This window comes from Bos indicus, chromosome 4 (genome assembly GCF_029378745.1).
Source record: "Bos indicus isolate NIAB-ARS_2022 breed Sahiwal x Tharparkar chromosome 4, NIAB-ARS_B.indTharparkar_mat_pri_1.0, whole genome shotgun sequence".
Taxonomy (NCBI): Eukaryota; Metazoa; Chordata; class Mammalia; order Artiodactyla; family Bovidae; genus Bos; species Bos indicus.
Window position 1 is genome coordinate 29,605,340 of NC_091763.1, and position 288,358 is coordinate 29,893,697.

The following is a 288,358-nucleotide window of genomic DNA, read 5'->3' on the forward strand; positions in this document are numbered from 1 at the left end:
CAGTAATGTTTCAAGACATATGATGATAAAGTTATTTATAGAATGTGTTGGTTTCCTCTGGACCGCTGTCAAAATCAAAGTCTCTCTTTTCAATGCTTTACCATCATATACACTAGAGCTGATTCTCCTTTTTTTTTTTTTTTTTTTGAGCTGATTCTGTTAAATAGCATACATGTTATGAGCATGCCTATGTGCGTGCTCCCTATGGACTGTAGCCCACCAGGCTCCTCTGTCTGTGGGATTCTCCAGCCAAGAATACTGGAGTGGGTTACCCTGCCCTCCTCCAGGGGATCATCCTTACCCAGGGATTGAACCCATATCCCCTTGGGCTCCTGCATTGCAGGTGGATCCATTACCTACTAAGCCACTGGGAAGCCCTGTTATGGCACATTTCACTTCTATTCACTCTCTATTTAATGAATGTCACTAATAAAAATGATGACATATGTTACCATTAACTATTTTCTTTATACCAGGCTTTGTGTCATGTACTTACCATGTTTTATCTCTAATTCTCATGATAACATAACAAAGCATTAGTTGTTATTATTGTTATTTCATTTTAAAGAAATCACATCTGAGACTACAGAAGTTTAGTTAGATCATCTACCCAAGAAACAATCCCTAATTTGTAGTTCTCAAGGGTCCAGAATCTTTCCTCCATTTCATGATTTAATTTGCATTTCCCTGTTGATCAGTCAGTTATAAAACCAAATTCATGGAGTATTACTCAGCCATTAAAAAGAATTCATTTGAATCAGTTCTAATGAGGTGGATGAAACTGGAGCCTATTATACAGAGTGAAGTAAGCCAGAAGGAAAAACACCAATATAGTATACTAACGCATATATATGGAATTTAGAAAGATGATAACAATAACCCTGTGTACGAGACAGCAAAAGAGACACTGATGTATGGAACAGTCTTATGGACTCTGTGGGAGAGGGAGAGGGTGGGAAGATTTGGGAGAATGGCATTGAAACATGTAAAATATCATGTATGAAACGAGATGCCAGTCCAGGTTCAATGCACGATACTGGATGCTTGGGGCTAGTGCACTGGGACGACCCAGAGTGATGGTATGGGGAGGGAGGAGGGAGGAGGGTTCAGGATGGGGGGCACATGTATACCTGTGATAGATTCATTTTGATATTTGGCAAAACTAATACAATTATGTAAAGTTTAAAAATAAAATTAAAAATAAAATAAAATAAAATTCATAACCTCAAAAAAAAAAAACAAATTCAAATAGGTATGTCTATACTCCAGGCTGTGAAAAATACACTTGACAATATACTATTACAAAAACATACACTTCTTTTAGACTTTAGAATAAAACACAAGAATTCTATTAACCTTGGATTAGAGACTCCTTTTTCCTGCTTTTGGCTGTCTGTACCTACCAGTGAATATCCATGTATCCCTTAGGCTTCCTTTATGGGGTTGGGGCTGTTGATTTAGTTTCTCATTTTTAGGAACTTGTGTGTTACGTATGGTTTCGAATAACTTTAAAAGCTGAAATGGTGCATGTATCATTTTCAAGTTATGTTTTTCCAGCTTTCAATACCCTCTTCTAAAGCAGCAGCTCTCAAATTTTAATGTACATAATAAAGTGTGTTATGGGACTTGTTATAATTGCCATATCCCAGACCCTCCTCCAAGATTCTGGCTCTGTAGGTCTGGAATGAAACTGGGGATTTCCAAATAATTCCTTTTTTTCCCAAATGATTCTGATGCAGGTGGTGTTCAGATGACAAAAGGACTGGATGTTATCCTTCTCCAAGATAAACTAAATATGATTATAATCATATTTAAATAAGAGGGGCAGGAAGATGAGCTCCAGGTTTAGATTAACCTGTGGTTATGTTCTACTTCTGCAGCTTTCTATCTCTGAACTATGACAAATCTCTTAAACTCTATGAGCCCCAGTTTTGGGAAGATTTAATAAGATAAAATGTAAAAGCCCTTAACCCAGTGCCTATTGCTCACCAAAGTCCTAAAAAAACATTTGTTCCCTGTCATTCACTCTCCCCTTTTAAAGCTCAAATCTTCATATTCCCAACCTTCCTTTCTTTCTTCTCCACAAATGTGACTAAGAGCAAAATGCTGCCTGCTAGAACCGCTACAGCCCAAAAATGCTGCCTGTCTTTTTAAATTCCTATGCATTAAACCAAGGCTACTAATCATTTCCTCGATGATTAATCTTCTAGTCATCACTAGATGAATTTTCCACTGGCACCAGTTTGTTTTGACATTTCGAGCCTTCTGTGAACAATAATGCCATTTATTTGCAGAAAATAAAATGATGATGGAAATTCAAAACTTGAAAAAAAAAAAAACCCATTTATAAGGTACTATGTTCCAGGCAGTAGGAATTCACCTGAATTTTGTCAGAGACCTATTACTTTTCTGGTTTCCTTGTGAATATGGCTGGCAGATAGCTTCAGTCATCATGGCCTGTCCAGCTTTTACTCTGGCTAAATAGACATAAATTACCTTCTATTATTGGACACACTTCAGGAGACATAAGTGGCTTGGAAGACGTTAAAAGAATACATTCTTTACACTATATAATAGCTGTGCTATGGAAGAGGACAGAAAAGTCGTGTAAAAAGTTGGGTAATTGATACTTCAATCTTCATGTATATAGATCTTTGATATAAATTGCAGGTTCAGGTTGGTGAAATATGAATATTCTCTCATTTTTAACTTCTCACAGTCTATGGACATTTTATCTTAGAGAAGTTCTTAATTTAAAATGATTTTCTAATAAAAAGTAAATGGTAGTAAAGGTTAAGAAAGAACAGAATGGTATAGTCATTAAAACATTATTGAAGGAATATGAAATACTTATTTGAAATGACTACTGGCATAGCCAGAAAGGATTTTTAACCTTTCAGTTAACTTTATAGCTCTGATTCTTGTTTCCAAATTTAGATTTCACCAGTGCCAACAGAAAATACAAAACAGTATCCTCACTGTAGGTTTGGTATAGGATTTGTTTTGATCATCTTTCACTTATAGTTCTAAAGATAAAAAAATAAACATTTGGAAACAAAAATGAGATACAATTATATTTATTAGTACTTTATTTGTAGCTTATTTCTTTCAGACAATAAACTACTATCAGGAGTCTAATTCTCAATACTTATTTCATCCAGTACTAAATCTGGCTGTTTTTAAGCTGTGCTGCTTAAAAACTGGCTCTGCTGCTTTTAAGCTGTGTGCCATTGGTAATGTTACTCAGCTTCTTTGATCCTTCATTTTCTTATGTGTAATACAGAAATAACATTAATTTGCTATAGAGTCATTGTGAGGATTAAATTAAGCATCTATAACCAATGCTGAAACATAGTAGGCAATCAACAAATAAGAATTTTTAACATACTCTGGATATTTAAAAATAAATTAAAATGCAGACCAATTAAAACTACAAAAGAAGACAGGCAGAGCATTTTCACACAATATCTACTTGTTTGAGGACTAGAATAAAAAAAATTTAATTGCCAAAGGAAACTTAGGAAGTCTAAATGTATGTATTTCTTTAGAACTGAAAGTTTGAGCTTTTGCTATTTTAAGATTGGGTCATCACAATTAATCTTTGGTTTTAATGAATTAATTAGTGCTTATTACTATAATCATTGTGTCTGAAACTCTCTGCAGCATACCTACCTCTTCATTAATGTGGAGGTCTACAGATAGAGAATATAGTCTACTATACAGTGATACCTAGGATTTGAAAGCACATTTATTTAATTTATTATTATAACTATAATAAACTAAGGATACAATTTTCAAAATTTTAATTGTGCATAGGCAAAATTACTGAAGCCCTGAGATATGCAACAGCTTGAAGTTTAATTGCAACTGGAAAACTATGCTTTGGAAAGTGTATGTGGATGGAAATATTTATAAGTTAGCACCAAGAGCTGGCACAGTATATTTGCTATGGAATAATTTTAACTGTTAACCTTGTTTTACAAGCTGGATTTTATCTGGCACCTTTATGGGGGAGCTGAACAAGGCTATTATATGTACTTTAAGTGCTGAGATTTCTGTTTTTGTTTCAATTCCAGATATGCTTGAGAAGGTTTTAGTAAACTTTTTACAGAAAAATGATCAAATGAAACAAACTGGAAACATTTTCCATATAAGAATGACATGATATTTCACGTGCTCTACTGTTTCATACATCATCAATTTTGCACGAGATTTTGGCAAAGGAAAAGATCCTGCCTCCAAGAATTTTTATTTCTTGGACCACAAATAAAAATCCAAAAGTAAACAAAGACCAAACCAAAGAAGAAGGCATAAAACAATGAAAATCAGAACCATGATTTGCATGTAAACTGGAAAAAGAAATCATTAAAGTTGTTATTTAAAAAATGAAAATAAACATCACCTAAAAATAAAAAAAATAAGCTTTCTGCTCATTCTGATTATAATTAACGCTTATCAAAACAGAGCAGTCTTGCTCACAAAAGATTCAAAATCCTTGTTTACTCTTAAATATGAAAATAGCCCCACTTTGGAAATAATACTTCGTGTTCACCTCTGAATGCATACCTCAAAAATACTAAATTTTAGGAATATATCTTATGGAAATACCATGAGTCTACCAAATCTGTATACACAAAGATGTCCATTCAATATTATTAAAATATAAAAAATATTTAAAATCTATATTTTTCTAAAGTAAGGAGCTGATGAAGGACATACATTCACAGTACATTATTCTGCAGTCATTGAAAAATTATATGTAAGAAAATATAATGAGGTGGAGAACTGGCATTTGATCTCAAGTGGAAAAAAGTAAGGTGATTGATTCTATTTTAGTTGGAAAAAAATGTGCTTATGCATCAGAAAAGTTTTTAGTTTTATTCACCAGCATTTATCTCAATGTGACATAAAATTTCAGCAGTTTATTTGCATTGAAATTAAATATATTTTCTAAAATTTCTAGCAATGTATATACTATCTATATGATAAGAAAGCATTTGTTACAATAAATAAAAATCTGTATAAATAGTGGGAATTATCTTTTTACCAATAGGAAGACTACTTCTTAATTGATATTTCTGTTTCCAAACTCATGTCAGAATGTTCAGGTATGTCTAACTAGGACAAATCACCATCAAGGAAAAAACTGAACAAAGGACAAAAGCAGGTTAAGAACTAGAGAACCAGAGCAAGGGTGGAAGCCAGGGAACTTGAGAAGGCTACACAGGTCATCCCAGTGATCAAAGGGCCAGATGCTGAAACCCAACAGGTCAAAAGCAATTGTTTCCTGCCCAGATCCATCTTCCACATTAAACAGTCTCTCTCTTTCTCTCAGATTTTAATAGAGTTCTAGGATAGTCCTAATATCCCTGAAAATACATTAGGAAAGGCAACTTTAAAATAAATGCATAAATTATGGTTTTCTCTGAATATCTGTCCAGGAATAGGATTGCAAGATTATATGGTAGCTCTATTCTTAGTTTTTTAAGGAACTTCCATACTGTTATCCATAGTGATTGTATCAATTTACATTCCCACCAACAGTTTAGGAGTCCCCTATTCTCCACATCCTCTCCAGCATTTACTGTTTGTAGATTTTTTTATTATGATCATTCTGGTTGGTGTGATGTGATACCTCATTGGAGTTTTGATTTGCATTTTTCTAATAATTAGTGATGTTGAGCATTTTTTCATGTGCATCTTGGTCATCTGTATGTCCTCTTTGAAGAAATATCTCTTTAAGTCTTTCTCCCATTTTTTTGTTTGGGTTTTGTATGTTGAGTTGCATAAACTGTTTATATATTTTGGAGATTAATCCCTTGCTGGTTGCTGTCCATTATTGTTGTTTAGTCACTAAGTTGTATCTGACTTTTTTTGACCCCATGAACTGCAGCACGCCAGGCTTCCCTGTCCTTCATCATCTCCTGGCGTTTGCTCAAACTCATGTCCACTCAGTTAGTAATGCCATCTAATCATCTCATCCTCTGTTGCTCCCTTCTCTCCTTTCACTCAATCTTTCCAAACATCAGGTCTTTTCCAACGAGTAGGGTCTTTTCCAATGAGTCAATTCTTTGCATCAGGTAGCCAAAGTATTGTCCAGCATCAGTCCTTCCAATGAATATTGAAGATTGGTTTATTTGTTTGCAAATATTTTCTCCCGTTCTGTGGGCTATCTTTTCATTTTGTTTACATTTTCCTTTGCAGTGCAAAAGCTTTGAAGTTTAATTAGGTCCCATTTGTTTATTTTTGTTTTTATTTTCATTACCCTCTATGAGGTGGACCCCAAAAGTTCTTCTGTAATTTATGTCAGAGAGTGCATTACTTGTGTTCCTTTAAGAGTTTTATAGTTTTGATGTTTGATTTAGATCTTTAATACATGTTGAGTTTATCTTTGTATATGGTGTTAGGGAGTGTTCTAATTTCATTCTTTTACATGGCACTGTCCAATTTTCCCAGCACCACTTATCAAAGACACTGTCTTTTCTCCATTGTATATTCTTGCCTCCTTGGTCATAGATTAGGTGACCACAGGTATGTGAGTTTATCTCTGATCTTCCGATCCTGTTCCACTGATCTATATTTCTTTTTTTGTTTGTGAGCACCATATTGTATTGATGACTCTAGCTTTGGAGTATAGTCTGAAGTCAGGGAGCCTGATTCCTCCAGCTCCATTTTTCTTTCTCAAGATTTCTTTGGCTATTTGAGTGTTCTGTGCATCCATACAAATTGCAAAATTTTTTTGCTCTAATTCTGTGAAAAACACTATTGGTATCTTGATAAGGATTACACTGAATCTAGGTTGCTTTAGATAGTACAGTCATTTTGACAAGACTGAGTTTTCCAATATAAGAACATGGTATATCTCTCCATCTGCTTGTGTCACCTTTCATTTCTTTTATCAGTATCTTATAAGATACACATATCCCAATGTTCACTGCAGCATGATTTAAAATAGCCAAGATGTAGAAGCAACCTAAATGTCCATCAACAGAGGAATGGATAAAGAAGATATGGTCCATACATACAATGGACTATTGTGTGCTAAGTCACTTCGGTTGTGTCCAACTCTGTGACCCTGTGAACTATAGCCCGCCAGGCTCCTCTGTCCATGGGATTCTCCAGGCAAGAATACTGGAGTATTTTCAGTACTGAAATGGGTTGCTGTGCCCTCCCCCAGGGTATCTTCCCGACCCAGGGATCATACCTGCATCTCCTGTGGCTCCTGCATTGCAGGCAGATTACCGCTAAGCCACCAGGTAAGCCACAAAGGAATATTATGCTATGCTATGCTATGCTAAGTCACTTCAGTCGTGTCCGACTCTGTGCGACCCCATAGACGGTAGCCCACCAGGCTCCCCCGTCCCTGGGATTCTCCAGGCAAGAATACTGGAGCGGGTTGCCATTTCCTTCTCCAATGCATGAAAGTGAAAAGTGAAAGTGAAGTCGCTCAGTCGGGTCTGACTCTTAGCGACCCCATGGACTGCAGCCTACCAGGCTCCTCCATCCATGGGATTTTCCAGGCAAGAGTACTGGAGTGGGGTGCCATTACTCAGTCATAAAAAGAATGAAATAACACCATTTTCACAGACATGGATGGGCCTAGAGATAGTCATACTGCATAAAGTAAGTCAGAGAAAGACAAATATCGTATGATATCACTTACATGTGGAATGTAAAAAAAAAAGTTACAAATGAACCTATCTACAAAACAGAAATAGAGTCACAGATGTAGAAAACAAACTTATGGTTACCAGGTGAGAAAGGAGAGGGAATAGAATGGGAGCCTGGGAGTAACATATACATACTACTATATGTGTGTGTGTGTGTGTGTGATATGCATATATATATATATAAAACATATATGTATATACACACATACACACAAAAGATAACTAGTAAGAACCTTTTGTATACTACAGTGAACTCTACTCAATACTCTGTAATGGCCTATATGGGTAAATGATTTAAAAAAGAGTGGATATATGTATATGTATGCGCTTTCCCTGGTACTTCACCTGGTAAAGAATCTGTCAACAATGTGGGAGACCCCAGTTTGATTCCTGGGTCAGGAAGATCCCCTGGAGAAGGGATAGGCTACCCACTCCAGTATTCTTTGGCTTCCCTGGTGGATCAGCTGACAAAGAATCCAACTGAAATGCAGGAGACCTAGGTTCCATTCCTGGGTTGGGAGGATGCCCTGGAGGAGGGCATGGCAACCCACTCCAGTATTCTTGCCTGGAGAACCTCCATGAACAGAGGAGCCTGTCGGTCTACAGTCCATGCAGTCACAAAGAGTCAGACATGACTGACCGACTAAGGGCAGCACAGCACAGCACATGTATATGTATAACTGATTCACCTTGCTGTACAGCAGAAACTAATAGAACATTGTAAATCAACTATACTCCAAAAAAATGTAAATAAAATAAATACATTATATTCTACAGGAAACCAATACCCTAAATATAAATTCTACACTCTAAAGCAAAACTTCAGTCTCCAATTCCACAGTGGTTTTGGTGTGCACATTATGAAGAGACGATGAGGCTGTACGCTGCTTGGGAATGTACCTGCTAATGTGTCCCCAAATTATAAAGACCATGCCAATATTACTGATTGCTATAATGGGAGATAACTACTTAATGGATTTTAAATTTTTATCTCTAGATTAAAATAATATTGATTTAACTGAATTTTCTTTAAAAGCTGACAAATGCTGTTCTTTCTTCAACTGGTCCCTGAACGTCTCAAATTTTTTTCTGAAAAAAATGTCCAAAATTGAAGCTAGACCTGCTGCATTGAATATCATAGGATTCCATGCCAAGCATTTCTATGATATTTAATCTCATATTATGAATAGACAACAACTTTTAGAACAACCTGTTCAGTTCAGTTCAGTTGCTCAGTCATATCCTACTATTTGCGACCCCATGAACCACAGAATGCCAGGCTTCTCTATCCATCCCAAACTTCCAGAGTTTACCCAAACTCATGTCCATTGAGTCAGTGATGCCATCCAACCATCTCATCCTCTGTTGCCCCCATCTCCTCCTGCCCTCAATCGTTCCAAGCATCAGGGTATTTTCAAATGAGTCAGCTCTTTGCATCAGGTGGCCAAAGTATTGGAGTTTCAGCTTTAGCATCACTCCTTTCAAAGAAAACTCAGGGATGATCTCCTTTAGAATGGACTGGTTGGATCTCCTTCCAGTCCAAGGGACTCTCAAGAGTCTTCTCCAACACCATATTTCAAAAGCATCAATCCTTCAGCGCTCAGCTTTCTTTAAAGTCCAACTCTCACATGCATACACGACTACTGGAAAAACCATAGCCTTGACTAGACGGACCTTTGTTGGCAAAGTGATGTCTCTGCTTTTTAATATGCTGTCTAGGTTGGTCATAACTTTCCTTCCAAGGAGTAAGCATCTTTTAATTTCATGGCTGCAGTCACCATCTGCAGTGATATTGGAGCCCAAAAAATAAAATCAGCCACTGTTTCCCCATCAATTTGCCATGAAGTGATGGGACCAGATGCCATGATCTTCGTTTTCTGAATGTTGAGCTTTAAGCCAACTTTTTCACTCTCCACTTTCACTTTCATCAAGAGGCTCTTTAGTTCTTCTTCAATTTCTGCCGTAAGGGTGGTGTCATCTGCATATCTGAGGTTATTGATATTTCTCCCAGCAATCTCGATTCCAGCTTGTGCTTCATCCAGCCCAGTGTTTCTCATGATGTACTCTGCATAGAAGTTAAATAAGCACGGTGACAATACACAGCCTTGACATACTCCTTTTCCTATTTTGAACCAGTCTGTTGTCCCATGTCCACTTCTAACTGTTGCTTCTAGACCTGTATACAGGTTTCTCAAGACGCAGGTCAGGTGGTCTGGTACCCATCTCTATCAGAATTTTCCACAGTTTATTGTGATCCACACAGTCAAAGGCTTTGGCATAGTCAATAAAGCAGAAATAGATGTTTTTCTGGAACTCTCTTGCTTTTTCCATGATCCAGCGGATGTTGGCAATTTGATCTCTGGCTCCTCTGCCTTTTCTAAAACCAGCTTGAACATCTGGACGTTCACGGTTCATGTATTGCTGAACCCTGGCTTGGAGAATTTTGAATATTACTTTACTAGCATGTGAGATGAATACAATTGTGCGGTAGTTTGAGCATTCTTTGGCATTGCCTTTCTTTGGGATTGGAATGAAAACTGACCCTCTCCAGTCCTGTGGCCACTCCTGAGTTTTCCAGTTTTGCTGGCATACTGAGTGCAGCACTTTCACAGCATCGTCTTTCAGGATTTGGAATAACTCAACTGGAATTCCATCACCTCCACTAGCTTTGTTCATAGTGATACTTCCTAAAGCCCACTTGACTTCACATTCCAGGATGTCTGGCTCTAGATGACTGGTCACACCATCATGATTATCTGGGTTTCAAAGATATTTTTTGTATAGTTCTTCTGTGTATTCTTGTCACCTCTTCTTAGTATCTTCTTCTTCTGTTAGGTCCATACCATTTCTGTTTTTTATTGAGCCCATCTTTGCATGAAATGTTCCCTTGATATCTCTAATTTTCTTGAAGAGATCTCTAGTCTTTCCCATTCTATTGTTTTCCTCTAGTTCTTTGCATTGATCACTGAGGAAGGCTTTCTTATCTCTCCTTGCTATTCTTTGGAACTCTGCATTCAAATGGGTGTATCTTTTCTTTCCTCCTTTGCTTTTTGCCTCTCTTCTTTTCACAGCTATTTGTAAGGCCTCCTCAGACAGCCATTTTGCTTTTTTTCATTTCTTTTTCTTGGGGATGGTCTTGATCCCTGTCTCCTGTACAATGTCACAAACCTCTGACCATAGTCCTTCAGGCATTCTGTCTATCAGATCTAGGCCCTTAAATCTATTTCTCACTTCCACCGTATAATTGTTAGGGATTTGATTTAGGTGATACCTGAATGGTCTAGTTGTTTTCCCTACTTTCTTCAATTTAAGTCTGAATTTGGCAATAAGAAGTTCACGGTATGAGCCACAGTCAGCTCCCGGTCATGTTTTTGCTGATTGTATAGAGCTTCTCCATCTTTGGCTGCAAAGAACATAAACAATCTGATTTCGGTGTTAGCCATCTGGTGATGTCCATGTGTAGAGTCTTCTCTTGTGTTGTTGGAAGAGGGTGTTTGCTATGACCAGTGCATTCTCTTGGCAAAATTCTATTAGCCTTTGCCCTGCTTCATTCTCTACTTCAAGGCCAAATTTGCCTGTTACTCCAGATGTTTCTTGACTTCCTACTTTTGCATTCCAGTCCCCTATAATGAAAAGGACATCTTTTTGGGGTGTTAGTCCTAAAAGGTCTTGTAGGTCTTCACAGAACCTTTCAACTTCAGATTCTTTAGCATTACTGGTCCGGGCATAGACTTGATTACCGTGATATCGAATGGTTGTCTTTGAAAACAAACAGAGATCATGCTGCTGTTTTTGAGATTGCATCCAAGTACTGCATTTTGGACTCTTTTGTTGACTACAATGGCTACTCCATTTCTTCTAAGGGATTCCTGCCCTCAGTAGTAGATATAATGGACATCTGAGTTAAATTCACCCATTCCAGTCCATTTTAATTTGCTGATTCCTCAAATGTCAACATTCACTCTTTCCATCTCCTGTTTGACCACTGTCAATTTGCCTTGATTCAAGGACCTAACATGTTCTAAAATCATCCGATGATAATTTCAATTAGTTATTGTTATTTATTAAGTTGGTAATAGTAATGACAGTGATAACATAGTTTTACTTCATTACACCTGTGATAAAAATATGACCCAAAGACTGGCTCTTCAAGCAGAAGTTCTCCAGCTGGCTTCTCAGATATTCCCAGCTTTCCATAGAGTCCCATTATCTCCCACTGGCAAACCTCAAGGGTCAGTTTCTTCTTCAAGCACTTGACCACTGGTCCAAAGGGTCTTTCCTTGCACTTCTTATGAGACCTCCTTCACAGCTAATTTCAGTAGAGCTATCCAGAACAGCTACTTAAAGTGCAAAATCCACCTCTCCCTCTCTGTGGATATCTCAGTGTACAATACATTTCACCAAGTACAGGCTGGCTACTCAATGTATCTTAGTTTAGGTTAACATATAAAGCCAGGATTTACAGCCATCTCCAACTCCAATTATACTCTGCGTTCACTTAGTGTGACATCTGAACATTTGTGCTTAACCACACACCTTACTGAGCCAACTGATTTCATACAGTCCACTAGGTCATACAGTCCACTAGGCAACAGAGGTGTTTACAAGGAATTGAAGATGAACAATGCCCAAAGTGAAAATGTGTGTTAGTCGCTCAGTCGTGTGGGACTCTTTGCAACCCCATGGACTGTAGCCCACCAGGATACTCTGTCCATGGAATTCTCCAGGCAAGAATATTGGAGTGAATAGCCATTCCCTTTTCCAGAGGATCTTCCCGATCAATGGATTCAACCCAGGTCTCCTGAATTGCAGATTCTTTACTGCCTGAGCCATCAGACGATGCCCAAGGCTCCTTGAAGAGATCAGCAAGGAGAAAATGAAAGACAACCTAATTAGAGTAATATATGGTATTTATAAGTTATATAATACATATGTGAAAGTGCAAGTGAAAGCCACTCAGTCATGTCCAACGCTTTGCGACCCCATGGACTATCCAGTCCATGGAATTCTCCAGGCTCTGGCCTGAAGAATACTGGAATGGTTAGCCATTCCCTTCTCCAGGGGATCTTCCCAACCCAGGGATAAACCCAGGTCTCCTACATTGCAGGCAGATTCTATACCAGCTGAGCCAATAGGGAAGCCAAAAAAATACTGGAGTAGGTTACCCTGCCCTCCTCCAGGGTATCTTCTCAACCCAGGGCTCAAATCCAGGTCTCCAGCATTCAGGTGGATTCTTTGCCAACTGAGCCACCAGGGAAGCCCAAAGAAAGTGAAACTCGCTCAGTCGTGTCTGACTCCTTGTGACCCCATGGACTATACAGTCAATGGAATTCTCCAGGTCAGAATACTGGCGTGGGTAGCTGTTCCTTCTTCAGGGGAACTTCCCAACCCAAGGATCAAACCCAGGTCTTCCACATTGCAGGTGGATTCTTTAACCACCTGAACCACCAGCGAAGCCCAAGAATACTGGAGTGGGAAGCCTATCCCTTCTCCAGCAGATCTTCCTGACCCAGGAATCAAACCAGGGTCTCCTTCAGGGCAGGTGGATTCTTTACCAGCTGAGCTACCAGGAAAGCCCTATGTATCATATACGTATCACATATGTATCAAACTGTAAAATCACACACACATACACACAAATTTGAATTTTAAACAAGATTCAACATCTACCACAAATAGCAAAAGTTACCTAGCTAGCTAACACTGCTTGTATTTAATAATTATTTAAATAAAATGTGCCTCTTTTTATAATTCTTAAAAAAAGCTGACATTAAGAGGCTAAATGGGCACTGTCTAAGGTCCCACTTTGGCACTGATTCTGACTACATCATTGCTCAAAACATTAATGATGGGAATGTTATAAAGATCATTAACCAGGAAGGGGATAAAGAGGCAGATAAAATAAAATATGCATGCTTCATTGACACTGGCCTAAGGCACCATGGAACCTTTTCTTTGTTATTCTTTTTCATTATATAAACTGTATATCCTAATTCCTAATTCTGCATGACCTGTCATTATGGAGAAATAATAGAGAATATATCCAGAGTGAGTTGTGGCTTCCCTTAAAAATGAAAATCCCATTTAAAAAGAAGGATGAGGGCTTCCCTGGTGGCTCGGTGCTAAAGAATCTGCCTGCTAATGCAGAAGAAATGGGTTCGATCCCCGGTTCAGAAGGATACCATGTGCTGCATTGAGCCTGCGCTCTAAATCCCAGGAACCACAACATTGGGCCCACATGATGCAACTACTGGAGCCCATGTGCCCTAGGGCCCATGCTCCACAACAAGAGAAGCCACAGCAATGAGAATCCCTGCACTACAACTAGAGAGTAGTCCCCACGTGCCACAGCTAGAGAAAAGCCTGCACAGCAACAGATGCAGCACAATGAAAAATAAATAAATAAATAGATTTTTTAAATAATAAGAATGAAACATAAAGAATGAGCAGAAACAGAGTTAAATACAATGGCTACTCTGACGACACAGAATAGGAACTTTAGATTTCAACATTCAGAAGGTTGGGGTGGCCAATGTAAAGGAAATAATCACAGAGATATGGGCAAAAACTGAACCCAAAAAACCTGCATCCAGAGAGATACAACTCTTTTCTTAGCACACAAAGTAGGTCTTTTGAGGTTTCTTGCAGTACAAGTTGAGAGTACCAGTAATAGGTATGTATCATACTTCGATTTTAGAAATGAATCAATATTCAAAGTGACAGTTTTTAAAAGCATTCTAAATGGAAAAACACTCAGAACCATAGTGTGAAAAACATAACTTATATCATAACAACCAAAATGTCGTATATTAAACTATAATATTATGCAAATCATATAAAATCACAATATTATTAAAGCTCAAGTATTGTCATTGGCAATTAGAGAGCAGCTTGTATATCGGAGTTTTCAATTGGAAAAAATATTGGGTCTTTTAAAATGCAATTTAGAAAACACAAATGGAGGGAATGACCAAGGATGTCTATATAAGGTCTAGTTATAATATAGTCACTATAATTAAGAGATCTTGTAAACCTTAAAAGGAATTCTACTGCTTGAAGTGATAGGGTAAACTCAAGTAGAAATTAGTTTACTTTGCTGAAGTTATTTCAGTCCTCTGCCCATCATTTTAGCCAATTTTTCTAATGAATATTACCAACCCTCATTTTACCTGGCACAATTCATACAAGCTAACAACACAACTGCAGCTTCCCCAGGTGCCTACAACTTAGCGAGCATGCATACAACAACACAATGATCCTATTTTCTGACTTACACTCTGAAAGGGATTTTTTCCTAATTTTTGATAGTCTTGAATGGCATAAGAATTAAATATGTTTATGAAAGCATGTAAGAAGTTGTTTTGTTGAAAAACGTGAAATAAAGACTAGGAAAAACTGAGACAGTTAAACACAGTTAATGTTATCTTTTTTTTTTTTTAAGTAACGATCAAGATTTAATCACACGGTTAATCTTATATTTGAAGTCAAATAATTGATGTGTAACCAACCAAAGGTGTGTGACAACATCTTAATGTAATACAAAATCTTAATGCAATGCAATACTTTTGTATTAATATTTCATGTTTAAGGTGTTCAACTTATTTATTCCTTAAAATTATAACTCTGTGTGAATAAATTTGATTAGCACATCACATAATTGATTTCTTATTAAAAGGAAGAAACTAGAAATAAATAAAACTCCTACCTTTTCCCCCCCATGCAGAGTGGAAGAGGCAGTTCTCCAAGGGCACTTGTTTTCGGTCCTGACAGGAAGGAAGCACTCAGAGAATCCATTTCCTGCAGTTGCTATTATCAGTCTCCACAGCCATAATAAGTCTCTCACTCTTCCTTGCTTTCAGATGTCCTAAAAAGTCATAGATATGCTTTCTCATTATTTTAAAAATACAAAAATAAAATATACCAATTAAAAAGAAGGGAGTATGGTGGCCAGAAATATGTATTCACTTTTGCTTAACTCTTAATTTGAAGGCACATTTTATCTTTTTTTCTGAAATAATTTCAAACTTACAGAAATGTTGCAAGAATTATACAAAGGAGCCTGTACCCTTCACTCAGATTCATCGACTGTTAATTTTTGGCCTCACTAGCACTCTCTCTCTCTCTCACACACTTTCTATATATATGTATCTTTACATACACATAAAAAAATTTCCAAAACAAATTGAGAGGAAATCTTAGACACTGTACTTCATTATTCCTTTAGCATTTCAGTGTCATCTGTTGAGAAAAGGACATTCTCTTACAAAGTTCCAGTATAATGAAAAATTTTAAGAAATGAACAATGATGCTGTTATTTAATCCACAGTCCATATTCAAAATTCACCAATTATTTAGCCACATCAATGCAACAAGTAGTCTTCACAAATAAATTGGACATTCTATCTTCATTAAAATACAACGGATAACCAGAAGTTGTAAAAAGCCATTTTTTTCCCAGAAGGCATAGGTACTAACATATATTTATAACTATGAACAAACATAACAGAATGTCTTCTGCTGTCTACATAGAAAAATATATATATTGAACTATGGTAACATAGCCTAGCTACCTACTAGAAATGGGCAACTAGGAGAATATACAAATAAGAGAATTAACATTTAATCAACTGGCACCCCACTCCAGTACTCTTGCCTGGAAAATCCCATAGACAGAGGAGCCCGGAGAACTGCAGTCCATGGGGTCGCTAAGAGTCGGACACAACTGAGCGTCTTCACTTTCACTTTTCACTTTCATGCATTGGAGAAGGAAATGGCAACCCACTCCAGTATTCTTGCCTGGAGAATCCCAGGGACGGGGGAGCCTGGTGGGCTGCCATCTATGGGGTCACACAGAGTCGGACATGACTGAAGCAACTTAGCAGCACCAGCAACTCTTTTATTATATGATAATAATGGAAGAAAAATAGAATTCAAACACAATTACAGTCTGTAGAATCCTGATCTCACAGATTCATAAAGTTAATTCGCCTACTGCCATTTTACAAGTTTAACAGTGTGAAGATCTTCCAATAAGATAGCAAAAGCTAAAGAACAAGTGTTTTTTCAAAGTTTGAGTTCAGTATTTGTGGGAAAAGAAGATTCCCTTCTGCTGAGGCATTCTTAGGGCTTAAAGTAAAACCTAACCTTCATACCATGACAGTTTACAATGAAATTATCAATATGAGAGAAATGGGATTAATAATTCAATCAATAAGGGGACTGCTGGAGCAATCTATTTAAAAAAAAAAAAAAAAACAATATCCTTTACATCACTGTACACACTGCTCAGGAAACCTTGGAAGACGTCCCAAAAGATAAAAGTACTAAAGTGAAGTGAAGTGAAGTCACTCAGTCGTGTCTGACTCTTTGTGACCCCATGGACTGTAGCCCACCAGGCTTCTCCATCCATGGGATTTTCCAGGCCTGAGTACTGGAGTGGGTTGCCATTTCCTTCTCCCGGGGATCTTCCCAACCCAGGGATTGAACCCAGGTCTCCCACATTGCAGGCAGAGGCTTTACCATCTGAGCCACCAGGGAATCTGTTAAGGCTAATTCCAGGACAACTATACAAGATGAAGACATCAGGGACACCTCCCTGAACAGACCAGTGAGATAGGAAATTCCAGCAGTTTTCAGTAAAAGATAGTCAATATTTGACTTTGTAAATGCATAAACACCTCATTTAATGAACACTCTTATTAAAGCTAGAGCATTATAGTCTAACAAATAATACTAGAATGAAGATTAACTTAATGTACCACAGTACTGTAAGGAGGCACAGGCCTGTAAGAGGCAAATATGAGTGGAAATCTCAGCTCTCTTACTTATTTACCTAAATAAAATCTTTTTCTGTTTAAACTTTCAGAATTCCAGCCACCCCAATAACAAACTTCTCTGTATCTGCAACAGACTCTCTTAAATGTTAATAAAGAAAAGTAATTGAGTCGTATTCTACTGACTGTATCACAACTGTATTGTACAGTATATATGCTGTGTAGCTTAATATGCTTTATACACAACGAGCTCTCAAGTATTTTTAAGAAAACTAATAAAGAATTTATGCTCAATGGGCATTTACATCTACCCAAGGAATTAGGGGGGCTTCCCTGAAGGCTCGACTTCCTGGTGGCTCAGATGGTAAAAGTGTCTGCCTACAGTGTGCGAGACCCAGGTTCGATCCCTGGGTCCGGAAGATCCCTTGGAGAAGGAAATGGCAACCCACTCCAGTATTCTTGCCTGGAAAATCCCATGGATGGAGAAACTTGGTAGGCTACAATCCATGCGGTCACAAAGAGTTGGACACGACTGAGCGACTTCACTTTCCCTGAAGGCTCAAATGATAAAGAATCTGCCTGCAATGCAGGCGACTGGGTTCCATCCCTGGGTTAGGAAGATCCCCTGAAGAAGGGACTGGCAACCCACTCCAGTATTCTTGCCTGGAGAACTCCAGAGACATTCTGGTGGGCTACAGACCATGGGGTGTGCTATAGTCCATGCAGTTGTGTATCACTGATCCTATTCGTGATGCCAATTGTCTTGCTGTTCACACTCTTCCCACAGTTCACTGAACCAAGGGTAGGCAAGGCATGAGCTAACAGGCTGGAAGAAGACTCCAGGAGCTGTAGGAACTGCAGACATGTTTATTCTCTCCTGGCTGGCACGGCAGCCATAACACAACCTCTCTCCTGACTGACAGAGCAGCCTCAGCAGCAGCCACAACAAAACCATAATATAGCCATAATGGAGCCATAACATAACCTCATATAACATTCTCGTGATGTCGCTCCAATGTAGCCCCAATGCAGCAGCAGCCAGGGCTTCCATGATGAAGTTCATACAGGCTTACCATACACAGTAGCCCATGACCATGCAAGTACCTTGTGACATACATGCACAGTGCTGTAAGTGATCAGAGTTGTTACATTATCTTGCTAAGTCACTGTTTACAGAACATGGGGCTAGAAGTGTGAGAGCATGGGACAAGAGAGCCTGATTGCTGCCATCTTGTTAATTTTCCCACAGGTCACAAAGAGTGAGGCATGACTGAATGACTAACACACACACACAGAAGGAATTTTTACCATAACTGCTTCTGTACTTTAGAACTAAAATGTATATAAACTTTTCTGTCAATTCAAAGTTTAAAAGAGTAATTTTTAAAGATATGCCTTGCTCTCCTTTTAAAAGGAAATTATGTATTTCAGGGTTATTTAATATAATAAGAAAAGTTTTAACAATTACTTAGGGTTTTGCTTCTTGTTTTTTTCATTTAGAGACCATGTTTAAAAACTGCTAGTTGGAAATTTTGTAAACAATATTCATAATCATTTCAATCCCCTCAGTGTGCCTCTGTAAGCAAGTCTTCTATTTTGTGCAATTAAATTATATATATATAATTGAAAATATATATTGAATATATATTATATAATTGAAAATATATATTATATATAATTGAAAATATTTTGTGTTTAACAAAAGTAAATTTAGCTAAATTACAGATAAAAATAAAAACTTAAGGGTGCTTGGCAGATAATTCAATTATAATGTTCAGCTTACAGAAAAGGAAACAAATAAAGCAAGACAAAAAAAAGTTCAAACAAAATCAAATTTGATATCTCATTTGTGCACCATGTTCACATGAATAATGTGAAAGAAGAAATTACTTCCTCACTTTACATAAATTCATTCTTAGCTTCATTTTTAAGGATAATTAGGTTTTAATTTGAAAAATTCTTTTAAAATGTATTGTCTGCTGATGCTATTACTAACAACCCCGAGTACAATATTCTTGGAGCCATGCCACCCCTGACAGTCCATCTGACACCCTCCCTGCATAAATCATCCAACTAATTCACATCTTTAAATTGTAATATTTAATCCCCAAATCAAAATTTTGAAAAGAATGGCCAACTAGGGGTAAAAAAAAAAAAAAAAATCAAAGTTCCTTGGAATAGGGAATGTGAAAACATGGTAACAGCTGCTAGGCACTGATGAAGAATTTTTTTTATTTTTCATCCAAAATAGAAATCATTAAATTCTCCAAGAAGAGTTAGAGACAGCCTTGACTTTCTGTGCTGTTTTTAAAAGCTTTACTACATCTCCAAAGAAGGGAGTGGCTACCTTTAACATTTATTTGGTAGCTATTTACTTGGAGCAAAAACTGAGGGCACCGGGATGGAGCCAAAGCAAAAACAATACCCAGCTGTAGATGTGACTGGTGATAGAAGCAAGGTCTAATGCTGTAAAGAGCAATATTGCATAGGAACCTGGAATGTCAGGTCCATGAATCAAGGCAAATTGGAAGTGGTCAAACAAGAGATGGCAAGAGTGAATGTCGACATTCTAGGAATCAGCGAACTGAAATGGACTGGAATGGGTGAATTTAACTCAGATGTCCATTATATCTACTACTGTGGGCAGGAATCCCTCAGAAGAAATGGAGTGGCCATCATGGTCAACAAAAGAGTCTGAAATGCAATACTTGGATGCAATCTCAAAAACGACAGAATGATCTCTGTTCGTTTCCAAGGCAAACCATTCAATATCACAGTAATACAAGTTTATGCCCCAACCAGTAATGCTGAAGAAGCTGAAGTTGAATGGTTCTATGAAGACCTACAAGACCTTTTAGAACTAACACCCAAAAAAGATGTCCTTTTCATTATAGGGGACTGGAATGCAAAAGTAGGAAGTCAAGAAACACCTGGAGTAACAGGCAAATTTGGCCTTGGAATACGGAGTGAAGCAGGGCAAAGACTAATAGAGTTTTGCCAAGAAAATGCACTGGTCATAACAAACACCCTCTTCCAACAACACAAGAGAAGACTCTATACATGGACATCACCAGATGGTCAACACCGAAATCAGAATGATTATATTCTTTGCAGTCAAAGATGGAGAAGCTCTATACAGTCAGCAAAAACAAGACCAGGAGCTGACTGTGGCTCAGACCATGAACTCCTTATTGCCAAATTCAGACTTAAATTGAAGAAAGTAGGGAAAACCACTAGACCATTCAGGTATGACCTCAATCAAATCCCTTATGATTTTACAGTGGAAGTGAGAAATAGATTTAAGGGCCTAGATCTGATAGATAGAGTGCCTGATGAACTATGGAATGAGGTTCGTGACATTGTACAGGAGACAGGGATCAAGACCATTCCCATAGAAAAGAAATGCAAAAAAGCAAAATGGCTGTCTGGGGAGGCCTTACAAATAGCTGTGAAAAGAAGAGAAGTGAAAGCAAAGGAGAAAAGGAAAGATATAAACATCTGAATGCAGAGTTCCAAAGAATAGCCTTTGGAACTATTCTCTGGAAGAGTTCCAAAGAAGAGATAAGAAAGCCTTCTTCAGTGATCAATGCAAAGAAATAGAGGAAAACAACAAAATGGGAAAGACTACGGATCTCTTCAAGAAAATCAGAGATACCAAAGGAACATTTCCTGCAAAGATGAGCTCGATAAAGGACAGAAATGGTATGGACCTAACAGAAGCAGAAGATATTAAGAAAAGATGGCAAGAATACACAGAAGAACTGTACAAAAAAGATCTTCATGACCCAGATAAACACGGTGGTGTGATCACTGACCTCGAGCCAGACATCCTGGAATGTGAAGTCAAGTGGGCCTTAGAAAGCATCACTATGAACAAAGCTAGTGGAGGTGATGGAATTCCAGTTGAGCTATTCCAAATCCTGAAAGATGATGCTGTGAAAGTGCTGCACTCAATATGCCAGCAAATTTGGAAAACTCAGCAGTGGCCACAGGACTGGAAAAGGTCAGTTTTCATTCCAATCCCAAAGAAAGGCAATGCCAAAGAATGCTCAAACTACCACACAATTATACTCATCTCACACGCTAGTAAAGTCATGCTCAAAATTCTCCAAGCCAGGCTTCAGCAATATGTGAACCGTGAACTTCCTGATGTTCAAGCTGGTTTTAGAAAAGGCAGAGGAACCAGAGATCAAATTGCCAACATCCGCTGGATCATGGAAAAAGCAAGAGAGTTCCATAAAAACATCTATTCCTGCTTTATTGACTATGCCAAAGCCTTTAACTGTGTGGATCACAATAAACTGTGGGAAATTCTGAAAAAGATGGGAATACCAGACACCTGATCTGCCTCTTGAGAAATTTGTATGCAGGTCAGGAAGCAACAGTTAGAACTGGACATGGAACAACAGACTGGTTCCAAATAGGAAAAGGAGTTCGTCAAGGCTGTATATTGTCACCCTGTTTATTTAACTTACATGCAGAGTACATCATGAGAAATGCTGGACTGGAAGAAACACAAGCTGGAATCAAGATTGCTGGGAGAAATATCAAGAACCTCAGATATGCAGATGACATCACCCTTATGGCAGAAAGTGAAGAGGAACTCAAAAGCCTCTTGATGAAAGTGAAAGTGGAGAGTGAAAAAGTTGGCTTAAAGCTCAACATTCAGAAAACGAAGATCATGGCATCCGGTCCCACCACTTCATGGCAAATAGATGGGGCAACAGTGCAAACACTGGAAACAGTGTCAGACTTTATTTTTCTGGGCTCCAAAATCACTACAGATGGTGACTGCAGCCATGAAATTAAAAGACGCTTACTCCTTGGAAGGAAAGTTATGACCAACCTAGATAGCATATTCAAAAGCAGAGACATTACTTTGCCAACAAAGGTTCGTCTAGTCAAGGCTATGGTTTTTCCTGTGGTCATGTATGGATGTGAGAGTTGGACTGTGAAGAAGGCTGAGTGCCAAAGAATTGATGCTTTTGAACTGTGGTGTTGGAGAAGACTCTTGAGAGTCCCTTGGACTGCAAGGAGATCCAACCAGTCCATTCTGAAGGAGATCAGCCCTGGGATTTCTTTGGAAGGAATGATGCTAAAGCTGAAACTCCAGTACTTTGGCCACCTCATGCGAAGAGTTGACTCATTGGAAAAGACTCTGATGCTGGGAGGGATTGGGGGCAGGAGCAGAAAGGGACAACAGAGGATGAGATGGCTGGATGGCATCACTGACTCGATGGACGTGAGTCAGAGTGAAATCCGGGAGTTGGTGATGGACAGAGAGGCCTGGCATGCTGCGATTCATGGGGTCGCAAAGAGTCGAACACGACTGAGCGACTCATCTGATCTGAACGAGCCAAATAAACTATAAGTACCACATTTTCTTAGATTCATCTCCTTGGGTTTCAAATACCCACTTCTTCCTTCTGCTTTTCAAACCTGAGTCAGGAAGAAGCACTTGGGGTAGGGGTTCGCTTCACTACAACTAGAGGGGCTTATAAGCAAACAATATAAATAAAACAAGTTGAGTTGTCTGCTTACCATGCTTTCTTAAGCTGCTCTGACCAAAGTATATATTTCATAAATGTGGGTAGCTTTGTCATGGAACCATTTAGGGAGGAAAATCCAATGAAGGGAGTTCTACTGCATCTAGACTCCAAAACATACAATGTTTGTATGAATTCCATGAGGGTATTTATCAGCATTATATGCTAGAATCTGACAACTTGATTTTGAATTCCAACACAATACATGAGGGGAAGATCCCTTGGAGAAGGAAATGGCAACCCAGTCCAGTACCCTTGCCTGGAAAATCCCATGGACAGAGGAGCCTGGTAGGCTACAGTCCATGGGGTCGCAAAGAGTCGGACATGACTAAGCGACTTCACTCACTTCAATGCAGGAACGATCACAGAAGAGCAAATGAATTAACCTCTCCTCATCTCTTTACTTCATTCATACATAATAGCTGGGAAGATCCCCTGCAGGAGGGCATGGCAACCCACTCCAGTCCTCTTGCCTGGAGAATTCCATGGACAGAAGAGCCTGGTGGGCTACAGTCCATAGGGTCGCACAGAGTCAGACACAATTGAAGTGACTAAGCAGCAGCAGCAGCAGCAGTTAGCTCATCACATGGTAAGAGTGAAATTTAATAGAATGTGTATAACTTTCACAGCATATAATATTTAACCATGCTTTGGGCTCCAAGTACCAGACTTCTAGAGTAGCAACATCTTGAACTCATATACCAAGTTGCTGAAGGTGGGCACCTGCACACATGTGCTCAATGACTCAACACTATGAGGGTCACATCTCTATTAGACTCATAGCCTTTTTCTTATGATAATAAACTCATGGTTACAAGACGGCTTCCTTAGATCTGATCATCACATTAATGTTTTCTAGCCAGCCTCACCCCCAGGTTTCATTAACTGAAAATATGCAATCTCTATCAAATTCCTAATGGCATTTTTCACAGAAATAGAGTAAAAAAATTCACAATTTGTATGGAAACACAAAAGACCTCAAATAGCCAAAGTGATCCTGAGAAAGAAAAATGGAACTGGAGGAATCAGGCTCCCTAACTTCAGACTATACCAAAGCCACCATCATCAAAACAGCATGGTACTGGCACAAATACAGATCAATGGAATAGAACAGGAAGTCCAGAAATAAAGCCAGACACCTATGGTCACCTAATCTATGACAAAGAAGGCAAGAATATACAATGGAGAAAAGACAGTCTCCTTGATAAGTGGTGCTGAGAAAATTGGACAGCTACATATAAAAGAATGAAATCGAAACACTCCCTAACACCATACACAAAGATAAATTGAAAGTGGATTAAAGACCTAAATATAAGGCCAAACACTATATAAACCTAAGAAGAAAACACAGGCAGACTATTCTTTGACATAAATCACAGCAAGATCTTGTTTAACTCACCTCCTAGAACAATGCAAATAAAAACCAAAATAAACAAATTAGACCTAAGCAAACTTCAAAGCTTTTGCACAGCAAAGGAAACCATAACAATATGAAAACACAATACTCAGAATGGGAGAAAATACTGGCAAATGAAGCAACTGACAAGGTATTAATCTCCAAAATATACAAACAGCTCATGCAGTTCAATATCAAAAATAATTGGAAATAGATGCTTAGCTTCAAGAAAGTACCCAAGGGAGAGAGCAAGGGAAATGGCTGTTAGAAAAAATAATTAACAGTACCTGCCACATAATTTCCTTTGAATAACTATAAAAAGTATGTTAGTAATGTTAATAAATCCCCATAAAAATATTTTATTTTTACTCTACATAGTGTACATTTATATTTGTCCTAGGGTTGCTTACTTCATCAAACCCCATAAGCCTCCCTCACTCTGATCTCAACAGTACATGATAACATGTGTTTTTCACAAAAGGTGATTAATATGCCTTCTGTAAAACCTGGCACAGTCATCAGAACAACAGAGGGGACATATCATGGGATCACCCTAAGGAATAAAAGATCAAATATATCCAATTATTTTATTTAATCAATTTACTAAAATTATATTTTTAATAACTAAAATATCAAATTGTGCAATTTAAACACAATGCTTCCTTTAAACAATTACTCTGTAATTAGTCCAGGGAGGTAAGATGTCCTGTCTGAAGTTGCAAAACCTGACTCTATACTTTGCACATTGGTTCTGCTAGCTTACACATGCTTAAATCTTTATTGCCATCTTCTGGAGGATGTGCTTCTATATGCAAATAAGTAATACTGGGCCAATACATTTCCTCTGAAACTGAGATCTGGAAACTCATGCCCTTTTGGGTGACTCAAATTAAAATAAAGGTCAAACGCCATAATCACAGAGCATCTTAACCTGGGCCATGGAGACAAGTCACTTTAGAGTGCATTTCAAAAATAACAAGAAAGCCTGCTGCTGCTGCTAAGTCGCTTCAGTCGTGTCCGACTCTGTGCGACCCCATAGACAGCAGCCCATCAGGCTCCCCCGTCCCTGGGATTCTCCAGGCAAGAACACTGGAGTGGGTTGCCATTTCCTTCTCCAATGCAGGAAAGTGAAAAGTGAAAGTGAAGTCGCTCAGCCGTGTCCAACTCTTAGCGACCCCATGGACTGAAGCCTACCAGGCTCCTCCATCCATGGGATTTTCCAGGCAAGAGTACTAAAGTGGGGTGCCATTGCCTTGCCTAGAAAAACAAGAGCCCATTTATAAGCAAAGGCTTGTATATCCACTATTATAGTTTCATATTAGTTTCAATAGATAAACGAACCATGGCAAAAAACAGGTACTACTGGAAATATTGATCTTTTAAATGTATCAGTCGCCTCCACATTAGTGTAAATGAGTTTGGAGTGCTTTCTTTTTATGACAGATGATGAATGAGGTGCAGGGGTGAAGAATACAATTCATGAATGACATGAATATCATTTCTCTAAACATCACATAGTTCAGCCCTGCTGCCAAATAGGTACACACAAGAAGTCACAGTTTGAATCTGGAATTGCTTACAGAGGGAAAGACCAAGCTGTGAAAGAAACAATGATTTTATTTGGCAGCCAAGGCATGGCATCCAAGGGAGTATGGCACCACAGTTTTCTGACCTCAATTCATTAATCAACTACAAGGCAAGGTGAGCAGTCATAGGAAGCAGCTTAGGTAGAGAGGCTGACAGCTAAAACTGGAGAAATCCATCAGCATAGAGTAGCAACTCAGTCACCTAGCCATGGCTCAAGATTAAATTCCAGTCTCTGAGTCCATGGCTATGAAAAGTAGCACAACAATTCAGTACTAGAGTTACTGGGGTATTGAAAGTGTATTACGACAAGAAACACTAGTACAGTGCATTTTACCCTCCTTGCTTCTAGGTTTACAAAGAAAATGGATGCAAGTGCTCACAGAAGAGGCTCTGGGCACTCAGCACTTCTGTAATCCTTCATTTCCACATACCAGAAGGGACAATCCAGTGGGGAGAAGAGACTAAAGACTGGTTCTCTGAATCACACCCACGGGCAAAGCCAGAAGGAAGAAAATAAGAGGAACTTGAAGCCCAAACTCAGGTCAGGAAGGTACCTAGGGTTGTGGCTGAGCTCTGAATAGAAAGCAGATGGCTCTTGCCATGCAAGTAGAAGATACAGTACCTATAGTGTCCTTTATTTAAAGGATATACTCATATTGTTCAAACATTCATTCATGAAACAAGTATTTACTGAATCTGTACTATAGGAGGAGCATAATGTTAAGCACTACAGATACACCATGAAAAAAATACATACAGTCTGCTCTTTAAAATATTACTGACATTAAGTAACAAACTCAAATCTTTTCTTACATATTTCAGTAAGTATCATATGGGAAAAGAACACAAGACTTGTTCTAAGAAAGAACAATAGAGCCAAGTGGCCAACTACTTTTTGAGTTAAGAGATCAAAAATGATCTTTCTAAGGAAGGTATGTTCCAAGAACAAGCAACAGAGAAACAAATTCTAACAGTTTAAATAAATTTAAACTTTAATATCATTATACATGTGATATTATATAGTGATATATAATAATATATACAGATATATTACTATAGAGGGATTATTGTCCAATGATTAATGGCAAACAACTAAAATCAACTTTCAAAAGACTGGTTTTACTATGAAATATAACATTACTGCTGGATTCTTAACGACCTGTCCTTTCAGGTAAGAGAAGAGTTTAACCTTTCATGAGAGACCAGAAGATGAAGAGAGAAGAGCATATCCCATATACTAGTTATATATAGGTATATCTACTTCTAAAACAGCATTATTTAATCTTGGTTATTATTTATGCAATCTAAATATAACAGCTGAAATTTGGGCAAACAAGCAAACTCAAATGGGTATCTGCGTTCAAGATCAGAGGCTTCCAAGTTGATAGAAGAATCTTGAGCACTAGTGGGTACACCTAGTTCTAGGAAAAATATCAGAGTAATTTCAAGCAGTATTTATAGAATAAGCAGACAAACTTATTGGGGCAAATTGTACAATCAAATTCGCAATGCTATCAATTTCCAAAGGAGGGTAAAAATTCTAAACTTTGAATGACTCAACTGGAGATTAATGGGCCTACAAATTTTGCTTTTATATACAAAAGTTTGTGAGCATATAGTAGGAAATATGAAGGGGTCCTCCAGGGGTATATTTTATATGGTGTCTTAAATGTGTGAAATTTTCATCAAGTATATGCTTATAATTTGCAGAAACTTTTTTGTTGGTATATAATATGAAAATGCCAATTAAAATTTGTTTGGCATTTTTTAGTTTGAGAAGAAAAAAATCAAGTCCAGGAAAATTCAGATATACTTTTATGGGACACAAGAGAACAATATTTTAAAAGGAAAATTTAGAGCAGCTTTTACAGAATTGTGAATCAGTTAGGAAGCCATTCCCAAGCATGCTACTTATTTTAAATAATAGGAGGATTTTCAAGAAGTACATGAAAGCCAATAAAATCAGAAATCATTGTGTTTACCTAAAATAAAATTTCACCTTAACTGCAGATTTTGAAAATCAGTGTCATCCTTTAATCTGTATTTTAATCATAACTTTATCTTCACATATGGTCTTAATTTACACACACCTGGAAAGTTTTATATTTGCTCTTTTGCAATTTCAATCAATGCCTAAGGCAAGTGCTCATAAAACTATAAACAATGTGTTTGCATCTTTCATCTATCAAGCAAAAAATAAAAGGAGCAGGATGCTTACTCTATAAGAACAATGGAGAAAAATCTGAAGTTGTACTTAATAGTTATGAAATAATCTAAGCTAAAGTAAAAATATTTCTCTTTGGAGACTCATTTTGCTGTGCTTTTCTCTACTCTTTGTATTTTAGATACTTTCAGACATGAAACAACTTGTTCCAAATGTTCATCCTAATTCTTCTGGGTATTTCCCATTTACTATAAAAATATATTATATTTTTTATACTGATAGCCACTTGAAATGTTGGATTTCTAAATCGCAAGTAATTATACAAGGATAAGGTTCTCTTCCATTCTATCCTCATGGATTTTTCTTAGATAACATACAATTGATAACGATTATCCCCTCTACATATATAATAGCAATAAAGCTCTTAAAGAGAATTGGGGTCAATTTGTATATTGTACTTGTACTTCTGTATCATTACTCTTAGAGAGTTCTACATCATTTACTCTTAGAGAACTGGTCAGACAAAAACCTAGGATATGTTATACAGACTCATGACAGTCATTTATTTGTGAGCAAATGACAAAAGGAAAGAAAAGAGCAGTTTGAATTCAGTGAAAAATTACAATTTTCCGTATCTGTGATTTTCTTAACAAATGAAACCTTAAATTCACTGGAGAAAAAAAATCCCTGAACACTTGCTAATGCTGTGGTTTATTCCAACAGTTGCTTCACATCAGATCATACAATCCTTCATTCACTTTGTGAAACCAGTTACTCATGGTCACTCAATTTCATTTTCTTTCTTATTGGACTCTAACAGAGGCATTCACCAGGCCTTTTGTTTTCAAAGGTTAAAATACCCCATGAACCACTACATCACTTTTAAAGTATGTCCCAGTCATAGGAACAAACTCAGCAACATAACTCCAGGGAAGGGAATGGGGAAACCTTAATTTTAATCTGATTTCTGCTACTAAATAGATGAGGAAAAACTCAGCTGATTTTCCACCTCAAGTCTCTGCCTCAGATATAATTTTTTAATAAAAAAACAGTTGTCTAGTGCAGAAGTTCATAAGATATATTCCAAAGCACTAAAATGCTTCACAAAAAGTTTGGGCAAGACTATATATATAGAGAGAGAGAGACTATATAATAGACTATATAGCTCGCTTGGAAATCCACAAGGAGCGTTAACACAGTAAAGTTCCTGAGGATTCCTGCAGCTCTGTTTAATTGTGTTCAACCTATACAGACTATTTTTTATGACCTAACATCCCTAAACATCTATGGAACCTGTATTGAGAAATGCTGCACTGGTGGTTTTCAAACTATGCTCTGCAAAATGGAGGTGAAGATCAGGAAGCACTCAGCAAGAAGGACATTGGGTCCTCCACTCCCACTTCAATCAGTTTACTTTTAAGCCTCAAAATACAATATTACTTTGAATTAAAGAATTTGTTACTTTAAAATTCTTTTGTGTTTCAAATATTTTATGACTTAGAAATGATTTATTTGTAGTCTGAATCAACAAGTTGAGCTTATTATGGGATTGCACAGAAAGAATCCACAGTAATTCCAAGAGAAGTTCTTATGATAGGCTGAATTATTATTCATGTCACTACCTTCACATCCTTACTGTGCTTTCCTGGAGGCTGAGTTCACTTCTCTGCCTCTATGATTTGGGGCTAGGTGACATGCCCTGCTTTGGTCAATGGATTATGAGGGTCCAATGTACTCACATGGTTTACTCCCTTGATCTCTCTTCATCATGAGAAGAGAATGGCCAGACATTAGAAGAGACATGAAGTCCACCTGATACCAACAAAGCCAACAACCAACCCACAGGCCTCATGTAAACATGAACAAGAAATAAATGTTTACTGTTGTAAGCCTCAGGTTTTTGGGGGTTACTTGTTGACATAGCAGAAGCTGAAACTGTAAATCAAATCTACACTGATTTGACTCTAAATCATATCCCTGCAATATTACCCTTGAATAGCTTTGGATTAGAAAATAAACTTAAAGGTAGGAATTGTTAAAGCCACTAATAGTCTTGCAATACGTCTGTATAACTTTGAAAAAGTACAATAATGCTATGTTTCCTCACTCTATAACCAATTTCCTTTCTTCACTCTCCAAAGGTAAATGCTTTACCCACCATGATTCATAGGGACAATCAGTGGTTAACATCAATGTCAATAAAATTCACTATATAGTGTTTAGTCATGAGAATCAAGTGATTTTCCCTTTGTTCATGAAGCCAAATTCTGCTTTTGAGTTGAGATTTAATAAGAAAAAATCTAGTATGCTTTATCCATGCCTATAATTATTTTCAGACAGCTAATTATGTCAAAATTAAAACTCAGCTATATTTAATCAAGCTGTAACTCAAACAAGAGCTTTCCCAACCAACAGGCATGAAAAGCAATCCAGAAATAATAATAAAAAAAGCTATGTTCATTTTCATTCTAAAAACTGAAACCACAACTACTAAAAACGGGTACACAGGGAATGAATAAGCTTTCACTTTACTCAAGTTCTTTAAATTTACAGGAGAGTTATATATGAAAATAGGTCCCATATTATATGGAATGACCATGGAACTACTCTATTTAATAGAAAATACAGTTGGAAAAACACTTAACTCTGAGAAAAAATTCTACCAGTAAGGTATCAACCCATGGTTATGCATAAGTAAATGCAAAATGAAAACCTTCTAGAAGCAGTCTGTCTTCATGGAGTTAAACATGTGCACAGAAGGGCCTTACAATTAAAAGGAGAATTATATAGGAATGATAAAAGACAAAAAGCAGAAAGATTTAAAATTACTAAGCAGTGAATACTAATGATACACGTGAACTTACAGTTCATGATTCTTTTGAAAAAGAATGAGAAAGGGATTTGTGATCTATAGGAGGAGAGGAATCCCTCTTTTACTTAAATAATTTAAAATAATAGCCAAGTCTCCCCCATTGCAGGCAGACACTTTACCCTCTGAGCTACCAGGGAAGCCCATTTATTAAGCACCAGGAATGTGACAGTAAAGAGTTTAATGTAAGTAGGAAACAACAAATTGACACAGTAATGATATGCTCATTTTAAGGTGAACAGATGAAAACTTCCACAGTTTAAGTGACATACATGTATGCATGCTCAGTAGCTTCAGTTGTGTCCAACTCTGCAACTCTATGGACGATAAACTGCCAGGCTCTCCTCTTCATGGGCTTTTCCGGGCAAGAATACTGAAGTGGGTTGCCATGCCCTCCTCAAGGGGATCTTCCTGACCCAGGGATTGAACCCACATCCCACGCATCTACTGCACTGCAAGCAGATTCTTTACGGTTGAGCCACCGGGGAAGCCCTTAGGTAGTACGTTTCCCAACTATTAAAAATGGGTGTGCTTAAATAGAAATTAAAGTGATAAACACAAGACAAGATTAGATAAAAAGAGAGAAGACAACTAAAATCAGAAATGAAACAGAAGATATTATAACTAATACCACAGAAATAAAAAAAGGTCACAGGGGACTATTATGAACAATTGTACCTAAAAACTGCACAATCCAGGAGAAATAGGTAATTTCTAAAAACATACAAAGCACCAAGACTGAATATGAAGAAACAGAAAATATGAACAGATTTATAACTAGTAAGAGGGTGACAGGAAGAAACACAAACTGGAATCAAGATTGCCAGGAGAAATATCAATAACCTCAGATATGCAGATGACACCACCCTTATGGCAGAGAGTGAAGAGGAACTCAAAAGCCTCTCGATGAAAGTGAAAGTGGAGAGTGAAAAAGTTGGCTTAAAGCTCAACATTCAGAAAACGAAGATCATGGCATCTGGTCCCATCACTTCATGGGAAATAGATGGGGAAACAGTGGAAACAATGTCAGACTTTATTTTTCTGGGCTCCAAAATCACTACAGATGGTGACTGCAGCCATGAAATTAAAAGACGCTTACTCCTTGGAAGGAAAGTTATGACCAACCTAGATAGCATATTCAAAAGCAGAGACATTACTTTGCCAACAAAGGTTCGTCTAGTCAAGACTATGGTTTTTCCTGTGGTCATGTATGGTTGTGAGAGTTGGACTGTGAAGAAGGCTGAGTGCCAAAGAATTGATGCTTTTGAACTGTGGTGTTGGAGAATACTCTTGAGAGTCCCTTGGACTGCAAGGAGATCCAACCAGTCCATTCTGAAGGAGATCAGCCCTGGGATTTCTTTGGAAGGAATGATGCTAAAGCTGAAACTCCAGTACTTTGGCCACCTCATGGGAAGAGTTGACTCATTGGAAAAGACTCTGATGCTGGGAGGGATTGGGGGCAGGAGGAAAAGGGGACGACAGAGGATGAGATGGCTGGATGGCATCACTGACTCGATGGACCTGAGTCTGGGTGAACTCCGGGAGTTGGTGATGGACAGGGAGGCCTGGCATGCTGCGATTCATGGGGTCGCAAAGAGTCGGACATGACTGAGCAACTGACCTGATCTGATCTGAAGGAGGATGAATCAGTAATTTAAAAATCTCCCAATAAGAGAAGAACCAAGGGCCAGAGCTTCACAGGTGAATTCTACCAAACATTTAAAGAATTAATATCAACCCTATTTAAACTCTTCCAAAAAAGAAGGAAAACTTCTAAACTCATTTTATAATGTCAGAATAACCCTTGATACCAAAGCCAGAAAACACACTACCAAAAAAAACCCTAAAAATCATGATCTCCAGTTAATACTGATGCAAAAATCCTCAACAAAACACTAGCAAACCAAATTCAATGATGCATTAAAAAACTTATACATCATTTCCACCAAGTGGAATCTGGTTTATTTATTCTTACAATGCAAAGATAGTTCAACATACAAAAATCAATTAAATGTAATCACCACAAGACAAAATGAAGGGCAAAAAATTATCTCAATTGATGCAGAAAAAGAATTTGACAAAATTCAACACCTTTTCACAATTAAAAAACTCAACAAACTTAGAAATAGAGGGAAATGATATCAAAATAACTAAGTTCAGTTCAGTTTAGTCGCTCAGTCGTGTCCGACTCTTTGCGACCCCATGAATTGCAGCATGCCAGGCCTCCCTGTCCATCACCAACTCCCGGAGTTCACTCAGACTCACATCTATCGAGTCAGCAACGCCATCCAGCCATCTCATCCTCTGTCGTCCCCTTCTCCTCCTGCCCCTAATCCCTCCCAGCATCAGAATCTTTTCCAATGAGTCAACTCTTCCCATGAGGTGGCCAAAGTACTGGAGTTTCAGCTTTAGCATCATTCCTTCCAAAGAAATCCCAGGGCTGATCTCCTTCAGAATGGACTGGTTGGATCTCCTTGCAGTCCAAGGGACTCTCAAGAGTATTCTCCAACACCACAGTTCAAAAGCATCAATTCTTTGGCACTCAGCCTTCTTCACAGTCCAACTCTCACATCCATACATGACCACAGGAAAAACCATAGCCTTGACTAGACGAACCTTTGTTGGCAAAGTAATGTCTCTGCTTTTGAATATGCTATCTAGGTTGGTCATAACTTTCCTTCCAAGGAGTAAGCGTCTTTTAATTTCATGGCTGCAGTCACCATCTGTAGTGATTTTGGAGCCCCAAAAAACAAAGTCTGACACTGTTTCCACTGTTTCCCCATCTATTTCCCATGAAGTGGTGGGACCGGATGCCATGATCTTCGTTTTCTGAATGTTGAGCTTTAAGCCAACTTTTTCACTCTCCACTTTCACTTTCATCAAGAGGCTTTTGAGTTCCTCTTCACTTTCTGCCATAAGGGTGGTGTCATCTGCATATCTGAGGTAATTGATATTTCTCCCAGCAATCTTGATTCCAGTTTGTGTTTCTTCCAGTCCAACGTTTCTCATGATGTACTCTGCATATAAGTTAAATAAGCAGGGTGACAATATACAGCCTTGACATACTCCTTTTCCTATTTGGAACCAGTCTGTTGTTCCATGTCCAGTTCTAACTGTTGCTTCCTGACCTGCATACAGATTTCTCAAGAGGCAGGTCAGGTGGTCTGGTATTCCCATCTCTACCAGAATTTTCCACAGTTTATTGTGATCCACACAGTCAAAGGCTTTGGCATAGTCAATAAAGCAAGAATAGATGTTTTTCTGGAACTCTCTTGCTTTTTCCATGATCCAGTGGATGTTGGCAATTTGGCCATATATTAAAATTTCTGCAGATCCATTGCACAATAATGTGAATACACCTAACACTACTGAACTATACATTTAAAAATGGTTAAGATGATGAATTTTACATCATGTGTTTTTTATAACAATTTTTAAGAAGTGAAGAGAGAACACGTATCTAGATTTTTTCATATGTTTTTACTGAAACATGTACCTGGAGGAGATTGAAAGGAACAAACAGTAAGCAATCCAGGTGGAATGAAGTGGTGAGATGAACAAGTATTGATAGTAATATGTGTTAAATGATAATAACATGGTAAGAAACCAGAACTGTTATATAAGCACCAATATACACAGTAGCCTGTAGTTCAAATGTCAGGATATGTACCTTTATAAGAGATTTAAATGGCAGTAATTTTCTTTAAAGATTAGGACCTACTTCATTATTATCACTGTATCAGTTGCTAAGATAGCCATAACAAAAAAACACAGATTTTTTTCTTACAATTCTTAAGGCTGAAAGCCCAAGATCAAGATGCAACAGGTCTGCTTTCTCCTCAGTTCTCTCTCCTTGGCTTCCAGGCGGACTTTTCTCAGTGCACATGCCTCCCTGATGTGGTTCTCTATCTGTCCTAATCTTTTCTTATAAGGATACCAGTCAGATTGGATTACGGCTCACCATAATAGCCTCACTTAATCATAATTAACTCTTTAAAAGCCCTATCTCCAAACACAGTAATAGTCTTTAAGGTAACAGGGTTTAAGGCTTCAACATACAAATATAGAAGGAACACAATTCAGTCCATAACAATCACACTGTTTAATGTCTTCGTTAATTGTACATGTGGCTTTTGCTAAAGAAAAACAGAACTTATGGGTGAATGGTTCAGGTCATATGCTATCAGCCAGGGATAATAAACTCAATGGACAAGAGTTTGAGCAAGCTCTGGGAGTTGATGATGGACAGGGAAGCCTGGTGTGCTGCAGTCCATGGGGTCACAAAGAGTCAGACATGACTGAACTGAGGGAAAATAAGAGAATGTAATTCTTTCATGTTCTCAGCATCACCAGCCACTTATGATTTCACAAATTATACATTTCTACAGATGTAGCTTTTTTTTGTTTGGTTGGTTAGTTGGACGATTGGTTAACTATTCTATATTTTACTCAGTAGCAGGGAAAATAAAAACATCAAAAACCAGGCTGTCAGGGCCAAGTGAAAGTTTGGAAGAACATCTCTATAATTCTTCAAGATTGTTCCCAAGAGATTTCACAACATTTCCTTGGGGAAGTCTGAGAGCAAAACTTTTCTTCAAAAGGTTTTAATATTCTGGCCTCCAGACTTACCCTGGACTGGGACATCCCCAAGTATTTTTAAAAGAAATTTTTAAAAAACTGTAGGACTATTTCAGAAGTTTTTATTTTAATATTGTAAATTAAAAGGTGACTTAATTTTGACCCCTGGAAACCAGGTATGTTTTCTCTTTTCCTTGTTCATTTTATAGTCACTTCTGTAATACACTTAATAGCCATTTATTTTCTCTTCTGAATTTTTAACTGATTTAAATTCTTAAGAAAATTATATGCTTGAACACACTAATTTTCTCAGTATCATTAACATTCAGTAAATATTTATGAAGGCCAGCTGCATTAATTGTGCATAACATACACATATATTCTTAACAAAAGACAGCACAAGAGCTATTTTTAAGTTAAGAGCCTAAATAAATGTGTTTATTTGTTGGTTTAGTTTCTGTTAATGGAATTTGACAGAATTAAGGAAAACAACCCAATTCATAAATTTCTATAATTTATGAAGAGCTATGTAGCAGAGACATTACTTTTCCATCTAGTCAAGGCTACGGTTTCTCCAGTGGTCATGTATGGATGTGAGAGTTGGACTATAAAGAAAATTGAGCGCTGAAAAATTGATGCTTTTGAACTGTGGTGTTGGAGAAGACTCTTGAGAGTACCTTGGACAGCAAGGAGATCCAACCAGTCCATCCTAAAGGAAATCAATCCTGAATATTCACTGGAAGGATTGATGCTGAAGCTGAAACTCCAATACTTTGGCCACCTGATGTGAAGAACTGACTCACTTGAAAATACCCTGATGCTGGGAAAGACTGAAGGCGGGAGGAGAAGGGGACAACAGAGGATGAGATGGTTGAATGGCATCCCTGACTCAATGGACATGACTTTGAGTAAACTCCGGCAGTTGGTGATGGACAGGGAGGCCTGGCGTGCTGCAGTCCATGGGGCAGCAAAGAGTTGGACACAACTGAGAGACTGAACTGAAGTGATGTACCAAATATATTCCCTTTTCAATAATATGAGATTCGGCACATTTTTAAATCCATAAAATAGAAAAATACAAGACAATAATTCAGAACAATTTCTAAATGGATGAGAAAATAAGATTGCTCAACTTTAAACATAATTTGAGACCAGTTTACCATTTAATAAGCACATCTCTGTTCACACATATTTGATGTTCCCAACTATCGTATTTTTAAATGTAGAAGCAAATTCATGAACTTTACACGCCAAATACTGTTTACAAAGGCCCAAGTTTTTCCCCTTGATTATCTTACAAATATTGATCTACATGAAACATTATTTTAAAAGTAATGTATTTCTGTTTGTAGGTTAGAATGATGATTAAATATTTAATCTTTCTGCTACTGCTGCTGCTGCTAAGTCACGTCAGTCGTGTCCGACTCTGTGTGACCCCATAGACGGCAGTCCACCAGGCTCCGCCATCCCTGGGATTCTCCAAGCAAGAACCCTGGAGTGGGTTGCCATTTCCTTCTCCAATACATGAAAGTGAAAAGTGAAAGCGAAGTCGCTCAGTCGTGTCTGACTCTTAGCGACCCCATGGACTGCAGTCTACCAGGCTCCTCCGTCCATGGGATTTTCCAGGCAAGAGTGCTGGAGTGGGGTGCCATTGCCTTCTCCGATTTAATCTCTCTACTACACTAATAATATTCTTACATACAGCTTACTGAAGAAAAAAAGTCATTCTAGTTCAATAGGAATATCAGCTAGAATACTGAGTACCAAAAGCAGGCATACAACATTCAAATGCAGTGACTAAATGTTAAATTTTAAATAGATTGATATATTAAAATTTCCTCTATAAACCTAGATATATAGACACAAAATACTCTTCTACTTCCCTGAAAAGTGCAAGAAACAAAGCAACGTCATGTTAGTATTTAAAATATTAACATCAAAGAAATAGTGATGATGATTTATATACTGCTCCCCTTTTTTTAAATTTCTTTGAAGACACAGAAAAACCAATTTTTTGTAACTCCTGGATTAGACTGGACCCTGGTGTACATTAATATAGCAATAAAGGGCTTCCCTGGCGGTACAGTAGCTAAGATACACCTTGCAATGTGGTGGACATGGGTTCAATCCCTGGTCCAAGAAGATTCCACGTGCTGCAGGGCAACTAAGCTCATGTGCCATAACTACTAAGCCTTCACTCTAGAGCTTGCAAGCCACAACTACTGAGCCCAACTTTGCTGCAACTACTGAAAACTGAACACCCTAGATCTTGTGCTCCGCAACAGGAGAAGCCACCACATGAGGCAATGAGAAGTCCATGAACCACGAGAGTAGTCGCTGCTTGCCACACTAGGGAAAGCCAGCTTGTAGCAGCAAAGACCCAGCACAGCCAAAAATAAAAAATAATTAAGTAATTAGCATAAAACAGGGGATAGGATGAGTTGACAATAGATCATATTTAAATATTAACTTCCATCTAACTGTCAGAGCACTGATGTCTTCTTGGCTTCTGAGATCATCCTAACAAAGTAACTATGAGAGCATGAATACCAAGCAATATTCCTTCCAGACAGTCAAAAAACATGAGAAGACAAGTCTGTGACAGCCATTTAGAATAAGCCTTCACTCTCTACATAAGACTTACATAAGGCAAACATTCTCATCTTCTAATTATCTGCAACCCAGTGCACTTCTGGACTATCCTTTACCATTAATTTTTCAGCCTAATGGAACAAATTAATTATAGTACCATTTTCTTTTTACTTTTTATTGAAATATAGTTAATTTGCAATGCTATGTTAATTTCAGGTGTACAGCAAAGTGATTTAGTTATAAATGTACATTATATATATTCTTTTCTTACATTTTCTTCCATTATAAGTTATTATAAGATATTGAATATATTTCCCTATGATATACAGTAGGTCCTTTTTGGTTATCTACTTTATATATATTCATGTGCATATTTTAATCCCAAACTGCTAATTTATCCTTCCCTTTGACAGAGTCAATTCCTAGGCAGGTTGATAAGAAGTCCAGGGGCCCCTAAAGAGAGAGGGGTCTGGGGTTCTCGAGGAGGAGGAAAAGATAAACTTTTTTTTTCTCTCTACATTCCTTCGTCTTAGTCACATAAAACTTTTTTTTTTTTTTTCTTTAAGCCTGGAACTGATGATTACACAACAACTTAAACTCTGTACTAAGGATTATACCACAACAATGTATCCTGCTTGAGGACAGTTTCTCCTTCCTGAAAACCTTCTGGCTAATTCTGTTATCTTAAAATGTAAATTATGGGAGTGGGTCTCAGTTCAGTACAGTCGCTCAGTCCTGTCTGACTCTTTGCGACCCCATGAATCACAGCACGCCAGGCCTCCCTGTCCATCACCAACTCCCGGAGTTCACCCAAACTCATGTCCATCGATTCCGTGATGCTATCCAGCCATCTCATCCTCTTTCGTCCCCTTCTCCTCCTGCCCCGAGTCCCTCCCAGCATCAGGGTCTTTTCCAATGAGTCAACTCTTCGCATGAGGTGGCCAAAGTATTGGAGTTTCAGCTTCAGCATCAGTCCTTCCAATAAACACCCAGGACTGATCTCCTTTAGAATGGACTGGTTGGATCTCCTTGCAGTCCAAGAGACTCTCAAGGGTCTTCTCCAACACCACAGTTCAAAAGCATCAATTCTTCAGCACTCAGCTTTCTTCACAGTCCAACGCTCACATCCATACATGACCACTGGAAAAACCATAGCCTTGACTAGACAGACCTTTGTTGGCAAAGTAATATCTCTGTTTTTCAATATACTATCCTGTTTCGTCATAACCTTCCTTCCAAGAAGTAAGCGTCTTTTAATTTCATGGCTTCAATCACCATCTGCAGTGATTCTGGAGCCCAAAAAAATAAAGTCTGACACTGTTTCCACTGTTTCCCCATCTATTTCCCATGAAGTAACAGGAGTGGGTCTAGTAAGATCTTTACAACCTTGAGACATTCTTTTGATCTATTGTAATAACCAATCAAAAAAGTAGATATGCTAGAAATGTGGAATCTTAGCTCCCCAATGATCAAACCTGCATCCACTACATTGGAAGGCAAAGTCATAACCACTGGATCACCAGGAAAGTCCCATCCCTTCTTACTTTTCTGTTTCCTATTTGCCATTATTATCTGTCCCCCATCTTTGAAATCATAGTATGGGTCCTTCATCCATGTAGATGCTACATCAGCCTGTCTTTACCAAGCTAAGCTCCTATTTTTGTGTCTACTATTGTTAAAGCCTTCAGTCCCTCCTTGAAGCAACTGGTCCTATAATCTGCTATAAGATGCATCCCCCTTCAGCACACCTGTCCCAAGCTACTACTAGCCCATTTGATGCTTTCGTATAAATCAGAAAAGACATCCTACCTTCAATACATTTGACTTATCTGTCAGGAAACTTATCATAACATATTTACAATGACTGAAACACGGTCACAAAAAATATAGAAATGTAAAGAGTTTCCATGTGAATGGCACCATCTAAGATTTTCAGTGGAAAATCTGCATACAACACTGGGCAGCCCTATGACCCTAGTGTTCCTCAACTCTATACATTTTAACAACTCCATCACCTGTGAAAATAAACGCACACCTGTCAGCTTAGTACAGGAAGCTCATCATACTTGGCATCAGCCTGCATCTTCTGTATTATTTCCTATTTCCTACCTTTTTACATACCTATGCACCACTCTAGTTAGCACATTTTTCCAGAAACAACTCTCACTTGCCTGTCATCTTGCTTTTAATCCTTTGTCTCCTTGGTATGCCCTCTATCCCTTTTTTCACCTGTAAACATCCCATCTGTTTTTCAAATGTCATTTCTTCCATGAAGACATATATCTTTTACCTACCCCAAATAGAAATGAGTATTCTCTTTGAATCTCACTGAACTTTGTTTACACCCCTATTGGTTCATTTGATTGATCCTGTACTAGATTGTAAACTTCGTGAAGCTCTGGGTATTATGTTTGATTTTACATCTTCTTTAGGGTCAAAATGACTTCCCTGGTGGCTCAGATGGTAAAGCGTCTGCTTACAATGAGGGAGACCCAGGTTCAATCCCTGGGTCAGGAAGATCTCCTGGAGAAGGAAATGGCAACCCACTCCAGTAAGTATTCTTGCCTGGCAAGTCCCATGGATGGTGGAACCTGGTAGGCTTTAGTCCATGGGGTCTCAAAGAGTCAGACACGACTGAGCGACTTCACTTTCTTTCACATAGGGTAAAAATGAGGATTTCATGCAGAATATTTTTAATTTTTTTAGTTGAACTAAATTAGTAGGCCTTACTCTCAAAAAATATGTACTATATTTTTGTGGTTAAAAACCTTCCTTATTCCTTAGGAACATTATCAAGGAACTTTTTCTTTACTATTGAATTGGCAAAAAAATAGAATAAATAACTATGTTTCTAGTCTTATCTATATCACATTTCATTTGATTTCTCCATTAGCTGAATAACAGGCAATTGCTATAAAATGTATAACCCATAAGATATATGCTCACTATTTTATTTTGTTCAACCAAGCAGTGTTAAATATAATTCCTTCTTGCCTATAGACTAACTATAAAGTCAGTCTATCCCTGATTATATAGATCTCATTCCTCTGACATTTTCACTGCAAATAAATAAGTCTTTCAAAGAGAGTGGGCAACAAAGTATTTTCTTATTTAAAAAGGACCAGATCCAGCTCACGAACAATTATGGGACAGGAAGCATCTTCAATCTTTCACCTGCTGTGACTACTATGCCACTATGGATTTTAAAGAGCTCAAGAGCTCAACTGAGCTGAGCACTAGTCATTCATATTATCACTTTGTTGTTGTTGTTGTTGTTTCCTTTATTTACTTTACAATATTGTACTGTTTTTGCCATACATTGACTTGAATATGCCATTCATGTACATGTGTTCCCCATCCTGAACCCTCCTCCCACCTCCCTCCCCATCCCATTCCTCTGGTTCATCCTAGTGCACCAGCCCCAAGCACCCTGTATCATGCATCAAACCTGGACTGGCGATTCATTTCACATATGATAATTTACATGTTTCAGTGCCATTCTCCCATATCATCCCGACCTCGCCCTCTCCCACAGAGTCCATAAGACTGTTCTATACATCTGTGTCTCTTTTGCTGTCTTGCATACAGGGTTATCATTACCACCTTTCTAAATTCCATATTTATGCATTAGTATACTGTATTGGTGTTTTTCTTTCTGGCTTACTTCACTCTGTATAATAGGCTCCAGTTTCATCCACTTCATTAGAACAGATTCAAATGTATTCTTTTTAATGGCTGAGTAACGTTCCATTGTGTATATGTACCACAGTTTTCTTATCCATTCATCTGCTGATGGGCATCTAGGTTGCTTCCATGTCCTGCCTATTATAAACAGTGCTGCGATGAACACTGGGGTACACATGTCTCTTTCAATTCTGGTTTCCTTGGTGTGTATGCCCAGCAATGGGACTGCTGGGTCATATGGCAGTTCTATTTCCAGTTTTTTAAGGAATCTCCACATTGTTCTCCATAGTGGCATCCTAGTTTGCATTCCCACCAACAGTGTAAGAGGGTTCCCTTTTCTCCACACCCTCTCCAGCATTCATTGCTTGTAGACTTTTGGATAGCAGCCATTCTGACTGACATGAAATGGTATGTCATTGTGGTTTCGATTTGCATTTCTCTGATAATGAGTATCACTTTGTTGTTAAAGTTATACAGATAGTGCTAATGAGACATCATTTATTTGAGTCAATTTATTTAACTTGTAAATATTTGATAAATATATGATTTTTAAAGAATATGTTTCTCAGGCCCTGAGACATACTGAATAAGCATGTGTCAGAAATTGGGCCCTAGACGTCAATCAAAAATGGTGATCAATGACACAAGGATACAAATGCAAACAAGGCTGACAACATTTATAATTTAAAATAATTTAAAAATCGCTGTTATTCCATACTTCTTTCATTGATTAAGACACTTCACATTCAACTGCCCTCTGAGATTCAGTTCAGTCGTGTCCGAATCTTTGCGACCCGTGGAATGCAGCACACCAGGTTTCCCTGTCCATCGCCAACTCGCAGAGCTTACTCAAACTCATGTCCATCTAGTCGGTGATGCCATTCAACCATCGCATCCTCTGTCATACCCTTCTCCTCCTGTCTTCAATCATTCCCAGCATCAGGGTCTTTTCAAATGAGTCAGTTCATCACATCAGGTGGCCAAAGTATTGGAGCTTCAGCATCAGTCCTTCCAATGAATATTCAGGACTGATTTCCTTTAGGATAGACTGGTTGGATCTCCTTTCAGTCCAAGGGACTCTCAAGAGTCTTCTCTAACACAACAGCTCAAAAGCATCAATTCTTCGGCATTCAGCTTTTTTTATAGTCCAAATCTCACATCCATACATGACTACTGGAAAAACCATAGCTTTGACTAGATGGACCTTTGTCTCTGCTTTTTAATATGCTATCTAGGTTGGTCATAACTTTTCTTCCAAGGAGCAAGTGTCTTTTAATTTCATGGCTGCAGTCACCATCTGCAGTGATTTTGGAGCCCAAAAATATAAAGTCTCTCACTGTTTCCATTGTTTCCCCATCTATTTGCCATGAAGTGATGGGACCAGATGCCATGATCTTAGCTTTCTGAATGTTGAATTTTAAGCCAGCTTTTCACTCTCCTTTTTCACTGTCATCAAGAAGCTCTTCAGTTCTTCTTCAGTTTCTGTCATAAGAATGGAGTCATCTGCATATCTGAGGTTATTGATATTTCTCCCAGCAATCTTGATTCCAGCTTGTGCTTCATCTAGCCCAGCATTTCTCATGATGTACTCTGCATATAAATTAAATAAGCAGGGTGACAGTATATAGCCTTGATGTACTCCTTTCCCAATGTGGAACCAGTCTGTTGTTCCATGTCCAGTTCTAACTGTTGCTTCTTGGCCTGAATGCAGATTTCTCAAGAGGCAGGTCAGATGGTCTGGTATTCCCATCTCTTTAAGAATTTTTCCACAATTTGTTGTGATCCACACAGTCAAAGGCTTTGGCATAGTCAATAAAGCAGAAATAGATGTTTTAGGGTGAAGAAAAGGTTCACTTGCATTGATAAACTAAATTTCTGTTTATCAACTTGAGAATGCATTTGCCCTTTTTGTTTTTTCTCTCAGGAAAATCAGGATTAGACTTGACTTTAAACTCTTACTTTCTAGGCCCCAAAATGCATATGAACTCTGGCATTTAGGAGCTCTCAAGGGTGATAATTTTCAATCTCAAGGAGTGAAGTTCACCTAGTCTGCCATCCCCACTCATACCTGAAATTCCTCTACAGCTTCTCTAACATATGGCCATCTCAAATGCTCACTTTAACATGTCTAGTATTATAACAGGAAGCTTAGCTTCACAAAGACTCCTTTTACTAGAATTAATTCAAATTTTAGAAAACCTTTCCTTATGATGCACTGAAATATACTTTTTTGTCTAATTTCCCTTTCATTCCTATCTGTACCTCTTCTACCCTCCAGGGCTACAAATATTTTTTAAACTCCCTTTTAAGTTATGTTCCTCCTTCGAAATTTTAGTGAAAATTGCCTTGCTCTTCATTATATTTTTATCCTAGCTCTGCTACTTGCCAGCTTTGTCATTCTAGCTTTATAAGTCTAAAAACATTAAAGACCCTGGAAAAGTTACTTAGTATCTTTAATTGTCAATGTTTTCTTCTATAACATGGAAATAAAAATATGATCTGTCTCATATGGTTTATCTAAAGGATATCATGAGAAAAACACAGAAGTGCTTCACACATTTTAAGACTCCCTTTGACTATTACAAAGACCCCATTTTTAAGTGTCCTCTCTCATCTATCTGGAAAGCCCTCTTTTTCTCAGTCCATCACCATCCCTCCTTTTTATTTTTGTTCAAATTGCTCTTTTCAGTGCCTTTCTACCTGCCTGGCAAACAAAGAGAAAGTGGCAGTGATGTTGCTGTGGCTTCACACAGTTCTAGTGACTCCTGATAATATATTCAAGTCTCATTTGTTCCTTTGAGGTGTACCTTCTCTATAGCTTGGAGCTCAGCGCAGTGTTAAAGAAGGCCACAATGCTGACTGGCATTGCCTGCTTTCCTCTTGAAATTTCCACCTGAGAACACGTTCCCAAGTGATGCAAGTGGTAAAGAACCCACCTGCCAATGCAAGAGACATAAGAGACTAGGGTTGGATCCCTGGGTCAGGAAGATCCCCTGGAGAAGAGCATGGTGACCCACTCTGGTATTCCTGCCTGGAGAATCCCAGGGACAGAGGAGCCTGGCAGGCTACAGTCCATAGGTTCACAAAGAGTCGGACACAAATGAAGCGACTTAGCACACATGCATGTTCCCCTCTTGAAATTTCCACTCTAGGCTCCTCATCCCAGCCATTAATCCCCTCTCTGACAAAATCTAGACTGTCACAGATACTCTTTCTCCTCCAGCTTCTCTGGGACTGCAACAGAGAAAGATAACTAAACTTGTATGTTCCATGTTCTTTTTCTGCCAGTGCCCTTGCATTGGCCAGCTAATCTTACAAAGCAATTTTGCTATTGAGCTAATAGGAATCAATGGTCTAATATTTTGCCCTTCTAAATAACAAAAAATGTTATATTTTAGACCAACTACAGAACCTAGATACGACTTTTAAGTGTTGGATAAGACTTAATTTTATCCTGTAGGTGTCTTAACAATTATGTTTATAAGGTTATTCTTCTTAGCATTTTAAATTTACCTTAATTTATTGTCCTGTGTGCTGGAACCACGTGCTGCAAGAAATGATGACCCAAATGAGACTCAACACAGCCACAGATAAATAAATATGTATTTTTTAAAAAATGTGTATGTATGCAGCACTTCACAGATCTCCATATCTATTAATAAGAAGTGGAAATTACTTAAAAAATCAGTGATGGCAATTTCAGGCATCTCACTTGCGTGAGATGGGCTTCTCAATGAGAAATTGTACAACATTTTTGTGCCCACAGAAGTTCACACCATGTATTGCTAAGTCCAATCCTAAAACAAATTAAGTCTGATTCTATTCTAGAAACATGCTTATATGTAAAGAGTTATTTCACAACTATTGCTGTTACTTTGGGGAGGTGAATGTTCACTGTCAAAAGATGATTACCTAAAGATTATGAAATTAAGCTAAACAGAGAAAGGAAGAGATGAAATCACACTTTTAACCAAAGTCAACAAAAGCACAACTTTCCTGCCTATCTGTGTATCTCCAAAACAGGAAATGATTGAAATTCCTCTAATATTTATTCTTTGCACAGCATTCCTTCAACCTTTTCCATTTAGAAGTTGTTCATGCTAAGTATGAGATCACTCTTTGAAGTAAATTTACAGTAATATGTACAAACCAAGATTGCTTACATTAGTGGCTGGCTTTTCTGAGAAACATTCGCTATTGACTTGTTTTCTATTTTAAGCAAAGTGGTAAATTTCAAGAAGCCTATCTTATAGAAATTTAGATGGAATTAAATTAAGAAAAACAATCAGTGACTTGAAGGGTTGTTTCCACTGTTAAAACAAGGTATTTTGGGTCTTCCGTGCCACTCACCACAAAGAGACCATTTGTGTCAATTAAGTTGATTAAGCTAATAAAGACTAAGGCATCAATAAAGTTCATCTTCTGTATTCACATTCAAAATTCTCATTTATAAAACAAGGAATAACATGTCCATGACTTCACAAAAATTATAGAAACACAAATACATCATGAACAAAAGTCATTAAAGAGATCTCCTCTAGAAACTGGATGTCGGATGTGGGTGAAAGACATGAGACAATAGGAGAATTTAACTGGGGTCAGCTAGTTAACCAGTAAACTGGACTTGGAATCTGATGTCTGAGATGTTTAAAATAATTAAAGAGTAAAACACTTAAGTATCTCACATTCTTAAATACTTTTAATTTTTAAGGAGATCAAACTACTTTTTGATTCAATATTCTATATATCCTAGATGTGCCACTGTTTTGAGGAATATGACAGTTTCCTAACACATGTATTATCTTACTCTCTAAAAGCCCCTCTTGATCTCAAGCTTCCTTTGCCTTTCCCCTTTAGAACATATATTAAGGGACTTTGCACAGTTATATGCCATCCTTATGGTCAGAGCCAAGCTGCTGAGACCTTAATTCTGATAAGGAGTCACACAATGGCAGTAACTTACTCTGCAGTTCATCTTTTTATCCCTGGCAAGTAAAGAATTGGAAAAATCCTTAGACAGGGAGTAAGCAGTCTTTGGGTGTCATATTAACTATGCCACCTATTAGCTATATGACTTTGGGCAAATTACTGTACTTCAAACAAGTTCAGCTTTTTGAGTGTTTAATGAGAATAATACTTTGCTGATTTGCTCATTCAGGAAGGACTGGAGCATAAGGCCAGGCATAATCTTCAGAGCTAGAGACATCTGTTAAAACCAGACACTGCCTCTGGCCTTGAGAGGTTTATGATTTAAAAGAGAGGAGGCAGACATCTGAATTGGCAAGTAGAATAAAGGGTGATAAAGTGTCAAGCAAAGGGACCCAATGACCTTCCTAAAAAAATTAACATTCCTCAACATTATTGAAAGTATATCCCTGACACTTAAAGTTGTAGCAAAACAGACAGAAATATGAGTCAGCTAATGTACTGTCAAAATGTATACAAACCAACAGGGAATTAAAATTTTTTTTGTGGTTGCTAGTAGGGTATCAACTAGTAGGGTAAATGTGTATGTAACTGCAGTTCAGAGGATCACTAAAAATGTATGCATGATTTGGTGAGTATGTTCTAGAAACAGGGTCCTTAGCTTTTATCAGATTCTCAAAAGTTGAATGACTCCAAAATCCTAGGAGTCAATAGTTTCTAAGATAGATACATTTTAGAAGAATTATAAGTAAAATGCTTGGGAAAAAATATATACAAGTAGGTAAGTAGATGGATAATAACGTAGCTCTAACTCTAGATATATGACTTTTTAAATATGTTATTTATATCAAGCTATGGAGTTATTTAAAGCATTTTTAGAGATTTTCAAATAAACTAATATCTAGCTCACTTTCACAAAAACAAACAAGAAAACACAGCTGTATAGTAACTATTAGAACAAGAAAGACATTAAAGTAGCTATATCACTTCATGACAAGTAGATGGGGAAAAGGTGGAAACAGTGACAGATTTCTTTTTCTTGGGCTCCAAAATCACTATGGATCACTGCAGCCAGGAAATTAAAAGATGCTTGCTTCTTGGGAGAAAAGGTATGACAAACATAGACAGCATATTAAAAAGCCGAGACATTACTTTACTGACAAAGGTCCATCTAGTCAAAGCCATGGTTTTTCCAGTAGTCATATACGGATGTGAGAGTTGGACCATAAAGAAGGCTAAGCTCCAAAGAACTGGTGTTTTCAAACTGTGGTGTTAGAGAAGACTCTGGAAAGTCCCTTGGACTGCAAGATCAAGCCAGTCAATCCTAAAGGAAATCAACCCTGAATATTCACTGGAAGGACTGATGCTGAAGCTGAAGCTCCAATATTTTGTCCACCTGATTCAAAGTGCCAACTCACTGGAAAAGACCCTGATGCTGGGAAAGACTGAGAGCAAGAGGAGAAGGGGACGACAGAGGATGAGGTGATTGGATGGCATCACCAACTCTATGGACATGAGTTTGAGCAAACTCTAGGTAATAGTGAAGGACTGGAAAGCCTGGCATGCTGCTGTTCATGGGGTTGCAAAGAGTCGGACAGGACTTAGTGACTGAACAACAACAGTAATTGGAGAGGGCCTGCAAACTTTTACAAGGACATATACAAATAAAAGGAGATTCACTTTATTCTGTAACTGATTTGATCTTGTTCTCAAGTCATACACTGCTATATATCAAGAGGAAAAAAATCAAGTAAACATATTAAATTTCTTTTCTGGCCTAAAAGAATAGTTATACAAGGTATACACCCACCCACCCACACATATAATGAGAATTCTCTTATATTCTCATTCCCTCTGAATCCCTTGCATGCCAGGGTACACTATGAGGAACCAGAAAACTTTACCTCAGTTTTGTATATCTAGAAATCTCCCTTTGCTAATCCTGCATTTTGGCTCTGAATCAGGATGTGTAACTCTGGAGTTTAAATGTATAGAATACCCTAGATGCCTTGCCAAGGAAGCAGGCCACCAGGCCACACATCTCCCCAGATTTCCCCTATCCATCTGGATATAATTACAGCACTCCACCTCATCATGTCCACTGCCACAATATTCCTCAACAAAGAAAAAAGCAAAGACATTGCTCTTTGCTCCATTTCAAATCACTTACTGAAAAAAAAAAAAAAAAAAAAAGATCTTATATTATCCAAAGTTCTAAATATGAAAACCACAGAAGCCAACTGTATTGCTGATCCTGTCAGTGATGCCAACTGTCTTGCTGTTCACACTGTTCGCTGAACCCAGGGTAAGAAAGGCTGGAGCTGAAAGGCTGGAAGGAAACTCGAGGAGCTGTAGGAACTGCAGACATGTTTATTCTCTCCTGGCTGGCACAGCAGCCATAACACATTCTCTCTCCTAGCTGACACAGCAGCCATAGCAGCAGCCACAACATAACCATAATGGAGCCATAACATAACCTCAGTGCAGCAGCAGCCAGGGCTTCCATGGTGAAGCTCATATAGGCATACCACTCACAGTAGCCCGTGACATGCATGCACAGTGCTACAAGTGATCTCAGCAGTTACATAACTGTGCAGTTATTGTTTACAGAACATAGGGCGAGAAAGCCTGACTGGTGCCATCTTGTTAATTTCTCCACACCAATCATAGGCCAACTACATGACTTTGGATAAATTAGAACCTCAATTAAAAAGTAACATCGAGAGTTTAGGTCTTTCAGTTCCAATTTCATTATTTTTTCCAGTATTCCTTGTTTCCTTAATTATGTCTTCGATACTTCAGAATCAGATGCAGTCCATATTTTAAAATCACTGGAGTTGAATATCAGCCACAGAGTGTCTTCCATGTAATAGTCATACACACAATAAATTATTTACATTACAGTCAGAGTGACAGTTTTCAAAATATCACTAATGTAGTAAACATTTCCATAGCACTTAGTATGTACCAGGAGCTATTCAATGTACTTTAAAGATATAAATTACTTTGATCTTCATTCTAATCTCATGCTACATGTGCCATGGTCATCCCATTTTACAGTGAAGAAAACAAACACAGAAGAAAAAAATTAACTTGCCCAACGTCACTGCTAACCTCAGGGAAGCAAAATTCAATGGAGGCAGTCTAGCTCCTAGCCCATTCACTCAGATAATGTCATTCCCCTACTTGAAAACATCCATTATCTTCCCATACTACATAAATGCCTTACTAGGTCCTATATGTCTCTGGTCTACTTTAAATGAACCAAGTAGCCTCCCATGTCAGGATCTTGGAGTTGTTCCTCCACCTGAAGCATTCTTCTTCTATTTAATGATTGGCTTGCTCTCCTGCCTTTCCCAGCTTCACACCCAGACTTTGCCCATCTTTGCTATTCTGCTTTACTTTTCTTCAGATCACTTAATTGCTGCCTAAATATGTATTTTTTGCTTTTATTTCCCCACCATTCAAAATACAAGCTACCCAGCTCAGTGCTCTGTGATGACCTAAGTAGAATGCCAGTTGGGGTGGGAAGGAGGCTCAAAGGGTATGCATATGTACACATGTAGCTGATTCACTTTGTTGTACCACAGAAAATAACATGACACTGTAAAGAAATTATACACCAATAATAAAATTTTAGAGGAAATGCTTTCAATTTTTCACCATTGAGGATAATGTTTGCTGTGGGTTTGTCATATATAGCTTTTATTATGTTGAGGTATGTTCCTTCTATTCCTGCTTTCTGGAGAGTTTTTATCATAAATGGATGTTGAATTTTGTCAAAGGCTTTCTCTGCATCTATTGAGATAATCATATGGTTTTTATTTTTCAATTTGTTAATGTGGTGTATTACATTGATTGATTTGCGGATATTGAAGAATCCTTGCATCCCTGGGATAAAGCCCACTTGATCATGGTGTATGATCTTTTTAACGTGTTGTTGGATTCTGACTGCTAGAATTTTGTTAAGGATTTTTGCATCTATGTTCATCAGTGATATTGGCCTGTAGTTTTCAATTGGAAAAGAAGAAGTAAAACTCTCACTGTTTGCAGATGACATGATCCTCTACATAGAAAACCCTAAAGATTCCACCAGAAAATTACTAGAAATAATCAATGACTATAGTAAAGTTGCAGGATATAAAATCAACACACAGAAATCCCTTGCATTCCTATACACTAACAATGAGAAAACAGAAAAAGAAATTAAGGAAACAATTCCATTCACCATTGCAACGGAAAGAATAAAATACTTAGGAATATATCTACCTAAAGAAACTAAAGACCTATATATAGAAAACTATAAAACACTGAGAAAGAAATCAAAGAGGACACTAATAGATGGAGAAATATACCATGTTCATGGATTGGAAGAATCAATATAGTGAAAATGAGTATACTACCCAAAGCAATTTATAGATTCAACGCAATCCCTATCAAGCTACCAACGGTATTCTTCACAGAGCTAGAACAAATAATTTCACAATTTGTATGGAAATACAAAAAACCTCGAATAGCCAAAGCTATCTTGAGAAAGAAGAATGGAACTGGAGGAATCAACCTACCTGACTTCAGGCTCTACTACAAAGCCACAGTTATCAAGACAGTATGGTACTGGCACAAAGACAGAAATATTGATCAATGGAATAAAATAGAAAGCCCAGAGATAAATCCACGCACATATGGACACCTTATCTTTGACAAAGGAGGCAAGAATATACAATGGATTAAAGACAATCTCTTTAACAAGTGGTGCTGGGAAATCTGGTCAACCACTTGTAAAAGAATGACACTGGACCACTTTCTAACACCATACACAAAAATAAACTCAAAATGGATTAAAGATCTAAATGTAAGACCAGAAACTATAAAACTCCTAGAGGAGAACATAGGCAAAACACTCTCCGACATACATCACAGCAGGATCCTCTATGACCCACCTCCCAGAATATTGGAAATAAAAGCAAAAATAAACAAATGGGACCTAATTAACCTTAAAAGCTTCTGCACATCAAAGGAAACTATTAGCAAGGTGAAAAGACAGCCTTCAGAACGGGAGAAAATAATAGCAAATGAAGCAACCGACAAACAACTAATCTCAAAAATATACAAGCAACTCCTACAGCTCAACTCCAGAAAAATAAACGACCCAATCAAAAAATGGGCCAAAGAACTAAATAGACATTTCTCCAAAGAAGACATACAGATGGCTAACAAACACATGAAAAGATGCTCAACATCACTCATTATCAGAGAAATGCAAATCAAAACCACTATGAGGTACCATTTCACACCAGTCAGAATGGCTGCAATCCAAAAGTCTACAAATAATAAATGCTGGAGAGGGTGTGGAGAAAAGGGAACCCTCTTACACTGTTGGTGGGAATGCAAACTAGTACAGCCACTATGGAGAACAGTGTGGAGATTCCTTAAAAAACTGGAAATAGAACTGCCTTATGATCCAGCAACCCCACTGCTGGGCATACACACTGAGGAAACCAGAAGGGAAAGAGACACGTGTACCCCAATGTTCATCGCAGCACTGTTTATAATAGCCAAGACATGGAATCAACCTAGATGTCCATCAGCAGATGAATGGATAAGAAAGCTGTGGTACATATACACAATGGAGTATTACTCAGCCATTAAAAAGAATACATTTGAATCAGTTCTAATGAGGTGGATGAAACTGGAGCCTATTATACAGAGTGAAGTAAGCCAGAAGGAAAAACATAAATACAGTATACTAACGCATACATATGGAATTTAGAAAGATGGTAACAATAACCCGGTGTACGAGACAGCAAAAGAGACACTGATGTATAGAACAGTTTTAGGGACTCTGTGGGAGAGGGAGAGGGTGGGAAGATTTGGGAGAATGGCAATGAAACATGTAAAATATCACGTAGGTAACGAGTTGCCAGTCCAGGTTCGATGCACGATGCTGGATGCTTGGGGCTGGTGCACTGGGACGGCCCAGAGGGATGGTATGGGGAGGGAGGAGGGAGGAGGGTTCGGGATGGGGAACACATGTATACCTGTGGCGGATTCATTTTGATATTTGGCAAAACTAATACAATATTGTAAAGTTTAAAAATAAAATAAAATTAGAAAAAAAAAATAAATAAAATTTTAAATGGTAAAATAAGTGAAGCTCCCTGAGACAAAAGCTTTGTCTTTTGTTCATTGATGTTTATCTCCAATGCTTAGAATAATGGCTGGCATATAGCAGAGAGACACTGAATGACCATCTGTTGGACAACTAAATAATGATTGAATGAATGTGCAGAAGATGTATACATATACGGGGGGGAAGGAAATTTTGATTCTATCTCTTTCTAGCCTGCCTTTTTGATCCCAGTGCTATTTGATCTGACATTCTGACTCTGCTGCTTGTTTTGTGTTTCAAAAGGACACAGGCTGCAAAGTGATTTAAAGTATACAGAAAGTTATATTTATTTACAGTAAGGCAATCCTGGACACGGGCTTCCCTGGTGGCTCAGATGGTAAAGAACCTGCCTACAATTCGGGAGACCTGGGTTCAATCCCTCAGTTGGGAAGATCCCCTGGAGGAGGGCAACGCACTCCAGTATTATTTCCTGGAGAATCCCCATGGACACAGAAGTCTGGCAGGCTACCGTCCATGGGGGTCACAAAGAGTCAGACATGACTGAGAGACTAAGCACAGCAACCCAGGACATAGAATAATACTAAACCATTTGTGGGAAATTATCAGCTTTCTCACAATTAAGCTAAAATTTATGTACAACATTTTAAATAATTTATAATAAATATTACTACTAGAAATCAATGTATTTTATACACTATACAATTTTTACAGGTTGTGTGCTCAGTTGCTCAGTGGTGTCTGACCCTTTACAACTCCATGCACTGTAGCCCACTAGGCTCTTCTGTCCATGGGATTTTCCCAGCATTGTACTGGAGTGGGTTGCCATTCCCTCTTCCAGAGGATCTTCCTGATGGATTGAAATCACCTCTCTGGCATCTTCTGCATTGGCAGGCATATTATTTATCACTGAGCCACCTGGGAAGCCCTTTTATAGGTTAAAAACTGACTAAATTTATTAACAGAACTTATAGCTACAAGGAGCAATAGTCATGTATGGATGTGAGATTTGGACCATAAAAAAGGCTGAGTGCCGAAGAATTGATGCTTTCAAATGGTGGTGTTGAAGAAGACTCTGGAGAGTCCCTTGGACTGCAAGGAGATCAAACCAGTCAATCCTAAAGGAAGTCAATCCTAAATATTCATTGGAAGGACTGATGCTAAAGCTGAAACTCCAATACTTTGGCCACCTGATGTGAAGAGCTGACTCATTGGAAAAGACCCTGATTCTGGGAAAGACTGAAGGCAGGAGGAGAAGGGGACGACAGAGGATGAGATGGTTGGATGGCATCACCGACTCAATGGACATGAGTTTAAGCAAACTCCAGGAGATGGTGAAGGACAGGGAAGCCTGGTGTGCTGCAGTCCACAGGGTAGCAGAGTCAGACACGACTGAGCAACTGAACAACAACAATAGCTACAAGAGCAGAGAAAGTAACAATTGTACTTTATACAAATAAATAATAAAAAATTTAAGTTAACAGTCTTAAGTCTCTGTATTTTTTTCACTTAAAAATACTTAATAGCTTTTTTTTATATAGTTCCAGCCACTACTCTGAAAGCTTTAACAAAAACATAGTTTACAGGCATGTTTTTGCGCTCAGTCGCTCAGTTGTGTCCAGCTCTCTGTGATCCCATGGACTGTAGTCTTCCAGGCTCCTCTGACCAAGGAATTTTTCAGTCAACAATACTGCAGTGGGTTGCCATTTCCCCCTCCAAGGGATTGTCCTGACCCAGGGATTGAACCCACATCTCCTGTGTCTTACAGGCATACCTCAGAGATATTTTGAGTTCAGTGCCAGACCACTGCAATAAAATGAATATTGCAATAAAGTGAGTCACACAATGTTTTTGATTTCCCAATATATATATTGCAAAAATTATGTGTATACTATACTGTAAACTATTAAGTATGCAGTAGCATTATGCCTTAAAAAATGTACATACCTTAATTTTAAAATACTTTAATGCTAAAAAATGCCAAGATTATAACAGTGACATCAAAGATCACTGATGACAGATCACCATGACAAATATAATAATGATAACATTTGAAATATTGCAAGAATTAGCAAAATGTAATACAGAGACACGAAGTGAGCAAATGCTGTTGAAAAAATGGTATTGATAAACTTGATCGACACAAAATTGCCACAAATCTTCCATTTGTAATAGAAGTAGTATCCGCAAAGTGCAATAAAGCAAAATGCAGTAAGATGAACTATTAATTATAATAGAATTAATCACAGAATTATCATAGGCCACTATAAAACAGCCTATGAATTAGGTCAGAGAAGGCGATGGCAGCCCACTCCTTTACTCTTGCCTGGAAAATCCCATGGATGGAGGAGCCTGGTGGGCTGCAGTCCATGGGGTCGCTAAGAGTTAGACACGACTGAGCGACTTCACTTTCACTTTTCACTTCCATGCATTGGAGAAGGAAATGGCAACCCACTCCAGTGTTCTTGCCTGGAGAATCCCAGGGACGGGGGTGCCTTGTGGGCTGCCGTCAATGGGGTCGCACAGAGTCGGACCCGACTGAAGCGACTTAGCAGCAGCAGCAGCAGCATGAGTTAGGTACTAATATTACCCTTCCCCCACACTTTTTTAATAGATGAGAGCAGTAAAACAGAGAAAGTTAAGAAACTTATCCCAAGTAACACAGCCACTAGTGACAGAGGCAGTTTTGGAATCCATCCATCAAGTACCTGAGTTTGTTTTATGTACTGCTCCCTTTCTATGTACTACTTCCTTTATTATTGATTAAAATATTAAGGAATATTCACATCTTCCTACTGGAATTCATATCTGCAAATTTTGACACACTCAAACTGAGGTTGTTAGAAATAATGGCCACAAAACTCTCAAAGCAAAAGCTAAAATCAGTGTGATATGATATGAACAAAACAACTATGAATTAATAATTTATGGGAATTTACACAAAAAAAGATTCGTTTAGTCAAGGCTATGGTTTTTCCTGGGGTCATGTATGGATGTGAGAGCTGGACTGTGAAGAAAGCTGAGCACCGAAGAATTGATGCTTTTGAACTGTGGTGTTGGAGAAAACTCTTGAGAGTCCCTTGGACTGCAAGGAGATCCAACCAGTCCATTCTAAAGGAGATCAGCCCTGGGTGTTCATTGGAAGGAATGATGCTAAAGCTGAAACTCCAGTACTTTGGCCACCTCATGCGAAGAGTTGACTCATTGGAAAAGACTCTGATGCTGGGAGGGATTGGGGGCAGGAGGAAAAGGGGACCACGGAGGATGAGATGGCTGGATGGCATCACCGACTCGATGGACGTGAGTTTGAGTGAATCCCAGGAGATGGTGATGGACAGGGAGGCCTGGCGTGCTGCAATTCATGGGGTCACAAAGAGTCGGACACGACTGAGCGACTGAACTGAACTGAATACAAAAAAATAGTTGATTGTGAAAATATATCAACCATTGATTTCTTTAAAAAATGAACTTTTTAAGTGACCTCAGTATGCAATACAAAACAGTTATCTAAGAGTGAAATAGGTTTTATGGAATCTGCTTGTCTATACTAGTCGGGGTAGACCAAGGAAAGCTATGGTAACAGATGACAAATACATTCCAGTTACTTCAGTGGTGTGAAACTGAAAAGTTTATTTTTCATGCATGCTAAGTATCTTACATTTTGGCAGGGGTTTCTGTATCCATTTTTCTCAGCTGGAACTTTCTGGAATGCCACTGACTGAGGTAACAAGCATCATCTCTCATTTCTTTCGCCACAGCAAGTCATATGGCTGTGCCTACCTTCAAGCAGGTAGGGAAGTGCCATCAGAAATAGAGGGGAAGTATTAGTGAGAAGGTTTTCAATCAAGATTTATCAGCACATGGCTCCCAGATAAATACACAAAATCAATACTCAGGTTAAAAGGAAGATAGAGAAGCAGGATGTGACTATAGCTAAGCAACCAACATTTTCTGCTACCATCAGAAATGCTAGAAATAATATATATGATAATAGTGGCTGACATTCATTGAGAGCTCACAAAAAGCCAGTCACTGTGCATTGTAGCCACTTGACATTTAAACCCAAATCCAGAGAAAGTGTTTTTTTGTCTATCTTCTAGAACACAAAACTGAAGAACAGAGAAGTAAAATATCTTTCTGGACCTCAGAGCTGGTAACTTGGAGCTAGGTTCAAGAAACTAGATAATCTGGTAATACTCCCTCTTAGAATTACTCCCCTATACCACTTCCCCTATAGTGCTTCTCTTCTGAGTTGCACATGATTCAGCATTTAGAGCATTTTACCTCTGGATATTACAGACTTTGCAACTATATTCATCATTGGATCATGAGTGCAAAGTAGAAACTGACCCTGGTGGTTTAACTATAACCGGAAAAGACAACTTCCACAAAATTTTCTCATAAAGCCTGTTGCCAAGATTGTTGAGAACAACATGTGCTTTCCCAGATTACAGTGATAAGAAGGTTGATGTTACTGAGGGCTGCAAGTCCTAACGAAGCAGCAGGTCTCCGGGAGAGGGATACTTCTGCTGGCCTCCACAAAAGCTTGTGCAATGGTTTCTTGGGGAGGAGCTGGCTAAGTTGGTTAGGAAACACTGAATAGACTCATGCTGTTGGAAGGGCCATCAACAGGAAATGGTCACTAGATTCTCTTAAATCCACTGAGCTTACAGTGGGGTAGTGCTGCAATCAGCTGAGTATTACCACGCTGTCCATTTACTTGAAGACTGCAAGACTCCTTCTGTTCTAAAGAAGGAGTCATTAAAGAAAAAAAGAGTGTCTGCCAAAATTAACTATTCAAATTACTCACCCACAACTGGGAATTTACACCAATCCTACCAAGAAAAAGTAACTATTTCAGTGTCTGGGAGCTGCTGGGCTATAAATCTCTTCAACAGGTGTTTACTGTCATGGGCTGGCAGGTGCTAGTGTGAAACGGCCTCTAGCAAACACATACACACTCCACGTCTTCCTTTCATGTCCAAGTTCTTTCAAGTCCATTGGATCTCTGCACCTCCACTGGATCCTTTCTCTCACTCTTGGGGTACACAAGACTCAGAGGAGATCCTCAGAGATATTACATAAGGCTCTTCATCAGCCCATGGCTGGTCTGCTACTTCAGCCTCATGATAAACAAGGGGTTTCTCTTTATTTTTAGGCTGTGCTGGGTCTTCACTGCTGCACACAGGCTTTCTCTAGCTGTGGCCAGTGGGGGCTACTCCTCATTGCAGTGCACAAGCTTCTCTTGTTGTACAGTACAGGCTCTAGGGTGCGCAAGCTTCGGTAGCTGTAATGTGTAGGCTCGGTAATTATGGCACACAGGCTTAGTTGCTCTGTGGCACATGGGCTCTTCCAAGACCAGGGATTGAACTGGTGTCCCTTGCATTGCAAGGTGGATTCTTAACCACTGGACAACCAGGGAAGCCCCCAAGGGGCTTCTAACAGTATTCCAGTCTCCCTGGTTACACCTTGGAACCCTGGGAAGTGATGTACCAATTTCCTTCTGCTTAGGGTGTGGGAGTAAGGGAATACAGAGCAGGATTTGGGTCTCTCTCATTAACTCTTACATCATCATACATTCTTTGATTTTGGCATAATCTCCATGCCTTATCACCTTCAGGACCTTGGATTTTAATACCCAAAGCCAAGCACTTGAACTTTAAAGTATCTTATCTGTCTCAAGCACTTGGTTCCTAAGAATTTCACCTCTGCTCTAAGTTTCAAAATCCATTCATCATTCCAATTGTTTCCTTTCAAAGCTACACATGCCCTCCCTCTGTGGGTGGTGTATAAAGAAAATTATATTGTGGGGTAAAGGTAAATGGGTTCCAAGCTCCCCTACAGAGGAATAGAAAGTAGGGTCAAGAACTCTGACTAATGTATCTCAAAATATAACATTATTTGTTGGACATGTATGGGTGTTTCTCCTATTTTGAGATTATTCTAATAAGTGTTAAAGCTACACTTATGTAGCATTTGATGATACCATGTGTCAGTATCTTAGATGACTTTACCCTCTAATCCTCACAAAACATTATGAGTTGGAGTTTTTATCCAACTAAAGGATAAAGAAAGGGAGTCTCAGACATGCTTATTAATTTGGCTAAATTCACACAAGGTAGTAGATGGTGGAGCCAGGCACTATATTAGGCCCTGAGTGTTGAAAGATTAATGGTACAAAGATGAATGTACCAACAGGTACAGACATCAGAAACTTAAATGGACCCAGACAGCCCATGTGACTAGACCTGCTGATGAGGTTTACACACACAGGAAGGACATTTGACTAAGGACTATCAAAGTCCTGAGTTGATTCAAGAAGACTAAGCTGGAAGGTTAGACAAGTGAAAGAAATGGGAGAGGAAGAAAATAAAGGGTATTTCAGGCCCAAGAAATAGAATCAACAAAAGCACAGAGACAAGATTACATAGAATGATTTGTTCCCTATTTAGGCTTATTTCTCCGGGTACTGACTTCTGTGTAACAAGCTACCTGAAAACTTAATGTCTTATAACAGCAGTTATTTTGCTTACAGAGCCTGCAATTTGGACAGGGCTTTGTGGGAACTCCTTATCTTATCTCTGCACTGCCTGGCTTCATCTGGGAGAATTTAAAGGCTAGAGCTAGAATCAACAAAGGCTGACTCATATGCAAGCTGATAATGGCAATAAGCTGAGACCTCAGATGAGTCTGTGGGCTGATAAATCTAGCCCTGGCATATCCCTATGGGTTAAGCTTCTTCACAATGTGGTTGCTGGGCCGCAAGAGTAACCACCCTGAGAGAGAATAAACTAGCTAGAAGCCATATCACATTTTTTGATATCACATTTTAGTCACCAAGTGTCACTTCCACCACCTTCTCTTTGTCAAGACAGCCACAAAATGTCACCCAGTTTCAAAGAGAGGAGCAAAATCTCAACCCTTGAGGGCATATGGCAAAGTTTTGGAGGAGCATATGGAACTGGAAATAGGTCTGTGATCACTTTTTAAACATACAATCTGATGGAACATGAAAGAACATGAAAGAACAATATACAATGCAGATAGCCTTCTTCCATAACAGTCATGTCACTCCTGATCTCATCACACTATTAGTTGTATGAGATCACTGATTGACTCATATCTTATTAGGAGGAGGTTAACAGCACTAAGTCAAGAAAAGAATTTAAGTCATTCACTATCCATGCAATAAATTGGACACATGGAAATCCTGTCATCACTCCACAAAATTCAAAGAACACATTCATGAACTGTCTACAACAAAGACTCAGCTAAAAATTGTGTTCAAAAGCTTGAATTTGACTTTTGCAATTAAAAGACCATTTGAACCTTTGTCCCATGCTGCCATGGGACATGGGGTGATCTGTATGTCTTCACCAAGAATCCCTAACAGTTTTGCAGTCCTTCAGGGAAGGTTTTATTGTTTGTGGAAATGTACTCAAAATGGCTTAACCACTTTTAGCTTCATCTCACTTGCAGAGTACAAAAATCACAGCCCCATGCCATTTAATCATAAGATTTTAAGACGCTGAGGTTTCTATGCCCTACAGGGCTCAGAGAACAAGTGGGTCAGTATTTTTTGTCATGTTAAGAAAATGTAAAGTTGCTTTTCTCAGGCAACTTGGAATGAAGCTAAAAAGATAAGAGCTCTCTTATCTAGGAAAATATAGCTCTGAATTTTTAGCTTTTTAACCACCTCATCTCCCACTCCCCTGGGGTCAAAACAGACACAGAGTAGAGCTAAGGTTTCCCCCACCCCCACCCCTCAGGTATCTCAGAGATGAGTTTAGAAATAGCCATGAACAAATGCAGACAGGAACCCTGTTACCAAGCAATTTAATAGGCACAAGGGTTTATCAAAGTCACACAAATATGGGATGTAACTGAGAAGATAAATGCTGTGGAAAAAAAAAAAAAAAAAAGCCCCTGAGACTACTAAGAAAGAAGAAAGAAAGTGAAGTCGCTCAGTTGTGTCCGACTCTTTGCTACCCCATGAACCGTAGCCAACCAGGCTTCTCCATCCATGGAACTTTCCAGGCATGAGTACTGGAGTGGGTTGCCATTTCCTTCTCCAGGGGATGTTCCCGACCCAGGGATTGAACCCGGGTGTCCCGCATTGCAGGCAGACACTTTACCATCTGAGCTACCAGGGAATCTCCCGAGGCTACTAAAGCGTATTATAAAGTTGACAGATGCCTGGGGAAGGCTTCCCAGAGGAAGTGACAATCTGGCTGAAGCTACAGAACAAGTATGAGTTAACCTGGAGTCTGGCCTGAGAAGGGGAAAGGGACAGAGGCTGGTTCCAGACAGAACTAAATGAGCAGCGGCCCACAGACGGGAGGCTGGTGAGCCCCAGGGAAGATGGCACAGCATACAGGATGCTTATAAGTTGTGGGAGTAGGTGATCCTGTATAGCCTTTGTCCTAAACCTGGTGCTGTGCCCAGGGGACAAAAAAAAAAAAAAAACCACCGAGAAAAGCCAGAAGAGCCTCATAATGCAGAAACAAAAAGCACCAGACCCTTATAGCCCTGCGCGCCATGTTGCAACTGTTGCAGAATTTTCAAACCTTCTTGGGCAACATGGCTTGTCTCTTTTTGTCTCATATAAGGAAAGGTATTCGTCCTGTTCTCTCCTTTCCAGTAAAAGGAAAGTATATGTACCCCACGCAGTCAGCAAGTGACTCAGAAAGATTTCTTTGTTCCCTAGCTATAAAAACAGGGAGATGACCCACGTTCCTTGAGGTGACCCAAGGTTCTAATAGCATCTCCCACTCTAATAAACTCTATTCTCTTCATTCTGCTTCCTGTCTGGAAATTCTTTTCCAACACATGCATGGACTAGGACACTGAGGTCAATGAGAAGCCATTAACAAGATGTTAGTCCCTCAGTTTATAAATTCACTGCATTCAGTATCATGCAGTTTTCAACTAAAAGGAAGCCAAGCCAGAGCAGGGCGACAGTTTCGGCACTGAGGTACGCGTCTTCTGTCACAGCCTGGCCCTTGGACACTACCGCTACCATCCGCTTTGTTTAACCATATGTTGTATCCTTACCCTGAGCTCCTCTCAGAGCGCCTTCAGTGGTCCACACGGCTGGGTAAGTGCCCAGCTACCTCAGCACGGACCCCGGCTGTGCGCCGCTATGGCGGCGAGGACGCCAGCAACGCCGGGACGCCGGCGTCGGACCCGGATGATGAGGACGCCCTGTCGGTGAGAGGAACCAGGCTAGTAAAGGGGCCGCCGAGGACTTCCGTGGCCCCGTGGAACGTGTTGCCTGTCTTCCTCTATGGCTTCTCCATCCTCTTGGTCTTTGGCAACATCTTTCGTGGCTTCTCTGCCTGAGGACAGGATGCCCGAGTGGGCGCCCGGGCAACTGAGAGACCTGTGAAAGTCCAAGAAGCCCACGGCTCCGGATCTGCCTCGACTCCAGTGAGGACCGCCTGCCGGACCGTGGTGAGAGCGTACCAGTTGCCGCGGGGGTTCAAGAAGTGCCACCTTCTCCGCCCGCCCGCCGCCCTCTGCCCTCTCCTCAGAGCGCTTAAGCAAAGGAACTGAAAGGCTGGACTCCACCCCCCGCCCCGTGCTTTCAGAACTTTATTAGGTGAAGTTTGGGCAGAAATGAAAACCCTTGAAACTGTAGAAGTGGGGTAGAGGCGCCTTGGCTTGGAGACGATTCTCTCACTGAAAAGAAAGCCATCTTTGGTTTGGTTTGTTTGGTTTTTTCTTTTCTTTTTTTTCCTAAAGAGGAGCTGACTGGCTGAGTATATCTGAACACAAATTATGTTCAGAATGGAGAACTAGAGGAAGGCAAGTCTCTGGGCACAAGACCAGGCGAGAAGCAGAAGCCCCTGCTCTATAGGAAGGCAGACAGGTGCCAGTTTTATGTTGGGCACAGGAAAGTTGAGGGGAGGATATCTCTGCTCTTTGTAAATCGAGATTTGGTGGGAAGGAAACCTGAAAAATGGCGAAAGGACCGGGATAAGGGATATAGTTACACGGAGAAGAAAACAGATAACGGAGCTCAAGAAGTCGTGATCCTTCTTCAGTATCTGCCCTAGTACCCAAAAGTTCATCTTCCTACAGTGAAATATTCCTCACGTCACTCTGCTCAAAAACTTTTAGAGGTATATTCAGAAAGAAGAATAAATTCCTCCTCTTTGTTATTTGTCATTTCTGGTTCTATACAATTGTCTCCTCCACTGCCAGCTCCCACTCTTCCCCAAATTAATCTTTCGCTTCACCCGAACTCAGTATTTGTCACCACCTCCTCGCTTGTGCTCATGTCAGTAGGCATGAGCTTGCTCTCTTCCTGCCTTGGCCAGCTCTTACTAATCATTAGAACATCACCCTAGTCCCACATCTGTGGAAACTTATATTTTACATTTATTTCTCTTAGAGCTTATATCTCCCGTTACCTATACCCTTTATATTTGCTAAGTCGCTTCAGTCGTGTCCGACTCTGTGCAACCTCATAGACGGCAGCCCACCAGGCTCCCCGGTCCCTGGGATTCTCCAGGCAAGAGTACTGGAGTTGGGTGCCATTGCCTTCTCCGCTTTCTATTTGCAACTACTCACAAGTGAATGCACACTCTTGTGTTATTCTGTAACTGTTCACATAGGTCTGTCTTGTCTCTTCCAAGAAAAACACAAGTTCCTTGTCAGAAACCTTGCCTTTAATCTCTTGAACATTAACCTGCTCTGGCAATTCCATTTCTTAAGCAACAATGCCATCTAGTGGTTGGAAGTTTGCATGGCTTCGGCTGACTTTAATAGTTACATTTATAAGAAGGATATAGATTAAGTAATGAACTCAAATGATTCCCATCAATTACGCTTGCTCATGAAGGAACTTAAAATGCAGATTTATGTGCTCTCCTTTCCCAGTACTTTCCCCATCCTCCTGTGGTCCAGTGGCCCACAAACTGCTGGTAAGGGGTCTCTGCGTGTGCTCCCTGCAAACCACAACATCCCTTTCCCGTAGGAAGATCACTAGACGCTTTTATGGTGATTATGCGATTTTTAATTCTGTGCTTCCTGTTGATATAGAGGTTTATGTGCATAAATATTTATTTTGGAAATAAAATATGTACTTGAGGAAGAAACTTGAGATGATAAATATGATAGCCAGAGTAGAAACTCATTTCAAAGCCAAATGGGAGAGGCAGTGTGGTGTAGAGGAAAGCTTGTGTACTTTGGCTTCTGAAGGACTTGGGATCAAATGCCAGGTCTTTCCATTAAAGTCATGTGGTAGTTGTGACAACTAACATCTCTGGAACTGTTTTTTCATCCCAAACAAAGAAAATGACCTATACTTTGCCAAGCTGCTTTGGAGAGGATTAAATAGAATCGTGCACCAAAAAATTCTGGTCCAGAGTAGGCAGTCATAAATGATAGCTGTAATTATTATTATTATTGTTTACATTTTGCTAAGAATTATTATCATCGTGCTTCCAATTTTGTATCTTTTAAAAACAAAATCCTAGTTTTTAAATTTGGAAACATCAGTAACTAATTTTGATTCTGATTAAAATTAGCTCATCATTCTTGGTTTAAAATGATAAAGCTATAAGGTAATGAATTTGGGAAAAGTATTTTAAATCTCTGAAAATGAAACAGGAATTCTAATCTTCTGTAGACATCACAATTTGAATAGTAATGAAGGGTTTAGAAGAAATGAAGCAGACTGAAATTATCTTTACATAGAGCACTTGAAAAACAGCCTCTTTAACTCAGGTTATAAATTTCGATGACAACCTGGATTTCTGGAGGGAGAAAAAAGCACTAGGACTAAATATGTAAATAAGTTTAGCATAAGAAAATATAAAGTGCTGACTTGTGTGGCCCCCTTGTGGTCAAAATGTGAATAACAATTACCCTTTTTAAATGTACTTTTTTGTTTTTAACAATTGAATGAAGGCGCTCAGTCCTGTCCGACTCTTTGCAACCCCATGGACTGTAGCCTAACCAGGTTCCTCCATCCATGGGATTTTCCAGGCAAGAATACTGGAGTGAGTTGCCATTTCCTTCTCCATTTTAACAATTACCCTTTTTAAATATGATTTGAGTTTTATCTGAACTTTAAGGTAAACCAAGAATTTGTTTTAAAAGTTCACCTTTTTTGCCTATTATTTGGAAAACTTTTTTCCATATAAGGGATGTTATATATGGTGGTTTATTTTTCTGTCAGCCCCAGATTAATGCTACATTTACACCTCAACAATATAGCCCACAAATTGTATTAGCACAAGTAGCAAAAAATAGACAATGATGTTTCTTTAAGCACATCAAAGAACAATAGAATTTCTAGTTTGGAAGAAATCTGAGATCTCTATTCTAAATTCTAGCTAAGTATACCAAAAATGGGCTTTCCATTTTCAGGTGGTAAAGAATCTGCCTGCAATGCAGGAGGCCTGGGTTTGATCCCTATTAGGGAATATACCCTGGAGAAGGGAATGGCTACCCACTCCAGTATTCTTACCTGGAGAATTCTATGGACAGAAGAGCCTGGAGGGCTACAGTCCATTAGGGTCACAAAGAGACACAACTGAGCAACACACACACACAAACACACACACACACACACATATATCAAAAACACTCCTTCCCCCCAAATGCCATCCCATCAATGGAAGCAAATAATTCCTTCTCCTAGATCAGACATAACTCTCTTATCCTGTTGAGAATTATAATAGAAACAGCAAGTCATGGACAGAAGACCTGGGCTCAGATTCTCACTTTTTTTGTTGTTGTTGTAGAAGAAAAGAGTAGAGAGTTGGGATTATCATCCCAAAGTTTCATAAGATTAAGCAAAACTATCCTTTGTGCTCACGTTAAGGGCCTCCACAGGTTGACTGCGGCTCTCTTCCCAAGTCTTTTTCATTCTGCCATCTTGACTGAGACAGCAGCCACTGACCAGGAACATGATAGTCTGGTGGCAGAAGGGAAAAATTAATTGACCAGTGAAATGCCTCAAAGTGCCTGCTTGGAAGCAGCATGGGCCTCTTCCACTCACATTCTTTAATCAAAGCAAATTATAGGACCAAGCCCAATGTTAACAGAATAGTAAGTACACTCCTTTCATAGGGTAGAGCTCCAGAGAAGGGCAAGATAGGGAAGTCAGCAAATATTTTGAACAAATACTGAAATGTATCATTTTTTGTGGCTGTAAATAGATCACCTATGATCTGTTAGTCTTAAAACTCAACCCCAAAATTGGAGGTAACAATCCTCTCCAGCCTAAGCTCAGGATTGTGGTAAAGATTAAGTATTTGTTATTTTTATCCTTTCCCATAGATTTTGTTCAGCAAGTCTCATGTGAAACCCTGCTATCTGTATTTTTTAAATGTCCCTGTACATCTCAGAACCCAGAAAGCTTTTAGAGAAGACATACTTTTGGGCCTTATGCCAAAAATTCTGATTCCGCCAGGACTGGTATGGAGTTCTAGACACTGTATTTTTAAAAGCTCCTCCAAGTTTCTGATCTAAATCTGGGCAAGAAACCCTGAGCTATAGATCGTTTTTAACAACAAAATTCTGTAATGTATATAGTCAATAACTTCTCCTTTTTTTTCAGAGAGCAGGGTATTTTTATTAACTGTTTATATAGCTTTCTTTAGAAACTTCATTTTTTATATCTCAATCTAATACTGAAAAAAAAGATAGGTAGCAGATAAGTAAAGAGGAAAGTAAAGGAGAGAGATACCTAACGTGACTACATAGCACTGAGTGAAGAAATAACAATGACGGCGCTCATTAATTCTGTGATCTCAGGCTCTGGCTTGACATGTAATACTTCTCTGGAATCTCAGGATAGAATTATAAATTAAGAAATATTATACTATATTAACCTGGGTGCCAAAAAAGTTAAGTCAGAAATGGATAAAGCAGGATTCATACTCAAATCTGTCTAACTCAAATCTCAATACTGGAATGGGTTGTCATTTCCCTTCTCAGATTTAATCTGCGCTGCATTCGCATTAGGTGGCCAATAAATATTTATTCAGTTCAGTTCAGTTCAGTTCAGTCGCTCAGTCATGTCCAACTCTTTGCGACCCCATGAATTGCCGTACTCCAGGCCTCCCTGTCCGTCACCAACTCCTGGAGTTCACTCAAATTCACATCCATCAGGTCGGTGATGCCATCCAGCCATCTCATCCTCTATCGTCCTCTTTTCCCTGCCCTCCCATCATCAGAGTCTTTTCCAATGAGTCAACTCTTCGCATGAGGTGGCCAAAGTACTGGAGTTTCAGCTTTAGCATCATTCCTTCTAAAGAATACCCAGGACTGATCTCCTTTAGAATGGACTGGTTGGATCTCCTTGCAGTCCAAGGGACTCTCAAGAGTCTTCTCCAACACCACATTTTTTATTAGACTACATAAAAAGAAAAATTGGGGCTTCCTGATTGATTTTCATGATCCCAATATACACCTGGAAGCATTTTTCTTCTCCAGTCAGCTTTCAGAATTCTGCTTCTTTGTCCTCACCTAGGAAAACCTACAGGAAGAATGATCCTAATCCAGTGAGCACCTTGGGGCTTCTAACATGAGTGCTTTGGCCCACAAGCCTTCCACATCTGCTGGCAGAGTGAGACTTGGAGAAAATAATACTAGTCCCCAGTCCCACCAACCTTAAGACTTTGTTTTATGCTTAAGCTGTTTGGCACTGGCTTTCTGTCACTTGTAACCTAAAGAGTCTTAATTAATATATTCTACTCAGAAATATCCAACTTTTAACACATAAAATTTGAAAAGTAAAGCAGGCAGGTAAGCTGGTTCTTCAGACCACCAGTGCTAAAACAATTCATGCCATACCACTGCTGCCCTTGATGTTGAGGCCTTTTAGTCACTTACAGACGTCTCTATGGTACTAGAAGCCAGACTTCCATGAAACATAAAATCTCTAATAGGTGTTACAGGAAGGTAAAAGAAAAACCACCATTCTGACCAGATGAGGACATTTGGAAAAGAGAGGAATACTGTGCTCAAAGAGCCTTCCTTCTAGGCTTCTCTGATTCTTCCAGTCCCTTTTGGCTACATTCTAACCACTTCTACTCCATACCTAAATCCTTTACCCAGTTCCCCTTTTTCAGAGATTCTTTAGATAGCCTTAGCTCTATGTAATAAAGTATCTCTTTCATCAAGAAACCAAGGGAATCTTAGCTCACCTCCTACTCCAGTGCCTGTAGTGGCAACTGTTGAGATGTAGCTGTTCCTTAGATTTACAGGTTTCTGGAGCAGGTCTCCTCCATTTTTATCTCATAATATTCAATTCTTTGCTGCTCCAATTATTACTTCTCTTTGGCTACACACCAAATTTCAGAACAGATGGACTTGAATGACAAACACTACTGTAAAGTTTAACTTTTTTCTTGCTCTAAATTTAAAATGTCACTATAGAACTTAGTCTATTAAGAATTTAAATTTATTTTTTAAAGTACTCTGTAAGTCTTTGAGAAATAATATAACATTAACACATTACTTCAGAATGGAGTTAGTATTTAGAAAACCATCCACCCACATATGCTACAAGTGCATCTAATGTATGAATTCAAATATTTGTCCTGTTTTATAGCAACAGCCCAAGAACTTTTTCTGTATTTTTCATGTTTTTGTTCTCTTTATTTTCTGATGCTTTTACATCTTGGGGCTTTACTGATCCTAGAGGCAATACCCCTCCCAGGGTTAGTTAATTCCTAGAGATATAGACAATTCAAGCTCGAGTGTTCCTTTTATATGCAAACCATATGAAATCCAGAGCCCGTACCCTTAACCATCTCCTTTATTAGGCTGGGTAATAAATATGCTGAGTATGCCACTGTCCTTCTGCCCTAATCACCACAAGGAAGGTCAGGTACCAGACAACGAGAGACAGAACCTACTACACCCCAGCATCCACAGAAAGTATTCAGATTAGCAAATTCTAAGCCTGCTTATCCTGCTTTGCTATGGCCTTTTCACAGGAACTACAGCAAAGCCTCTTATACATGGTTTCTTTTGCTTCCCCTGCTTCCTTTCCAGCCCTGGTACTTCTTTATGTGCAACTGCATGGAGTGGTATGCCTCATGTTCCTAGGGTCTAAGAAGTCTCTACAACTTCTTTTGATATGAATAAAATACTGTGAGTCACCCAAGGGAAAATAATTTCTCCTTTTGTTAATTAGAAGTGATACATAAATTTTTACAAAACTCTAGGGGAAAGGCATTGTTTCCAACAATTTACCTAATTGTTCATTTGAATCTGGTGGATTATCTTGCAGTTTATTTAGGAGGGGGCTATTGAGAAGCAAATGGCTCCTACATGTGACTAGCTAGTGTTTCCTTCCCTGGAGGAAATTAATCTTGTGGCAAATTATAAATTTTCTTTTAGTTAATCTTTAAATGAGTGTGGAGTTGATGGCCTACCTTGCTACCTGATGGGGAGATTTGACACACTAGGGTTACATTAATGTAATCTGTCATAATTCGTATTAAGAAATAAAAACACCATTGTCCCAGAGAAGTTATTTTTCCTCTATTTAGAAGAGGAAGTTTAAAAAAGAAATTCTGCACATGAAAATAACCAGGGGTAGAACCAGCTGTCCATTATTTTATACAATGGACCTCAAATTCTAATTTGAATCAAATCCTTTGTGGAGTGTGTTTAAAATATGTATTTATAGATCATACTCTCCAGAGATTCTGATTCAAGAGTCTAAATAGAAGGTCAAAATCTTTATTTTATCAAGAAGTCCGTATCCTGCCACACGTGTTCCAAGAATCACAATTTAATAAACACAAGGAAACCACCAGCCTACTTTGCCTGCTTCTGAAGATTTATTGTTGAGTCATGTATGCAGTCAGCTGCCAGCTTTTAGGTCCTAAAGTATCTCCTAGTAACAGCTTCTCTCTAAACATTGGATTGATAATATTAATATCATGCATATATTATGTATACATTTACAGACAGATAGATCTAGCTATCTAGCTATAGATATGGTTTTGATATCACTTCATCTGAGCCAGACATAAATGAGTAAAATTTCTATCTCAGTCACTAACTGTCTGAGTCAGAGCAAGTTAAACACTTTGAAACCACTTCACAGAATTGTGATAAGGATTAAGGGAGCATTTGTGTATAATGCATTTATTTAAACCAGTACCCAACAAAGAGTGAGGATAGGAGTGGAGACCGTACTACTGATTGATGTTTTACATGTATAGACATTGTTATATGGTTTCCAGAGCTCTTTCACATGCATCATTTAATTATATCCTCAAAATGTGCATGTGAGGTAGAGGGTGCAGATTATTGTTCCAATTATAAAAGTTTTAATCTCAGTCTGCCACCATGGTCATAGGAAAGAAAGGAAAGTGTTAGTTTTTCAGTCATGTCCAACTCTTTGCAACCCCATTGTAGCCCGCCAGGACCCTCTGTCCATGGGATTTTCCAGACAAGAATACTGAAATGGGTTGACATTTCCTTCTCCAAGGGATCTTCCCAACCCAGGGATTGAACCCGGGTTTCCCATATTGCAAGTTGATTCTTTACTGTCTGAGCCATCCTCATTGGGAAAAAAAATGAGCATCAAAGTGTCTGAGAGTATAGGAGTTTCTTTTACCTTTTGAAGCCGAGGAACTAGTGTGCCCAGAATACTTCAGAGTTCAAGGTGAGTTTCAAATTTGTAGAATGGCAGAGCAGTAGTGGTTAGGAGCATGGGTTTTCCAGTAGACAAATTTGGCTCTGTCACTTCAATAACTGTATTAACTTGACAATGTTATTTAAGTCTTCCAAGCCTCAATAGCTTCTTAGGAAAACAAGACTTATAAAGCAATGGTTAAATAATTTTCATAATTATAATAATGATATCTAATATTTATCAAAGCCTCCATAAAATATTTTGTAGAGTGTTTAGCAGAGTAGTGCTCATAATAGAGCTGGTATGTAAGAAACCATCCACCCACACATGCTAAAAGTACTACTAATGTATGGGGACAGTTATCACTATTGCTAACAAAGAAAAAAGCAATAAATTTTTTAACGTGAAGAGATAGCTAATGGGCAAATTATTAGTTACTATTATAACCACAGACCTTATTAGGAAGCAGAGTAAACATGACGAAATTATGTAGATAGACCCGGATCACAAAATGACTCCATGGCAGGGTCAGGTTTCTGCCCTGTCCAAGACCTCGTCTCTTCTCCGGGGATTACTATGATCCTTTCATTTTACTCAGAAGAAGGACTTACACTTGGAGAATTCCCTTGAGGAGTTCCATGGTTTTATACCAAATGCTCTGAGGTCTTGAAGATTACCTTGTTTAATATGTTCTGTGTTTATGTTGAAGATGGAGTTTTCGCAGAGTTAAAGGCCTACACAGTTCTTACAGGTTCCAATTTGGAACCAACCCTAAATCTTTTGTGGCTTTGAGTTAGTCTTGGCAGAAGACTTCCAGAGTGGGAGGATTTTTAATGGTTTCTTTAAAAGAGTCACTTTAAAACATTCATTTAGGCTCAAACCAAAGTAAACTGACCAATCTATTCCCATGGATTTTAGAGGAACAAGGGTTAGAATTCAGAGGAAATGTGGTAAGCAAAGCCTACTGAGAATTTGGTTGATACTGGGGGCCATTAAGTGAGCATGGTGTCACTAAAAGCAACTTTCTCACAAAGAAACTTTCTCACAAATATCCTACTATATTGTGCTCCCATAATATTAGAGGTGTTTTGAATATATACATATATGTATACACACACATAATTTATATACCTGTATTAATGCCAAAAATTGTCATAAAAGTGATATTTTGCTGAACTTAAAATCATAAAATAAACTTCTAGTACAAAAGAATAACTCTATATTTTTTTTATTGACAATAGTAGTGAAAATTTAAAGGTCTAAGATGACAGTGAAGACCTATAATTTTCTAAAGATTGTCATCTGTTAATAGCTCCCACGGTCATTATACAGCACATCTGTCTTACTAAGTAGCCATTTTTATAAGTGAAATACAAAGATATTTTCCCACAATACTTGTTTTCTCTCCCCCATAGTTTTTGTATTCATTTTTAGGTCTGAAAATTGTATATGGTTTTGGAGCTTTTCACCCTCAGGAATATTTGAGATAGCAAACTAGTATTCTGCTCTTAATTCCTTCTCATAAGTTGTGAAGAATCTTAGTTGGGACTTTTTTCCTGAAAGAACTCATGGCTCAAACATATTCTAAAGGTTAAGCAATATGTGTTCTAATGATGACATTGTTTAGTATTGGATGAATGTTAGTATCCAATAATTCTATAAAGATTAAAAGTATAAACCAGTTCATTTCTTTTATATTCTATCTTTAAAGTCATATAGTGATTATTTTTAATAGTTTTCCTAAATCTATCTAGCTGAAGTACCTTCTCTTCTTTTAACACTCAATCATATTTCTTACTTTGTTAGCTTTTATTTTTTTTAATTGAGATATAACTGACATACAATATTGTGTAAGTTTGAAGTATACAGCATGTTGAATTAATTCCTTTATATATTGCAATATGATTACACTGTAGCATTAGCTAACATCTCTAGCACATCACATAATTATCATTTCATTTTGTGTGAGAAGACATAATATCTAATATCTTAACAACTTTGAAGCATATAAAACATGATTGCTGACTATAATCACACTGCTGTGCATTAGATCTTCAAAACTTATTTAACTTCTAACTATAAATTTGTGCCCTTTGACTACTGTTTCTGCATTTTTTCCACTTCCCAGTCTCTGGAAACAGCCATTCTACTGTTTCTCTGAATTAACCTTTTTTAGATTTTATATACAGGCATGCATCAGAAATATTGAAGATTTGGCTTCAGACAACTGCAATAAAGCAAGGCACATAAAAGTTTTGGTCCTCAAAAAGTTATTGAAGTTATATTTACACTGTACTATAGTCTATTTTATGTCTTTAAAAACATGCCCATATCTTAATTAAATAATACTTTATCACTGAAAATGCTAACCACCATATGAGCCTCCAGCAAGTTTTCATCTTTTTGCAATAACAGCACCTGATATAACTGATCATCAATCACTGTAACAAAATATAATAATAATGAAACAGTTTGTAATGTTGCATAAATTACCAAAATGTGACACAGAAGAGACATGAAGTGAGCAAATGCTGTTGGAAAAAATGACACTGATAGACTTGCTCAACACAGGCTTGCAACAAAACTTCAATTTGTAAAAAACTGAATATCTGCAAAGTGCAATAAAGCTAAGTGCAGTAAAACAAGGTATGCTGGAGTTTACTCAAACTCATGTCCAGTGAGTTGGTGATGCCATCCAACCATCTCATCCTCTGTCATCCCCTTCTCCTCCCGCCTTCAATCTTTCCCAGCATCAGAGTCATTTCCAATGAGTCAGTTCTTCGCATCAGGTGGCCAAAGTATTGGAGTTTCAGCTTCAGCATCAGTCCTTCCAATGAATATTCAGGACTGATTTCCTTTAGGATGGGCTGGTTGGATCTCTTTACAGTCCAAGGAGTCTTGTCCAACACCACAGAGTCTTGTCCCACACCACAAGACTCTCAAGAGTCTTGTCCAACACCACAGTTCAAAAGCATCAATTCTTCGGTGCTCAGCTTTCTTTATAGTCCATCTCTCACATCCATACATGCAATAAACATGAGGAGCAGATTTGTCTTCAATACTGTTTTTATTTTTTTTGTTTATCTACACAAAGTGGTATTTCTGCATCCTTATGGCTGGATGGCATCACCGACTCGATGAACGTGAGTTTGAGTGAACTCCAGGAGATGGTGATGGACAGGGAGGCCTGGCGTGCTGTGCGGTTCATGGGGTTGCAAAGAGTCAGACACGACTGAGTGACTGAAATGAACTGAACTGAACTGAACTGATGGCTATTTTACATTTAATATTTTGAAGAACCTCAATACTGACTTTAGTATCAGGGTAATGCTGATTTTGCAAAATGAGTTTGGTGTGTTCCTTCTTCTTCAAATTTTGGAAGAATTTGAGAAGTACTGACATTAATTCTTCTCTGTTTGGTAGAATTTATGGGGAAACCATGTGGCCTAGTCTTTTCTTTCTTAGGAGGTTTTGGATTACTGGTTGAATATTCTTACTTATTGCTGATCTGTTCAGCTCTTCTATTTCTTCATGATTCTTGATTTGGTTGTCTTGAGTCTTGATAGGTTGTATCTTTTTCTAGGAATTTATCCATTTGTTCCACAAAGATAATCTAGTTTGTTGGTATGTAATTTTTCATAATATGATCCTTTGTATTATCAGTTGTGATGTCTCCTTTAACTTACTTTTTCTTTTTTGGCCACACCTCACAGCATGCAGTATCTTAGTTCCCCGATCAGAGATTAAACCTGAACTTGGTGCAGTGGAGGCCCAGAGTTCTAACCACTGGACTGCCAGGGAAGTAAGTCCCTTAAATAAATTTTTAATCTTTTTTTGAGACCTTTAATTTATGATTTTACTTGAGTCCTTTTCTTAGTCTAACTAATGATTTTTCAATTTCATTTATCTTTTTAAAAAATTAGCCATTAGTTTCTTTTCTGTTGTTTCTCTAGTCTCAATGTCAGTTATTTCCATTGTGATCTTTCTTACTTCCTTCCTTCAACTAACTTGAGGTTTAGTTTGTTATCCTTTTTCTAGTTCCTTGATGTGTACAGTTAGGTTATTTGAGATTTTTCTTTTTCTTAATATAGGCATTTATCATTATAATCTCTCTTAGAACTACTTTTGCTACATACTATAAATGTTGACATGTTGTGTTTCCATTTTTGTTTGTTTCAAGATTTTTTTAAGTTTCTCTTTTAACTTTTTCTTTAATTCAGTGGTTGTTCAGTGTATGTTGTTTAATTTTCACACATTGTGAATTTTCCAGTTTTCTTCCATTATTGATTTCTAGTTCCATACTATCATGGTCCAAAAAGACACTTGGCATTTCAATCTGCTTAAATTTGCTAAGACCTGTTTTGTGATCTAACATATGATATATTCTGGAGAATGTTCCATGCATGCTTGAAAGGAATGTGTACTCTGCTGCTTTTGGATGGAAAGTTATGTACGAGTCTGGTAGGTTCATTTGGTCTAAAGTATAGTTCTGGTTCAGTGTCTCTATTAATTTTCTGTCTGGTTTAGCTATCCACTGTTAAAAGTGAAATGTTGAAGTTTCATACTATTATTATATTGCTATCTGTTTATCCCTTTAGATCTGCTAGTATTTGTTTTCATGTTTAGTGCTCCAGTGCTGGGTGCATAATATTTACAGTTGCTGTATCCTCTTGGTGAATTTATCTGTTTATCATTATATAATGATTACCTTCTTTATCTCATTACAGTTTTGATTTAAAGTCCATTTTGTCTGATATAAGTGTGGCTACTCCTGTTCTCTTTTGATTTCCATTTGCATGGAATATCTTTTTTCATCTCTTCACTTTGCACCTTTGTATGTCCTTAAGGATGAAGTGAATCTCTTATAGGCAGCATGTAGTTGGATCTTGGGGTTTTTTTGTTACTCTGTCCGCCACTTTATACCTTTCAATTGAAAATTTTAATCCATTTATATTTTAGTAATTATTGATAGGTGAGGACTTACTAATGCCATATTATTATTTTCTGGCTATTTTGTAGTTCCATTGCTTCTCTCTTCCCTTCTTGTTATCTTCCTTTATATATTCATGATTATCCATAAAGATATGCTTTACTTCCCTTTTTTTATCTGTTGTGTATCTACTGTAGGTTTTTACCTTATGGTTACCATGAAGGTTACTTAAAACATATTTTATCAGTCTGTTTTAAACTAATAGCAACCTAACTTTGGTCATATCCAAAAACTCTAACCTTCTACCCCTCTTCCCCCACCTTTTATGTTTTAATATAATAATTTAACTCACTTTATATTGTGTATCCATTAACTAATATTGCAGTAATTGTTACTTTAATATTTTTGTCCTTTAACCTTTATACTAGAATTAAGTAGTACCACCATATTACAGTATTAGTGTATTCTACATCTAACAATATACGTAACCTTACCAGTGTTCTTTATGTTTATATATATTTATGTTACTAGGGTGGCTCAGGCAGTAAAGAATCTGCCTGCAATGTAGGAGACCTGGGTTCTATCCCTGGTTTGGGAAGATCCCCTGGAGAAAGGAACAGCTACCCACTCCAGTATTCTTGCCTGGAGAATTCCATCAATAGAGAAGCCTGGCAGACCACAGTCCATGGGGTCGGAGAGAGTTGGACACTACTGAGCAACTTTCACTTAGGGTTTCCCTGGTGGCTCAGATTGTGAAGAATCTACCTGCAATGCAGAAGACCAGGGTTCAATCCTTTGGTTGGGAAGATTCCCTGGAAAAGGGACTAATTCGTGTCCTTTCATTTCAGCTTTAAGAATTCCTGTCAGCTTAGGCAGGTCTTGTGGTAAGAACTCCCTCAGCTTTTGTTTGTCTGGAAAAATCTTTATCTCACCTTCATTTCTGAATGACAGCTTTGCCGAAGTTTTCTTGGCTGACAGTTTTTTTTGTTTGTTTGTTTGTTTTTTAGTGATTTAAATATATTATCCCACTTTCTCCTGGTCTGTAAGGTTTCTGCTGAAAAATCTATTGTTTGCTTTATGAGAGTTCCCTCATATGTGAGAAATTTCTTTTGTCTTATTGCTTTTAAAATTCTCTTTGTCTTTAATTTTAAACAGTTTATTATATAAATGTGTCTTGGAGAAGATCATTTGGAGTTGAAACTGGAGACCTATGAGTCTCTTGAATTAGAATGTCTAATCTCTCCCTAGAAATTGAAAGTTTTCGGTTGTTCTTTTTTTGAACTTTCTTTGAGAAAGTTCTCGAAGTTCTGTGTTTTTTTTTTCGTTATTTCTTTAAATAAGCTTTCTACCCCTTTCTCTGTCTCATCTCCTTCTATAACTCTAATAGTGCTGGGTTGTTTCTCTTCATAGTGTCTTACAGTTCATGGGAACCTTCTCCACATTCTTCACTCTTTTTCATTCATTCATCGTTTTATTTTCATTTTTTCTTTGTTATTCTCTTACCGGTAATTTCAAATGACCTGTCTTCTACTTCATAGATTTCTCCTTCTGCTTGATTGATAAGCTGTTGATTCTTTCTCTTTCATGTATCTCCATTCATTGTATTCTTCCGCTCAAGAATTTGTTTCTCTCTTATGATTTTTATTTCTTTTATACTTCTCATTTTGCCCATGTATTGTATTCTTGATTTTGTTGAATGGTCTTCCTGTTTCCTAGTAGCTCACTGAGCTTCCTTAAAACAATTATTTTGAATTCTTTATCAGGCAAATCTCAGTTCTCCATTTCTTTGGGATCAGTTAGTACGTCAAGGCTGTATATTGTCACCGTGCTTATTTAACTTATATGCAGAGTACATCATGAGAAATGCTGGGCTGGAAGAAGCACAAGCTGGAATCAGGACTGCCAGGAGCAATATCAATAACCTCAGATATGGAGATGACATCACCCTTATGGCAGAAAGTAAAGAGGAACTAAAAAGCCTCTTGATGAAAGTGAAAGTGGAGAGTGAAAAAGTTGGCTTAAAGCTCAACATTCAGAAAACTAAGATCATGACATCTGGTCCCATCACTTCATGGGAAATAGAAGGGGAAACAGTGGAAACAGTGTCAGACTTTATTTTGGGGGGCTCCAAAATCACTGCAGATGGTGATTGCAGCCATGAAATTAAAAGATGCTTACTCCTTGGAAGGAAAGTTATGACCAACCTAGATAGCAGCATATTCAAAAGCAGAGACATTACTTTGCCAACAAAGGTCTGTCTAGTCAAGGCTATGGTTTTTCCAGTGGTCATGTATGGATGTGAGAGTTGGACTGTGAAGAAAGCTGAGCGCCAAAGAGTTGATGTTTTTGAACTGTGGTGTTGGAGAAGACTCTTGAGAGTCCCTTGTACTGAAAGGAGATCCAACCAGTCCATTCTAAAGGAGATCAGTCCTGGGTGTTCTTTGGAAGGAATGATGCTAAAGCTGAAACTCCAGTACTTTGGCCACCTCATGCGAAGAGTTGACTCATTGGAAAAGACTCTGATGCTGGGAGGGATTGGGGGCAGGAGGAGAAGGGGACGACAGAGGATGAGATGGCTGGATGGAATCACTGACTCGATGGACATGAGTTTGAGTGAACTCCAGGAGTTGGTGACGGACAGGGAGGCCTGGCATGCTGCAATTCATGGGGTGGCAAAGAGTCGGACATGACTGAGCGACTGAACTGAACTGAACTGAACTAGAAAATTATTGTGTTCCTTTGGTGATACCCAGTTTCCTTGATTTTATATTTCTTGAGGTTTTACGTTGCTGTCTTTGCATTTGAAGAAGCAACTATCTCTTCCAGTCTTTCCTGACTGACTTCAGGAAAGAAATATACTTCTTCAGTCCTGTTAGGGAATTTTAGGTGTTCTTAGACCTTTTCTATGGATATGTCTACTTTACACTTCTTGCTCCCTCATGGAGGGAGATTCTTAAGATTGTGTGCCTTCTCTTGATCCTGCACAGCCAGACCACATACTGACAGCTTCTCATTTTCTTTATTTTCCTAGGGCAGTGCTCAGTTTTGTGTGTTTTTTCACAATCCTGTAGACTTCTCTCAGTTTTCTGTGCGTATGCATGCATGTTCACTAGCTGTTTGTAAAGCCTTGCTTACACCATCCTCAGCGGTGCACACAGGGAGCCAGTCACAGGTTGGGAGGTAGTAGAGTGTGGGTGAGGCATGCAGAATGTAGTGGGTGCTCATGGGCCAGTTGAGGAAATCCATAGGCAAGGCATCCCAAGAAACTTTCGAGCTGGCTTCTTGATATGACTAGTAGGAACATATCAAGACTTGTAGGATCTGCCATATCACTAGTAGGATCTGCAGCCCTTTGATATGTTCCATTCTAAGCCCTGGCTGCTATTATCCCAGCTACTCCCAGCCCCCTAGTCATGCAGCACACCTCAGTATTCTAGATAGGGCCAGAAAGAAATGGGTATCTTTAGTGGCTTCCTATATAGCTGAGAAAGTTAAACTATTTCTCTTACTCTCTTCAGTCCATTTAGTCTCAGGTTTTTACTGCAATAGTGAGCTGAAACTTCTCTGCTGGACCATGCCAGACATCTCCAAAGGTCCTCTTGTCTGCGAGTGATTGTCTAAATCAGTGTTTTGGGGGTGAGAGATGGTAGAAAGCTCCTATTTCACCATTTTGACCTCTGCCTTCACTTCTTTTATTTTTAAAATCCTGATGTTACACTGACATCTTGTGGTAATTGATATGGCTTGTTTGTCAAAAGCTGACAAAATGAAGCGAGTAGTTACATACTTCAGAAAAGGAAGAAAGATATTAAGTTGTAGACACTGTGTTTAGTGCTATACTAAGGCTCCAGTCCATGGGGTCGCAAGAGTCGGACATGACTGAGCAACTTCACTTTCACTTTCCACTTTCATGCATTGGAGAAGGAAATGGCAACCCACTCCAGTGTTCTTGCCTGGAGAATCCCAGGGACGGCGGAGCCTGATGGGCTGCCGTCCTTGGGGTCGCAGAGTCGGACACGACTGAAGCGACTTAGCAAGCAAGCAAGCAAGCAAGCAAGGATTAAATGGCTTGCCCAAAGTTATATGCATGGGGAATGCAGCATTTGAGTCTAGGCAGTTTGACTCTAGAAATGTACTTTCTAATATGATAGCCAAGAGCCATGTGTGGTTTTTATTTTTTTTTTTTTTTTGAATTTGTTTATTTTAATTGGAGGCTAATTACTTTACAATATTGTATTGGTTCTGCCACCCATCAACATGAATCCACCACGGCCATACACATGTTCCCCATCCTGAACCCCCCTCCCACCTCCCTCCCCCTATCATCCCTCCGGGTCATCCCAGTGCACCAACCCCAAGGATCCTGTATCGAACCTGGACTGGCAATTCGTTTCTTATATGATATTATACATGTTTCCATGCCATTCTCCCAAATCATCCCACCCTCTCCCTCTCCCACAGAGTCCAAAAGACTATTCTATACATCTGTGTCTCTTTTGCTGTCTCACATAAAGGGTTATCATTACCATCTTTCTAAATTCCATATATATGCGTTAGTATACTGTATTGGTGTTTTTCTTTCTGGCTTACTTCACTCTGTATAATAAGCTCCAGTTTCATCCACCTCATTAAAACTGATTCAAATGTATTTTTTTTTTAATGGCTGAGTAATACTCCATTGTGTATATGTACCACAGCTTTCTTATCCATTCTTCTGCTGATGGACATCTAGGTTGCTTCCATGTCCTGGCTATTATAAACAGTGCTGCAATGAACATTGGGGTACACATGTCTCTTTCAATTCTGGTTTCCTCGGTGTGTATGCCCAGCAGCAGGATTGCTGGGTCATAAGGCAGTTCTATTTCCAGTTTTTTAAGGAATCTCCACACTGTTTTCCATAGTGACTGTACTAGTTTGCATTCCCACCAACAGTGTAAGAGGGTTCCCTTTTCTCCACACCCTCTCCAGCATTTATTGCTTGTAGACTTTTGGATCGCAGCCATTCTGACTGGCGTGAAAGGGTACCTCATTGTGGTTTTGACTTGCATTTCTCTGATATTGAATAATGTTGAGCATCTTTTCATGTGTTTGTTAGCCATCAGTATGTCTTCTTTGGAGAAATGTCTATTTAGTTCTTTGACCCATTTTTTGATTGGGTCATTTATTTTTATGGAATTCAGCTGCAGGAGTTGCTTGTATATTTTTGAGATTAGTTCTTTGTCAGTTGCTTCATTTGCTATTATTTTCTCCCATTCTGAATGCTGTCTTTTCACCTTGCTTATAGTTTCCTTTGTTGTGCAGAAGTTTTAATTTTAATTAGGTCCAATTTGTTTATTTTTGCTTTTCTTTCCAATATTCTGGGAGGTGGGTCATAGAGGATCCTGCTGTGATGTATGTCAGAGAGTGTTTTGCCTATGTTCTCCTCTAGGAGTTTTATAGTTTCTGGTCTTATGTTTAGATTTTTAATCCATTTTGAGTTTATTTTTGTGTATGGTGTTAGAAAGTGTTCTAGTTTCATTCCTTTAAAGGTGGTTGACCAGTTTTCCCAGCACCACTTGTTAAAGAGATTGTCTTTTCTCCATTGTATATTCTTGCCTCCTTTGTCAAAGATAAGGTGTCCATAGGTGCGTGGATTTATCTCTGGGCTTTCTATTTTGTTCCATTGATCTATATTTCTGTCTTTGTGCCAGTACCATACTGTCTTGATGACTGTGGCTTTGTAGTAGAGCCTGAAGTCAGGCAGGTTGATTCCTCCAGTTCCATTCTTCTTTCTCAAGATCTCTTTGGCTATTTGAGGTTTTTTGTATTTCCATACAAATTGTGAAATTATTTGTTCTAGCTCTGTGAAAAATACCGTTGGTAGCTTGATAGGGATTGCATTGAATCTATAGATTGCTTTGGGTAGTATACTCATTTTCACAATATTGATTCTTCCAATCCATGAACATGGTATATTTCTCCATCTATTAGTGTCCTCTTTGATTTCTTTCACCAGTGTTTTATAGTTTTCTATATATATGTCTTTAGTTTCTTTAAGTAGATATATTCCTAAGTATTTTATTCTTTTCGTTGCAATGGTGAATGGAATTGTTTCCTTAATTTCTCTTTCTATTTTCTCATTATTAGTGTATAGGAATGCAAGGGATTTCTGTGTGTTGATTTTATATCCTGAAACTTTACTATATTCATTGATGAGCTCTAGTAATTTTCTGGTGGAGTCTTTAGGGTTTTCTATGTGGAGGATCATGTCATCTGCAAACAGTGAGAGTTTTACTTCTTCTTTTCCACTTTGGATTCCTTTTTATTTCTTTTTCTGCTCTGATTGCTCTGGCCAAAACCTCCAAAACTATGTTGAATTGTAGTGGTGAAAGTGGGTACCCTTGTCTTTTTCCTGACTTTAGGGGAAATGCTTTCAATTTTTCACCATTGAGGATAATGTTTGCTGTGGGTTTGTCATATATAGCTTTTATTATGTTGAGGTATGTTCCTTCTATTCCTGCTTTCTGGAGAGTTTTTATCATAAATGGATGTTGAATTTTGTCAAAGGCTTTCTCTGCATCTATTGAGATAATCGTATGGTTTTTATTTTTCAATTTGTTAATGTGGTGTATTACATTGATTGATTTGCGGATATTGAAGAATCCTTGCATCCCTGGGATAAAGCCCACTTGGTCATGGTGTATGATCTTTTTAATGTGCTGTTGGATTCTGTTTGCTAGAATTTTGTTAAGGATTTTTGCATCTATGTTCATCAGTGATATTGGCCTGTAGTTTTCTTTTTTTGTGACATCTTTGTCTGGTTTTGGTATTAGGGTGATGGTGGCCTCATAGAATGAGTTTGGAAGTTTACCTTCCTCTGCAATTTTCTGGAAGAGTTTGAATAGGATAGGTGTTAGCTCTTCTCTAAATTTTTGGTAGAATTCAGCTGTGAAGCCTTCTGGACCTGGGCTTTTGTTTGCTGGAAGATTTCTGATTACAGTTTCAATTACCGTGCTTATGATGGGTCTGTTAAGATTTTCTATTTCTCCCTGGTTCAGTTTTGGAAAGTTGTATTTTTCTAAGAATTTGTCCTTTTCTTCCAAGTTGTCCATTTTATTGGCGTATAATTGCTAATAGTAGTCTCTTATGATCCTTTGTATTTCTGTGTTGTCTGTTGTGAGCTCTCTGTTTTCATTTCTAATTTTATTGATTTGATTTTTCTCCCTTTGTTTCTTGATGAGTCTGGCTAATGGTTTGTCAATTTTATTTATCCTTTCAAAGAACCAGCTTTTGGCTTTGTTGATTTTTGCTATGGTCTCTTTTGTTTCTTTTGCATTTATTTCTGCCCTAATTTTAAAGATTTCTTTCCTTCTACTAACCCTGGGGTTCTTCATTTCTTCCTTTTCTAGTTGCTTTAGGTGTTGTGTTAGGTTATTTATTTTTTTCTTGTTTCTTGAGGTATGCCTGTATTACTATGAACTTTCCCCTTAGCACTGCTTTGACAGTATCCCATAGGTTTTGGGTTGTTGTGTTTTCATTTTCATTCATTTCTATGCATATTTTGATTTCTTTTTTATTTTTTCTGTGATTTGTTGGTTATTCAGCAGCATGTTGTTCAGCCTCCATATGTTGCAATTTTTAATAGTTTTTCTCCTGTAATTGAGACTTAGTCTTACTGCATTGTGGTCAGAAAAGATGCTTGGAATGATTTCAACTTTTTTTAATTTACCAAGGCTAGATCTATGGCCCAGGATGTGATCTATCCTGGAGAATGTTCCATGTGCACTTGAGAGAAAGGTGAAATTCATTGTTTTGGGGTGAAATGTCCTATAGATATCAATTAGGTCTAGCTAGCCTATTGTATCATTTAAAGTTTGTGTTTCCTTGTTAATTTTCTGTTTAGTTGATCTATCCATAGGTGTGAGTGGGGTATTAAAGTCTCCCACTATTATTGTGTTACTGTTAATTTCCCCTTTCATACTTGTTAGCATTTGTCTTACATATTGTGGTGCTCCTATGTTGGGTGCATATATATTTATAATTGTTATATCTTCTTTTTGGATTGATCCTTTGATCATTATGTAGTGTCCTTCTTTGTCTCTTTTCACAGCCTTTGTTTTAAAGTCTATTTTATCTGATATGAGTATTGCTACTTCTGCTTTCTTTTGGTCTCTATTTGCGTGGAATATCTTTTTCCAGCCCTTCACTTTCAGTCTGTATGTGTCCCCTGTTTTGAGGTGGGTCTCTTGTAGACATCATATATAGGGGTCTTATTTTTGTATCCATTCTGCCAGTCTTTGTCTTTTGGTTGGGGCATTCAACCCATTTACATTTAGGGTAATTATTGATAAGTATGATCCCACTGCCATTTACCTTATTGTTTTGGGTTCGAGTTTATACACCCTTTTTGTGTTTCCTGTCTAGAGAAGATCCTTTGGCATTTGTTGGAGAGCTGGTTTGGTGATGCTGAATTCTCTCAGCTTTTGTTTCTCTGTAAAGCTTTTGATTTCTCCTTCATATTTGAATGAGATCCTTGCTGGATACAGTAATCTGGGCTGTAGGTTATTTTATTTCATCACTTTAAGTATGTCCTGCCATTCCCTTCTGGCCTGAAGAGTTTCTATTGAAAGATCAGCTGTTAACCTTATGGGAATCCCCTTGTGTGTTATTTGTTGTTTTTCCCTTGCTGCTTTTAATATTTGTTCTTTGTGTTTGACCTTTGTTAATTTGATTAATATGTTTCTTGGGGTATTTCTCCTTGGGTTTATCCTGTTTGGGACTCTCTGGGTTTCTTGGACTTGGGTGATTATTTCCTTCCCCATTTTAGGGAAGTTTTCAACTATTATCTCCTCAAGTATTTTTTCATGGTCTTTCTTTTTGTCTTCTTATTCTGGGACTCCTATGATTCAAATGTTGGAGCGTTTAATATTGTCCTGGAGGTCTCTGAGATTGTCCTCATTTCTTTTAATTCGTTTTTCTTTTTTCCTTTCTGATTCATTTATTTCTACCATTCTATCTTCTAATTCACTAATCCTATCTTCTGCCTCCATTATTCTACTATTTGTTGCCTCCAAAGTGTTTTTGATCTCATTTATTACATTATTCATTATATATTGACTCTTTTTTATTTCTTCTAGGTCCTTGTTAAACCTTTCTTGCATCTTCTCAATCCTTGTCTCCAGGCTATTTATCTGTGATTCCATTTTGATTTCAAGATTTTGGATCATTTTCACTATCATTATTCGGAATTCTTTATCAGGTAGATTCCCTATCTCTTCCTCTTTTGTTTGGTTTGGTGGGCATTTATCCTGTTCCTTTACCTGCTAGGTATTACTCTGTCTTTTCATCTTGTTTATATTGCTGTGTTTGGGGTGGCCTTTCTGTATTCTGGCAGTTTGTGGAGTTCTCTTTATTGTGGAGTTTCCTCACTGTAGGTGGGGTTGTACGGGTGGCTTGTCAAGGTTTCCTGGTTAGGGAAGCTTGTGTCAGTGTTCTGGTGGGTGGAGATGGATTCCTTCTCGCTGGAGTGCAATGAGGTGTCCAGCAATGAGTTATGAGATGTCAGTGGGTTTGGAGTAACTTTGGGCAGCCTGTATATTGAAGCTGAGGGCTGTGTTCCTGTGTTGCTGGAGAATTTGCGTGGTATGTCTTGCTCTGGAACTTGTTGGCCCTTGGGTGGTGCTTGGTTTCATTGTAGGTATGGAGGCATTTAATGAGCTCCTGTTGATTAATATTCCCTGGAGTCAGGAGTTCTCTGGTGTTCTCAGGATTTTGACTTAAGCCACCTGCTTCTGGTTTTCAGCCTTATTTTTACAGTAGTCTCAAGACTTCTCCATCTATACAGCACCGTTGATAAAACATCTAGGTTAAAGATGAAAAGTTTCTTCACAGTGAGGGACACCCAGAGAGGTTCACAGAGTTACATGGAGAATAGATAAGGGAGGAGGGAGTTAGAGGTGACCCAATTGACATGAGGTGGAATCAAAAGAGGAAAGAGCAAGCTAGCCAGTAACCACTTCCTTATGTGTGCTCCACAGTCTGGACCGCTCAGAGATGTTCACAGAGTTTTATACAGACAAGAAAAGAGGGAGGAAGGAGATAGAGGTGGCCAGGAAGATAAAGGGGGGAATCAAAAGGAGAAAGACAGATCCAGCCAGTAATCAGTTCCCTAAGTATTCTCCACCATCTGGAACACACAGAGAGTCACAGAGTTGGGTAGAGAAGAGAAGGGGGAAGGAGAAGATAGAGGCAACCTGATGGAGAAAAAGGAGAGTCCAAAGTGGGAGAGAGAAGTCAAGCCAGTAATCTCACTCCCAAGTGAAAATGGGTACTGAAGATTGGGTTCTTAAAGATACAAAATTGATAACAAATACCAAAAAGCAAAGATTAAAAATCTAGAGTAGAGGTTGGGTTTTCAAATGTACAATATTAAGAAAAGAAAAAAAAAACAAAGTCACAAAAATTATTTAAAAAAATATATATATATATATATATGAACTTTGCTTTAAAAAATAGGGTCTCTCTTTTTTTTTGCAAAGTAATAGTAGGTTATAAAAATGAAAATTAAAGGAGTAATAGAGTACTTAAAAATTAAAAAAAATTTAAAAAAAGGATGATAGTAAAAATAGTAAAAATAGTAAAAATATATCTAGGACTGTTTCTGGTGGTGTTGTGGGCAGTGTGGGGTCAGTTCATTTTCAGATAGTTTCTTGGTCTGGCTTATATTTCTCAAGATCTATAGGCCCCTTCCTTTGTAGTTGGTACTAACTATAGGGTTTTAATCTATTGCACCTGTCACTTCCAAGATGGTTCCGTCTATTTTAGCTTCTTCTGTTTGCTGGTCTCTTCAGTGTCTGATTTCTGCCCTGGCCCAAGGGGGCGGTGGTGGACACTTTTAGGCTCACTTGTTCAGTCGTGCTGTGGGGAGGGAGGAACACTGCAAACAAGTAACACTGGCGTGTGCTCGCAGTGCCTCAGCCACACTGGGCCTGCCCCCACTCACAGCACGTGTGCCCGCCCTGCCCACACTGCTCAGGCTCTAGGTTGCTGCGCCGGTAACAGTCCAAGGTTGGCCCTGGGTTATATGCACTTCCCAGGTCTAAGCCACTCAGGTTCAGGCACTCAGGTAGTCCTCAGAAGCGTAGACTCAGTTGGGCCTGCGTTTTGTGCCCTTCCCAGATCCAAGCAGCTCAGGTGATGAGGTGTTTGGCGAGCACGGTCGCTGTGACTTACCTCCTCCCCGCCCGTCCCTGCCACTCGGTTTTCTGGGTGTACAACCGGTGCACCTTCTCAGGTGGATGTTGACCGTCCAGAACCCCAAGAAGTCTTAGTTAGCAAAGAAGCCTGCTTGCAGTTTGGTAGATAATGCCTCTCTGGGGCTGCGATTGCCGCCTTCCATCTCTGGCTGCCTGTCACCAGAGGGGGATGGTCTGCAGTGGGCTAGCTCTGTTCAGTCCTTTGTTCTGTTAGCGGGCCTGGCGGTGTCTTAGGTTAGGGCTTTTCACGTTGTAGCTATCCCACAGTCTGGTTTGCTAGCCCAAGTTAGTTCCCTCAGATTGCCCTCAGGGCATTCAGGCCTGGTCCTTACTCTAAGCAATGCAGCCTGCGCCTCCCTGCCCAGCCCCCGCTTGCTAGTGGCAGGTGCAGGCGTCTGCGCTGCTTCTCTGCTGGGGGAGTTACCGTTGGGCATGTAATCTGTGGGTTTTAATTATTTATTTATTTTTCCTCCCAGTTATGTTGACTTCTGGAGAAGGCAGTGGCACCCCACTCCAGTACTCTTGCCTGGAAAATCCCATGGATGGAGGAGCCTGGTAGGCTGCAATCCATGGGGTCGCTAAGAGTCGGACACGACTGAGCGACTTCACTTTCACTTTTCACTTTCCTGCATTGGAGAAGGAAATGCCAACCCACTCCAGTGTTCTTGCCTGGAGAATCCCAGGGACAGGGGAGCCTGATGGGCTGCTGTCTATGGGGTCACACAGAGTCAAACACGACTGAAGCGACTTAGCAGCAGCAGCAGCAGCATGTTGCCCTCTGTGGTTCCAAGGCTCGCAACAGACTCGGCAGTGAGAGTGTTTCCTGGTGTTTGGAAACTTCTCTCTTTTTAAGACTCCCTTCCCGGGATGGAGCTCCATCCCTACCTCTTTTGTCTCTTTTTTTTGTCTTTTATATTTTTTCTTACCTCCTTTCGAAGACACTGGGCTGCTTTTCTGGGTGCCTGATGTCCTCTGCCAGCATCCAAAAGTTGTTTTGTGGAATTTACTCAGTGTTTAAATGTTCTTTTGATGAACTTGTGGGGGAGAAAGTGGTCTCCCCATCCTATTCCTCTGCCATCTTAGGACCGCCTCCAGCAATGCCTCCATGTGTGGTTTTTAAAAGTTAAATTAGTTAAATTATGTAAAACTAGAAATTTAGTTCCCTCAGTAGCCACATTGTGGTGATGGTGATTTGGTCACTAAGTCATGTCAGCCTCTTGGGACACCAGGGACTGTAGACTGCCAGGCTCCTCTGTCCATGAGATTCTCCAGACAAGAATACTGGAGTGAGTTGCCATTTCCTTCTTCAGGGGAATCTTCCCAACCTAGGTATTGAACCTGGGTCTCCTCCATTGCAGGCAGATTCTTTACCCACTGAGCTATGAGGAATAGCCCTAATAGACACATTACATGTGCTCCAATAGCTACACATGCCTAGTGACTACATCTTGGATGATATAGAGAATATCTCCATTTTTGCAGAAACTTCCATTGGATAACACCGCACTAGAAGCAAAACTCTTGACTTCTCTACTATACCACTTCATCTGTACTTGTATATAACATTGTCAGATTATTAAAGCAAGTTTATCCTCAAATTGAAATGGCACCCCACTCCAGTATTCTTGCCTGGAGAATCCCATGGACAGAGGAGCCTGGTGGGCTATAGTCCATGGGGTCTCACAGAGTCGGATACGACTGAAGTGACTTCACACGCATGCACACATCCTCAAATTTTTAATTATTCATTCTGTGCAGATGACTATCACAAGTATATATCTAGCTTAACAGTTTTCCTAATTATCAGTGCCACATTTCCATCTGTATAAAGGATATGTTCACTTGGACACACAAATATTAACCAAACTTTCATTTTTAATCTGAATGTAACTTTTTCCCCTAACCAACTTTCTCTCCTGACTTCCCTATTACCATCTTTCCTACTCTTTTATTCCCAGTTTCTGAGGTTTAGTTATTGAACTTGTTCTGATTCCTTCTTTCTTGTCCCCTGAATCTATATCTTGTCAATCTTTCCTTAAAAATATTTCTCAGATTTTACTTTCTTACTGCTGTTAAACTAGATCATAATGGGTCGACCTGAATCTTATCTTTTCTCATTTCCTTACAATCAACATTTATCAGGTTAATTGTATCAAATATCAATGGCCCTGTCACTCTCATTCTCAGAAAATTATAACAGTTGCCCTAAAATTTGGTTCAGTGCATTCTACAATCTTATCTACCTTATCTCTTTCTTGATTTTTGCATGAACTGTTCATTCTAACCAGACCGGTCTCATTCCTTTATTGTGAGATAATTCATCTTTGCTTTCCTGAAATTATGTTCTTATTCCTCCTCCACACATCTCTACTTATTGACATATTAACCATCCTTCAAAGATTAACCTCAGGGCCCTTCCCGTCTGTGTGGTGAAACAATTTAGGTCATAATGTTCTTAGATGCTAGAAAAGTCACTCTATGTACTATTCATCATATAACTTCTTGTCTTGCTGGGTATAATAGTCAGGATTCTCCAGAAAATACCTATTGGTTTTGTCTATGTCTATCTGTATCTATCTATATATCTAGAGAGAGAGAGATTAGAAAAGGGGAGCATGAAGTTTTAAAAATTGGCTCACGTGAGTGTGGTGGCTGGCAAGCCCAAAATCTTCAAGAAAGGATAAGTGTTAGAAACTCTAGCAAGAATTTGATATCTTGAGCCTGAAGACAGTCTAAAAGCAGAATTATTTCCTTTTTAGAGAAAAAAGAGAAAACTACAAACAAATATCCCTTATAAATATTTATGTAAAATTCCTCAACAAAATACAGTAAGTTCCCTATATATGAACCTAAAGTTCTGAACCTTCAAAGATGGGAACATGCATTCACATGTCCAGTCACATAAGTTAGTTCACATGTCTGATGTACATTATGATGTTCATGTATCCTCTACAAGTGTCTGTGCTTTTGTGTACAGTACTGTATAGAGTATAGTAGTATGGAATCTTTATTTCAAGCCCAGGATGTCCAAAAACAAGGGTAAAAGCTGTGGTGATGGCTGATACTGCTAAGAAACACCGTCTGTTTCACTGTACTACTATACTTTTCAGAATACTGTACTATAAGACTAAAAATGTTTTCTTTACTTTTTGTGCTTGTTTTTTTTTTGTGTGTATTATTTGTGTGGAAAGTATTATAAACCTATTACAGTTCAGTACTATATAGCCGATTGTGTTAGTTTAGGTATCTAGGCTAATTTTGTTGGACTTAACAACAAATTGGACTTTCAAACACGCTCTTGAAATGGAACTCATCCATATGTAGGGGACTTGCCGTACTAGCAACCAAATTCAACAGCTTATTAAAGTGATTTTACATCTTGAAAAAGTGAGATTTATTGCCAAATTACAAGGGTATGTGAACTTTCAAAAAGCAATCAATTTAATGTGTACGTGCTTGCTATGTCACTTCAGTTATATCCAACTCCTTGCCACCCTATACACTGTAGTCTACCAGGCTCCTCTGTCCATGGTTTTTCCAGGCAAGAATACTGGAGTTGGTTGCCATGCCATCCTCTAGGGGATCTTCCCAACCCAGGGATGGAACCTGCATCTCATGTCTCTTCTGCACTGGAAGGCAGTTTCTTTACCACTTGCACCCCTTGGAAAGTCCCAGCCAATTTAATACACCTCATTAATAGAATGAAGAAAAATTTGTGTCTATCTCAGTTGATACAGGAAAAACATATGAAAAAATTCAATACCATTTAATGATAGTAACACTCTACAAACTAAGAATAAAAGGAAACTTCTTCAACATGATAAAGACCATCTATTAAAAAAACCTACAGGTAACATCATACTCAATGGAAAAAGACTGAAAACTTTCCCATTAAGATCAGAAGCAATTCTAGGATGCCTACTCTCACCACTTTTGTTCAACACAGTTCCAGCCAGCACACTTGGGCAAATAAAGGAAACATAAAACATCAAAATTAGAAAAAGAACTCTGTTCTCAGACAAGATCTTTTTTATACAGTGAATCTGAATATCTCTCTCTGTCACTTACACACACACAAAATTGTTATAGCTAATACATGTGTTCATCAACATGCAAAAATCAGTTGCTTCTTACTATTCACATTAGCCAAGATATGCAAACAACTTAAGTGTTCAGCCACCAGCAGATAAATATATAATGTATATCAGTCAATGAAAAAATTTGTTGTGCAAATGTGCCATTGACATTAAAAACATTTATTTTACTTATTACAATGACTAATTCAGCTAATAAAATTATATGGGACTAAACAATAGAAGATGAGATGGCTGGATGGCATCACTGACTCAATGGACGTGAATCTGAGTGAACTCCGGGAGTTGGTGATGGACAGGGAGGCCTGGCGTGCTGCAATTCATGGGGTCGCAAAGAGTCGGACACGACTGAGCGACTGAACTGAACTGAACTGAAACAATAGAAAACTGGGTATATAGGCACTGGTGCTCCTGCTACTGCTGCTAAGTCGCTTCAGTCGTGTCCGACTCTGTGCGACCCCATAGACAGCAGCCCATCAGGCTCCACCGTCCCTGGGATTCTCCAGGCAAGAACACTTGAGTGGGTTGCCGTTTCCTTCTCCACTGCATGAAAGTGAAAAGTGAAAGTGAAGTCGCTCAGTCGTGTCCAACTCTTAGTGACCCCACCGACTGCAGCCTACCAGGCTCCTCCGTCCATGGGATTATAGGCACTACACATCTTTAAAAAGAGTGTTTATTTGGCTCAATGAATTTTCTTTGCTCACTTTGTTTCCTACGTACACTATGACAAGAACACAGTGTGCTTTACTTGGAAATTCACCCTTGCTGTAATCAGATATTAAGGTGTGGTCAGAAAACAGGCTTTAGCAAAGCACAGCTCTGAAAGTGCAATTGGTTTTTTCTGTTGTTGAAGAGGAGAAACAACCCATGAGTTTGGTATAAATCAGCAGATCATGCACTTACCAAGGTGAGCCTAAATTGTTTTGATTTCTTTTAATGAATTTATGAGTTTTATTATATAATTGCTAATTTCTATGAAATGCAGTGTTTGATAGAGTCTATTTAATTACTTATACATATGTTAAATAACTGGAGATGGTATAACATCAGTATAGCAATTATGAAGATTTCTTGTATGAAGTTATGAACATTGGTTTCCAAAACAGGAAGAATATGCCAGTGTATTTGTATCATGCTTTCCTTCTCAAGGTCTCCCCTGGCAGCCCAAATAGTAAAGAATCTGCCTACAATGTGGGAGACTTGTGTTCTATCCTTGGGTTTTTGGAAAGATTCCCTGGAGGAGGGCATGGCAACCCACTCCAATATTCTTGCCTGGAGAATCCCCATGGACAGACCCATTTCTGACCCACTGAAATCATTTCTTCATGGAGAAACTTACTATTTGAAAGTGTATTTTACAGGTTTTTACAGATGCTTAGGTAGTACAGTCCATGGGTCTCAAAGAGTCAGACACAACTGAGCACTAACACTTTCAGGTAGTGTTTAATTGATTACTAATTCCACTCTTGAGTTTAAGTCCATATATGTTATAATCATCTCAATATAGATATTACCCCGTGGACTATACAGTCCATGGAAGTTTCCAGGCCAGAATACTGGAGTGGGTAGCCTTTCCCTTCTCCAAGGGATCTTCCCGACCCAGGGATCACACCCAGGGAGAACCCGGGTCTCCCGCATTGCATGTGGATTCTTTACCAGCTGAGCCACAAGGGAAGCCTAAGAATACTAGAGTGGGTAGCGTATCCCTTCTCCCGCGGATCTTCCCGACCCAGGAATCGAACTGGGGTCTCCTGCATTGCAGGTGGACTCTTTACCAACTGAGCTATCAGGCCCATAGATATTGCATGGCCTAACAAATCAGATTGAGTCAAAAACATCTGTGTATTTGCAAAGAAATGATAATTTATGTTGATAATTGCAATCCTGAGACTAGCTAAGATCCTAACTGGGCTTCACTGGTGGCTCAGATGGTAAAGAATCTGCCTGCAACGCAGGAGACCAGGGTTCAGTTCCTGTGTCGGAAAGATCCCCTGGAGAAGAAATGGTGATCCACTCAAGTATTCTTGCCTGGAGAATCACATGGACAGAGAAGCCTGGCGGGGCTACAGTCCATGGGGTCGCAAGAGTTGGACACAACTTAGTGACTAAATGACCACCTAAGACCTTAAAATATCATCTAAAGGAAGAATACACTATATTTAATATAATGAGGTTTTTTTAATATTCTAATTTTTAAGAGCTATTTATTCATACATAGTAGAAGCTCTAACTTCCTCATATTTAGTAAACTAGAGAACTCTGCTCCCTCAAATTACTGGCTAACAGAAACTATTGCATCAGTTTTGTGATTGTTTGTTTTTTGTTTTTTTTTTACAGAGAAAACTAAGCACTAGATAATTTAAAGGTTTTTATCAGTAACAATAAGATCAGTGTTAGAGGAGGAATAAAATCCAATATCCTGGGAAAACATGCATTGTTCATGAAATCTGTCTTTTCTCCTTTTTATTCTATTTCTAGAATTTTATTAGCTCCAAATCTAAGCCCAGAATGAAGCAAAGAAGTTATAAATTCATGTTAAGTTCTGAATAGGTGAGCTAGGTAACAGAAACTTCATTTGATGTGTCAAGGTTGGGGGGACATGGTGAAACTCAGCAGCAAGCATGCTTTTCCGGAAGCCCTTAGGGATGTAAAGAATGCTTCATATCAATTAAATGATAAAAGTTCACATTGTCATGATATACTTGTTAATATTTTATTTCAGAAGAATTAAGTTGTAAATAAGATGGCAAATTCTGAACAAGCTGAAGAAATGCAAAAAAATTATCAGAGAAATGGGTATGTTTTGCCTAAATTCTACAAAACATGTTCTGCAACTTCAATTATATCTTATCCTTTTCTCAACTGTAGCAAAATGTCAATAATATTTTCCAAAAATAACAGTGCTGTTTGCACTTTGCTGGACTTTAACATAGTGTTATAACTGGATTAATAGTAAATTTAGGAAGCGTAATTGCTACAGGCTTTGATTTTGTATTTATTTCAGATATTTATTCTTCTAAATTTCTTATCTCTTACCAACATGTAGAGGGAAAATACTTAAATATTTTTAATTCTTTGTGAATCCTTCATTCAATGTGGTACAGTTAATAAAAGAAAATATTGGATTCTAATTATTTTTTCAATAAGTTAGTGTCTATATGTATATTTGTATGTGTGTTATAAAGTTTTCCTACACCTGTAATTCATTAACTTAGAGATGTAAAATGGAAATGATTTTAAATATTTTATTTCTATTTTTACCATAATAATTGAGTTACATTTCAATGTAGAAACTATAAAACTGTAGAAGCTTGCTTTAGTCACTAGTTATATATTCCTGAAACAAAATTTATCAAAAGAAGATAGGGCTCACTAGATCTAGAGCTTTAAGAGTCCACATTTGAGCTGGGAGAAGGGGTTGTAGGGCTTTATCATCTTGAAGCAATAATTTTTGTCATCTATGAATTATCTCAGTGCAAACTGGCCCAATATGTTAGTAAATTATTAACTTCAGGTGGAATAAAATTAAGTGACTTGTCATTTATCAAAGCTGCCAGAACAATATGTTATGAAGCTGAAGAAAGGAATCAGGGGTTCATCCTTCTGTAAAATCTTTTTTAGGAAATTTAATCTGATCCCCGCCGCCCTTCTTTTAATGTTTCAGAGTCTTGTCGTGTGTGTGTGTGTGTGTGTGTGTATTTAATGACAGATTACAGATTCCCTGAAATCAGTGGACAAAAACTTACATTCTTCATCTGAAACTCCTTGAAAGTGAGCTAAGAAATGAAATTTTCAATGGGTACAAATTTCTCAGTACACTTGTTTAATGTGTACCTAATAGAACTTCTTTCATTTAAAGCATACAGTTTCTCTTGAGCAATTTGTTACAAAGGGTTAAAAATTCTAATTCACCATCTCATGCCCATTAGGATGGCTCCTATCTAAAAATAGTAATAATAATATAAAGCAGAAAATAAGAAGTGTTGTTGAGGATATAGAGAAATTGGAATACTTGTGCATGGTTGATGGGAATATGAAATGATGTAGGAAACAGTATGGTGATTCCTCAAGAAATTAAAAGAATTACCACATGATCTAGAAATTCTACTCTTGGTCGGATACCCAAAAGAATTGAAAGCAAGGACTTGGAGAGATATTTTTACACCTATATTCATAGCAGTATTATTCACAATAGCCAAAAAGTAGAAGCAACCCAAGTGTTCACTGCCGGTAAATGGATGAACAGAATGTGAGGTAATACACAGTGGAACAGTATTCAGACTTAAAAAGGAGAAAAATTCTGACAAGTACTACAACATGGGTTAACCTTGAAGACATTTTGTTAAGTGAGATAAACCCTTCAGAAAACAATAAAATACTGTATTATTCCACCAAAATGAAGTTATTAAAGTAGTCAGATTCCTGGAAAAAGAAAGTACAATGGTGATTGGCAATGGCTATAGGGGAGGAGTTATTTATTGGGGATTGAGTTTCTTTTGGCCAAGATGAGTGTTCTATGAGTGGTTGATGGTGATAGAAGCACAGCAGTATGATTGTACTTAATACCATTATATTCTTACAAATAGTTGAGATGGTAAGTCCTATGTTATATGTATTTTTTCACTATAAAAAAAAATTCTACTTCAGATATGTGTCTTTCAGTTGTTACCTAACTAATAAAGCAGAGACAGCCAGTGATAAATTACTTTCCCAGTGATTATACTAAAAACCTTTGTACTGTATATCATCATTTGATTTTAAAATCTCAGTGTTGATATAAACTTGTTACCAAGTATAAAATTTGATACTTCAACACAGTTTTAATTAGCAAATTCTACAAATTATATTCACATTGTAATCTTTCCATTTTAAACATTTGTTTTCCAGAAAACTGCAAGAACTGCCTAAAGTAAGAAAGCAAGTTGTTGGACCTTTTGAAATAGTAAGTAAAATTAGTTAGAAAGTGTGTCGATGTATCGGAAAATTTTAGGGAATTGTCAGGAGAGTATAGAATAATTGTGTTTGTCTCATACAAACATAATTTATTTTTGTGTTTGGGGGATTTTAAGAAAATAATTTACCAAACTATTATTTCCAACAGGAAAAATATATGTAAGTAACAAAATCCCATGGACGGAGGAGCCTGGAAGGCTACAGTCCACGGGGTCGCGAAGAGTTGGACACGACTGAGTGACTTCACTTTCACTTTTCACTTTCATGCACTGGAGAAGGAAATGGCAACCCACTCCAGTGTTCTTGCCTGGAGAATCCCAGGGATGGAGGAGCTCGGTGGGCTGCCGTCTGTGGGGTCGCACAGAGTCGGACACGACTGAAGCAACTTAGCAGCAGCAGCAACCCATAAATGATGTAATAAGAGATTAAAAAAAAAAAACACAATACCTGTACAAATATCCAATTTCGCCCAAAATAATGGCAAAAGCTAAAGGTTGGTTTTTGGTGTCTGTTTTTTTAATAGTATCATGCTACCATGTTTTATATGTTTTCCTCAGTTTCGCTTTGCTGATGGACTGGATATCACACTCATGATCCTAGGATTACTAGCATCACTAGTAAATGGGGCCTGTCTTCCTGTAATGTCACTGATATTAGGAGAAATGAGTGACAACCTTATAAGTGGATGTCTAGTCAAAACCAACACAAGTGAGTACAATATTTACTTTTCTATGTTGCTACAGACTCAAAAGTATTAAGGAAAGCAGACAAACTCATAATACAGATTATTCTCTTGTTAAACTATGTAATATTTATTCTTCTGTGTTGCCAGGGACTGAAGAACCAAAATCCATATTTGTCAGCCTTCTTCAAAGAAACAGAACCAATAGAATGTGTGTATGTGTGTGTGTGTTTATGTAGAGAAAAAGAGAGACATTTATTAAAAAAAAAAAAAAAAAAGATAGCTCACATGATTAGGGGAAATCCTAAGTCCAAAATCTGTAAGGTAAGTTGCCAGACTGCGGACCCTCTGTTCCCTATTTGACTTTAAATATTAATTTATACCATCTTATTTTCCACCCAAAGTTTAATTTTTTAAATGCCCCAGTTTTGTTCAAGTGGAATAAATTCATAGTTTCCAACTCTATTTCCTTCCATGTGATGACATCCTGTCTACACAGTTATTAATTTTTTTGATATTTTAATGATAGAGTCTAAAGATGTCATTTCACTTGGTAAACAAATGGAACTCCCAATTCATTGAATATATGTTTGTTGATTCCCAGTTATGTCTATCTGTCTCTGTCTCTGAATGAGTGAGTGAAGAAAGGGAAGGAAGGAGGGGGAAAAAGGGAAGGAATAAGGACAAACTTAGCAACTTAAAGCAATCTCTCTGCAAGTACTCCTTCAGTTGCATGCATATGTGCTAAGTTGCTTCAGTCTTAGATCTGCTCTGTAAATGATTACTTTGTTAACTTTAGATAGGGTAGTCATGCATGAAAGTGAAAGTCACTCAGTCCTGTTTGACTCTTTGTGAACCCACGGAGTATACAGTCCATGGAATTCTCCAGGCCGGAATACTGGAGTGGGTAGCCGTTCCCTTCTCCAGGGGATCTTCCCAACTCAGGGATCGAACCTGTAGTCATGAGTATCTGACTGATATTGCTGAATTTTAATTTTGTTTTTGTTTGAGCTGTGTTATTCAGGTTTTCATTGTGTGTTTTTTCAAATGTAATGAATACACAAAGAGGTTGAGAAATATTTAGGTAAATAATGGGTTTTATTTCTATAGGGATTCCCAGGTGGCTCAGTAGTAAAGAATCTGCCTGCCAATTTAGGAGATACAGGAGATGCAGTTTCGATTTCTGGGTCGGAAAGACCCCCTGGAGGAGGAAATGGCAACCACTCCAGTATTCTTGCCTGGAAAATCCCATGGACAGAGGAGCCTTGTTGGCTACAGTCCGTGGGATCACAAAGAGTTGGACATGACTGAGCGACTAAGCACACATCCTATTATTGGTATAACACATTATTAAAAAGAAGTGGAAATATTAAGGAGTATATCTTCAGCCTTCTAACATTGGTTTTCTGAAGGAAAACAGAGGAGGATTTTTTGCTCCTACAATTAATGATATAAATAATAACTATCATTGATCAGAGGCCCATTTTTATTCCAGCACTGAACTTTTGCACATTTTACCTCTATTAATGTAGTCTCCAAAATGAAATTATACCATTTTTATATGATTCTAGGTATGATTTTTAGAAATAATATATATTCTATTTTTTTTCCAAAAGATATATTGTGGGAAGAGAGCTGACTTCAGAGGCATTTCTCATTCAGAATGCAGAAATAGTTTTCTTCACAAAGTCTCCAAAAAACCAAATTAAGAAATTGGCCCCATTTTTCACAAGACTCCTCTCTGCTTCAATAAGAGACCTTGTTCTGTCTAAACAAGTGCTTCTGAGGAGGAGCTTGTGAATTATTGCCACATGCAGAGTTCCCTTTCTCCACAAACTCCTTACATCCCATGACCTCTTTTTTTTAATATAAATTTATTTTAATTGGAGGCTAATTACTTTACAATATTGTATTGGTTTTGCCATACATCAACATGAATCCACCACGGGTGTACATGTGTTCCCCATCCTGAACCCCCCACCCACCTCTTTGTTAATTCAGTTAAATTTCCTTAAAACTTTGTACTGAGGTTTAACATTTCTATGTCAACTTTGATATTTGTGATAAGCTGCTTAAAAAATGTTTCCTATCAGTTCCAAAAATGGAATAAAGGAAAAATGCACATAAAGATCATATACATCATCATATAGGATGTTATTGTGTTTATGTAAGAAATGAAGAGCATGATGTCTGTTGATTTATTACAAATGTTTATTATGATCAGGGAAGGAAATGACAACCCACTGCAGTATTCCTGCCTGGAGAATCCCATGGACAGAGTCTGGTGGGCTACAGTCCATGAGTCGGATATGACTGAGCGGCTAACACAAACACACACATTATGGCCCTTTAAGAAAGAAAATTATGATAGTTGATATCAACCTCTGTTTTGTGCTATTGGTGAAATTACAACCTTGGTATACCAATTAACGTGTGATGTAGGTTTTTTAGAATATATATAGAAATTTTACATGGAAACAGGTAAACCAAAGATTATTTAAATACTACTTTATGATGTTGCCATTCTTGTATCCAACAAATTTCAATGAGCTTCTTTTAAATTTTTCCCATAACTACTACAACTTTCATTTGTATTGTTGCTTTTCCTGGACTTTCTAAATTGTTTCCTGGGGTATTTCAAACTGAATTCTAAATGCATAATCTCAAAGGAAAGGAAATTCTGTTACTATTACTTACATGCCGAAATCAGAGATATCCTAAAGAATTCTTTCCAGGTATGAGCTACATGGCTAATATTTCCTCGTAATTTTTCATGTTGCATGTGTACTTCTTGTGACAAGAGATAATAATTTCAAATTTTAGGTTGAAGAATAGGAAATAAAGATGATCATTAGCTATCGTGTTAAGCCCATCTTCTTAAGAAGACATTATGTTAAGCCCATTTTCTTGAGAAGGCATTATGTTTTGTTTGGAGGACTATATAATATATATATAAAACACATCATGGCCAATTATAAATTGATTAATATCCTTTATAATTTAAAAACCTTTTTACAGCAAATTATCGGAACTGTACTCAGTCTCAAGAGAAGGTGAATGAAGATATGATTGTGTGAGTACAAATGAAATGTTAATATTATATTCATTGCATGCTGCTTTGTATGGAAAAAACTGAAATGTCTATCTGATTATTAATATTACATATAAATAAGTAAAGTAAACATGTCCTCTTCTTTAATTAGATATATAAAACATAATTACATATTATTTTTTCTCCTACTTGAAAGGTGTATAGCTTCATATGCTTTCAGTTTTGACAAAATTGTCATAATAGAAATGTATTGGAATTTGCATTTTTATATCAGCTTTGTTTCCTGGAACTGAAGGTACATATCCTAGATATTAAATGACTAATTTTTCCTTTTCTTCAAGTTGTTTTTCTTACAAAACTTACAGAAAAAGTGCCACCTCAGTAAACTTTAAAAGCCAAAAATATGTGTGCAACAAACAGTTAAATAAAAAAAATAAAGAATAGTAAAGTTTTATTCAGATGAATTTTGGAAACGAACTATGCAGACTATTATCAGTTTAGTTCAGTTCTGTCGCTCAGTCATGTCTAACTCTTTGCAACCCCATGAACCACAGCATGCTAGGCCTCCCTGTCCATCACCACTCCTGGAGTTTACTCAAACTCATGTTCATTGAGTCGGTATTGCCATCCAGCCATCTCATCCTCTGTCGTCCCCTTCTACTCCTGCCCTCAAATTTTCCAGGATCAGGGTCTTTTCAAATAAGTCAGTCCTTCGCATGAGGTGGCCAAAGGATTGGAGTTTCAGCTTCAGCATCAGTCCTTCCAATGAACACTCAGGACTGATCTCCTTCAGAATGGACTGGTTGGATCTCCTTGCAGTCCAAGGGACTCTCAAGAGTCTTCTCCAACACCACAGTTCAAAAGCATCAATTCTTTGATGCTCAGCTTTCTTTATAGCCCAACTCTTACATCCATACATGACTGCTGGAAAACCATAGTCTTGACTAGATGGACCTTTGTTGGCAAATAATGTCCCTGCTTTTGAATATGCTATCTAGGTTGGTCATAACTTTCCTTCCAAGGAGTAAGCGTCTTTTAATTTCATGGCTGCAGTCATCATCTACAGTGATTTTGGAGACCAAAAAAATAAAGTCAGCCAATGTTTCCCCATCTATTTGCCATGAAGTGATGAGACCGGATGCCATGATCTTAGTTTTCTGAACGTTGAGCTTTAAGCCAACTTTTTCACTCTCCTCTTTCACGTTCATCAAGAGGCTCTTTAGTTCTTCTTCACTTTCTGCCATAAGGGTGGTGTTATTTGCATATCTGAGGTTATTGATATTTCTTCCAGCAATCTTGATTCCAGCTTGTGCTTCATCCAGTCCAGCATTTCTCATGATGTACTCTGCATATAAATTAAATAAGCAGGGTGAGAATATACAGCCTTGACATACTCCTTTCTTAATTTGGAACCAGTCTGTTGTTCCATGTCCAGTTCTAACTGTTGCTTCCTGACCTGAATGTAGATTTCTCAGGAGGCAGGTTAGGTGATCTGGTATTCCCATCTCTTTAAGAATTTTCCAGTTTATTTTGATCCACATAGTCAAAGGCTTTGGCATAGTCAATAAAGCAGAAATAGATGTTTTTATGGAACTCTCTTGCTTTTTCCATGATTCAGCGGATGTTGGTAATTTGATCTCTGGTTCCTCTGCCTTTTCTAAAACCAGCTAGAACATCTGGGAGTTCATTGTTCACGTATTGCTGAAGCCTGACTTGGAGAATTTTGAGCATTACTTTACTAGCATGTGAGATGAGTGCAATTGTGTGGTAGTTTGAGCTTTCTTTAGAATTGCCTTTCTTTGGGATTGGAATGAAAACTGACCTTTTCCTGTCCTGTGGCCACTGCTGAGTTTTCCAAATTTGCTGGCATACTTAGTGCAGCACTTTCACAGCATCATCTTTTAGGATTTGAAATGGCTCAACTGGAATTCCATCATCTCCATTAGCTTTGTTTGTAGTGATGCTTCCTAAGGCCCACTTGACTTCACATTCCAGGATGTCTGGCTCTAGGTGAGTGATCACACCTTCGTGATTATCTGGGTCATGAAGATCTTTTTTATACAGTTCTTCTGTGTATTCTTGCCACCTCTTCTTAATATCTTCTGCTTCTGTTAGGTCCATACCATTTCTGTCCTTTATTGAGCCCATCTTTGCATGAACTATTCCCTTGGTATCTCTAATTTTCTTGAAGAGATCTCTAGTCTCAGACTATTTATAATAAAATTGTATTCAGATTAAAAATTGTAAATTCTGAAATAGATAATTTATAAGGACATTTTGTTTTTGTAGGCTTGTGTCTTAAGCAATATGCTTTCCTCTGTTGCATGTGTTGAGTTTGTTAGAGAAATGCAAACTTACTGGGTATATTCACTGGATTTCAGTAGTGTCTCACTAAAGCTATCTGTCTTATCAGACCTAAAGTGAAAGTAAAAGTGTTAATTGCACAGTCGTGTTGGACTCTTTGCGTGACTGTAGCTTACCAGGCTCCTCTGTCCACAGGATTCTCCACACAAGAATACTGGAGTGCGTTGCCATTCCCTTCTCCAAGGGATCTTCCTGACCCAGAGATCGAGCCTGGGTCTCCTACATTGCAGGCAGATTCTTTACCATCTGAGCTACCAGGGAAGCCCTTATCAGACCTAGGGGATCTCTTATTCTTTTCCCCCGGAAGTGAAGCCTCCATGTTACACAACCCTAAGGACATTGCAATGGTACTCTCTAGGCCATAATTCTTGATCTTCCCCACTGTTAGCCACAACCTCATGTGACTGTGGCTTCATAATCTTCAATTAATTTAAATTAAATAAAATTTAAAAATCAGTTCCTCATCCTCAGTCACATGCCAAGTGCTCACAAGTTATATAAGGCTGGCTGCCATATTGTACAGCATCAATATGGAACATTTTCTTCATCACAGAACATTCATTTGGGCTGTTCTGTTCTGCAACTAAATGTGAATACTACTGCCTCAAGTTTTGCTTTGCTGCAGTCTCAGCTTTCTTAGAGGGAACATTTCCAATTTTTTTAGCAATTTTTTCATAAAATTTATTGGTATTGGATCTTTTGAAAATTCCTAATTAGGATCCAGGAACTTCCTTCTACTCACTTCATGGGAAATAGATGGGGAAACAGTGGAAACAGTGTCAGACTTTATTTTGGGGGGCTCTAAAATCACTGCAGATGGTGACTGCAGCCATGAAATTAAAAGATGCTTACTCCTTGGAAGGAAAGTTATGACCAACCTAGACAGCATATTCAAAAGTAGAGACATGACTTTGCCAACAAAGGTCCGTCTAGTCAAGGCTATGGTTTTTCCAGTGGTCACGTATGGATGTGAGAGTTGGACTGTGAAGAAGGCTGAGTGCCAAAGAATTGATGCTTTTGAACTGTGGTGTTGGAGAAAACTCTTGAGAGTCCCTTGGACTGCACAGAGATCCAACCAGTCCATTCTGAAGGAGATCAGCCCTGGGATTTCTTTGGAGGGAATGATGCTGAAGCTGAACCTCCAGTACTTTGGCCACCTCATGCGAAGAGCTGACTCATTGGAAAAGACTCTGATGCTGGGAGGGATTGAAGGCGGGAGGACTGAAGGCCAGAGGATGAGATGGCTGGATGGCATCACTGACTCGATGGACTTGAGTCTGAGTGAAATCCGGGAGTTTGTGATGGACAGGGAGGCCTGGCGTGCTGCGATTCATGGGATCGCAAAGTGTCGGACACGACTGAGCGACTGAACTGAACTGAACTGAACAGTATTAGAACAGGGCTCTGATGTTACAATCATGAAGTATGAGTTTCTTACAAAAAAAGTTTGGAACCTTTAAAATTAGGGACATCTATATAAAAAACAGATAATAAAAGGGCTAGAGTAAGATATGTCTATGTAGTCTATGCACAGTTATTAAGCGATTATAAAATTTATGAGGAAATATTCCTAACATTTATAATGTACTATTTGTTATGATATTGTTTCTCAAACTAGTGTTATCAGTTTGGAAATATTTGAGATATATAATTAGAAAACACTGTATATGACACCCTTGTTGGACACTTTGGACAGATAAGCATAGTTATGGCTCAGTTTAACCCAAGTTTTCCAAACCTCTTTAACTATGGAAACTAAACATCCTGCTGAGCTAATGTTTTGATGAACAGCTCTCTGGGAAACAGTTTTTTATAGAACTCTTGGTAGGGATAAAGTTGTGCCTCTTACCTCTGTAATAATCAGGAACTGAAGACTTTTATTTTACCTGAGTCATTTTACAAAGACAATCACTCATAGCTTTATGTAATTTTAATGTTTTAATGTTGTCTGTGCCTTTGTCTTACTAATTAGACAATTGTTCTGAAAATAAGATTCCTCCTTTGTAATCAGTTCCCATTTCCACCCCTGCTGCTGCTGCTGCTGCTAAGTCGCTTCAGTCGTGTCCGACTCTGTGCGATCCCATAGACGGCAGCCCACCAGGCTCCCCCGTCCCTGGGATTCTCCAGGCAAGAACACTAGAGTGGGTTGCCATTTCCTTCTCCAGTACATGAAAGTGAAAATTGAAAGTGAAGTCGCTCAGTGGTGTCCGACCCTCAGTGACCCCATGGACTGCAGCCTACCAGGCTCCTCCGTCCATGGGATTTTCCAGGCAAGAGTACTGGAGTGGGGTGCCATTGCCTTCTAGCCCCAAACAAATACATCTCTGCTATCTTTAAAGAGTTGCATAATTCAGACATTGCATGTGCTTAGAAACATTCAGTATATAGGATTTCCCACCTAGCCTCTTTTATTAAATGTAATGTTTTTGAGGTTCATTCATATTATAATGTGTTTAGTAGTTTATTTCTTTTCATTGCTTAGTAGTAATCCACAGTAAGGATATATCACATTTTGTTTGTTCACCAGATGATGGGCTTTAGGACTGTTTCCATTTTTCTTTTTTGTGTGTGCAATTTAAAAATAATGTTTCTATGAACATTAATATGTAAGTTTCTGTGTGGACATATGTTTTTATTTCTCTTGGGTAGATACCTAGGAGTGGAATTGCTGGGTCATATGATAAGGTCACATTCAACTTTTTAAGAAACTGCCAAACTGTTTTCCAAAGTGGATACACCATTTTACTTTCCCACGAACAACATGTGTTTCAGTTTCTCCACAACTTCACCAACACTTGTTATTGTCTTTTTTATTATAGCTACTTTGTAGGTATGAAGTGGTATGGTATTGTGACTTTAATTTGCATCTCCCTAGTGACTAATAACGAGCATTTTTTTATTTACTTTTTAAGCATTCATGTATTTCTTTGGTAAAATACATATTCAAATATTTTGCATAGGTTGTTGTGTTTGTCTTAAATATTGAATTGTAAGAGTTCTTTATAAATTCTAGATATGAGTTCTTTGTCAGATATATGACTGGCATATATTTTCTCCTAGTGTGTGGCTCCTTTTCTCATTTTCTTAAAGATTCCTTTTGAGGCAGAAAAGTTTTAAATTTTGATTAGGTACAGTTTATCAAGTTTTTTGTTTATGAATTTCCCTTTTGGACTTAGGAATTCTTTGCATAGGATCATGAAAATTCTCTTCTATATTTTCTTCTAGAAATTTCAACATTTTAGCTCATCCTTAGGTTTTTGATCCATTTTGAGTTTTTTTTGTGACTATTGTGAGGTAAGGGTCTAACTTCTTTTTTGCATGTGGCTATTCATTTGTCCCAAGACTATTTCTTAAAAAAACGTTTTTTCCACATTGAATTGCCTTGGCACTTTTGCTAAAAATCAAATGCCCACAAATATAAGGGCTTCTGTTCTCTCATTTTTGTTGCAGTTATTGATATGGTTATCCTTATACTACTGTTGGGCTTCCTTTGTGGCTCAGACAGTAAAGAATCCCCTGCAGTGCAGAAGACCTGGGTTCAATCCCTGGGTTGGGGAGATCCCCTGGAGGAAGGCATGGCAACATACTCCAGTATTCTTGCCTGGAGAATTTCATGGACAGAGGAGCCTGGCTGGCTGCAGTCCATGGGGTCACAAAGAATTGGACACGACCAAGCGACTAAGTACAGCATATGTTGGTATCACACTGCCTTGAATACTGTAGATTTAGAGTTTAAATAAATAAATTTTTAAAAATCAGGTAATGAAAATCCTCCAACTTTGTTCTCTTTAGACATCTCATCTCTACATACATTTCTACATCTATTTTGGGGTTATCTTTCAAAATCTGCCAAATAGCCTGCTGAGATTTTTGACAGGGGTTGATTGAATCTATAGATCAATCTGGGGAGCTCATCATCTTATCAACACTGAGTCCTCCAATCCATTTATTCAGATCTTTAATTTCTCCCAACAATGTTTTATAGTTTTCAGTGTACAAGTCTTCCATTTCTTCTTTGCATTTGGTTTTCTTACCCATTTTCCTCTTACAATATTGCAAACATTTTCCCCACAACATTATAAAGAGTTCAATAAGATTTCTATTAAACCTATAGCATTCTGTGGTATCCTTGAGCAGTCCCTTCTATTAGAAAACAGTCAGTTCTCATTATTGTAATAATTATCTTCTATTAAAGTCATCATGAACACTGAAATACCAATACTGAACCATTACTTCTAGGTTTCTGTGAACCTCCAGTCACAACATTTTCATTAATCAATTAATATTGAACTCCTGGTCAACAGCACTGTAACTCACGTCTGAATGACACTTCCCTTTCACATGTATTTTCATGTGCCATAGGGCACTTCACAGCTTCCTGCACTTAGGAACGCTAGACAAGACTTCAACTTGCTTCTTGAGAGTTATTTTAAACAGTGAAATCATCAGCAAAAAACACAAATATGAGAACAATTTACCACTACCTAGATCACAAAAATGACATTGAAGGACAGGGAAGCCTGGTGTGCAGCAGTGCATGGAGTCGCAAAGAGTCAGACACAAGTTAGTGACTGAACAACAACAACAAAAAACAATGAGAGCTAAAACAGAAAAGCAGAATGTTGCCTTGTTCAGCCTCAGCTGGGAACATCTATCTATGTTGGGTGACTCAAAATTTTTGCCACTCTGCACATGTCCATAAATAACAATGAAAACAGCAATAACTGATTTTGGGTTACAAGTAAATTTTATTGAACAGGCACATTTGCCAACAGAGAATCTGGGAATAATGAGACTCAAGTGTACATCTCTTTGTGCTTTTCTTGGTACTTTACTATCTTGGCTTTCCAATTACCTCACTGGCCACTTCTCAAGCTTTCTTTACTGATTCTTTGTCCTCTTCTTAAACTCTACCATGTTTGGAGAGTACTGCAGCTCAGTCCTTGGTCTTATTCTCTTTTTTTTTTATTGATATCCACACTTTATTCTCTGTCCCTGTGGATGATCTCAGCCAGTACTTTAATTGCCACCTATCAGCTGTTGACTCAAATTTTCATCTCCAGCCAATACCCATCTCCAGCACTTCAGCTTCTCATTTTCAACTTATTATTTGGTATCCACTTTGATGTTTAATAGGCATGTCAGACTTATGTCTAAATCAAAACACTTGATATCTCCTGCAAATCTGTTCCTCTGTCACCTGCCCACATCTGTAAATGGCACCCCATTCATTCAGTTGCTCAAGACAAAATCTAAGCAGTTATGCTTCCTTTCTTCCCTTCCTGCTTTCCTCACATCCAGTACATTGGCAATTCTTGTCTGTTGTTGTATTTCCAAAATATAACTAGAATATGTCTACCTCTTTGCAATCAGCTTCCACCGTCTACATCTAAGCCTCCATCTTTCTTACTGTGACCACTGCAATTGCCTCCTATCTAAACTGTCTTTTTTTTCTTTCGTTGTTGCCTTCATCTATTCTCCAGAGTGGATCCAGAGTAATCTTTAAAAGTTGAATAGAGAAGGACATTGTATGTTTAAATGGTCTTCTTATCTCTTGGAATAAAACTTGTGCAATGCACCATAGGTAAGAGCCCTGTGACTTGCCAAATTCTCCAGCCTTACAATTTCATACCACTTTGGACTGTTTTTGTTCTGGGAATATGGTAAGCTCTTTCCTGCCTCTGAATGTATTACTTGCTCTTCTCTGTTCCTGCAATGCTTTTCTTGCTTTTTCATGGCTGGTTCCATTTCTTCTTTTGAATCCCAGCCATTATATCATTTCCTCAAAGGAAATTTTCTTAATCATTCTTTTTATCTTCACTAACTCTCCTGTAGTCTGCCAGGCTCCTCTGTCCTTGGGGTTTCCCAAGCAAGAATATTGAAATGGGTTGCCATTTCCTTCTTCAGGGATCTTCCTGACCCAGGGATTGAACCTGCATCTCCTGATATTGATCCATCAGTGGCACTGAGGTTGTTTTCATATCTTGGCTATTGCAAATAATACTGTGATGAATGTAGAGGAGCATATGTCTTTTCAAACTATTGGTTTTATATTTTTCAGATAAATACCCAGAGTGGAATATCTGGATTATATGATAGTTCTATTCTTAATTTTTTGAGGAATCTCCATACTGTTTTCCATAGTGGCTTCACCAATTTAAATTCCCAGCAACAGTGCACAAGGATTCCCTTTACTTCACATCCCCACCAACACTTGTTATTTCCTGTTTTTGTGATAATAGCCATTTTAACAGATGTGAAGTGGTATCTCCTTGTGGTTTTGATTTGCATTTCCCTGATGATAAGTGATATTCAACATATTTTCATGTGTCTCTTGGCCATCTGTATGCTTTCTTTGGAAAAATGTCTCTCCCGATCCTCAGCCCATTTTTTATTTAGATTGTCTGTTTTCTCCTTGTTGATTTTCATTAATTTTTATATATCTTGGATCCCAGCCATTATATCATTTCCTCAAAGGAAATTTTCTTAATCACTCTTTTTATCTTCACTAACTCTCCTGACTCACCTTTTTGTTAGTCGCTAAGTCCTGTCCAACTCTTTTGGGACTCCATGGACTGTAGTCTGCCAGGCTCCTCTGTCCTTGGGATTTCCCAGGCAAGAATATTGGAATGGGTTGCTGTCTCCTTCTCCAGAGATCTTCCCAACCCAGGGATTGAACCTGCATCTCCCGATATATATATATAATATTAGATATATGACTTGTAAATATCTTCTCCCATTCCATAGATTGTCTTTCTATTTTGTTGATAATTTCCTTTGTTGTGCAAAACTTTTTGGTTTGAAGTCATCCCATTTGTTTATTTGAAAGCTTGTCTGATTCCAAGAACCGATCTATTTCTTCTAGGTTGTCCAACTTGTTGGCAAATAACTGTTCATTATATTCTCTTATAATCCTTTGTATTTCTTTGGTATCTGTTGTAATTTCTCCTCTTTTGTTTCTGATTTTATCTAAGCCTTTTCTTTTTTCTTAGTAAGTTCAGCCAAAGTTCTGTCAATTTTATCTTTTCAAAGAACCAGCTTTTAGTTTCATTCATATTTTCTGTTGTTTTTAGTCTCTATTTCATTTATTTCTGCTCGCCACTGTCTTCAGGCTTCACTTCTTTTTCTTTTTCTAGTTCCATGAGGTGTTAAGTTAGATTATTTATTTGAGATTTTTCTTATTTATAGGCCTGCTGTGAACTTCTCCTTAGTACTGAACTTGCTGTGTCCCATAGATTTTGGCATGAAATGAATACATTTCTTATCTGGTCTACCGCTGTTAGATATTTAGAATGTTTACAGTTTTATGTATTAATGCTACAATAAACATTCATCTAGATTAATCTTTGTACATATTTCCTCAGGGTAAATTATTTAAGTTGGATAATTTTGGATTTAATGGTGTATTATATATATATATATATTTAAAGCATTTAAAAAATATATTTAAAGCATTTTATAAAATACTTTTGACTACTATCATTTCTTTACTCTCCCTTTTTGTATGTTTTCCATATACAACTAAAATGATTATGTCAATGTAGCACTTTCAAATGAAAGTATTAAAAATATAGAAAGAAACTATAACTAACAAACATATTTTGAAATACCAAGCTATGCTAATAATATCAGATCAGATCAGATCAAGTCAGTTGCTCAGTCATGTCCGACTCTTTGCGACACCACAAATCGCAGCACGCCAGGCCTCCCTGTCCATCACCAACTCCTGGAGTTCACTCAGACTCATGTCCATCGAGTCAGTGATGTCATCCAGCCATCTCATCCTCTGGCATCCCCTTCTCCTCCTGCCCCCAGTCCCTCCCAGCATCAGAGTCTTTTCCAATGAGTCAACTCTTCACATGAGGTGGCCAAAGTACTGGAGTTTCAGCTTTAGCATCATTCCTTCCAAAGAAATCCCAGGGCTGATCTCCTTTAGAATGGACTGGTTGGATCTCCTTGCAGTCCAAGGGACTCTCAAGAGTCTTCTCCAACACCACAGTTCAAAAGCATCAATTCTTCAGCGCTCAGCTTTCTTCACTGTCCAACTCTCACATCCATACATGACCACAGGAAAAACCATAGCCTTGACTAGATGGACCTTTGTTGGCAAAGTAACGTCTCTGCTTTTGAATATGCTATCTAGGTTGGTCATAACTTTCCTTCCAAGGAGTAAGCGTCTTTTAATTTCATGGCTGCCGTCACCATCTGCAGTGATTTTGGAGCCCAGAAAAATAAAGTCTGACAGTGTTTCCACTGTTTCCCCATCTATTTCCCATGAAGTGATGGGACCAGATGCCATGATCTTCGTTTTCTGAATGTTGAGCTTTAAGCCAACTTGTTCACTCTCCACTTTCACTTTCATCAAGAGGCTTTTGAGTTCCTCTTCACTTTCTGCCATAAGGGTGGTATCATCTGCATATCTGAGGTTATTGATATTTCTCCCAGCAATCTTGATTCCAGCTTGTGTTTCGTCCAGTCCAGCATTTCTCATGATGTACTCTGCATATAAGTTAAATAAACAGGTGACAATATACAGCCTTGACAAACTCCTTTTCGTATTTGGAACCAGTCTGTTGTTCCATGTCCAGTTCTAACTGTTGCTTTCTGACCTGCATACAGATTTCTCAAGAGGCAGATCAGGTGGTCTGGTATTCCCATCTCTTGAAGAATTTTCCACAGTTTATTGTGATCCACACAGTCAAAGGCTTTGGCATAGTCAATAAAGCAGAAATAGATGCTTTTCTGGAACTCTCTTGCTATTTCCATGATCCAGCGGATGTTAGCAATTTGATCTCTGGTTCCTCTGCCTTTTCTAAAACCAGCTTGCACATCAGGAAGTTCACGGTTCACATATTGCTGAATAAGAGAGGTATATTCTGAGTGTCATACGAGGGTAACCTAGATTCCTCTATCAACATACTCAGCCTTTCTGGTGGTGGTTTATTTTTAATTATGTGCTTTAGCACAAACTCTCTTAATCAAATATGACAAATTTCATTTTTTGGTAACAAAGGAAAAAAAGGTGTACTTCAGTCTCACTAAAATTTCCAATAATCTTTTTTTCAGGTTAACCTTGTATTATGTTGGAATAGGAGTTACTGCCTTGATTTTTGGCTACATACAGATTTCGTTTTGGGTCATGACTGCAGCACGACAGACCAAGAGAATTCGAAAACAGTTTTTCCATTCAGTTTTGGCTCAGGACATCAGCTGGTTTGATAGTTGTGACATCGGTGAACTTAATACGCGCATGACTGAGTAAGAGGATGGATATGCAGTTTATCAACTTTGTTCTTATACGTGATGTACAAATGACTTAATTTCATGTATTTTCTTGCTTCAGGGACATCAACAAAATCAATGATGGTATTGGAGACAAGATTGCTCTGTTGTTTCAAAACATGTCTACTTTTTCTGTTGGCCTGGCAATCGGTTTGGTGAAGGGCTGGAAACTCACACTGGTGACTCTGTCCACGTCCCCTCTTATAATTGCTTCAGCAGCCATATTTTCTAGGGTAGGTAAGATGGCTAATGCAGTGTTGACTGAAAGCAAGAATGTGAAGATATTTTACTGAGATTGTATAAAAAGAAGGCAGTTCTATATTTATGTGTCCCCAAATAAGAAAGAATATTATATGTCACAAATGCTTTTGATTTTGTTTATCATTAACCGCCTTTCTATCTTCAAGTAATTTGACTACAATGAAGTCTGGGTTTAATATCTCACTAACATCGAAGAATATTACTTTCATTTAGAACTTAATGCAGTTTCGAATACTAGCATGAATAAAGTTTTATGCCACTATACATTGAATGCTGGAAAAATCTTGTGTATTTTAAATTCCCAGATAATTGTGTTTCAATTAATTTCACTAGAACAGAATGGAGAAATCCTAAAACAGTAAACATTTAAGCTGTTATGTGACTATTTTATGTCAACCATTCCAAATTTATATTTTATTAGGCTCTGAATAACCACTTAAAATGTCTGCTAATGTATATGTTTATATATTATGTCAATCTGTTTCAATTTTTTAAAACAAATTATGTATTTACACAAGTTATATTTTATCACTGTTATAGTGTGAATATTAATCTCTTTACAAGATATTAACCTATTTACAGCCTGGTTTTGAAATCAGTGCCCTTTGTGAAGGGCAAAATATATATATCCCTGCACCAATATATCCTTAATATCTCTCTCCATGTTAAGTCTTTGGCAATACTACCAATGTGTATACCCATTTCCTAGATTGGAGGCACAGTGTACTCTTGAAAGATGAGTTTTGTTTTGTTTTGGGGTTTTTTTGAGTTTAAAATTTTTCAAAGCTAATTGTTCTTTATGGAAGTCAAAACCATAAAATTCACTGAGTTTATTTGTTAGCTATATACAAATTCAACCAAACAAGAACTTTCAGCAATAAAACATATTCTGATTAAAAATCCCTTCACAATAGATTTGGGTGTTTAGACAACAGATCTTTATTTAGTGAGTTCTAGTGTTGACCTTGTAACCCTTGTCAAAATCTTCATCCCCAGCTTACCAGAAATGAGGACCCCTCAGTAGGAAAATTACCCATGTTACTAAAATCAGAGCTATAACTTCCCAGGAAGTGAAGTGGACAATGAGTTTAAAAAGAACAGCAGTGGGGGAAACTAAAGTCTGCTCTTGTTATTAACTGGTTGCAATAGGAAGCAAAGTCAAAATTATCTAAATGACTGAAGAAGCCAGGCTGGATGGTTTCTAGCATCTTTTAATTCAACTTAATTCGACAAGTATTTATTGAATGCTGGATATGTATTGGGTTGGCCAAAAAGTTTGTTTGGGTTTTTTGATAAGATGTTACAGAAAAGCCCAAATGAATTTTTTGGCCAACCTACTACAAGGTTTTTTGCTATGTGCAGCTTCCCTTTCAGTGATACATTATAGAAATAGCTATCTTTATTAAGTGAATTCGATAAATAATGAGGATTACTCAGTTTGTAATACCTTCTGCTTTAGCAAACACCTGAACATGTCTTACACAAAATTAGTTCCAATTATGTGGAGTGTATTTTGAAAGTGGATTGATTTGTTATGGGAGCAAGCCACAGTTATAGACTCATAACCCTAAGGACAATTTCCCTGCTTCCTTTCATTGAACTGTTATGCTAATTACTAAATTAAATCCTTCACTTATTAAAGGAATAGTAAGTGAGATGTATAATAGAGAAAAAGGCACATGCTGATTAAAAATTTTGAGAAATCAAGTAAAATTGACTAATATCACCAAGAAATAGTCTCTCTCTCTCTCATTCCTCTTCTTGCTACAACTCTCTAACTCACCCTTGGGAAGTCTTTCTTTTTTTCTTTTTACATAGTAAGAAATCAAATCAAGTCAGATCAGGCACACTAATTTCCAAAATACACTTAAGAAGAACCATGTCCCTAATATTCTTCTCCAAATCAAATTTTTCCAAACAGTATTGAGATAGATACTCATTTTCTAAGCTTTTAAAAATATAGAGAAAAAACAGTGAAGCTCCATTAGAAGGAAAAACAGAGATTTAGACTCTAGGTTATGTTAAGCTAAGCTTATTCACTGCTGCGAGATTCTAAAAAGTCAGTATCTGTCATCGTTGATTTCCTTATTTGCAAACTGACTGAGTTAGAATGTTGTAAGTATCTTTTCAGTAGTAAAATTTTGTCATTCTAGATTCTACCTGAATTAAATTCTCTGCACATTGTTAGTATCTCAGGTTATTCTTTTTTTTTCTGATAATCGATCACACTTTATTTTTTATTGGGGTATAATTTACAATATTGTGTTAGTTGAAGGTGTACAACCAAGTGAATCTGTTATACATATACATATATCCATTCTTTTTTAGTGTCTCTTCCTATATAGGCCATTACAGAGTGTTGAGTAGACTTCCCTGTGCTCTACAGTAGTTCCTTATTACTTATCTATTATGTATATATGTTTGCATGTGTCAAACTCAGTCTGCTAATTTGTCCCCTTACCCTTATCCAGGGTAGCCAGAAATGTATCTTTTACATCTATAACTCTATTTCTGTTTTGTAGATAAGTTCATTTGTAGCCGTCTTTTGGATTCCACATGTAAGTGATATCATATGGTATTTGTCTACCCTAAGTTATTCTTAGGTTAACTGTGGTCTTTGTTTATTATAGATAGTTATTTCATTATCCAGTAAGGAATTAAATGCCTATTCCAAAGCTGGCGCTGTAGCAGAAGAAGTCTTGTCATCAATCCGAACAGTCATAGCCTTTGGGGCCCAGGAGAAAGAAATTCAAAGGTCTGTTTCTTTAATTATGATAATATACACTTGCTTTTATTTCCCCCTGAGGCTATTTCCACCAGGAGTCAGTGGTCCAGCTGTAATGGGAACACATCTCTGTCTGACATCACAGCTGCAACTTTTTTTTTTGGTGGTTGTTTTTTGTTTTGTTAAATAAGATCAATAACTTTATAATTTGTGTAAAAGTGTTGCAGCCATATTATAAAAATTCAAACCATTGGAGAAATATACAGAAGAAAAATAACTCACCTTGTTTCACCCTCTTCAGAAAAACAATTAATATTTAGTGACTATCATTCCAGGCATCTTTTCACATATATACACAGACATCAGAATAGGGAGGTCAATACAAAGATCAACAGAAATTATTCTGCTAAGTGTGAGCCTGCTCTTCATCTTATTCATAACAAAAATAATTACTTTAACTTTTACCTGAAGAAAATTAAATGGAAATGGAATTTGAAGAATTTTTCAAAATTTAGACAGCAAATCTCTTCCCAGAAATAATTGTCATCCCAAAGTTATTCCTCTAAAGTGAAGAGGAAAATTAAGGACTCATTTCATGGCTAGAATCTTTGTTTTTCAGCAACTTGTTTCACTTTATCAAGGTTGGAGAAGGAAATGGCAATCCACTCTAGTATTCTTGGCTGGAGAATTCCATAGACAGAAGAGCCTGATGGGCTATAGTCCATGGGGTTGCAAAGGGTCAGACACGACTGAGTGACTATCACTCAAGATTATTATATTTTGTTGTGCCTTTTAAAGGTATACGCAGAATCTAAAAGATGCAAAGGATGTTGGCATAAAAAAAGCTATTGCTTCAAAACTCTCTCTTGGAGCTGTGTACTTCTTTATGAATGGAACCTATGGACTTGCTTTTTGGTATGGAACCTCCTTGATTCTTAGTGGAGAACCTGATTATACCATCGGAACTGTTCTTGCTGTAAGTCTTATTTGAGAACACAGGTAACTGGCTTAGATAATCTTTTCTTACCTAGCATTTATTAAAAATTTCTCTTTGAATGATAGTGAATATTTAGAGATGAGTGTTTTAATAAACAAGTATTTCTTTCCTTCAAATGATTTGTATGCGCCTTTATAGTTGTATGTTGTCAGGATTTACTCATCCAGTATGATTTAGTGTCTTCTAAAGGCATGATGCTTTTGAAAGAATCATAATTGAATTCTTCACTGGGAGTTAGAGTCATCTTAATCCAGGAGTCAAAAAGACCAGTCTCTTGTAAGACTGTTTTCTTTCCATCTTGCTGAGATAAGAGGACGCTCTGCATTCACCTTTCTAAATGTCTTCTTCTGGAAATGTTCTGTAGATTGGACTCTCCTACTCTTCCTCTGTCCTTTCAGCTCATGGTAATGTTTAAAACAAACTATATATAGCTATGTTCAGCATCACAACTTAGAGTTTTTTAAACTCTTAATGGTTATACATTAAATTATAATTTTTTCACTTACGCTCCTAAGTTTCAATAATAAACATATCAGTTCAGGGTTAAGTTCATTTGTCTTGATGAACTAAATGGATCTGGCTGATATACTTTAGTTCTCATTTGGCCTTCCCATTCTATGTAGATTTCTTTTTTGTTAACTAAAGTCATCTTTTAAAGTTTAGACTTTTACTTTTAAGACTTTAAGCTATTCATTAATTTCTGGTAAATAAAACTTGAGTTTGAGAAATTTTTAGCACCTTTTTCCTCCTCAGTTTATGTGTGGCTCTAGGTTTATAACTAACTTGCTAAGCTTTAGCTTCCTCATCTATAAGACAGGGAAACTAGCACTTAGCTTGTGAGACTCTTTGCTTATTTGTCTTTTGGCAGAGATGTGTCTGTCTGAAAATGGACAACTGTCCACTAATACAAGTAATCAGAAAAGTTGGGGAAGAATAGTACGGCATCTCTAAGACAATGAAATCTATAACATCCTTCCCTTTAAAGTTAAGAAGTTAACCAGCATGCAGGACAGTACAGCTCACCTCCTCACCGATCCAGGTTCATGTATGGCTAGCAGTCCTCAGTAAGCAGATTTTTCTGCTCAGCTTCCCCACAGGTAATAACAAGATGATTATGGGACAATTAGAAATTGTTCAACATTAAGAAAAGGCCAACTGCATTTGGATTAACTAATATTTCCTTTCTGTTTGACAACATCTTCCGATCTTTCCTATCTAATTTCTCTAAAATCCCTCTGAATCTCAACCAAGTATACACTTCATTCTGTTGTCCCTCTTATATAACTGTGAAGGATAAATATTATTTTTTGTTTCTGTAGGTTTTTTTTAGTGTAATCCATAGTAGTTATTGTATTGGAGCAGCAGCCCCTAACTTTGAAACGTTCACTATAGCCAGAGGAGCCGCTTTTAATATTTTCCACATTATTGATAAGGTAAGACTCCCAATTGATTTGAAAGATAACTATCATTACTGCAAGAAGGAAACCAAAGTACAGGCACACTCATTTCACTAAAATGAAAAGATGGACAAAATCCATGTTGACCAATTGGCTATAGAAAAAGGAATTGTTTTAACTCTTCTATAAGGAGATTGTGTTTTATCAAAGGCTTCACATCCAACTCAATGCACTTCTAAAGCAGAAAGGAAAATATTGTAAAAGAAAACACATCTTTAAACTACTTTTAGAATATAGAGAGTGTCAGCTTAGTTTCTCTAAGATTTATACTGCCCTCTTTGTTTTTCCAAGAAACCCACTATAGATAACTTTTCAACAACAGGCTATAAACTGGAATGCATAGAAGGAACTGTGGAATTTAAAAATGTTTCTTTCAGTTATCCATCAAGACCATCTATCAAGGTAAGTAAAATTTAATTACGGAAATGTACAATTTTCTAATATTACTTTCCACTGGCTTGATCACTTCTTAGGAAATTGTTTAGAATTAGTCTGACCAAGATTTGGCTACTTTGTGTAGAGATTTGAGGGGAGAGATGGAGATAGAGACACATAAAGAGGAGAAGGAAAGAAGGAAGGAAAGATCACAAATGCACAAATAACTCTGGAAAAAACTACTTGCATTTTGCAGCCTCTTCTCTGTATTCAACTGACTAAAGTATTTTCACCTCCCTGGAATTCCTTCACTCTGAATTTGGGAGCACAGCAAAAATGTCTTGAATTGATGGTGCCACCTACTGGTGGTCCCTGGATATTTTCCCACTCAGCATAGACAGCTCCGTGAACTTTTTGAAGTTTCTAATCTGGGGGAATTGTGTATATGTTGTGTCTTTCCCCTTTCCCTTCCCTAAAGCCTTTACTACACCAGCTTTTGTGCCTCAGTTTCTGTCTCTTACTTTTACACAAGCACACACTCACACACACACACACACACCACTCAGCAAAAGTGCATCCTTCTCCTTTTATCATTCAGTCTTGGGCAATTTCTAGCAAAAATATGTGTGTCTGTTCTATTGTTTTCATCCTTTCATCTTATTAATGTATTTATCTTAAAAAAGGAGTTACTGTTAAAGATTTCAAGGAATAATTCCTACTAAAATACCTGTTTTATAGAAAAAGGATGATTTTAAGTGAAATAGGTAAAATTACTAATGCCATCAACCTTTACTATCTTTTAAAGTGTCCAAATATCCCCTGCATAATTTGCATCGAAAAAAATATTTACCTACTCCTACTACCTTATTTTTTTCTAGGTCTTTGATTGAAATTATTTTTTTCAAAGATCGCTATTTTTAAAAAAATTTGTTACTCAATTACCATTATTGGAATAGTGTTGTCTTCCATCATTTTTCTTAATATAAATAGAGCATTTTAATTCCATTTTGCAACTACATTTGGGTTGGCTTCCTGGAGACTTAAGCAGCAGTTTTGCCGGTACATTGCTTGGTAAAGAGCTCTCTGGGTTTTAAACAACTATTTTTTAAATGAACCTTTGAAACATAGCTTTTTTTGTTAAATGTTGGTGGGAATGCAAACTAGTACAGCCACTATGGAGAACAGTGTGGAGATTCCTTAAAAAACTGGAAATAGAACTGCCTTATGATCCAGCAATCCCACTGCTAGGCATACACACTGAGGAAACCAGAAGGGAAAGAGACACATGTACCCCAATGTTCATCGCAGCACTGTTTATAATAGCCAAGACATGGAAACAACCTAGATGTCCATCAGCAGATGAATGGATAAGAAAGCTGTGGTATATATACACAATGGAGTATTACTCAGCCATTAAAAAGAATACATTTGAATCAATTCTAATGAGGTGGATGAAACTGGAGCCTATTATACAGAGTGAAGTAAGCCAGAAGGAAAAACATAAATACAGTATACTAACGCATATATATGGAATTTAGAAAGATGGTAACAATAACCCTGTGTACGAGACAGCAAAAGAGACACTGATGTATAGAACAGTCTTATGGACTCTGTGGGAGAGGGAGAGGGTAGGAAGATTTGGGAGAATGACATTGAAACATTTAAAATATCATGTAAGAAACGAGTTGCCAGTCCAGGTTCGATGCACGATACTGGATGCTTGGGGCTAGTGCACTGGGATGACCCAGAGGGATGGTATGGGGAGGGAGGAGGGAGGAGGGTTCAGGATGGGGAACACATGTATACCTGTGGCGGATTCATTTTGATATTTGGCAAAACTAATACAATTATGTAAAGTTTAAAAATAAAATGAAATTTTAAAAAAATGAATAATAATTTCCCCCGGAAAAAAGATCTACCCACTTTAAATAAACAAAACACAAATTCTTCGAAAGAAAGAACAGAAGTGAATTCTAGAGTAAAATTGCAGATGGGAGAGGAGGTACTCCCACTGGGTTCCCTTATTTCTCATCTCTTTTAGAGAATTTTTCTCTGCTTGGCCCTTTGAAGGTTTTACCTTTGGTCTGTTTAAAGATTCTCTTTCATTACAAATGTGGAGATCAAAGTGAAAGAATTCAAGAGAATATGTAAGGGTGAGAGTTTCTCAACAGGATTACTGTTGTCATTTTGAGAGGGTAGTTTTTTGGAGTTTCTCTCATAATGCAGGTTCCAGGACGCTAACTGCTGGTAGCAACCCCCAGGTATTGAGAAAAGTATAAAAGTACTTACTCCCCCTAAGTTAAATTGTTCCTTTGAGATCTACCACTAGAAAAGGAGGATGTCTAGTGGTGAAATCCTATTCTTGGGAATCCCTAAGAAGTCTGCCAGTTTTACTTTAGAATATATTTTGCAACAGTGTTAAATATATTCTAAGAAAGAACTTCCTTAAAGGGCTCACAGAGATATCTGGCAAGGTTTCATTCCTGTTTCTGCAGGTTAGAAGATATAACTTTCTCTAACTTGGTAGTCATGAAATTCACATGAAGTATTTTGACTGAAAAGTTGAAAAGTTTGCTGTGGCTCATTAATAGTATATGAGTACTCAACTTAGATCTTTTTATATAGAGAGATTATTAGTTTTTTACTGTTACTTTCCAAAATTGTGTAGATAATTATACACATACATGAAACAAACATAGCAAGATCTAAATTTGTTGTTAAGTGCCAAAATTTTTCTGTTTGTAATTATATATTAAATTTCTGAAGATAGGAAAATCATATTCTTACTTATCCTACTTTTATGAATTTCCCTCCCATACGTTTCAATAGATTTTGAAAGGTCTGAATCTCAAAATTAAGTCTGGAGAGACAGTAGCCTTGGTCGGCCCCAACGGCAGTGGGAAGAGTACAGCAGTCCAGCTTCTGCAGAGGTTATATGATCCTGATGACGGCTTTGTAAGTGCACCTAGTAAGAACATGTAGAGACCACACAACGAGATGTGGAAATGCCCACCTGTTACAGAGAACTTACAGCTATGTCAACTTTTAATTTTTAACAGTGGGGCTGGGAGAGAAGCCATATTGTTTTCTCTCTTGCATATTAATTCATTAAGCAAGTATTTACTGAGCACCTACCAAGAACCAGACATTGTTCTATATGTTGGGAATACACTGCTGAACAAAGCAAAAAAAAACCTCTCTGCCCTCATCAAGTTTACATTCTAATAAGCAGAGACAGACCATAAATAAAATCAGTAAATTATATAATATTAGAAGATAATAAATGCTGTAAAGAAAAATAACTAGTAATTTGTAATACCCAGAACTTAACAAGAATTTAAGTCTCTCAAAACATCCCAATAGAATAACATCGGTAGAAAATATGCACTCTCATTTTTTTGCATCATCCATATGATGCACTTAATTTTTTAACCTGTAAATAGCATAGAAAACAAGACTATGATAGTCACAGAAGCATAATTTGTAATGCTTCTATTCAATTTTTCAGCTGTTACTTTTAAAAGAAAATATACTCTTCTGAAACATAAATTTGACATCTTAAGTCTTTATGTGGAGTATACTGCTGCTGCTGCTAAGTCACTTCAGTCATGTTCAACTCTGTGCGACCCCATAGACGGCAGCCCACCAGGCTCCCCTGTCCCTGGGATTCTCCAGGCAAGAACACTGGAGTGGGTTGCCATTTCCTTCTCCAATGCATGAAAGTGAAAAGTGAAAGTGAAGTCGCTCAGTCATGTCCAACTCTTCGTGACCCCATGGACTGCAGCCTACCAGGCTCCTCCGTCCACGGGATTTTCCAGACAAGCGTACTGGAGTGGGGTGCCATTAGACCTACATATTCATGCTAATATTGAATAAATTATTGGCTAAGTATCCCATATATAAAGCAGTTGCATGGATTACCCATGCCCTGACAGAATACCAGTTGGTGTGAAATACCAGAGTTACAATTATCATACCTTGGCTTCTGTCATTGAAATATGTTGGGATAATGGATAATGGCATTATCTATGGAGACTACAATGTTCATTTAAGATTATTTATAGCAGGGAGTAAAATGCACTTTTATCTTTTGCAGAGGATTATGGTGTTGAAGGGAAGGAAAGAATTGCCTAGAAAACAATGCAGAAGTCACATAAGTCTTAAAATAACAAAACTGAAGTTTTTTACATGTGTCTACATAATAACATTTGTGACTCCTAGAGTATATAGCCTCATAATACCTAATTTGTGGATCATGCTAGGGCCTGTAGATCATGTTAGCCATAGTGTTAGGGCTTCCCTGGTGGCTCAGACAGTAAAGAATCTGCCTGTAATGCAAGAGACCCTGGTTCAATCCTTGGATCGGGAAGATCTCCTGGAGAAGGGAATGACTCCAGTATTCTTGCCTGGAAAATTCCATGGATAGAGGAGCCTTGCAGGTTATAGTCTATGGGGTAAAGATATTCATATAGTTTGACCAAATTTTAAGTCAATTTTTTTAGGTTTTATTAGTTCCCAACTACCAGAAAGAATCTATTGGCAATTGTACTTGCTATACATATTTTATCAAAAGATAGTCAGTCTTTGTTTCCTGAAACAACCTGCTTCTCAGCTTATGTTTTGGAGTAGTAAAAACAGTTTTAACGCAATGCCGTGAAAGGCATCACAATGATTCATTCCTTTGGATTTGTAGATCACGGTGGATGGTAATGACATTAGAACTTTAAATGTGCGACATTATCGAGAACATTTTGGAGTGGTCAGCCAAGAGCCTGTTTTGTTTGGAACCACCATTAATAACAATATTAGATATGGACAAGATGGTGTGACTAATGAAGACATTGAGAAAGCAGCAAAGGAAGCAAATGCTTATGATTTTATAATGGAATTTCCCAAGGTAAGTACACTATGTACCCTATATTCTTAGCTTAAACCTAAAGCACTGAAATATTCCAAAATAAGTTAAATAATGATAACATCTACAGAGTAAGGTAAGTGTGATTAATTCTTGCATTGTCCTAGATGAAACAACTATAAATGAGAGCATGATAACAACCCAAAGAATACATCGTTGAAGGTCAATTTTTTTAATCTGTTTTGTTCTTACTAGTTCTCAGTGCTAATGGAAAAGAAAAATAAAGGATATGTTAAAATATAACAAAGAAATATGAAACAAAATCATCAGTCCACCCTGAGAAATGTGTATCTGCAAAATGGTGATTTGCAAGTCCATCTTGTGGCTAAGAGTGGGAATGTCACAGGCAATGTTCAGATTGGTTCTGTGTTAAGGCAAAGGAAAAAATTTTGTTTTTGTAGTATATGAAACTACTATTGGATAAGAAATGTGAAATTATAGTTGGAAAGAGATACAGTAAACTATAATTTGGGATATTAGGACATATGAGATCCTAATGGATATTTAAAATTGACCGAGAGCTATAAAAACATTTATATTTCTTAAAGTATTTGTTCATTAGTAGCATTTCATTTTCATTTTTTCGTTTAATTTTCAATTTCACCCCAGTATCACCTGAAATTATTATGGGGAGCACCTTGTGGAATAAGAAAGGATGATATGTGAAATTAAAACACAAATAAAATTCTAACATCCCAGAAGGCAATAACAAAAAAGTTATTTTAATGAATATATTTTACAAACCACATTCCATAGATCATAATAATTTTGTTCTTTTGTTTTTTTCATAAAATTTTTGTTATGCTATTTATTACCTCCTTTCCCCATTATTTAGGGTCATACTTAGGACAGAAAAGTTATTCTTTGAGGTCATTCTTTGCCTTGTGGTTTGGGAAAACACAAACTTCCTTTCTTTGACCTTCATTCAACGCTTTCACTGACTTCTTTTCTTCAAAAAAAAAAAAAAAGATCTTCAGTTTTCCCCTTGGAATTAAGGAGTTTTCTGGTGCCTCTTAAGTCATTTTTTGAACTATGGTGTTGGAAAAGACTCTTGAGAGTCCCTTGGACTGCAAGGAGATCCAACCAGTCAATCCTAAAGGAACTGAGTCCTGAATATTCATTGGAAGGACTGATACTGAAGCTGAAACTTCATTGGAAAATACCCTGATGCTAGGAAAGATTGAAAGTGGGAGGAGCAGGGAATGACAGAGGATGAGATGGTTGATTGGCATCACCTAATTGATGGACATGAGTTTGAGTAAGCTCTGGGAGTTGGTGATGGACAAGGAAGACTGGCGTGCTGCAGTTCATGGGGTTGCAAAGAGTCAGACACAACTGAGAGACAAAACTGAACTGAACTGAAGTCATTCCCTGTAAGTTATGACTTATTTTTACTAAAAGACCAATATTTACACAAAGGTGTTTCTTGATATAAATCTAATAGTAAATTCTAAAGATATAATCCAAAGAACAAATTAAAATTGCTGGTTTATTATGATAGAAGCTAAATTCCACAGCCATGATGGTTAAACTGGGACATAAGAATAAACATAATAATAAATAAAAGTTACAGAAGTGGTTTCATATAGGTGAAAATTTAGGGAAAGCTATACTCAAAAATAAATACCATTTCTGGGCTTTCTATCTTGTTCCATTGGTCTATATTTCTGTTTTGTGCCAGGACCATACTGTCTTGATGACTGTAGCTTTATAGTATAATCTGAAATCAGGAAAGTTGACTCCTCCAGCTCCATTCTTCTTTCTCAAGACTGCTTTGGCTATTTGGGGTCTTTTGTGTTTCCATATGAATTATGAAATTTTTTGTTCGAGTTCTGTGAAAAATGCCATTGGTAATTTGATAGGGATCACATTGAATCTGTAGATTGCATTTGGTAGTGTAGTCATTTTCACAATATTGATTCTTCCTAGCCAGGAACATGGAATATCTCTCCATCTGTTTATGTCGTCTTTGATTTGTTTCATCAGTGACTTATAATTTTCTGGGTACAGTTGTTTTGTCTCCTTAGGGAAGTTTATTCCTAGATATTTAATTCTTTTTGTTGCAATGGTGAATGGGATTGATTCCTTAATTGCTCTTTCTGATTTTTCATTGTTAGTATATAGAAATGCAAGTGATTTCTGTGTATTGATGTTGTATCCTGCAACTTTGCTAAATTTACTGATTAACTCTAGTAATTTTCTGATACTGTCTTTAGGGAATCATGTCATCTGCAAACAGTGAGACCTTTACTTCTTTTCCAATCTGGATTCCATTTACTTCTTTTTCTTCTCTGATTGCTGAAGCTAGGATTTCCAGAACTATGTTGAATAATAGTGGCAAAACTGGACACCCTTGTCTTGTTCCTGATCTTAGGGGAATGCTTTCAGTTTTTCACCATTGAGACTGGACAGCTACATGTAAAAGAATGAAATTAGAACACTTCCTAACACCAAACACAAAGATAAACTTAAAATGGATTAAAGACCTAAATGTAAGTCCATAAACTATAAAACTCTTAAAGGAAAACATAAGCAGAACACTCGATGACATAAATCAAAGCAAGATCCTCTATAACCCACCTCCTAGAGTAATGGAAATAAAAACCAAAGTAAACAAGTGGGGCCTGATTAAACTTAAAAGCTTTTGTACAGCAAAGGAAACTATAAGCAAGGTGAAAAGACAACCCTCAGAATGGAAGAAAATAATAGCAAATGAAACAACTGACAAAGGATTAATTTCCAAAATATACAAGCAACTCATACAACTCAATGCCAGAAAAACAAACAACCCAATCAAAAAGTAGAAAAAGACCTAAGCAGACATTTCTCCAAAGAAGACATACAGATGGCTAACAAACACATGAAAAGATGGTCAACATCGCTCATTATTAGAAATGCAAATCAAAAACACAATGAGACATCACCTCACACCAGTCAGAATGGCCATCATCAAAAAGTCTACAAACAAAAAATGCTGGAGAAGATGTGGAGAAAAGGGAATGCTCTTGCACTTTTGGTGGGAATGTAAATTGATACAGCCACTATGGAAGACATTATGGAGATTCCTCAAAAAACTAGGAATAAAACCACCATATGACCCAGCAATCCCACTCCTAGGTGTATACCCTGAGGAAACCAAAATTGAAAAAGACACATGTATCCCATTGTTCATTGCAGCACTATTTACAATAGCTAGAACATGGAAGCCACCTAGATGTCTATGAACAGATGAATGGATAAAGAAGTTGTGGTCCATATATACAATGGAATATTCAGTTCACTTCAGTCGTTCAGTCATGTCCAACTCTCTGCGACCCCATGAATTGCAGCACGCCAGGCCTCCCTGTCCAAAACCAACTCCGGGAGTTCACTCAAACTCACGTCCATCGAGTCGGTGATGCCATCCAGCCATCTCATCCTCTGTCATCCCCTTCTCCTCCTGCCCCCAATCCCTCCCAGCATCAGGGTCTTTTCCAATGAGTCAACTCTTCACATGAGGTGGCCAAAGTATTGGAGTTTCAGCTTCAGCATCATTCCTTCCAAAGAACACCCAGGACTGATCTCCTTTAGAATGGACTCCTTTAGTTGGATCTCCTTGCAGTCCGAAGGACTCTCAACAGTCTTCTCCAACACCACAGTTCAAAAGCATCAATTCTTCAGTGCTCAGCTTTCTTAACAGTCCAACTCTCACATCCATACATGACTACTGGAAAAACCATAGCCTTGACTAGATGGACCTTTGTTGGCAAAGTAATGTCTCTGCTTTTGAATATGCCATCTAGGTTGGTCATAACTTTCCTTCCAAGAAATAAGTGTCTTTTAATTTCCTGGCTGCAATCACCATCTGCAGTGATTGGAATATTACTCAGCCACAAAGAGCAATGCATTTGAGTCAGTTCTGATGAGGTGGATGAACCTAGAACCTATTATTCAGAATGAAGTGAGTCAGAAAGAGAAAGATAAATACCATATTCCAACACATATATACAGAATCTAAAAAAATGGTATTGAAGAATTTATTTACAGGGCAGCAATGGAGAAACAGACATAGAGAATAGACTTATGGACATGGGGAGAGGGGAGAAGAGGGTGAGATATAAGGAAAGAGTAACATGGAAACTTACATTACCATATGCAAAATAGATAGCCAATGGGAATTTGTTATATGGCTCAGGAAACTCAAACAGGGGCTCTGTATCAACCTAGAGGGGGTGGGATGGGGAGGGACATGGGAGGGAGGTTCAAAAGGGAGGGGATATATGTATACCTATGGCTGATTCATGCTGAAGTTTGACAGAAAGCAACAAAACTCTGTAAAGCAATTATCCTTCAATAAAAAAATAAATTAAAAAGAAAAATAAATAAATAAATACCATTAATCCTTCTATGATGTGCTTAGTCACTCAGTCATGCCCAACTCTTTGCAACCCATGGAGTGTAAGCCCACCAGGCTCCTCTGTCCATGGGGATTCTCCAGGCAATAATACTGGAATGGGTTGCTATGCCCTCCTCCAGGGGATCTTCCCAACCCAGGGATTAAGCCCAGGTCTCCTGCATTACAGGCAGATTCTTTACCATCTGAGCCACCAGGGAAGCCAACTATGATACACACATATTTTTTAATTAATATGTTAGAATTAACTGATACTTGCTAGCTTTTCCCCATGAACAGCTATAAAACGGACTAGAATATATGAGGCATAGGACAATTGTTTCCAAGCATTAGATAAGCGGTAGCACAAAACTATGATTCCTGAGAGAAAGGAAACTTTTGAAGAAAGTCCATGAATGTCCAGCATGCTTCCTGGGAACAAATTATGACCCCATCACATCTCTGTAAAATGGAATTTAAAGAGAACATGTCAGTCCCACTGAGGATAGAATTTCAGGGCAGCTTAAGAAATTGAAGAGCCAAAATAAAAGAGCTGTGGACATGAGGTGGGGGAGGGGAGCAGATGACCATGTAAGCATCCTTTAGGAATCCTTCTCGGATATAAGATTACCCCTGGCTTACAGGAGAGCAGCTGCTACAAAGCTATAGTAGAGCAGAGATACTCAAAGTCAGGCAGTGTGGTGGAGCTGTTGAAAACACAACCCAGCCAGAGTAGAGAGGTCAGTCACATTAACACCTCTTTATACCTCAGGCATATAGCTGAGACACCAAAAAAAAAAAAAAATCACACCTTAGAAGTAAAGACCACACCTTAGAATAAGGCTGACTCTAAATAATCTGCTCTAACAAATCCTAAAACCAAGTGATGACAAGACCCTAAAGGAGACAGAACTTGGATATTAGGTCCTGACAAGTTTTGAGGCTTTCTTTAAATGAGGAAGCTCCAGGTGATGGTGAAGGACAGGGAAGCCCGGCGCGCTGCAGTCCATGGGGTCGCAAAGAGTGAGTGACTGAACAACAACAGATTCACCACAACAAAGCATAAAACCAGGATGATCAGTTAATATTTGAATTGCCTAGGAGAGTTAAAGGGCTTCCCGGGTAGTGCTAGTGGTAAAGAACCCACCTACCAGTGCAGGAGACGTAAGAGACGCAAGCTCGATCCCTGGGTTGAGAAGATCTCCTGGAAGAGGGCATGGCAACCCACTCCAGTATTCTTGCCTGAAGAATCACAAGGACAGAGGATCCTGGTGGGCTACAGTCCATATGGTTGCAAAGAGTTGCACATGACTGAGGCAACTTAGCAAACACACATGCATATGAGAGTAAAATCAACATTTTCCTCAGAAGAAAACAGAACTGAGTCTCTTCAGCATATTATGCATAGATTTCAATATATATTCTACAATATCTAAATGTGCCAAGAAACAGGGAACTATGATCCATAGGCAAATAAAAAAAAAAAAAACACCCATAATCTCAATACTTATTCACTTAAGCAAAATTTCAAGGGACTTCTGTGTCAGTCCAGTGGTTAAGACTTCCCCTTCCAGTGCAGGGGGTGCAAGTTCGATCCCTGGTCAGGAAGCTAAGATCCCACATGCCTCAGGGCCAAAAAACCAAAAACATTAATAAAAGAAGAAGAAAGAGCAATATTATAACAAATTCAATAAAGACTTTAAAAATGGTTCACATCAAAAAAATCTTTAGGGCTTCCCTGGTGGCTCCGTTGTAAAGAATCCACCTGCCAATGCAGGAGACCTGGGTTTAATCCCTGGTCTGTGAGGATCCCACATGACTTGAAGCAACTAAACCCATGCACCACAACTATTGAGTCTGTGCTATAGAACTACTGAGCCCTCCCGCCGGAAATACTGAAGCCCATGTGCCCTAAAGCCCATGCTCAGCAACAAGAGAAGCCACTGCTATGAAAAGCCTGCACACTGCAACTAAAGAAAAGCCCACACAGCAATGAAGACCCAGCACGGCCAAATAAATAAATAACACTTTTTTTTAATCTTTTTAAGTCTTTTTAAAAAGTTTCAAAAAAAATTTCAAAATGCATGAAGCAAAAACAATACATCTGAAAGGAAAAACAGGCAAATCCACAATTTTAGCTGAAGGCTTTAATACTTGATAGAACAAGTAGGCAAAAGATCTAAGGTTATAGACAACCTCAACAATACTATCTTCCAACTAGATATAACTGATATTTATAGACAGTTTCACCCAATAACAGCATAAAACATTTTTCTTAAGTGCATGTGGAATGTTCACTTAGATAATATTCTCGACATTGAAAGAAAAAATGTTTATAATTTCAAAGGAAACATACAAAGTATGTCCTTGGGCCATAATAGAATTAAAATGTAGACATCAACAACAGAAATATACCTGGAAAATTCAAAAATATTTGCAAATTAAAGAACCTACTTCTAAATAATATATGGTGCAAATAGGAAGTTTCAAGAAAAATTAAAAACTTTTGAAGTAAAAATGAAAATAAAAGGTATCTGTATTTGTGGAATACACTTGATCTTTCAACAACATGGGTTTGAATTGTACGTATTCACTTATACAGGAATTTTTTCCAAAAAATACATACTGTAGCACTACATGACTCCCAGCTGGTGGAATTCAAGGATGTGGACACAGAGGACGGATTGTAAAGTTATACTTGGATTTTTGACTGGATGGGGGTTGGTGTTCCTAGCACCTATGTTGTTCAAGGATCAACTGCTTTAAGAGAAAGTTACAGTATCAAGTGCTTACTTGAGAAAAGAAAAAGATCTAAAATCCATTAACTGAGTTTGCATCTTGAGAAACTAGAGTCAGAAGAGCAAATCAAATGCAAAGCAAGTAGAAGAGAAATAATATAGACTAGAGCAGAAAACAGTGAACTTAAAAACAGAAAACATTAGAAACAGTCACTGTGAAACTAAAAGCTGATTCCTTAAAAAGATCAGTAAAATCAGTAAAACTATAGCAAACCTGATGAAGAAACAAAAAAGAGAAGAGAAATTATGAATATTAGGGATCAAAGAAGGTACATCATTGTTAATCCCAAAGACATTAAAAGGTTGATATAGGAATACTACAAATAAAGATATGCCTATAATATTGACAACAGAGAAGAGGTTCTATTCCCTGAAAGACACAAACCACAAAAACTCACTCAAAAAGAAGTGGATAGGTAACCTTAATAAGACGTATAACTACAAAAAAAATAAACTGGTTCTCAGAATAGTAGCAACAACTACAAATGAAATTAAAAGTGGCATTCACAATAGCATTAAAAATATAAAATAGAATAAATATAATGAAAGATCTGTAAATCTTCTATGTGAAAACTATAGAATGCTGCTTAGAGAAATTAAAGAATACCTAAATATAATAAATAAGATGTATCTTATTCATTGATTTAGAGGTTGAATATTTTTAAAGATATGCATTCTCCCCAAACCAATCTATAAATTTAATGCTATCTCAATCAAAATCTCAGCTGTCTTTTTCATGTGCAGAAGTCAACAAGCTGATTAAAAAATTTATTTAGAAATCTAAAGAACCAATAATAGTCAAAACAATTGTGGAAAAAGAACAACAGAACTGGAAGACCTACAATAGTTAATTTTAAGACAGCAATTAAGACAGTGATAATTACCTAACAGCGAGTTTCCCAGGTGGCTGATGGAAATGCAAGACGCATAGGAGATGCGGGTTCGAACTCTGGGTTGGAAAGACCCCTGGAGTAGAAAATGACAACCCACTCCAGTATTCTTGCCTGGAAATTTCCAAGGACAGAAGAGCCTGGCAGGGTACAGTTCATGGGGTCGCCAAGGGTAAGACACAACTGAGCATACACAGGCATTGACATAGCAATGGACGTGTAAGTCAGTGGAACACAACAGAGTCTACAAATAGACCCACATATATCTAGTGAATTGACTTTTGACAAAGCCAATGTAATTCAGGGGGAGAGAAGAAAGTCTTTTCAACAAATGGTGCTGGAAAAATTGGATATCCATGTGTTAAAAAGAAAGAAACGTGGCCCTTACCTCATACTTTATACACATAATTTACCATGAATCCCAGACCAAATGAAACTTAAGCCATCAAACTTCAAAAATAAGTGCACACTCTGTGATTCTATTTATGTGAAATTGTAGAACTAGCAAAATTAATTTGTAGTGATAAATATCAAATCAGTGGTACCTGAGGCAAGGTGTGGGTTTTGACTGGAAAGGGTCATTTGGAACCTTTCTAGGATGAAGGAAATTTTCTGTTTTTATTTGGGTGGTAATAACATGGATACATGCATTTTTCAAAACTCATACAACTATTCTTTTAAAACAGGTGCATTTTATCATGAAAAATTATTCATCAATAAGGTGTGTGTGTGTGTATATATATACTTTTTTTTTTAATGTGGGGCTTCCCAGATGGTGCTAGTGGTAAAGAACCTCCCTGCCAATGCAGGTTATCCCTAGGTCAGGAAGATCCCCTGGAGAAGGACATTACAACCCACTCCAGTATTCTTGCCTGGAGAATCCCATGTACAGAGAAGCCTGGCAGGCTATTGCCCATAGGGTCGCAAAAAGTCAGACATGAATGAAGCGACTTAGCATGCACATTTTTAAAGTAAAGGTCAAACTCTAGAAGTTAAAAGTTTAGAAATAGTATTTGAAAGTAAGTCCTTGAAGAAATGAAGTTTGTATCAGGGAGTTAGCACAATAGAGTATTACTAATTATGCTTCATTAGTTCTAGAAATTACCTCCAACTTCAAATATCTAACAGTATATACTTTCTTAAAGATATATGTATCAAAAAAGAGTAAAAGAAGGCCCAAAAAGTCTCCCAAGATTGAAAAAACGTTTTGAGGAAGAAGTTTGTTTTTGCAGTAATCTTTTTCATACTATTTTTCAGAATATAAAGGAAATTATGGGTAATACATTAAATTACTAATAAATAATTTAAATAATAAATTATTTGTACTACAGTGCACTACAGTGCATTATAAAAGTGTCTTTAAAACTTTGAAAATTGGTTAAAATTAATGTTAATCTTCCTTAAAATCCTAGATTATGCTAAATCATAGATCAAATACTATCCAGGCTGTAGCAGTGATTAATCTGGCATTAAAACACAACGATTTGGGGGAGAATGAATTCACACATGTATATGACTGAGTCCCTTTGCTTTTTGCCTGAAACTGTTAACAACATTGTTAATCAGCTATACCCCAATACAAAATAAAAAGTTCAATAAATAAATAAATGAGAAAAAAAATCCACAACTGTGACTGCCATTTCCTGTTCTAATCATCTGACCATGCTGCCTTCTGTTTCTGTTTTCTTTCCTAATTTTCATTAGAAATTTAATACCTTGGTAGGGGAAAAAGGAATTCAAATGAGTGGAGGACAGAAACAGAGAATTGCAATTGCTCGAGCTTTAGTTCGAAACCCGAAGATTCTGATCTTAGATGAGGCTACGTCTGCCTTAGATACAGAAAGCGAATCAGCAGTTCAAGCTGCACTGGTGAAGGTAAGTAAGCAGACTCATTATTTTAATATTCTTGGTTCAGCATAATTTTTAAATAGAAGGAAGTATGGCTCCATAGTGGATTATTTATTTATTTCAGAGCCCTCCTTCAGTTATGAATGCAGAGTGTTCATCCTTGTAAAAACTTCTATAATGTTTATAGGAAGTGAATTGGAGAAGAAAAGAAGATGCTATGCTTGGTGTTAACAATATATATGAGGCTCATAACCAAGCAATCATCCCATATATACAGGTCTACATCCCATTCCAACAGGTCTGCACTTTCCACCTCCCCAAGGTAGCTCCATACCCCTACCACAATTATAATCACATCCACCCTTTGTCTCTTCCACATACAGCTATGGGGTTCTCTTCTCTGACCACTTTTTCCTCTCTAGGGTAATCCCAGAGTACTCATTTTAATTTCACTTCAAGTGGAGAAACATACCGTGTGGTTTGCCTTGACCTTGAACCATCCTCCTTCAACAGCCCTAAGGCCCTCATGCTGCCTTCCTACTCACTGTGTGGATGCGTGCTAAGTCGCTTCAGTCACGTCCAACTCTTTGAAACCCTATGGACTATAGCCTGCCAGATTCCTCTGTCCGTGGGATTCTCCAGGCAAGAATACTGGAGTGAGTTGTCATGCCCTCCTCCAGGGGACCTTCCCAACCCAGGGATTGAACCCACATCTCCCGCAGCTCATGCATTGCTGGTGGATTCTTTACTGCTGAGTCAACAGGGAAGCACCCTACTCACTACAAGCTGCTGAATATGCTTCGTGGCCACAGTGCAGAATTGGCCTTACACCAAAATGCACTGCATCTGGGAAGGTAGTTAGTGGTGGTAATGTGAAAAACCATAGAATACTTTTTCCAATAACCAAACCCTCTTTGATATCATGGCTTTCAAACCCTTTAGAAGGCTTAATAGCACTTTTTACTTTGTGCTTCTCTAAAAATTGGTTGTGTTTTTCTACGAAAATCACAGACTTTTTCTTTTTAAATACTGATTTAGCATGACTAGAAATAGATACTGGCAACCAGAGTCCCAACTGATTATTGAAAAATCTATTACTTACTATTCAGTTCAGTTCAGTCGCTCAGTCATGTCCGAATCTTTGTAACCCCATAAATTGCAGCACGCCAGGCCTCCCTGTCCATCACCAACTCCCGGAGTTCACTCAGACTCATGTCCATTGAGTCGCTGATGCCATCCAACCATTTCATGCTCTGTCATCCCCTTCTCCTCCTGCCCCCAATCCCTCCAAGCATCAGAGTCTTTTCCAATGAGTCAACTCTTCCCATGAGGTGGCCAAAGTACTGGAGTTTCAGTTTTAGCATCATTCCTTCCAAAGAAATCCCAGGGCTGATCTCCTTTAGGATGGACTGGTTGGATCTCCATGCAGTTGCAGGGACTCTCAAGAGTCTTCTCCAACACCACAGTTCAAAAGCATCAATTCTTTTGTACTCAGCTTTCTTCACAGTCCAACTCTCACATCCATACATGACCACTGGAAAAACCATAGCCTTGACTAGACGAACCTTTGTTGGCAAAGTAATGTCTCTGCTTTTGAATATGCCATCTAGGTTGGTCATAACTTTCCTTCCAATAAGTAAGTGTCTTTTAATTTCATGGCTGCAGTCACCATCTGCAGTGATTTTGGAGCCCCCAAAAATAAAGTCTGACACTGTTTCCACTGTTTCCCCATCTATTTCCCATGAAGTGATGGGACCAGATGCCATGATCTTCGTTTTCTGAATGTTGAGCTTCAAGCCAACTTTTTCACTCTCCTCTTTCACTTTCATCAAGAGGCTTTTTAGTTCCTCTTTACTTTCTGCCATAAGGGTGGTGTCATCTCCGTATGTGAGGTTATTGATATTGCTCCTGGCAACCTTGATTCCAGCTTGTGCTTCTTCCAGCCCAGCGTTTCTCATGATGTACTCTGCACATAAGTTAAATAAGCAGGGTGACAATATACAGCCTTGATGTACTCCTTTTTCTATTTGGAACCAGTCTGTTGTTCCATGTCCAGTTCTAACTGTTGCTTCCTGACCTGCATATAGGTTTCTCAAGAGGCAGGTCAGGTGGTCTGGTATTCCCATATCTTTCAGAATTTTCCAGTTCATTGTGATCCACACAGTCAAAGGCTTTGGCATAGTCAATAAAGCAGAAATAGATGTTTTTCTGGAACTCTCTTGTTTTTTCGATGATCCAGTGGATGTTGGCAATTTGGTCTCTGGTTCCTCTGCCTTTTCTAAAACCAGCTTGAACATCTGGAAGTTCACAGTTCACGTACTGCTGAAGCCTGGCTTGGAGAATTTTGAGCATCACTTTACTAGCGTGTGAGATGAGTGCAATTGTGCAGTAGTTTGAGCTTTCTTTGGCCTTGCCTTTGGGATTGGAATGAAAACTGACCTTTTCCACTCCTGTGGCCACTGCTGAGTTTTCCAGATTTGCTGGCATATTGAGGGCAGCACTTTCACAGCATCATCTTCCAGGATTTGAAATAGCTCAACTGGAATTCCATCAGCTCCACTAGCTTTGTTCATAGTGATGCTTCCTAAGGCCCACTTGACTTCACATTCCAGGATGTGTGGCTCTAGGTGAGTGATCACACCATCGTGATTATCTTGGTCGTGAAGATCTTTTTTGTACAGTTCTTCTGTGTATTACTTACTATTATCAACTTGCAAATCAGAGTTTTACAGATTTATAAAATTTTACCTTGTTTCCATCTCACATGATAAGAGTACCACAAGTTTCTCATATTTCTTTTCATAAAATAAATAATATGGAAATCCATGTTCATTGTAGACGCTTTGCCAATTTGGTTCATTTTGGTGAAGAAATGATAATTTCCTCAAAAGCTTGACTCATACTCTATTCATTTCTTAACACTTAATAACTAAGACAGGGCTCTATTTATAGAATACACTCAAATTGTGTATACTAATGGTGATGTTTAGTTACTTAAGGCTGGAATGTACTCAAAAATGATTAGATTTAACTGTCTCAAATTACACAATTTTTTAGTTTTATTGAAATATAATCAACATACATATATAAGATTTTTTTTAATATTATACTAGGCTCTGAAGTTGTTTACAGGTTAAACATTGTGCCCATTGTCTTTTCATTCAATATGTTAATCACTTCAGGCAATCAAAACTTGTTCAGACTTTTAAAAATACAGTAAGCCCCCTACATATGAATAGGTTCCATTCTGAGAGTGCATTTTTAAGTCCAATTTGTTTGTAAATCCAACGAAGATAGGCTGGGTACTCAACTAATACAATTGGCTATATAGTGCTGTACTGTAATAGGTGTATAATACTTTTCACAGAACAATCCATTAAAAACAAACAAACCCAAAAAATAAAACAGTTTTAATCTTACAATACAGTATCTTGAAAAGTATGGTACAGTCCCAGCTATATCACCTCTGCTTTTACACTTGCTTCCAGACATCATTGGCTTGAAGTAAAGATACTGCACTCTGTATAGCATTGTACAGTAAAGTACACCAGAGCACAACCACTTGCAGAGAATGCACACAAGTGATGGCGTGTACCAGACACGGGAACTAATTTAAGTGGTTAGACACGAGAAACATCTTTGAAAGTTCACAACTTGCAGGGGGAACTTACTGTAGAGAGTTGCTTAGTCATGATAAACTAATCAATATTTTTTTCTACTGCCTGAAAATATGAATATATGAAACCTATATCATAAGTGAAAATATAAAAATACAAAATGCTTGTAAATGATTATTCCAAGTATATATTTTTAAAATTCAGTTACTGTTATTGTTTTTCAGTTTTTAAAGGGTGTAATTAAATCAGTGTTATAGAGATGTATAGGTGTGAAACTACTTTAAGTAGACTTTGCTGATCTTTTGTGAGGTGAGGGTAAATGGTTACTATGGGGTGACAAGTGGTGCAGCTTGTTAAATATATATGCCTCAGTATTTAATTGATGTGTGGTGGAGAGGAGAGTTGGGGCTTCCCTATTGGCTCAGTGGTAAAGAATCTGCCTGTGATGCGGAAGATGCAGGAGACCTAGGTTCAATCCCTGGGTTGGGAAGATCCCCTGGAGGAAGGCATGACAACCCACTCTAGTATTCTTGCCTGGAGAATTCCTTGGACAGAGGAACCCAGCAGGCTGCAGTCCACAGAGTCGCACTGAGTTGGACACAACTGCAGTGATTTAGCGCGTGCACACACACACACACACACACACACACACACACGAAAGGAAAAGTTAAAATACAGGCAAACTATGAACACTCCAGTGCTGTGAGAGTTCTGTACACCCACTACACAGATGGTGATTGCGGAACCAAGCTTTAAAGAGGTCCCCACCTAAAGAGGGTAGGGCATCCAACAGGTCTCATTTCTGCTCAGACATCTGTCTATAAATTCTAGAACCCTGTGGCATGATACAGCCTAACCCACAGTAGTTAACCGATTTTTATAGCTCAAAATGTCATGTAAACCACTAGCCAACAAAGAGGGAACAATAAATTGTATTCTTTCTCACTGGTGAATGCAGCATCTACCTCCTTCCATACCCAGCCTTCAGATATCCTCCCAACCCCTCCTCTCCATTACCCCATCGTCTTCCTTTTGTATGAAGCTATAGAACCAGCAAAACTAATCTATAGTGATAAAAAGAAAAAAAGTCAAATCAATAGTTTACTGGGGGAAGAGGGTGGATTTTGACTGAAAAGGGGCATGAGGGAAATATCACTCTTGTCCTTACTTGGATTATTGCAATAGCTATCTCCCATGGGCTTCCTTGGTGGCTCAGATGGTAAAGAATCTGCCTGCAATGCAGGAGACCCAGGTTCAATCCCTGGGTTGGGAAGACCCTCTGGAAGAAGGAAACGGCAACTCACTCAAGTACTCTTGCCTGGAGAATCGTATGAACAAAAGAGCCTGCTAGGCTACAGTCAATAGGGTCACAAAGAGTTGCCCACGACTGAGTGACGAACACATAACATATCTCTCATACTGCTCACTTCAGTCTGTTCTCAGCACAGCACACAGACAATATTACTAAAATGTAAATTTGATTGTGTTGCCCTTCTGCTTCAAACCCTTCAATGGCTCCTTATCTTACTTCTCACTCTAAGTAAAAACCAAATTCCTTACAGAAGGTATAAGGTTCTATGGAGTTTGGCACCAAGCTTTCTGGAACCGAACCACTCTGTCCCACATTGGCTACCCCTTAGACATACCATAGCCCTTTATATCAGCTAATATATTATACACATATTTGTTTATTTTCTCTCTTCCCCTACTAAAATATCTACTCTCTTCTAAAACATCTGCTGTCTATTATCAAAGGCATTGATTGCTTAACTGCAGCATACTCAGCAATAGAACAATACCTGGCCCTCATTAGTCAATAAATATTTGTTGACTAGTGTTTGGATGAGTGTGATACAGAAGAGTTTCAAGGCCTGAAGTGCTCTTTTCTGGACTTTTTTAGTGTAGGCCTGCTACCATCTAGTTTTGCTTCATAAATCTTGTTCAAGAGGAGGATTTAAGATCAGTGGATAAAGATCTATATCACAGCTATGGAGTTTTACTCTGCTACTGGTTTGGACCTGGTGTGCCAATGCACCAGGCTTCCAAGCTGTCCTACTATGAGGAGGCATGGCAGTGAACACCTGCAAGCCCCTGGGGAAGCAGAGAAAGCCCATGTTGATTTTAGGATTAAGCCTGTGAAAGCTCTTTGAAATGTTAAAAGTTGTATGCAAATCTAAGGAATAATTATTAAGGGAGGTTCAGCTATACCGCATCAGTGGAGAACCTTTAAAAAGGCCCTTTGCTGATTATGAAAGATGGGTTTCCATCACAGCTTTATTCTTTGAAGAGACTGAGCCACTTTGCTGCAACAGCCATGGGCTTTTCTTTATCATCATTTCTGTTTCTGATATGATGCATTCTGTTGGTCTTCCTCTGAAGTCCCTTACATTATATTTATACTACTTGGAGAATTAATAAGTAAGTTGGTATATTGCATTAAGCTGTGGACTACTTTATTAAATTAAGCCCCAAGAAGTGAGGTTATATTACACACACAGATGCACACACATACACACACACACACACACACACACGTTTTGGTGTGTCTGTGTTAAATATCTTTCTTTTTATATGTGGAATTGGAAATACTTTAGATCTTTTTCTTTCTTCCCTCCCTGTTTTTAAAACTATTTGTTAGTAGTTGGGAACAGAAAGGGAATTTCTACAAGGGAAATTCCTTGGCTGGAATTTAATTAGGAGAACAAAGGTAACACAGATACTACCTCATCCCAAAGCATCATGGGACATTTTACAAGCTTGCTTAATCAAGCTCACATGCATAAGACTTGGTGTTAACTTGGTGTCAACACTAACTTCTTTTAGAGTAAGGAGTTAGGCCACTAACTCCTTTTAGAATAGTGTTTCTCCCCATTTGATAGATCAGGGGCCCATTGAGAATCTAAGAAAGAGAAAAATAAACCACTGTAAATCTTCCCAAAAATGTGCAAATTCACTTGTACACTAAGATTTATGTATAATATTGAGAGGTTCATAGACCCCCTGAAGCCATTCATAAGTCATTATTTTAGGTGTAATAATGGAACAGATGAATAAGAAAAACTAATCCTTACAAGAATCCAATGAAAGTTGTACATTTATTCTCCTGTTTCACAGATGTGTAAACTGAAGCACAGGGAGGTTGCGTAATAGCTAGGAAGCAGTGAAGCAATGGCACTCCACTCCAGTACTCTTGCCTGGAAAATCCCATGGATGGAGGAGCCTGGTAGTCAGCAGTCCATGGGGTCGCTAAGAGTCGGACACGACTGAGCGACTTCATTTTCACTTTTCACTTTCATGCATTGGAGGAGGAAATGGCAACCCACTCAAGTGTTCTTGCCTGGAGAATCCCAGGGACGGGGAAGCCTGGTGGGCTGCCGTCTATGGGGTCGCACAGAGTCGGACACGACTGAAGTGACTTAGCAGTAGTAGTGAAGCCAGAACCTGGACCCAGATAGTCAGCATTCCAGCTCATCCATGTAACTACCATGGTTCAGTTCAGTTCAGTCACTCAGTCATGTCCAACTCTGTGACCCCATGGACTGCAGCATGCCAGGCTTCCCTATCCATCACCAACTCCTGGAACTTGCTCAAACTCATGTCCATGGAGTCAGTGATGCCATCCAACCATCTCATCCTCTGTTGTACCCTTCTCCTTCTGCCTCAATCTTTCCCAGCATCAGGGTCTTTTCCAGTGAGTCAACTCTTCGCATCAGGTGGCCAAAGGATTGGAGTTTCAGCACCAGCATCAGTCCTTCCAATAAATATTCAGGGTTGATTTCTTTTCAGACTGACTGGTTTGATCTCCTTGCAGTCCAAGGGACTCTCCAGAGTCTTCTCTAACACCACAGTTCAAAAGCATCAATTCTTCAGTGCTCAGCTTTCTTTATGGTCCAACTCTCATATCTGTACATGACTACTGGAAAAACCATAGCTTTGACTAGATGGACCTTTGTCGGCAAAGTAATATCTCTGCTCTTTAATACACTGTCTAGATTTGTCATAACTTTTCTTCCAAGGAGCAAGTGTCTTTTAATTTTGTGGCTGCAGTCACTGTCTGCAGTATTTTGGAGTCCAAGAAAATTAAGTCTGTCACTGTTTCTGTTGTTTCCTGTCTATTTGCCATGAAGTGATGGGACTAGATGCCATGATCTTAGTTTTTTGAATGTCAAGTTTTAAGCCAGTTTTTTCACTCTCCTCTTTCACCTTCAAGAGGCTCTTTAGTTCCTCTCCACTTTTTGCCATAAGGGCAGTGTTATCTACATACCTGAGGTTATTGATATTTCTCCCGGCAATCTTGATTCCAGCTTGTGCTTCATCCAGCTTGGCATTCAGAATGATGTACTCTGCATATAAGTTAAATAAGCAGGGTGACAGTATACAGCAATTTGGAACCAGTTTGTTGTTCCAATCCAGTTTTAACTGTTGCTTCTTGACCTGCATACAGGTTTCTCAGGAGGCAGGTAAGGTAGTCTGGTATTCCCATCTCTTGAAAAATTTCCACAGCTTGTTGTGATCCACACAGTCAAAGGCTTTAGGGTAGTCAATGAAGCAAATGTTTTTCTGGAGTTTTTCTGCTTTTTCTATGATCCAATGGATGTTGGCAACTGTTCTCTGGTTACAGCTGTTAGCAAATAAGACATCTTTAATGTATTGTTTTTTGGTCAGCGCTCTGAGCTAGGTTAGACTTTATTTCCTCTTAGAAGAAAGATGAGCTAACTATTGTAACATTTTCTCTTCTTATTCACTATTTACTTCTTCATTTACTTTCTGTTGTAAGTTTATCCACAAATGTTAGCTTGTTAATAAAGTTAAGAGAAGGAAAAAAGTATTAAATGATTATAAATAATTTTATTATCTTCAATTGCCAAGTTGTTTGTTAAGTTATTTAAAAATGATAATGAAGAGATTCCAGGATATAAAAAGAAAATTTTGTACTATACAGTCCTATTCCAATTTACTAACTTGTTAGTCCACATGGCTTCAACTCAGCAGAGTTTAGATTTTCAATGTGCTTTCCTTTCTAAAGGGTCTTAACCTAAGCATACATACATATTCACATGCAAGTTGAAAGAAAGAGATTGGGAAGGAGGTGAGTCCCTTATTAAATATAGCTTCTAAGTCCTTAGCATTTTTCTTTTCATCACCACATTTTACAAAAGAGAAAGCCTTCTTGGACAGGTGATGAGATGGGGCAGTAAATTCTTATTGTTCACCTATGGAACCAGTGTTGACCCAGAAGAACACCAAGCCAATGGGCTCTCAACATCATAATGAGGTAGTTAAGACTTCCAAAATCCTGTGTTTCCCATATAGCTACGATATACATATAGTCACTAAGTCGTGTGTGACTCTTGTGACCCCATGGACTGTAGCCTGCCAGGCTCCTCTGTCCATGGGATTCTCTGGGCAAGAATACTAGAGTGGGTTACCATTTCCTCCTCCAGGGGGTCTTCCAAACAAAGGGATTGAACCCAGGTCTCCTGCATTGCAGGCAAATTCTTTACCTCTTTTACTAACCATGAGCTATGAGGGAAGCTCATATATAGAGTTTCTTATAGCAGATGAGTTAAAATTTGGTAGCTAAAAAAGACAGAAATTTGCAAAAGAGTAGTGAGAGTCAGACACGACTGAGTGACTTCACTTTCACTTTTCACTTTCATGCATTAGAGAAGGCAATGGCACCCCACTCCAGTCTTCTTGCCTGGAGAATCCCAGGGACAGGGGAGCCTGGTGGGCTGCCGTCTATGGGTTCACACAGAGTCAGACACAACTGAAGCAACTTAGCAGCAGCAGCAGCAGCAGTGAGAGGTTTGTCAGACTTTATTTTTGAAGTACTAGAGTTTTCCAGAAACCTCTTGAGGTGTGGAAGAAGGCGGGGAGGTGGGGTAGGATGAGCGGGCAGGGCTACGGCCAACAGTTCATACAGAGGAGTTACTCGTTAATCTGTATGGTTTATTTAAACATATAAAGTTTCTATGTGTGCTTTCATTTGGTGAAAGGATTTTTCATCTTAAAGAAAAAGAGTTTGAAGACCACAGGCCTGGATCATGGAGCATATGTCATGAGTGGGCCCCAAGTCCACCTGAGGCAGTCTTCTAGGAGGCAGTCAGCGAGAACTTGTGGTTCCATAGGTTTCTTACATCACGCTTGCTGTTAGACACTAGAACTCTGTGTTTACAGGCTTCTCCAGAGAGTCTATTACCCCTGTTAATTGACCCAGCAGTCAAATGCAGGCCCTCTCAAATGCTTACAGCTTTTTATTGTTCTCCCTTCTTTTCCTGCTGCCCACTCTTGTTCAAGGCCTATGGCCGCCAATGATGAGAAGCTAGCTGACCTCCTCAGGCCCTTATCTCTGCCCTAGCAATTCTGGGAGGGATGTTTTAAAGCACACTGTCTTTCAAAATCCAAGCTAATTACCTGATGATTTATGGTTGTTCATGAAATTGTGAAGTAATCTGAAAATGCCAGCAAAGTGTCAAGTAGAAATCTTTCTGTTGACCTTTCTTTGGTCAAATACCTAATGGTTTGTCTTTCAGCATGTACAAAATGTGAAGGAGCAGAGGAAATGCCAGGAGATTCATTCAAACTGGTACTTTCTAGAAGGAATAATAGCAACAATGAAATATTGAAAATCTGCTACACCTAAGCATCTGAAAAAAACGTGGAATGAATTGCACTACCTTCCTTATCTTTACAGTGAAGTCAAAGTTGGTCAGTTGTGTCCGACTCTTTGGGACCCCATAGACTATACAAGTCCATGAATTCTCCAGGCTAGAATACTGGAGTGGGTAGCCTTTCCCTTCTCCAGGAGGTCTTCCCAGTCCAGGGATCAAACCCAGGTCTCCCACATTACAGGTGGATTCTTTACCAGCTGAGCCATAAGGGAAGCCTTATCTTTACAGTAATTATTGCTAAAAGACAAAGCATCAGCTGACACTTCTTTGATCAGTTTTCTAAGAGGCCTTGGCTTCCAAAATCTCTTCTCTGTTTTAAGTCTGAAATGATTGGTGCCAAACTTTTTTTTGTTGTTGTTCCCTATGGTTCATATTTGAGTTTTAGGTCACACTTATGATGTAGTGAAATTGTATTCTTGTAGTGAAATTGTTCTTTATGAGCTTCCCAGGTGGCACAGTGGTAAAGAATTGCCTGCCAATACAGAAGACTCAAGAGACTCAGGTTTGATCCCTGGGTCAGGAAGATCCTCTAGAATAGGAAATGGCATCCTACTCCAGTATTCTTGCCTAGAAAATCCCTTGGACAGAGGAGCCTGCAGGCTGCAGTCCATGAGGTCACAAACAATCAGATACCACTGAGCAACTGAACATACATACACAGTGTACTTTATGGTGCCTTAAGTGCTTACCTTGATACTTGCAGGCTCCGTTTTATATGCCTTTGGAGAAGTTTTTCCCCTTTAAAGTATTATGTATTTCTGTAATTTGTTTGAAATACTCAGATTCTAATTCATGATATAAATTAATTGTAACATAATATATGTACTTGTGCTCAGTCATGTCTGACTCTTTGCAACCCTATGAACTGTAGCCTGCCAGGATCCTCTGTCCATGGGATTTCCCAGGCAAGAGTACTAGAGCAGGTTGCCATTTCCTACTCCAAGGGATCTTCCTGTCCCAGGGATGGAACTCAAGTCTCCTGCATTGGCAGGTGGATTCTTTACCACTGTGCCACCTGGCAAGCCCCAACATAATATATACTTTAATCAAATGTTTGTAGTTTAGATCAGGATTCTGGCAGAGTAAAGATGATACAAATGTGTAAGCTCAGGCCATTCCTATCAGGGGAACATCAGTGCAGAAATGGTTATCTCTTAGTGTCAGTTTTCAGGTATCTGACAACAGTATGAACTTTCTCAGAATAAGTACATCCACACCATGTGTAATGCCTAATATATGAAGAAATACAAGAATATATGTGTGTAAAAATGCCTGAGTCCCTCTTTGAAGAAGAGAAGGACTAGACAAACCTGCATAAGGAAACCTTGTGATTCTGACTCTGTCTCAAGAGACTGCACACCATTCTCAGACCTCTTCTAGTTGCAAGCTCCAAATTGTTTGATTTTTACAACATTCTCTCTCCCCACATTCTCGTTTGAACATGAGGCATTATATGTGCCCTTTCATATTTTTAATTAAATTTCATTCACATTAATTTGTTTAAGAAATATTTAATAGTACTGTGAAAATCATTGAACTAATTGATAACATAGCTTTATCAATAAGGTTTGAGCTCTGTTGCTTTTAAGAAATAACATTTGTAACCTCATGGAAAAGTAATTGAATAAATGGGAGCAATATAGAGCAGAAGCCTGGGTGTCTGGGTATTTTCGCCTTTGTGGTGATAGTTCTAAATCATATCCACTTAACAACATTATTAACATTGTCTTTTAAGGCACTGTTGTTAAGTCCTAGGATCTCCCAGTTTGAATGAGAGAAGTGGGATCAGTCTAGGCTGAATACCTTGCCCCTAAAAACTTGACACATCAGACATACCCAAACTGAGGGCCCTTCTACCAAGTATGTGACAGATATTCCTCAAAACTGTCAAGTTCATCAAAAATAAGAACAATCTGAAAAATTGTCACAGTCAAGAGAATCTTAAGGCGTCATGATGATTAAATGCAATGCGATATCCTGGAACAGAAAGAAAGGAAAACAAGTAAAAATTAAAGAAATCTGAATAAAATTTGGAGTCTAGTTAAAAATAACATAGTTTATATTAGTTTATTAGTTGTGACACATGCACTATAGAAATATCAGATGATGACACTGGAGTATACTATGTGCGGGTACATGGATGTACTTCCTTTGCAAATTTTATGTAAGTCTAAAACTATTCTAAAATCAAAAGTTTATTTAAAGAAACTAAAACAGTCTCATTACATTTTTTACTCACCTTTTATACCATTCATAAGGATGCTTCCATATAAGGAAGGTTTAGAATTACCACATAAAAGTAAATAAGAGACTGAGGAAAACAAAGCAAACAATAAATATTCATTGCCTAAATATATCCACTCATTAGCTTAATAAAAAAAATCAATGTATTTGGCAATATGAAAAATGAAGGAAGCACTAAGCATTGTAGTACTTAGACCTCTCTTCTACTACAGAGTATGTTACATAAATATCATCCATAGAAACTCACAACGTCCATATTCAGACTTTGCTGAAGTTAAGAAAAAGAAAGCTTCCTACCTACAATGCAGTTAGCTGCTACTCAGTTCACTTTTTCATTATATTTGCATAATATCATTAAAATGTCTGTCTCATTGGGGATTTTTGCAGAACTTCAAGAATGGCCACCTGGGGTGCTGTAAACATGCTTCTTTTGTTTGACTTTCTTTTTCTTAACAGTTTTTTGATTTACAATAACTGCACATACTAAAATATACAATTGGAAAAGTTTGGGCATATATGTACACCTGTGAAACCATCACCATAATCAAATTTGTCAACCAGTCACTCTCAAATATTTTTACATGCTTTTTGTAATCCCTCCATCCCAACCCCTCTAACCTTCTTTGACTCTTGACAGCCACTGATTTGTTTACTGCCACTATAGAGAAGTTTGTATTTTCTAGAGCTTTATAGTATGTATTCTTTTCTGGCTTCTTTCACTCTGTGTAATTGTTTTGAGACTCATCCATGTTTAGTTCCTTTTTTTATTGGTCGATGGTGTTCCATTATAGAGATATAACACAGTTTGAGTTATTGGTATTGATGCCCATTTGAGTTATTTGGTTCGTTTGCACGTTTTGAATATTAACGGATAAGGCAGCTCTGAACATCCGTATGTCATTTTTTTCTGTGGGCATACACTTTTGTTTCCTCTTAGGTAAATACCTAAAATTTGAATGGGTGAATCTTATAGTAGGAGTATGTTTAAGTTTTTCATTGAGTGCCAAACTATTTTCCTTTTATGTTCTTTTCTTTTCATGGATACCTTTTTCCTTCTTTCTTTTTTGTTTTTTTGTTAGGAAAATATAACACATTTACAGTAGACTTGGAAACAGCAGAACAAAGTTACATATAGTTCCACTATATATTACAATTATTTTTAAGTAGATAAATTAAGATTTTTATTGGTGTTTCAATATCAAACTCTCAAAAATTAATAGAATGAATAGACAGAAAAGTAAAAGGATATAGTAGACCTGAAAACCGCTATGAACCAACTCAACATAATTAAGATTTATACAGTTTTCACACAACAGCAGGATACAAATTCTATTCAACTTCCCATAGACTATAAACCAGGAGAGCCTGGAATATATCCAGGGATATAAAACAAGATGCAAAAAATGTATGGCCTAAAGATATTGAAATGATAGTCTGTTCTCTTATCACTGTGGAATTATGTTTGAAAGCAATATCAAAAAATATTTGAAAATAACCCACATATTTTCAAGTGCAATGTGACATTTACCAAGACAGATCTTTGATTTAGCCATTGAAAGCCTCAATAAAATTCAGTTCAGTTTAGTTCAGTTCAGTCGCTCTGTCATGTCCTACTCTTTGCGACCCCATGGACTTCAGCATGCCAGGCCTCCCTGTCCATCACCAACTCCCGGAGTTTACCCAAATTCATGTCCATTGAGTCGGTGATGCCATCCAACCATCTCATCCTCTGTCATCCCCTTCTCCTCCCGCCTTTAATCTTTCCAAGCATCGGGGTCTTTTCCAATGAGTCAGTTCTTTGCATCAGGTGGTCAAAGTATTGGAGTTTCAACATCAGTCCTTCCAATGAACACTCAGGACTGATCTCCTTTAGGATAGACTGGTTGGATCTCCTTGCAGTCCAAGGGACTCTCTAGAGTCTTCTCTAACACCACAGTTCAAAAGCATCAATTCTTCAGCACTCAGTTTTCTTTATAGTCCAACTCTCACATCCATACATGACTACAGGAAAAACCATAGCCTCGACTAGATGGACCTTTGTGGGCAAAGTAATGTCTCTGCTTTTGAATATGCTGTCCAGGTTGGTCATAACTTTCCTTCCAAGGAATAAGCGTCTTTTAATTTCATGGCTACAATCACCATCTGCAGTGATTTTGGAGCCCCCCAAAATAAAGCCTGCCACTGTTTCCACTGTTTCCCCACCTATTTGCCATGAAGTGATGTGACTGGATGCCATGATCTTAGTTTTCTGAATATTGAGCTTTAAGCCAACTTTTTCACTCTCCTCTTTCACTTTCATCAAGAGGCTCTTTTGTTCAATAAAGTTAAAAGACTGAAAAAACAAAGAGGGCAGTTGCAGAGAAGAAAGCGTTTAAATGAGAAATTAATATCAAGGATACTTTAAAACCCCCATGTATTTGGAAATTAAATATCCACTTTCAAATCAAACATCTAATGAGCCATAACAAGGAAAATTAGAAAATATTTGTAACAGAATAAAAATGAAAAGAGAACTTAGAATTAGTCACATGCAGCTGAAGCTGCTCAGTGCAGCTAAATGCAGTGTGGAATCTTGAATAAGGTATGAAAACAATTAATGGACACCAGCATAAAATTTTGTGAAATTTGAACAAAATCTGTGCTTTAGTTAGTATTACTGTATCACATTAATTTGTTTTTTTTTTTTTTTTTACAACACAGTATTTCTTTATATTCTCAGAATCAGATTAGAAGTTTCTAGCCTCATTCAGATTTTTTAATCACTAAAATTATAAACTTTCTAGACTTTTAGCAGTCATACTAGATGCCAGAATAAATGGAACTATATCAAAGTTTTGAGTGAATATATATTAGAAATCTAACGTTCTGTTTGTACTTAGTATAACCAGTGTAAAATGTCATAAATTCTTTAGCTAAGCAAAATTTCATGTTTTCTAAAATATATATTATACATAGTATTTATATACACATGTGGGTATACAAAAGCTTTTCTACTACACTTGATAAAGACTTGAGAAAGAACAACAAAGAAAAGATGGAGAAATTGGAAAATATAAACTAAATGAAATACGAGCACTGAATATCAAATAGTAAAAGTGAAACAAACTAGATAAAAATAAAAGATTATCATATAATCCAGTTGTTTTTATTTATTTTTTTTTTTATTTTTATTTTTTTTTTTTAACTTTTAAGCTGGTTTTATTTTATTTTATTTTTTTTTACCTTGCCAAGTGCTTTATATTATTATTTTTTTTTTCTCTAGTTTTATTTTATTTTTTAAACTTTACATAATTGTATTAGTTTTGCCAAATATCAAAATGAATCCGCCACAGGTATACATGTGCTCCCCATCCCGAACCCTCCTCCCTCCTCCCTCCCCATACCATCCCTCTGGGCCGTCCCAGTGCACCAGCCCCCAGCATCCAGCATCATGCATCGAACCTGGACTGGCAACTCGTTTCCTACATGATATTTTACATGTTTCATTGCCATTCTCCCAAATCTTCCCACCCTCTCCCTCTCCCACAGAGTCCATAAGACTGTTCTATACATCAGTGTCTCTTTTGCTGTCTCGTACACCGGGTTATTGTTACCATCTTTCTAAATTCCATATATATGCGTTAGTATACTGTATTTATGTTTTTCCTTCTGGCTTACTTCACTCTGTATAATAGGCTCCAGTTTCATCCACCTAATTAGAACTGATTCAAATGTATTCTTTTTAATGGCTGAGTAATACTCCATTGTGTATATGTACCACAGCTTTCTTATCCATTCATCTGCTGATGGACATCTAGGTTGCTTCCATGTCTTGGCTATTATAAACATGGATGCTCATTAGAATCATACCTGGAGCTTTGGAAAAAGAAACAATACCCAGGCACTTGCATTTTTCAAAAAATTCCAAGATAATTGTAATGTGCATCTAGATTTTTAAAAATCACTATAGGTTTTTGTATTAAACGTTAGTTTTAGTGGTATAGAATTCTATTATTTTCTGTTGAACAATCATGATACAATGGAATTAAAACAAATAATAGTTACATAATCACAATAGTAAAAGATATTTATCAGCTACATGAGAATTCCTGCTACTCCACATACTTGCCAACACTTGGTATATCCAGGCATAATAATTTTAGAACTGTTTAGCGGTGCTTTATTTTTATTTTAATTTGAGTTTTACCGATGACTAATGATGTTGAGCATTTTTATGTGCTTTTTGAACATCATATCTCTTCTTTTTTTAAATTATATTTTATTTTTAACTGGAAGATAATTGCAGTATTGTGATAGCTTCTGCAATACATCAGCATGAATCATATCTCTTCTTTTTTAAAGTTTCCATTCACATGTTATGCTTATACCATTTTTTGATTGGTCATTTGATTTCTTGTCATTGAGTTTTGAGAGTTCTTTATATATTCTTTACATTCTGAATATAAGGGCTTTATCAGATAACTGGAAAATATTTCTTTAATCTGAGACTTGTCTTTCCATCCCCTTAATACCTTCCAAAGAACAGAAGTCTTTGATTTTGAAGTTTAGTTTATCATTTTTCCCTTTATAAATCAAGCTTTTGGTGTTCTACTTAAGAAATTTTTAGCCAAATTCAAGATCAAAAATATTATTTCCCTACTTTTTATTCAAGAAGTATTATAGTTTTAGTTTTTACATTTACGTTTATGATCAATTTTGAGTTAATTTCTGTACATGGTGCCATGTATGGTTTGAAGTTTGTTTTATTTTTGGTTTGTTTTATTTTCTTTGCACATGAACTTTCAACTGTTCCAGCAATATTTGTTGAAAAGACTGCTTATTTCTGCACTGAATTGCCTTTACATCTTTGTAGAAAATCAGTTTTTCCATATATGTATGGGTGTATCTTTAGTCTCTCTTATACTGATGTCTCTCTTTTTGACTTATTTTCCTCCTTTTATACTTAATTGTTTTCTGCTTGGATCTTTATTATTTCCTTTCTTCTGCTTACTTTGAGTTTAACTTTCTCTTCCCTTTTTGTTTTCTTAGGTTGACTCTGAGGTCATTTACTTCAGAAATGTTATTTGGTTTCCAAGTATTTAGGGAGTTTCCAGAGATCTTTCTGTATTAAATTTTAACTTAATACTATTGTGGTCAGAGAACATACTTTGTATGACTTGAATATTTTCAATTTATTAAGATGTTTTATGACACAGAATATGGTCTGTCTTGGTAAATATTCTATGTAAACTTGGAAATGATATGTATTTGCTGTTGATCAAATGTTCTATGAATACTGATTATGGGAAATTGGTTGACAGTGTTATTCAAGTCTTCTTTATCCTTACAGCTAGTCTGTGTACTTGCTTTATAAATTATTGAGGGAGAGTTATTGAATTATCTACCTTTCATTGTGGATTGGACTTGTCCTTGCCGTTGTGTCCATTTTGGTGTGGTGTATTTTGGAACTCTGTTGTGATGTACATAAACATTCAGGATTGCCAGGTCTTCTTGATTAACTGATCCCTCTATCATTATGGAATATGCTCCTTTACTCTGGTTATATCCTTTGCTCCTTAGTTTTCTTTGTCTGATACTGATAATACAGTCCACTCCAGCTTTCTTTTACTGAGAGTTAGCATGGTATGTCTTTTTCCATCCTTTACTGTAGGCTTATTTGTGTCTTGATTTAAAAAATGTGTTTCTTGTAGTTGGCATACAGTTGGGTCTTGGTTTTATGCTCAGTCTGACAATCTTTGACTTTTAATTGGGGCATTTAGACTATTTACATTTACTGTGATTATTAGATCCCCTGGAGAAGAAAATGGCAAACCACTCCAGGATTCTTGCCTGGAAAACACCATGAACAGAGGAGCCTAGCAGGATATAGTCCGTGGGGTCACAAGAGTCAGATATGACTTAGAGACTAAACCACCCAATTTAAATAGATAATCTTTGCTGTTTTTTCTACTCTTATTTCTGTTTTCCTCTGCACTTGTTTCTGTTTTCCTCATGTTGTCCCTTTACATGGATTAACTGAATACTTTTTATGATTCTATTTTATCTCTTTTGTAAGTATATTAGCTATAACTTTTTTATTTCAGTGACAGGTTTAAGGTTTAGAGTATATACCTTTAACTTATCACCATCTACCCCCAAATGACATTACATCACCTCATGTATAGTAAAAAAAACTTACTTCCATTCCTCCCTTTCTGGCCTTCAAGCTATTATTATTATTATTTTCTAGCAAGATATGCAAGAGACATGGGTTGGGAAGATCCCCTGATGTACAAAATGGCAACCCACTCCAGTATTGTTGCCAGGAAAATTCCAAGGACACAGGAGCCTGGTGGGCTGCAGTCCATGGGGTCACAAAGAGTCAGACATGACTGGGGCAACTGAGCATGCACAATAATAATATACATATATTGTACACTTATACATGCGTTATAAACCCCATGCTGTTAATACACTGGGCTTGCCCTCAGTAAATGGTCAAGGGTCTGCAGCCTGAAAACAGTTAATAGTATAAAAGCTGTTATTTACTGCAAACTTTCCATCTTTGAGGCATGGTACCAATATTGGTAACTCTTATACAGTAATAAAACTTGCATTAGTATACTTCCACAACTGAGCAACTTTCACTTTCACTTCACTTCACCAAGAATATTAATCTGCACGATAACCCTAAAATATAGGTAGCATAATTTACCCCATTTAATAAATGAGGAAACTAGTTTAAGATCGCAGACCCAAGAAGTGACAGAAAAAAGACTGAAAACTAGGAACTGTGACTCCGGAGAACACAAATGTTGAGGAAATTATTGAAAATTAAACTTTCCTTTATAAGCATGGTATATTTTATAGTCTATATATGAAATTGTTTACCTTTTGTACTTAATTAGCATGTAATACAGTAAGTTGGACTTCCCAGGTGGCTCAGGGATAAAGAATCTGCCTGCTAATGCAGGAGACATGGGTTTGATCCCTGGGTCAGCAAAATCTCCTAGAGGAGGAGCTGGCAACCCACTCCAATATTTTTACCTGGAATATCCCATGGACAGAGAGCCTGGCAGGCTATAGTCCCCAGGGTCACAAAAGAGTCAGACACGACTTAGCAACTAAACAACATTATGTCCATCAGTATATATGTCACTGTATTGTGAGTTTTAATTGAAACAGTGGGCTCCATTCCTAGTTTATTGCTTGCTTAGCTATTCATGCAGTGTGATGATCTGCTTTCAAACTAAAAAAATCAAAGGCAATTTGGTGTCAGTCATATTATCTCATATTATTTTTTTAAAAGATCTAAAATATAGGTAGGCCTGCTGAGGGCAGTAATAACTACTCTATCTAATCTATGTGACAGAAGATGTGGATTAACTGTGAGACAAGTTTAGATGCTTTGAATAATAATTACAGTCTGATTATTAGAATGTTATTAAGGTCATGACAAGAAGAAACACTGGTAAAATATACATGACATTAAATTTGCCATTCTAACCATTAAAGAAAAATTTACTGACATATACTTGACTTACAATATTATATAGTTTCAGTTGTACAACATAGTGATTCAGTATTTTTATAGATTACACTACATATAAATTTATTATAAAATTTTAGCTATATTTGCTGTGCTAAGTTTTTCTGTATATATATAGTACTTGTTAAAAGTTAAAAATATATATTATCTTGAATCTGTACCTTCATTTTAGAGATGAAAAATAAGAAATGATTCTTTACTTTTAGTTACTGATAGCCATGCGGTTGTTAGGTGGCTCAGATTAAATAGTCTTTAGTTTCCTTTTCAGCTCTAAGATCCTGTGTTGGTGTTTTTTAAGTACTTATTTATTTATTTTTGGCTGCACTGGGTTTTCTTTCCTGTGGAGCAGCTGCAGTGAGTAGAGGCTACTCTCTAGTTGCAGTGCATAGGCTCTCAGTGTGGTGGCCTCTCTTCTTGTGGATCATGGCTCTAGGGGGTGAGGATTCAGTAGTTGTGACTCACAGGCCCTAGAGCACAGGCTCAAAAGTTGTGGAACACAGGCTTAGTTGCTCTGCAGCATGTGGGATCTTCCCAGACCAGGGATTGAACCCATGTCTCCTGCATTGGCAGTTGGATTCTTTAACATTGAGCTACCAGGGAAGCCTGACTATGGTTTTATAAATTCAACAATTTGGAATCTAAGTTCCTGCTTTTTAATTTTAATTTCTATTGGCCTTCCAGATCAGTTAAAGCTTTCAAATTTCTATATCCAAAGATAAGATTCTTTTATGCTTAAATAATAGTATAAGAAGTTTTCCTGAATATTCCAAGTTTATTTCATTCCTACTAACATTCATTTTCTTTGCTTATTGCTTTATAGGCAAGCAAAGGTCGGACTACAATTGTAGTAGCTCACCGGCTTTCCACTATTCGAAGTGCAGATATGATTGTGACCATAAAAGATGGGATGGTGGTGGAAAAAGGGACACATGCTGAATTAATGGCAAAACAGGGTCTATATTATTCACTCGCAATGTCACAGGTAATGTCTACATGACATATTTTGTGTTTGCATATTTTAACTTTTCAGAGATCATGACATGCTAGAAAACAGAAGTCCTGAATTATTATCTTATGTTTCATGAGGCAATCAAGGATATTCATAGTTCCTTAGTTAAGAAATTCAGTGTGTCTAATATCCTCAGCATTGTTGTAGATAATGATAAAAGTTAAAGAACTAATTGGTGTATATATACATATACATATACATTGGTGTATACACACACACACACACACACACACACACACACATATACACACATACACACACATATAGTATTTTTACCTAATATTTGCCATGCAGATAACAAATAGGCTTAAAAGCTTGTATCTGGCAGATCCAGAATAATCTAACTCTGTATACTGTGATCTTTTTGTTAAACCACAAAGAACTATAACACATAATCCCTACTTAAAGGCTTAAAACTTAGCTACAGAGGTAAAATGCAGAATCATGCATACAGATGCTACAAGTTGTAGAAATAAGAAGCAAGATTGTTGGAGACATGAATCCCATGAAAGTATTCATGAAGAAATATTGAAGGCAAGCAGGCGGGTAAGGAGGAGAAATCGAGGTAATATGGAAGTAAGAAGGAACTTGGTTTGCAGGTCAACAGAAAGGAGACCAGAAAGTAATAATGAGTGTTGGGAGAATAAAGGAAAATTTGGATAATGAAGATCAGACCATGTAAAGATTAAGACTTCCTGTGTAGGAAGCACCTAACCCAGTGCCTAACACAAAATGGGCACTCAAAAAATATCTGCTAAATGAAAGGATGTATAATACATGTCCATACTGTGTATACACCACATTATCACAGGTACACCAGAAAGCTCACGTTAGGTAATCAGGAAGATACATGACAATACTGGGGCAAGCTGGCAAATCCCAAATTTGGGATCCAAATTTCTGCATGTCATGTGATCTACCCTACTGAATTTCAGTTTTTTATTAAGGCACATTAACATAAGGGGTAGTGATTAGGCTCTAGCTATTTTCATTCTCCCTTCTTCTCTTGGTCAAGAAGGCAGCCCTCTTTCCAAGGGGTCTTCTGCAGGCAACTAATATTAACCTTTTTTTGGTTTATTTTACTTCTTTAACTTTCTGACTATATTTTTTATATCAACATTATTATTTCACAAATTAGGAAATCTGGAAAGCTATGAGCCTATACCTCACGAAACTTAAAATTTCAAACCCCAGCTTTCTCCATGTTAGAATGAAGGATTTTTAAACACAACCTATAAAGCAAAGATAGTTTTAAAAAAGAGAGAGAGAAAATAAAAAGTTTGAAAATGTAATCTCACACTGATTAATTTTAAAACCTCTTTATTTCAATTTTATTTCATGTTAGGCCATATTCTTCTTTAAAAATAAAATTTATGTGTTATTTGCCAGTTGAATTTGTCTGATTTTCATTCCATAGTAAATTTAACAATTTATTAATTTCAATATTTTCAAACTAATAATTGTAAAAAATAAAAGGAAATCATTGTAGTCAAACTAACCCTATTTTAAGATTCTTAAAAACTACTACACCCAGATCTTTGAAGCAACACATTTTTCATTATAGCCAAACTAAAACTCCATTTTTAGGTGTTAGGTTAAAGAGTTCCGGAATGTAGGGAAAACAAAAATGGAGTGTTTATGGTATAACTGTGTAAAACTTTTATTCAAAATCTTATTCAGAATGGATTAGTACTCTCTAATTATCTAAAATAATGTTCATTCTGATATAATAATATAATTTTAAATATTAATACTCAATGAACAACTCTAATATTCTGGGAACTATATATAGTAAACATAACAGACATGATATCTGCATAAACAGTAACACAGTTCTGAAACTCTGGATGGACTTATTTGCTACCATTGCCGGTAGTGTCCAAATGAATCAGTTTATGACAATTGATGATTTTCATAAGTATTACAAAGTTACTGCTGCTAAAGCAGCACAGCAAAATGGTTACACTCATGAACTCTGTAGACACAGCAAGTTGAAATCCTTACTCTTCCACATAATAGTTTTAGGACCGTGAGTAAGTTGTTTAAATTCTCTTTTCCTCAGTTTTCTAATTTCTAAAATGAGAAAAATAATAGTAACATTAAATGAGTTCATTCATGTAAAGTACTTAGAACTATTATTGGTGTAATAAATTTTATTATATTATTATTCTTTGTTATGCAATCAAATTTTTAAGGAAAGTTCAAACCATGGTTATTATTGTAACCATGTACCAATTAATGCTGTAATTGTTTATCTAGAATGCACATAATTATTTACATATATAGCGAGTCTGTGAGCTTCCTTTAGTGAGTTTCCACACGAAAATGAAATAAAAACAGGTAGAACTACATACATACCCAAACTCCTTGCCATTGTTATTTTGTGTAGCAGCCTTCTCAGCAAATAGAATTGTTCTTGTTCTGTAAGCACCTCTCTAGAAAATTTTATTATGAGAAGTCAAAATTTTATTTTAAGCTTGCCGCAAAGTAAATAGCTCCTGAAAAAAATGCCAAATAAAAATTTTGTTTCTTAGTAGGGAAATTTATTGAAAAAAGAAAGTGATAGCATAAAGGAATGTCTGATTCAAGACATTAAGATAGCATAAGGCTGGTTAAAGTTTATGTACCTTAAAATGACTAATTAATAATTGCTAATCTTATTAAAGAATCACAGTGTCCCTGGGAAGCCTTTCATGTACATACTCTCCTTTGCATCTGAAGTTACCTAAGTCTTATCATCTACACTCCCCACCTGGTTGGGCCTTCATCATCCTAACCAAGCTCTTCGTTTCTGTCTTCACCCCTCCTCCCATGTCTTCATAAGGAAGTCACTAAAACTGGCCTTACTTTCTGGAGTACCAAGAAAAACAAAAACTAGACTTAGAGGAATCTGGTTTAGAACTTTATCCTATTCTATGATTTAAGCAATTTCTTTAAGGTTAATTTGATGTCTTTGGAATTTCTCATTCTTTTGGAGCTGGCCCCACCAAATTTGCTTTTTAGTTTGTTTGGAATGGGCAGCAGCGGCCAGCCTGCAAAGTATTATTGTCTCCTGAGGTCTATCTCATACCTAGGGCCAGCTTCACATTTGAGTGCCTAACTATATGTTATAAATTTGTAAGCTCCAGAAAAGGCTGGGAAGAAGGAATCAGAGAGAGAGTATATTTGAGTCATTGCCCTCACAAAGCTCATTTTACTAAGATCTGTTCTTGCTAGTGGAATAATTGTTTTTAATTAAGGCATTATTTTCTGTGGTTAATTATACAGGTCTTTGGGGGGAAAGACACAATAAGCTATTGTCACTCACTAACATTTTAGTATGAATTGGACTTACTGGTTCTGTATTGAGTCTAAAAACTTCAGCAAGAACTGCTCAGAAATATACCACTTTCAGTAACAAAGGCAGTACAATTTTAGAGGGATGCTTAATAGAGTTGCTTTGAATTTTTAAGGCATTATTCTGGTGGTAACATGGGTATTCTTCATTTAAGGATATTAAAAAAGCTGATGAACAGATAGAATCGGTGGCTTATTCTGCTGAAAAAGATACCAGCTCAATTCCTCTGTGCTCTGTGAATAGCATGAAGTCAGATTTTACTGACAAGGTTGAGGAATCCACCCAATATAAAGAGGTAATGGGTCAACTATCAACAAGTTACCAACATGTTCTCCAATGAATTTTGATACAATCCTTATAATATATTTAGAATGTATTTATTATAAAATGTTATTATAGCACTTAGGCTACCAAACCTAAGTCTTTGCCGAACTTCACTCTAACATCACTGTGACTGTAACAAAGAAGCCTTCAAATAAGACTGCACTGAACGTCAGAGGTCATTACTGGGGCAAGAACTCTTGTGAGAATCCTTTCCTATATGGCAAACCATGGGTTAAAACAGTGGCTCCGGTGGTGTGGTACTAACAGTGATGCTCAAGGTCAATCTAAGTCAGATTAAGACCCAAATCCACTCCACACACTGGGTGCAGATAAGCACTAGCACAGACAGGATCCAGTCTTTCAACCCCAGGGTGCAACCCTAATAGCTTTGTTCATCTGGGCAAGGAGTACTTGTTCCCATGCTTGCTCGCCTACACCTACCCCCAGGCTCTTCCTGAGTCCAGATCAGTCTCCTTTAAGCCTCCTTATGTCTCATAACTCTCTGTACTACCTCTTCAGTCTTCATTCTTACCTCAAGTCTAATTTCTTTTTCCCAGTCAGCCTCCCTTTTCTTACAATTCCCAGCACCTTCTTCGGACCTCAACTTCCACTCTCACTCTTTCCCTCCGCATTCTTTCATAAAACATAGTTCCATCTCACCTCAGCCTGTGATTCTTCCAGCCTCCTCATTCCCTAAGTCCAGCTCTCTCCGCAACCCCAGGCAACCTCACTCAGCCCTTTTGCTGCTTCTCAGTTGTAAACTCATACACCATGAAGTCTCTCACCTCAGCCCCTGAATATTAGCTTCTGTTTTCCTAAACTCCAGCTCCCATATCATCCACTCTTATCTTTGGCTCACTATTTCTCACAAACTGGAGTTCCCTTCTTCTCCTTGGGTTGACAGATACTTGAGGTTGAATACCCCTTAGCCATTCCCACCATCATCCTGCCCACACTTCTCAGTCTCATCTATTATCCGTCTGAAGCCCTGGGATGACCTGCCTCAAACCTCCTCCTCTGCCTTTCTCTGGCACTGCCAGTCTGTTGCTTCTAATTCTAGATGCAGTTTTTTTCCCTTTTTAGGTATGTGATCCTACATAGCATTCACATTTATATGTTTGCTTATCTATTAATTTTCTTTAAAAAATGCATTTATGTAAACATTAAAAGAACAATATTAAGTAAATAATAGCATAGGTAATTTTCTCTATGGCAAAAGGCCTGAGTATAAGAAGACAGTATAAGAGTTTATACTGTATAAGAATTTGTGAAATGCTGTGCAACAGTGTAAAAAACACTGTTAAAACATCTGTTAATAGCTACTGGTAGTTAATAGCTACTCCCACTGTAATTGTTAAAAACAGAATAAAAGTCCACCTTGAAGTCTGAAAATTCACCAGGTATATAAAGTGGAATTTTAAAATCGGATAAAGGTGAAAATCATAAAATTAAAAAACAACTCAGACTTACAGAGAAAATGATAGGGTAAATTTACACTCTGATACAACTGCTCTGCTCCATACACACAGTAATGATAGATAAAACATAAAAAGGGAAAAAACAGTTAGACATATCCAAGCTCCAAAACAAGATAAATATCTCCACCTACTAGAAACAGAGCAGAAGTACCAAGTGGTCAGCTGGGCTTCAGTCATGCATCTACTCTTTTGTTTTTTTTTTTTATTGGAGTTTAGTTGCTTTACAATGTTGTGTTGGTTTGAATCAGTTATACATATACACATAGCCACTCTTTTGGGGATTTCCTTCCCATTTAGATCACCACAGAGCACTGAGTATAGAGTTCCCTGTACTATATAATAGGTTCTCATTAATTATCTATTTTATATGTAGTAGTAAAAGGAGGCTACAAACTTGGTTACCAGTGCCTGCTGCTATAGCGAGTAGAAAACTGAGAGCCTGAAGGAAGGATATAGTCTTACTAAGGGAAGCAAGCCAAACCTCAGCTCCATGGCCATATTTGAAATATTTTTTTCAGACTATAGTAATGCAATGAAAAGTGAACAGAGACTATAAAAATAAATAATGAAATGGAAAATATGAAGTAGGATTTTAGAACAGAATTAATAGGAGGTTGGGTTGAGTCAGAAGACAGAAACCACAGAATATGAACAGTGACAGTTTAGTGTAACGAATCATTAGGGAATTAAAGTAATAGGAATTGGCTAGTTAAAAGTAAGAGAACACTAAAGAATGCCAAGGTAGCAGATAAAAAGTGCCAACCGCTATCCCTGGGGTGAAACAGAGACCCAAGGAAGAGCCCTCTTTATTCCCTGCAACTAAATGACTCAGTGGCTAACAAAGAAGATGCCAAGGTACCTTGCTGGTGAAGTTTACTTGAAATCTGTCCTTTAGGATGCCAGGGGAGGGTCTGAGCTCCAGAATAAAAAGATTCAACGTTATTTGGAAGTCATTTCTTCCTGAATTGGGTCCATAATTCAAAGCAATCCCAGTCAACATCTTAGCAGATTTTTTGTAGAATTTGGCAAACTGATTCTAAATGGAAATTCAAAAAGATAAAATGAGGAAAACAACTTTCATAAAGAAGAACAAAGTTGTAGGATTTATAATTACTAATTCCATTTTGTAGTATAAAGCTATAGTAATCAAAATAATGTGCTATTAGAACAAAAATAGAGAAATAGATCAATAGAACAGAATAGAGAGAACCAAGAATTAGACCCACACACATACAGTCAGCTCTTTAGACAAAAGTGCAAAGGCAATTCAGTACAGAATATATAGTCTTTTTCAACTGTATTTATTTATTTTGCTTGCACTGAGTCTTCGTTGCCCGGCGGAGACTTTTCTCCAGCTACCACCAGTGGGAGCTACTCTCTAGTTGCTGCACTTGGGCTTCCCTTTGCGGTGGCCTCTCCTGTGGCTGAGCACAGCCTCTAGGGTGTGCAGGCTTCAGTAGTTGTAGCACCCGGGCTCAGTAGTTGTGACTCTGGGGCTCTAGAGTACAGGCTAGTTATGGAGCATGGGCCCAGTTGCTCCGTGGCATGTGGGATCTTCCCTAACCAGGGATCAAACCTGTGTCTCCTGCATTGGCAGGCAGAGTCTTCACCACTGAGCCACTAGGGAAGCCTCAAAAATATATAGTCTTTTTAAGAAAAGATGCTGAAAGAAAAACCTATCTATCCAAAAGAATCATCTTCAATCCATACTTCAAAGCATAGATGAAATTTTTTTTAAATTTTTTCACTTTATGAATATTTTTTTTAATATAAATTTATTAATTTTAATTGGAGGTTAATTACTTTACAATATTATATTGGTTTTGCCATACATCAACATGAATCCGCCACGGGTATACACGTGTTCCCTATCCTGAACCCCCCTCCCACCTCCCTCCCCATACCATCCCTCTGGGTCATCCCAGTGCATCAGCCCCAAACATCCTGTATCATGCATCGAACCTGGACTGGTGATTCGTTTCATATATGATATTATACATGTTTCAATGCCATTCTCCCAAATCATCCCACCCTCTCCCTCTCCCACAGAGTCCAAAAGACTGTTCTATACATCTGTGTCTCTTTTGCTGTCTCATGCACAGGGTTATTGTTACCATCTTTCTAAATTCCACATATATGCGTTAGTATACTGTATTGGTGTTTTTCTTTCTGGCTTACTTCACTCTGTACAATAGGCTCCAGTTTCATCCACCTCATTAGAACTGATTCAAATGTATTCTTTTTAATGGCTGAGTAATATTCCATTGTGTATATGTACCACAGCTTTCTTATCCATTCATCTGCTGATGGACATCTAGGTTGCTTCCATGTCCTGGCTATTATAAACAGCAAAGCACAGATGAAAATTAACTATAAATGGAATTCAGACCTTACTGAAAAGCTAAAAATGAAAATTTTCACAAGAAAATATAGTAGAAAATCTTTATGACTTTGAGTTAAGCAAAGATTTCTTAGCTACAACACCAAAATCACAATTTGTAAAAGAGAAAGATAGGTAAGTTAGACTTCAAAATGAAGAAAATTTCTATTTGTAAAACTTTTTTTTTTTTTTTTGCCTGCATCACAAGGCTTGCAGCATCTTAGTTCCCTGACCAGGGACCAAACCCAGGCCCTGGCAGTGAAAGCACAGTGTCCTAGCCACTGGACTGCCAGGAAATTCCCAGTAAAACTTTTTAAGAAATGAAAAGATAGACTATAAACTGTAAGAAAATATTTGTAAGTCACATATGTGATAAAGGACTTGTATCCAGAATATACAGAGAACTCCCAAAGCACAGTAATAAGAATACCAACAACCCAGTAGGGAAATGGGCAAAATATTTTAATAGACATTTTGCCAAAGAAGATATGCATATGGGAAATGAGCATATGAAAATATGCCTAACATCATTAGGCATTGTTATTGTTTAATCACTCAGTCATATCTGACTGTTTGCAGCCCCATGGACTGCGGTATGCCAGGCTTCCCTGTCCTTCATTAGGCATTAGAGAAGAAAAAATTAATTATAATTGAGATGTCATGATACACCTTTTAGAATAGTTAAATCTAAAAAGACTACTAAGTATTCGTGGTGATGTAGAGCATCTGGAACCCTACATTTTGCTAGTGGGAATAAAAAGTAGTAATCTCAATTTGGAAAAATAGTTCAGCAGTTTTGTTAAAAGTTAAACATGCACCTACTATGATCCAGCCATTCTTTTTCTAGGTTTTGTTGTTGTTGTTGTTAGTTGCTAAGTTGTGTCCAACTCTTTTTCAACCCCATGGACTGCAGTCCTCCAGGCTCCTCTGTCCATGGGATTTCCCAGACAAGAATATGGGAGTGGGTTGCCATTTCCTTCTCCAGAGGATCTTCCCAATCCAGGGATCAAATCTGCGTCTCCTGCATTGGTAGGAGAGTTCTTCACCATTGAGTCACCAGGGAAGCCCTTCTAGGTGTTCACTCAAGAGAGATGAAATCATATCTCCACACAAAGTCTTGTATGTGAATGATAGCAGCTTTATTTGTGATAGCCCATAACTTGGAATAACCCAAGTTTATGTCAAGAGGTAAACTGTGGTATATCCAAACAATGAAACACTTCTCAGCAATGAAAATGAATGAAATATTAATTCATGGAATAGCATGAATAAATCTCAAAGCAGTTATTTTGAACAAAAAGAAGCCAGATAAAAAGAGTACATACTATGTGATTTAATTTATATATATTAAAAAAAAAAAAAAAAAACTCTAGAAACTGCAAAGCAGTCTATAGTGACAAAAATATATCAGTGGTTGTAGGGGAAGATCACGGGCAGCTGAGAAGTGTGGAAGAAAGGGATTAGAAAAGCAGAAGGAAACTTACCAGGGTAAGGGGTATGTTCATTATGTTGACTGTGGTGATACTTTCATGGGTGTGTAATGAAGTCTAATCTTATGAAAATGTACACTTTATATATGTGTCGCTTGTATGAAAATTATAACTCAATAAAGCTTTAAAATATATCTAATTAAATTTTAAATTTTTAAGAGTTTTTTAACTTTTAAAAATCCTTTCATATCTCTTTATAAAATGACTCTAATTTCATATATTTTTATACCAAGTTCTCTTAAAAACATGCTATTAATATAACCTGTAACACAGTTAGGTAGTCCAGACTCTCATGATTTTACTAAAATTTTTCATTTTGTTTTTATTTCAATTTATTCTTTTCTCTCTTTATAGCATTATTTAAGTAATACCCTTTTTTTCGATCTTTTTTCATATGTTTAGAGGTAAAAAGGTATTCTGCAGAAGCTGATAGACCTCCTACATTAGCTGGCTCTGTAATGTACTGGTATTGTGTCCTGGGACATGCTTATAGTTTCATTAAAAAATGAGATAATTTTGTAAAGAGTTTGACAAGAAAGAAAATCCATGTTTAGGACTTCACAAAGAGTTGGAATGGAACTTTTAAAATTTCTCTATATTCTGTTGGACAGTGACCTACCTGAAAAGTAAAGCTCTTTATGATGAAAATCCTCAGAAAACTTCAGAAAGGAAGATACTAGATAATTAAATTATTAAGTGAAAGTGTTAGTTGCTCAGTCGTTTCTGACTTTTTGCAACCTCATAGACTGTAGCCCACCAGGTCCTCTGTCCATGGGATTCTCCAGGCAAGAATACTGGAGTGGGTTGCCATTTCCTTCTCCAGGGGATCTTTGCAACCCAGAGATCAAACCCAGATCTCCCACATTGCAGGCAGAGTCTTTACCATCTGAGCCACTAGGGAATCCCCCAATATAAATTTGGTTTAGCCATCCTGAAAAAAGACTTTAAAGGCTTTAGAATTTTAAAAGTTCTTTTGTTCAAACAATAGAGTTTGTATTATAATTGCCAGGCTAAGACTAAAACAAGAATTATATACTATTTTATATCTTACCTGAAATCTTTCTCTGGTTATCAGGTTCATAAATTTCATTACTTCAACAGTGAATGCCATGAGGAAGTTTCAACATATAAAATGCCTAGTAGTTTGCTACCGACATTCCTATTCAAAAGAATTACTCACCACAGAATTTGTTCACAAGATTTTTGAAGTTTCTTAAATAAATCCCCTAGGTATTCCAGACAAGAGAAAGGAGAGAGCATTATTATGTTATTTATCCTCTGATCATCATGACTACTACCTCCCCCATGGCACCCTCCATGGATCAGGATCTTTTCTAACTAGTCAGTTCTTCGCATCAGGTGGCCAAAGTATTGGAGTTTCAGCTTCAGCAGCAGTCCTTCCAATGAATATTCAGGATTGATTTCCTTTAGAATTGACTGGTTGGATCTCCTTGCAGTCCAAGGGACTCTCAAGAGTCTTCTCCAACACCACAGTTCAAAAGCATCAATTCTGCGGCACTTAGCCTTCTTTATGGTCCAACTCTCACATCTATACATGACTACTGGAAAAAACATAGCTTTGACTATACGGACCTTTGTCAGCAAAGTGGTATCTCTGCTTTTTAATATGTTATTCAGGTTTGTCATGGTTTTTCTTCTGAGGAGCAAGTGTGTTTTTATGGCTGCATTCCCCATCCACAGTGATTTTAGAGCCCAAGAAAGTAAAATCTGTCACTGCTTCCATTTTTTCCCCATCTATTTGCTGTGAAGTGATGGAACTCGATGCCATGATCTTAGTTTTTTGAATGTTGAATTTAAGCCAGCTTTTTCACTCTCCTCTTTCACCCTCATCAAGAGGCTCTTTAGTTCCTCTTCATTTTCTGCCATTAGAGTGATATCTGCATATCCGAGGTTGTTGGTACTGGGTATTTATTGTGTGCAAATACTGAGTTAAGCTTAATTCTGAAAACAATCCTCTACTCAGCATAAAAATGAATGAAATAATGCCATTTCTAGCAACACAGATGGACCTAGAGATTATCATACTAAGTGAAGTAAATCAGAGAAAAACAAATATTATATGCTATCCCTTATATGTGGAACCTAAAAAAAAAAAAAGATACAAATGAATTTATTTGCAAAACAGAAACAGACTCACAGACTTAGAAAATAAATTTATGGTTACCAAAGGGGAAATGTATGGGGGAGGGATAAATTAGGAGTCTGGCATTGACATATACTCACTACTATATATAATAATAATAATCAACAAGGCCCTATTGTATAGCACAGGAAACTCTACTCACTATTCTGTGGTAACTTACACAAGAAAAGAATCTGAAAAAGAATGGATATATGTATAACTGAATCACTTTGGTGTACGTCTGAAATTAACACAACATTGTGAATCAACTATCCTTCAATAAAAATAAAAACTAAAAAAAACAAACCAAACAAAAAAACAGTCCTGTAAGATAGGAACTGTTATCTTCCTCGAAAAGATAAGGAAAGTGAACCATGGTGATTGTAAGTAACATACTCAGATATTGCAGCAATTAACTTATAATTGGGAACCCCAAAATAAGCTTTTAACCAAGGTATTAGAAAAATGTTTCCATAAATAGTAATGAAACTAGAAAACTTTCAAGCTAAAATGCTAGAAAAACTTTTACCTTCTGTCTATGCTTAGTCCCTATCTAGATTTTGTCCTATGCTAGGGCATGATATTCAATCCAGTTAAACAGGTGTAAAGGAAAATATGCCTGTGATTTCTTCTAAAGTCTTAGCTATCAGCACACGTGTGTTAATTTATACTTTTTTAATGATAGTGACTGAGTGAAATGCCAAAAGGTGATAAGTTGCACAGTCACTTTTGTATAAAATTTATTTTATGTTTTGATACCATTATCAGTAATATAGGCAGTAAATTTTTTCTAAGAGAAATTCTGCTTTCTTCTCTATTACCTATTATATTTGATATTTTATATTATAGATCTAATCAAGATGGGCTAACTTCTTTAGATTCCATTATGCTCTCAAACTGGTTATAACCAAAGTATTTCATTTTATCTATAGACAAATCTTCCTGAAGTTTCTCTATTAAAAATTTTTAAATTATATAAGTCTGAATGGCCTTCTGTGGTTCTGGGGACACTGGCTTCTGTTCTAAATGGAACTGTTCATCCAATATTTTCCATCATCTTTGCAAAAATTGTAACTGTAAGTAAAACTAATCCACTAATATTTTTAACCATTTTAAACAAAGTGTGACCTGAGAGAATAGACCTGGGGTACCTTAACTCAACAAGGGGAAAATTGAGATGTGTGGTGGGTCACCCCTCGTGTGGGATCCATGATAGAAAGGTTAGCTAATGTTCTCAGGGGATAAGCCAGCCTCTATTGTTAAGTGTTGGGCTGTACCTTGTTAACTGGGCAATCAGTAAAGAAATTGCTTTGTTTTCTAATTCTGACTCCAGTGCTGTGTCAGCATTCCAAAACACTGAAGTAATAAAAGAGACAAATATGGCTACTCTTTCTTTCAACTCGTCTGAACAATGACCATTTTTTATTACCAGTCAGAAAGAGGAAATAAGGAGTTCGGGACTGTGCTGGGGACCCAGGAGAGCTGATGAATTCAAGGATCTTATTAGAGCCATGTTAAGTCTTCAGTTTTAACAACAGCAACAGTCCAAGACTGTTGATGCTGTGTCAACATAGATACCAATATATGTATAGTTACTAATTTTAGGAACAATTTCTAGAGACATGTTAAAAGTCTCATATTGCAGGTGGTACTCTGAATAGAGGAATATTAAGAAACCTGAGTTATTAGAAATATTTTAATTAGAAAACTAATTTCAATAGTTTGTTTGAAAATATACAGTGATATTAATAGCAGATAGAGGACTCATTTGTCTGATTTCTTATTGATATATCTTAAGTGAGAGGATTTATGATGAGTTATTTTTCATTAAAGTAGTGTTATTTCTTATTTTATGTAATAAATGTAGAGGATAGAATGAGGTGCATTTTTTCCCCAGAAATATGTGGAAATTATTATGTTTAAATTCATTTTTAAAATTCTGATGAATAAATATTTTAGTTTTTTCTTTCTTTTATATTCTCCTCCAATCACCTGATTTAAAAAATCTACTCCTTTTCAGATGTTTGAAAATGATGATAAAACCACATTAAAACATGATGCAGAAATTTATTCCATGATATTTGTAATTTTGGGTGTTATTTGCTTTGTCAGTTATTTTATTCAGGTAAGCTTTTAATGAATTAACTGTGTATGTGATTACTGTTTTGTGTCATCCTATTTGAGTTAAAAATAGTAACTAGATATAACTAAATAAAATACAAATAAGTAAATATAGTAACTAAATATTCCAAAGAAATGGAAAAGACAGTTAAGAATAAATGTAAATTTTTGTTTGTTTCTTTTCCAGGGATTATTTTATGGCAGAGCAGGGGAAATCTTAACCATGAGATTAAGACACTTGGCATTTAAAGCCATGTTATATCAGGTTGGTGGTTAGTTATTTTTATCTTATTTTATTTAAAATGTGTTTTTAAATATTCTAGTTTTTAGTTTTTTCTTCATAAACATTTTCTTGACATAACCTTTCCTTTGATCATTTAAAAGCATCCTTTTTGTGTCCCCAAGCAGCATCTGACATCAGAATTCTTGTGGTGTACTTTCCTAACAGAAGCAAGTCGAAAATTGTTATGTTCAAAAATGCAACTTACAGAAAACAAGATGTAGAGTTCACTCCTTGCTCCTTGCATTTATCTTGACAAATCTCTTTCAATGTATAGTGTTCTAGAATCAGAATGGAAGGCTAACTTAAAACTGAAAAGGAGTGTTAAGAACTACAGTATCTCGAGGAACATGTTTAAAAAGGAGGAGTTAATTTCTCATAGTGCTCATTCACTGCTGACTTCTTAAAGCAGTCATTCTTTCTGCCCGCATCAGAAGAGTACTGAACTCAGATAACATGTCTAGCTTGCGACACACAATCATTCACACCTATGCAATAACTAAAAATAGTTGAATCAAATAATAATCTTGAAAAGTAAGTCGTGAGGGCAAATGGCAGGGATGTCTCAGATTGGCACCTCTAAAATTCTTTCAGGAGGCTGAGGTATATTGGGTTACCCTGAAAGCCAGTAATCATTTGAAGCCCTTTGCCACACTTTCTGTCACCGGAGCTCACCATGCAGGAGTAAATAGCTTCCTGCCAGGGTCATTTCTTTTCAAAAGTAGAGTTACTATCCCTCTAGCCGAGTCATCAAAACCAGTTTTTACATCTTGTGACTTTTAGCAGTAGTGCTCAAAGAACTGCTGAGTAACAAAACTCCTCCACCTTTGTGTGCTGTTAGAGGATTACAGATTAAAAAAAAAAAAATGAGTAAGTTTCCCATAGCAACTGGAAGCAGTTGGTACCTAACATCCTCTCTCAAAATGTCCTGTTAGAGACAATTGGAAGCACTCAATCCAGAAAAACAAAAATCTACTTGATGGATCATAAAATGATCTAAAGACTACACATCTTGTGTAATTCTCATTAAGCTTGTACTTTTTTTTTTCCTATGAATAGTTTATTTTTTTACCCCAGATTTTTGATGAAATTAGGTGTGATTTTAATTGGCTAATACTATATTTCACATTTGTTGAAAATTTCTGCTCATTTTTCATTCTTTGTGTATTTATGTTTTCCCACATTCAAGGACATTTATTTTCAATTTCCAGGAACTTTTGAAAATGTTCCCTGAATTTCTGAATATCTTAAATAGAAGAATATAAATTTTAACTTTTCCAATTATTACTTTGAACTTCTTTCTAGAGGTTTACAGGATGCTTTTGGTGGAGTATCCTAAGGCCGCAAGCCAGTTTAACCAGTAGATATTGTTAATCCAACAATATCTGATGGCTGATACTGGACATTAATCCTCTGCCTAGCATTAGCCATGTGACCATGAGGAGAGTAACATTCTTGGATTAATGTGTCTGCCCATGAGAATACACATACCTGTAAACTATAAGCTCTCCTTCTTCAGAACATACAAAGACACAAATAGAAACTGTGCTATTCAGCAGATATTATTCATTTCTCCCATAAATTCAACTGAGCCCCTTTCAGCTTACCATTTGTTTTCCCTCTTCATTCTTCAGTACTCTTTCTGCATATTTGCTTTTTTAAAATTGGAAAAAAGAGTAATGTAATTGGCCTTTTCTTCATAAATGTCGTAGAAGTTTCACTTTTGTCTGTTAGTAAGGGAAATTCCTAATGTACAGTTTTGCCCTAACTCCTGTTACTTGTTTTTTTCCCCTAAGATACAATTTTTTTTTTTAAGTCTTAGAAAGCATGCTAAAACTTGCAGTGCTTTTTATAACCATTTTGAAACCTCAGTTGAAGTTGAGGTATTTATGGAATCAGGTGTGGTCTTTTTGTAGGTATAAAATTGCTATTTTATTTGATCACTTGAGATCCTTCCAGTTGAAAAGAATGTTCAAATTGTTGCTGACTTCAGTGATTATAAATAACTCACTGTTTATTATGTTTAAGGGCTTCTCTTATGGCTCAGCTGGTAAAGAATCTGCCTGCAATGCGGGAGATCTGGGTTCGATCCCTGGGTTGGGAGGATCCCCTGGAGAGGGGAAAGCCTACCCACTCCAGTATTCTTGCCTGGAGAATCCCACAGACAGAGAAGTCTGATGGGCTGCAGTTCGTGGAGGTCACAAAGAGCTGGACATGACTAAGTGAGCACACAATGATAAATATTAGCCTATAGATCCATTTGGCTTTTTAAAAGATGTAAAGCTTATTTTTGCCTATTTCTCTCTAAACTGATTTGGGTAGGGCTTTGGTGCGGAGGGGTGGGAGGGGGCTCTAAATCATTAGATGATTGTGTTAGTGGAGATCACTAAGGAATCTCCAAAAAGATTTGAGGTAACAAATCCTGAAGCAGGAAAAACATATCATGAAACTCAACTGTAATGCTTCAGTTGGATGGCTTGATTAAAAATTCTGACATTTGGTTGCCTAGGTTTAAATCCTGGCCTCAGTTCTTTCCAGCTGTTTGACCTTGGGCAAGTTAATCTCTCAGTTCCTCCTTCTTCTCATTTATAAAATATGGATAATCGTAGTATCTGTCTTATACTTGTGATGATTAAATGAGCAAAAACATACCAAGCACTTACAATGCCACTACCGTAGATTTTTACTTCTATTAGAATTATTGGCAGGAAAATGGGTTTTCTAGTATCGGAAAACTTAATGAAAGTGAAAGTTGCTCAGTTGTGTCCAACTCTTTGTGACCCCATGGAGTGTACAGTCCATTGAATTCTCCAGGCCACAATACTGGAGTGGATAGCTGTTCCATTCTTCAGGGGATCTTAACCTAATTTATAATCATATCACGATCAGGAAGATAAGAAGCAAGCTAATTTTTACTCAATACCAGCTGTGTTCCAGAAACTATACTAAGTGTTTCAGCATATAGTGCCTATGTTGAAAAGCAAACCCTAGAGTGAATAATTGCTAACTTGTTGAAAAGCAAGTTTGGATATCTTGCTGATTGAACATCATCACATAAGGACTAAGACTAGTCATATATGTATCCTTTGCCTTATGTATCAGAGCAATTACTATACTATAGAATCAGGAATGTAAATTCTTTTTTATACTTCATATTGTATCTAAAACTTCTTTGGGTATTCCATGTCATGCTGAAATATAGAAATAATTACACAGTGTAAACTATATATATACACACACACACACTCATATATATATATACATATAATTGCGTTTGTGCATGCTCAGTCAGTCATGTCCAAAACTCTTCATGACACCATGGACTGTAGCCCACCAGACTCCTCTGTCCATGGGATTTCCCAGGCAAGAGTAGTTGGCAAACCACCCCAGTATACTTGCCATGAGAACCTCATGAACTGTATAAAAGGCCTTTTAAAGAGATATGACACTTAAAGATGAGTCTCCCAGGTCTGAAGGTGTCCAATATGCTACTGGGGAAGAGTAGAGGAAAATTACCAATAGCTCAGAGTGAATGAAACAGCTGGGCCAAAGTGGATATGATGCTCAGTTTTTGATGTGTCTGGTGACGCTAGTAAAATCTGATGCAGCAAAGAACAGTATTGTATAGGAAAACTGGATATGGTCAAGCAGGAGAGGGTAAAAACATCGACATCCTAAGAATCAGCAAACTAAAATGGACAAGAATAGGCAAATTTAATTCAGATGACCATTATATCCATTACTGTGGGCAAACAATGCCATAGAAAAAACAGAGTAACCCTTATAATCAACAAGAGTCTGAAATACAGTACTTGAGTGCAACCTTAAAAAGGACAGAACGATCTTGGTTCGTTTTCAAGACAAACCATTCACCATCACGGGAATTCGAGTTTATTCCCCTACCACTGATGGAAGAGATGGAAAGAATACATGGATGAACTGTATAAAAAAAGATCTTAATGAACCAGGTTACTATGATGATGTGGTTAGTCACCCAGAGTCAGACATTCTGGAGTGAGAAGTCAAGTGGGCCTTAAGAAGCACTGCTGTTAGTAAAGCTAGTGGATGCAATGAAATTCCAGCAGAACTATTTAAATCCCTAAAGGAGGATGCCATCAAGGTTTTGCATTCATTATGTTAGCAAATCTGGAAGACCCAGCAGTGGCCACAGGACTGGAAAAGGTCAATCTCATCCCAATTCCCAAGAAGGGTAGTACCAAAGAATGTGCTAACCATCAGACAATTGCACTCATCTCCCATGCTAGTAAGGTCATGCTTAAAATCTTGCATGCTAGGCTTCGGCATTATACAAACCAAGAACTTCCAGATGTCTAAACTGGGTTTAGAAAAGGAAGAGGAACTAGAGATCAAATTGCCAACATTTGCTGGATTATAGAGAAAGCAAGGGAATTTCAGAAAAATTTCTATCTCTGTTATATCGACTACACTAAACCCTTTGACTGTGTGGATCATGAAAAATATGGAAAGCTCTTGAAGAGATGGGAATACCAGACTGTCTTACCTGTCTCCTGAGAAACTGTATTTGAGTTGAGAAGCAGCAGTTAGAACCCTGTATGGAACAACTGATTGGTTCAAGATGGGGAAAGGAGTACAACAGAGCTGTCTGCTGTCACCCTGATCGTTTAACCTATATGCTGAGCAGATCATGAGAAATGCCAGGCTGGATGAGTTACAAACTGGAATCAAGATAGGCGGGAGAAACATCAACAACCTCAGATATGCGAATGATACCACTCTAATGGCAGAGAGCGACGAGGAAATAAACAGCCTCTTGATGAAGCTGAAGGAGAAAAGTGAAAGAGCCGGCTTAAGACTAAATATTTTTTAAAAAACCAATAAAATACAGCCCCATTACTGCATGGCAAATAAAAGGGGAAAAGGTGGAAATAGTGACAGATTTCCTCTTATTTGGCTCCAAAATCACTGCGGACAGTGACTGCAGCCATGAAATCAGAAGACGATTGCTTCTTGGCAGGAAAGCGATAACAAACTAGACAGGGTGTTGAAAAGCAGAGACATTACTCTGCCAACAAAGGTACATATAGTCAAGGTTATGGTATTCCCAGTGGTCACGTATGGTTATGAGAGTTGGACCATAAAGAAGGCAGAACACCAAAGAATTGATGCCTTCGAACTGTGGTGCTGGAGAAGATTCCTAAAAGTCCCTTGGACAGCAAGGAGATCAAACCAGTCAATCTTAAAGATCAACTCTGATTATTCACTAGAAGGACTGATGCTGAACCTGAAGCTCCAGTATTTTTGTCATCTGATTCAAACAGATGACTCATTGGAAAAGTCCCTGATGCTGGGGAAGATCAAGGCAGAAGGAGAAGAGGGCATCAGAGAATGAGATGGCTGGACGGTATCACCAATGCAATGAACATGAACTTGGGCAAACTCCAGGAGACGGTGGGGGACAGGGAGGCCTGGTATGCTGCAGTCCATGGGGTCACAAAGAGTCCAACATGACTGGGCGACTGAACAACAACAACAGAATCAGGAATGTAATATTAAATAATAAATTATTTTTTATACTTTTACTTTATATTGTATCTAAAATTTCCATGTCATGTTGAAATATAGAAATAATTATGCAGTGTAAACTATATATATATATATATATATATATATATATGTTCTATGAGTGCATGCTCAGTCACTCAGTCCTGTCCAAAACTCTTTGCAACCCCATGGTCTCTAGCCCACCAGACTCCTCTGTCCATGGGATTTCCCAGGCAAGAATACTGGAGTTAAGTTGCCATTTCCTTCTTCCGGGGATATTCCCAACCCAGGGATCAAGCCTGCTAGTATACAATAAAAACCAAGTAATGTCTTCTAGATCAGGAGCGCTGTAGTTAAAATTACCGCTCGTGTGTGTTCACAATAAGATAGGCTCTTGACTGGGGTTCTGTTCTCAACACCACTACTGTATCTTGCAGATCGTGATCTCTATAAAATGCCCTTTGAGCATCTAGACCCTAAGTTGTCTGGGACACCTTCTCAATCCAGGGGTTTACACAGTAGTGATGTCATGCTAGGACTGCAATCCCCCTGACCCCTCTCATATTCCTCCACAGGGGCTCTCTTCTTACATAGCAGCATGATTAATGCACCACCTTCTATCTGTCTTGTTTTTGTTTCCTTAGCTGGCAGAAACATGTTACCTGGGCATCAGGGCCCTGGCTGGGTTTAGTAATTCAAGAATTCTTTTGCTCTTCACTCACTAAAAATCAGTCATTTTTAGAGCCAGTCTCCACACAGTTTTAAGCCATAAGAGGTTTAAGTAGTTTGAGTGCATGGGAGGAAACATTCAATAGCTAAGGAAAGAAAATCAGCATTCCTCAAAGTTGAGAAGTGCTAAGTGCTATCTGTATTTGATGTTGAAAATGAAATTGGTTATAACATTATGCTTTTATTGTGTGTATTTTTGACCTATCAAATTGCATGCTTTTTTGGCTGCACGGGTTTTACAGCAGGCTTTCTGCCTCTTTAGCTTCTCACAATGCCCAGTACTTATAAGATCTAGGTGGGAATGTAAAGTGTCAGGGAAAATCTTGCCTATATAGGTCCTGAAGAGAAGGAAACAGATTTTTTTTTTAAATCATTTCTAAGTTTAGACAGAAAGTTTGGAAATATTTCTAAGGTGTCTTGTGCATTACCTTACTTTTTTAGTAAAATCTGCTCTCCACAAATTACTTGGTGGTTCAAAATGATCATTTTAAACACCGATTATTATATAGTGTTGTAGCATGGTAAAGAGTCCAAGCTGTTGGGCTTAAGTTCTTCAGTTTGTATCTACATACAGATCTTCATGAAGTAAGAAAAAAAATTTATTTGCTCCACAAATTTAAATGCCTGTGAGTAAAGATGCAGGCAAATAAATGCTTTCAAAGTTAATATAGTGCTTCCCTGGTGGCTCAGACAGTAAAGAATCCACCTGGAATGCGGGAGACCTGGGTTCGATCCCTGGGTTGGGAAGATCCCCTGGAGAAGGGCATGACAACTCACTCTAGTATTCTTCCCTGGAGAATCCCCTTGGATAGAGGAGCCTGGCAGGCTGCAGTCCATGGGCTGCAGAGTTGGACATGACTGAGCAAATAGGCACACAGCACAAGTTAATACAGCACAATCACAAGTCAAAGAATTTTTTGATAACCATTTTAATTCTCTTTTTTCTTTAGGATATTTCCTGGTTTGATGATAAAGAAAACACCACAGGAGCCTTGACAACAATATTAGCCATAGATATAGCACAAATCCAAGGAGTATGTATATTGCTTTTATTTTTAAATGGTGTATGTTTGTGTTACACATGAGTGCATGTACACATATGTGTCTTTGCATATATGTGAGCTATGCTGAGATGACCCACATCATTAAGGAAACCAGCTAAGTCTCAGGGCTAACAGGAAGCTCTCAATGAAAGATATAAGGAAGCGTTTCAGTTCTGGACATTTTTAACTAAAAATAAGGGGCATTTAGGACACATAATAGGATAACCAGAGGACTACAGAAAATACCAAGAATGAGTTAGACAAAAAAGCTCAGAATTAGATAGTAATATAAGATACAGTAACAAAATTAAAACACACAAATAACTTGGAAGTTTTAAAAGAAGAAAGTTTCATTTTTCTTTCCCCCCAGAAAATAAAATCTCATTTAAGTAATATGTAACAAGTTAAATTCATGTGTATCTGGAAATGGTTCTGTGCTGTTGTTATACAGATCAAGTTAAAGAGTTATGTGTAATCATGACTGGTCACAATAGGTGTAAACAAAATGTACACTGATGCACAATATTCAAAATCAATGACAGAATGACTAGCATAACGTATGTCAAAGTGATGCTTAAATAAGTGTGGGGAGTAGGATAGTATGGAAGATAAAGAGTAATTTATTAGCTTTCATCCTGTTATTTTAATAAAATTAATCTTTTATTACAAGCGGAGTTTCAACTACGATTGAGAAAAGAAATGTAAAACAAAATTTTTCCACTTTGAATTTAAGTGAGATAAAGTTTTTGCTCTCTTTGTTAAAATAAGAATTCTACCAGTTATAAACTTTCATTTTTCCTTATGTATGTGGAGAAAAGGAAAGTCAATGATGCACCTCTGAAGGACAGAAAAATCTTAACAGTTTTTGGTTGTTGTTGTTATTGTTTAGAAATGCTGAAATGTTGATTACAGCATTGCTATCACAGCAACAAATTGTCAACTAAAACAGCTCTTCAAAATTGTATTTTCTTTTGGAAGCTATTTCCACAAGACATGGCCACTATTCTAATTTTAGTAACTTTTGCAAAACCTCTTTTTCAATATATACATTCAAGGAAATAGATTTCTAATACTAGAGAATAGAGCAAGTTGGTTACAATTATAAACATTCACATGCTTCTGTATTGGTTTAGAAAACTAATTTTATGATGTAGAAAGACCTAAAAAGGAAAGGGGGCATCATCTTCATCGCTTCCTGAAACTCTTTTTTATAATTTTTAAAACAAGGCTCTAAATTTCATTGGATAGCATTTAAATTTTAAAGTAAGGCTGAGAAGCTAGATTTTACTGATATAAATGGGAAAAAAATGATGGATAGAATTTCACTTAGTCATTAAGGAATGAGGATAGCAATAATCCTCCATAGCACAATAGAATGAGATGAATGGCAACATCTGTATTTAGAAATTCAAGGGTTCACTAAATTTGGCAGAAATATCAGTCCCTATAATTCCATTTGGATCTCCATTCTACAAAACTTTTTTTTTTCCTTTGCTGTGTGAATGTTTTTCTCTTACTACCTATCATCATTCAGATCTTTTAAGAATTCAGTGAAGTAGGAATTCTTACTTCCAGCTATACTTTATAAGTAAGACATTTCTTTTAGTAAGTATTTACTTGAATGAAAAGAACAAATTAGTACTAAAGACCAACACTGCTTTCCTAAAATCTCTTAGTTGTGTCAAATGATAATGTTGTCTCTTATCAAGAGAAATTAATGAGAATATTTGTCAGTGTGGTTCCTCATAAGCGTTTGACTAATACCATTTGATCATTTGAAAATTTCCTGTTGCAGTTAGTAAATGTCGTTCTCATGATAACTTCTGGGCAAGTCAAATCATTTTCATTGAATAAGAAGTAGTAGCTAAAGACTGCTGCTGCTAAGTCGCTTCAGTCGTGTCTGACTCTGTGCGACCCCATAGACGGAAGCCCACCAGGCTCCCCTGTCCCTGGGATTCTCCAGGCAAGAACACTGGAGGGGGTTGCCATTTCCCTCTCCAATCCCTCTTTCACTCCAACAGTGAAAAGTGAAAGGGAAGTCACTCAGTCGGGTCCGACTCTTAGAGACCCCATGGACTACAGCCTACCAGGCTTCTCCATCCATGGGATTTTCCAGGAAAGAGTACTGGAGTGGGGTGCCATTGCCTTCTCCATAGCTAAAGACTAGATGGCTAGAATACTCAATGACCCATTTAAAGTTGCAGAATTTGAAAAGCAAAGCAACAAAAGAAGGATACAAAGAATGAGACTGTATCTGCTGCTGCTGCTGCTGCTAAGTCGCTTTAGTCGTGTCCAACTCTGTGCGACCCCATGGACTGCAGCCTACCAGGCTCCTCCACCCATGGGATTTTCCAAGCAAGAGTACTGGAGTGGGTTGCCATTGTCTTCTCCGGAGACTGTGTCTACTAGCATATAATTCACATAAACCCTTGCTTTGCCAAGGTTTGAATGGATTCTCTATCAACTTGAATGGATTCTCTATCAAAGGAAGAATTATTTCCAAATCCCATTTGACCAGTATTTCTTTTCTCACAAAGATACACCACACTAGAGATGAATCAGAAAACAATAATTCAGGGTCATATTTCCTATCAACTTGAGGAAGATATATTTCCATCTCAGTTTCTTCATCATGCAATTTCAGTCACATGTTACTTTTATCAAATGTAATAGGGTGAATGTTCATGAACTAGCCCCTTAATAACATAAATATTATTATGAAACCCTTACTAATGACCAAAAGTCTAAGCTCCAGGTCATTTTTAGATGTTCTGATACTCTGAGAGTCTTGAGAAAAACATGTTAGTGAAATAAGGTTATAGGACAAAATGATTCATGAAACAGTTGATTGAATACAACCATTTTAACTGGCATTATTTCAGCCCAAGGTAATGGCTTACTGCCAGTACAGCTGTCAACAGACTATTTTCTGTGTAAAATGTAGTTTTATTAAAGGTATAGAGCCATTTTAAATTCTTGGGAGACTGAATTTCACAGAATTACAAGGTACTGTTTCTGTATATTTTAGCAACTCCTCTTCACCAACCAGAAGTCTTACCTCACTTTTGTCCTTAAGAAGCCCACAACATCCACTTGATATACCACTGACAGACACAACGTTAGTTCCAAAATTCTCCTCATCAGAACTATAGTTACATTGCCCCCCAAGAAATAGAAATTTCATTTATTAATTCCAAGAGCCCAATGAATTGATTAGGTAGAGCTCTGCTATCATTGCCTAGACAATGGTGACCTCACTTCTTGATTAAATTTTTTGACATGGAAAGAGTATAAAACAGCTTAACATTACTTAACAATGTGAGTAGTCACTGAAATCACTTTATCACAGTATAATGTTAGTGTATAATTGCTGTTTGCCTTACAATTTTAGGTTGAATTCATTGAGACATTATCAAGTCTATAGCAAAACTTAATATAGTGGTTCAAGGTGGTTCTTCTTATAAAGAAAAATTTCAATCTCAGTCCTGAACTCAATACTCCATAGTAAAACTTTACCGCTGCTAAACCCACAAACTGTTGGGAAGACAAATCAAGAAATTCAACTTCCGCTTTTGACCAAAAAAATAAGAGAAAGCTATAGGGACAAATGGACTTCACTGAGCATACTGGTCCAAATGTGTAATTAGTTCAGTTCAGTTCAGTTCAGTTCAGTGGTCAGTGGTGTACAACTCTTTGCGACCCCATGAATCACAATACACCAGGCCTCCATGTCCATCACCAACTCCCGGAGTTCACTCAAACTCACGTCCATCGAGTCGGTGATGCCATCCAGCCATCTCACCCTCTGTCGTCCCCTTTTCCTCCTGCCCCCAATCACTCCCAGCATCAGAGTCTTTTCCAGTGAGTCAACTCTTCACATGAGGTGGCCAAAGTACTGGAGTTTCAGCTTTAGAAGAACACCCAGGACTGTTCTTCTTTAGAATGGACTGGTTGGATCTTCTTGCAGTCTAAGGGACTCTCAAGAGTCTTCTCCAACACTACAGTTCAAAAGCATCAATTCTTCGGCGCTCAGCTTTCTTCACAGTCCAACTCTCACATCCATATATGACTACTGGAAAAACCATAGCCTTGACTAGATGGACCTTTGTTGGCAAAGTAATGTCTCTGCTTTTCAATATGCTATCTAGGTTGGTCATAACTGTCCTTCCAAGGAGTAAGCATCTTTTAATTTCATGGCTGCAATCACCATCTGCAGTGATTTTGGAGCCCAAAAAAATAAAGTCTGTCACTGTTTCCCCTTCTATTTCCCATGAAGTGATGGGACCAGATGCCATGATCTTCATTTTCTGAATGTTGAGTTTTAAGCCAACTTTTTCACTCTCCTCTTCCATTTTCAAGAGGCTTTTTAGTTCCTCTTCACTTTCTTCCATAAGGGTGGTGTCATCTGCATATCTGAGGTTATTGATATTTCTCCCAGCAATCTTGATTCCAGCTTGTGCTTCTTCCAGCCCAGCATTTCTCATGATGTACTCTGCATATAAGTTAAATAAGCAGGGTGACAATATTCAGCCTTGATGTACTCCTTTTCCTATTTGGAACCAGACTGTTGTTCCATGTCCAGTTCTAACTGCTTCCTGACCTGTATATAGGTTTCTCAAGAGGCAGGTCCGGTGGTCTGGTATTCCCATCTCTTTTAGTAAATTCATTTATTTTTCACAAAATACTTTATTAATGAATAATATGAATACAATGAACAACAACAAGCCTTAAACACCTTCATTTTCACAAACTTTATAAATTTGTCCAACTAAACCTTTTTTTTTCCTCTACAAATATTTTTGCCACCATCGGTTGTAATACATCTTAGCAGGTTACACTTAGGTTGTACTCGTCTAGGTTTTTGTCTCAACTTCTTTGAAAATATTCTCAACTGTAGTTGTTGCATACAGATTATCCATAGCAGCTAATTTTTCAGTCACTTCAAACTTGACATTGACTCATCAAAAAAAAAAACAAGAATTAAGCAGTATAACTGTTTAGGTCAATCCATCAAGAGCCAGGGAAACTACTTAAAATGACCTAGCTTGATTTTCAATTGATCATTGACATTTTTGTTGTTCTCAACTTTTTGAGCAATAGTTTTCACATCATCTGATATAAATTTATGCTCTCTGAACACATCTCTTCCACTACTGCAATCAAACATGATTTAATTAACTCACTATCTGTGACTTTCTTTACTTAGCTAATAAATGAGCTGCTCAGAAACTTATTTAGATTCAGCCTCATTTTCACTTTTTAGTTTTATGAATAAATTGTTAAGATGTGTTATTCCATTTTAATTTTCTAATATTTATAAATGTTACTTTCCTGTGAATTAGGAATTTTATGATGAGTGCTGTCTCCTAATGTTGACCTGTTCTGTTTCTTTTTAGAACTATACAGTATCATAGCATAATAAACACAACACTGTGGCATCTAATTAGAACACAAAGTGATCCACAGCCTATTGTGCCTTAAAAGCAGACCTCCCAAAGTCCACTTTTCTCTTCCTTTCTTGTCTTTAAATGATGGACATCAATGGTAATTTTTAAAATTTGAATAAAATACCATAGTACAGCAACACACGTGGCACTCCACATGCTGCCAAATTACAGTTGTCTCACACTGAGCAGCAATACAAAGTGAGGAGAGGGGCACATAAGGTTTCTCTAGCAATGCCTCAACTTCCATCATTTTAGCGCTAAGATAGCCATAGACAATAGGTAAACAAAGAGACATGGCTGTGTTTCAATAAAACTTTGTTTATGGACACTGACGTTTTGATTTGTAGAAATTTGATGTGGGTCTTTTTCATTTATCCTCCTTATCTCTTAACTTTTTGAGTGTATGCTATACAATTATAATAACTTTTAAGGCCATTATCTGCTACATCTAACATTTCTGTCAGTTCTGAGTCAGTTTCAATTTATTGATTTTTATGCTCATTAAGGGTCCTTTTTTGCTGCTTTTTGGCATACCTGATAATTTTTGACTAGATGCCACATGTTGTGAATATAAATTTTTAGGTGCTGAATATTTTTGTATTTCTATAAATATTCTTGTCTTGTTCTGGGATGCAGTTAAATTACCTGGAAACAGTTTGATCTTTGGGAGGCGGGTCTTGGTTTTAAGATTTATTAAGCAAGACTGGAGTCAACTACTGAGGCAAGACATTGAACATGCGCTACTCAATGCTGGGTGAATAATGAGGTTTTCCAGTCAGGCTGGTATGACCAAACACTATTTCTAGCCTTCACACATGCATTGTTCAATTGAATACTCAAGAGGGGCCCTTTCTGGATATGTAGATTTCTTTCTGTATACCTTTAGTGTTCTGTATTGCAAACTCTAGCTTCTTTGGCCTCTCCAGACTCTCAGCTTTGTCTATTCCACTTAGTCTGGTGGGCTCTGTCTTAGAGGTCTTAGAGTTCACCCTTTCTATTCTACAGCCTTGAAGCTCTTTCAAGGCGTAAGCTGGGGCAATCATAGGGCTTAGCTTGTTTGTTTCCCATTTCCCTTGGTTGCCTTAGGTCTAGTATCTTGAAACTTATTGTTTCATATATTTTGTCTATTTTTTATTTGTTTCAGCTGAAAGGACAAATTCATTCCTTCTGTTCATGTTAGCCAGAAGCAGGAATCCTGCCATATGGAATTTTATTTCTACAATTACATACTGAGTTTACTTCCATTTATCTTCTTACGGTAGCCATTTTCTGGAATTTTCTTATCAAAGTTGTATTCCCCACATTTATTACAGTACCTTGGACATAGTAGATGCTCCATAATGGTTATCTGCAGAACTATTTATGACTTTCTGCTTTTAATTCTCAAGGAAAAATTCTATTTTTCTGCACAATGATAAAGAATCTAAAGAAGTTTAATTAAATTTCTTCTGATTTCCAGTTCTAAATTCTTTCCAGAACTACACTATTACTCTAGGCTTTAAAGGCAATTTTTTATTTTCCTTTAGTTCTTATAGTATTTTTCAAGACTGAATTGTTTTTTTTTTTTTTAATTCTTCCTGGAATAAGAAAGATATATTTGGATCCTTCTTATCCTGCTACCATCACCAAAAGGCAGGGATTGTGGCCTGTCCATGGCTGCATTGACTGTATATTTCAATAAGTTTCTGGTAGCTTAAACTAAAATGCCACATAGAAAGGTATATGATCTTATTTTTAAGAAGCAGATTAGTACAAAAGTGGATAACTCAAGCTTGTTGAATAAACAAGGATATGCAAGTACAAGTCAGTTTATAGAAAGGTCTTATGTCCTAAACGAAAAGTTCAAACACAAGACTGTTCCATCAAAAATTTGGCAGGTTTACACTTGAATGTTTTTAGACATGAGTTTGGTATGCATAGTGTATAGCCTAATTTTCAGTGATTCTCAAATGTTCATCTACTGTGGCATCTTCAGTTCATCTACTGTACTTCTATCTCTCTTTCCAGCACACTGCATAATTTTATACACAAAAGCTACAATCCTCAGCATACTTTGTCTTTCCTCTTCTGGTTTTCTACCTCTTTACTTCCATTTGATCTACTGTCAAGAATTGTAATTTTTAAAGAAAATAGGATAAAAATGGAGGAAGGCAGTAAAGAAAAGAACTATATTATGGCCACCTAATAGGAAATATCCAAACAGAAAAGAATAACTGTCCACTGGATATATTTCATACTTTTGTTAATATAGATATAGTGCTAAGAACTGTCATCTGAAAAAGGAAAAGTCATTGACTTCAAACTAAGAAACTACAAAGCGGAAATTAATGAATGTATAAAGGCCTACAAATCATAGGTATCAAGTAATTGATGGCAAGTAATTTCTTAGTAATATATAGATGAATTTTATATTAAAAGAATATCTTATTCTTAACAAAACCTGATTGTAATTTTTTTTAATATTTCTATTTTATAGAAAAATATATACAGTTTATGTGGCTGTAGGGGCATTCCACAGTTAATTTGATGTGGGGGTGGGACCTTCAACATTACGAGTGCTTAAGTTCCACAGCCTCTTCATCCCACTATATGATCTATATAACTCTGAAACTCATGGTGAGGGTGGGAGGAAAGGAGCAAGTTGACAGTATATTAGTTTGCTAGGTTGCTGTAACCAAGTACCACAGTCTGAGTGGCTTACACAACAGGAATTTATTCCCTCATGGCTCTAGAGGTTAAAAGCCAGGATCAAAATGTTGGCATGGTTGGTTTCATTCTGCATCCTCTCACCTTGACTTATATATAGTTTTCTTCTTGTTGTGTCTTTCCTCCATGCAAACATGTCCACATTGAAATTTCCTTTTTTTAAAATAAGGAAACCAATCATATTGGAGTAGGGTTCAACCTCAAAAAACTTATTTTAACTTAATCACCTCTTTAAGGACCTTATCTCCAAATGCAGTCACATTCTGAGGAACTGGGAGTCAGGATCTCAACATATGAGTTTGGGTGGGAGGTGTAGGACAATTCAGTCATAATATACACATCATATATCTCTGCATCATCCAGAACCCTCAAGAGACAGAGTGTGAGCAAGTATTAAGTACCAAATGATGTTCTTATTTTAAGCTCATAGATTAGAGTCAGTCTGTAATAAATACCCAAAGGCATATTTAAAATGTTACCTGTCTGTCTGTCTGAATTTTCAGTATTTAGTGGTTTGTTTGGTATTTGCTATTGTTATTTGTTTTTACTTTGGGGAGTTTTTTTTGATTGTTCAGTGAAAAATGGGAAAATAGTGAATCATTATGAAATGCAGTCTTGAAACTAAAACCATAAAAAATTTTTTAGGAGTAAGTCAGAGCCCTGACTGATAGCTCAGTTGGTAAGGAATTTGCCTGCAATGTAGGAGACCCCTGTTCGATTCCTGGGTCAGGAAGATCCTCTGGAGAAGGGAATGGCTACCCACTCCAGTATTCTGGCCTGGAGAATTCCATGGATAGTCCATGGGGTCACAAAGAGTTGAACACAGCTGGGCAACTTTTTACTTCACAGAGCCCTGTGGGGAAAGAAGATTTTTCATTAATGTTATTTTAATGATGATACTAATTTGGGAGTGGGGTACGTCAGTGAATAGTAATATCATTTTTTAGAGAAGCAATTTGACAATATTTATGAAGAATGAAAGGGTATATACCCTTTAACATATAATTCCAGGCTAGGAATTTAATATCAGGAAATAAAAGATGAGCACAAAGATTTTGCACAAAGATGCTCATTACGTCTTTGTTTTTAGTAGTGAAAAATTGGAAGCAATTTACTAAAAAATTTTTGAAGACTATTTAATGACTGACGAAAAAGCTTGCAGTATAATATAAAGGGATAAAAGCAGGATACAATGCTGAATACACACAATAATCCTAATCTGAATGTGTATGTATTTATGTCTGGAAGGATGTCATTTTAAACATTATTTAGACCTTTTCCAATGACCATGTTTTCATGATCAGAGCAAAACATATGTTCTAAAAAGTGAATTGATATCTCAGTTGATTGTAGCTATGTTTCTAGGTAAATAGGGGTTTCCTTTTTTCATCCCAGTATAAAGGAGATTAAAATTTCAAGACCTGTAGTTCTCATAAAACAATGATGAAGATATTTCTACCTATTTTAAGTTTTCCCCAAATTTCTTTTACGTTATCTTATATCATAATGTTTCCAACTCCTTTTCTATCTTGATGTTGCCTCTGTAGAACTTTGCTGAGTGAAATTGTTATAAAGTGCAGAAAAGGGAAGATATTATATACAAAGGATATACTTCAGTGAATATCTTCATTCAATTCAGCATACTATAGTACAGTAGCTAAGAGTACCAGCCCTTTTTCAGTGTAAGAGGAAGGGGCAGGACTGGGTTTTGGAGACCACATATGGTGAGTCGGGCATTCATATGAGGCACCAAGCTCATGTAGGAAAGCAAAGCCAGAGCATGCAGAGGAGAGGGTATGCGTCCTGGGCAGAGACAGGGGTCATGATAGCAGATTGGTCATGATCTGCATGATAGCAGAGAGACTGATCATGAAACTCTATTAAAGAAAATGGGAGCTAGGTTTCTTACTATTGAAGAAGTGGATAACAAATATTAGAAGGGAGAAAGCCAGAAATAATAATCTTGTGTTTTTTTAATTGAAACTGGATGTATTGATATAAACCCATGGATTTCAAGAAATGTAAAGAGAGAAATAAATATAGATTTCAATATGTGCATGCATCTATACACATACACACACACACACACACACACACACTCCACCGTTATATCCACTAACATTCCACTGATAATGAACACAACTAGCACTATATATTGACTTCTAAATAACATCCTCTACTAACAGGAACTCAGACTCCTTGAAGAAATGACAAATTTAAGGTGTAGGGCCTAGAAAATATTTTTGTATCAGAAACCAATAATACATTCAAAGAATAATAGGAACAATTCAAAGGACAACAATATTGGACATAAGGCATACAAATAAAACATAGTGACCCCATAGTAGAGGACATTTTTAAACTCTAAATATTATTTAATCTCTAAATGGACTTCTCTGGTGTTCTAGATGGTTAAGAATCTGTAATGGCTACCTACTGCAATATTTTTACCTGTAGAATTCCATGGATAGAGGAGTCTGGCAGGCTACAGTCTATGGGATCACAGCCAGACACAACTGAGGGACTAAAAAACAATCTCTAATTATTGGGTTGACCCAAAAGTTCATTTGGGTTTTCTGTAAGATGTTATGGAATATATTCAAAATAAAAATCTACGTATAAATAAAAAAAAAACCCCTTATTTTGCAAGAAACTATCATAGCAATTCTTATAAACTTAAAATTGACTGGCTTTTCCCCAATTTATGTCTGATTATAGGCAACAGGTTCAAGAGTTGGTGTCTTAACACAAAATGCAATTAATATGGGACTTTCAGTTATCATTTCCTTCATATACGGATGGGAGATGACACTGCTGATTTTGAGTATTGCTCCAGTACTTGCTCTCACAGGAATGATTGAAACAACAGCAATGACTGGATTTGCCAACAAGGATAAGCAAGAACTTCTGCGTGCTGGAAAGGTAAAAGAAAGACCATTGCTACCATCATAACATTTTAAGAGAAAATCAATAAGAGATTCCATATTTAACATTAACTTCCTTTCTTAAGAATCTGTAAAGTGGTGTATATGTATTGAAATCCATACAAATAAGTTTAGGACGGGTATAGATATGTCATAGCAATAGGGGGGCACATAATTTAGAGCATGGGCTAGCAGTCAAATTGGTTGAATTAGAATCCAGATTCTATCACTAACAAATGTGTGATATGAGCAAGTTATATCAACATTTCTGGACTTCAATTTCTTCTTTTGTAAAGTAGAAATAAAATACTATCCACTTATACATCTTCATGAGTATTATAGAAAACAGTCTTATTAGGTATACGCAATAGTATCTGGAAGGCAATAAGCACTCAATAATGTCAGTCATTATTACTGTTAGCAAATTGTGGGGGAATTTGTTAACATTGTGATTACCCACTCTCTAATTGTTGAATAATTAAATTTCTTGAATAATTACAGTTGTTTCATTTTTCAAAATAAAGAGGAAATATAATATTTACTAAATGCAAGGCAAGGTACTGCTATTGGGAGTGCCTAAAACAAAACTTTATACTGGTCAAAATGAACAATGTATTTACTTAGAAAATGCTTTGACATATATAACTTTCTTCCCTAGTACCTCAGTCAGTAAAGAATCTGCCTGCAATGCAGGAGACCAGGGTTCAACTTGGGATGGGAAGATCCCCTGGAGAAGGAAATGGCAACCCACTCCACTATTCTTGCCTGGAAAATCTCATGGACAGAGGAGCCTCGCAGGCTACAGTCCATGAGGTTGCAAGGGTTGGACATGACTTAGCAACTAAACCCACATGTAACTTTCCCAAGATCAGTCATATTCATAACAATTATCATTGTAGTAGAGATTTAGGGAAATATTGGAAATGTAGTACCATAATATCTAAGAATTGAAAGAGATGTCATTTGATCCAGCCACTCACCCAAAGTAAGAATCTCTTATGTAACATCCCTCTTGAGTGTCTATCCATCTTCTATCCTCCCTTTTCTGTAGTTGCAGGTAGTATATTACTTTCCCAGGCTGTTGCCTATCCCTTAGATGATAGTCTACTTTTTTGTTTGTTTGCTTTTGGGGACCTTCCATCCTTCTCAGTTTTCATCTCAGTAGAGGTCCAAAACCTGTTTCTCATGACTTTAGGAAGCTGCATCATGTAAATGTCAAGTCTTCTCTTGGCCATCCAGCCCAAGATATAGTATTAAAGATTTATATCAAAGTTGGTGAACATGCCTGAGTATGAAAATGATTTTAATATCCTTATGGTCTGAATCACAGTGACTGATCATATTAGATATAGATTAGATATAGATATAGATCTAATATATTAAATTAGATATAGTATCATATTAAATATCATATTACATATGTATCTAATATGATACAGTCACCTGTTCATGAATAGGGATCCAATGAAGCACAGGGCTCAAATAAATCTAGTTTTCATGACCCTTGGACCTTTCCACCTTTCCTGCACTAGATAAGGACCTTTAGAATGTCTACTTGAGCAAAGACTGAACTGTTTAGCATGTATTTGACTCCTAGGGTTGAAATTTTGTTCAGCCCTCCACGTGTTTGCAAATTATCACTACTTCCAAGTTTATCTGGCCCTAATTAATTGTATTTTATTCATCTTAATTTTTACGTCATGGTGGTGGTGATTTAGTGACTAAGTTGTGTCTGACTCTTGCGACCTCATGGACTGTAGTCTGTCAGGCTCCTCTATCCATGGGGTTCTCCAGGCAAGAATATTGGAGTGGGTTGCCGTTTCCTTCTCCAGGGTACCTTCCCAACCCAGGAATTGAACCCAGGTCTCCTGCACTGCAGGCAGATTCTTTACCAACTGAGCTATGAGGGAGCACATCATGAGCTTTAGTTATAAATCAAAAATCTTTGATTTTTTTCCTTTTTGCATTATTAGAGTAACCTCAAACTATACAATTAATAATTCCAGTCAAATAGGCAACGTGTCCTTTTCCTACTGGCTTTTTAATCTGTCACTTTACCAAACACCAAAACTTAGAATATGGACCAGTAAGAATATGGTCCTTCTTTGGTTGCATGTATAGATTTGGACAAATCATCAAATGTTTTATTTTTCAGATTTAAAATGACCATATTAGTTTTAAAAAATGAAGGTTATTTTCTAAGTCTCTCTTATTAGTCCTTTCTCCCTTGTGAAAAGTGAACCCAAGATTTTGTGTTCATTTCTCTTTATTTTTCTCAAGATTTCAGCATTCTTATCCATTATCTTATCCACAAAATATTACAAATGGAGGTTTCTTTGAGTTTCTTTTGAAATTACAAGACTTTAGAGCAGAATCCAGGTGTCCTGACCATGGTCCAGATATCCAATTCTCTCCCATAACCCAAGTCCCCTTCAAATAACCTTGAGTGTCTACCTAGGTCTTCATCTGTTCCACAGTCCACTCTGCCAGTCTGGAAACAGACTGTGAAAGCAGGAAATTTCTCTTTCAGATCAACATGTGTTCTCATGTCCAAATTATTCTAAGCCAAAAGTCTCCTCCATTTTCGATACCTCTTCTTTTTGAAAACTATGTAACTATGAAGAAGCATTAATATAATTAAACTAAATATCATTTTTAAGGGATATCTCTGGCAATCCAGTAGTTAAAAACCCATGCTTCATTGCAGGGAGCACAGCTTCGATCCCTGGTTGGAGAACCAAGATCCTATGTGTTGTGTGGTGCAGCAAATAATTGAATAAATAAATATCCTTTTAAGGTTAAAGAAATCAAAATTTAAAATAGCCATAAAATATCTTATACAGAATTGAAAAGCCACACTCTATGTTACTTTATGGCAGTGTTCCTAAGTTGCAAACAGGTTGCTGTTTGCATTTCTGTGCTAGAATGAAATAATTATTTATTTGATTCTCTCTGCTGTCTTTTTCTTGAATTAGCTCATAATTCATAAGACAGCTCCTTTGCATAGTTACATATGGATATAATGTTGACTAACATTTGATCCCTCTGCTTATGGAACTAGTTTAAATAGAAATTCAATGAAGACTTGAAGGCTAAATTTAGATCAGTGGACTAAATCTTTTCCAAAGGAATTTTCCTTGAGTGTATTATCCTGATATATTACTTTCTTATCTTATTTTGTCCATGGGATTGCAAAAAGAGTCAGACACAACTTAGCAACTAAACAACAACAATCTTATTTTGGGGAAAGGAAAAAAGAAGCTAAGAAAACTCATCAGAAAAACTTATTGACTTGATGTACTTAACATGTCTTCGATGTGACTGTAATTCACAATCAGAAGTTTAACCACTACTAATTTTATTTCTCTTTTATTATCTTGTTTTATAAGATAGCAACTGAAGCTGTGGAGAATATACGTACTATAATGTCATTAACAAGAGAAAAAGCCTTTGAGCAAATGTATGAGGAGACGCTTCAGACTCAGCACAGGTGATTGTAGATTCATACTGACTGTATTAACTATAGTTTATTCCTATAAAGGCAGTACTCCCGGGTGACTGCAGTGGTTTGCCTGCCAATTCATTTGCTCTGGAATCATTCCTAATAATGGCATATCAGACTTTCTCACATAAGTCCACCAAGAGGAGACTAGAAAGAGGAGTTGAGAGTAAGCACATTTAGAACATATGTTTTAGGTCCTCTCACATTGCCATGAACTATAACTGGGTGAGCATTTTATTATTTCCATGAAACAAGGTTGAGGAAATAATAATATCTAAGAAAGAAAATAATATTGCTTAGCCCTTTATATTGAATCTCTAAAATAGTTCACATTTTAAAACAAATATATACGCATCAAATGCGATCACTTCTTTTAATTTTAAACTAGCCCTCCTTACTTTATCAGAAAGACAGCTTTGTATTCTTTCACACTCATGCTTCTTTGGTTAGTAATGCCCTTTAATTTCCACCATTTGTTCTCTTAGTGCAAGATTAGGATAGAAAATATTTTTAAGCCAAATCTCTTTAACTCTTTCATTAGGTCTGCTTTAACAGACCTTGCCCATTCATTTGAAAATACATGGAGTCAGTTTTGTTACATCGAACTATAGAGACATAGAGCTATAGGGAAAATCATTATTTTTTTGTTGTTTTCTCTGTAATAATTATTAGTAGTTAAAAAGGTGAATTCTTTTTTTAATTCTTAGAAAAAATTCTCTAAAATTCTAAATAATAATCTATCTTGTTTTCTATATTCATTACTCTACATTTATTTAAAAGACCTTGCTATACCTCATGCCCCATTATCTGGTAAATTTTGTGCATTTCAGAAATACCTTGAAGAAAGCACAGATCATTGGAATCTGTTATGCATTCAGCCACGCCTTCGTATATTTTGCCTATGCAGTGGGATTTCGATTTGGAATTTACTTAATTCAAGCAGGACGAATGACCCCAGAGGGCATGTTCATGTAAGTCATGCAAATATAAACTCTGTAAATGGGTTATGTACTTAAAGTAACCAGAAAGATATCTAGTTTAGAGTGCATTATCATTTAAATAATTTTTTGTGTAAAAGACATACTGGGAAATTTAAAAATAATTGTTATTTAATAAGTACAGTCACGTCAGTAAAATACTAATATAACACAGGACTTCCTGGTGGCTCAAACAGTAAAGCGTCTGCCTACAATGCGGGAGACCTGGGTTCGACCCCTGGGTCAGGAAGAGCTCCTGGAGAAGGCAATGGCACCCCACTCCAGTACTCTTGCCTGGAAAATCCCATGGACGGAGGAGCCTGGTAGGCTAAAGTCCATGGGGTCGCAAACAGTCAGACACGACTGAGCAACTTCAATGTCAACACAGGTGTGTGTGTGTGTGTTGTTGCTCCAGTCGTGTCTGACTCTCTACGATCCTATGGACTGTAGCCCGCCAGGTTTCTCTGTCCATGGGGTTCTCCAGGCAAGAATACTGGAGTGGTTGCCATTTCCTTGTCCAACACAGGTACTCTGAATTAAACTCTCAAATGAATCACTTACTACTTCAGTTTACTAGATGTGGGAATGTAAGGTAAAATATGTCTTCTTGTTATCCATTATCTCTCCAGGTAGAGATGGCTTTAACAAGTATGATTGTAAATCAGCGAGGTGAGTTCCTTGCTAAGCAAACACTCCAGAAGAAACACATGTAAATGAGTATTTCTCCTCAGAAAAGTCACACTGAGAATCGATCTTGGCATCCCAATGAGGCTGCCTCTTCCCAAAGCATTTGTTGGTGCTTCTATTTGAAACTCTGTTCACATAGATATGAATTTCTTTACTTCATACAAATACCTAAATTCAACTTCTGAAATTAGAAAAATTAATTTTGAGTATTAATTCTGAGCTTCTTAAGTCTCCCTAAAATGTCAGAATGTTATTAATCTATATCATAGATGTCATTGCTAAACATTTAGAGCTGCCCTGAGATTTGTTTAGATAAAAACTAAGCAAACAATCTTCTTAGTTAAAGAATGATACAACCTCAAAATCACACCATCACTCTCATGCCTGCAAATGACATCAGGCAGGATATTTCTTGAATGGGGCCTCTCAAGACTGCCAACCATTCTGTTTCATATGATAATCACAGTAACAACAAACTTGATTGAGTCCTTATTCAGTATTAAGGATTTGTAATACATGATTTGCTTAATCTTCTCAACTGCCCTGTGAAATGTTATGATTCCCATTTTACAGGTGGGGAAAATTAAGACTCAAGGAGGTTACCTAACTTGGCCAAAGTCACTTAATCAGTAAGTGGCAGAGCACAGATTCAAGTTCATGATGCAAGATGCTAGGGGCTTTGCTTAGTAGACATTTATTATTATTAATCATTAGTTATTATTATTACTAACTCTGTGACAAATTTGCATAGAGTATTTCTATAAAATTATTATTTTTAAATTCTTATGTAGTTTTCTGAACATTTAAATATCTAGAGTCGGGCTAATGATTACCATAAATGAAACAAGTAACTTGCTTATGTTATTTTATGGCCCTAAAAAGTAGGAGAATCAAAAGGCCCCCGTACAAAAACTCCTCCTCCTGCTGGCCTACCACATTTCCTGAATTTCTTTTTTATTAAACTCATTAAAAAGGATAACTTCTGGAGACATAAACTTTTTAGCTGTCAGAATATATGTTAAGACTATTAACATGAGAGCATTGATTAATGAACAGCATCACATTGGTATTTCCCAGGGCCCTGAGGGAAGGAAGAAACAAGGAGCTATCTGAACTAGGAGCACTAGTATCATTTTTGATTTGTTTCATTCAACCAGACTACAAACAGACTAAGGATACTGATACTTTTATAGTGTGGACATAGGAGATGGGCTCTGAAAAATATGGGAATGGGACTGTGCAAAATGTGAACAGATAAGATTTGTCTTCAATAGCAAAATCTTCAGCTTTCTTGGAAATCCAAAGTGGTCTCTGACAACCATGATCATGTCATGAGTGTCCCTTTATCAACACTAAATTATACCTAGCTTGAAGGATGCTGCACTTTCCAGAGTAGGACAGCTTTCTACCTCATCAGCTAAGTGAATGGAAAATTTTACAAAGTTAACCACTTTCTACTAGAACCCTCTTTAGGTAAAAAGAACTTTGTGGTGTTTTCTAAATCAGTGATTTCCTGATTCATTAATCGAGAAACTGGTTAAAAATGAAGATATTTGGAGCTCACCCCACAGATCTAATCCAGAGATATGTAGATTTGGTGTAGGGCCAGGAACCTACATTTTACCAAACATCCAGATTATTCTGAGGCACAGAATCTGAAGATCACTCTTTAAGAAATATGACTATAGGGACTGAATCCCAGGCTGCTCTCCATAGCTCCTTAAAACCTTAGAGTTTTCTTTTGATCATTTCAGAAAATTTTCCTAGAATTATCTAAAACTTGGGAAATTCATATTTTAATTTACTGTATAAAATAAAAATGTTTTATTCACTCTGTAAAATGTGAATGTATTTTCATGATGTATGGTCACCAGGATGAGGAAGCTGTCTCTCTTTCAGAAATGACAGTGTGCCTTTAGAAGGCTTCCCTGGTGGCTCAGATGGCAAAGAATCTGCCTGCAATGCAGGAGACCCAGGTTTGATCCCTGGGTTGGGAAGATCTCCTGGAGAAGGGATGGCTACCCACTCCAGTATTCTGGCCTGGAGAATTCCATGGACAGAGCCTGGCAGGCTACAGTCCATGGGTCACAAAGAGTCAAACGTGACTGAGCGACTTTCACTTCACTTATAAAAGGAGATACACAAAGACAGTCTTATAAGCAGAATTCCTTGATGTGCTCATAGTATTAATCAGCCAAGCTCCTATCAACCTTAGTTTTTTCTTCTTAAAAAAAAAAGGGTCATATAGATCTCTTATGGTAGAAGCTGTCTCTATTATTGTAAAAGTTTCTCTGAAATGAGCATTTTTTAAAAGGTTTTAAACATTTTCACTCTGTTGCCTTGCAGCCGATGCATAAGCATTTAGAAAAATTTCTTGCTTAGGTTTTCATTACACATATGTGTAGTAAAACTCTCCACTTCTGCCACTGTTAGCCCTTGTAACACTTCGGGTTTACTCTAATATAAACGTACAGACTTTGAGAAATACAACATGTTTATTCTGTCTGAATTTTAGTGTCTTTAGGTTAGTTTCTAGCTGACTTGTCTTGTGCAATATAGTCCAGAAACCTTAGTGTCCAGCAGAGGTTTCTGTAGCTCTTCATACTCCGACTTCAGAACTTGCCTCTCTCTCTGTTTCTTCCTTCTATGTTATGCATATTAGCAGGAAGCTAAGCAGAGCAGATGGGTAAGAAAGAATCAAGGCATGACACCTTCAGAATAGTTAAAATAAAAGCCACAGCTTTGAAAACTGCCTGACAAGCAGAGCCAAGCAGCATATGTGTTTCAGCCTAGTCCTCCAAAAATCAAAAATACAGTTCATGACAGGAAATCATATTGGACTTTAAATATTCAATCCCAGGTAGCTCAGTGATAAATTGCCTGCCACTCAGGAGACACAGGTTTGATCCCTGGGTCGGAAAGATTCACTGGAGGAGGAAATGGCAACCCACTCCAGTTTTCTTGCCTGGAAAATCTCATGGACAGAGAAGCCTGGTGGGCAACAGCCCGTGGGGTCACAAAGAGTCAGACACAACTTAGCAACTGAGCACAAGCCCAGAAAGCAAGCTAGATCCTCACTATTATCTTTGCTCTGGTAAGCCAGGCAGCCATGGAACTGAGTTAACATTATATTGATAGTTAGGAAAACAATCTTGATTAGCCAAAACAAGGAAAACAGGAAAGTCTTCTTTCAGTGTTTACTGCCAAGACAGCTGCCCAACTTCTCCCCAGAGATTATCCAGAAGAGAGGAGGACAAGATAAGGAGACCAGATAGAGGGATCAAGCATTGAAGGGATCTAAAGGAGACAAATCAAGGGAGATTTGATATCTAAGGTTGTCTGAAGATTCTAAAATGGGAAACAAGTGGTAACAAACCCCAACATGCAGGACATAGTTCAGGTCAGCTTTCCACGGAAAGGAGCACTGTAGAAGGGAAAATACAGTAAACATGGAAGTTCAAGTTCCAGGCCTAAAGTTTTCATAGCTATGTGATTCTGGGCAAATTGCTTATTTCTCTGAGTTAAGAGTCTCCTGATTTATTAAAAATGGATAAATTTTCCTACCTTACTCCTAAGTGATCAAATGGTATCATATATATGAAAATATTCTATAAAACCTAAGGAAACAAATAAATATAAGTTGTATATTTTCTTTCTCCCTTCTGCTGAGAAAGGGATTTAGGGTAAAAAGAAAAGGATCTTTGTATTGTTACCTAGATACAGGGAGAAAGAGTATGAGTATAGGAATAATTGTAATGGCCACCTGTGTGAGGAAAGATACTTTATCTTCCAATTCAAAAACAGAAACTTACTGGGTAGGGACTTCAGAAGTTGTGGTTTGACCTGCTGCACTAATCTACATCCATAGAAATGTGTGAGCTTATTTTCCAACAGGAAGTGTCCCATTAACTTTCAGTTCTGTGAAAGGAATGACAACAACTTAAACATTCACTGAGCACTATACTAAACACTTTACATTATTAACATATTCAATTCTCACAACAATCCTGTAAGATGCAGATAGACTTGTTATCTCCGAATTGTCATGCAGAAGCAGAACCACAAAGAACATGCTGAGGGTCGCAGAGCTAGTACAGAAAGGACGGAGTTTGGATGTAGTCCCAGTGGTCTGGCTGCAGAGTCAGTCTCAGAACCCACTAGTATACTTCCTCTTGAAGTAAGTCGCCAAGGTATACACACTGGATATGGGAGCAGGGTTAAGGGGAGACATACAGACATGAACTAGTTACTAGGCTAGATATTTCTATTTGGAGCAATTGTATTAAAATCAGGTTTGTTCATTTCTATGCTTTTTTTATTCTTGTTCCTAGCCAAAAGATCTTTTAAAAATTTGAATTCTACTTCAGCAGCAATGATGGGCAAGGAGATTTCTCCATTGCTTGGGAATGCTTGAAAGGATCATTGTAGCGAGGCTGCAGTGACAATGACCCCATGCACCCATGAAGAATCCATATAACTAGAAAAGAAGCTCAGCACGTGAAAACCCTCTCCAGATCTCTCTCTGCTCAATATTCTCTTTCCTCAACTCTAGCCATCCCAGAGATTTTTGGTATAAAATCAGTAAAGCAGTATAAATTCAGAGTAAATCCATGTAAGGATAAGCTGTAGATAAAGATTTCTTCTTCCATGGACAATTTAAATTTAAGAAAATTATGGAAGTTAAATTTTAGGTTTTTGAATTCTTACATTACATATTTGTGGCTCAAGAATTTTTTCAGCATGCAAATCATTTCTGAACTGTGCAATGTTTCTTGTAATCTTATTTAGGCATGAAGAGGCTGTATAAGTATTTATCATTGATTAATACTTTGATGAATGTGTTATTGGTGACTTTAAAACTATAGCAAATTGCTGCTGCTGCTGCTGCTAAGTTGCTTCAGTCGTGTCTGACCCTGTGTAACCCCATAGATGGCAGCCCACCAGGCTCCCCCGTCCCTGGGATTCTCCAGGCAAGAACACTGGAGTGGGTTGCCATTTCCTTCTCCAATGCATAAAAGTGAAAAGTGAAAGTGAAGTCACTCAGTCGTGTCCGACCCTCAGCGACCTCATGGACTGCAGCCTTCCAAGCTCCTCCATCCATGGGATTTTCCAGGCAAGAGTACTGGAGTGGGGTGCCATTGCCTTCTCCACTACAGCAAATTACTCTTTATATATCTTAAATGGGCAAAATTCCCATGACCAATATTGGCATGGGAAGTCAGCCTGAACATTTCCTGGAGTAAGCTCTTGGTTCAGAGGCCTCCAGGAGCTGGGACCAATTTGAAGAGACTTAACACTCTCATAGGGCTCAGGTGGCTCAGGCGGTAAAGCATCTGCCTGAAATGCGGGAGACCTGGGTTCGATCCCTGGGTCGGGAAGGTTGCTGGAGAAGGAAATGGCAACCCACTCCAATATTCTTGCCTAGAAAATTCCATGGATTGAGGATCCTGGTGGGCTACAGTCCATGGGGTCGCAAAGAGTCGGACACGACTGAGCGACTTCACTTCACTAACACTCTCATGGAGTTAGAGCACTGGTTATTGTGCAATAAATACTTAAGTGGAAGTGAACTGCACTTTAGTTCATTCTATCTAATTGGGCCAGATGAGGTTAGGACAGATTCCGTAGCTTTGGTCTCTTTATACAGCACCCACTGGGAGAAAAGTATAAGGGAGAATAATGTCCCTGACTAAACCCCTAGACTTTATTTTTGGGGGCTCCAAAATCACTGCAGATGGTGACTGCAGCCATGAAATTAAATGACGCTTGCTCCTTGAAAGAAAAGTTATGATCAACCTAGACAGCATATTAAAGAGCAGAGACATTACTCTGCCAACAAAGGTCAGTCTAGTCAAAGCTATGGTTTTTCCAGTAGTCGTGTATGGATATGAGAGTTGGGCTATAAAAAAAGCTGAGCACCGAAGAATTGATGCTTTTGAACTGTGGTGTTGGAGAAGACTCTTGAGCATCCCTTGGACTGCAAGGAGATCCAACCAGTCCATCCTAAAGGAAATCATCCCTGGATATTCATTGGAAGGACTGACGCTGAAGCTGAAACTTCAATACTTTGGCCGCCTGATGCGAAGAACTGACTCATTGGAAAAGACCCTGATGCTGGGAAAGATTGAAGGCAGGAGGAGAAGGGGACGACAGAGGATGAGATGGTTGCATGGCATCACCAGCTCAACAGACATGAGTTTGAGGAAACTCCTGGAGTTGGTGATGGACAGGGAGGCCTGGCGTGCTGCAGTCCATGAGGTTGCAAAGAGTCACACAACTGAGCGACTGAACTGAACTGAACTGAAACCCCTAGACAGTCCCATCACCACAAAGTTAGTTTCCTCAATCTAATCCTCATCAACATCAATCCCCGTTCCATTTAGCCTCCCCTCAACATAAACACAATAAAGACAGCACAGAGCTTTCAGTTGGTGCTCTCCTTCTTACTAAAACTTTTCTTCTTAATCTATTTTGCATCTTTGTTTTCCCTTCTCCCCTTCTCAGTAAATTCATCTTATGGGAGACCTAACAAAGACATTAGCCTCGGTACACTTACGTCAAATAATTAAATTGACTTTTAATTATGCAAATTTTAGGACAGTAAGATATTTTGGCACATTTCAGATACTAAGGTATGTTCTTAGTTGTTCTGAGAAGCCTACTCTCATGTGTTACCTAAATTCAGTACACACTTCTGATATTTATAGCTGAGTATTAAGTATTTTGAATGGCATTTTAAGCTCTAAATTTCGGTAAATATTAGTACTAAAAATGCCTTGACATCACAGAGCTAGTAACTACAAAATTTTAGCATCACACATTCCAGTAAACCAGTTGTTTATATATCTTATATGGTGTTTGACCTTTATAAAGAAAACAAGGTTCAAGATCTGAAGTCTATGTTGCTGAAGAGATTGCATCAAAATCCACCCCTTGATAGGTCCCATCGCTGGAGAAATTCATGAGGGGACCAGTGTGTTTGTGTTTACCTTGCTGCGATCCAGCACAGCAAACAAGCAGCTAGGTTCTATGTGTCCTTTTATTGCCTAATGTTTAAATACTGCCAGTGAAACTTATATAATTGTTAGCTGAATTACACCTTTAGCTCTGTCACTGAGATGCAGTATTTTTCATTCCAATAATGTGTTTTCATGACTAAAATGAAAAATGAGAGGAAAAATATTTAACCATGGCCACATGATATGCCACATTTCTGTGACTATTATCCTGTGTGCTATCATCTGCATACTTACCATTTTAGAATTAATATGTTTTAAAACTGAGATCATAATCTGTAGCAGACCAAAGATCACAGCACTTCTTCCAGTCTGGCTAAGCTGTACTTTACTCATACATTGTTTTTAGGATCTTAACAAAGCACAGTCTCCATGCTTTGCTCACTTTAAATCTTGTAGCACTTCAGGCAGATAACCAATCATCTGGCATCAGTTATCTGTTCTAACTACATTATATGCAAAAAAAGGGGGAAAAAAAAACCATTCATATCTACTGTGTAAATTCCGACCTCATGACTGGGGAGTCCATTCTTCCCTTGTTAGTTGAATTCTCTGTCAAATCTCCAAGCAAATGATCCTTATATCAAAGAAGCTAAGAAGTTTTATATTCACTAGTTAGAGCCTTTGACCTGTCTTTCTAATTGGAAGAGAAATTTTTAAGATTACCTGAGCTCCAAAGTTATTTTGTTGTATAGGAAAGGGATAATCAATATGTGGTAGAAAATTACAAAAGAGCTGTATCATTGTTGGGCCTTGAGCATTAATGGCTCTATCTGGTTCAAAAGATTATATTCCAGTGCTTGATTTTTCCTTCACTTTTAGAGCTCTTATTTGAAAATATACCTAACTGAGATTCAAATGTTTTATCTTTTGATAGAGTTTTTACTGCAATTGCATATGGAGCTATGGCCATTGGAGAAACACTTGTTTTGGCACCTGAATATTCGAGAGCCAAATCTGGGGCTGCGCATCTGTTTGCTTTGTTGGAAAAGAAACCAACTATAGACAGCTATAGTCAAGAAGGGAAAAAAACAGTAAGCACAACTATGATTTTAAATGTCCACTTATTATTAATTCTTCATATGCATGCTCTCTAATTAGACTTAAATTAAGGCATTATTCGATAACTGCAAATGAGTGCTATAATAATTAAAAGCTTGTATAAATAACTGTTATGGTTACAGAAGGAGAAAGAGGATCTTTTCTTAATCAAATTTTCACCTCTCCTACTAAAATGTACAGATTTTATATTAAAAAATATGTGCTTCTGGTTTATTTGCCTGATGCCATGAGAATGTTCTTGAACACAGGATTGATTTATACATTTGATTTTATTTAGACTGCAAAAGTTTTAATATTGGATAAAGCTTTGCATTAAGATTTATTCATTTTTTTCTCTGATAACATATGCAAAGTAAATAGTATCCTGCTACTTCAGATGCCATTTTTCATGGAAAATATATGTGTAAACAGAAGATAGGAAATGGGAACTATATTAAATTATTAATATTAAAACACATGTACACATTTAGTCACAAACTCTAAAAGATACATACATTAAATATATATTCAGTTTTTCTAGACATTTTAAATTTAAAAGAATAACTATTAGGTATACACTTAAAAGGAAATTTTCATTTAAATGTATTTCCCTCTAGAATTTTAACAGTAGATTTATATGTATGATAGCTTAAAATAGTACATTATCACTCAAACTTCATAATTATTAAAAGAAATGAGAGTTAAAAATAAAAAGATCATAACATTCTCAAAATAGAATGCTTTAAGATACATGAATGTCACAATAAAATTTCATACTTGTCTTTTGAAAAGTAATATAGGAAAATTTTTAAATCTTAGGATTTAGATATTTAGTAATATTACTAGTCATTTCTTTCTAAATGTTACAATAGAGGGATTGAGCATCTCACTGATAAACATTCCCATAGAACTGTTTCAAAGGGATAGATTGTGGAAATGTTTCTTATAAAGACTATAAAATTAAGTTATTTAATCTCTACTGTATTTAATAGACACTTACTTCTATCACTCCCTATGCTTTATTTTTTATTTTAATTTTTATTCATTTATTTTGGCTGTGCTGGGTCTTTGTTGCTGTGCTGCCTTTTCTCTAGTTGTGGTGGGCAGGGGCTTCTCTCTAGCTGTGGTACGCAGGCTTCTCCTGTGGTGGCTTCTCTTACTGAAGAGCACAGGCTCCAGGTTGAGCAGGCTTCAGTAGCTGCAGTTCCCGGGCTCTAGAGCATAGGCTCAATAGTTGTGGCACACAGGCTCAGTTGTTCTGTGGCATATGGGATCTTCCCAGATCAGGGATCTAGTCTGTCTCCTGCACTGGCAGGTGGATTATTTACTACTGAGCCACCAGGGAAGCCCATTCTCTATGCTTTAAAAAAATAAAGTCTGATAAAAACAAAACTGGCAAACAATGATTATTACTGAGGTTGGGAGATAGGCATATATGCAAACAGTCCATTACATGTTATTCTCTCTACTTTTATAGATGTTTGAAATTTTTCCATTACAAAATATTTAAAATAGTAAAATTTTAAATGTATTAAAGTCTGGAAGTCTAGAATATCTTTCTATACCTTTCCAAAAGGCATCAGAGCATACAGAAATAATTGTACTCTCTAAGGTTTTTTTTAAAATTTTTTTTTCACAAATAATATTCATGTGCTGTAATGGGCAAAACAGAAAGCATTGAAAAAGCTAAAAATAAGCTGCTGTTAAACTTAATATTTTGGCACATATCGTTTCAGGATTTTTTTTCCTAATTCTACAATACTTAACCACAAGTTAACATTTCTTTCCTTTGACAACAGAATAATTTGTCAAATATTTTTTGATACTCCTCCCCTCTACCTATCTCTGCCTCCTACCTATATACTGGGCTCAGAATATGCTGAGCATGATTATTAAACCTCACTAGTTAAAATGCATTTGATTGAGGGCAAACATGGAATTCAAAAGAACCTAAAATCTTAAGAACGAAATATATAAAGAGAAAGTTAATCATCATTTAGTGATTGTTCTGGAAAATCTTTTATAAACATCATACTTATGATATACATAAATATTGGTTTACAAATTATCAACCACTAAAGAGATTGAAGCATAAAGAGAAAAATAAATTTATAGGCAAATGTCACTGCCAAAAGATCAATTAACACAGATAAATCTGAATTTAAAATAGAGATGTATATAAACTGTAAATCATGGTCCAACTTATAAAAACAACATTTATACATAGTTTATGAGGGCTCCAGCTATTCTGAGTTAAGCAATAATACCTATAAAGCACAAATAATATCTGTAAAACACAAACTAATTTTTTTAAAAGATGTATTTATTTAGAGCAGGTGGTCAAACAGCTCTTCTGCAGATCAGACTGTGACTGGGTACTGAAGCCAAAGAAAACCAGTGTTTTTAGGAAGTCTGAGAGCTAAGACCACAACAACTACAGATATAAAAATCTCAAGCAAAATGACAGAAAGTACTGATGCTGAAGCTGAAACTTTGGCCACCTGATGTGAAGGGTCAACTCACTGGAAAAGACCCTGATGCTGGAAAAGTTTGAGGGCAAGAGAAGAAGGGGGAGACAGAGGATGAAATAGTTGGATGGCATCACCAACTCAGTGGACATAAGTTTGAAAGATATAATGAAGGACAGGGAGGCCTGGCATGCTGCAGTCCACGGGGTCGCAGAGATTTGGACACGACTTAGTGACTGAACGACAACAATGTGCAGTCAGCAACGCGACAGAGAGGAACATGATGTTTAAAATTAAAATGGTTGTGGAACAGACAGTTTTCAGAAAGCACTCGGCCAGAGTGTGCTGTAGTATGTTACAGACTTTCTAAGTCATCCTTTTAAACACTGCCAACTTTCTTTCACAGGACATATGTGAAGGGAATATAGAGTTCCGAGAAGTCTCTTTCTTCTATCCAAGTCGCCCAGATGTCCTAATCCTTCGCAGTTTATCCCTCAGTATTGAGAAAGGGAAGACAGTAGCATTTGTTGGAAGCAGTGGCTGTGGGAAAAGCACTTCTGTCCAACTTCTGCAGAGATTTTACGACCCAGTCAAAGGACAAGTGGTAAGACTGAATTCAAATACAACTTATCTGGAGGTTAGCAGAGCTGTTCTTAAACATTCCCTTGGGCTTAAGTTCAGGCTTCCTGCTATTCACTCTGGCCATCTCCACACCACAGTTCTCAAAACCATAGGCATGATTAGAGCTCTTTTGAATCAGCTCCATTAAGTTCTGCATCCTGATCTCAAAAAAACGCAACCTCTCCCTCCTTTGAACTCCAAGGATGGTTTTTTTTACCTGGCACTTTTCTTACTCTAACTTATATTCAGATTTTCAATTATTCTGTCCCTTCAAACACCACCACATTACAAACACACAAAGACAACTTCCTGTTCTTCCTTCCCCTACCACCGCAAAAAACAAAAAGCCCATAAAAGTCAAAGATTGTCCTGATAGTCATCATTCTGCTGCAATTTAGTCTTTTGCCCATCACAGTCGCAAAGATTATTTGCAAAATGGCTGCCTTCACAGAAAACAATGAACAGTGAGTACCAAAATAAGGTAACACTCAGCTGTTTGCATACAGCATAGCACCCTCCTTCTTTTAAACTCTCCAATGATTCTCTATCGCAGTTAGAATAAACGAGAGTCCATACTATCAAATCAAGGTCCTTTGTGATCTAGCCCTTGCCTCTCCCTCCAGACTCCTCTCCTATCACTCCTACCTCACTATACACTGTGTATCAGTCTCACTGACTTCTTTATGTTCTTTAAATACACAGTGTTCTTTGAACACACATTGTTCTTGCTGTTCCCCTGATCAAAATTTGTTCTTACTATAACTTCTTTGCCAATACCTTCTCATCATTCACATCTCAGTCTAAAAATTCTACTTCCTTAGAGGGGACTTCTTAGATAGAATATAATGCATTCACCTGTCCCCTTCCCAAATCCTCAGCACATTCTTAGTCACTCTCTATCCCATTATCTTATCATGTTATCATGACACTTTATTTTTCTGACGTTGTTTGTTAGTGTGCTTATTACCTGCCTCTCTCCACTACAGTATAAGCTACAGGAGGGTAAGACCTTTGTCTTGTTTATTACTCTTTCCCCAGTGCCTGAAGAGTCCTCATCACATAGTAGGTATGCTTATGCTCATCAGATGTCAGTTGAATTTTGTTACCTCACTAGGCTTTAATAAAACAGGGTCCTTTACAGTGGAGGTTGGTCATTTTTCATCTGACTTTAGTCCAGAACACCAGACTTCATTCTAAACTCTGGGCAGGTCTCTAGAATATATGGCCATTCCCAGAAATGTCAAGTAAGTTTAAGAGTTGGTACTTCAGTTAGTTATTAATACATGCTGTCTGCTTCTATACAACATATGATTTATGAGCCCTTCTCGGGTAACGTTTATGCTATGAAACAGCTTGGATTCCTAACCTTCTTGTTATGATTTGTATACGTTTGAATGCAGTGAGCTGTAACATGATGCAGTTGTTGGATCTTCACATACCATTCTCCATTCTGCTTTTGGCAGCTATTTGATGGTGTGGATGCAAAGGAATTGAACGTACAGTGGCTCCGTTCCCAGATAGCAATCGTTTCTCAAGAACCTGTGCTCTTCAACTGTAGCATTGCTGAGAACATAGCCTATGGTGATAACAGCCGTGTTGTGTCACTGAATGAGATAAAAGAAGTAGCAAACGCAGCAAACATCCACTCTTTTATTGAGAGTCTCCCTGAGGTAAGAAAATGTCTGAAATCTTGAACTAAAAGCTGTCTAGTATTTTATTGGGCTTAAGTGGTTATTTTTATGTGCTTCTTGGATTACACAATTTATTTATTGCTGGCATCTAATGTAAAGTGAGATATAAAAAGCAAAATTTGAAATTATGTTTGTGTGACTTTTTCCAAGACCAACTGTATTAATATTCACTGAATATCAATTAATTTTCATATTTTTATTTTATACCTTCTACTCATTTATTCATTTATACTTCATTTTATACTTCTATTCATTTATACTCTACTTATGGCTACACCACCATCATCCCCCTCTGGACCACCTTGAAAGTAAGTGAAAGTGTTAGTCGCTCAGTCACATCTGACTGTGATGCCATGGACTCTGTCCATGGAATTCTCTAGGCAAGAACACTGGAGTGGGTAGCCATTCCCTTCTCCAGGGGATCTTCCCAACCTAGGAATTGAACCTGAGTCTTCCACATTGCAGATGGATTCTTTACTGTCTGAGACATCAGAGAGGACCACTTTAGTACCTTCTTAATCTGTCTTCCTGCTTCCAGTCTTGCCTCTTTATAATTCTTCCTCACATCAATTGGATCTTTTAAAAACATAAAGTAAATCATACCCCTCCCTGCCTAAAACCTCCTAAAGTCATCCCTTTGAACTAAGAATGAAATCAAAACTTCTTAAAAGACCGGCAGGGCCTTCTGTGATCTGGCCCTGATCTCTTTATGTGCTCACTCTCTCCAGCCATACTGACTTCTTTCTGTCTCATGAACTTTTTTATTCCCTACTGCAGGACATTTACACTCATATTTATTCAGCTGGGTTCTCCCTTCTTATGACTCTTCGAAGAGCCAGTTCCTTAAATTTCAAGCTCTTTCAAATGTCACTTTTGCAGAAGTCTTCCGTGGCCATCTTATTTTAAAGAGGACCCACCAGCCCTTATAGCCTATCGCATAGTCTTCAGAGTGCTTACCACAGTCTAAAATTATGCTGGTGCTTATTAATTTGCTTAGGACTCCTTTTCCCACTAGAGTGTTAGGTCCTTGCCTGCCATTTTTGTCATCTCTCTGTATTGGCTGTGGCAGCTGACACAAAATCTCAGAAAAGTTGAAAATCTTGGCTGTCAAGAGGGCTTTAGCATAGCAAGCATTGATACAAATCCAGAATTAGTGCACAGAGACACTAATGTTGATTGCAACTTATAAGTTCTTACTATTTATACCTACATGCACACATAGATAAAATAAAAATATAGGGACTTCCTGGTGGGCCAGTGGTTAAGACTCCACACTTCCTAAAAGGGGCACAGGTTTGATCCCTGGTGAGAGAACTAAGACCCCACATGTTGCACAGTGCAGCAAAAAAATTTTTAAAAAGTATATGTGTATACCTACATTTATATATATACACACACACACTTACTTTTGATTAGAAGCAAGTTTGTATAATGTGGTTTTCTAGCTCACTTTAAAAGGAAATGCCAAAGGTTAGTAAGCATTGTATCAAACAATAATCTAATGCCCTGTTTTGGGAGAAGGATACTCTTTTATACTACTAGATCATCCCTCACCATCTCCTGTCCACATTAATTGGTTCCTCTAACTAGAAATGGGCCATTAATACAGTTTCCCTAACTTCAGTACGGTTCTGCATTACTAACTATAATAGAAGGAGTAACAAAATATTGTGACCCTATAGCTTTCCCTTTTTTAACCAAGACACTCACTGAATTATTGATTCAAGGATAGATTATTATCTACATAATCCTAATAGGGTTTTTCTTTAATTTATGTATGGTAAAATGCTATCCATTTTATATTTGTACCATTTGACTTTTACCGTTAAATTGTTTTTTATCTTTCATTCTTTTCATTGTACTATTTCTCAGATTTACCCAGAACTATATACTGCAGAGATTCAGCATTCTTTTTACAATCAACTTTGAGAATCATAATGTCATTTCCAAAAGAAAGAATAGCTTGTTTCTAAGTGTTTTAAAATAAAACTGTAGTTTACTTTCATATCACTCTTACCTGCAAAATATATAGAACCATAAAGAAATCTGGTGCCAAAATATCCTTTGGGAATAGGACAGGGAAATTACTAGTCTAGCAGTAATGTAAATAACCATTTGGAGTGGAGAAAGGACAGGGATTTTGGGAAATCAACTCGGAGCTATTTCCAGGGTTAAGTTATGAAGGTCTGAATTAATAAAGTAAAATAAAACAAGGAAAAGGATGTAAAAAATATCATAAAAGTGGAATTGTCAGGACTGAGCTTCAGGTTGTCTGTAGAAAGTGAGCAAGAAAGTACATAATACACTGGGCAGCTTTCTGGCATGAAAACACAAAGAGCATATGATGAGAGTACAAAAGCAGGAATGACGAAGTTTCACAGAAAACCACACAGAGGATATTGCTTTGAACTGGGTTTTGAAGAATGAGTAGTTCACTAGGCACAGGGAGCAACACCATTTTTAGGAGACAGAATAAGCTCATGCAGAAACACATACATGTGAAAGGGTTTTATGTGTTTGAGGGAAAATAAGTTTAAAGTTCTGAGCATAAAGTGGGGAATTAAGAATAAGCCACACAAATATGAGCATGGACTAAATGTGAAGGTTCTGAATTACCAGACTAAGTTTGGTCTCTGTTATTATTGGAAAGAGGAAACCGCTAGACGTTTTTACACAAAGAAGCGACATGATCGAATTTTTAAAGGAAAAAAAAAAAAAAATCATGTGAAGCTCAGCCTTTTGTTTGCTCATTCAAGAGACGCTGTGACCTCTGTGGCAATGGCCCAGACTACATGAAAGGGGCAAGTCTTGGTACATTACAACCTGGATGAGAGAAACTCAGGTCCATATTTTTCTTTCCCCCAGTTCCAATTTCCAAAAGTTCTTAAACGTCACACACTCCCCTCCACACACAAAGACCATATGTTTGAAGTAAATTTGTTGGGTGGTCAAAATGATGTGAGGTTTTATGTAGTCTTTATTAATCCTACTTAGAATGAATTGTCAATTATTTCTACATAAGTATTCACATATTTGATTACTGATTGCTACCCAGCCCTTTCTGAGGGTCTTAAATAATATATGTGTATGTGCTCAGTTGCTCAGTCATGTCTGACTCTTTGAGACTCTTTGAGACCCTGGTAGGCTACATTGTCCATGGAATTTTCCAGGCAAGAATACTGGAGCATGTTGCTATTTCCTTCTCCAGGGGATCTTCCCATCCCAGGCATCAAACCTGAGTCTCCTGTGTCTCCTGCACTGGCAGGCGAATTCTTTACCCCCAAAGCCTGGGAAGCCCAAAATAATATATATTGCATATTAAATATAAATAATGTATGATGTGTACAATTTATAGTATTTTATTCTAAAGTAAAGAAAAATAGAATTGTTAAGCAACTATAGCCCTGTGGGTTTCAGGTAAAGGATTATGGACCTGTCTGGCAGATCAAGGCTAAACTTCCCTGGCGGCTCAGATGGTAAAGCGTCTTCCTACAATGCAGGAGACCTAGGTTCGATCCCTGGGTCGGGAAGATCCCCTGGAGAAGGAAATGGCAATCCACTCCAGTACTATTGCCTGGAAAATCCCATGGACAGAGGAGCCTGGTAGGCTACAGTCCATGGGGTCGCAGAGTCGGACACGACTGAGTGACTTCACTTTAGAGTGTGCTAAGGGTAACAAATCTATGGTGTATGCCATGAATAGAACCTCCAGGCATTTGGAAATATCAGCCTGGGAGAGGAGTTCAGATAACACTGGCTTGGTCTTGAGGATCCCTGAGAAAAACATCAGATGTAGAAATCCCCTAGTGCCCACAATTTCACACAGTCAGCTCTCGAACCACTTCCTGGCTCCCATTGGAACCACCCTGAAACTCCTTTAAAGGGCCTGCAAGGAATCTCCAGCATGCAGTTGGTTTAGGATTAGACTCTATCTGATGTTCCTTCCAGGATCCAGTTGGTATTTAGACCCAGGTTTACACTGAACAGCTACTGCTTCTTGACTATCTCATAAAACAGGTGATTTCAGGGCACTCACCATCCTAGTGTTTGCCAGAAAACTGATTTAGATTTTCAGTTGAAACAGGAAAGAATGAAATCCTGTAGTTCTTCATTAGAAACAAACAAAAAGACAAAAACCTTCAGTTTAAGTGTCTGAAAATGTTTTTAGATTACTATTGAGACAACATGTATATTTATATTTATAATCTGTTCTGCTTGAAAGTGTTAGTCTTTCAGTTGTGTCCGACTCTTTATGATCCCAATGGACTGTAGACTGCCAGGTTCCTCTGTCCATGGAATTCTCCAGGCAAGAATACTGGAGTGGGTTGCCATTTCCTCCTCCAGGGGATCCTCCCCACCCAGCGATTGAACCTGTGTCTCCTGCATAGCAGGCAGATTCTTTACCATCTGAGCCACCAGGGCTTAATGATGGGCAAAAACATCTGAACTGTATTTTCATCCAGTTCATTCTTTGAGGCTTACATCTTCCTGAAAGCTAAAGAAAGCCAAGAAATGCAAAGTGATTTCTAAGCTAGTATTATATCTTCTTCAGCTGTAAGAGAAGAATCCACGTACAATTTAATCTAGACTGGCAGAAAGAACTAAAAGTCCGTTATCATTGCCACCAAATCCAGTTTTTGGCTTAAGATTGAATCCTCTAATTTAGATGGGAAACTTGCGGTGTGTGGATATGAACCGCTGAGTTTTACCTAATTATCTACAGCCCTGTGATTCCAGTTTTAATAAAATGTGTTTTAGGAGGAAAAGGCCCAGTGGGCTAGCAGTCTCAGGTAAAATCACAAAGAAAAAAGAATGAAGGTGAAGTCGCGACCGACTCTTTGCGACCCCATGGACTCTAGCCCGCCAGGCCTCTCCATCCATGGGATTTTCCAGGCAAGAGTACTGGATTGGGTTGCCATTTCCTTCTCCAGGGGATCTTCCTGACCCAGGGATTGAACCTAGGTCTCCCGCATTGCAGGGAGACACTTTGCCATCTGAGCCACCAGGGACTCTCCCAAAATCACAAAGGAGATAGCTGAAGTCTGTTTCCTTTGTAGACCATTCACAAAGGACACTCTTACTGGGCTTCAATAATTCAGACACCCATTGTTTGATATAAAGTAAGCAACTAAGCATTTTAAGTTGAAAAATGAGATTAAGGAGACATATCTGTTATTAAAGTTACTCACAAGCTCTGTCAAAACCCCCTCTGCTGGAGAAACACCTCCTGAAGGCAGCAAGGTGCAGAGGGAAAGGCAGTTGAATCAGGCCTCTCCAGGGTCCTAAGCTAAACAGTACATCATCACGTGCTGCGTTTCTCTATGATGATGCTACGGGATCCACCTTTAGAAGGTTGCACAGTTGGACTTACTTTCCCAGTGGAGCTGATCCACCCACACATCCTTGTTTGGGTACCAATGGCATGTATTTCTCAGACAACTGGCAAGGGCTAACAGAGAGCAGTATGAAACCCTGGAGGAAAGCAGAGTCAACAGGATAATGTAGAAAACAAGTGGGAGCCTGCTTGCTGATCCATTATGATTTAGATATGTGAGAAATTTCCTTTACCCTTCCATGGAGTGTAATACTGAAAAGGTAGTCATTAGTAAGTAGGAGAGTGTAGCAATTTGTGAAGTGCTAAATATCACTATCATGACCTGAAAAGTTGAATGGACTGTCTTAAGATGACGGCCTAACTTATTCCTAGGATGATACCTGCACCACTGAGAATGGCATCATGACACCTGGAGAAATGTGCCCACAGAGATTTAGTAAGAGCCACAGCTAGGGAACCCAATGACTTATTTTAAAATGTTACTTTAAATCATTTTGACCTGAAAACAGAAGATAATTTAACTTAATGGGGAAAGATTTGTGTTTACTGGGAACTTTTTCCCTAATTTTTTTTTTTTTTTTAATGCTTTAATTTGAACAATTCTTTTGTAGAAGCAAAATGGCAAAGGTCTACTGTTTGTGATCAGATTAGATATGTAAATGAAATGGTAGTGTTTACTGCTGGTTTAGCATTTATTTGCAACAAAGCCCAAGAATAGATTTCAGCACTTGTTGGGACACAAATTTTAGAGTAGCAAAATCTGAAATATTTAGATGGCTCTCGCCCACAGTTGCCATGTTAATTTAAATAACCAAGACTTGCTTTCTTAATTGCATGTTCCTGTAATAGAAATACAACACACACGTTGGACTGAAAGGAACACAGCTTTCTGGCGGCCAGAAACAAAGACTAGCTATTGCAAGGGCTCTTCTCCGTAAACCAAAAATTTTATTGTTGGATGAGGCCACTTCAGCTCTTGACAATGAGAGTGAAAAGGTAACTTTCTCTTCTTTCATCTCAGGATTAATAGGAAATATGAGAGTGGAGTATTTTGGAAGAAATTAAGGTCAGTTGGTGGAGAAAAAAAAGGCCTGGAGAGAACTGTAGTCATAGGGTCACCAGTTGTAATTAAGGTTTTGACCTTTATGTAAAGGTCAGAGGCTGGTGGGGAGGGGGGAGAGAGTTGGGGCACAAAGCATCTCGTGTGTTAGAAAGGTTTTCTCATTAGAATTGGTCTCATCATCAAAAGGGTCCCAATTCTTGAAATGCTTCTCCACTCAAGAAAAAAGCCCAAGGAAGATTACTTTCCTGTTTTATTATTATTCTAATGATACCAAACAAAATAATAAGGTAATCTACATATGTAAGAGAGTGATCTACACAGCAATGTTGGAGCCTGCTAGTTTCTCTACCTTCTTTAGAATATTTGCTCAGTTTGAAAAGGAAGTGAGTGAGTGGGTGAAGTCGCTCAGTAGTGTCTGACTCTTTGCGACCCCGTGGACTGTAGCCCCCCAGGCTCCTCCGTCCATGGGATTCTCCAGGCAAGAATACTGGAGTGGGTTGTCATTTCCTTCTCTATTTGCCCCCTTGAAAAGGAAACAAGGGGGCAAATAGACATGTAACAACAGGTGTACAGTTCAAGCTTCTTCTCATGTTTAATTTTACTATATTCTTGTCCCTTAGAAGTTCTTGCATATACAGTATGTTCTTGTTAAATGAAAGCTGGTTAAATGAATAATAATGTTCAATATTTATTAAGTGCTTATTATACACTACTATCTCAATCCTCACAACAGTTTGATTAATTATTTTTTACTATGTTCAATTTACAGATCAGCACACTAAGGCTTTAGAAAAAGTTAAGTAACTTCGTTAAATCCCTTGTGGCTCAGCTGGTAAAGAATCCATCTGCAATGCAGGAGACCTGGGTTCGATCCCTGGGTTGGGAAGATCCCCTGGAGAAGGGAAAGGCTACCCACTCCAGTATTCTAGCCTGGAGAATCCCATAGTCCATGGGTCCCAAAGAGTCGGACACGACTGAGCAACTTTCACTTTCACTTTAAATTCTAATAAAGTGCATCTGATCTAAGATCCCATGAGATTAATCACTACACAACTACTATTTGTAGATGATTATCATTCTTGATTTCCATGAGACAGTGTGTTATGAAAGAAAAAAATGGGACTTTTGGAATCAAACATATTTGGGCTGTAATTCTGGATTCATCAGTTACTAGCAGTGTGACCTAGGTCAAGTGACCTGAATTTTTCGAATCTTGGTTTATTTATCAGGAAAATGAAAATACTCCTTACAGAGATACTGAAATGATTTAAATGAGATAACCATCATTAGAATATTTTATATATTCAGCAAATAATCGGATTTTACCTTCTGCTTCCATTTCTTGCTTGTTCTTGTTTTGTTTTTGGCTGCACCGTGAGGCATGTGGGATCTTAGTTTCCCAAGCAGGGACTGAACCTGTGTTCCCTGTAGTGAGAGCACAGATCCTACCACTGGACCTACAGGGAATTCCCTTATTTCTCATATACATACAACATTATTACCTCTTTGTAGCTGAGATGCTGTTTTAGCTAGGACAGTTTTACAACTAAATTCTAAAAAGAAAAACAAACAAAAGAAACTATGAGAAGAAATGAAGTAAACAGACAATTGAGTATGGAAATACTACTTTCTGGGTTTGACTTTGAAACCACTTAAATACAAATAATGGCAATCCACTCTAGTACTATTGCCTGGAAAACCCCGTGGACAGAGGAGCCTGGTAGGCTACAGTCCATGGGGTCGCAAAGAGTCGGACACGACTGAGCGACTTGACTTTCACATACAAATAACCATCTAACTTTTATTGTCACAAAAGCTACTCCAAATAAAAATCTTAATTAGTGTCTGTAATTACTTTTTCTAAATTTCTATTAAGATATTCCACAAATAAGGGTAGTTTCCTTGAAGATAAGCAAATAGACAATGAATGTTATTAGATTTCCTTAATCAATTTGACTTGGGCAAGTTTACTGGCATTTAACCAAAGCTAGCAATCACAGGTCCTTCTCTCTTTCAGGTGGTTCAACATGCCCTTGATAAGGCCAGTAAGGGGAGGACATGCCTAGTGGTGGCTCACAGACTCTCCACGATACAGAACGCAGATTTGATAGTGGTTCTGCACAATGGGCAAATAAAGGAACAAGGAACTCATCAAGAGCTCCTGAGAAATCGAGACATATATTTTAAATTAGTAAACGCACAGTCAGTGCAATGATTTTGTTGGAGTTAACACATATTTTGATCTTTGTGTATGCAAAGAAAGACTGCCTAAGAATTATTTGGTATGCTTTGATTTTGTTTATTGCATGTATCAATAGAATCATGCTATTCAAGTAGACACGTTTTGTTCACACACCATCTACCCTTCAGATTCTTAAAAGGAAACAAAAATTCATTTAAGTGAGATAATGCATATATCCTTCAATTTATAAAAAGCACACTTGCTTATAAAGCAATTTGCTGCAAAGTGCGTATTTTCCTATCAATTTCTGCTATAAAATTGGGAATATATTCCTAGAGGGAAAAATTACCCAACTAACTAAATTAAAAGATTTTAGCAAATAGTATGATGTAGTTGGACCTGTGGCATTGCAGGAAGAATGATTTGGAACATCCCAAATTTTCTAGCAAATATTAGAGTAATTTGAGCTGGTCCTTTTCTCCAAACCATCAGATGTTCTCTCACAGTATCTCTCAATGCTTCTCTCAGTGAATATCCACTATTACCCAAACTTTCATTATATCCTTTTGTCAAGAGGATAGAGAGAATTATAATGTAATTAAGAATGTAAAATTTTTGGCAGAATTGGGAAGTTATCTTCCACTTCAGTAAATGAAATAGTTTACATGATCCATTCTGAAGATTCCACTATTTCAAGCTTTGGGTTTGGCAGAGTAAGTCACAAGCTTACTCCATATATGAACACTTATTTACTTAAAGTAAGAGCTGCTTTTACTATGGTGAAAAAAATTTTAATGCCTTTATTATTATTAAATCAACTAATTTGTTTAAACTTTATATGTAATACATGTATGATTTTAAAATTCCACGTAAATAACAGTATTGATCAACTGAGTCATGTTTTACATTTACTTAAATATGTAATTTCATCCAGTGATTTTATGTCTATTCTTCACTGTATTTCTTTCTATTTACAGTGATACTTACAACCAGCCTCCCTAAAGTGCACTCTGCCAGTAATCTGAAATGTGAAAAAAATTAAAACCATTTGTGTTTTATGCCACACTTTAGAAAATGCAAAATAAAAATAGGATTGGGGGATTGAGAACCCGATTATTGTTTAAAGGCATTGGCATGAAAGCCTGTGGCCGCTTTGCTATGTGTGGATGTCGAGCTCTTGGTGGTTTCTCTTTCCTGAGTAAGGAGGGAGAGAGCAGTATGGTATTGGATATGCTAATTTCTCAGAGCAGGAGCAGTCCAGGCTTCAATTCTGTAATGCCTCCTAGATTAGAAATACCTGCCAAGCCTATATTCTCCTTGGGCTTAGCCACAGCAGTTCCACAGTCATACCTACAGATGTCAGTGAAACACTTTCTAATTAATAGCCCCGTCTAATATTGTATTTGTATTTCAAAAGATTTTAAAGGGTACTCCACAGGCAGAATTCTCTTAAAGCTACTGCCTTCACTGGAACAAGTAACCAGGCTGAGAACTGGGGTCCTGGATAGTATACAAGGATCTGTGGGGTTATCAGCTGATGAAGGCAGAAAGTAAGTAGAGACCAGTTGCTTTTAGTAAACATCACAATTTAAAAATTTTAAATTGCTGTATTATTTTAAAAATGGTTTTAAAATATAACCCAACCAACTCACTTTTTATCTTACCACTCCTTAAAACAAACGGTGGTGTGTTTTTATGTTCAGTAATCTTAGGTCATAGCTAATAACCTGGCTTTTAGCCTACTCAATGTATCGGTTTCATAGTATATACAGAGTGCTTTGCATATGACTTATTGTATGAAAATATTTTCTGTTAGTGTCCACTTGTGTGTTCCTTGTTTTAATTTGAGCTCTTATTTCCAGAGGATTACTGAAGTGGAATCATAAGTTGACTAGAAAATTCACTCATAAGAACTAGCCAAGGGAGGAAACTGGGAAAATTGGAAGTAATAGAAACTTAAAAGCTCATTTAAAAGACATAATTATTTTTTAAAAAATGCATGGATCATCAAATGTCTACATAGTAACCTCAAGCAACACAGCTTGCCTCCTTTTAGCAAAAGCACACTAATAAAGTCTGTATTACTTTTCTATTGCTGCTGTAACAAATTACCACAAATGCAGTGGATTAAAAAAATATACATTTGTTATCTGGCAATTCTCGAGAACAGAAGTCTAAAATCAGTCTCCATAGGCTCCAGAGACAGATCCATTCCTTGTTCTTTACCCATGCACCTCAGCATGCATCTCTCAGATCTCTGATTACTTCATTATACCTCCGTCTCTGCCTTTGCCCTTCTTCTCGTTCTCTTATATAAGGACCCTATGATTACACTGAGCCCATGTAGGTATCCAGGATAATTTTCCCATCTTAAAAAAAAGCATAGTATCTGTGAATACAATGTCTATCGAAATACACTGAAAAGCATTACCAATGTAATTGAATTTGTTAGGCATGTTTCCTTAATGATTTATACTTAATTATAAAGGTGCAGTTCAATCCTATTAAAATATTTTACTTTTAAAACTACTTGAGGAGCTCCTTAAAGATGTTTGAGATTTTAGAAAAGCAAAAGTTATAGACAATTCAGTGTGAAGAACTATAAATGAAAGCAATCACTGCTGCATTATTAAACTGAAGGAAAGAATGGTCTCGTAAACTGATCTGTGCTTCTGTAGATGTAGTAAATGATGGAATGCTATTCTTTATAAGCCAAGTAAAATTTTCTATTGAATGGAGGTATTTTGTTTGACCATCAGCTTTACTACAATCCAGTAATGTAATACATGGCTAAAATATTTTCTCCCCAGCTGAAAGTCAAGAAAAGATTCTAGGAAGATAGTTGAAGTTGTTAAATTACCAGAACATTCTGGACAATTGTACAGCAAAAAAGAAAAGGAGAGCAAGCAAGAGAAAGAATGAACTAGAAAAAGAGGGAAAAAACTATTTGAAAATACTCAAACAGTAAAGAATATAATAGACTCAAGGAATCAGCTTAGGACTGAAAGGAAAAAAATATTCCACCATGAAATCCTCAGAAAATGTAAAAAAAAAAAAAAAAAAAAACCCTACAAATTTAAATTTGTAGTTTCGTGGCCCTAGTTAAAGCAGAATTACTTTGCCTATATTAGTTTTATAAGTTCCTTTAGCCCCCACTTTCCTAGAACTAAATCCCCTAGGAAGAGAGGGTTAAGACCAGCATACAAGCCAAAAAGGAAAAGTCTGGCTCTTAAAGCATGGTATATACAGGACACCAAAGGAAATCAGGAGCAAGAAGGGGTCACCAAATAAGAGCTAGGTCAATAGGGCTCTCAAAGAGAAAGGGAAAAGAACCTCCAAAGTAACAAAGAGAATATCTTCCATTATAAAATGAAATGCTCCTGTCATTAGCATCCACAATAATAAGATCAATAATATAAAATAAGCTAATTTATAAGTTCCAGTTTTTATATACCATACATACTTTTTATACAGAACTTATAAAATTAAGTTCACATTCATTAAGCACTCATCCATCAGGCACTACGATTGAGCCTTATAGGCATTAACCTACTGACAGTAAGATTCTTTTATTCAAACTTTACCAAATGAGGCACAGATTAATTAAGGAATCTTCTCAAAGCAAACACCAAGGAAGTAACAGAATGAGGATTCAATTCAGAAAATCTGACTCTATAACCCACACTCAACTAACACATTACCCTTCTAAGATGGAACTGGAAGTCGTACTTTTGAATCATTTACATAGAAAATAGCTTGCTATGTGCCTCCGCCTTACACAGCAAAAACATAAAGGTGCATGGTTCCTCCCTGGTTAACATCTGATGTGAATCTAGATTTTTTTTTCCTGCCAACCCATACTCTGAAAAAAATTCTCATGCACAACCTAATTATGATTTGGAAGGCTTACAAATAAAGCTGCTATGGCAATAGCACATTCTCCCCACAATTGTTCAGTCTTCTCTACCTTCAGACACCAGTGCTCACAAGTGTAGAGGAAGATTAGACCCAAGGTGTACATAGACTGTCTCTCTCACTGTTGAATCACCCCTTCTATCTTTATTTTCAGGGTGTTTATCATAACTCTTTTGTTCCATTTACAGCCCACTTGCTGATGTATCATTCTTCTCTTTGGTTAAGATAAAAAAGATGTTGATAGCTGTATCATGCAAAAACTAAGACAGATTTACAAATGTTGTAACTGACAAAAAAAAAAGATAGTAACATACGCATTGGATAAAGTGTTGGCTAAGGTGGAGTCCATCAGAAGTGGTTTGGGTTTGCTCAATTGTACTGAGGCTCCTATTCATATGAATGACTTTCCAAATATTAGAAAATAAATACTGCTTCAGTAATAAAATTATTTTAAAGTGGGACATTAAATGATGTACTATAAAATTCCATCTATTTCCATATTAACAGAAGGCCTAAGACATTAGCCTAGACAAAATTAAAACATCTGGAGTGACCACTAGTATATCACAGACCCAGCATAGAAAAGTACAAACATCACAAAATTTTAATCATACACTTCTGAAATGTGAAGGACAACACCCTGGTAGTTCTTCTTTATTGGAATCTTCAGAGACATTCCAGTCTGTTGGAAAAGAGCCAACCTTTCTCCACGTTCATTTTTATCAAGGTTAGATAACAGAGTCAAAGATAAAAGACACTTTCTTTGACTTACTCAAGTAAAATTCCTCTAAAAACATGTGCATTTTAGTAGAACATACAAACTAAGGACTCAACAGTATACATCTACCTCTAAATCTTGAGTCAATTTACAGGTATCAGAGAGGTATTGAGATAAGTATATTCTTAAGATAAGATCCATAACCTGAATCAAATTCTCAAAGGGGTTTGTTAACAACAAAATTGAGAACCATTGTTCTAGAGCAGAATTTAAAAAAAAAAGACAAAACAGAACAAAAACTGTCTCTAAAACTAGCCACTTTAAATATAGGATTCATAAACAAAAGTTGTAAACTTGAGCATGGATAGAACAATTAATTAAATCCAGTAAGTGTTACCTTATTTTCTTTGTTGAAGTTTAGTTTTAGAAAGGCATAAGCTCTTGGATCCATTTTTTTTTTTTTTTTGGATGTATTCAAAATTTGTTATATATAGTTTAAAAAGGGGAGCAATTACTTTTACAAAAGTCTATTTAGCAACATCAGTGACTATCAGTTTATTATACACAAAAGAATATTTACATTTAGTTAATAATCAATTAACTTTATTTGGAGGATGAACTAATATTAACTTGTCCTCTTATAACAATTTTAGATTAAAAATAGATTGGGCATAATTCTGGGTAAATACATATACACACACAGACTAAAGTTTAAGCTATTTTAACACTGAGCATTTTGAAATTATAATGCGAAAATGCCTTCATACTGTTAAATTTTTAAATAGTTGATTTTAGTCATATGGTCAGAATGATGGGGTGATTTCTTTTCAAATGATTATTTTTTTCTTAAAGAAAGGACACAAGAAATATTTTACTCCTGTTTACAATAAGTTCTCAAATTATGTCAGTGATTCATAATAATGCTTAAGGCTTATTTTTAACCCAAAAGACTGAACACAAAGTAGGCATTTGGTATTTGTTATTTTTTAAAATTTTTGAACAACAGCAAATGTATCATTTAAAATATCACTATGAGATATTGTTATCTCTACTACAAGCTGAGGCTATATTAGAGATATGATGTATGTCCAATCTACTCACCCTCTTCTTCCTTCTCTTTTCCCAGTAACTCAAGGGTTTGACTCTTTAATGGTTGTATTTAAGCATTCCTTTCAAGGGCTAATGAATATGTCATGTAGTTATTACTTCAAGCTTGTTAAGGAATAATTATGTAAAAAACTTTTTAAAAAACTTAGAATTCATTAGTGATTATGTAGACCTTACTTTATTCTTGGACATTATTTCTCCAGTGGCCATAAAATATCAAAATTTTAAAATAGATCTTTCTGTCCTGCTAAAATGGCTGACTCAAACTCATTATCTATGGTGACCATGAATTAGTTGAATGAGTGAGTGAAAGTCGCTCAGTTGTGTCTGACTCTCTGCAACCCCATGGACTGTAGCCTGTCAGGCTCCTCTGTCCATAGAATTCTCCAGGGAGGAATACTGGAATGGATAGCTGTTCTCTTCTTATGGGGATCTTCCCAACCTAGGGATCAAACCCAGGTCTCCTGCATTGCTGGCAAACTCTTTACCATCTGAGCCACCATGGAATGAAATAAGTCTCTTTAAAGATCAAATCTGTGGCTTCATGCAGCCAGAGGCCCTAGCTAATTCAGCTTAAAAAGTAAACTATTAAAATTATAAGTCATTTTTTGGGACTATCCTATAGACTCATTTTTTTTTTAACTTTTCAAACAGTTACAGCTCACATGTTCAAGTGAATCTATACTTAGAACTATGTGACAGTGCAAGACAAGGTTCACACTTAGTTGGGAAATACAACTGGTTGTTTCCCCAAAATTCTTTTGTAAAATGATAGCATGCATTTATGTTCCACTCTGCCCACTTACCGCAATTAAGCTGGTACCAACAAAAGGAAACCGATCTGCAGGTTTCACCTTAAGGGAACTGTATGGTGCAAAGACTGAAAAGGAGTTTCTGCTTCCAGAGCCAACACTGTTTCTCCAGTGTTCTTCTCTGGCCCAGATCATCTGCTTGATTTTGCAACCACGTGGACGATCATTCAGGAAAGGGCATAGCCATGGAAGGACAATTTACAAAAGAGAGAATAAAAACAGCAAACACACATGGCGAAGAAAAGTTTAGGAATCTGAAATATATGACTTAAAGCAATAATGAGAGTCATTTCTTTCTTATTAAATGAACAAAGAATTCAGTGCACTTAAGGCCAGTTCTTTCAACTGCTGTTTCCTGAAGTATAAACTGCTATATACTTCAGGGACAGTAATCTGGTCATCCTTATCTAGTCATTAAAATGTTCTTATCCCAAAAATTCTCTCCTCTTTTAGTATCCTAAGGAAATAATCAGAAATTAGAACAAAAAGTCATACATAAGGATGTTCAATCATTTGGGAACAACCAGATGCCCAGTATTAGGGAAGTAGTAAAATTTTGATATATGGGGTCCATAACCACTGAAAATTGCATTTGCAGATAACTTTTAATAGTGAGGAAAATTAATTTTGATATTAATGAGGAAAAAGTAAATTATACTCATATAAAAATCACAAAGAAAAAAATTATAAGACATAATGTATCTCAGAAGTGGGTTTAAGGTATTTGTTTTCTCTGCTTCTTCACAATTTCTTGTATTTTCTAGAATATCTTCAGTGAGGCTCTCAGTTCAGTTCAGTTCAGTTCAGTCGCTCAGTCGTGTCCGACTCTTTGCGACCCCATGAACTGCAGCACGCCAGGCCTCCCTGTCCAAAACCAACTCCCGGAGTTCACTCAAACTCACGTCCATCGAGTCGGTGATGCCATCCAGCCATCTCATCTTCTGTCGTCCCCTTTTCCTCCTGCTCCCAATCCCTCCCAGCATCAGTGTCTCTTCCAATGAGTCAACTCTTCGTGAGGCTCTAATAGTCTCCAAAAACTGAAGTTTCAAACTTTGTTGAAATGGAAAGTCTTTGGATTAGGATGGAGGTAATATGTTTTGACAAATTTGCATTTGTATATGAATGCCTCCCTTAAAAGTCACAGAGGTAATTATATTTTTAAAAATTAACCAAAATGAATATCTAATTAGCTTTATAAAACAAAGTAAAGTGGAGGGGCAAGTAGGGCACTTTGTGAAAACTTGCCTACAATTTAATTTTCAGGGAGTGCTACCATCAAGGCAGCCTCCTAAATAAATTTTCCTACACTTCCCACTTAGCCATTACTTCCCGACCTTTAGAGTAATAGCTTAACTGTCTGATAAAAGCAGCTACCTTTAAAGTCTGGGCTTTTGATAAATTCCTTGTTTATGAATAAAAGACTGCCTGTATTGTTCTTAATGATTTATCTCATTGGTATACATGGCCTGTTAATGTTGTCTTTACTTACTCTTTGCGCTGTGTGAAAGCAACATGGATAAACCAGATGCCAGGTTCACTGTCCCCCCTCACACTTATTTATTATTATTAGCCTGTATTGTATCTAAGCTACATAGAATTTTACTCATTATTTTTAGGAATAATCACAAATAATAACTGCCAAGAGATAGGAAATTGTTAGAAAAATTAATAGTATAAATGAATCACAAGGAGGAAAACTATTATATTAGGATAATGGATTGCTTCTGGAGAAAATGTCATGAATAAATAAGTGGATATTACCTTTATGTCCTACAGCAATACTTCCACAGAAGGAAAAACAAACTCTCCTAGTAGGAAGAACTTTAACTTCTAGTTACTTATAATTTATAGACCATCTGGCAAATGAATTCCATATGCAGTACTGCTGCTACAACTTATACATGACTTCTGGAGATACAGGAATCCACATTTATACAGTTTGCTGCTGCTGCTGCTGCTAAGTCGCTTCAGTCGTGTCCGACTCTGTGCGACCCCATAGACGGCAGCCCACCAGGCTCCACCGTCCCTGGGATTCTCCAGGCAAGAACACTGGAGTGGGCTGCCATTTCCTTCTCCTTATACAGTTTAGGTAAGAGCAATTAAGTAGGTGTAAAGTACCTGGGGAGCAGAATTTGCAAGAGCAAAAGTTTACTATAGGGTCTTAAATGCATGAATCTAATGACTAGAAGTTAGGGTGATTTTTTAGATATCTCCTTTTTATAACATTAATATTAGAAAGAAGAGTGCACACATCAGCATAATATTACTTTCTTGAAAGCTAGGTAAATGTAGATTCTTAGTATGGCAAAGTAATACTCGCATTATTCTAAATGTATAAGGAAAGTCCAGTTTGAAGCCAAACAAGCTGAAAAATAAAAAACAGAAAAGAGGAAAACCAATTTTATATTTATATTTTCATCCTACACGTAACAAGTAAATTTTAACTTTATTATGTCATGTACTTCCATTTTAAATAGTATGGAATGCTATCTTTAGCATTTTCATGAACAAGCAGAAGTTATTTTATATTTATATTGCCTTTTATTTTTAGATTTATCCTTATAAATACATGAATTTCATTTAAAAAAAGGAAAAATAAATAATCAGGACACCCAGTTAAATCTGAATTTTAAAAAAGCAACAAATCATGCTTAGTATAATTATGTCCCAAATATTACATGGGACATACTTACACAAATAAAATTATTTGTTGTTTATCTAAAACACCAGTGTAACTGGATTTCCTGTATTTTATCTAGCAACTCTATATAAAATTAAAATATATATTAAATAAAGAATACTTCCTTTTTATGAAACTGCTTATAATCTCACTTAAATGAGACAAAGATCCAAGCAAATGTATTGCTCCATGGAAACACATTTATCTGTGTTTAAAAAAAGAAGAAAGAAAAATCATTAAGTTTCAAAGCTTTCTATATGCTGACAAACTCAGTTCCTTAGTAAAAGTGTTCCTAAAATTTAACTTGGAAAACAGGAAATAAATAGAATCAGTATATTATTACAAGTAATGAGTAAATAAGTAATTTTAAATTGCAGGACAAAAAATAGTTCTAGGCTACAAGTAGAACATTGCTAACAATAATTGCATTATAATTTTAAGTGAAACCATCAACTGTGAAAATTTAATCTGATGTTTTCATACATGAAATAAAAATGAAAACTGAACTAGATATTTTCATAGATTTTAACTATTAAAGAATTTTAAAAAATCTTTTTATTCTAAGAAAAAATATTTTAAAAACACACCCCTGTAGAGTAGCTTTCTACGTAACTTGTTTATTAATGTAGTATATAGCCTCTGCATAGACAAGGGAGAAGGCAATGGCACCCCACTCCAGTACTCTTGCCTGGAGAATCCCATGGATGGAGGAGCCTGGTGGGCTGTAGTCCATGGAGTCTCTAGGAGTCGGACACGACTGAGCGACTTCCCTTTCACTTTTCACTTTCATTCATTGGTGAAGGAAATGGCAACCCACTCCAGTGTTCTTGCCTGGAGAATCCCAAGGACCGGGGAGCCTGGTAGGCTTCCGTCTCTGGGGCCGCCCAGAGTCGGACACGACTGAAGCAACTTACCAGCAGCAGCAGCATAGACAAGTTGACTATAAGAAGTTGAACAAAAAGAAGTCAGCATTTTCCTAAGCTGCAATCTATCACTGACAGATATGCAGTGCGACATTTGTTTACTTTAATTCTTTATTTAAAAAAATTATATACCAATATTGATTTCCTGGATGTGATAAATACACCATCATAATGTAAGATGTTATTAATAGAGAAAACTACTAGAGCTCACTATACTGTTCTAAAATTATTCCAAAATGAAAAGTTTATTTAAAAAAAAATGAAGTAAAAAAATGCCACTGCTTTTGGATTATAAAAATACTAAAAGTCATTCTAAACCTCTTCACAGACATAAATACTATTTCTTTACAATAGGAATCACTATTATATTCCACTTCTGAAACATTTTCTCTGCAAAACAACAGGCAGAATTTTAAGAATGGAACACTTCACAGATTCTGATTTTCTTGGGTATACATAGTAAAACATTCAAGTGAACATGTCACTAAGCAAAGTATGTTCACATTTAATAATTACACCATATACTAAATAAATTATATCATATACTTTCTACAAAGTATATGCAACTAAAGAATATATAATGTTCTATTGCCAAAATATTTTCAAGGCTGTTTTATTCCCTTATATTCCTTACTATTACAACAGTCAATTGTGATAATAAACTAAAGTATGTCACTACTGAGGGCATAGACAATATGATACATGTATATCATACTCCAACATAACTGCTACAGTTTTAAACCAAATAGTTATGTACTGGGAAAAAGAGAAAAACTCAATTTGCCTAACAGTACAAAGGACACTGAATTGTCATCTGCAAGCATCTTACTTTCTTAAAGGTTTAAGAGAAACAGAATTTAATATTAGAAAAATGATTATTTTTCCTTAAACTGAGACTTCATATATTTGTAGTCAAATTCTGTTAAGAGTGTATATATATATATATATATACACACACACACACATACATACATACATATACACAACTTGATAATATTGATTCACTAAATCAATGTGAATAACTCTTAAATTCACTTCCACTTACTGGTTCCCCTCTCCTTACAAAGGTCATTGTTTGTTTAATTGAAAGGGGAAAGTGCTTATGAAAAAAAAAAAAAGCCAAAATAAGGGACAGGTATGTAAAAGAGAAACGAAATATTGATCGGTACAGAAGAATGAGCACAAAACTTCCTGAAATGATGGGAAACCTGATGATAGGGTACTTGAATAATTAGGGATATTAAATTGGGTGCAGAATTGGGCAGTACAATCTTTATTTTCAGTTGAAGTAGACAATCACCTGAACTCTGGGGGAGGTGGAGGGCATAACATCTACTTTCTTTCTTTCTTCTGTTTTGGTGCTTAAAATGGAGTGGCTAAAAATCTTAAAACTGGAAGGATCAGTCCCCTTCAAAGATATAAAGATAACCCTAGGTAAATTACTGAGTTTTTTTCTAACATTCACAAGGAGTATAGAGTGAAATGAACATAATGTAAATCAACTCATTGTTTGGGCACTTTCAAATTAGTTGCCAAGAAAGGAGTGAAAACTTGATAAGCAGGCTCCAGTTTCCATGTGTTAAGAAATCTTAAAACTGTGGGAGCACAATAAATTTAAAAGGAAGAAAAGTAAACAAGGAAAATGCTAAGCAGTGAAACACTGATGTGAACAGGGTATAAAGGATTTTCTTTAAAGAAAAAGCTATAAAGAGTTCCATTGTGCTTTTAAATTACAAATTTGGATTTCTTTGATTTAAGCTGAGTCTGATTTTAAAGTATGTGTCAGAATGTCCTGATCCATTTAAATATTCAAACTGTTGATGCTATTTCTTACCTATCTTGGGGGAAAATTAAATATAAATCAAAATCTTAAGGAAGTCCACATTTTCAAATAGGTAAATAGCTATTTTGAATGAAGCAACAAAGTAGTATGCTTTTTATCCTCTCCCTCTGGCACAGAAAGTGCACTTCTGAACCGCAAACCAGGTATGTTCAGACCACTGACTGCAGCAGTTCCAGGTCTTGAGCCTTTTTCTCAAGAACCAAGCAAAAAACGCACAAATTCACTAAAATAAGTGACAAGAGAAAGCAGGCAAATCCCAGGTGGCTTGTCTGCCTTTTTCCAGGAAAAATGTGGCCTCAGCTTTCATGAATGTATATTTTGTCTTGATAGGAATGCATATTTAATCATCAAAGCAAAAATTTTTACACTCAAACATAAGATCCTTTAGTAGAGATTTTTAAAGTTTTTTTAAGCCACAAATAAAACTTAAATTTAAAAAGTGATGCCAAACTGTTTTGCAGGCACAAGAAAGGTGAGAGCAGGGAAAGATTAGATCATCCAGACGGGGACTTTGAAAGACACTTGTAGTTTACTTGTGAAGCTTCATTTAGCATTGAGGTACAGGGGAAATGCTGTTCCTGGTGACAGCGCAGTGGGAATTCCCACTCCAACAACCCATGAAATGTTACTGCATAATTATTCACCTTCTGAGGCCCATTAGAACTTATCAGCAGAGAAAGAAATTTAATTTAAACTCACCCCTCGGTGGTAAAGAATGACCGAGACACGAGATCAAAGCCGGAAGCTCTGTCCTCCAGTGGTTTGCAACACCTAGGCACAATAGGGTGAGAGAACGCGACATTCCAGCACTTTCCGGCTTTCCGGACCCTGGAGAGAGGGGTGGAGGTGGGGGCTTCCACACCGGCTGGTTTGAGGGAAGGACTCCGGAGGTGGATGTGTCAAATACACCCTTGAATTCCAGAAGGCCAGGCTGCTTCTACCCTGAGGCTTCAGGGGCTTTTCGAGAGAGGCCCAAACTGCAGACCAGTTAAGCCATTCCTCTCCCTTCCCTGCTACTGGGATTGCGGGTCAGTGGTGCCGGTGGATTTAACCACAAACTGGACATGATTGGAGCCATAGCACACGCAGGTGTGCAGCTCTGCGAACTCTTGAATATTGAAGCAGACGCTTAGATTGCAGCACATCACAGGGCACTTTAAAAGCCTGTAGATGGTGCATGCATAACCAAAAATAAACTCCAAATTTAATCCCTGGCATATCTAGAGAGTACAAAGTGGAACTCAGATCCAAACCTACTGAGAGGGGCCTCTGTTCCTCAGTCCGCCCCAGGGAGCACCAGGTACATTCTCAAAGTAAAGATGATCTTTAAAGGAAGTATGGTACTTTTTCTGAAGGACTGACCCGTTCCTCCCTTCAGATGTCACCAAAATACGGGGCCGGGAGAATACTGCTGGCACTCCTCAATTATTCAGCTGCCAGAAGCGTGGACGGGCAAGAAGGGAGAGGAAGAAGCCCAAAAGAGGTTGTTGGGTTTTAGGTACAACGCAGCAAAGACAAGTTGAATCAGCTCAACAGGTACAGTGATTATGTATCTATATATACCTGTCGATAAGATTCTCTTCTAGGTCGTCATTTAAGTGGCTAAACTGTTCTTTTGATTCCTGAAATCAAAAATCACAGTCAATCGGTCCTGATTTTGCTTCCCTTATGACAATAGTGTGAGAAAAGGTGCACAAATTCCTTCATTTGAGTCCGGCAAACCCTTAATAAAATGACAAGAGTAGCAGTTTATTAAACTGCTACAGGGCCAGAAACGGGTAAGAGACAAGCAAAAGTGAACAGAGTACTTTAGCCAGAAAAGAGCACAGTCGATGCTATACCAAAGAAATCCAACAGGTTCAGGAAGAAGGATCTTGGCCCGCCACGCCGCGGTAGGCCCGGGTAGCACCGGCAGGACGAGGCACTTGGCCTGCCATACCGGGATAGGGTGGGATAGAGGCCCGAGGGTCCCGGCGCTCGGATGGCTAAAGGCAGTGGGCGGATGCTGGTGATTTGGCGAGCAAAAGGAGGGAATCCGCCCATCCCAGGCCCGCCGGCTTCTTTTGAGCCGGGAAGTGAGCGCAGGAGAAGTTCACCCGGCGATTCCCGCGATGGGTTCGCGCGGGGCCAGAGAGGCTCCGGGAAGCGCGAGCTGGTTGGGCCGGTGTCGGCCGCGGCTGGCGCGCTGCAGGACGCGCACGGGGCACAGGGTGGCGCTCGCTGTCCGTGCAGCGGGAGGAGGCGGCCGCGGTGCCTTTGTGTGCGCGGGCGCCACTTGCGGCGGCTCGGCTGGCAGCACAAGGGGGAATGCGGGCGGGTACGGTGGTCCGGGATAGACCCGACTGCCGCCCTACCCTTCGCTGCAGCTCTTGGGTGGACAACGCAGCTCGTCCGCTCAAAAGCTTCCGGGGAATCGGAGAGGCTTTTTGAGAGCAGCTGGCAAGTCGAGAAGGGAAAGGAAAGAGGAAGTAGCGTTTAGAGAGGCTGGAAAACTCTCTTGGGCTCAACACATCGCCTTGAATTCACTGAAACAGAATAATGGCAACTTTGGGCAGCCCAAACTCAGCCTCGAGCCCCGCAAGAGAAGCAGCGGGTGTCTCCACCTTCCCTCCCGCGCAAGAAATGGCTTGTCTGAGAAGTAAAGTTAGGGAATGGGCTTAGAAGAAATTCCCCAAATGGACAGGAAAGAACAACAGTGAAAAGCAGCAGTTTTGAGCGGGCGCTTCATTCCCGGTTCTCAGTCATCCTCCAGCTCCCTTCGCTGTCTCTGGAGCTCTAGAAGCCCCGACTGTCGTTAGGAATCGAAGCAAAATGTATTTAAGGCTGCTTCCTCACCGCCAGGAGACTCCGCAGGAAATTAAATTAAATTAACACGCGCCCAGGGACCAAAGAAAACAGATACCAGCCCCAAACCCCCTCCCCCCGCTAAGCAAATCAACACTTCAGCGTACAGGGAATGCGGCGAACCTAGAGATGGCCACTGACGCGCATCCCCTTAAACCTTAGCGGCTGGAGCAAGGAATTATCGGCTTTCCTTTAATCCGGAAGCAGGGAATAAATAGGGCGGAAGCAAATTCTGAATCTTAATTTTTAAACAACAGCAACAATTGTATATCGAGCAAAGTCTTCAAAAGATACCACCCAGAATAACAATCCTAACTTAAAAATGAGTACACTTCACTCCCACTGATCCTTTACTTAACACGATTTTCTTTCAAGACAGTGATAGAATTAATCTGCTTGTCTACTTTTTAAAGAAAAAAAAAGGGGGGGGGGGAACAACATAAAAATCACATTTTTAAAAGAGAGAGGGGCTTGATCATACCTGAGTTTTTCTTAAGGGTGTAGGGAGAATAATAATGCCTGTTTGGACAGAAGCTGTAAAAGTCAGCAGTAAATTTTAAACCCCAGTTTATTCAAAATATCTACCTCAAATTAACCCCTCTTTGAGGCTATTTGAAAAATTGAGCAAAATGTAGAATTTCTCTACCAGTTTAGGCAACCAGAGAAAAATCAAATCTACACTCTCGCTCCCCCCAAAGTTCCTGCCTTAATTTACCAGCCTAAAAGATTAACTGACCTTTGAGCTAATCCTCTAAAATAGAATATTTATTTTAAAAAAATTCCTCCACAGGTCCTCTGTAACATTCCATTCAATAATCTCAACAAAAGATCCATGGGGAGATGAAAATGTAGATGGCAGGATTATCGATTTGTCCGCTCAGGAGTCCAGTCTCATCATATGCTTGTCATTAATTTTTAATTTCAGCATTCTGTCCCCAATGGGAGCCCCATTGAGAAGTTATGCCAAGACTGGGGTAAGATGAGAGAGGAAGGAGGACAAATCCATCCAGGAACTTTTTCTAGTATCAGTTAATAAAGAAGAGTACCTCATCACATTTGCTTAAATTGTGTTAGCTTAAACAAATTTTTTGCTGATAGTCCATCTCAACAAATCATAGTCATGTTCCTAAGCAAAAGACATCATCCAAAAAGAAATTGAACCAGAACAGGAGAAAGCAGGGTAAGGAAGAAACACTCAAGTTTGGGGACGAAATGAAGCAGGTTAACAGAAAAGCTGGACTCAGCTGCAGCCCTATTCCAGTCTCCTGAGGGTGGACTGATATATGCTGGCCTGACTGTGGGTCAACAACTAGTTTAACTCTACCTTGATCTGCAAGACTGGAAGCTTGTCCCTTGGTTTAAAGTGAGACCAACCCTTTGGCTTCATTTGAGTGAGCCTGCAGGCACTGTTATGGGGTGCGTTAGCATAAATAAAACGGGGAGAAACCAGTTTTTTACTTCATCCTCTATCCTCCAAAAATATGTGCACCCCCAAAAGGAAATCCTGGCCACCCTGCAGAAATGAATATGTTGGCTATAGCCAACAATACAAAATAAACCAAAGCTAAAATGGGGAGAAGCCCAAGGAAGAAAGTGAAAATTTGAACATCCATACTACAGAAAAATCTGTCCCGTTTACCCACCCCAGAAGCTTCTTCCAGACAATATCTATCCTTATCATCAATCACTTTGTAAATCAAATGTGATCCTGGGTAAAATGCAACTGATATAATGAAGGTACCAAGCAGCTTTTTTCTTACCTGCCACTACATTTAACTCCTTCAGAACCGTTTTCTCTGAATCCCTCAGCACTGCAACTTTCAATAAAAAAGGAACAACACTTAAATTGTGTTCTGCGTGTTATTCCTAGGAAGAAAGTAACAGAAAGAGACTGTTTTACTTTTTAAAACCATTATGTAGAGCTGTAGTATACCAAAGAATTAGAGCTTACTTGCTTGCCTGAAGTCATAGGGGTTGGAGTTCTCAAACGTCAGCACAGGCAACAGGATTAAGGCACGCTGTTACTTGGGCACAAACCACATTATTCTAAAATACTTTATCCCTGTCTTTTCCTTATGAATTTACAGTATTTAATTATACTCCGTATTTTCATTTGTTTCTATGGATAGTAATGACTTTATATAAATTTCATTGAAAAATTGTCAATTCAAGATGCACACCAAGACTGAATTTAGGGTGGGGAAATGCAAACGGAAAGAAAGAAGCTAAACTTAAAAGAATCTGAACACACTAACTTTTTATTCAGTTTGTTTCAAAATAATATTAATCTAATAGTGAAATACTTTGATATAACAGCAATCAACATTTAAAGTATTTTATGTTTCAAAGTATGGCTCAAGGAACACCCATTGCTTAAATGCACTTAGACATAACAAGACAGTATCTTTTTATTGGCATCATTGACACCTATGAACAATAGCCTAGTAGATAGATTAAGGTTTAACCTTCCTTTTCTTTGGTGGCTGTTTAGAGACTTTAAAAGAACAGATAAGTCATTTCAACAGGAATCTACTACTGATATTTACCTCTACATAATCTTTAGCTAAGACATGGAATGCCAAAAACAAGCTTTTGTTAGCTTGACCTCCTCCACCCCCTAACAACAAAAAGTTATTCCCAAACCCATGTTTTTATTTTAGATGTACTGATCTTCTAGTGTAAGGCTTGGCCTTTAAATACCAAATGCAACCAATGGCCAACAACCTGACTCCTTCTGGAGAATGAGAAGAAAGCAGAACGAAGAAATTTCTTTCAATTGTTTGGTGACTTTGTATAAATTTTAAGAGCTCAGTAAATCCTGATGCTTGGAGCTAAAATCTACTGGTAAATAATTACATTTCTTAGACACTACAGTCTTTATCTTGGTAAATAGAGAAAACACAGCTTCCCCAAATATATCATTCCATCTAAGTAATAGCTTAAAAATAATTCTTTAAATATTACCTCAAAACAGGGCTATGTTTTGTTTAAATTAGACATTTAACTGAAGATAAAATGCAAATGTCCATAGTTTAAAAAGGAAAAAAAAAAAACAAATTAACTGACCTAGTCTTTATCTGAGTTTATTAATACCATTTAAAATATTACAAATAAATCAATTACATTTCATGCATTTAAAATGCAAGTCTAAAATGTTCCAGAGAAAGGCTTTTCATTTCAATGTGAAATATCCAAATTATTTCAACATTACAATGAGCAATTAGTTTGCAGAATCTGCAAACATTTAAATGTAGTGTCAGGAGTGTTTATTATTAACAGTTAACAATATTACCTTCAGGAAATACACAGAGGCCAAAGTTAGTTGAGATTCACTTGGACATTTTATTTAACACATGGGTTTTTGGCAGACCCAGTTATTATGAAATATAAGAGTACTCTCACTTTAACTATGCCTGAACTGCCAGCAAATGCAAGTAAGTACATGCTTCATTAAATTAAGTGTCATCCCACATTTATCAAATATTGTCTTAGTTACAGTTTGATACCTATCTAAATTCATATTCGAGCAAAACTAGGCCCCGAAAGTGCGTTTGTGGCTCTGCACCTCCAGAAGTGAGTTCAAAAAATCTGCAGCTCATCAGAACTGCAAGAATAACTCTTAATATTTTCTTGTGACCAAAAAAAAAAAAAAATCAAGTTTACTTCAATATATTTTCAAATATTTACTGGAAGTAATGTACAAGAAAAATAATATACAAAATCGTCTCCTGGACAACTGCACCTCGCACCCATACACTGGTGGAGTTATAGTTAATCGATACCTAATCTAGAACTATTCTCCCGTTGTACAAACCATTAGGTTCAGATAAATCTTACAATTTTTTTCTGTTTTTCCCTTTTGGCATTTAAACTACAGCCTGGTCCGAAATAAACAATAGCTTCTTTACTTGTTTATAAGTTTAAATCACACACAAAAAAGTTAAACCCTAAGAATCTTCAACGAATTGCAAGAATTTACAGAAATGGGTACTATACAAATTGACTGCTGGACTAGCAAAAAAAAAAAAGAGAGAGATTATGCTCGGGAGTGGTGAAAACGAGGTAGCAAAGGACAAACACAGAGATAGTTAATCTGGTCTCACCGGAAAAGGGTATTTTTGCATAAGAAAAAGACACCTACCCTCACCCCCACCCCCAACCTCATAAGTTAAGTTAATGCGATCAAAATAACTTTGGGATCAATATTAGCACAATTTTGAGAGAAAGACTTGCTTACTGATAGAGGAAAAACTACCTACAAGGGAAACCAAATAGAAGGATGCTGTTGTGTTTTCTTTAGATTTTCCGTTTAAAAAAGTTATAAAGATTAAAGAAGGCTGTTGCATCGATTCACCAAAACTGCCCTTAGCTAAAACTTGCATCGGTTCCACCCCAGGGAACAAAGGGAAAGAGTCAGGGCTGGCGTTGGAGAGCTGAACTAGACAAACTCCGGGTCTCCGTGTCCGAGATGGGCACCCGACAGCTCTGCGAAGGGCAGGCCGCGACGCCCGGCTGCAGGGCAGGGCGCTCAGCAACTCAGACGCCCGAAAACACGGTTCTGGTACTGGTACCTAGCCAGTCGGCGGCTGGCCTGCCCCGGAGGCCCTGGGTGGCGCTCAAACTTGCTCAGCCTAGTGGTTAACCGCGCGTTCGGAGGCCCGGGGTCCCAGGCACTGGATCGGTCCAGCCTTACCTCCAGCGGCCACTTCCCTCTAAAAGATGTGCCCGTCCCAACTGGGGATGGTGAAGGGAGAACAAGGAGAGGACAAGAATTAAAGGCCTGCCGAGGGGCCGGCTGGGGCTGTTCTGGGCCCCAACGGTGTTATCGGGTAGAGAGACAGCTAGGGCCCAGGAGAGCAACGCGTGTTACTTACATGTCCACATTCCCTTTACAAAGTTGTCACAGAGAGAGTTAAAAGAGAGAAGGGCAGAGACAGAAAGACATACTGAGCAGGGTGGAAAGAGACTGAAGCCAAAGCCAGGACCCACGAAGCCCAAACGGACCAAGGTGGGAGGAGGAAGGGGAGAGGGGCAGGGGCGGGGTGCACGTCACTCCAGGCCGTTTCGGTGCCCGGGCTCGGGGGGCGGCAGCAGCTCCGGGGAGTGGCAAGGCGGGCTGCCTGCGGCGCTGTGCTCGCTGTCGGTGTCGCTGCCCTTCTTGCCGCCGCTTCCGGACCCCGCCGAGCCGCCGCCGCCGCCGCCGCTGTGCGTCTTCACGTGCTTGCTGAGGTGGTCGCTGCGCATGAAGCGCTTGTTGCACACGGGGCAGGCGAAGCGCTTCTCGCCGGTGTGGGTCCGAAGGTGCCGCTGAAGCTCATCGGAGCGCGTGAAGCGCTTGCCGCAGAAGAGCCAGTTGCACACGAAGGGCCGCTCGCCCGTGTGCCAGCGCAGGTGCGCTTTGAGGTGCGACGTCTTGCCGTACACCTTGCCGCAACCCGGGATATGGCAGCTGTGCAGGCCCTTGCGCCGCAGGCTCGCCCCGGCCGGGCCCAGACGCTCCGCCTCTTGGCAGTTGGGGCAGTCGCAGGTGGCGCGGCCGGAGTAGCGGCGGGCTGAAGAGCGCGGGGAGCCCCCCAGAGGCGCCGACGGCCCCGCGCTCAGCATGGAGCCCCCAGCGCCGGCCAGCGGCGACGGGGCCGAGTCCGGGTAGGTGCCGGGCAGCACTGGCTTGAAGCCGTCCATGAGGTGTTGCCCCGCGGGGCTGAGCAGGTGCGAAGAGGCACCGCTGCTGAAGGCTGAGTGGCTCAGGCCTGAGTAATCCGAGTTGTAGCCTCCGAGCGGCGAGTGCAGCGAGGTTTGGAGCCCCCCGGCGGCGGGGTGCAGGGAGCCGGGCAGCGCCGCCGCGCCATTCGGGTTCTGCACGTCGATCCAGCCCGCGCCCACGTCCCACCAGCTGGAGGCGCCTGCCGACCCCACTTCGCCGGCGGCGCCCAGGCCGGGATGCGAGGGCTTGAACCACGACTCGTAAGGGTGCGCCATGCCTACGCGCGGGTAGATGCCCTGCAGCCCGTCCACAGAGGTGTGCACCTTAGAGATGAACACGGGCTGGTGGGAGCCGTCCTGCGAGTGTGCCGAGGAGCCGCCGCCGCCACCGCCGCCGCCGCTGCCCCCCGACACGCCAGGGGCCTGGAACACCGAGTAGTCGTTTGCGAAGGGAGAGCTCGAGGCGGCGGCGGCCGCGGCGGCGGCGGCGGCGGCGGCGCTGCTGGAGGTTAGGGAGAAAGCGCTAGAGCCGGGTGAGCCGCCACAGCTAAAAGAGTCGGACACCAGAGCCGCCGCCGCCGCCGCCGCCGCCGCCGCCGCCGCCGCGGCCGAGGACGAGCCGCCGTTTCTGGAGGGCCCTGACACGCCGAAGCTTGAGAGACTGGAGCCCACTACGTTGCAGCTGCCTGAGGAAGAGGACGAGGACCGTTTCCAGGGGTGGAAGCCTTTGCCGAAGGAAGATGAGCTGTCCGAGAGGGAGGAGGGAGACGGGCTGGGGCTGCCGATCTTATTACAGGTAGCAGCAAGCATGGCCAAAGGAGTCGATCCCAACCTCGGTTCTTCCTGAGAGAAGGAGAGGAGAAGGGGTGGGGGAGGGGAGGTGGGCAAAAGTCCGGTGGGGGAGGGAGGAAGGAAATGTGCATCAGTCCTCCAGTAGCCTCCAAAACGCCCCCAGTGCACCCCATTTCTCGCTGCGGCACGGCGCCACCAACTCACCTGGCTCCCCCAACAGCCCCGGCGCCCGGCTGCTTCCTACTCTACGGGAGGGGACAAGTTTGGCTGCCGGCGTCTGATTCGGGAGTAAAGCGCCACGCTAAAGAAGAGTTTGACAAGTATTCTCACCTAAAACAACACTCTTATGCACACAAGGCCCCAGGCACTTCGAAACAAACAAGCAAGCAGAAAGTCCAGATTGGGGAGGAAGGAAGATTCCTTCGCGGAGAAGCCTGGGGAAAAACCATTGGATTGGTTTTAAGAGCTACTCCTGAAATCCACAGAAGAGCTTTGAAAATCCTGTTGCAGTTCCCAGAAACCCATCCTGGGTTGTTTCTCCCAGGCCAAAAGACGTCAAACTGTAGGGCTCGATCGCTCTTCCTGATTTTCTTAAAAAAAAAAAAAAAGTCTACAATACTAAAAAAGAGAAAATGAGAGAGAGAGACGGGTTCAACGTACCTGCAAGACAAGGCGGGCTGAGGAATTTTTTAAGGGGAAGAGAGAAAAATCTGCAATTTGCCCAGGAGGAAAAACTTGCTCTCTTTACCCCCTAAATCGTCTCACGTAAAATAGGCTGGACGCACGTCTCCGGGGCGGGGAGCGGCCGGGCGCTGCGAGGTGGCTTGTCTAAATGCCCTCCGAACCTTTTCCTGCGCTGAAAAAAGTGACTCTGCCCCCCCCTCCCCCTCTTTCTTTTCTCTAAACTCACTTGTATTTAAAGGGGGGAGGAAAAAAGCTCTCAATAGAGACCGATAGCCCGTGGCCTGGCCGGGGCGACTTTAACCCCCTCCGATCGGCAATAAAAGAAAACTAATTAAACCAGCAAGAGAAAATCCTGAGACTCACCCCTAGAAGTGAAGTTGCCATCACACAAAAGTGCCCTCCTCCTCTCAGAGGATCTTTTTTATATTGATAAATCAGAGGCAGTGTTTTTTTTAGAGGTGTGCAATACAATGATCAGTTCCGCCCATTCCACCACAATTGTAGCTCCCTCTCCGGCTTTGAAGTGCCGCGGAGGCGCGGCCAGCCAATCTGCGGCCTCGCCGGGCCGCGCCGCGCGCGCGCCGTGAGGTCATCGGCGCCGCCGCCGGCCGCCGTGGGGGGGCTGCGGGGAGCGGTAGCGGGAGGGGCGCGCGTGACTGCGTGTGTGTTACAAAGCGGTTTTGTGTGTGTGTATGTAACTATGTGCGAGTGCAACCAAGCTGAGGAGAACACAGTGCAGCCGGGGGAGGGGGTGGGGGGATGCGGAGAGGTTGGGGACTAGAGTCTGGCAGTGTAACAGTGACGGGGGGAGGGGAGGGACAGTGCAGAGAGGGAGAGGGGGTTGTGAGTGACAATTTAACTGTATGTGTGACTAAGGGGAGCAGACCAGTAAATTGTTGAGGGGAAGGGTGAGTGTAGTGTGACTGAGTGATAAACCTGGGGAGGGAAGAGGGACAGTGCAGTATAGAGTGTGTGTTGTGGGGCGGGGGGCGGGGAGTGTGATAGGTGGTGTCTGAGTGTGTTTGGAGAAGAGAAAGAGTAAATATGTGGGTTTGTGTGTGTGAAAAAGGAGGGAGAGTGGATGAGTGTGTGTTCGCTTCACATGGGAGAGGCAAGGGCAGTGTGTCACAAACGTGGGGAGGGGGTCGTGTGTGCTCGTGTGTGTGTCTGCAACGAAACTGTGATGGAGAATAGGACCGGTGCAGTAAAGTGTACATACGTAAAAGAGAGACATGGCGATTTGAAGAGTGAAACTGACTGCGAAGTTGAGTGAGGTTGAATAAATATTCACAAATGCTATCACTGTCGCCAACTTCCTCAGGTTTTCTTGTAGCTCAAATCTTGATTGGTTTTCTTCCCCTTAATTTTTCGGATACTGTCACTAAATTTTAAAACAGAATCATATTAATACCATCCTCTCCTTTCCTGGCTTTACAGCGGAAGGGTAGAAATTTAGGGAGGCTGACGGGTATTTTTAGAGCGTTCTGGAGGGTGTGCGCCTGCGTCAAAGAGCTGTTACTTTGATGCGGTAGCTTTTTTTTTTTTTTTCTTCTGAGGTGGTATTCGGCTTTGGAAGTGCAAGTCTCACTGTAGGGGAGACCGTGTGTTTGTCCCGTGGCGATGAGTAAATTTCAATACAAAAGGATTAGATTAAAAAAAAGGGGTAAGAGTTTTTTTTTTTTTTTTCCTGAGGGGTGAGAAATTGAGCATTTTATAGAATGTAGGAGTTTTCATAGGATATCCCAGCGCCTCTTTCTGAGGAAAAAAAAAAAAAAAAATCGGGATTTTGATTGAAATCTGGGGGTTTTATTTATCTGAGAAGAGAAACAAGCTTTTAACAAATCTTGGACCACGTGTATTGGAAGCTTCTGTGTCTAGTGGGGTTTAGGCCAGATATCTGTTAAGTGTATGCATGTGAACAGTTCAAATTTGGTGGATTTTAGAACTTGCTTGCCATTTGTGTTATTAGTTGCCTACAGAAATGTAATTACAATTTCACTGCCACCACAAGGAAACATCTTAAACTACAGAAAGCACCACACCAGTGTAACAAAAAGTCCACAGCCTTTGGAGCCCTGTTGAATATCCATATGTTTTTAAAAAGTAATTCACATATTTAAGCAGTTACAAATGCTCCCAGAAATCTAATTTTAAGTCAGAATTGATTTAAAAAAATGTTACTAGCTGAGAGAGGTGTTTTGTTTTGACAGAGGAAACCTTTTCATTTTATTGTTGTTTTGAACCTTCCTCAAGTACATCACAGCTTCTGGGGATGTAAAAAAAAAAAAAAAAATCCTCCGGGGGTTTACTGAAGTCCAAAGTCAGGTTGTAGCATTGTGTAAGTTTCATTGAACAGAGTTTAGGCTGATGTTTGTGGTGTGAGAGTGTTTCTGACCCCTTTATAACAGTGTTGAGATATTGACTGTACATCATATCTATTGATTAAGGGGATAAGGTACATTCTCATACTTTGAAGTAAGTGTGAAGTAAATTAATGAACTGCTTTCTTTCTCTGAAGGCTGACGCTTACCATAAATGTCGTGTTTCTCCCTGCAAGCCACTCTGAATGATTTTAGCGTGTTGAGAAGGCGTGACAGGCCAGCCCAGAAGGAGGAAGGGGTGGGGGAAAGGAGGGAACTCCGTTTAACAAATAAAAGAGAATTAACTTCATTGCTTTGGTCTCCTTCTATAATGATATTCATTTTAAAGACCTAATATACAGTTGTTCAAATTTGGGATTTAATTCTAATCAATACCGTCACCCTCAAAGGTGGAGAAAGAAAGCTTTAGGGAAGACTCCCTTCTATGAATAGTTATTTATTTTATCTTTTTATCCTCCTATCTCTAGTAGGAAGTGAGGCAGGACTTTTGAAAAGTTAAAAGCTGATTCTGAGAGTAAACAAACATTAACCATTGTTTCCTCAAAAAATGCAGGAATTAGAAAAACACACATCATGTGATTACAAATTTGAGTATCTACTTCTAAGATTGTATTTATATAAATTCACTTAAGGATCATGTAATTCTGCCTAGGACAATGGGTCACAATGTTGTTGTAGATATAATGAGTATACTGGATTCTTCAGTTTGCATGAGGTTGACTTGCAGATTTTCACAAAGGTTTGTATGTGCATCTTCATTATGAAAAAATATGTTTTCATATATATATAGTCCATTTACTCCCACTTTAAAATCAGGTGTTTATTTTATACTAGTATTGTCAAAGTTTCTTTTTCACCCTACCCCTCACCCCAAAATAAGTGGTTAGTGTTTGTCCTAAGGCATAAGACAGAAGAATTAAAAAGGAAAGGCAAGAGAATTATATAATTGACCAACAATTGAAACAACAATAATCTTGAAACAGTGACTAGCAACCAACCAGACCAACAATGAAACTGGTCTTAATGGCAGCTCTTTCTCCACTTTGCAGAAGTGACTGTATTATTTTTGAATCCCCCCACAGGAGGGAACATCTGTAATCCATTGTAGATACAGTCTGTCGGGGAAAGCATGTCATAGCACATCCAGTTCAGTTTACCTTTTGTGATATTGATGACTGCTCTTGAGTATTAAACTGCAATAATATGGAGGTTTGGAAGGGGAAGAGGAAGAAAGATAGGAAGTGCAGGCTTTCTAACATCAATTAAAAGTTTCCCCCACCTCATAAGAAGTTTAAGTGCTGCCTGGGAGAGGAGTAGATGGATATTCTGCTGTTTCTTGCAAACCTGTGAGATCCACTTTCAATAAAGCTAAAATCTATTAGCATTCTGTATGCATCTGCAGCATAAATTTCATTTGAATTTCAAATTTAATAAACCAGGAGGTTTTTAATCATCCCTGGTTTTATTTGTTTGATATTAACATGCTTATTGACCGGGTCTGGTGACCAGTTTGATCATTACAGGACAGCAAAAAGTTAATTAAAACGACCACAGCCCCTTAATCATATCATCTGTCTCATCCATGTCGCTCTCTTTATTACCGGTGATGATGGATAGTCTCCCAGATTAATTTCTCTGTTTCTTCGATTTGGACAACAGCTTTTGGGACCTAATTTACATCCTGGGAACAACTTGCTCAAGTATATCTAACACCTTGCAGCTACAATATACATCAACATCTCTTTAGATAGAGTGGAAAAGGGGAGCTTTTTTGCTGGCTGGTTTGAAGACTAATCAATGCTGTGATTTGGAGTTCTCAGGTTTTCACAACCAAAGAAATAGAAGGTCCTAAAAGCAAATTAGAGGCCTCGGTCCGTGATTTTTCTTTTCGTGGAGTGGGAAGTGAAATATGCCTCTGCTGTTTGGTTAAACAGATTAAAATGTGTAGATAGAAGGACAAGTAAATAAAGCCATTTGTAACCATTGAGTACGGATTGGGGATTTATAGTCGAAAACATCAAAGTTACCCAGGCTTTCAAGTGTCCAGCAACAGATCTACACCAAATAAGGTTTTGAACGTGTCAAGTGTGGTCTGGTAAATACACAGAGCTGAAAAAGCCTAATAAGAAAAAAAACACAAAAACAAAAAAACCCGCACATGAACTATATAGGCGAGTACCTCTGCTGGATACGTTTAAACAGGGCTCTTGGCTTCTCGGTTTCCTGAGCGTTGGCGGAACGCGCAAGCTCTGGAAGCTGATGTGGCCGGTGCCCGCGAAGACCCAGGTGACCTGGTGGGCGCCCCTCCTCAAAGAGGGAGACAGCTCCCAATCTGTGGCCACTGTGCAGGGACCTCGCGCGCGGACTCCTTGGCTACTAAATAAAGCGTGAAGAAGGGTGGGGAGCGAGCCGAGCGCAGCCATCGGCTGCAAGGAGAAGCAGTCTGGCCCAGGTTGGGGATATCTCCTCGCCCGGAGCTCTTTGATCAAAGTTTCTTTCCTGTTGAAAAGAAAACCTGGCCAGGCTTTCTGGATTCCCGAGGGGATCCTTTTGCTTTCGGGCGGCTTTACTAGGAAGTTGCCTAACATTTCCTGGGAAGGGAGGTAATAAAAGCCCCTCGCTGGTGGCAGATTGTTGAGCCGTAGGTGGGAAGGGATCAGTCAGCCAGAGTCCAGAAAGGGCTGTATTTTCCTGATTGGAAAATGGGAACTTCCATACTGAACAATAGCCCCTATTAGTGAGGTTATTCGGTTTCAAACTATCCGGCCACATTTACAGCCGAGTCCTTACTTTCCTGGTTCTGCTTAATTGGATGCATTTGTTGACCACAGCGAAGCAGTGGTGACTCTTGATCTATGTGCAAGGATCTCCTGCAAAGCATTGCCTTGGCGACTCTTTTAAATAAATAGGGTCGCTTGAGAAAGCATATTGTTTCTTAATTGACTAGATTCCCCCCACCCCCACTCCGTATCACGCTGCTTAATATTTCTTCTTTCTCTCTGCCACTTAGAAACACTCAAAAGTTAGGGACATTTTAATTAAAAGGGACTCATCTAACTTAGGATATTACGATGCTTTGATTCCTTTTAGCTAGGGCAGTCAAATTGCAGATATTCAGAAAGACAAGGAAGACTTTAATGTAGCAAACATATGAATGTGTTGGCAAATTCATAGATAGGAAAAACATGAAGATATTTACCCAAATAGGCATTTCTGTATATATTAAAGGAAGATAATAATTCCTTATTTGTGTGCATGCATAATGTTCATATCTTCATAGCATGTTGATACGATCGCGTGCTAGTTCTACAGGCAGGCGTGTACTCAATGGTATATTTCATATTCATCTCCCTGCTGCCCCAAAGATGAAATTGATAATTAATTCTACAGCATTTCATATTCCTCTTTCATCATGTGAATGAAGGAAACACACGTAGGGAAGAGAGTTTGCTCATTTGTGGTGAGGTGTGTGTGTGCGTGTGTGTGTATATTCTAGATGAACAAGGCAAGAAAGAGAGAGGCTTAGACATTCAGACAAGTTCGCCTCTGATTTTTTCCTAGAGTGGATTTGTTTCGGCTGTTTTCTCTTTTGGTATTATATATCACTTTATCACAGCTAACATGCAGAGTTAAAAACTACTGAATTCTTATCCTCAACACTATTGATTTCTTTTCATTCTGTTCTGTTACTAGAGGAGGTAATGCTCCCAGATTACCTCCTTGGTCTCTTCCAGACGGTTGACAATTGCAATCGCAGTTTCGGGAAGATAAATGTTACTTTGGGAATTGTGTTTAATTACAAATAATCTAGGAGCTGCACCCAGTCTCTAGGTTTAACCACACTTATACATCATTGTACAAGATTTACAAATGGGTGATATTTGTGAAAGGGGATACAGTTCACTTTTGCAAAATCAAGGTGCAAACTAGGATGCCCCCACTTGGGGTTTGGCTCAGAGATAACATAGACCGGAAAACACTGATAACAAAAAGTGTGGGGCCTCAGAGTACTTGAAAGCTTAAGAAAGCTTTTTCCAGTGAAGTTTACCTTCAGATCAATTTTATTAAAATGAAAACCTGAAAATAAACCAGTCTTTGTTGAGTCTTTAAAATCTCTTATGTAAAACCATTTTTGTAGACAGCATTTCTGAATTCATATATTCAATTTTCTTTTTTTTCCCTCACAGTCCTGTAGATTTTCATTGAAATAGCCCAATGGTTATTTTTTACAGTTCCTCTTGTAACTCAGCTGCTACCTTTGTGTGTCTGATTCCTTGCTTCTAGGGTAGCTCAATTAGTGTTGTTTGTGTGTGTGTTCGCTTTTTTTCTAATAGTCTTATTAACAAGAAAAAAGGTGGCGAACAGGTTATTCTCTTAACCTGACCTGGCTGTAAGAGTAAGATGAGCAGCACTGAACAGATGTCCCCATTTAAGCCGTTCCTTTCCCACATGCCTGCTGGATATTGCAGGCGCGCAGGAAGCTCGCTTCAAACCTGGCCCATTTCAGGCCATAATGGCCACGTTATTTCGGCCCAGTGAACACGAACAAAATCGCGTGCTTTAGAATCATTCGACTCTGAGTCCAGGAAAAGCAGGGGGTGTGGTGGCAGTGGGGGTGGCTAGGGAGGGGTGTGTACGAAGGGGAGGTGGGGTGGGGAGCCCATTTCATCTAGGATCTCAGGAAGAGAACTTGCTCAAAAGAATTTTCCCTAGCAAATATGGTATAATTTACAGCGCAACTTAATAATCCGAGGGGCAATGCAAAAGCCCTTTGCGTTGTAAACTGCTTCTAATTACCTGCCAGAGCAATTAGCTGACTATCACGAAGAAATTAGATCGCTCAATGTAGCATAAATAATGCGAATAATTTTGTAAGAAGAATGGAAAGCGAGACCTGGTGTTTCTTTATAAGGAAATAACACCTCGTACTGTACGAGCCCTCCATGAACACATATTAATGTCTAGGCATGCATGGCAATGAGTCCGAGCAGGAACCCTCTGGCTGCTGTTCAGCACTTTTTCCGTTTACGTATGCGGGGTGAAAGTCGGCTTCCAGGCGTTCGATCTCCAGCCTTCCAGCTCACAGTAATTAACACATAGCGACTTCAATGGGAAAACCTGTTTTCCAGATGATTTTTACAATGCAGCTTTATGTCTCATTTGGCAGTTTAAATAGCTGGAGTTGTTTTCTGGCTTCATCTCTACTATCATCTGTTGAGCATATTTTGGTTAGAATACTGAATCTCACCCAAAACTTGGGTGCAGGCTTTCTCTAACTTTTTTTTTTCCCCTAAAAAGTAGTGCTATCAGAAGTCACTCTGAGGCCACTAGGGCGAAGAATTCTTGTGGAGCCGTGAAAGAGACCTGCTTTCCTGAATGAGATTGCCGGGTATATTGGAATATTTTGATGTGCTTCATTTTAACTTTTTAAAGTCTACCTCAGTCATATTGTTATATATATATATAAAATTTCTCTTGATTGTTTCCTATAGGAAATCTATATGGTGCGTTCACACATAACTAAGCAAAAGGTTTTAAGTCAAGGGAAAACCTAATTTGGGAGGAAAGCTGACCGTGCATTTACGTGCCTGATAACAAACACTATCAAGCTCTTCGAAATTTACTGTGTTTGTAAATCACAAATGAGCAGATTCCAAAGATGTTTGGAAGTCGAATACCTATGCCAACACCTACACACACATACACGCGCGCGCGCGCGCGCGCTTTCCAGTGCCGCCGAAGTGAAGGGAGTCACGGGCTCCTCTTTCCCTGATGAAAGAGATGGGTCACACGCTTGGGTCAAGTTGAATCAGTCTGGAGAGCTTCCGTGGTAATCGAACTGGACGTCCGCCCTGGTCACTGCAAAGGGTAGCTTGTGAATCCGGGAGCAGCCTGGGCGCACAGTCCTCAGGGTGTGTTCTGCCCCCGCGACCCTAGTGGCTTAGGGCTAGCGCCGCCACACATATACCCCGCTCAGCCCTACACATAGAAAGCTTCGGCCCAGGTCATTGGTGAGCAACTTTCACGCCTGTTTTCACCGAATTTTGCAAGACTTCTCAATGGCCTTGGCCAGACCAGTCGTACTATGCCCAGTTTTCTGCTTCTGAGAAGACAGACTGGTGATTGGGGAGTTCTAGATGGAAACGCAAGGAACCTCCGTAATTAACTGAGTCAACCTAGTCTACAAATTGAGTTCCTGCTGTTTATGGCTTCACGTCTATGCAGCCCTCCTTCTTAAATAGATGGGCGCTAGCCACCTTAGGCTCCTTTCCTGGAGCTCAGGGCTGCGGGGTTAGCGGGAAGGATATAAGGGTAATAAGAGGGGGACCTACTTAGCACACACCGCCCCCACCTTAGAAGGTGTTCGAAATAAAATATCTACATTAGCTCTAGGAAAGTCGTGACGTGATGCGCTAAACTTTTGAGTTCAAGGGCGTCTACCATACCCGGTGCGAAGTTCCCCTTTCAAATCCTTAACAGAAACGCCCATCTAGACTGAACAGGGGCACGTTTTCATTTAAGGCTTGACAAGTATTGACTTCTTTACTCAGCAGCGGTTACTTTTTAAGAGGAAATAAAACCTTGAATCTTGCTTATGGATTCTGGAAAAGTAATAAAGTTTGCCCAGATACTGAGAACGCAATTTTCCACAATCGCCTCACCGGAACAAACCAACTTAACGGAATTTCATTTTGCAGCTCGGTTTCTTTGGAACTCTTAGCACCACCCCTCCCCCAACGTCGCTGTGAAGATTCTCCCTCTTAAATGACAAGGATCTTGCTGGCCACTAAAGAAGGCTGCCGCCCCATTTTAGTTCAAAACAAGAGCAGGACTGCAGGGTTTAGAGAGTGGGTGAGCGAGGTTCGAGCTTTTTCCTCTTGAAGTAGCTGCACTAACTCGTAATAGCCAATGTAATCCTTCTTTCCTTATCCGTTGTCTTTAAAGGTTTCTTTCTAAAAAATTCTCGCAGCATTTGAGACAAATAAGCTGAATTGATATGTCTGTAATTGCTCTAAAAACATCTTCCAAAGGGGCCTCATAAGACAAACACGTAGCTCTTTGATCAACACTGAAGAAAGCAAACATTGGAAGGACGGAAGCCCACTACTTTGGAGTCTACACTCTGCATTTACAGCCCTGAGATGGAATGTCCATTACCTTCAAAGGGGCAGCTATTAACGGCAGAGCGTTCTCATTTTTCTGTAGATGGTACTTTTTTCAAGATTACACCTGTCCTAATATATAGGCATAATCTCCTCCTCATCCCACCTCATCCTCCTGAAGCGGGAAAACGCGCGCGCGCGCGCACACACACACGCGCACACACACACACACACAATTGCTGCAAATTGAAACGATTTGACAAGTACTGTCCAAGATCAGTTTATTTGAAGTTTTCTGGATAAAAGTGTTGGAAGAACTAAGGAATCCTCTTCAAAACTCTCTCTGGTCTGCTTCAAGAAGCTTAGAGAACAAAAGGAAGACAAAGTGATTTCCACCAATTCCGGCATACCTACCCATTGGAACTCTAATAAGTGTGTAGCAAACTAATAAAAGCCAAAGTCAAACCAGAAGCAGCAGTGTTTCTTGTTGCTGAAAGACACCCTGCACTACTGACTTTATTGACTGGTATTAGAGCATTAAAAAGAGTGTTTTGCTCAATTTCAGTGCTTTAACAGATTTTAGCAGATTTAACAGAAAATAGGCCTATTAATATAGGTATCTAAAGTTCCTAAATAAACCTTAGATGGATATACACAACTAATTTTGCTAGGGGATGCTGCTGATTGACCAAGTCAAAACTACTCTTTTTCGTAAGCTTCGGTCATTCGAATTTCCTTCCCCTTAGGTACTAGGAATTAAGGACCGAAATTCCAAAACGGCCAGAAACTGTAGGAAATCTGCGGGAGAAAAGTCAACCCAGTGTTGACTTTAAAAAGGCCTGGTATGTACAAGTTCTTAATTCAGCAGCAGGGTAGACCCTTGCGGACAGACGGTTCCAGAATCACTTTAAGCACCAGCAGCCACCACGCTCTGTGACAGGCAAGACTCGCGAGGCCGCGGTCGCCGCGCGAAGACGCGAACATCCGCGAGTTCCCGCGATTAGTTGTCCGAGCCACCTCAAAGGTGCTTCCCCTTTTTTTGCCCTCCAGGGTGTACCGGTGGTCTCATGTTCTTTCTCTGTGCTATGCCATCTAAGAAGTCAGGAGACTGGCAAGGAAAACTCAAGGCTGTAGCCGACGGGTGGGGTAGGGGGATTAGAAAGACTAGGAGAGGCATCCTGACATCCGCCTCCCAAGGTGGTAACCGCCCAGCGCTTTCCTGGAGCTGAAGCTCCTCAAGAAGTCACTTAGTGTCCTGTCCTTGGGACTCTAGAATAAAAGGTGAGTAGTGGACAACGTTCCCCACCCGTCTCAGGTTGGGATGAAATGGGCGACGGTTGTCTGGAAGGCGGTCACCAAGACCCTCCAAACGACAGCCCGTCGGGCCTCCCCGCAGTTTCCAGGGCTCGGAGCCGGGATCTCCGACAGCACGGCGGAGAGTTTCCGCACCCAGCAGTCACAATATTTGCACAGCCCTTTCTTCCCTCCCCTCGCCCTACCCCCACCTCGACAGCCGCCCGTCCCCAGGCCCGGCGCGCAGGCCCGCGCCGCCTCGCACCTCCTGGTCTCGGGCGTACGCCGCCCGCCCGCGCGGTGCGGACGGCGGTGGCAGCGGCGGAAGGCGGAGGCGCGGCCGCTGGGCTCAGCCGCGGCCCGGCCCAGCCCCGCCCCGCCCCACCCTCCGGCCCTCCCCTCCGCTTAGCCCCGCTCTCCTGCCGAGCGCCGCCGCCGGCTCCGCGCTCTGCCCCGCTCGGCCGCCGCGCTCCCCGGCCGGGAAAGCCGCGCTGGCTCCCGCCAAGGGGGAGGCGCCACCCCGCCTCGGGGCGGGCGTTCCGCGGGGACTCCCGGGCCGGCCACAAAAGCCCCTTTTCGTGGGCCGGGCGGGACGGGAGTCGGGTGTGCGGCGGCGGCTTCCCACCCCAGCACTCAGCCGCCCGCCTTGCTCCTCCTCCTTCCCTCCCTGGTCCCTCCTCCTCTCCCGCCCCCCGAGGGTTCGCACACCCCGCGGGCGGGAAGGTGCCGCCCTCGGGGCGGACAAAGGGGCAGGCCGGGCGGAAGGGGGCTGCGGCCGGCACGCGCGGTCGCGGGAGGGGCTCCGAGTCCCAGGCTGTCGACCTGACTCCCACTGGGCGGCCGGCTCGGCCTGGGGGCGGAGGGGGGCGGGCGGTGAGGCCGGGGGGCGGGGTGCCTGCCCCACTCCCCCCGCCCCACCCCCGGGACCGCGGGGGGCGTGTGTGCGGAAGCGGGTCGCGGACAGGTCACGGGGCCTGGGACTAACCCCCACCCCACCAGGGCAGGAATTGAACCTCCTGCTCTGCTCGTCTCCCCCTCCAGGTTTTGACTGGACTGGACTTTAAAGCTCCTTTAGAAAATTTATATTCTCGTTTTTCTGTCAGTGATAATACATTAGAACCACCCAAAGGGCTAGTTAAACGCAGATTGCTCGGCCGGAACGCCAGAGTTCCTGCCTAAGTAGGCTTGGGGGGGGGGTGGGAACCGATAATTTGCATTTCCAAATAGTTCCCACGTGATGCTGAACTGCTGATTCGGGTACACTTGAGAATCACTGCTACACCGTTCTTTCCTCACCACTCCCTCCAGAAATGTGGAGAGGCTCTCCCACAGGAATTCCCAAATGCACTGCATGTGTTGTCATTGCCAAGGTAGTTTTCCCTCTTTTGAAGGTAAGCTGTACAGAGAGTATGAACTGGATTCTCTTGCCAGCGGCTCTAAATTTCAGACTGACCAAATGCTGGAGTGTAATATTTGTGTGGAGGGCTTTCCTCGGGTTCGATTCCTGGGTTGGGACGATCCCCTGGAGCAGGATATGGCAACCCACTCCAGTATTCTTGAGAATCCCAGGGATAGAGGAGCTTGACAGGCTACAATCCATGGGGTCGCAGTACTCGGACGACTTAGCGACTAAACCACCACCAATCCTAGTGTGAGTGGTGCTTGAGAAAGAGGCTGCATGGAGATGAACCAGAGAAAGCCATAGTTCAGCTGGTCATTTCCCCACATTCAAAACCGGAACCAGGGAGATGAATCCTGTCGCTCCAGCACAAATTCAAAAGGGAATCAAGTAGTTCCCTTCTGATAATGACAATCTCCTACCTGCTCTTATTTATAAATTTTTAATTTTTTTCCGTCCTATGTTCTTCATACTTTTATATCTTACTGAAGGACCTAAAAATGTTAAAACGGCACAAGGACTAGATAAACAGGAAAGAGATAAATATGAAACTTTATTTCAACATTACTGTTGAAATTTTCTCTGATGCTTTAAAAGAGCATAGCTATGTATTTAAAGCTTTGTATTATTTAATTATGAATTAAATAATAATTCATCTTATTTTAAATGCATCCCCTGCCATCTCTAATCTGATTTCTCAAAAAAAATTTTTTTTTAAATCTAGTGTGAGATATATTTTGTCATTTCAATCCAGTTAGAGTTAGTTGAGGAAACTCCCCCCAAAAAGAGACATGCCAAAGTTTTCTTATCCCCAGTGGACGTTGTTAGTCATCTGATTTGAGCCTTGTAGTTTTCATTGTCAATACTTGGGTTCTCTCAAAGGAAAGAAAGTTGGGGACTTGCATTCACTGTTTTTCAAGAGGAGATTAAACACAAAATCGATTTAATGGAGCATCTGTAATCTTAAATACAAGAAGTCAAGAGCTAAGGCTGTAATAGAAAGGTTAGCTTTTCTCCATTGTTCACACTCTCTAACTCATATTTTTGGAACTTAATTATCAATGAAAGCTGCTACATCGATGCAATACAGTATAGGCAAATTAAAAGAACCTTTTACTTCTTCCAACTGGGTTTAAATTGCAAATCTTAACAGTGAACTGTGTGCTTTTGGCACTGAATATTCAATACAGTGAAATGTGTTTTAAGTGAACCACCCAAGGACCCAGGAACATTTGCTTAATAATGATACTTTGCAATTCTATAGGGCCTTTCAGGCAAGGATCTCAAGTGGAATGCTCTTTAACTACACCCTGCATGGGAAACCTTGAGAATATTTTAAAGTGCTCACTTAAGGCTTATTGGAAAGAATCCTTAGTATAGATTTCACAGTGTGGTTTTAAGAAATGAGGTACTGCAGAATTTTCAATCTCAAGGGTATCATATTCATGGGCGTTTGATGGTTACTGAATATTTGTTAGTTATTTTCTGTGAAACTTAAAATGCATATATTTCCCCCAACTTTTTATTTTGAAAAAAGTTCAAACTTACAGAAAAGTTTGAAATAATAGCACAATGAACCATTTCAGTGAACACCCATATTTCTTTCTTCTAGGTTAACAGTGCTAACATTTTGTGACAATTTCTTAGATTCTCTTTCTCTCTCCCTGTAGATAGGTAAATATTGACATACTGTATCTATATAGGTAGACATCGATATAGAATAAAATTATTTGTTTTCTTGTTTGTTTATTCATGTACCTGCATATAGTTCTGTAGTTCCTGATTAACTTATGAGCATCATTGCTTCACTGTTAAATGCTCCTCCTGATTCTTCTACCTAACTATAATGCCTATAAAGAATGTATTCTTATTGTTGATTTTTAAAAAGAATTCCATTTTAAAAAGAATTCCATTTTTGAGTTCAGAATTTTGTCAGTGTTGTCTATGAATTCTGAAAAGAGATTTAAGCCAATGCTTGTGTAAATGATCTAAAATACCTAGGTATCTTGGGAACTTAAGAATCCAATTAAATAATTATTATAGAAACAATATATACTAAGTGTTTTGAAATCTAATTTCAAAAATAATTCAAGAAACAGAAAATCTTTTTAACAAGCTTATGAAACAAGAGGAACATTTATATTCCAATCCAAGCCCATCCCCATCCCTCCACCCCCCACTAAATTTAATCTGCTTTTACCTTAATTAATGTTTGATCTAAATTATCAGAATAATTGTCTTAATTATCCACTTCATTTTGCTAGCTAGTGTAGACTTGACCAAAGTGAAAATAGCATTGGCAGTTACGTACTTTGAGAAGTGCATGCAGACAATTTACATAATTTAGCCAAAATGGCCAATTAATTGGTGTAATTATGAATGTCTAGACTTGGCCTTTATTGGGTAGGCAGAAGTAGAACCACTCCTCTTTCCAATGGTTGTTCGCCGCTAGCTTGAAAGATCCATATTTTTCTTGTATTGAATATTTTTACATTCTTAATTTAAAATATTCTCATATTTTTATTATTTAGGCATGTTAATTAAGAGTAATTATCCAAAGACTATCAAGTGCATCTTCTTGCCTCTTACAAATCCTTGAATTATGACATAACTTAATGTGTGATTTATCCCACTTTTGGAAACGTATGTAATTACATATTTATCTCCATAGTGTTACTGCCTTATACTTAATATTCAGTCATTAGCATTATTCTCTCTGCTATGGAAAGTCAACTTCTAACTGCATGAAATTCCCAGAGCTTAAAGTCATTTTACAAATAAATGTTAATGAATTTTTGCAGTTTTTCAGGTGTGAAATTCATACAGCTTTATGTAAAAATTAGTGGGAACTTTAAATTTTTTACATACAGTTACCTCCTTAGGTTAGAATCACTGCTACTTTGACTATTTAAATATAATGTCTTCTTTTATTCTTATGTAGCTCACATTTTAAAAGATGTTACAATAAAGTCTTAATCTTCTAAAGCTGTTAAGGCAAAGCAAAAGTACTGATGGTTGTGTTAATCCTACTAAGCAGAGAACTGCAGTATGATTAGTTTTAATCAGAACTTAAGCATCAGAAATGTACAACCTAAATTAGAAAACATGTTTTTTGACAACTAGTAATGGTTATTGTCCCTGTCCATGGGAAATTTCTTAATAGTAGTCAATGAAGGCAATTGAGAATAAAAGTACTTTTAGAATTAATATACTTGTACATACACTTGAAGAAACTATACCTGTAATGAGTACTGACTTATAAATTGGGAAAATTGATTTCTATTTCTAGTTTCACTGATTCTGTGTTGGTTAGAAGACATATCACTGAACCTGCTGAGTCTCAGTTTTTTCATTTCTAAAACAGGGGTATTACTTGCTCTGCCAACTCCACAAGTTGGACAAAATGGCTCTGAGGCTCCAATGAGACAAGGTATATGAATCTTCCTATTTATGGAGCACCTACTGTAGGAAGAAAGGAAAACATAAGCAATAGATGCCTGATTTCAGATTATTTAGAGTACCTGAGTAGAAGAGCAAAAGTGCAAGAAGTCACTAGCACATATGGTAGGTAGAGAATTGAATATGTGTTTAATGACTTGTACAAATCATTAGTTAGGGTCAATAGGGAGTTGCAAGAAGACAAAACCTAGGGGTCTTGAGTGGATTATAAGACGATAACATGTAACAGATGTGGAATATTCTGAAGATTAAAATTTTTATCCTTCAGATTTTTTATATGTACTAAGACAGATCTAGAGCTGCACTTATTATTTGATACATGTTATAAAGCTATAGATGGAACTGTAGCATATAATATATACCTGGCAATATATATAATTAAATATGTGATATATATTATATACATATATATAATTGAAAGGTAATTATAAGGGGAAAACCAATTGTTGGTGTTTGCTTGTATTCTTAGGTAAAAATGGTATTCTGAGGCTTAATCAGTAAATATTGCCTTGTACCAGTATGTTGTATATGTAAAAAAGGCAGCTGGCTTAAAAAAAATTTATTGAAGTAGATGGGGCTCCAAGACTGTCATTCTCTTTTGTTTGTCCGGGATGAGGTCCTGCCCACTTTGGGGCACTGGCTCTACATCTGTCATTCCATTTGCCAGTGAGTCTCAAAGTCAGGACACTACAGCTGTCCTGTTCTTTTCAGCCTTTTCTGTGATGGAAGAGATGAGATGACTAGCTGGCTGGTCAAGGCTTCATCACATATTCAGCAATTCTGTACAAGTACTATCCTGTAATTGTATTGTTCTCGCCTTTATTTGTGGAGCAGAACTTTTCACTCTGAAAGGTCATTGGAATGTTTATTTTACTATGTGTCCCTATTTAATTATTTTGCTTTGAGTTGTGTTTGTTAATAAAACAATGGTGTCAAACTGTTAGCCGTAATTTATGTTCTACCATGCACATGCATGCATTTGCATAGCCAGGAATAGTGAATGGAAGGGGAAAGAACACTGCAGTTGGAAGGTTCCGGTTAGGTTTCCTTCCAAATAAGGACTAATCTGTTGACTTCCTAAATAAGACGTGTGGACATAAGCAAAGTCTTTTGTGTTTGAAAGTAGCAAAGTCTACTAATTCAATATTAATGTCTTGGATTTGTCAGAGGAACCCAAATATAAATAATCAGGTGAATTTTCTGTTGGTTGGTGACTGGGCTGGTTCTGGCTAAACTAGTTTTGAGTTGGATGGAATTGGTGGAGACAAATTCGAAGTTCATTTGCACTTTCTTTTCCTTGGCTGGGATGTGTATGTGTTTGAATTAGTCTTTAATCAAACCAAAAATTTTGGTGGAGGAAGCATTGTAATGAGGCATCTCTAAGTGTGCTATGTGATAGTCCTTGCACAATTGCCATAAACTTGAATGCATAATCTTGAGGCATAGCAAGATCACACCTTTTGCCTTCTCCCTTGAGTCTCAGTTGTTTTTAACCTTGGCTGTACTATCATACTCTCTTGAGAAGGTTTCAGAAATCCTGACTTCTGGGCCGGACACTCAGAGGTTGATTTAATTGGTCTGGAATGTGGCCTGGGGGTTGGGATTCTGAAAGCTCCTCCAAAGAGTTTTGCCACCTGATTCTAACTTACAGCTGAGGTAGAAAACCACGGACACAAGGATAGACTGTTTATCGAGTGTGCTGAAGCACTTGCTTTTGAGTTTGGCATCTCCTCTCCAGGTCTTTCCTGCAGGTCTTCAGTTATAGCTGACAATCGCAAATATCTAGGGGAGAGAAGTAGGTAGGGTAAGTTACATAAATTCAGAATGGGGCTAAAGTAAACAGGATTCAGAGCCCTGTGGTTTAAACACGTTCTCATTTAATTACCTTAATATCCTGCGCTAAATAACTCCATTTGTGTTAAAACTACTGTTAAACAGTTTTTTAAAAAGAAGTGTGATTGGCTTACAATAATATGTTGGTTCCAGGTGTACAACATACTGAAATTCTCTGTTTCTATACATTACAAAATTATCACCATGATAAGTCTAATTAGCATCTATCACCAAAAAAAGTTTTACAATATTATTAACTATCTTCCCCGTGCTGTATATTTCATCCCCATAACTCATTTATTTTTCAGCTGGAAGTTGGTACTTCTTGATCTCCCTCACCAATTTCAGTAGAATTCACCTGTGAACCTATCTGGTTTTGCACTTTTGTTTGTTGGGAGATTTAAAAATATCTGATTCAGCTTAATTACTAGTAATCAGTAAGTTTGTATTTCCTTTTTCTACCTGATTCAGTCTTGGGAGATTGAACATTTGTAGGTATTTATTTATTTCTTCTAGGTTATCCATTTTATTGGCATATAATTGTTCAAAAGTAATCTCATGATTTTTGTGTTTCTGTGGTGTTTGTTGTAACTTCTTTTTCATTTCTGATTTTATTCTGATTTTGTTTTATTTATCTGTGTCCAACAAAGAGTCAGACACACTTAGCAACTCCCGAACAATTCAGTAAAAAAAAAAAAAAAAAAAAACACAGCATAATGGGTATAACCGCAATTTAAGATAATCAGTACCAGTACTTAAGTGACCAGTTTAAGTATATAATTTGATTGTTATTGTTGTTCTTCAGTTACTAAGTTGTGTCCACCTCTTTGCAACCCCATGAATGATAGCATGCCAGACTTCCCTGTCTTTCACTATCTCCCTGAGTTTGTTCAGCTCATGTCCGTTGAGTCAGTGATGCCAGTCAACCTTCTTATTCTCTGTCCCCCTCTTCTCTTGCCGTCAGTCTTTCTCAGCATCAGGGTCCTTTCCAGTGAGATGGCTCTTTGCATTAGGTGACCAAAGTATCGGAGCTTTAGCTTCAGCATCAGTCCTTCCAATGAAAATTCAGGATTGCTTTACGTTAGTTGTGGACTGATTTGCTCTCTTTGCTGTCCAAGGGACTCTCAAAAGTCTTCTCCACCACTACAGTTCGAAAGCATCTGTTATTCACTGTTCAGACTTCTTTATGGTCAAACTCTCATATCTGTACATGACAACCAGAAAAACCGTTAACTTTGACTATACGGACCTTTGTTAGCAAACTGATGTCTCCGCTCTTTAGTACACTGTCTAAGTTTGTCATAGCTTACCTTCCAAGGAGTAAGGGTCTTTCATTTCATGGCTGCAGTCACCATCATCAGTGATTTTGGAGCACAAGAAAATAAAATCTGTCAATGTTTCCATTTTCCCCCTATCTATTTGCCATGAAGTGACTGGACCAGCTGCCATGATCTTAGTTTTTTGAATGTTGAATTTTAAGCCAGGCTTTTCACTCCTTTTTTACCCTCATGAGAATAAAGACAACAAATCTAATTCCATTGTAAAAAGCTATCTCAATGTAAATAGTTTCTGAAGAAAATGAGATTTAGGGACTTATAGTTAATACAGCATATTGAACATATATACTTTCTTCACTTCTCTTCAGAAACCTATCAACATCATAATGGAATAATATAAGAGAGCAAAGTAGAACCAGAAAGTAAACTAGGAAATGAATAGTCTTGGAGTCCTTGAAACAATCCAGTCAAAGAAAAGAAGTGAAGTAAAGAATGACAAATGGGTTTAGAGGGAGCCGCCAACCCATATTGAAATAGGAGGCTATGGGAGGGAGGATTTTAGGAAAAAGTGTAAAAGTAATGAATTGTTTGGTGTACATAAACTTTTAGAAAAATTAAGGAACATTTGACAAATCTGTAGTAGCATTTGGGGAAAAACAGTTGTAAGTACATAGAAAACTTGGGCTTCCCTGGTGGCAGAGTGGTAAAGAATCTGCCTGCCAACCAGGAGACGTGGGTTCAATCCCTGGGTCAGTAATATCCTCTGGAGAAGGAAATGGCAACCCACTCCAGTATTCTTGCCTGGTAAATCCCGTGGACAGAGAAGGCTTCAGTCCACTGGGTCAGAAAAGAGTCAGATATGACTCATCGACTAAATAACAACAACAGAAAACTAAACCAATGTGAAATCATTAAAATTTATAACTACAGGAAAAACAAAAAGTATAATGAGAGAGGAAACATAGTAAAACATATCACTTGGCTCACCCAATAGTAAACAGTTTTTATGTAGTTGTAATATAGTAAATATCAATTATTAATCTAAATAAAATTTTTGATGTAATTATATTTGGTGGATGGGGGAGATAAACGTGTATTTCTTTTTTTGGAAGGGAGGTGAGGTGTTGTAAGAGAGCTCAATTGTCATTCATGTCATCTGTGATAGAAAATCAGTAGTTTATATGAAAAAATTTTTATAATTTACAATTGGAAAATATGTACTTAATTACTAACAGCAGTTGCTTTGGGCTGTAGGATTTTGTTGGGTGGGGGATGGTGGACAGAAGTGGGAATGGGATAGGGGAGACTTTTTAATACTAGTCGATTTGATTTGATTTTTAATAGTAATTGATTTAGGAATAGTTGGTTTGATTTAGTAGTACCGTGTACATGTATTACATAGGGAAAAATTAAAGTTAATTTAAAGAAATACCTTTTAAAAAGACAAAACGTGGTTTGAAGAAGCACCCTCAAACTAATCTTTCACTCCTAAAGTAGTTAATATGTACGTGTGGGTTTTTTTTTTAAGTCTTCCCAAATCAAAATATTCTTTTCAGATTGTTATTTTTGGGAATGCTAAAATCCTCAGAAACTCAGTTCAATGGGCTCAGAGTTCTAATGAAACAAAGCAAAACCAAATTATAACAATGAAGGAAATAATTTACTTTTGATTTTTATTTCACCTCTTTGATTTCTTAGTGGCGAAGTGCAATGGAATCAACATTCCTGAGTTTGAACGAGTTCTATTACTTCCTGATTAGGTGATCTTGGGCTAATAGTTTAACTTCTCTAAGCATCAGTTTCTTCTCTAAAAATCTAATGATGAGATTTTCTATCTCATAGGGCAGTTGTGAGGATTAAATAAAATGAATTACTTAGCAAAGTGTTTGGACTATCATAGGCATTACTTAATGCTAACTGATATTACTCATCATTCTTCTTTCTTCCTAGAAAACAGAATAATCTCTAACAGCTCTGTATGCATTGTCTTCTACCACTGAGCAACTAGATGCTTTTTAACTTGTCCTATTAGTATCGCTTTATCTCTAGCCACATCTATTTTTATAAGCACATGAATTATGGACCATTATATCACAACTGAACTAATTTCTTAATGAGTGTCTTAATTACAAGTTATACGAGAACAAGTAAACTAGTTTCTGATGTTCTGAGGGAGTAAATTTTTTCTTTTTTTTCCTGAGGGAGTAAATTTAAGATTAATTACAATTGTATAGAACTTTCATTTGTGTCAAGCTTAAATTGCTATGTAAATAAAATCTGATTAAACCTTTAAGTAATTTATGATCCCCATTTGGCAGATGAGAAAACTGAGGTTTAAAAGTTATAGATTGATAGGTTATATAGTTTGTCTTTAAAAGACCTGTTGTAATACGTTATGTGCCTTAATTCATTTTAACTTCCTCATTTTAGCACTATCATAAGTGTTACTGAATAGGTAATAATACAATGTTTCAAAACTTGAATATGCAGTCAGTGATAACTTTGTGCCACAAATTGGGTAATATTTCTGAATCCTAAAGAGCTGTAGGGCTGTCCTTGATTGCTGCAGGGTCAGTAAGGTTTTTCCCCATGAACTACTTTGGTTTATTTGTGCATTTATGCAGGCAGTAACCACACAGGGCTCTCTGTATGATGGGCACAGTGGTTAAGGTTGGGCATCCGTAGTGGAAAAGGTAGATTCTTACCTACCCCAAGCAGTTTCAGCAGGGAGATCTATCTGTTTGCATTTTTAACACATTGCTGTCAAGGACATAATGCAAATGTGAACAAAGTTCCCAGAAAAATAGCACCTAGGTATATGGCTATGGTTTTTCCAGTGCTCATGTATGGATGTGAGAGTTGGACTGTGAAAAAGCTGAGCGCTGAGGAATTGATGCTTTTGAACTGTAGTGTTGGAGAAGACTCTTGAGAGTCCCTTGGACTGCAAGGAGATCCAACCAGTCCATCCTAAAGGAGATCAGTCCTGGGTGTTCATTGGAAGGACTGATGCTGAGGCTGAAACTCCAATACTTGCCACCTCATGCGAAGAGTTGACTCATTGGAAAAGACCCTGATGCTGGGAGGGATTGGGGGCAGGAGGAGAAGGGGACGACAGAGGATGAGATGGCTGGATGGCATCACCGACTCAATGCACGTGAGTCTGAGTGAACTCCGGGAGTTGATGATGGACAGGGAGGCCTGGCGTGCTGCGATTCATGGGGTCGCAGAGAGTCGGACACACCTGAGTGACTGAACTGAACTGAACCTAACTGATATCCAGAGAACGTCAAACTGGTTTAGGCCAGTCCCACCTACACTATCCAGGGGCCTTTCCTCTGGAACTTGTCCTCCTCTCTTTGAGAGGAGACCTCAGGCAGATTGTATTGGCATTAGTCTTTTAAAGAACTTTTCTCATGGAAAGGGCCATGGTATTTACTTCTCCTTTCTTGCAGGATCCTTTTGACTACCCCCTCAGTTTCTCTAAGATCCTTTACTATGAGGGACAGTATTCTAATCTCAATCTTTATCTTAATGAATGGACCTCTAGTTGCTGAAACAGTTGGCTTCTTGGCTTTGGATACCAATTTTCAAGTGAATAACAGGGATTCGTTTTCTGAGGTCCAGTTCATGAAGGCACTTGACAAACGTGACTGCAAATTCTATGCTGTATCATTACATTATACTACCTCTGAAACACATTTTCAGTGTCTCTATAAATAGCAGAAATATGGGATTTCCATAATGATCTGATAATGACTTTTCATTAACTTGTTTGTGTTGTCCTTGTGACTTCCTCATACTGGAATACAACAGACAGGTATAGTGTGACCACAATGGCTGATATATACCCCCCAAATTTAAGGTGGTCTGTACTGGCTAAGAGTACAATGATTTGAGTGTTGGCTCTTGTTTATGGCCCTCTTGGGTGAATTACTTAACTCTCTAACACTCAGTTTCCTTATCTGTGAAAGGAGAATATAGTAGTAGTAATTTCATACAGTTGTGAAGAGTAAATCATTGTAAGTACCTAAATCAGACTGTTTAGCTTTACTGTTTGCTCTGTCCTAGCTTGGCGTGAATATTTGAGGAAAATACAAGTAGGGAGAGGTTGCCAGCATGTCTTCTGCATCTTCCCTCTACTGTGGTTGATTAGAGGATCGTGCCGTTTCTCCATCATATCTCACTTTGGTATTTGCTTCATTTCCAGAGACTGGATCTACAGATGGAGCCTTTCCTACCCTCCTTCCATCCCTGAAATTGCAGCTACTGTGAGATTTCATAAGTTGAGGGGATATATTAATTGGGGTATTGGGAACTGGTTGAATTTCACTTATACCTGAAATAACTGATGGTTATTTCCCAGAGCTTCAAGATTGTAAATGGGTTAGTACCATTATTTCCAAAGGAGTGTGTTTAAATATCATATAGTTTGGAGCACCTAATAATTTAAGAGTATGAGAAGTATTGCTTTTTCTCTATAATATAAACAAAAATAATGGATTGTTGTGACTTAAGATATAGAAGTAATTATTTTGCAAGTAAAAATAGTGTGGAATATTTTTATTTAATCATAATATGTATCTTAATCATAGATTCCATAAAAACCCTAACTTTTTTTGAACTTTTTATTTGTATTGGAGGATAGCTTGGGTAGCACTTCCCTGGTGGCTCAGCTGATTAACAATGTTGTAATCGTTTCAGGTGAATAGGGAAGGGACTCAGCCATACATATACATATATCCCTTCTTCCTCAAACTCCCCTCCCATCCAGGCTGCCAGGTAACACTGAGCAGAGTTGCCTGTGCTATATAATAGCCCTTTATTGAGTATCTGATTAAGCATGTGTACACGTCCATCCCAAACTCCCTAAACCTTCCCCCTAGCAACTATATGTTTGTTTTCTAAGACTGTGAGTCTCTTTTTGTTTTGTAAGTAAGTTCATTCGTATCATTGTATTTTAGATTCCACATATAAGGGAAAAATCCCAACATTTTAATCCTAAAATTTCAGCTACAAAATGATTATTTACTAACTTATATTTTGATAATATATATTTTATGTCTCTTTAAGAATTTTTCTCTTAAACTTATTTCTTACTAATAATATAATTTTATTAAAGCATTAACCACCAAGATAATTTTTTAAATATCTGCTTAGTGGTTTTTCCAGTTTAATTGAGAAATAATTTAGTATATCAGTGTGTAAGTTTAAGATTTATAGCATGATGGAGAAGAGAATGGCAATGCACTCCAATATTCTTGCCTGGAAGATCCCATGGACAGAGGAGCCTGGCAGGCCCCAATCCATGGGGTTGCAAAGAGTCGGACATGACTGAGCAACTAACACACATACAGCATGATGGTTTGATTTACATATATTATGAAATACTTGGGCTTCCCTTGTAACTCAGTTGATAAAGAATCTGCCCACAGTGCAGAAAACCTGGGTTCGATCCCTGGGTTGGGAATATCCCTTCAAGAAGGAAATGGCAACCCACTCCAGTATCCTTGCCTGGAAAATCCCATGGACAGAGGAGCCTCGTGGGCTGCAGTCCATGGGGTCGCAAAGGGTCAGGTATGACTGAGCAACTAACACTTGACTTCATGAAATAATTACCACAGTAGTTCTAGTTAACATCCATCATCTCACAAAGATTAAAAAAAATTTCTCCCTTGATTACAACTCTTCAGATCTACTCTTAACTTTTCCGTATATCGTACAGCTGTTTTAACTGTAGTCACCATGTAATATTAATACATTATATCCCTAGTACTTACTTATCTTATAAGAGGAAGTTTATACCTTTTGGCCACCTTTCTCCAGTCCCTCCCCCGCCACTCCCACTTTTGGTAACCACAAATTTAATCTCTTTTCCTATGAGTGTGGTGTTTGTTTATTTGTTTTTTTAGGTTCCACATATAAATGTGATTATATAGTATTAGTTGTTCTCTGACTTATTTCTGTTCTCTGACTTATCTCTCCCTGACTTATTTCATTTTGTAACAATGCCTTCAAGATCCATGTGTATTGTTGCAAATTATAGGACTTCCTTGTGTTTTATGACTGGGTAGTATATGTGTTCAGTTCAGTTCAGTTCAGTCGCTCAGTCATGTCCGACTCTTTGTGACCCCATGGACTGGAGCACATTAGGCTTCCCTGTCCGTCACCAACTCCCAGAGCTTGCTCAAACTCTTGTCCATCGAGTCAGTGATGCCATCCAACCATCTCATCATCTGTCGTCCCCTTCTCCTCCTGCCTTCAATCTTCCCCAGCATCAGGGCCTTTTCCAATGAATCAGTTCTTCGCATCGGGTGGCCAGAGTACTGGAGCTTCAGCTTCAGCATCAGTCTTTCCAGAGCATATTCAGGACTGATTTCCATTAGGACTGACTGCTTTGATCTCCTTGCAGTCCATCCTTTAACAGTTTTGGATCAGTAATTTGGATTAATAATTCCATAAAACTGTTAAAGGACTGTTGCTAGTGTGTGAAGTGAAATGAAGTCGCTCAGCCGTGTCCGACTCTTTGCGACCCCATGGACTGTAGCCTATCAGGCTCCTCCGTCCTTGGGATTTTCCAGGCAAGAGTGCTGGAGTGGAGTGCCAAGATGAGTGCGATTGTGAGGTAGTACAAAAAGTAGTATGTGTATATACATATCTATCTCACAACTTCTTTATTCACGTTGAGATCAAAAGACTTTTCTCTCAAAAGTCTTTTCCAACACCACAGTTCAAAAGCATCAATTCTTCAGCATTCAACTTTTCTTTATGGTACAACTCTCACATCCATACATGACTACTGGAAAAACCATAGCTTTGACTAGACGGACATTTGTTGGCAAAGTAATGTCTCTGCTTTTTAATATGCTGTTTAGGTTGGTCAGTGCTTTTCTTCCAAGAAGCAAGCGTCTTTTAATTTCATGGCTACAGTCACCATCTGCAGTGATGTTGGAGCCCAAGAATATAAAGTCTGTCACTGTTTCCATTGTTTCCCCATCTATTTGCCATGAAGTGATGGGAGTGAATGCCATGATCTTAGTTTTTTGAACGTTGAGTTTTAAGCCAGCTTTTTCACTCTCTTCTTTCACTTTCATCAAGAAGCTCTTTAGGTCTTCTTCACTTTCTGCCATAAGAGTGTTGTCATCTGCATATCTGAGGTTATTGATATTTCTCCTGGCAATCTTGATTCCAGCTTGTGCTTCATCCAGCCTGGCATTCTACATGATGTACTCTGCATACAGGTTAAATAAGTAGGGTGACGATATACAGTCTTGACGTACTCCTTTCCCAATTTGGAAGCAGTCTGTTTTTCCATGTTTGGTTCTAATTGTTGCTTCTTGACCTGCATACAGATTTCTCAGGAGGCAGGTCAGATGATCTGGTATTCACATCTCTTGAAGAATTTTCCATAGTTTGTGGTGATACACACAGTCAAAGGCTTTGGCATTGTCAATAAAGCAGGAGTAGATGTGTTTCTGGAACTCTCTTGCTTTTTCAATGATCCAACGGATGTTGGCAATTTGATCTCTGGTTCCTCTGCCTTTTCTAAATCCAGCTTGAATATCTGGAAGTTCATGATTCACATACTGTTGAAGCCTGGCTTGGAGAATTTTGAGGATTACTTTGCTAGCATGTGAGAAGAGTGCAATTGTGTGGTATTACAAAAAGTAGTGTGTGTATATATATATATCTGTATGTCTCACAACTTCTTCATCCATTCATTCATAGATGAGTTTATAGGTTGTTTGTAGGTCTTGGTTATTGTATATAATGCTTCAGTGAGCATGGAAACACAGATATCTTTTTCAGTTAGTGTTTTTATTTCCTTAGGATAGATTTTCAGCAATGGAATTGCTGGATCATATGGTAGTTATATTTTTAAGTTTTTAAGGAACCTCCATACTCTTTTCCATAGTTGGAGATATAAATTTATAATCCTGCAATAGTGCACAAGATTTTCCTTTGCTGCATATCCATGTCAGCATTTGTTGTCTCTTGCCTTTCTGATGATGGCCATTCTAACAGGCATGAGGTAATATCTCTTTGTGGTTTTAAGCTTTAGAATTTTTTAAAACAGAATTTTTCGTGAGACAACTCTTCAACCTATCCACCCCTCCACTTTTAAGGCTATACCACTTGGCATATGGGACCTTAATTCCTGGATCAGGAATTGAACCTGTGTCCTCTGTAGTGGAAGTGTGGGGTCTTAACTCCTGGACCACCAGGGAAGTCCCTTCATGTCTTAAGGAAAGGATATTTGATACAAAATTTGAAATACTTGTTCTCCTTGAAAGTAGATCTGTAATCAACTTGAGGTCTCAGTGACATATAAGTTCAAGAGTCAAAGATGGTGTTTGCTGGTTTACTAAGAGGTTAAAATTAATCACTTCCTTTATCAGTTTGAAAGTTCTTTGAGAGCAACGACAGTATATTAGGCCTCTTTATTTCCCTTCCAGTATACATTATCTTTTTATAATATGGTGTGCGATAGTCCAATGGGCTCACAAAAAGTCAAACGTGTCTGGGGAACTGAACAACAACAACAACAACATACATTATCTTGCCTTGCACATAGGAAATACTAAATGAATACTCAAATGAATTAAATGAACATCGAACATGATGAAATTGAGGTCTGAACGTTTTGGAATGAACTCTAATTTTTAACTTGGGTCTAATAATTCTTATCCATATCAGTAGAACATTTGATTCGGTTGTAGAAGATCAAACTTTGCGTTAATTTGCAATGGTAGACAGGGTTTATCATTTGAAAAAAAAATGATATAAACTAATAAAACTCTGGGTTTGTAAATAAGATATGATTGGTAAAATACTTTGGAGAATTTTTCTCAAAAATTACTGTAAAATAGTGGCTTGGATGAACATATGGAATCATTTGTGTAAGACAGACTGTTCTAATTCTTCTTCTTTTTTTTTGAAACACTAAGTATTAGACATAAGATAGGATGAAATTAATATTCAAAAAATATAGTGTCTTTGGTTCTCTTAAAGTCTTGATTTATTTCTTTCTTCCTTTTCTTTTTTAAAAAAAATGGCTACTGTAGCACTTGAAAAATCATATACACTTCATTCCTAGAAATAGTGGTATTGCCAAAGCAAAACATCTTCTATTTACATATAAATATCCTCATTCAGCAGGACTGAATACCTTTCTCATTTATAATGAAGTGACAGCAACCACAAAAATCAAATTCTAAGACATAGATACTAGATTAAAGTGACTGAGGATATCTCAGCATCAAAAAAAAATCTTTCAAAAAATTCAGCCTGGTCCTCCTGTATAATCCTTCTTAAAGCTGTTTTGAGTTACTGCCAGATCCCTGGCTATGATTTCGCAATCCCAGCTAATCAATTCATAAGACCTTTGGAGGAGAATATCAGAACTTCCTGCCTCATCCAGTGACACAGAGGGAGTGTTGACCTATTTTCACTATACCATCTATCTCTTGCTGAAAGGCTAATATTTTGCATTTATATAGTGACTTATAGAAGTCAGTGAACATCGTGGTTTCACATTAACCACAGTACTGTCATTTCAAAGGTAGTGTACAGGTTCATCACAATTTATCCTAGCCCTTTTACATCTGCAAAGCAGTAGGATGCCAGTTTATGTGGTCAGTTGACTTTGATGTACATAATTTGTGTCCTACTCTGATCATTGAACTTTAAATATCGTTATTTATTTAATACTTTTTCATAAATTAATTTATTCTCTTTTTGGCTGAACTGTAAGGCATTCAGGATCCTAGTTCCCTGGTCAGAGATCAAAGCTGTGCCCAGCTACAGTGGAAGTACAGAGTTTTAAACATTGGACCACCAGGGAAATCCAGAACTTGAAATAGCTTTAAAAAAACTAATCAGAATACTTAAAAAGCTGAGCACAATTTATTCTGCAATTTTTAAATTTAAAGTAATCCAAGTACTAATTTATTATTTAATCTTTGAATAAATGTCATTTAATTATCACTCTCACTACCAGTTTAGCATGGTCTTATAAATCGTTTTCTTTCTCTTACATGTAATTTTGTATCTTCCATTTTGACCCTTTATCCATCCATTCATAAAGCATAATTCCATAAAACTGTTAAAAGACTAAAGTTTTTCAACTAGTATGAGAAGGAAGGATTGGTACAGGTGATTTGCATAAAGTTTATAATACTTCGGCTCCTACATTCAATTAATTATTTATTTCTTAAAGAGATTCCATAAACCTTTGACTTCAATATATTATTTCTGTAGAAGGAATGATAAACAGCCTGATTGATGTGTGACTGGGAAAATAATTGTTTTGCATATTTGAATCAACTTTATTTTTACAGTGTAAGAAAAATTAAAATTTCCCAAGTTTGTCTATTTAATATTAATGCTTGTAATTATTGGTCTTATATTAATACTCAATTACTGTTGCATTTTAAGAATCTGGACTATATGAGTTTAATTATTGATTAAGCATCTAACATGAAATTAAAAGACGCTTGCTCCTTGTAAGAAAAGCTATGACCAACCAAGAGAGCATATTAAAAAGCAGAGACATTACTTTGCCAACAAACTTCCATCTAGTCAAAGCTGTGGTTTTTCCAGTAGTCATGTATGGATGTGATAGTTGGACCATAAAGAAAGCTGAGCACCGAAGAATTGATGCTTTTGAATTGTGGTGTTGGAAAAGAGTCTTGAGAGTCCCTTGGACAGCAAGGATATCAAACCAGTCAATCCTAAAGGAAACCAGTCCTGAATATTCATTGGAAGGACTGATGTTTAAACTGAAATTCTAATACTTTGATCACCTGATGCGAAGAACTGACTCGCTGGAAAAGACCCTGATGCTGGGAAAGATTGAAGGCAGAAGGAGAAGGGGACAACAGAGGATGAGATGGTATGATGGCATCACCGACTTGATAGACATGAGTTTGAGCAAGCTCCAAGAGTTGGTGATGGACAGTCCATGGGGACGAAAAGAATGGGACATGACTGAGCAACTGAACTGAACTGATCTGATCCAGTGGTGTAGCTGCTAAGAAGGTGCTCAGATGCAGGGTTTAAACTAGGCATCCCTGATTTTACCAAACAAAGTAAACAGGGAAGTAATTATGCTTAAGCAAGGATAAGGATCTTTGGGGGAGTGCAAGTGGAATTACTGCCATCAAGTTTACCAGAGAATCAGAGATGGAGGCCTAGGGGCCTCAGGTAATTTAGTTTCATTGCCCTGATACTGAAGAATGTTCTTGGAGAATGGCTGCTGCAGAATTGAAGCCAGTATATGCCATCACTACCTGGACAGTACAATGGGGTCCTAGCCCACTGCTCCAATATGGTGTTAGAGCTACCTCAGCCTCACCCTTATACGTTTCCAGCATACTTTCTGTGTCAACTTGTGCCACATACTTTCAAATGCTTCTCTGGTAATGAGCTTTTATGGGACCCTTATAAAACCTATGACCTGAATGGTAAAGCATCAACCCCGGTTAAGTTTTGCCATCTCTGATTTCTTTACTCTGGAGCTGGACAAATGGCAGGAATGCAATTCCTTTTAAATGAAATTATGGGTACATGAAAATGAGGAGCATATAAAGTAGAGCGTGAATCCACTTTATTGAGTTCCCGTTTTGAATTGTTATATGAGGTAGAAGGAAAGGCTTTGGCAACCTGGATGAGACTGAGAGGGATAAAATATGCACAGGGTAAATACCAAAGAAGAGGGTAATTGAGGCACTGTACCATTGGTACTCTATGTTGCCTTGTAGGGAATGTGCAAACAAGCCCAAGCCCTGACCTGTGCTCTTCTCACTTCCTTTCTTGCTTAGTGGAATACTGAATATCCTTTAAGTAAAAGTGAAGTCACTCAGTTGCGTCCCACTCTTTGTGACCCCATGGACTGTAGCCCACCAGGCTCCTCCATCCATGGAATTTTCCAGGCAAGAGTACTGGAGTGGGTTGCCATTTCCTTCTCCAGAGGATCTTCCCCACCCAGGGATCGAACCCGAGTCTCCTGCATTGCAAGCAGATGCTTTTACTATCTGAGCCATGAGGGAAGATGTTTTTTGGAACTCTCTTGTTTTTTTTGATGATCCAACAGATGTTGGCAATTTGATCTCTGGTTCCTCTGCCTTTTCTAAAACCAGCTGGAACATTTGGAAGTTCACAGTTCACATATTGCTGAAGCCTGGCTTAGAGAATTTTGAGCATTACTTTACTAGCGTGTGAGGTGAGTACTGCAATTATGCAGTAGTTTGAACATTCTTTGGCATTGCCTTTCTTTGGGATTGGAAGAAAAACTGCCCTTTTCCAGTTCTCTGGCCACTGCTGAGTTTTCCAAATTTGCTGGCATATTGAGTGCAGCACTTTAAGCTAAATATGATCGATGTTCTTATAGTGAACTGATAAATAGTTATTTAAATATCTCCAGAGAAAACAGAAAGGACTGAACTGCAGTAAGTTTTTTCCTAAAAAGTAGCATATGAATATGAACTATATTCTTTTGTGAAATGCATAAACTTGTTTGGTTGGTATCTGGGAGAAAGAATTGGCCAGTGCCCAAACCGTTGGACCCCATTGTCAAATACCAAAGAACACACTGAGCATCAGCAGAGGACTTTCCGTTAAAAATCATTCCCCTAAGGAAACGAATTCCCTGGGATTTAGAAGCTGTAGAAAGAGGTCAGAAAAAACAGATTTACAAGAGTTTTTAAAGAAAAGGGAAACAAGTCATGCATTTCTTCAGAAAGGGGCTGTCTTGAATGACAGTGGAAAAGAAAGCAATCAAGAAAGGAAGGAAGATAGGAAGGGAACAAGGAAGAAAGAAAAGGATTATTTCTAGTACTATTTTCCAGACGTTTTCTAATCAACTCTTAAAAAAAAATAATAGCTTTACTGAGATATGATTCACACACTGTAATATTTATCTGTTGACTATGCTAAAGTCTTTGTGTGGATCACAACACCTGGAAAATTCTTGAAGAGATCGGAATACCAGAACACCTTCTCTGCCTTCTGAGAAACCTATGTGCAGGTCAAGAAGCAACAGTTAGAACTGGACAGGAAAGAACAGACTGGTTCAAAATTGGGAAAGGAGTACCTTGCTTATACTACTCTTATTATATTCAGAGTATATCATGCAAAATGCCAGGCTGGATGAAGCACAAGCTGGAATCAAGATTGCCAGGAGAAATATCAATAACTTCAGATATGTGGATGATACCACCCTAATGACAGAAAGTGAAGAGGAACTAAAGAGCCTCTTGATTAGAGTGAAAGATGAGAGGGAAAAAGTTGGCTTAAAGCTCAACATTCAGAAAACTAAGACCATGGCATCCAGTCCCATCACTTCATGGCAAATAGATGGGGAAATAATGGAAACAGTGACAGACTTTACTTTCTTGCACTCCAAAGTTACTGCAGATGGTGACTGCAGCCATGAAATTAAAAGACACTTGCGCCTTGGAAGAAAAGTTATGCCCAACCTAGACAGCGTATTAAAAGGTAGAGACATCACTTTGCCGACAAAATTCTGGATAGTCAAAGCCGTAGTTTTTTCAGTAGTCATGTACAGATGTGAGAGACCGTAAAGAAGGCTAAGTGCCGAAGAACTGATGCTTTTAAACTGTGGTGTTGGAAAAGACTCTTGAGAGTCCCTTGGACTGCAAGGAGATCAAACCAGTCAATCCCAAAGGAAATCAATCCTGAATACTTATTTGAAGGACTGATGCTGAAGCCGAAGCTTCAGTACTTTGGCTACCTGATGGGAAGAGCTGACTCACTGGAAAAGACCCTGATGCTGGCAAAGGTTGAGGGCAGGAGAAAAGGGAGTGACAGAGGGTGAAATGGTTGCGTGGCATCATCAACTCAATGGACATGAGTTTGAGCAAGCTCCAGGAGATAGTGAAGGACAGGGAAGCCTGCTGTGCTGCAGTCCATGGGGTCACATAGTTGAATATGACTGAGTGACTGAACAACAAGAAATTTAAAGTGTAAAATTCAGTGGGTTTTAGTGTATTTACAGGGTTGTTCAACCATTACCACATTGAATTATAGAACATTTTTGTTACCCCCTCAAAGAAAACCCATGCCCTTTAGCTATCACTCCTTAAACTTTACCTCTCTCCCTCACCCCTGCCTGACACAGTTTCTTTCTGTCTCTGTAGATTTGCCTATTCTGGACATTTTATATTGATGGAATCATGTAACGTGTAGCTTTTGTGATAGACTTCTTTCCCTTAGCATAATGTTTTCAAGATTTATTCTTTATCAGTGAATACTGTTCCATTGTATGGATAGATGACTTTATTTATCCCACATCAGTTGTTGGATAAGTTCATTTCCACCTTTTGACTATGGTGAATGATGCTTCTCTGAATATTCAGGTACAGGTTTTTTGAGGATATGTGTTTTCATTTCTTTTAGGTATATACCTAGGCCTTTTTTCCCAGATGCTCAGCAGGCAGTCTCCACATATATAGCCAAGGTCCTTTTGTAAGTTCTTAGGGTTATCTCCCTGAGCCTCTGACTCTAAACCTGACAGTGTAAGCCCAAATTTTAGTCAATTCTCAAGGCCTATTTCATTCATTTATGCATTCACTATTTATTCAGTCCCTACTATGTGCCAGAAACAGTGCTGTGTCCTAGAGATGAAATGGAGGTGGTGATTTAGTTGCTAAGTTGTGTCGGACTCTTGGGACCCCATGAACTATAGCCCACCAGGCTCCTCTGTCCATGGGATTTTTCAGGTAAGAATACTGGCAACGCAGAAAATTGCTTCAGTTGGGTCTGACTCTTTGTGACCCAATGGACTGTAGCCTGCCAGGCTCCTCCGTCCATGGGATTCTCTAGGCAAGTATAATGGAGTGGCTTCTGTGCCCTCCTCCAAGGGATCTTCTGAACCAGGGATCGAACCTGCGTCTTTTATGTCTCCTGCATTAGCAGGCAGGTTCTTTACCACGAGCAGCACCTGGGAAGCCAATACTGGGAAGAATACTGAAGTGGATAGCTATTTTCTTCTCCAGAGGATCTTCCCGACTCAGGGGTTGAACCCAAGTCTCCACATTGCAGGCAGATTCTTTTACTGACTGAGCCACCAAGGAAACCCAGGAATAAAATAGGAAACAACAAAACCAAAGTTATTACCAGAACTTATTTATTTGTTGTCACTCAGTCATGTCCGACTCTTTGCAACTCTATGACTGAAGCATGGCAGGCTTCCCTATCCTTCACTGTCCCCCGGAACTTGCTCACACTAATGTCCATTGAGTCAGTGATTCTATCCAACCATCTCGTCCTCTGTCGTCCCCTTCTCCTCTTGCCTTCAGTCTTTCCCAGCATCAGGGTCTTTTCCAGTGAGTCAGTTCTTCCCATCAGGGGGCCAAAGTACTGGAGCTTCAGCTTCAGCATCAGTCTCTCCAATGAATATTCAAGGTTGATTTCCTTTTAAGTAGACTGGTTTGATCTCCTTGCAGTCCAAGGGACTCTCAAGAGTCTTCTCCAACACCACAGTTCAAAAGCATCAGTTCTTCAGTGTTCAGCTTTCTTTGTGGTCCAGCTTTCATGTCCATAGATGACTACTGGAAAAACCATAGCTTTGAATAGATAGACATTTGTTGGCAATGTAATGTCTCTGCTTTTTAATACGCTGTCTAGGTTGATCATAACTTTTCTTCCAAGGAGCAAGTGTCTTTTTAATTTCATGGCTGCAGTCACCATCTGCAGTGATTTTGGAGCCCAAGAAAATAAAGTCTGTCACTGTTTCCATTACTTCCCCATCTATATGCCATGAAGTGATGGGACTGGATACCATGATCTTAGTTTTTTGAACGTTGAGTTTTAAGCCAGCTTTTTTACTCTCCTCTTTCACTTCATCAAGAAGCTCACTTCATCAAGAAGTTCCTCCTCACTTTCTGCCATAAGGGTGTTGTCGTCTGCATATCTGAGGTTATTGGTATTTCTCCGGGAAATTATGACTCTAGCTTGTGCTTCATCCAGCCAAGCATTCCACATGATGTACTCTGCATATAGGTTAAATAAGCAGGGTGACAGTATACAGCCTTAATGTATTCCTTTCCTAATTTGGAACCAGTCTGTTGTTCCATGTCCATTTATAACTGTTGCTTCTTGACCTTCGTACAGATTTCTTAGGAGGCAGGTTAGGTAGTCTGGTATTCCCATCTCTTGAAGAATTTTCCATAGTTTGTTGTGATCCACACAGCCAAAGGCTTTAGCATAGTCAATGAAGCAGATGTAGATGTTTTCCTGGAATTATTTTGCTTTTTCTATGATCCAACGGATGTTGGCAATTTGATTTCTGGTTTCTCTGCCTTTTTAAATCCAGCTTGAACATATGGAAGTTCTCGGTTCAGGTACTGTTGAAGCCTCACTTGGAGAATTTTGAGCATTACTTTGCTAGCATGTGGAATGAGTGCAGTTGTGCAGTAGTTTGAATATTCTTTGGCATTGCCTTTCTTTGGGATTGGAATGAAAACTGACCTTTCCAGTCCTGTGGTTATTGCTGAGTTTTCCAAATTTGTTGACCTATTGAGTGCAGTACTTTCACGGCATCATCTTTTAGGATTTGAAATAGCTCAGCTGGAATTTCATCACCTCCACTAGCTTTGTTCATAGTGATGGTTCCTAAAGCCCACTTGACTTCATACTCCAAGATATCTGGCTCTAGGTGAGTGATCACACCATTGCAGTTATCTGGGTCGTTAATCTCTTTTTTGTATCAGATCAGATCAGATCAGATCAGTCGCTCAGTCGTGTCCAACTCTTTGCGACCCCATGAATCACAGCACACCAGGCCTCCCTGTCCATCACCAACTCACGGAGTTCACTGAGACTCATATCCATTGAGTCAGTGATGCCATCCAGCCATCTCATCCTCTGGCGTCCCCTTCTCCTCCTGCCCCCAATCCCTCCCAGCATCAGAGTCTTTTCCAGTGAGTCAACTCTTCGCATGAGGTGGCCAAAGTACTGGAGTTTCAGCTTTAGCATCATTCCTTCCAAAGAAATCCCAGGGCTGATCTCCTTCAGAATGGACTGGTTGGATCTCCTTGCAGTCCAAGGGACTCTCAAGAGTCTTCTCCAACACCACAGTTCAAAAGCAGCAATTCTTCAGCACTCAGCCTTCTTCACAGTCTAACTCTCACATCCATACATGACCACAGGAAAAATATACTTTTTTGTATAGTTCTGTGTATTCTTGCCACCTCTTCTGAATACCTTCTGCTTCTGTTAGGTCCATACTGTTTCTGTCCTTAATTCTGCCCATTTTTGCATGAAATGTTCTCTTGCTATCTCTAATTTTCTTGAAGAGATCTCTACTCTTTCCGATTCTTTTGTTTTCCTCTATTTCTTTGCATTGTTCACTGTGGAAGGCTTTCTTATCTCTCTGTGCTATTCTTTGGAACTTTGCGTTCAGATGGGTTATATCTTTCCTTATACTTATTTATACTTGGGACAAATAAAGTTCTGGTAACTTGTAGAAATGAAAGAGGCTGCTGCTGCTGCTGCTGCTAAGTCACTTCAGTTGTGTCCGACTCTGTGCCACTCCATAGACAGCAGCCCACGAGGCTCCGCCATCCCTGGGATTCTCCAGGCAAGAACACTGGAGTGGGTTGCCATTTCCTTCTCCAATGCATGAAAGTGAAAAGTGAAAGTGATTAGTATTAAAAAATTTAGTTTCAAATCCCATGCCCTTAGTCCACCAATTTCTTATTATGTAATGTTGGGCAAGTGATGCTGTTCTTCAAATGTGTGTTCCTAATCTGTGTAACACCTGTAATATCCTCTGCCTCATGGAGCTATGAGAATTCACTTTAATAATGTACATGGGAACATTCTGTAATATGTAACAACAAATTACTAATTACTGTTATTTTAACTCTTTAACTCATCTGTCTCTAGATGAGACAGAAGGGTTATGGGTATTAGGATTACACTGTCTCATCTGGTATTACCACTGCCACTTACTTGCAAGATTATTGTGAGGAAAAAAATGAGTTAATACATGTGAAATATTTAGAATAGTGCCTCACACATAATAAGCACTTAATAAGTATTAGTTATTAGTTATGAGGTAGACTGACATGGTAGAATCTTTCCCTTTTAAACTTTTATTATTTTTTATGTAAAAGCCCTTCTCTGCTAGAAAAAATCACCATAATTTCCCTTTCCCAGTAAGTAGAAGCAGATTTCACAAGCAAATAAGCATTTCAGGAGTAAATATAAACATTTCAAGTAGATGAGCTGAAATGTTTATATTTACTCTTGAGCAGCCTCATAGATTTGCTCTGTGACAAAATCGGGGTTGTCAGTTGTTGCCCAGACAATAATAAATGAATCAGGCTGAAAATTATCTATTGTGCATGAATGTCCGATATAAGATAGAAAGTATGCTTTACATTTTCCCATGCTACTTTCTGGAGAAACATGGAGATCATTGTAAACAACCCAAGTCTGAATATTTAGTTCTAGCAACACACTGCATGTTAACAGTTTTCAGATAAGGTTTATTTTTTTCATATGTGAAACATTGATGGCATCTTATTCCCTTTGTTTTTCAGTTTTTTTTAATGAACTGTGTGTTTAATTACTCAGTGAGTGAGTGAGTGAAAGTCACTCAGTCATGTCCAACTCTTTGGGATCCCATGGACTATACAGTCCATGGGATTCTCTAGGCCAGAATACTGGAGTGGGTAGCCTTTCCCTTTTCCAGAAGATCTTCCCAACCCAGGGATCAAACCTGGGTCTCCCATATTGCAGGTGGATTCTTTATGAGCTGAGCCCCTAGGGAAGCCTATTTAATTGCTCAAGATGACCATAATTCATTTATTAGTATTTCTAACATTTATAAGGATTCATGTGTGTTTAACTTAATTGGTTAGAATTAGCAGTAATTGGATGCCACTGTGGGTTTGTGAACTTTGCCCTCATTTAACAGTTATAGCCTATATCCTCGGAGAAGGCAATGGCACCCCACTCCAGTACTCTTGCCTGGAAAATCCCATGGACGGAGGAGCCTGGTGAGCTGCAGTCCATGGGGTCGCTAAGAGTCGGACAAGACTCAGCAACTTCACTTTCACTTTTCACTTTCATGCATTGGAGAAGGAAATGGCAACCCACTCCAGTGTTCTTGCCTGGAGAATTCCAGGGACGGGGGAGCCTCTTGGGCTGCCGTCTATGGGGTCGCACGGAGTCGGACATGACTGAAGCAACTTAGCAGCAGCAGCCTATATCCTCCATCTATTACCTGTATACTCACAAATATGACATTCATTATCATGAGAAAAATCTGAGTCTTCAAGGAAAACATGTTAGCTAAAGCCAAGCTGATCTAACAAACATGCTGAATGAAGTGGCTTAAAGAAGACAGAGGTTTCTTTTTTTCTTTTTTTGTGTAACAAGGAGAAGAGTTAAAGGCAGCTTGGCTCCATGAGATCATTCAAGGACTCAGGTACCTTTTTTCAGCCCCCACAAGCATCCCCTAGGGCATTATTGCCATTTGCTTGGTCAAAGTGGGATTTCTTCAACTGGAAAGGGAAAAGAAGACATGAGGAAACATGCCCACTGTCCTAAAGTTCAGGCTAAGGTGCAGCATAGTCTGAGGCTGCACCTAACCACAAGGGATGATGGAAAATGTCTAGCTCTGTAGTCACATGCCTAGTAGTAGAAAGAAAATAGATTTTGGTAGACTGCTAGCAGTTTCCCCCAATATATTGTTATGTTGATTTGCAGAATTATATCTCCAAGATAAATATTTTGTTATTTCAATAAAGTTTTTCTTTTACACATTCATAGCAATTTAAACCTGCTTTCATATTCCAATGGATTGCTATTTTATCATGCTATGTAGAGAGCAAAATTCCCACTCGGGAATAAAGTACCCACTGATTTTGGCTGAGTTTTCTTGACAAAAGTCAAATATTCCAAGAATCTTTTGAATGAAGAATATATTTTTCTCAGGGGCCAAAGATAAATGCTTACTATTTGGGGATATAGTAAATGTAAAAGCACTTTGGAAAGTGTGAAGACTTGTACAAATGCAAGACTGTTATTATTTTAGTATTATTATCACAGAAGTGAAAGTGTTCTGCTTTTCATAGTATATTATGTGATTTGGCCCCCAAAATATTGAGCTCCTTATAAAGACATTTTGTTCTTTATTTTTACAGTTTATTTTTTTCCAGTCTATCTTAAAGAGTTCCATGTGCCCTGCAAAGGTGACTAAAATGTGATGATAAATATAATAGACTTTGTCATAGAAATCAACAATATAGCTAAACACTATGTCTTCATTATCATAATCTACATATTTATGCAGTTTACCTTCTTGTACTAAACTCATAAAATTTCCTTTATTGTTAATATACTAGTTTTCCCAAATTATGTTTATTTCTTACATTTGGTCTTACTCTTCCAGAAAAAGCTTCTTTAAAATTTACTTTTGTTTACTGTGATACTGGCTTTTTTATCCAAGAGTTTCATAATTGTTTAGAATGTTGTTTGGAGAAGAAACACATAATTTTCTTTACAATTCCATCAACATTTCTCCCAACAAAAGGGGGTTGTTTGTCCCATGGCTGTTAGTAGGTGAGAGGAAACCTGTAAACATTTTGCCTCTTCTTGGGAAAAGAAATAAAAGAAAAAAAAAGCCATTTATTTTTAAGATAACCAATTCTTTTTTTCTTATCAGATGCTCTGTTATCATTGATGAATGGATGTGATTGTTGCCAAACAATAATTACTTCTTATAATTGCCTATGTTTTCCACTTTTGTACTCTTTGTGGTATTTTCTCTCAATATCCAGGAAAAATGAATGGAAGAGGTACTTTACAGTAATAATCATACCTTAAGAGTGCCCAAGAATAAAAGACAGTATTAGGAGAGCAAATTACTTAAGTTTTTATTAATTAGGCAATCCCTGCAGATTAGAAGCATTAAAGCATGAAATCCTTGCCTCCAAAAAACTCACATTGTAATCTTAGAAAAATTGGACCAATCTGAGTAGATGAACAAAGTTAGTTTTACCCCTCATAGAAAAATGTGTTGCTTTTAGAAAGTACTTCTTAGTTACTGAAACATTAGCCTAGATATTCAGTTCAGTTCAGTCGCTCAGTCGTGTCTGACTCTTTGGGATCCCATGGACTGCAGCACGCCAGGCTTCCCTGTCCATCAACAACTCCCGAAGCCTACTCAAACTCATGTCCAGGAGTTGGTGATGCCATCCAGCCATCTCATCCTCTGTCATCCTCTTCTCCCGCCTTCAATCTTTCCCAGCATGAGGGTCTTTTCCAATGAGTCAGTTCTTTGTATCATGTGGCCAAAGTATTGGAGTTTCAGCTTCAGCATCAGTCCTTCCAATGAATATTCAGGATACACCACTCCTTTTGTTTTAAGAATGTTTGTCCTCTACAAATGTCTCTTCTTTCATAAGTAAACCCATTTGCAGATTATGATTTTTGTTCCTGATTAAAATTTCTCTCTCCTGTTGCTTTGTATTTTACCTTTCACAGAAGCTTAATCCACATTTTATAGTTTTGTGATTAACTCTGAATATGGAATCTTAGTGTAGGTTTCATGAGCCTCATCTGAACTTGAAGCATATCTCTTTGTTTCATTTGGAATTTCTGCAATAGCATTGATTTACCTCATCTTCAGTTTTGTTCACTAAAGCACATCATTTTCTTTTGAGTCCCCGCCCCCCACCCCGCTTTCCTAATTGGTGGGCAATTTGGGGAATTTGTTTTTGTTGTTTTTCAAAGCACTGATCAGTGATTCAAAAAAATCAGTAATTTACTCTCCTAATACTGTCTTATATTCTTGGGCACTCTTAAGGTATGATTATTACTGTAAAGTACCTCTTCCATTCACTTTTCCTGGATATTGAGAGAAAATACCACAAAGAGTACAAAAGTGAAAATCATAGGCAATTATAAGAAGTAATTATTGTTTGACAACAATCACATCCATTCATCAATGATAATAGAGCATATGATATGAAAAAAAAGAATTGGTTATCTTAAAAATAAATGGCTTTTAAAAAAATTTCTTTTCCCAAGAAGAGGCAAAATGTTTACAGATTTCCTCTCATCTACTAGAACAGACACACAGCCACGAGACAAACAACCCCTTTTTGTTGGGAGACATATTGATGGAATTATAAAAAAAAATTAAGGGTTTCTTCTCCAAACAACATTCTAAACAATTATGAAACTCTTGGGAAAAAAAGCCAGTATCACAGTAAACAAAAGAAAATTTTAAAGAAGCTTTTTCTGAAAGAGTAAGACCAAATGTAAGAAATAAACATAATTTTACATGATTTTCTTTTTTCTTACAATTAAAATAACCAGTGACATTTAGCCATCTACAAGCCCTACCAATACTGTCCTTAGTGTTAAGATAACTGATTAGTTCTGCAGCCCTGCTGAACACCTCCCAGCATTCACCTATAATGGGTCATAAACTTGAAAGCCTTCCAGCCTCTTTCCCTGTCCCTGGGTGAGGCTTGCAGAGTGGAGGAGGGGCACCAAGCTCAGCAGAGAATGAGTGAGAAACACTGACAGAATAACAGGGGGAATGGAAAAAAAGAACTTAAGAGGATTATAACAAGAAAGGAAGCATTTGGAGTCCCGGGAGGTGATGCCAGTCAGGATCTCTGAATTGCTAAGAAAAGAGAAAAATTTCCCATCCACTTATAGGACGTGGTCGGGGAATTTCTTTTTCCCTCTCATATCCCCTTCTTTCTTCCTGAGAAGTGATGGTCCTGCACTTCAGGGAAGGGACCAGGCCAACCTCTCCAAAGAAGGGCATTTCCTTGAAAAGTGGCTTTGACTTGACATTCTCATGGGGTAGGAAGAGCAATCAAGAGAGGCATGAGTTTTAGCTAGATAAACTGATGACATCTGGAAAAGGCAGGCCAACATGATTCCTAGTGGAATGTAGAAAATTGCTATTCAATTGTGGCTATTCAACTTGGGACAGTCTAAGAAGGGCTTTTCCACAAAAAGCCTTGAACTTTCTGAAGGAAGGTCAGGCAACATGGATCATTTAAATGAAGATTTTAATCTTGAAATGTATTTTGATTATATTAGATTGCATAGGTCTTTTATTTTTTCATGAACATGTTGCCAATGTTTAGTGCTAGAGAATACTGTAGTTTTAAATTAAAAAAATATTATTAGGCTTGTTACTAATCACATAATTTTCTTTGATGAGCCTATTTCTGGTGCTTATAATTTAGATAATATATTGGCAAAAATATTCAAAATTATAAATATGTATAATAGTTACTGATTGTCAGTGAGAATGCTATTCTTTTTTTAAACAACAGGAGAAATTTGCTTAAAGAATAGTGCCAAATACTTTAATGGAAGCCAATTCATATATACTTAATAATATTTTAATATCCTACAAAAACATTCTGAGGGATTGAAATAACAGCAAAGAGATAACTGTTAAACACAATCCTTCAGTAACTATGGAGCTTTGGGATAGAGATGGAAAGAATTCCACTAACAGCCAACAACTATAGGAATCCACGGAAAATTTCTTTAGTTGAGACCATAGTACCAGTAGACCTGTATGGCTTTATAACATAATTGTTTTTCCTAAATTTTTTTGATACAATTAAGGCTTTATATTTTAGAACTTTTTAAAAGAAGGTTTATACCAAAATCCAGAGGAAGGTACAGAAATTTATCATATACCTCCTGCCCCCGACATTTGTAGCCTCCCTCATTATCAATATCCCCAGCCAAAGTGGCACGTTTGTTACACCTGATGAACTTAGATTATAATCGTCCAAAATCCATAGTATGTTACAATTCACTTTTGGTATTGTACAATCTGTGGGTTTGGACAAATGTATAATATATATGTATCCATCTTTATGGTATCTTTGTGGGATGTTTTCACTGCCTCAAAATCCTCTGTGTTCCACCTATTCATCCTCGTCTCCCTTCTAACCCCTGGAAATGACTGAAATTTTTACTGTCTCCATAGTCTTAGCTTTTCAAGAATGTCATATAGTTGGAATCAGGCAATATATAACCTTTTCAGACTGGTTTCTTTCACTTAGTAATATGCATTTAAGAGTTCTCCATGACTTTTCATGGCTTGATAGCTCATTTCTTTTTAGTGCTGAATAATATTCCATCCTCTGGTGTACTGTAACTTGTGTATCCATTCATCTATTGATAGACATCTTGGTTTCTTATGAAATTTTTGGCAATTATGATTAATGATGTTCTAGACATTCATGTGCAGGTTTTTGTGAAGACTTGAGTTTCCAACTTATTTGGGTAAATACCAAGGAGCATGATTGCTGTATTATATGGTAAGTATATTTGGCCTTATAAACAAGTACCAAACTGTCTTCCAAAGTAGCTGTACCATTTTGCATTCCCACCAGCAATGAATGAGAGTTCCTGTTGCTTCATATCCTTACCAACATTTGGTGTTGTTAGTTTTCTCAACTTTTAGTAGCAATGCAGAAGTACCTCACAGATGACAGAACATTTTTTAATTTGTATTTCCCTGATGACGTGTGATGTGGAACATTTTTTCATGTGCTTATTTGCTATCTGTTTATCTTCTTTAGTTGGTGTCTGCTAAGGGCCATTTTAAACCCATTTTTAAACTGGGTTGTTAGTTTTCTTATTGTGGAGTTTTAAAAGTTTTATGTTCTTTAGTTGGTGTCTGCTAAGGGCCATTTTAAACCCATTTTTAAACTGGGTTGTTAGTTTTCTTATTGTGGAGTTTTAAAAGTTTTATGTATACTTCAGTTCAGTTCAGTTCAGTCGCTCAGTCGTGTCTGACTCTTTGCGACCCCATGAATCACAGCAGGCCAGGCCTCCCTGTCCATCACCAACTCCCGGAGTTCACTGAGACTCATGTCCATCGAGTCAGTGATGCCATCCAGCCATCTCATCCTCTGTTGTCCCCTTCTCCTCCAGTCCCTCCCAGCATCAGAGTCTTTTCCAATGAGTCAACTCTTCGCATGAGGTGGCCAAAGTACTGGAGTTTCAACTTTAGCATCATTCCTTCCAAAGAAATCCCAGGGCTGATCTCCTTCAGAATGAACTGGTTGGATCTCCTTGCAGTCCAAGGGACTCTCAAGAGTCTTCTCCAACACCACAGTTCAAATTCTTTGGTGCTCAGCCTTCTTCACAGTCCAACTCTCACATCCACACATGACCACAGGAAAAGCCATAGCCTTGACTAGACGGACCTATGTTGGCAAAGTAATGTCTCTGCTTTTCAATATGCTATCTAGGTTGGTCATAACTTTCCTTCCAAGGAGTAAGCGTCTTTTAATTTCATGGCTGCAGTTACCATCTGCAGTGATTTTGGAGCCCCCAAAAATAAAGTCTGACACTGTTTCCACTGTTTCCCCATCTATTTCCCATGAAGTGATGGGACCAGCGGCCATGATCTTCATTTTCTGAATGTTGAGCTTGAAGCCAACTTTTTCACTCTCCTCTTTCACTTTCATCAAGAGGCTTTTGAGTTCCTCTTCACTTTCTGCCATAAGGGTGGTGTCATCTGCATATCTGAGGTTATTGATATTTCTCCCAGCAATCTTGATTCCAGCTTGTGTTTCTTCCAGTCCAGCATTTCTCATGATGTACTCTGCATATAAGTTAAATAAGCAGGGTGACAATATACAGCCTTGACGAACTCCCTTTCCTATTTGGAACCAGTCTGTTGTTCCATGTCCAGTTCTAACTGTTGCTTCCTGACCTGCATACAGATTTCTCAAGAGGCAGGTCAGGTGGTCTGGTATTGCCATCTCTTTCAGAATTTTCCACAGTTTATTGTGACCCACACAGTCAAAGGCTTTGGCATAGTCAATAAAGCAGAAATAGATGTTTTTCTGGAATTCTCTTGCTTTTTCCATGATCCACCGGATGTTGGCAATTTGATCTCTGGTTCCTCTGCCTTTTCTAAAACCAGCTTGAACATCAGGAATTTCACGGTTCACATATTGCTGAAGCCTGGCTTGGAGAATTTTGAGCATTACTTTACTAGCATATGAGATGACTGCAATTGTGTGGTAGTTTGAGCATTCTTTGGCATTGCCTTTCTTTGGGATTGGAATGAAAACTGACCTTTTCCAGTCCTGTGGCCACTGCTGAGTTTTCCAAATTTGCTGGCATGGTGAGTGCAGCACTTTCACAGCATCATCTTTCAGAATTTGAAATAGCTCCACTGGAATTCCATCACCTCCACTAGCTTTGTTCGTAGTGATGTTTTCTAAGGCCCACTTGACTTCACACTCCAGGATGTCTGGCTCTAGGTGAGTGATCACACCATCGTGATTATCTGGGTCATGAACATCTTTTTTGTACAGTTCTTCTGTGTATTCTTGCCACCTCTTCTTGATATCTTCTTCTTCTGTTAGGTCCCTACCATTTCTGTCCTTTATCAAGCCCATCTTTGCATGAAATGTCCCCTTGGTATCTCTGATTTTCTTAAAGAGATCTCTAGTCTTTCCCATTCTGTTGTTTTCCTCTATTTCTTTGCATTGATCGCTGAGGAAGGCTTTCTTATCTCTTCTTTGGATAACAGTATTTTATCAGTTGTGTTTTTTGCAAAAAAATTTTCTCCTAGTCTGTGATCTATCTTTCCATTCTCTTGACATTGTCTTTCATAGAAGAAGTTTTTAACCTTAATGAGGTAGCTTATTGTTTCTTTCATGGATCATGCTTTTAGTATTATCTCTAAAAAGTCATCACCATACCCATCTAGCTTTTCTCTTGTGTTACCTTCTAGGAGTTTTATAGTTTTGTATCTGTTTATAGTATAGGAGTTTATATTTTTAAGTCTGTGATCCATTTTGAGTTAATTATTGTGAAGGGTGTAATGTCTATCCAGATTAATTTTTTGTGTGTGTGGATATATACATAAGCATTCATAATCGGGTACACAGTTGGTATTGTTTTTGTGAACAAAATGTTATCTATTAGATCCATAAAGAATAATAAAAATGAAAGTTTTAATTTTACCTTATCTTGACTTATTCTTTCTTTGCTGCTCTTCTTTTTTTTAAAATGTAGATCCAAGTTTGTTACCTCTCTCTCTCTTTATATATATATATATAGTTTTTTTTTTCTCCCTTATCTTTAGGGAACTTCTTTTAACATTTCTTGCAAGACAGGTCTGTTGGCAACAAATTAGTTCAATTTTGTTTCTCTGAGAAAGTATTTCTCTTTTATTTCTGAAGGATAATTTTACAGGATACAGAATTCTGGATTTTTTTTTTTTTCCCTCCCTTAAGACTTCAAGTATTTCACTCCACTTTCTTCTTACATGGTTTCTGAGGAAAAGTTGGATGTAATTCTTATCTTTGTTCTTGTGTTGGTAAGATTATGGCTTCTTTTACAACTTTATCTTTACTTTTCTATAGTTTGAAAATGATATGGCTAGATGTAGGTTTTTTTAAATTTATCCTGCTTGGTGTTCTTTGATATTCCTGGAGCTGTAGTATGGTATCTGACATTAATTTGGGGAAATTCTCAGTTACATTATCAAATTCTTCTTTGTTCTTTTCTCTCTTCTTTTCTGATAATTCCATTTCACATGCATTACATCTTCTGTAGTTGTCCTGCAGTCGTTTTCTTTCAGCCTTTGTTCTCTTTGCTTCAGTTTTTGAGTTTTCAGAGATTTCTCCCTTAGCCATATGCAATCTAGTAATGAGCCTATCAAAGATGTTTTTCATTTCTGCTACAATTAAAAAAAAATCATGTCTAGCAAGATAGGGTCTTTCTTAAGATTTCCCTTTTTCTGCTTACATTGCCTGTCCTTGCATGCTGTCTTCTTTATCCATTAGAACTCTTGATTTATTAATTCTCAGTTTTTTCCCTCTCCCCTTTAGTGGAACAATAGAGCTAGAATGGGCTGGAGTTGGATATCCCACCCCCACTCCCCCTGTCAGTTAGGCTCTGATAACCTTCAAAACAGGTTAGGATCTGGTTAGTTAGTTTCCCCTGAGTTCAGGCCTTGTTGAGTGCTCTGGCATACTTAAACAGGGTCCCTTTCCCCATTCTCCTGTCATGAGAGAATGAGAGGTTTTTTCCCTCTGTTGTTTACTTTGAAAGCCTAGTGGAGCTCGTGGAGTTAAGTCTCACAATACTGTGAGAGTTCTGCTTGTGACTGTGTTCCCCTTGAAGTTTTAAAATCTCAGACTTTTTCTCACTGAGCCTCCAGCAGTTCATTAATTAATAGTTCAGGCTCTCCTCCCCCAGCACTGGTTCCCCTTGTGGTTTCTGCTTGTGAGTCTCTGCTCCAGAAAGCTGTGACTTCCTGAATTTGCCAGCCTCTCTCCAATTTTGGGGGTGGCAATTTGACCTGTGTCCTCCTCTCTCTTATGGATCCAAGAAGAGTTGTTGAATTTTTAGCATGTTTTGCTTTTTACATGATGTTAGCACCAAGTGGTATCTTCCAAATTCCTTATATGTGAAACCAGAACTCTACTAGAGTTGTTTTTTTTTTTTAAAGCCAATTAGAACAGTATGGATTTGAGAAGCTGCCCTATGGTTGTGATAGTCTTGTGACTATATTGAGCTGTGAAGGTGGTCAAGGAAGACATAGTTCTTAATTTGTATTCTGCTTCTGTGCAGTTCTCAGGAAGCCTGGTCAAAAAAATACCACCAGAGAACTCTAGAGGCAGTTCTGTGTCTCCCTGGAATCAATACCTAAGGTGGGATAAATGTGAACATGATGCCAGCACATCTGCTGTCCACGGCTGGTTAGTTTCATTATCCTTCAGTCACAGTGGGAGAAGTTTCTAGCAAAAACTAAGTGTTAAGGTAAATTTTCTTAAGAACAGCGTTCAGAGTATATTCTTGCTGAGTCCTCGTTCTGGGTAGATGATTAGGATGGAGGCACACTTTGAAACAGAGCCCCTGTGATTATGAAACAGGACAGGCTCCATTGGGTGGACATAGAGGAACATGATCTGCACCAGTGCCAGGCAAACTTTGGGTGGTCTTCTAGCAAACCTAAGTCTACTCATCCTCAATAATCTGCACTGTCTTTTTATACTGAGTAACTTAAGGGTAATGAGGCATGATAGTCTTGGTTCAGGTGGCTCTTGACTGCAATTTAGTCAACTTAGTTTTGGTAATTTTCAGAAGCTACAGAACATTATTATCAGTGAGTTACACTTGACAGCAGCTAGTCTGAGGGTTGCAACTGAGGTTTAAGATGGAACTAGGGGCACTTCCAGCCCTTCTGATAGTAAGATCTGGTACCAGCCTCCTACCTTTCTCATTTCATCTTGTATGATATCTTCCCACCTCACTCTGCTCCAGCCTTACTGCCTTCTCACTCTATCCCACCAATAAGTCTCAACTTGAATCATCTCAGAAAGGTCTTCTGTGTGGCTGTCCGCCCATCTCTTACCCCTATTTATGAAAACATTCCTGCTGCTGCTAAGTTGCTTCAGTCGTGTCTGACTCTGTGCGACCCCAGAGATGGCAGTCCATCAGGCTCCCCTGTCCCTGGGATTCTCCAGGCAAGAACACTGGAGTGGGTTGCCATTTCCTTCTCCAATGCATGAAAGTGAAAAGTGGAAGTGAAGTCGCCCAGTCGTGTCTGACTTCTAGTGACCCCATGGACTGCAGCCTCCAGGCTCCTCCGTCCGTGGGATTTGCCAGGCAAGAGTACTGGAGTGGGGTGCCATTGCCTTCTCCGTATGAAAACATTACTCTGTTATATTTTCTTCATAGCATTTATCACTCTGGAAAATTTCTCTATTATTTTTTTTTCTTTGATGACATTCTCTACTAGAATGTAAACTCCATGAAAGCTGGACCTTAGTTACTTAATGCTGTATCACTAGCACCCAAAAGAGTATCTGGCACTTAGAAGGAACCTGATAAATAAATGTTTAATAAATGAATAAAATGCATTCTTATCCAGAGTAATCCTCTTTAACTCTGGGCCATTGCCCCATCGTTGCTTTTTGATCTTACATGCCCAAGCTCTCATTTTCCAGACCAGTCTAAACAGATATAATGTAAACAGCCTCAGATTCCCTTTCAGATCAAGATGGGGAAGGGTCGGGCATGGTGGTGGTGGTGGTGCAGTGGTCACTAGCCCAGCACAGGGTTCTGCAGACTCCTCTCTGATCATGACAAAGAGTCTTATAGATTGCTCTTATATCTGGAAATCTGTGTCCTCCAGTGACCGTGAGACCCTGCAGTCACACCGTCCTCTATTGGTCCTAATCTTCAGGACTATGCTGCTGCTTGTTTTCTAACATCCCCGTGTCTTTAGCATGGGAACTGAAGCCCTGCCCTTGGCAAGAAGCCCCTTCCACATGGACAGAATGCCTAGATGACAACCATCTGCATCCACTGGCTTGCTTTCCTTCCTAGCAAACTCTGCCTATTCCCCTACCCTCACCCAGGTTAATTACTGCTGACAATCCAGAAGGTGTCTGTAGGCTGGGGAAAGCAATGCAATCATTACTCAACCTTGCTTAAAGGTGCTTGCCTTAGGAGAGAAGAAAAACAGTTTATAGTAAATAGCTTCAGTGAAACTTGAAGTTCTTGCTTTGTTTTTGGAGTAAGCATTTCTTGTGTCACTAATACTTTATTTTAAATGCAATGACTACATGCAGCATTGATTTGATCTGAAGTGTCTAACGAATTGATTGGAGTTTCTGATTTCTCCTTTCTCTCTATCTCTTGCTTGTTCTATTTATGTTTGTATCTTAAGACTCTAAATGTAGGGTTTCTGATACCTTTCCTAAAATACAATTTGTCTTGATAGCCATGCCTTTTATGAACTACATAAATTAGCTTCTTTGGCCTTTAGTGCCGGTGTGTATGAAGGAAGAGTGAGGTTAAGGTATGCATCCTCCTAGTGCCTGCCCTGCTGGTTGACAGGAAAGGCACAGCGCCTGCCAGGCGGACTTTCTGAGCTGTAGCTATTCCTTCTGGGTCCTTGTACCTGCTTTCCCTCTTGCCTCATTCAGACTAGGAGTGGTAATGGTGTCCCACTGTTGCTACATTCTGGGGTGAGTCACTCTTGTTGATTTCTCTTTTCCTGTACTCATAAATGATCACTTTATTATGCTTTTTCCAATTGTCTGTTCATGTGTGTCATTTGTTTTTGCTGAGACCCTAAGTATAATGCATGGGATATGAATTTGGATAAAGGTATTAGTATGTAAGGTATGGTATATGTGTAACCATTTGAAAGAAAACATAGGAGGAAATTCTTAGGACCTCAGACTAGATGAAGTGGTGTTAGATATGACACAAGAAGCACAATTCATACAAGAAAAAAGTTATTAAATTGGTTGGTCTTTCTCAAAATCTTTTTCTCAATGAATGACCCTTTAAAGAGGATGAACAGGCAAACTACAGACTAAAAGAAAACATTTGCAAACCATGTATCTCATAAAGAACTCTCAAAACTTAACAGTGAAAAAAGCAAGCAATCCATTTTGAATCATAATGGCTAAAATTAAAAAAAAAATTAACACCAAATACTGGCAAGGATGCAGATAAAGTAAATCACTCATGCATTGCCAGTGGGAATGAAAAATGTGAGAAATATTTTGGCAGTTCCTTAAAAATGTGAACATTCTTCTCCCATGCAACCCAAAATGACACTCCTGGGCACTTATCCCAGAGAAAGGAAAATTTATGTCCAGATCAAAATATCTATGTAAATGTTCCTAGCATTGGTATTTGTAATATGAAAATTTCTATGAATGAATGATTAAATAAACTGTGTTGCATCTGTACCATGGAATACTATTCAGTAACAAAAAGAAATCAGCTATTGAAATATATGCATAACTTGGGTGGATCTCATGATAATTATGCTAAAGGAATAAATGTACAAACAAGAGATTATGTACAGAATTAATTTATATAATATTATCAAAATAAAATTATAGAGATGCAAAAGAGATTTAGTGGTTGTTAGGGGTTAGGGACAGTACTGGGGAGGGAGAGACACAGTATGAATATAAAAGGTACCACTAGGGATCTCTGCGGTGATGGAATGATTCTGTACCTTGATTGTATGGTAGTTACACAAATCTGCCTGTGATAAAACTGTATAGAATCTCACACACACAGGAGTGCCTGTCAAAACTGGTAAAATCTAAATGAAGTTGTTAATGTTACCAATGTTAGTTTCCTGGTATTATATATATATATATATATATACACACATACACACAAACACACATACTATGCTGCTGCTGCTGCTAAGTCACTTCAGTCATGTTCAACTCTGTGCGACCCCATGGACAGCAGCCCACCAGGCTCCTCTGTCCTGGGCTTCTCCAGGCAAGAACACTGGAATGGGTTGCCATTTCCTTCTCCAATATATACACTATATAACATAGTTATATTAAGATGTTATCTTTGAGGAAAAATGGGTGAATGGTACATGGAACCAGGCTATATTATATTTGTGACTTCTTGTGAGTCTATAATTATTGAAAAATAGAAAGTGAAAAAAAAAATCAGTCTCAGATCGGGACCGTTAGCTTGGAAAATATATTGTCTTGATCTTTACCAGGAGGGAGGGGAGGAGAGGAGGGTAACACCATAAGCACTTTGCTGTTAGCTATATGTCATTGCTAAGCTGTGTCAATAATAGTTAAATTGCCAAAAGATCTGAGTATTGCCAATGGGAAGATTTTATTTTCAGTTGTTGTTTAACTTAAACTTAAAAAAAAATGAGTCTTCCATATCTCTTTGTGGAAGCATTTCCAAGGAAAGATATAAAATCCATATAAAATTTCTCTTGACAAATATAGAATTTGTACTCTAAAATGCTAGTAATTTGCTTCTATATTCAAACTTGTACAGAGATTACAGCCATCTTCAAGTAGCCCTGGACACACTTCCAGAGACTTTCTAAAAAGATGTCACCATTCAGTTAAACACTCTGCACAATGAAATAGGGTTCTCTAGACATTGGGAAGGTAACTCTCTCCACCCAGCTCTAATTTTTTCCTAGGTCGTGGTTGTTGTAGTTGTCAGCTCTAATATTAATGTTTCTTTATGGTGATCAAAACCACAGCTACAAAATGCTATGATGAAAACATAGGAGTAGATATACCAACTCAGCAGTGTGGGGTTTGAAAGAGGCTGTAGCTTGTGGCAATTTGATCTCATCCAGGGTGACAAGCTTCTCTTTTTTGGTCACAGATCCAAGGAGCTTGGCTTTCAAGTCAAATAACTGACCCAGGGTTTGGGCACAGTAGAATGTGGACAACATTTCAAACATCTCATTAATTCAAGTAAAAAGGAGAGACATCAGTCTGATTTCATTAAACCTTAGACTTACACATAGTGCTTTCCAAAAGGCTAATATAATATGTCCATATAACTATGTATCTAAAAATAGATAAGAAAATTTATCCTTTCAAAGAACCAGCTTTTGGCTTTGTTGACAAAGCCAAAAGCTGGTTCTTTGAACGGATAAATAAAATTGACAAACCATTAGCCAGACTCATCAAGAAACAAAGGGAGAAAAATCAAATCAATAAAATTAGAAATGAAACTGGAGGGATCACAACAGACAACACAGAAATACAGAGGATCATAAGAGACTACTATCAACAATTATATGCCAATAAAATGGACAACGTGGAAGAAATGGACAAATTCTTAGAAAAGTACAACTTTCCAAAACGACCAGGAAGAAATAGAAAATCTTAACAGACCCATCACAAGCACGGAAATTGAAACTGTAATCAAAAATCTTCCAGCAAACAAAAGCCCGGGTCCAGACGGCTTCACAGCTGAATTCTACCAAATATTTAGAGAAGAGCTAACACCTATCCTGCTCAAACTCTTCCACAAAATTGCAGAGGAAGGTAAACTTCCAAACTCATTCTATGAGGCCACCATCACCCTAATACCAAAACCTGACAAAGATCCCACAAAAAAAGAAAACTACAGGCCAATATCACTGATGAACATAGATGCAAAAATCCTTAACAAAATTCTAGCAATCAGAATCCAACAATACATTAAAAAGATCATACACCATGACCAAGTGGGCTTTATCCCAGGGATGCAAGGATTCTTCAATATCTGCAAATCAATGTAATACACCACTTAACAAATTGAAAAATAAAAACCATATGATTATCTCAATAGATGCAGAGAAAGCCTTTGACAAAATTCAACATCCATTTATGATAAAAACTCTCCAGAAAGCAGGAATAGAAGGAACATACCTCAACATAATAAAAGCTATATATGACAAACCCACAGCAAACATTATCCTCAATGGTGAAAAATTGAAAGCATTTCCTCTAAAGTCAGGAACAAGACAAGGGTGCCCACTTTCACCATTACTATTCAACATAGTTTTGGAAGTTTTGGCCACAGCAATCAGAGCAGAAAAAGAAATAAAAGGAATCCAAATTGTAAAAGAAGAAGTAAAACTCTCACTATTTGCAGATGACATGATCCTCTACATAGAAAACCCTAAAGACTCCACCAGAAAATTACTAGAGCTAATCAATGACTATAGTAAAGTTGCAGGATATAAAATCAACACACAGAAATCCCTTGCATTCCTATACACTAATAATGAGAAAACAGAAAGAGAAATTAAGGAAACAATTCCATTCACCATTGCAACGGAAAGAATAAAATACTTAGGAATATATCTACCTAGAGAAACTAAAGACCTATACATAGAAAATTATAAAACACTGGTGAAAGAAATCAAAGAGGACACTAATAGGAGAAATATACCATGTTCATGGATTGGAAGAATCAATATAGTGAAAATGAGTATACTACCCAAAGCAATTTATAGATTCAATGCAATCCCTATCAAGCTACCAACAGTATTCTTCACAGAGCTAGAACAAATAATTTCACAATTTGTATGGAAATACAAAAAACCTCGAATAGCCAAAGCTATCTTGAGAAAGAAGAATGGAACTGGAGGAATCAACCTACCTGACTTCAGGCTCTACTACAAAGCCACAGTCATCAAGACAGTATGGTGCTGGCACAAAGACAGAAATATAGATCAATGGAACAAAATAGAAAGCCCAGAGATAAATCTATGCACATATGGACACCTTATCTTTGACAAAGGAGGTAAGAATATACAATGCATTAAAGACAATCTCTTTAACAAGTGATGCTGGGAAATCTGGTCAACCACTTGTAAAAGAATGAAACTAGAACACTTTCTAACACCACACACAAAAATAAACTCAAAATGGGTTAAAGATCTCAACCTAAGACCAGGAACTATAAAACTCCTAGAGGAGAACATAGGCAAAACACTCTGACATACATCACAGCAGGATCCTCTATGACCCACCTCCCAGAATAAAAGCAAAAATAAACAAATGGGACCTAATTAAACTTAAAAGCTTTTGCACATCAAAGGAAACTATTAGCAAGGTGAAAAGGCAGCCTTCAGAATGGGAGAAAATAATAGCAAATGAAGCAACTGACAAACAACTAATCTCAGAAATATACAAGCAACTCCTACAGCTCAACTCCAGAAAAATAAATGACCCAATCAAAAAACGGGCCAAAGAACTAAATAGACATTTCTCCAAAGAAGACATACAGATGGCTAACAAACACATGAAAAGATGCTCAACATCACTCATTATCAGAGAAATGCAAATCAAAACCACAATGAGGTACCATTTCACGCCAGTCAGAATGGCTGCGATCCAAAAGTCTACAAGCAATAAATGCTGGAGAGGGTGTGGAGAAAAGGGAACCCTCTTATACTGTTGGTGGGAATGCAAACTAGTACAGCCACTATGGAGAACAGTGTGGAGACTCCTTAAAAAACTGGAAATAGAACTGCCTTATGATCCAGCAATCCCACTGCTGGGCATACACACTGAGGAAACCAGAAGGGAAAGAGACACATGTACCCCAATGTTCATTGCAGCACTGTTTATAATAGCCAGGACATGGAAGCAACCTAGATGTCCATCAGCAGATGAATGGATAAGAAAGCTGTGGTACATATACACCATGGAGTATTACTCAGCCATTAAAAAGAATACATTTGAATCAGTTCTAATGAGGTGGATGAAACTGGAGCCTATTATACAGAGTGAAGTAAGCCAGAAAGAAAAACACCAATACAGTATACTAATGCATATATATGGAATTTAGAAAAATGGTAACAATAACCCTGTGTACGAGATAGCAAAAGAGACACTGATGTATAGAACAGTCTTATGGACTCTGTTGCAGAGGGAGAGGGTGGGAAGATTTGG

At 38.1% G+C, this 288,358-nt stretch overlaps 2 protein-coding genes across 8 annotated transcripts; one reads left to right on the plus strand and one right to left on the minus strand.

Moving 5' to 3' along the window:
* The first annotated feature begins 91,439 nt into the window (after nt 1-91,439).
* ABCB5 (ATP binding cassette subfamily B member 5) lies at nt 91,440-225,356 on the plus strand. 7 transcript variants are annotated; one of them, XM_070787571.1, is made up of 28 exons: nt 91,440-91,691; nt 93,507-93,580; nt 95,672-95,726; nt 96,295-96,445; nt 99,438-99,492; nt 110,902-111,093; nt 111,179-111,350; nt 114,009-114,133; nt 114,902-115,079; nt 116,420-116,533; nt 116,849-116,959; nt 119,762-119,887; nt 121,626-121,829; nt 131,612-131,782; nt 152,639-152,800; nt 156,319-156,459; nt 164,912-165,055; nt 166,000-166,104; nt 166,288-166,365; nt 173,583-173,666; nt 184,547-184,750; nt 188,142-188,242; nt 189,085-189,225; nt 197,812-197,968; nt 200,850-201,047; nt 202,528-202,734; nt 208,940-209,086; nt 218,652-219,322. In XM_070787571.1, the coding sequence occupies exons 2-28, from the start codon at nt 93,528-93,530 to the stop codon at nt 218,886-218,888; spliced, it is 3,813 nt and encodes a 1,270-aa protein (XP_070643672.1). In that variant the 5' UTR covers nt 91,440-91,691; nt 93,507-93,527; the 3' UTR covers nt 218,889-219,322. The 7 variants fall into 7 exon arrangements, with proteins under 7 accessions (XP_070643672.1, XP_070643674.1, XP_070643675.1 ...); XM_070787574.1 differs by lacking the exon at nt 218,652-219,322 and adding an exon at nt 224,712-225,356 and having other exon boundaries at nt 91,441-91,691; XM_070787572.1 differs by lacking the exon at nt 218,652-219,322 and adding an exon at nt 211,171-215,695 and having other exon boundaries at nt 91,442-91,691.
* A 2,878-nt stretch (nt 225,357-228,234) lies between these two features.
* Nucleotides 228,235-232,720, minus strand: SP8 (Sp8 transcription factor). Its single transcript, XM_019959555.2, has one exon. It carries the CDS (start codon nt 232,688-232,690, stop codon nt 231,227-231,229), a length of 1,464 nt encoding a protein of 487 aa, XP_019815114.2. The 5' UTR covers nt 232,691-232,720; the 3' UTR covers nt 228,235-231,226.
* Nucleotides 232,721-288,358: the final 55,638 nt, after the last annotated feature.

What these genes read in the sequence shown, in the direction of transcription:
- SP8 (XM_019959555.2), bottom strand. Translation starts at nt 232,690, where the DNA reads ATGCTTGCTGCTACCTGTAATAAGATCGGCAGCCCCAGCCCGTCTCCC.
- ABCB5 (XM_070787571.1), top strand. Translation starts at nt 93,528, where the DNA reads ATGGCAAATTCTGAACAAGCTGAAGAAATGCAAAAAAATTATCAGAGA. An exon ending in AAAAATTATCAGAGAAATGG is followed by an intron (nt 93,581 to 95,671) that starts GTATGTTTTGCC and finishes TTTGTTTTCCAG; the next exon opens with AAAACTGCAAGAACTGCCTA. An exon ending in TTAAAGCCATGTTATATCAG is followed by an intron (nt 166,366 to 173,582) that starts GTTGGTGGTTAG and finishes TTTTTTCTTTAG; the next exon opens with GATATTTCCTGGTTTGATGA.